The sequence below is a fragment of the Ovis aries genome, chromosome 2, assembly GCF_016772045.2.
Source record: "Ovis aries strain OAR_USU_Benz2616 breed Rambouillet chromosome 2, ARS-UI_Ramb_v3.0, whole genome shotgun sequence".
In the NCBI taxonomy this organism is placed as follows: domain Eukaryota; kingdom Metazoa; phylum Chordata; class Mammalia; order Artiodactyla; family Bovidae; genus Ovis; species Ovis aries.
Genome location: NC_056055.1, coordinates 122,584,327 through 122,872,684, shown reverse-complemented (window position 1 = coordinate 122,872,684; position 288,358 = coordinate 122,584,327). Strand labels below are relative to the sequence as shown.

At 39.3% G+C, this 288,358-nt stretch overlaps 2 protein-coding genes and 1 pseudogene across 6 annotated transcripts; all 3 read left to right on the top strand.

Annotated features, from left to right (window-relative positions):
* The first annotated feature begins 76,109 nt into the window (after positions 1–76,109).
* On the top strand, positions 76,110–182,347 carry ITGAV (integrin subunit alpha V). 4 transcript variants are annotated; one of them, XM_012110914.5, is made up of 30 exons: positions 76,110–76,575; positions 87,297–87,424; positions 125,548–125,639; positions 128,512–128,626; positions 133,332–133,393; positions 135,310–135,355; positions 138,273–138,398; positions 139,283–139,327; positions 140,061–140,104; positions 140,193–140,249; positions 142,890–142,942; positions 143,345–143,547; positions 147,054–147,245; positions 149,797–149,842; positions 151,212–151,319; positions 152,918–152,976; positions 154,478–154,632; positions 157,772–157,909; positions 161,513–161,580; positions 162,189–162,336; positions 162,871–162,963; positions 167,379–167,458; positions 167,836–167,916; positions 168,719–168,824; positions 169,391–169,549; positions 170,368–170,481; positions 177,052–177,165; positions 177,267–177,374; positions 177,962–178,084; positions 178,343–182,347. In XM_012110914.5, exons 1-30 carry the CDS (start codon positions 76,391–76,393, stop codon positions 178,436–178,438), a joined length of 3,144 nt encoding a protein of 1,047 aa, XP_011966304.1. In that variant the 5' UTR covers positions 76,110–76,390; the 3' UTR covers positions 178,439–182,347.
* Positions 182,348–187,442: 5,095 nt separating this feature from the next.
* On the top strand, positions 187,443–268,883 carry FAM171B (family with sequence similarity 171 member B). 2 transcript variants are annotated; one of them, XM_004004519.6, is made up of 8 exons: positions 187,443–187,761; positions 242,457–242,690; positions 248,465–248,557; positions 251,843–252,001; positions 254,705–254,875; positions 259,297–259,413; positions 263,960–264,083; positions 264,327–268,883. In XM_004004519.6, exons 1-8 carry the CDS (start codon positions 187,554–187,556, stop codon positions 265,672–265,674), a joined length of 2,454 nt encoding a protein of 817 aa, XP_004004568.2. In that variant the 5' UTR covers positions 187,443–187,553; the 3' UTR covers positions 265,675–268,883. The 2 variants fall into 2 exon arrangements, with proteins under 2 accessions (XP_004004568.2, XP_042099580.1); XM_042243646.2 differs by lacking the exon at positions 187,443–187,761 and adding an exon at positions 205,797–206,042.
* Positions 268,884–281,290: 12,407 nt separating this feature from the next.
* Positions 281,291–283,751, top strand: LOC105611807 (endogenous retrovirus group S71 member 1 Env polyprotein-like; annotated as a pseudogene).
* Positions 283,752–288,358: the final 4,607 nt, after the last annotated feature.

Sequence of the window (288,358 nt, the reverse complement as noted above, 5' to 3'; positions counted from 1 at the left end):
TGCTACTATCCTATATCACTCAGGTTCTCATTTCCCTTCATATTTGGTCACATGGTTATGTCTCTTCCAAACCAGGACCCTTTTGAATGTAAAAGGACATTATGCAGAATGAAGAAGGCTGTTAATACATAGAGTAGGACAACTGTTATACAAACTGTCCTTTGCAAATCTAGGTATATGATCACTGTTAATCTGTTTCCTTCCTTCCTGTAACTAATCCATTAGTTTATAGCACTGCCAGATTCATCTTCTTTTTTTTAATTGATGTATAGTTGACCTACAATATTGCATTAGTTTCAGGTGTATACAATACTGATTTGATTTTTTTTTTTTTTTGCAGATTGTGCTGTATTATAGGTTATTACAAAATAATGGGTATAACTCCTATGCTATACAACATATCCTTGTTGCTTATCTTTTTATGTGTAATAGTTTGTATCAGATAATGCCATCACGTTAATTTGCCCCTCCCCTCTTCCCTATCCCCATAACCAAAAGGGACATTTTGGAAAGTGAGGAAGGCTCTTGTAATACTTAAACTAAGACAGCTGTTACACACTCAGACTGTCCCTTGCAAACCTGGGACAGTTTTAATCACTGTACTCTGGTTAATCTATTTCCTTCCTTCCTGTAGTTAATCCATCTACTGCGCTACCAGACTTATCTTCTTTTTTTGAATTGATGGATAGTTGTTTGTTTTCCGTGTCTCTGAGTCTGTTTCTGTTTTACATATAATCCATTTGTATTATTTTTTAGGTTCTATATATGAATGATATTATAAAATATTTATCTTTATCCACTTTATTTCACTGAACTTAATATTCTCTAGATCTATTCACATTGCTGCAATGGCAGTATTTCATTCTTTTAATGGCTGAGTAATATTCCACTGCATATGTGTACCACATTTTTGTAATCTAGTCACCTGTTGATGGGCATGGGGCTTGCTTCCGTATCATGGCTGTACACATGGTGCTGCTATGAGCATTAGGATGTAAACATCTTTTTCAATTAGTGTTTTTGTTTTTCCAGATACACACCCAGGAATGAAATTGTTGGATCATACAGTAGTTCCACTTTTGTTTTTTTAAGTAATCTGCATACTGTTTTCCAAGGTGGCTGCACCAATTTACATTCCCCCCAACAAGATGAGCGTTCCTCATAGCTCAGTTGGTAAAGAATCTGCCTGCAATGCAGGAGACCTGGGTTTGATCCCTGGATTGGTAAGATCCCCTGGAGAAGGAAATGGTAACCACTCCAGTATTCTTGCCTGGAGAATCCCATGGACAGAGGAGCCTGGCAGGTCACAGTCCATGAGGTCACAAGAGCTGGACATGACTTAGCAACTAAATCACCACAGCACTATGTGAGGGTTCCCTTTTCACCACATCCTTTCCAACATTTATTTGTAGACTCACTGCTTTGCATTTCTCTAATAATTGATGATTTTGAGCACTTGTTAGCCATCTGTGTGTTTTGGGGGAAATGTCCAGCTCTTCTGCCTATATTTTGATTGTTTAGTTTTTTGATATTAAATTGTATGAATTGTTTGTCTATTTTGGACATTAACCCCTTGTTGATCACATTGTTTGTAAATATTTTCTCCCATTCTGGAGATTGTCTTTTCATTTTGTTGATGGTTTTCCTTTGCTGTGCAAAAGCTTTTAATTTTAATTAGGTCCTATTTGTTTATTTTTGCTTGTATTTGTTTTGCCTTAGGAGACTGATCCCAGAAACTATTGCTGTGATTTATGTTAGAGTTCTACTTGTGTTTTCATCTAGGAGTTTTATGGTTTCAGATCTTATATTTAGGTCTTCAAACAATTTTGAGTTTATTTTTTTTATATGCTGTGAGAGAATGTTCTCATTGTTTTACATTTGGCCTTCTAGTTTTCCCAGTACCACTTGTTGAAGAGACTATCTATTCTCCATTTTATAGTCTTACCTCCTTTGATATAGATTAATTGACCATTTTTGTGTAGCTTTATTTTTAAATTTATTTTATTCTGACTTTTCATTATTAGTATATAGAAATACACCAGATTTCTGTATATTAATCTTGTGCCCCACAACCTTGCTGAATTCATTAGTCCTGGAGACTTTAAGTTTTTCTATATAGAGAGTATTATGTCATCTGCAAATAGTGACAGTTGTATCTCTTCCCTTCCAATTTGGATACCTTTTATTTCTTTTTCTTGACTTACTACTGAGGCTAGGACTTCCAATACTGTTATATAGAAGCAACAAAAGTGGCCATTGTTGTTTTGTTCCTGGATTTATATGGAAGGCTTTCAGATTTTCACTGTTATTTTCGTTGTAGGTTTGTCATAAATGACCTTTGTTATGTTGAGATATATTCCCTCTGTACCTACTTTGCTGAGAATTTTTATCATTACTGGATGTTGAATACTGTCAAGTGCTTTTTCTGTCTATTGAGATAACCAAGTAATTTTTTATTTCCTTTGTTAATATGTTGTATCACATTGATTGATTTACATATGTTGAACCATCCTTGTGACCCAGGAATGAATCCAGCTTGATCATAGTATATGATCCTTTTTATCTATTGTTGCCAATATTTTGTAGAGGATTTTTGCCTCTATACTTATCAAAGATATTGGCTAGTAATTTTCTTTTTTGTAGTGTCCTTGGTTTTGGTATCAGGATACTAGTGGCCTCATAGAATGATTTATTTCTCTTTGAATTTTTAGGAATAGTGTGAGAAGGACAGGTGTTAGTTCTTCCTTGTATGTTTGATAGAATTCCCTTATGAAACTGTCTGGCCCTAGACTTTTGTATACAGATTCAACTTCACTTCTAGTGATTGTTGTTGTTCAGTCACTCAGTCATGTCTGACTCTTTTCAACCCCATGGACTGCAGCACGCGAGGCTTCCCTGTCCTTCACCATCTCCCAGAGCTTGCTCAAACTTATGTCCATCAAGTCGGTGATGCCATCCAACCATCTCTTCCTCTGTCATCCCCTTCTCCTCCTGCCTTCAGTCTTTGTGAGCATCAGGGTCTTTTCTAATGAGTCAGCTTTTCATATTAGGTAGCCAAAGTATTGGAGCTTTCGTCTTCAGCATGAGTCCTTTCAATGAATCTCAGGATTGGTTTCCTTTAGGATTGACTGGTTTGATCTCCTTGACTCTCAAGTCTTCTCTAACACCACAGTTCAAGAGTATCAATTCTGTGCTTCCTTCTTTATAGTCCAACTCTCACATCCATACAGACAATGGGAAAACCATAGTTTTGACTATATGGACATTTGTTGGCAAAGTAATGTCTCTGTTTTTTATTATGCTGTTAGGTTGGTTATAGCTTTTCTTCCAAGGAGCAAGTGTCTTTTAATTTCATGGCTGCAATCACCATCTGCAGTGATTTTGGAGCCAAAAAAAATAACGTCTGTCACTGTTTCCATTGTTTCCCCATCTATTTGCCATGAAGTGATAGGACTGGATTCCATGATCTTAGTTTTTTGAATGCTGAGTTTTAAGCCAGCTTTTTAACTCTCCTCTTTCACTTTCATCAAGAGGCTCTCTAGTTCCTCTTCACTTTCTGCCAAAAGGGTGGTGTCATCTGCATGTCTGAGGTTATTGATATTTCTCCCAGCAATCTTGGTTCCAGCTTGTGCTTCATCCAGTCCAGCATTTCACATGATGTGCTCTGCATAGAAATTAAGTAAACAGGGCAACAATACACAGCCTTGATGTACTTCTTTCCCAGTTTGAAACCAGTCCATAGTTCCATGTCCAGTTCTAAGTGTTGCTTCTTGGCTTGCTTACAGATTTCTCAGGAGGCAGGTCAAGTGGTCTCGTATTCCTATCTCTTGAAGAATTTTCCAGTTTGTTGTGATCCACACAGTCAAAGGCTTTAGTGTAGTCAATGAAGCAGAAGTAAATGTTTTTCTGAAATTCTCTTGCTTTTTCTATGATTCAACAGATGTTGGCAATTTGATCTCTGGTTCCTCTGCCTTTTCTAAATCCAGCTTGAACATCTGGAAGCTCTTGGTTCACCTACTGTTTAAGCCTAGCTTAGAGAATTTTGAGCATTACTTTGCTAGTATATGAAATGAGTACAGTTGTTTGTAGTTTGAACATTCTTTGACAGTGCCTTTCTTTGTGATTGGAATCAAAACTGACCTTTTCCAGTCCTGTGGCCACTGCTGAGTCTTTTAAATTTGCTGACATATTGACTGCAACACTTTTGCAGTATCATCCTTTAGGATTTGAAATAGCTCAACTGGAATTCCATCACCTCCACTAGCTTTGTAGTGATGCTTCCTAAGGCCCACTTGACTTCACATTCCAGGATGTCTGGCTAGGTGAGTGATCACACCATCATGGTTATCTGGATCATGAAGATCTTTTTTGTATAGTTCTTCTGTGTATTTTTGCCACCTCTTCTTAATATCTTCTGTTTCCTTTAGGGCCACACCGTTTCTGTCCTTTATTGTTCCCTTCTTTGCATGAAATGTTCCCTTGATATCTCTAATTTTCTTGAAGCGATATTGAGTCTTTCCCGTTCTATCATTTTCCTCTGTTTCTTTGCATTGATCATATAGGAAGGCTTTCTTATCTCTCCTTGCTATTCTTTGGAACTCTGGATTCAAATGGGTATATCTTTCCTTTTCTCCTTTGCCTTTTGCTTCCAATTTTTCTGTACTCTCACTTTCAGTCTATATGTGTCAGGTTTCTTGTAGGTAGCATATATACGGGTCTTGTTTTTGTATCCATTCAGCCATTCTGTTTCTTCTGGTTGGAGCATTTAATCCATTTATATTTAAAATAATTATTGATATATGTGTTCCTATTGCCATTTTCTTAATTGTTTATGGTTTGTTATTGTAGATCTTTTTCTTCTCTTGTATTTCCTGACTATGTAAGTCCCTTTAACATATGTTGTATATAGCTGGTTTGGTGGTACTGAATTCTCTTAACTTTTGCTTGTCTGTAAAGCTTTTGATTTCTCCATCAATTTTGAATGAGATCCTTGCTGGGTAGAGTAACACTGGTTGTACATTTTTCCCTTTCAATACTTTAAATATATCCTGTCATTCCCTTCTGGCCTGCAGAGTTTCTGCTGAAAGATCAGCTGTTAAAAAATCAGCTTTTAGTTGGATAAGTTAGGTTGTTTGAGATTTCTCTTGTTTCTTGAAGAAAGCCTTTATCACTGTGAAGTTCCCTCTTAAATGTGCTTTTCCTACATCCCATATATTTTGGAAAGTTATGTTTTCAATTTCATCTGTCCCAAAATATTTTCTGATTCTCTCTTTGACTTCATCGTTGATGCACTAGACTTTAGTAGCACATTGTTTAGTCTCCACATGTTTACTCTTCTCCTGCTTTCCTTTCTGTAGTTGATTTCTAGTTCATACTTCATGTGATTTCTATCCTCTTACGTTTGTTGAGACTTTTGTAATCCAGTATATGACCTACCCTGAAGAACATCCCATGTGCACATGAAAAGAATGTGTTTTTGAATGTCATGTCCTGTAGACATCAATTAAGTCCAACGGGTCTATTGTGTCCTTTAAGAACACTTGCCTTATTTTCTGTGTGTATGATCTGTGATTGATATCAGAGGAGCATTAAAGTCTCCAACTATTACTGTATTATTATCAATTTCTCCCTTTATGTCTGTTACTATTTGCTTCATATATTTAGGTGCTCCTGCGTATACATGTTAACAAGTGTAATATTATCTTCCTGTCCTGATCTCTCCTTTATCATTATATAGTGCCCTTCTTTGTCTTTTGTTATAGCACTTGATTTAAAGTCTAATTTGTCTGATATGAGTATTGCTAGCCCCCAGACTTATCTTCTTAAAACATTGTTTTAGTCATGTCTTCCATCTTCATAATTCTTTAGTGGTTCTAAATTATAAATTACCTACCAAATAGAATCTAAATGTTCAGGCATGATCTTCAAAGTTGTCTTTAGTCTAATTTCCGTTTCTCTCTCCTACATTATTTCTTTTACAGTTTTATTGAGATATAATTGACAGACAGCACTATATATGTTAAAGATGTAGAACATAATGACTTACATACGTTGTGAAATGGTTACAATGTTAGTTAACATCTGTCATCTCATTGATATAAAAAAAAAGTGAGGGAAATATTTTTTCATTGTGATGAGAAATCCTAGGATCTACTCTCTTAACAACTTTCAAACATACCATATATCAGTGTTACTGTAGTCATTGTGTCATACATTACAGTACATCCCCAGTACATATTTATCTTGTAACTGGAAATTTGCACCTTTTGACTACCTGTATCCAGTTTTTCCACCTCTGACTCTGGTAACCACAAATTTAATCTCTTTTTCTGTGAGTTTGGGATTTTTATTTATTTTTAGATTCCATTATTTATTTTTTAGCTGGAAAAGGAAATGGCAACCCACTCCAGTATTCCTGCCTGGAAAATCCCATGGACTGAGGAGCCTGGTAGGCTACAGTCCATGGGGTCACAAAGAGTCGGACATGACTGAGCAACTTCACTTTCATTTATTTTTAGAGTCTGTGTATAAGTGAGATCATACAAATATTTGTCTTTCTCTGTCTAACTTATTCCACTTACCATAATGCCCTCAAGGTCCATCCATGTTGCATTGTTATTATTTCCTCAGTCAAGCAACTCACAATGTTAAAACTTAACTTTCCTGATCCTGAGTTATCTCATTAGTAAAACAGAATTAAAATGTCTGTTCCTCATTTATGAAGCTGAAAGTGGTATTATATGTTAGAATGTAGCTTAGTACATAGATAGTACCTACTGCCAAGTACTTGGTACATGCACACTGAGGAACTGGTAACTACTATTACATACTATAATTTTGTATATCTTCTCTACCTTTTTCTGCTCTGTGAAATATTCTCATACTCTTCTCTAGCCTCTCTATCTCCAAATTCCTTAATCCTTCTTATCCTTGATTATTCCAAAAGTGAATTCCCTTGAAACCACTTTTTTTTTTACATTTTTTTATTGAAGGATAACTGCTTTACAGAATTTTGTTGTTTTCTGTCAAACATCAGCATGAATCAGCCATAGGTATACATATATCCCCTCCCTTTGAACCTCCCTCCCATCTCCCTCCTCATCCACCCACCTAGGTTGATACAAAGCCCCTGTTTGAGTTTCCTTAGCCATACAGCAAATTCCCATTGGCTATCTATTTTATATATGGTAATGTAAGTTTCCATGTTACTCTTTCCATACATCTCGTCCTCTTCTCCCCTCTCCCCATAAGTCTATTTTCTATGTCTGTTTCACCATTGCTGCCCTGTAAATCAATTCTTCAGAACCATTTTTCTAGATTCTATATATGTACGTTAGATTATGATATTTATCTTTCTCTTTCTGACTCACTTCACTCTGCATAATAGGTTCTAGGTTCACCCACCTCATCAGAACTGACTCAAATGTGTTCCTTTTTACAGCTGAGTAATATTCCATTGTGTATATGCACCATAACTTCTTTATCCATTCATCTGTCTATGGACATCTAGGTTGCTTTCATGTTTTAGGTATTGTAAATAGTGCTGGAGTGAACAATCGGATGCTGCTGCTGCTGCTGCTGCTGCTAACTCGCTTCAGTCATGTCTGACTCTGTGCGACCCCATAGACGGCAGCCCACCAGGCTCCCCCGTCCCTGGGATTCTCCAGGCAAGAACACTGAAGTGGGTTGCCATTTTCCTTCTCCAATGCATGAAAGTGAAAAGTGAAAGTGAAGTCGCTCAGTTGTGTCCTACTCTTCACAACCCCATGGACTGCAGCCTACCAGGTTCCTCCATCCGTGGGGTTTTCCAGACAAGAGTACACCCGTGGTGGATTCGTGTTGATGTATGGCAAAACCAATACAATATTGTAAAGTAAAAAAAATAAATAAAATGAATGGATTCTCAAGCTACAAAAAATAAAAAAGAGTACAGGAGTGGGTTGCCATTGCCTTCTCCAAACAATGGGATGCATATGTCTTTTTCAATTTTTATTTCTGCAGGGTATATGCCTAGAAGTGGGATTACTAGGTCATGTGGTTGTTTTATTCCTAGTTTTTTAAGGAATCTCCATACTGTCTTTCACAGTGGCTGTATCAATTTACGTTCTCACCAACAGCACAAGAGCATTCCCACTTCTCCACACCCCCTCCAACATTTATTGTTCGTAGACTTTTTGATGATGGCCATTCTGACCAGAGTGAGGTGATATCTCATTGGAGTTTTGATTTGCATTTCTCTAGTAATGAGCAATGTTGAGCATCTTTTCATGTGTTTGTTAGCCATCTGTATGACTTCTTTGGGGAAATGTCTGTTTAGGTCTTTTTCCCACTTTTTGATTGAGTTGTTTGTTTTCCTGGTATTAGTTATATGAGTTGTTTGTATATTTTGGAAATTAATCCTTTGTCAGTTGTTTCATTTGCTGTTATTTTTCCCCATTCTGAGGGTTGTCTTTTCACCTTGCTTATAGTTTCTTTTGCTGTGCAAAAGCTTTTGAGTTTAATCAGATCCCACTTGTTTACTTTTGTTTTTATTTCTGTTACTCTAGGACGTGGGGCATAGAGGATCCTGCTTTATGTTACCTAGTGTTCTGCCTATGTTTTCTGGTCTTACATTTAGGTCTTTAATCCATTTTGAGTTAATCTTTGTGTATGGTGTTAGGAAGTGTTCTAATTTCATTCTTTTACACATAGCTGTCCAGTTTTCCCAGCACCATTTATTGAAGAGGCTGTCTTTGCTCCATTGTATATTCTTGCCTCCTTTGTTAAAAATAAGGTACCCATGGGTGCATGGGCTAATTTCTGGGCTTTCTATCTTGTTCCATTTGTCTATATTTCTGTTTTTGTGCCAGTATCATACTGTCTTGATGACTGTAGCTTTGTAGTATAATCTGAAATCCCGAAGGTTGGTTCCTCCAGCTCCATTCTTCTTTCTCAAGAGGGCTTTGGCTATTCAGGGTCTTTTGTGTTTCCATATGAATTGTGAAATTTTTTGTTCTAGTTCTGTGAAAAATGCCATTGGTAACTTGATAGGGATCACATTGAATTTGTAGATTGCATTTGGTATTTTCACAATACCAATTTTTTCATTTCACAATATTGATTCTTTATTTTCACAATATTGATTCTTCCTACCCAGGAACATGGAATATCTCTCCATCTGTTTATGGCATCTTTGATTTCTTTCATTAGTGTCTTGTAATTTTCTGTGTACAGTTCTTTTGTCTCCTTTTGCTATTGCTAAGTCACTTCAGTCGTGTCCGACTCTGTGTGACCCCATAGATGGCAGCTCACCAGGCTCCCCTGTCCCTGGGATCCTCCAGGCAAGAACACTGGAGTGGGTTGCCATTTCCTTCTCCAATGCATGAAAGTGAAAAGTGAAAGTGAAGTTGCTCGGTCATGTCCAACTTAGCAACCCCATGGACTGCAGCCCACCAGGCTCCTCCATCCATGGGATTTTCCAGGCAAGAGTACTGGAGTGGGTTGCCATTGCCTTCTCCTTAGGTAAGTTTATTCCTAGATATTTAATTCTGTTTGTTGCAGTGGTGAATGGGATTGATTCCTTAATTGCTCTTTCTGATTTTTCATTGTTAGTATATAAAAATGCAAGTTATTTCTGTGTATTGATTTTATATCCTGCAACTTTGCTAAATTCACTGATTAGCTCTAGTAATTTTCTGATACTATCTTTAGGTTTTTCTATGTACAGTATCATGTCATCTACAAACAGTGAGAGCTTTGCTTCTTTTCCAATCTGAACTTTTTTGTTTCTTTCTTCTCTGATTGCTGTAGCTAGGACTTCCAGAACCATGTTGAATAATAGTGGTAAAAGTGGTCACCCTTGTCTTATTCCTGATCTTAGGGGGAATGCTTTCATTTTCTCACCATTGAGAATAATGTTTGCTGTTGGCTTATCATATACGGCCTTTACTGTGTTGAGGTAGCTTCCTTCTATGCACATTTTTTGAAGAGTTTTGATCATAAATGGGTGCTGAATTTTGTCAGAGGATTTTTATGCATCTATTGAGATTATTATATGGTTTTTATCTTTCAGTTTGTTAATATGGTGTGTCACCTTGATTGATTTGTGTATATTAAAGAATCCTTGCATCCCAGGAATAAACCCAACTTGATCATGGTGTGTGAGCTTTTTGATGTGTTGCTGAATTCTTTTTGCTAAAATTTTGTTAATGATTTTTGCATCCATGTTCATCAGTGATATTGGCCTGTAGTTTTTGTGTGTGTGTGTTGTCTTTGTCTGGTTTTGGTATCAGGGTGATGGTGGCCTAATAGAATGAGCTTGGAAGTGTTCCTTCCTCTGCCAATTTTTGAAAGAGTTTTAGAAGGATAGCGTAGCTCTTCTCTAAATGTTTGATAGAATTCTCCTGTGAAGCTATCTGGTCCTGGGCTTTTCTTTGCAGGGGGTGAGAGGGCAGTAGGGGGGGAGATTTTTGATCACAAAAAAGAATTACAATAGATTTCTCTGGTGAACAAAGGAAATCAAAAATTATGTTTACCAGTTAAGAATAAAACTAACTAAAGCACAAACTGGATAAAAAGCTAAAGCAAAGTGCCAATTGGGGAATAAAGCAATGAAAATAAAATTAACAAATACATTGAGAGGAAAGGAAAGAAAGAACAGATATGCAAAGTTAAATATAGGTAGATTAAAGAACATTTATATATATTAAAGACTAAGTGTAAGGGTAAAAGAACAGTAGGAAAAGCAAACAAAGGAATAAATGTAGAAAGAAGCCACTTTTTAATCCTCCCAACTGAGAGTGTAAAATTCATGTAGTGATTAATATATATGTCATTATACCTTGTCTATTCATGTGTGTATCTTTGCTTCCATAATAGAGTATTGTTTGCTTGAGGAAAGAACCTCTTATCACTCATTATAATGCATTCCCCACACCCTAGTGCTGGACTTTTAGGTAATGAATATTGTTAATTATTAAAATTTTTACAATTAAAGGGCTCATTCTTTTGGACTATGAAGCAACTGAGACCTACAGTACTATGGTTTTCAAATATGATACATTTGTATATGAAATATTATGCAGTTGTTTAAAAGAATGAAGTAGATTTTTCCATGTACTAGCATGAAAAGATAACCATGGTATTCTATTGAGTATTAAGAAAGAAGGCAATTATGAGACTGTTGAAAAGTATATATGTGTGTATGGAGTGGCTGTATCTGTATATTCCTTAAAAAAAAAGATTTTAAAACTATATACTTGTTAACAAAAAAAAAACTATATACTTGTTAACAGTGTTTGTTGTATTTATGTAGTACATTTATAATTATAGTAGGAAGGGAATATAATTACAGAAAACTTTAACTTTCAGATTTTTTTCTTTTTGCAGGTGTGTCAAAAAATAAATAAAAGTAATCCACAAAATACATACATTATATTTACCATTTTTAAGTGTTCTGTAGTGTTAAGTATGTTCACATTATTTTGCAACAGATAATATAAGTGTATTAATACAGTATGTGTATGTGTGATGATTATTTCTTAGCATAATGTTCTCCAGGTCCAGAAGTGGCATTGCTTCCCAGTTCAGTCAATCAGTTCAGTCACTCAGTCATGTCCGACTCTTTGCGACCCCATGAATTGCAGCACACCAGGCCTTCCTGTCCATCACCAACTCCCGGAGTTCACTCAGACTCACGTCCATCAAGTCAGTGATGCCGTTCAATCACCTCATCCTCTGTCGTCCCCTTCTCCTCCTACCCCCAATCCCTCCCAGCATCAGGGTCTTTTCCAATGAGTCAACTCTTCGCATGAGGTGACCAAAGTGTTGGAGTTCCAGCTTCAACTTCAGTCCTTCCAATGAATATTCAGGACTGATTTCCTTTAGGATGGACTGGTTGGATCTCCTTGCAGTCCAAGAGACTCTCAAGAGTCTTCTTCAACCACACAGTTCAAAAGCATGAATTCTTCAGCACGCAGCTTTCTTTACAGTCCAGCTCTCACATCTATACATGACTACTGGAAAAACCATAGCTTTGACTAGACGGACCTTTGCTGGCAACGTAATGTCTTTGCTTTTTAACATGCTGCTGTCTACTGCTGCTGCTGCTACTAAGTCGCTTCAGTTGTGTCCGACTCTGTGAGATCCCATAGACAGAAGCCCACCAGGCTCCCGTCCCTGGGATTCTCCAGGCAAGAATACTGGAGTGGGTTGCCCTTTCCTTCTCCAGTGCATGAAAGTGAAAAGTGAAAGTGAAGTCACTCAGTCATGACCGACTCTTCACGACCCCATGAACTGCAGCCCACCAGGCTCCTCCGTCCATGGGATTGCCCAGGCAAAAGTACTAGAGTGGGCTGCCATTGCCTTCTCCGTCATTTACAAGCTGGTGAAATATAATTTATATCTGAGGGTAGGACTTGAAAATATGCTGTCTAGGTTGGTCATAACTTTTCTTCCAACGAATAAGCATCTTTTAATTTCATGACTGCAGTCACCATCTGCAGTGATTTTGGAGCCCAAGAAAATAAAGTCTGTCACTGTTTCCATTGTTTCCCCAACTATTTGCCATGAAATGATGAGACCAGATGCCATGACCTTAGTTTTCTGAATGTTGAGTTTTAAGCCAAATTTTTCACTCTCCTCTTTCACTTTCATCAAGAAGCTCTTTGGTTCCTCTTCACTTTCTGCCATAAGGGTGATGTCATCTGCGTATCTGAGGTTATGATATTTCTCCTGGCAATCTTGATTCTAGCTTGTGCTTCATCCAGCCTGGCATTTTACATAATGTACTCTGCATTGAAGTTAAATAAGCAGGGTGACAATACACAGCCTTGACATGCTCCTTTCCCAATTTGGAATCAGTCTGTTGTTCCATGTCCAGTTCTGACTGTTGCTTCTTGACCTGCATACAGATTTCCCAGGAGGCAGGTCAGATGGTCTGGTATTCCCATCTCTTGAAGAATTTTCCACTGTTTGTTGTGATCCACACAGCCAAAGGCTTTAACATAGTCAACAGAGCATTGCTTAATCATATAGCAATTCTATGTTTGTTATATTCTGTTCTTTTGATAGTGATCATGCTAATGGGTGTGAGGTGATATAGTGGTTTTGATTTATATTTCTCTTATGATCATACGTATATCTTCTATGGAGAATAGTCTTTTCAAGTTCTTTGCCCACTGTTTAGTCAAATTTTCTGTTTTTTTGTTATTGAGTTACAGAAGTTCCTTATATATTCTGGATATTAGCCTTTTTTCAGATGTGAGATTTGCAAATATTTTCTCCCATTCTGTTAGTTGCCTTTTCACTGTGTGGATTGTTTCCTTTGATGTACAGAATTTTTAAGCTTGATATAGTCTGTTTCATTTATTTTTGTTTTTGTTGTTTGGGCTTTTGATGTTTATCTGAAAAATCACTGCCAATTCTAACGTCCTAAAGCTTTTCCCTTACCTTTCTCCTAGGAGTTGCAGCTCTAGGCCTATGGTTTAGGTCTTCCATCCATTTTGATGGATGGTCTTTCATCCATTGTTTTTAATATGGTATATGGTAAGTTTCCGAATTCACTTTTGGCATGTGGGTATCCAGTTTTCCCAACACTATTTATGAAGAGACTATTCTTTTCCTTTTGTGAAATCTTGTACAGATTCTATGGCCGTATATGCAAGGGTTTATTTCTGGACTGTCTCTTAGGATCCTTTGGCCTATATAACCTGTCTTTATTTCTGCACCACACCATCTTAATTGGTCATCTCATGTATTCTTCCTAACAACTATGTGAGCCAGGTACTATTATCCCCACATTCTATAAAAGGTAATTGAGTTCTAGAGAGGTTAAGAAAATGCCCCAAGGTCAAATAGCCAGTAAGTGTCAGAAGCAGAATGAAATCTCAGTCGGTTTTAAGGGTATTATTTTATGAATAGTTCTTTGTTCTTAACCTTAGCTAATATACTGTGGGGCTATTGTGATCACCAATCAACATTACTGTGATTTAATTAGAAGAATATCTGAGTCTATTTGACTACTCACTACTGGGCAATGGATTTGCAAGATGAATTAATTGGGCCAAGGCACAGTAGAGCCATTCAGAATGAATACTGAACCCTGGGACCCAAATGATCATGCAGCGATCCCAGTGAACTCCTAAAGCAAAAGCTTGGCCATTTAATAAATCTATTTGTTCCATTCCTAGATCTATTCATTCATTCCTTCTCCATGTGACATTTCCCTCATAACAGTTCTTCTAACTATAACTTTTTAATTAGAATGATATGCTCTCATTATATATAGCATTTACTGTATGAAGCTGTTGTGCTTGCTTCAAATAAACAACTTGTTGCTATAGAGTAATTCACTTAAAATCATTAGAAGAGAAGGCATCGGTATAGAAACTGACCACTTGGTTACTGTACCTTCTTGGCAATGACTTTAGTTCAGTCAAACATGGAGGGGAAAAGGTAGTCAAATCCCTCTAGCTGTGCCTTTGTTAAGCATCTCAACTTTTTCATTTATTCAACAAACACACAATTACTATGTACAAGCATTACACTAGGTGTTGGGGATATCAGAGGTGGAAACAAAACAAAACCCACCTGTCTTCATGAGGCCCCCATCTAATGAGGAAAATGGGCAAATAAATGGATGATTTTAATACATTAAAATAGAGAAATGTATGTACTCTATGAAAGCACATGAGGGAAGCGCTTAGCTCAACAGAGAGGATCAAGAAGTAATCCCACAGATGTCTTCTTACAATAATACTTTAACCTAATCTCAAAGTTCAGAGGTACAGAAATATGAGCAAGCATGGCTCATAGTTCAGTACCATTGAAACGTTAAAAGAGGCGTCATAGGAGATTTCTGATTTCATGGTTGAAAGCATTTCAGGCATGTACATGTGTGCGCAGTCATGCCCAACTCTTTGTGACCCTATAGACTGTAGCCCACAAGTTCCTCTGTCCATGGGATTTTCTAGGCAAAAATACTGGAGCAGGTTGCCATTTCCTACTCCAGGGGATCTTCCTGACTCAGGAATCAAATTCACATCTCTTGCCTCTCCTGCATTGGCAGGTGAACTCTTTACCACTGGTGCCACCTGGGAAGGCCATTCTAGCAGATGAAGCAAAACTTTGTAGCCCAATTTGCTCAACTTTTGAAGTGTCGGTTGTGCGATGTGCAGTTGGGGGTTGCTGGGGGAGAACTGAGCGCTTTCTGTTGACCAATGCTGGCTGCAGGCATTTCCGTTTTCAGTGCATCTCATCCATTTGCTGAGCATACTTCTCAAATATAATGGTTTCACCAGGATTCAGAAAGCTGTAGTGGATCAGACTGTCAGCAAACCACTGAACAGTGACCATGACGCTTTTTTTGGTACAAGTTTGACTTGGGAAAGTGCTCTGGAGCCTCTTCTCAGTCCAGCGTCTAAGCTGGTAATCGCTGGTTGTTGTATACAATCCGCTTTCCATCTCAGATCACAATCCAATTGAGAAATGGCTTGTTTTTGTTGCATAGACTAAGAGAAGATAACACTTCAAAATGACGATTTTTTTGACTTGTGGTTATCTCACGAGACACCCACTTAGCAAGCTTTTTCACCTTTCCAATTTGCTTCAAATGGCAAATGACTGTAGAATGGTCAACACTCAGTTCTTGGGTGTAGTTGTAAGAGAATCCACTTTGATAGTTGCTCTCAATTGGTCGTTGTCAACTTCCAATGGCTGGCCACTATGCTCCTCATCTTGAAGATTCTTGTCTCCTTTGCAAAATTTCTTGAACCACCACTGGCCTGTATGTTCATCAGCAGTTCCTTGGCCCAAATGCATTATTGATGTTGTGATTGTTTCTGCTGCTTTATGACCCATTTTAAATTCCAATAATAAAATCGCTCCAATTTACTTTTTATATAACATCATCCCCATACTCTAAAAGACATATAAAATAGATAGCAAATAATAATTCATTAGCAAAAAAATACTGCAAGAAATGTGCAAAATGATGTATAACATAACCACATTTAAGAATGTATTTCAATATCAAATGGCAAAGTTCAGCAATGCAAATCTGTAATTACTTTTGCACCGATTTAATAGTTTCTATCAACTGTGTAAGTCTTTCAACCATTTTCTTAGTTTTTTCTTTCTGAAAAATAGCAGAATGACATGGAGTTTAATATTTCCTGTAGATTGGAAACTGTTACTATTCATACATTTTGGAGTCCCATGTTTGAACATAAAAAGAAGAAATGTTTCTCTCCTTTTAACACAATTCCATCCTTGGCCCTCATACTTCTGCACAGATCACAAACTGACAAAAGCTGTATATCCCAAAACTGGATAAATAAGAAAGACGGGAATGGAAATTACCGAGAAGTCATGATTCCTTTCTTTTGGGGTCCCTGAAAATTGCCTCATGTCTGAGCACATTCATAGCCTCAGATGCCGCACTCAGTCTCCAGAAACCATATGAGCAAGGCCTGGCTGCCAGCATTAGTAAGGATTTCTTAAATCTGACCCAAAGCAGGTTGAAGAGTACAGAAGTGCAGGCACAAGGGCCCTCTTGGCCTTAGGAGTAAAAATTCATAGCCATTGTGTTATCCCTCTTCCTCCCCCAGCTGAATTGGAGTCTTTTTGCCAAGTGTTTTTTCCATCCATTTATAGACACTAGGGTATATGTGCATTGAAAAGTGTGGCTGATTTGGACTTGGGTAAATTTTTCCTTGGAATCTTTTAATTATATGATACAAATCACTAACAGCTTCCTTTTTATATTAAAGGAAAGCATGATAACACACTGGTGGCCCCAAAGCGGGATTGGCTGCTATTGCAAATTGTTGAGAGAGCAGAAACAAACAAATGTTACATAGATTAAAATATTGTTTAATTGGCACAGTATAAAATGCTCATGGGGATGAGGACATCTTTAACAACAAATGAACTGGACATTGAATCTTAAAGGAAAGTGGATATCAAATTAATACAGCTAGGATATAAAGCATAAACCTTGATAGCTCACCTGTCCCTGACAAAAACCCAAAATGTTGACTTTTATTCACTGGAAGTGTTGGAGAATTTTTGTATTCAGTATCTCAATCCTGGGAGTATATAATATATTCTGGCACAGATTCAAAGAATAAAAATAAAAATAATGTGTGAGATTAATATAGAAAACATTTAAAGAATTAAATGGAGGTTGGTTATGAATAGGATTGAGAACGAATGCCCTGCCTTTATTTCAGTTCTCCTTATTCCATGAAGGAGGTAAGCTGATCAGTCATTTAAATGACTGCTTCATGCCCAGGATATAGCTCATCTCAAATAGCTTTTGCGTTGCTTGGGAACTCACAAAAGAAAAAAAGAAGGATCCCGTGAGTTTTCTAGAGGCTGTGCACTAGTCTGAGTACACCATGCTCTCTTTGTACATAGTATCTGGGACAGTTCAAAGCAAATAGGCACCTAATAAATCATGCTGATGTGAATGGATTAACTAGATTTTTTACTGCAGTTTAAAGTTAATCTCTCTTCGGACAAATATCAGATTATCTTTCTTTAAATGATTCTAATGTAATATAATTTAAATCACAGTGTAAAAGTAAATAATCATAATTTCTTAGCTGTATACTAGCCAAAAAAAATTTGCTCACTGAAAAGCAAATTCAGAGGCACCCTTAAATCAACCCTTGCCCTAGATACTAAATTTCACTGCATCTTGTAAGAACTGATGAGCTAATATATTTTATTTATAGTTGATTCATATCCTCCATCATCAAATGGGTTCCAGGAGATAAGTGAGATGTTGTAACTATGTGTAGTAACATTTTACCATTCTCTAATTCACTTCATGGGAAATAGATGGAGAAACAGTAGAAACAGTGTCAGACTTTATTTTTGGGGGCTCCAAAATCATTGCAGATGATGACTGCAGCCATGAAATTAAAAGACGCTTACTCTTTGGAAGGAAAGTTATGACCAACCTAGATAGCATGTTGAAAAGCAGAGACATTACTTTGCCAACAAAGGTCCGTCTAGTCAAGGCTATGGTTTTTCCAGTGGTCCATGTATGGATGCGAGAGTTGGACTGTAAAGAAAGCTGAACGCCAAAGAATTGATGCTTTTGAACTGTGGTGTTGGAGAAGCCTCTTGAGAGTCCCTTGGACTGCAAGGAGATCCAACCAGTCCATCCTAAAGGAAATCAGTCCTGAATATTCATTGGAAGGACTGATGTTGAAGCTGAAACTCAATACTTTGGTCACCTCATGCAAAGAGTTGACTCATTGGAAAAGACTCTGATGCTGGGAGGGATTGGGGGCAGGAGGAGAAGGAGACGACAGAGGATGAGATGGCTGGATGGTATCACCAACTCGATGGACATGAGTTTGGGTGAACTCCGGAGATGGTGATGGACAGGGAGGCCTGGCGTGCTGCGATTCATGGGGTTGCAAAGAGTCGGACACGACTGAGCAACTGAACTGAACTGAACTGAATTCATTAGAAGTGCCGATGAGAAATTTCTTTTCTTCCTCGTATTTCTACAAAAGCCTGAGTTGCAAGATTTTAAGCTCAGTGGTAAGAATACAGCTACATATTATCACCCTTGACATTTGCAGACTGAAAAGAATTCTTTTTTCCACTTGGTTTCTGGCTTCCCTCACTGACTCAATAAACAGGACTTATTTACTGGAGAAAGACTTAAAGACCAAACCCAGCATGCTGAAAATGGCAAGAGAATAGATTTTGTAGTAAAATAGCCCTTGTCACAAATCCTGACTATTCCCCTTAATAGCTTGATAATCTTGACCTCTAATCTTCCTCATCTATAAAATGTGGAGAAAAAGATTTGTCCTGGGGATGCTGAGCTTTTGAAGAAGAAAATGCATGTGAAGCGCTTAACACAAAGCCTGACAGTTTATAACCGTCAGCTCCTTCCCTCTGTTTCTCTTTTCATGTTGTACAACATAACTCCAGAAGAAAAGATTCAGAATACATTTCTTCATCCTTTATTTACACAAATGAAAATTTTCTTTCTGCTAATACTCACTATATCACACTAAAATATGAACAATAAATTACAATAAAATATACAAATGATGGTGATTTTTATATGTACGTCTTCCAAGTTGTTTGCCACATATTGTAATAAACTTCAAAGGGCATGTTTCCCTCATATAACAGTTCTGGAGGAGGGCCATCATTAGGCCAGGCTTGATCTAGATGCTCAAAGGATGTTATCAAGAATCTGGTTTTGAAGTGTTTACATAATATACAGGCTGCATCCTCACCTAATGGCCTTGTTGATGAGGGAGAGAGGGGGGAATTCTTTGAGGGTGATATTGGAGAAAGCAAGAGACAGAGGCACTGAGCAGATTACCTGGTTGAAGGACACTCCAGGCAGCAGGAAATCAAATGCAAAAATAACAGAGAAAGGAGTTAATCGAGGGCCTCCCCGGCCATTGACAGATATATTAGCTTTTGCTCTGAGTAAGATGAATAACCACTGGAGGATTTAGGATGAAGGAGTGACACAATCTGACTTACATTTTAAAAGTTTCACTCTGGTTGCTGTGTTGAACTAGACCGAATGGAAATAAGAGAAAGGCAGGGAGATGGATCAGTAAATTTTCAGCAGGCCAGGTAGATGACTGTACCTTTGTCAAGAATACAGGGATAAGATACGGGGAAAGTTTGGATTCTGAATATATTTTGAAGATCGAACCCTCAGTATTTTCTCATAGACTCAATGAGGAATATGATGGGAAGCAAGCAATGAAGGATGTTAGATAAGTCTACAGGAGCAGGGATTTAAGGGAGGAAAAATGGAAATTTGGTTTTGAACATGTGATGTTTGGGACGCCTAGTAGACAATCAGCATGTTTATAGCTGATTGTTTAAGGTACTTACTGTGTTCTGACAGTTTTAAGCACCTATGCGCATTAATTTATTTAATCCTCATTACAACCGCATGATTTTATTCTTTGAGGCATCCTCAGTTATCAATAATATTTAAAGCCATAAGTCTGGATGGGATCACCAAGAAAGTGGATGTAGATACAGAGAAGACCAAAGACTGAGCTCAGTGAACTCTAATAATTAGCTTTTAGAGACAGGAGCACCAAAGAATTGATGCTTTTGGACTGTGGTGTTGGAGAAGACTCTTGAGAGTCCCTTGGACTGCAAGGAGATCCAACCAGTCCATTCTGAAGGAGATCAGCCCTGGGATTTCTTTGGAGGGAATGATGCTGAAGCTGAAACTTTAGTACTTTGGCCACCTCATGCGAAAAGTTGACTCATTGGAAAAGACTCTGATGCTGGGAGGGATTGGGGGCAGGAGGAGAAGGGGACGACCCAGGATGAGATGGCTGGATGGATGGCATCACTGGCTCGATGGACATGAGTCTGAGTGAACTCCGAGATTTGGTGATGGACAGGGAGGCCTGGCGGGCTGCGATTTATGGGGTCGCAGAGAGTCGGACACGACTGAGAGACTGAACTGAACTGAACAAAAGACATGAGCTAAATGGGAGGGGCTTCCCAGGTGGCGCTGGTGGTAAAGAACCCGCCTCCCAATGCAAGAGACATAAAAGGCAGGTTTGATCCCTGGGTCAGGAAGATCCCCTGGAGGAGGGCATGGCAATCACTCCAGTATTCTTGCCTGGAGAATACCACGGACAGAGGAGCCTGGTGGGCTACAGACCTTGGGGTCACAAAAAGTCGGACTCGACGGAAGCAATTTGGCACAAACGCGGAGACATGAGCAGAAACTAGCAAAGGAGATTAAGGAGTGGCCCACGGAGGAGGAGGGGAACATTAAAAATTAGCACCCAGGAAACAAGTAAGCCTATCAAAAAAGATGAAATGATCACTGTGTCAACAGCTGCTCGTATTTCAGGTAACATGAGGACTGAGAATTGACCACATTTCAGTGAAATGCTGAGGACAAAAGCTTGGTGGGAATAGATCCAAGAGAGACAGGAAGAGGGGAAATAGAGGCAGCTAGTGAGCACAGCCAACACTTTGGAGGAGTTCTTCTCTAAAAGGGACCAGAGAAATAAAGTGGCAGCTGGAAGCCAATGTTAGGTCCAGGAAAGTTTTTTGGTTTTTGATTTGTTTTCAAATTGATTTTCTTTTTAGAGAAATTTTAGTTCAGAGCAAAATTGAGCAGGAGTAGGAAGATTTCACACATACCTACTGAGCACACATGTAGCCTCCCCACACCCTCAAAATCCCACACTTGAAAGGTGCATTTGTTACAAGCAATGAACCTATATTGATACATCAGTATCACTCAAAGTCCATAGTTAACATTGGGGTTCACTCTTGGTATTGTACGTTCTATGGTTTTTGACAAATGTACAATATGCATCCACCACTATAGTAGTATACCTAGGAGCTTCACTGCCCTAAAAATCCTGTACTCCACTTATTCATCACGCTGTCTCCCAGCCCTAGCACCACTGATCCTATTACTTTCTCCATAGTTTTGCCTTTTCCAGAATCAAATTTTCTAAAAATCCTCAGAGCTCTGCCTATTCATATCCCCACTGCTACCCTACCCTCCAACAACTGAACTTTTTATATGCTCTCCACAGTTCTGCCTATTCCAGAATGGAATATAGTTAGAATAGTACAATATGTAGCGTTTGGGGATTGGCTTCCTTCACTTAGTAAGTAATATGCATTTAAGAGTCCTCCATGTCTTTTCATAGCTTGATAATTCATCTCTGTTTAGCACGGAAAAATATTCCACTGTCTGAAAGTACCACAGTTTATTTATCCATGAACTTACTGAAGGATATCTTGGTTGCTTCCATGTTTCAACAACTATGAATCAAGCTGCTAGAAACATCTTTATGTGGAAGTTTTTATGTGGACACAACTTTTCAACTCATTTGAGTAAATACCAAGGAGCACAATTGCTGAATCTTATGGTGAGATATTGGAGAAGGCAATGGCACCCCACTCCAGTACTCTTGCCTGGAAAATCCCATGGATGGAGGAGCCTGGTGGGCTGCAGTCCATGGGGTCGCTGAGAGTCGACACGACTGAGCGACTTCACTTGCACTTTTCACTTTCATGCGTTGGAAAAGGAAATGGCAACCCACTCCAGTGTTCTTGCCTGGAGAATCCCAGGGACGGGGGAGCCTGGTGGGCTGCCATCTACGGGGTCGCACAGAGTTGGACACGACTGAAGCGACTTAGCAGCAGCAGCAGCAGCATGATGAGATATGTTTAGTTCTGACAGAATTTGCTAAATTGGTTGCCAAAGTGGCTGTATTCTATTGCAGTCCCACCAACAATGACAGTCCTTATTGCTCCACATCTTCACTAGCATTTGGTATTATTAGAGTTTGGATTTTGGGCAAAGTGAATAGATACAGTGCTATCTCATTGTTATTTTAATTTGCAATTTTCTAATGACATGATACTGAGCATCTTTTTGTATGCTTATTTGTTGTCTTTATGTATTCTTCGATAGAGTGTGTTCAGGTCTTTGGCTCATTTTAAAATGTAGTTGATTTTCTTATTTTTGAGTTTTAAGAGTTCTGTGTATGTTTTGGAAAACTGTCCTTTATGTATAAGTCTTTGGGAAATATTTCCTCCCGCTCTGAGGCTTATCTTCTCAGTCTCTTAATGCTGTCTTTTGCAGAACAGAAGTTCTTAATTTTAATGAACTCTATAGTTCTTTCTTTCATGGATCATGCCTTTGGTGTTATATCTAAAAAGTAACTGCCATATCAGAGGTCATCTAGGTTTCCTATTATATTATCTTCTAGGAGTTTTATAATTTTGCAGTTTACATTTTGATATGATACATTTTGAATTAATTTTTGTGAAGATTGTAATTATATTTAAATATTCATGGGATTTGTAGCGATGTACCTTCTTTTAATTCTCTCTTCTCCTCCTGGTATTCCCATTATGTATATGTTATTCCTTTTATCATTGTACCACAGTTCTTGGATATTTTGTTCTGGGTTGTTTTTTGTTTTTGAAGTCTTTTTTTCTGTTTCCTTTTCAGTTTTGGAGGCTTCTAATAAGATACATTTAAGTTCAAATATTCTTTTCTAAACTGTATCCAGTCTACCAACAAGCCCATCAAATGCCTTCCTCATTCCAATTACAGCTTTTTGATCTCTAGTATTTCCATTTTATTCTTTCTTAGAATTTCCATCTCTCTGCCCACACTGCCCATCTGTTCTTGCACACTGCCTGCTTATCTGTTAGGGAGTCCTTAGCATCTGGTCCGATTATTCCAACATCCCTGCAGTACCTGAATCTAGTTCTAGTGCTTGAAAGTGAGAGTGAAAGTCACTCAGTTGTGTTCGATTCTTTGCAACGCCATGGACTATACAGTCCATGGGAATTATCCAGGTCAAAATACTGGAATAGGTAGCTTTTCCCTTCTCCAGGGGATCTTCCCAACCCAGGGATTGAACCCAGGTCTCCCACATTGAAGAAGGATTCTTTACCGTTTGAGCCACAAGAGAAGCCCAAGAACACTGGAATGGATAACCTATCCCTTCTCCAGCGGATCTTCCCAACCCAGGAATCTAACCAGGGTCTCCTGCATTGCAGGCGGATTCTTTACCAGCTGAACTATCGGGGAAGCCCAGTTCTAGCGCTTACTGCCTCTCCAAACTGCATGTTTTGCCTTTTGGTATGCTTTTTAATTTTTTGCTTGACAATCAGGTATAATATATTGGTTAAAAGGCACTGTGGTAAAGACTTTTAGTAATGTGGTAATAAGGCATGAGAGAAGGGAAAGAGTTCTTAGGTCTCAGTCTTTTAGGGAGCATGTGCCTCTGAACTGTGAACTTCCCAAGTGCAACTTGGTATCTGCCCCTCAGGTGGGACAGAATGGATAGAGGAGGCTGGAGTTGGGTGTTTCCTTTCTCTCATATGGAAAGCTAGAGTGGGCTAGACTTGGTATTTCCCTTCTGATTAAAATCTCAATATTTAGGCTCTGTAAAATAGGCTTTCTTATGGACAGGACTTGTTAAGAAAAAAAAAATGCTCCTACATATTTCAAAGTGATTTCTTTTCTCCTCCCCCTGCCATCAACCCAAGCAAATTTTCCTCTGATATTCATTGTAAGAACTAGGTCAAGCTCCTGGAGATAAAACTCACAAAATTGTGGGGACCTCCTGATAACTGGACCCCTCTAGAGTTTTTAATGCTCAGGCTTGTCCACATTGAGCCTCCAGCAATTTGTCAATTAAAGTTCAGGTTTTCCTACCCTTGCACTGGTTCTCATGAAGGTCTTTGCTCGTGCAAGTTCTGATTCTCTGTATTTACTTGTCTTTCCAAGTTTGGAGACAGTGGTTTGCCTGTGACCTCACTTCTCTGCTGGGTCTTAGAAAAGATGTTGATTTTTCAGTTTGTTCAGTTTTTTACTTGCTGTTAGGACAAAATAACAGTTGCCAAGCTCCTTACATGTGAGATCAGGAACCAGACACATGTTTTTGTTATTAAGATAGGAATATTACCTGACCTGCCTCCTGAGAAGCCTGTATGCAGGTCAAGAAGCAAGTTAGAACTGGACATGGAACTATGGACTGGTTCCAAATTAGGAAAGGAGTATGTCAAGGCTGTATATTGTCACCCTGCTTATTTAACTCATATGCAGAGTACATCATTTGAAATGCCAGGCTGGATGAAGTTCAAGCTGCAATAAAGATTGCCAGGAGAAATATCAAAGCTCAGATACGCAGATGACACCACCCTTATGGCAGAAAGCGAAGCAGAACTAAAGACCCTCTGGATGAAGGTAAAAACTCAACGTTCAAAAAAAAAAAACTAAAATCATGGCATCCAGTCCCATCATTCATAGCAAATAGATGAGGAAAAAATGGAAATAGTGACAGATTTTATTTTCTTGGGCTCCAAAATGTCTACAAATGGTGACTACAGCCATGAAATTAAAAGATGCTTGCTCCTTGGAAGGAAAGCTATGACAAACTGAGACAGCATGTTAAAAAGCAGAGACATTATTTTCCCAACAAAGATCCATATAGTCAAAGCTATTTTTTTTTTTCTGGTAATCATGTACAGAGGTGAAAGTTGGACCATAAAGAAGGCTGAGTTCTGAAGAATTGATTCTTTTGAACTGTGATGCTAGAAAAGACTCTTGAGAGTCTCTTGGACAGCAAGGAGATGAAATTGTTCAATCCTAAAGGAAATCAACCCTGAATATTCATTGGAAGGACTGTTGCTAAAGCTGAAGCTGCAATACTTTGGCCATCTGATGCGAAGAGCAGACTCATTGGAAAAGACCCTGATGCTGGGAAAGATTGAAGGCAAGAGAAGGAGACGACAGAGGATGAGATGATTAGATGGCCTCACCAATTCAATGCACATGAGTTTGAGCAAGCTCTGAGAGATAGAAAAGGACAGGGATACCAGGCGTGCTGCAGTCCATGGACTTGCAAAGGGTCGGACAAGACTGAGCAACTGAACAACAGCATTATAGAATATCTGTATACTGATGGGAAATGATTTACAAGGGTAGAACGATTGATGATACAGAAGAGAGGATATATTTGGAACAGAGAGATCCTGGAGAAGGTGAGGGAATGAGATCCAGTGGAGCTACTGGATTTAAATCAGCAGATAGACATTCATCCCTGGTGAAAGGTTAGGCAGGGTACATGGGGCCTGACGCAAGAAGGTCAGTAGTTGTGGTGTTAGGAGTATGTGGAAGTTCTCTTCTGACCGCTTCCATTTTCTCAGTGAAATGAGAAACAAGTCATTGGAGAAGTGGCAACAGAAGTCTGAAATGAGACGTGAAATAATTAATAAATGAACTGACTTAGAAAGTAGAGTAGGCTTTCAGGGCTATGCCATGGCATGAATTTGAAGGAAGTATAATCAGCATGGGTATTAGTCTTCAGCTTGTTCAGTTTCCCAAGGACAAGCAGAAGTACAGAATTCAGTTTAACCAGAGAGGAGTTTGGCAGAAGTGCGTAAAGGCAGAGTATAGACTCTGGAGTCAGACTGCTCATATTTAAATCATGGTTCAAGCACTTGGCAACTAGCTGTCTTGAACAAACTGCTTGCTCTCTCTGTGCTTCGGATTCCTCAGCTGTAAAATGAGTCTGTTTCCCATTTACAGAGAAACTAGGACAATTTAGCGGAAATCTTTTAAATGCTTCCACCACCCTGTCTCCCAGCTTACCTGCTTCTGGGCCCATATACTCATAAGGTGTGGTTGAGTGTCTGGGTGGACAATTCTGAGCACTGAAAAAAGAGGAGGGAAGGGTAAAGGATGGGGGAAGAGGGAAAGGACACATAGAAAGCACAGTAGAAGTACTTCATTCTCTTCTAAGAGGGTAAGGTGGAGGAATAAAGCAGCAAGAAAGCTGAAGATGTATACAGTGCAATGATTAAGGTGATGAGTGGTGAGTGAGGAACTGAAATCCTGCTTCTTTAGATCTCAACAGAAATGCAGGAAACTCCAGTTAACTTTAGGGAAACCCCTTCATCCAAAAGAACACTCTGGAATTTGATTTGAACCTAAATGAGAGTGAGGCAGACTTGAAACTCATGATCTCTCATACAGTTCTATGATAAAAGAAGAAATACATGCCAAGAAAATGACGAATTCGTAATGCAAATCAGAGAAATTCTGCTACTTCGTTGAAAATGGTCTTTCTCTTTCTACTGTAATTATTTTACTGGTGTAGGATTGACTATAATCCCTGCTCAAAAGCAGCCGTAGGGCAGTTTTTACGCCAGTTTCAGAAGTCTAGAGTTACATGTCAGCTTGCTGCATTTCTTAAGTATTTCATGTTCATTGGCCACAAAATTACTTCCATATTCTCATTTGCTTAAGAAAAAGCAGTGCCTTTTCATGTACTTATCCTTACAGAGTTCCACCAGAGTTTCTCTGGATTTCGTGTTAATTTAGTGACTATATGATGTTTATCATGAGGACCTTTCTTTCCTAATGTATCTCAAGAGACTATTAGAGAAGAAAGAAGAGAACTATTTTAGGAGGTAGCAAGGCATTGGGCAGTCATACAAATGAGCAAGTGATGCCTAAGGCTTGAGAGTGTGGCCTCTGAAGACATATCGCCTGGGACCAGCACCTCCCTTCCTTCACTACTATTATATAGCTGTATATCCTTAGAGATTTCCCTTGGGGTTGTTATTTATAAAATAGGCATCATAATAGGGTTAGGTGTGAAGATTAAATAAGCCATTGTATAAAATGTTCACACTAGTACTTGATGCAGTAGACACTCAATAAGTATTATATATCTCAATTTTTAAAAAAAAATTAGACATGAATGGGTTGTAGTTTTCTGTAGTTTTATTCCTAAGTCCCATAGTATGGGATTGAGTATGATGAGACCACATTTGAATACTCCCATCCTTTTTTTTTTTTTTTTTGGTTTTGGGTTTTCTTTCTCAAATAACCCTAGGATTGTCCCTACACCACCCCCCCCCCCCACAAAAAAAAAATCTGCTCTCTTAAAGATAGCTTCGTATATGAGGGACAGAAAAAGGCAAAGCAGAGATTTTTCAGGTAGGATCAAGTGTTCATATATCATACCATATACTCATTGGGTTATTGTTGAGTTAGACTTGAGTTAATATGTGTAAAGTGCTTGAAACAATGCCTAGCTCGAGTGTTATCTGCTAAGAAAGAAAGAAGACGAGGAAAGTAGCAAGGAATCTGGAGAACTGGCTCCAGTTAGCCAGATCAATACGAAATCCTGTCTCTTTTCTCTTCACCACCTCAAGGGTTCATCCCCTTGCCTCCAGTTTTCCTGGACACACTGTGCACCCTGCTGAAGGACCGTGGGAGAGCTAATTGTCCTGCCTGGAATGCTCTTCCCACAGTCAACCCGCGCCCTCTCTCAGTTTGCAACCTCTCTTCTTCCTTCAGACCTCTGCTCAGCATCTCAGCTCAGATGTTGGTTCTTCCTGGGAGAAGATTTTGTTTTTTGACTTCTCAGTTAGGTCTTGAGTTCTTTTATAAAGACACTTGTCTTCAGCCATAATCATTTGGCAGTCTGTCTACTTGTAGTTAGTAATCTGTGAATATTTATTAAACAATGAAAGAATAGTGCTCCCAGTCTCACACTTGGAAAGTTTTCTCCTCCTTCCTGACTCCTTCACTGTTCATGCCTGGCCTGTGACGTAGAGAAGTAACCAGAGGAGAACAGGGGCTGGGACTGTATCATCCTGCGGCTGCACGATTGGGGCAAAGGCAAAACAGGCATGAAGCTCTTTAAAAAGTGCAGAGTACAAGAATTGGGAGTACTGGTAAAGACTTTCTAGTCCAGCTTCTTTGGTATTGACAACGCAGGAAAATTCAACATTTAGGGTTTTAGTCAAGGACTTTAGCCAGTTACCTTCCAGACCACAGCTTCATATACAAATAAAACAATGTGTTTGAAACTGTAAGAGCTTAAATGTGACTCATCAACATCTGCTTTCTTTAAGTAGTTTTTTCCTCAGAGACAAAAAACCACTTACAAGGACAGAAAAAATTCCCCCAGCTTAACACATGACAGAAGAAAACCGTTTTATGCCACTTTTCTTTTTTAATTCCCTCATTTTCCATCTCAAATGACTTGATCATGAGACTCCTGTGAGGAACGTTTGAAAGGATCTATTGAATCATAGCTGTAGAACTCCATATTTAAGTTTCCTTTAATTAAGGGAACAATCAAAGTCACATCTACTTTCAGTAGAAAGTTATGACATTTTGATATTGACCTAAAGAGTAACCCAAATGTTAGAGGACTCTAGCTTCAGGGGAGAAAAGAAAAATCAAAGTTTGTTTTGAGAGTGTTCTCCTGTTGTCTTTCTCCTTTCTTTCTTCCTGACAAAGAGAAAAGTTACCTTGAAGCTACCTCCTTGCTACTCAAAGCCTCTATAATCATTACTCAAGCACATGGGCCATGCACTGTTTCAAACGTTCTTTACTTTGCTTGTACATCTCATTCCTTCTGATAAAAATAAATGGCAAAACATTTCATCAGAGACCACAATGATTGTTAATAAACCAATGTCCTTTCTCAATGAGGTAATAACATCCTTTACACATTTAAAATCCAAGTTCCCAGAAAGTCCCTTGGGAATGACTCATTTGGGGAATTTCAGCCATGGCATTAGACTCATGGATTGAAATATATTTGAGCAGTTGAGTCTTTCTCTCCTTATTCTTTAAACAATTTTTTTTTTTAACTGTACGATGTGGTGTGTGGAATCTTAGTTCCCCTGACCAAGAATGAAAACTGCACTCCCTGCTGTGGAGGCAGTCTTAAACACTGGACCACCAGGGAAGTCCTGTCTTTCCCTATCCTTATGTTACATTGTGTGGAGGGCTTCCTATAATTGACTTTGGGCAGGGTTGACCCTGGAGAGTAAGTAACTGCCTGGTTACTGTCAGTAACTATGTTACTGCCAGAACAACCTAAGAAACTGACCAGTACAAAAAATTTGTTCAAATTAAAAGTTGCTTCCTATGATAGAAACCTTCAACAAAGCTAAAAGACAGAAGATAGTCAAAAATAGCAATCAAAGAATTGCTAGATAGCATCAAGACTATATGAGGAATTTCAACAAGGTAAAAAAACATGAACAACTCAATAGGAAACCAAGCAAAACTTATGAACAGGAAACTCATAGAAAATTAAGTGTACGTAACCCACAAACGTCCCTCAGACTGCAAGGAGATCCAACCAGTCCATTCTGAGGGAGATCAGCCCTGGGATTTCTTTGGAAGGAATGATGCTAAAGCTGAAAGTCCAGTACTTTGGCCACCTCATGCAAAGAGTTGATTCATTGGAAAAGACTTTGATGCTGGGAGGGGTTGGGGGCAGGAGAGGAAAGGGATGACAGAGGGTGAGATGGCTGGAGGGCATCACTGACTCAATGGATGTGAGTCTGAGTGAACTCCGGGAGTTGGTGATGGACAGGGAGGCCTGGCGTGCTGCGATTCATGGGGTCGCAAAGAGTCGGACACGACTGAGTGACTGAACTGAACTGAACCCACAAACATTTGAGAAACTAGTCAACTTCATTTGTAACCAGGAAAATGCACACTGAAAAAGCAAGGAGATACAGTTTTCATCTGGAAATATTTAAAAGTTTAATCTTACCAAACTTTGGATAAGAAGTAGGGAAATAATAATTTTTTTTTTCTGTACTGCTAATGAGAGTGTAAAGTGGTAATGACAGAATGGTAAGGGTCTGAGACACTTAAAATGAGCCCTCTGTGGAAGCAATCTGACATCTTTCTATTCATCCTGGAAAATACTTCACATATGCATGATGTAGCACAAGGATGCTCACTGTAGTATCATTTGTGTAGCTAAACGTTAGATGGTGTCTTATTCCCTAAACTGCAATCAATAGGTGCTAGTCCCCTCCTACTGTAGAGAGATCCCCTAAGGGTCCCTCAAACTCAGTGTCTAACAGTACCTGCTACGGCAGCCATTCTGTTGGGGCCATGACGATGGGAAATCACACAAGCGGACAAGTCAACAAGTAGAGAAAGCATCTGCATCTTTCAGGATATTGTTAAGCCAATGGCGGTGAACTTAGGAGCAGTTCTACCTGAGGATTTGTTGTTTTGAGGTAGTCAGTATTAAAGGCATTTTTAGCTAGCCTTTCTAACAGTTCTTACCCAATCATCCACTAACCTCTAAAACCGGGTATCTTTTTCATTGAATTCAGTATTCTATCCACTGTCTTCCTCTCCACTTTAAGCCCTGTCATCCTCCTAAGGATAGTCACTAAGGTAGGATTCATGAAAATGCTGAAAGCTAACACTAAATATTAATTTTAAATGTTATGAGCCCTTTTCAAATGTTAAACATGATCTGCTTTACTTATAGTATCCCATTTAGTTGCCCAACAATTCTAAAAGTTGGGAACTAATATGACCTCCCTTTCGCAGATGAGAAAAGAGATGAGGAAACATTTAGGAACTTGCACCGGATCAAGCAAGTCAAGAGTGAGAGAACTGGGGCTTGGAGCCCAGAGCACTCTGACTTACCCACTGGGTCACGTTCCTATGCCACCCTTCTCACAGCTTTCTGGACTTTGGAAGTGGAGTTTCTCTCCACTAGGTGACCCCCTGACAAGGCCTCTCTAGACTTCATCAGTGTTGCTCCATTTCTGAGATCTTAACCCCTGAAAATCCACATTCTAATCTCAGCTTCAAGTCCTTCCATTTCTTTATCATCACTTAACTTATTTTTTGATCCTAATGGTATCAATGTATGTCTTAAACTTTCTCTTTTCTTCAATATATTCTCTCTGTTCTGGGTTCATGTAATATGTAAGTAATATACCAAGCCATGTCAGTAATTTTTCACCACATGGTATCCCTTACCATTTTTTCCCTCCCTCATTTCTGCTTCAACAACATCAAGCTTACTATAACCCCAAATATGCTTTCCCTGCTCTTCCCTGACCATTGATCTTTTCTCGGGAAAGTTGATGGATTGGGTCTACATGATATCATTAAGCCAGTGAGACTAAACTAATTGTCTAATTTCAGCTAAGCTCTCATTATTGCTCCAGAAATTATTGAATTCAGCTACAGTCAATACTGTACAGCAGCCTTTCCATACAGCTCTCCTTATCTCTCAGTTCCCACCCACTCCCAGAAATCTCAGCATATAGTAGTCACTTTCTTGTTTACCAGTAAGATCCAAAATACCTGATCAAGACTTCATGCAATTCCATTTGTTCCACCTCAGTATCTCTTGGTAATTTTAATCTGCCCACTCCTTTTGTCTTACTCTGGCCTCCAAGAGAGACCCATGTGCCTGCTTTTATAAAGTTCAACCGAGCCTCTATTCTTGTTCTTACCTATTTGCTCTAAGTTTTTTACCAAGATTTTCTTATTCCACAAAGGACTTCTCTTGATGGTGTTTTCATTTGCCTTCCTTATCTGGAAGAGTCTCTCTCCTTATAATGATCCTTCCCTTGACATTATTACTGCCTTGTTTTCTTGCCTATTCTTTGGAAAATATCTTTTAAAAGCAGGCTACCGTTGTAGCGTTCAATTTTCCTACTACTCAGTTCCTCAGAATCTGAACTCCCCCTTGATTCTCTTTCTGAAACGGTCCTCTAAAGATCATCAATTATCCCATAATTGGTAAAGCCTACAACTGTTCTTGAGTTTTTATGTGTCTTTTAGCAGTGTTGAACATCGCTGTCCTTCCTGCAAGTTTCTCATTCTTGGGACTCTGACAAGTATCATTCTGCTTCTGGATCACTCATCTTTTCTTATGTGTCCCTTCCTGGCCTCTCTTCCTCCTCCCATCTACAATAAACCAACACCCAGTAAGGTTCATCAGCCCTCCTTACTCCCTCAAGGTTCTCCATTATTATCTCTTTGTATATAATATCCTAAATCCATACCATAAGGCCCCAAACCTTATGGTTTTAATACACAGAGCAAACTGCCCTCTAGATATCTTCGATTTATATTTTAAAACATCTATCTATTTTCTTTCCTTAAAAAAATGTCTTTATTTATTTATGACTGTGCTGGGTCTCTGTTGCTGTGCATGGACTTTCTCTAGTTGCAGCGAGTGAGGGGCTACTCCACTGGGGTGCGCAGGCTTCTCTTGTGGAGTGTGGGCGCTAGAGTGCAGGCTCCGCAGCTGTGGCACACGAGTGTTGTTACTCTATGACATGCGGGAGCTTCTCAGACCAGGGGTTGAACCTGTGTCCACTGCACTGGCAGGTGGATTCTTTTTTTTTTTTTTAATTATTATTATTTTTTTTTTAGTTTTTTATTTTTTAAATTTTAAAATCTTTAATTCTTACATGCGTTCCCAAACATGAACCCCCCTCCCACCTCCCTCCCCACAACATCTCTCTGGGTCATCCCCATGCACCAGCCCCAAGCATGCTGCACCCTGCGTCAGACATAGACTAGCGATTCAATTCTTACATGATAGTATACATGTTAGAATGCCATTTAACCACTGGACCACCAGGGAAGTCCTGTTCATCTATTTTCTAAGTGAAAGAGTATTGAGAAAATTCTTTAAAGAACCCACAATTAATAGAGAGGTTAACCACCAAATATCTATTGAATGCATTATAGTAGTAGTAGCAATGTAATTACAATAATAATACCTAACATTTAGAATCTTGGCTTAACATGTTGAATCTTCACAACAGCTCTGTTTTGGAGCTACAAGGTCTATCCTCTATACATAAATCACCTCATACATCTTTACAACTATAGTTGTAGTTATTCTCATTATTTCCCTTTAAAGATGAGCGAACAAGATTTTAAAAAAGATTTAACAATCACGTAGCAAGTAAATGACTGAGCCAGTATTTGACCCTGACTCTGTAATGGTGATGGTGATGGTGATAGCTATCATTTCTTAGCACCTATTACATGTCAGGACCTGTGCAAGGTAGGTATGTACGCTATCTAATTTAAGAAGTCTATGAGGTTGGTTTTTCTTCTGACATATTAGGAAACTAAGGCTGAGAAAGATTAAGGTAAAAGCCCTAGGGTTACAGGGCTAAAAAACTGTACAGTTGATGTACTACATTCAAAATAGCAACAAATTCATTGCAGAATTGGAGGTGGAGTCTGTTTCCCTACTAACTGAAGGATAGAATGGAGCCAGAAGTGACTAGAGGTATTCCCTTGAATGTCCCAGTGGCATTGCAAACTCAGTATCAGTTTGTGCTCATTGTCTTTTCCCTCTAACACAAATTTTTTTATATGCTTTCTTCTGATAAGTCAAGGCTTAGAGTCACACAAATAGGGAAGTAAATCTCAGTTTCCTCTCAGTCATTCCCATTCCCTGTTCTCTGAATTGAAATTGCCTTATGTACCATTGCCAGATTCACCTTCATTAAAGTGAGTGTCTTGTTCAAAAATTGTCCATGTGTTACCACAATATGGTGCAAGCACTTCCAGCCTCTTCCCCTGCTTCCTTACTTATTACTCTAAATTTCAGCCAGAATGACTTACTTGTTGGTTCTCTATAGAGGTCTCCTTGCTGCCACTCCCCTCCTGACACACATACTCACACTTTTCTGCCTTCTTGATGTTGTTGTTGTTGTTTTTGTTTAGTCACTAAGTCGTGTCCAACTCTTTCGCTACCCCATGGACTGTAGCCCACCAGGCTCCCCTCTCCATGCGTTTTCCCAGGCAAGAATACTGGAGTGGGTTGCCATTTCCTTCTTCAGGGGATCTTCCTCACCCACTCACTTCCTCACCTCCCTTCCTCACCTGTGTCTCCTGCATTGACAGGCTGATTTTTACCACTGAGCCACCAGGGAAACCCCTTTATGGCATTACTGTGTGTTTTAAATGCTCTCCACCACCCCCATTCAATCTGTCAAAGTAGTAAGTACATTAAATACTGTCTCTTCCATGAGTTTTTTCTTGATGCCTCTGGCGAGAAATGATTTCTCTCTCCTTTGAGTTGCCCATAAAATTTGCTTATTTTAATTATTCATTCTGTGATATGGTTATTTATGAAAAATTATCTCTCAGTTTACTAGATTTCAAGTTCCCTGAGGAAAAGAAGTTTCTTGGTCATTAATGTATCACCTACAGTAAGCTGTGGGCTTCCCTGGTGGTTCAGATGGTAAAGAATCTGCCTGCAATGCAGAATACCTCAGGGTTTGATCCCTGAGTCGGGAAGATCCCCTGGAGAAGGAAATGGCTACCCAGTCCAGTATTCTTGCCTGGAGAATTCCATGGACAGGGGAGCCTGGCGGGCTACAGTCCATGGGGTTGCAAAGGGTCAGACACAACTGAGAGACTAGCACATACACACACACACACACACACACACACACACACACACACACTAACCTGCAATAACCTTATACACAGTAGGTTTTAAGAATTTGGGGGCCCAATAAATAAAGTATTATTCTCCCTCTGTGTCAAAGCTAACTGAGAAAAGACATCCCACTTGTAAGGTGGAGAACTATAAGCTTTATTACTGATAAAAACTAGATTGGAAAATAGGACCAAATAACTGATATCATAGCTCTAAAATAGTATACTTACCATCCACCTGCTGTGGAAGAGCTAGACAAAGTCAAGTCTTCTCCGCTGGGCCAGGCCTGACACTGGTGGTGGAGAGCCGGATCAGAATGACAGATCCACTGATCACACAACCCAGATTCTTCTCCCAAACCCTCCAAGGTGAGAAGTGAGTGACAAGGCAGAGACCTGGGGTATCTGTCTTGTTGAAGTCCCTCCACATGAAAACCTGAGGACTGGCTTTGATGAAACTGTGAAACCTTAAAGAAGAGTCTGTTTTCAACTAACACACAACCAGGTTAACCAGATTTATAGAACAAAGAATAGAAGAAAAGTGATTTAATATAAAGAAATTTAGAGAGGTACATGAAAATAATAATAATGATAGGGCTGGGGCAATATATGATGAATTTTACAATGATTAGGATACTGTTCCAAGCCTTTTCCTTGTATTAACTCAGTTATCATCTCAATAGCTCTGGGAAGCATGTACCTCCCCTTTACAGACAAAGAAACTGGATCTAAAGAGCTTTAAAAATTCATGCAAGCTCACATAGCTAGTAGTGGTAAAGCTGGAATTCAAACAGAGTTTCCCTTTAGAATCCAACTATTTATAAACTGAAAAATATTAATGACCCTTTTCATATTGCTGTACTGCCTAAACTTCCCCAACTCACACTTCACTTTCCTACCCTTAGCAATGTAAATAACTCAGTTTCTCCTTGTCACAATTAGGTTACCATTGGTTTGGTGGTCTGCAAGTGAAGAGTACATGTTATTGTGTGATCAAACCATTGCATCAATAAAGAAACCCTAGATTGCTTTCCCAGAAGCTAGATGTCTTTCTGCAAGGACCAAAGGGCATCCTCCAGTCGTTCCACCTTTTTCTGCCCTGGTGTTTTTCCATCATAAAATGTAGATGAACTCTCTTATCAGGAGATACCTCTTCTTCTCCCTCACTCTCATTTCTCAACACATTCATATATTGAGTTTTTAGAAGTACAGTTTACGACTCAGATACTTTGCTTAGCTAAGAAAATATGAGAGACTGTGTGGCATGAAGGCATTAGCCTGGGAATGAAAAATTCCTTGCTGATTAACTGCAGACCTGACAGACTAGACTGTCTCTTGGGACATGCTGAGTTAGCACTGCTCAGGATCAATTTGCTACGGAAAGAAGTTGGTGTGCACAGCACCCAGTTACTGAGGACGATTGCCTCCTATGATGCTACCAGCATGAAACTCCAGGAAGACACCGACACACAAGTCTAACACCATTTAACAAACTCTGCCTGGCCTTACTGCAAGCAGGGATGTGATTGCCTCCACTTGAAAGTCCCAGAATACCCTGGGGTGCTTGAGTAGAATGGGATGGGAAGGGGAAGGAGAAGATGAAAAGAACAATACACTTGACTGATTTTTATAGTGCCACAGTCATTCCATTGCCTTTTTTTCTTTAATTTCAGGAATTTACTTTTATTTTATTAGCACTTTATTTGGTTATATTTACTTTTAAATGACAGTATACTCTAAGCCCATAAAATAGAGAATATCCCTGTCTGCTGTATTGAATTTGACAATTCTATACAAATAAACTGGGAAGTATTTTAATACTACTTAACTTACATTCCCCATTTTGAATTGTCAAGGAAAAATTCTCTCTGATTCAAGTCAGCCAAAAATATATCAATTTAGTAATTAGACCTTTTGTTTTGTTCAGTCACTCAGTCATGTCCAACTCTTTGCGACCCCACGGACTGCAGCATGTCAGGCTTCCCTGTCCTTCTCCATCTCCAGTTTGCTCAAACTTACATCCATTGAGTAGGTGATACCATCCAAACATCTCGTCCCCTTCTCCTTCTACCTTCAATCTTTCTCAGCATCAGGATCTTTTCCAATGAGTTGGTTTTTTGCATCAGGTGGCCAAAGTTCAAGATCCAGGATTAATTTCCTTTAGGATTGACTGGTTTGATCTCCTTGCTGTCCAGGGGACTTTCACAAGTCATCTCCAACACCACAGTCTGAAAGCATCAATTCTCCTGGACTCAGTCCTCTTTATGGTCCAGCTCTCACATCCATACATGAATGTCTTTGGATTTCCAGGGGTGGTTCTGCTTCACGTAGTCTGCATCCTCCTCTTGGAGCCAGTAGCTAGTCCGAGTATATTCTTCTCATGGTGATGGCAAGGAGGTAGAGAGACAGCTTGGAATTTAAATCATTTTGGTTTCCCATCACTGTGAAACTTCACCTTTCAGTCTGAGGAACTTATCTCCAAAAAGCTGTCACCCGTCCGTGGTGCAGGTCTCACAAAAAGACGACAGTCCATTTCATTGCATTTTGATGGCTGCTTTAATGAAAAGCAAGGCTTAGGTTATCTTTGAAATGTGGACGCAAACTGGGTAGAAACTGATATGCCCTAACATCCTTAAACTTTTTTTTTTTTTGCGTTCATGCTCAGTCATGTCTGACTCTTTGCAACCCCATGGACTGTAGCCCACCAAGCTTCTCTGTCCATGGAATTTTCCAGGCAAGAATCCTGTAGTGAGTTGCCATTTTCTCCTCCAGGGGATCTTCCCAACTCAGGGATCAAACCCACGTCTCTTGCATTGATTCTTTACCACCTTGCCACCTAGGAAGCCAACATCTTTCAACAGCCCATCCTAAACCATAGTCAAGGCCTTGGACACCCTTTAGGAAGAGTCACAGTTTCACTTAACTACTCAGGGGATGTCTCTGTGTCTGCCTCTGACCCTCCACGCTTTGTACCACTGGCTTTGTTTTGGTCAATATGGTGTCTTTAGTATTCACAATATTTATTGAGCAAAGAAGGCCTCTCCATAAAATAATACAGTCCCTAATTTCATGAATTCATTAGCCTAGAGTAGAGGAGAATTCACATTTCTTTATAAAGTACTTAGAAATTCCTTACCTCATAGTCAGCGCTGTACTGGTATTTATTATTATTTCCAATTGTTCTTGCCTAGTCAGAGAATTCAGCTCTGCTTGTTCCTCTTAGATTCATATCTTGTTTGAACTCTGACTTTGCTTCCTATCCCTTACTTATAGCACCCTGAACTCCAGTGTCTCACCATCTCTATCTCTCTGTCTCTCAGATACACACACACACACACACACACACACACACACACACACACACACCTCCTTGAGGAGTAGCGCTCAGGTTCAGTGCCTCAGATTTAAATGGATACTTCTCAGCCTTTAGATTGGTGAAATTATGCCTTAATTCCAACTGAAAGAGAAAAAAATTTTCTGTCCTGCCCTGGAAAAATTATCTGTGCTCCAAAGGATAATAGTATGGGGCCATCTGCTAAAAGGGCTTCCCTGGTAGCTCAGCTGATAAAAAATCCATCCACAATGCAAGGGACCGGGGTTCGATTACTGGGTCAAGAAGATCCCCTGGAGACAGGATAGGCTACCCACTCCAGTATTCTTGCCTAGAATCACCAGAGGCAGAGGAGCCCGGTGGGCTACAGTCCATGGGGTCACAAAGAGTCGGACACGACTGAGCGACTAAGCACAGCACACAGCATTTGCTTAAAACAGATTGGTAAATGATTAAGACTAATTACTTGAAATTTTATTTCTATGTAAAATGTGAGTGGTGAATGAGCAATTGTTCTGTGGAGGGACTGTATACATCTTTCCAGTCAGCAGGATGTTGTTCAAATGTGTTTCTAAAGAACACGAGTTATAATGATTTCACACTTGCCAAAATGGATTATAATTCCTGTTTTGAAGTCAGTGGAAGCTCAAATGCTTCTGACTGTGTCAGATCTGACTGGAAACAGAGCCCTTAAGTGAATGAATCAGTGAATAAGTCATTTATTGATACTGACATTATGAGAGGCACCCAGCTAGACCCCCGCCTTCTAGCAGCTTGCTGGGTAACAGGGAAACAAACTCAGTGATGATGAACATCATTGCCACTAAAAAACAGTCTGAATTATATCCAATGTGTAGGATCACCCAGTACTGCTAGGATTTTCTAAACTGGAATGTGGAACAATTACTGGTGCCCTTTAACCTCCAAGGGAGTTTCGTATCTAATACCAAAGCAAGGGTGTGTGTCTCAGGTTTCCCACTGTGTATAATACGGTAGCATTTAATAGTGCCTGTAACACCTGGCAAGAGAAAATAATGGGGAGTGCAATAATCATTTTTATCCTGGCTATCCACATCTATTTACCCTACTTCTGGTTAACAGCCCACAGTTTATGTTAGGGGATTAACCAGTCCTCCCCTCTTAGTCCATCTGGTTCCTATGGAACTCATTCCACTTTTAACTCTGGAAGGTGTCACATGACCCAGACTTGGCCTGAGCCAAGTGACTAATCCACAAGCAAGTTGGTCATGCTAATGAGCCTCTGGGACTTTTGTTGAAGCTACTTTTAGGTGGTAGACTTTTTTCCTGCGGGACTCTAACCAGTAGTGTTGTGAGACTAGGGCTGCTGCAGCTCTCTTGTCACCAAGAGGAGACTTAAAATGAAGTATGAGCATGTAGCACATGAATCTTCATATGGAGAATAAAAAGACAAAAGCCAAGAACTTCCTACCTCCAGTTATGCAAGCCAGTAAATTCCTTTCTTAGTCTTTGAGAGTTTTGTGTGTTTTGGTTTTACCTAATGCAACTGGCAAGCGTGGTTAATTTTATCTTAGGCAAACAGCGGCTGCTTCAGGAGCTAGTCCTTAAGGAAACTCCCTTTGTCTCAAATCCACTGAGTCAGTGCTGTTTCTTCTCCAGAACGCATGACTCACATAGCTGCAGCCAAGGTTGTTGCACCCCATGAGAGGAAATGTTCAAGTCATATTTTCTTTACCACCCGCTTGACCTTGGAAGTTCCCCACAAGCAAGTATGGGTGGCATTCTATCACCTTCTCCCATCACCCCTCCTCATGGTACTGCCCCTCACTGGCTGTGCGACCTTGGAAAACCCTCTCCTTGCTTCCTCCCACCTCTCTTCTCTCACTGCTATGTCTGCTAGGGTCCTTCCTCTCAGCGGTTCTCTAGTGCACCCATCGTTGAGAAAGGGTCTTGCCTCCCCACGAAGAGTGTGAGCATCGTATTCTAACATGCTGTTCTGTGGACAAGCAGTAATTGTTAACATATGTTGAATGCACATCAGAAGTCATTACTGATAAAAGTTTTACTTAGATTATCTCACATACTCATTTCAACAACCCTGACCTGTCAGTTTATTATTTCCACTTTACTGGTTGGTAAATGGAGGCATAGATCAGTTAAATAAATTTCCCAAGGTCACACAGCCAGTAAGTAAGTATAAAATGGGAAGGAATATTACTTGTGATCACAAGAATCACAAGGAATTCTCTTGTGATTCTTGGCAATACCTTTCTGGCCTCCATTCAGATACTGATAATTCATGTATGTACAAGACTCGAAGGAAATGTGGGAGAAGGAGCTCAGGGTAAGGCAGAGACAAGATGATTCAGTTAAGGAAAGATAAAGTAAAAGAATATGTGTAAAAGTCTATCTTGGTGGAAAAGATCAGAATAGTAATGTATGGTTACAAGGAAACTGATGTCTTCCGATTTGTAATTGTTCATAGACTATTCTGGAAAGACGTGATGCCTCACCAATTCATGGATCTTTTATCTTTGAAAGATACCTTTCTAGGAACTTTATCTCATTATGTACTTGATCAGCTTTATTTACCTATCACAATGACCTTACATATTTATTTCAGCTTGGCAAATGTTTATTGATTGTTTATTATGCACCATGCTGGGCATGACGATACAAAGCCTGCCAAAAAAAGAGTTAGTGTGCCTGCCTTAATGCAGCTACAGTATCAATCTATGTACTACACACATAGGTATTAGCTTACAACTGAGGTGAAAGTGAAGTGAAAGTGAAGTTGCTCAGTCGTGTCCGACTCTTTGCGACCCTGTGGACGGTAGCCCACCAGGCTCTTCCGTCCATGGGATTCTCCAGGCAAGAATACTGGAGTGGGTTGCCATTTCCTTCTCCAGGGGATCTTCCCGACCCAGGGATCGAACCCAGGTTTCCCACACTGCAGGCAGATGCTTTAACCTCTGAGCCACCAGGGAAGTCATTTATAACTGAGGTAAGGGCTTCGAAAGAGAGACAGATGGCCACATCTGTGAGAGCCAAGGATGGGAGAAGTGGTCAGTGAAGGAAGCCAAGCAAAGGAGAAAGAAAAAAGATATATGTTTGGAGGACATTTGTTCAGGCCCTTAGTCCTCAGTTTCAGTTGAGACACTCCCCGCCATGATTTTCTTTCTTATTCTTAACTTCTCAACACTTTTCTGTCCTTTGAACTCAATATCCACACTCTCCCAAAAGCACACTCATAGTGCCTGCTTTTCCATACTCTTTCCCAAGCTTTGAGTCTCCTACCTTGGTCCCAATCAAAATGCATATCTTGATGTCTTTGTCTCATTCCCCAAGGCTTGTTCTATTGTAAAGCCATACGGTTATGTTTTAAAATCATTGTAGAGATGTGGTAAAGACTGTCAACTAGCCAATGTCTACCAGTCTCTTCTTTAGTACTAGAATTTTGACTTATTTGATTTATTAATGTGCCTACTTGAAAATACTGTATTTTTCAACCTTCCTTGAAGCTAGATATGGCAAATGAGATATAAGCAGAAACGTTACAAGAAAGCATCCAGAAAACTTCCTGAAACGGCAGCAAATGTTGGGGGACTTCCTTGGTGGTCCAGTAGTTAAGACTCTGCACTTCCACGGCAGGGGCGCAGGTTGGATCCCTGATCCAGGGACAAAAATCCCGAATGCCTCCTGCTGCCTGGCCAAAAAATTTTTTAAAAAGCAAAGCAGCAAGTGTGGGCTGTTTGCCTGTCTGTCTTTCATATCCCTTTCTCTCTTCACCAGATTATTGATACATTAAGAAACATTTTTGAAAAAACACACTCCCTATTCTCAATACTACTTAGAACACTTAACGCTTGTAACACCAGATGTGTGGGTTTTTCGCATGCTAAACAGTTCCGTGATACTGTAATGGAGTACTGCCATGTGCAGCCCTTAGCACAGGGCCGTTGCCATGCACCATCACCCGCCACCCTGTTACTAGGCAACTGTTACCACGGGACCATTAGTGGTCCTGCTCAACCTTTGGTCAGCACTGCAGTGGGCTCCTCCCCCAAGCAAGCAACTCTCAATGAGCAGCAGTTGGTGATCCTGCTCAACCATTGGTTGGTGCCATAGTGGGCCCCTTCCCCAAATAAGCAACTGTCAAGGAGACACCGTTTGTGGCCCATTCAGCCAGCTCTCAGAGGAGTGGTGGTCACCAGGCAGATAATGAGGTAAGAGAGATCCTGGCCTTCTCCCCAGGACCCTCCAGCTCACCTAGCCTCGGGCCAGGGATCCCAGGGAACAGATTGGGGTCTGTGTCCTGCAGGGCTCCACCGCCCTCGCCAAGGCCACCCACTGGACAGGTCCAGGCCTTGAGGCAGAGATGAACCTCTCCCCCATCCCTGTCTCTGCGACTTCATGACAGCAGCAGTCCACCTGGGTGGCAGTCTGTGGAACCTGCCCCAGATGTTTAGGTGGCCTGAGGAGCCTGCGGGCCAGCTGGGTCCTGGGCACCTGGCTCCTTCAGTGATGATGGCTGGACAGAGTCTGGGGAACTTGCCCTTTCTTATCAGAACAAAATAACATCTGTTTGGGGGAGATTTACAGGAACATCATTACCTGGCCATGACCTGACCTCAAGAACAAAGGATCTGACACTTTGAAGCTTACAACTAACCATGCTCCTTGCTCACATTTCCTAGGAAAGGGCTTTGCTGAGAGCTCTCTAGGAGTTTGGAGCTTTTAAGGGAGGAGCCAACCATCTCCTTGTAAACCTTTCTTCTTAACGGTTGGCCCTCAGTAAACCTTTCTCTGTTCTAAACTCCGATGTTTTGGCATCGCTGGCCTCACTGTGCTATGCGCACGTGGACTTACATTTCAGTAACAATTCCCAGCTGCGTGTCCTAAATGTAGCTCAATTCTGACACTGTCTACATGGAGATAGTGTCACATCCCGCAGGTTAAAGGTTCAGTCCCACCAAACTGCTCACCCACTCCCCGTCCCTCCAACACCCCTGCTGCCAGGCAGAAGCCCATTTTGTCACCATCTGTGCTCTGACAGAGGCTATAAGTGACATGTTCCCACAGCTCACTTCATGGGTTCTGTTAATTTCTAGAGTGATTCACAGAAGTCAAACAGTGTACTACTGGATTACCAGTTATTATAAAAGGAAACATCTCAGGAACAGCCAGATGGAAGAGATACACAGAGCAGATATGTGGGAAGAGGGCTTCCATGCCTTCTCTAGAAAACACCTCTGTCCCAGCACCTAGGCAGGGTTGGTTACCCTGGCAACCAGCCTGTATCTTTAGGAGATTTCTGAAGTCACCTTGTTAACAGAAACAGATGTGGTTGAAAGGTGTTTGCTATGAATAACAAAAGATACCTTTATCTCTCTGATCATTAGGAAATTCCAAAGGTTTAGGGGCTCTGTACCAGAAACCAGGATGAAGACCAAATATATATACTTCGTATTATGAATCACAGCACCACGTGGTGGTGTAAGCTGGGGCAGCTATTTTGACCCTTGAGGTGATCTTGGAATGGAAGAAACTAAGAGACAGCCAACAAGAAAACAGGAGACTGAATTTTTGAGGCTGCTTTGGAGCAGCGTTGCCATCATGAACTTAGGTTGTGAAGCTCCCTAGGAAAGAACACTTTGCTCTTGTTTAAGTCACTGTTGTTTTACACTTCTGTTAAACTTCTAGCAACACCCCTTCAAAAGAGGACATGTCATTAGCATGCACCTTTCTGCTCTTCTTTACTTTTGCTTCCTGCCTGGGATGTGGACGCCAGAGCCAAAGCATTGGCGACTGTTTTAGCCAACTTTGAAGACGATAAATAGAAAGAGATGGGGGTGCCTGAAATGACTGGATCTGCCTTCCCAGCTCTGGACTTATTTTCTATGAGAAAAATACAAACTTCTCTCTTGCTGGAGCACTAGTATTTCAGTTCTTTGGTACTAGCAGATGAACCCAATTTATAACTGGTAAAATCTGTAATTCTGCAAAGAATCTCCTGTATCCACTTAAGACAGCAAAAGCTTTTTTTTTTTTTTTTGGCAGTTTTATAACTTTATTTTATAGTTGGCTGTTAGTCCTCATCCACACTGGCTGCAGATTTTGGCCGTGGTGATGGGGACATAGGTAACCAACATATACAGCTTGCTTGTTTGGCAAATCTTCATCCTCATTACACTTCTTGGACAACCACACATGGAAACAGTATGGGACATTCCTATTCCTTTGGCTCAGACAGCTTTGTTGAGCCCGGTATGAAAATGCATATCTAGAGTTCCCATCTCCTCATGGCAGACTTCCAGATTTCTTTGAGTTCCTGAGGGCCAGGCTGCTTAGCCCACTTCATGTATGTGCTGCTGTATGCCCATGATGTATTCTTTGGTCTCTACCTCCTTATGGCAGAACCACCCTTCCGGCCACCCTTCCTTGCCTGAGCCTTCTCCAGGCCCAGGAGGCGAAGGAACAGTGAGGCATTGTGGGAGAGGGAAAGCAAGATGTCCAAAAGCATTTTTAAGTTACTGAAAACTCATTGTGGTTATCGTTGTTGTGCCAGAATTGTATGTCATCACACAGGTGCAGCATGGTTTAAACATACAGGGCCCCATTTTCAGATATTCACAACTTTTTCTTTCATTTACTTGCTTTTCTAATCCATACTTAGAATATTTTTTCTATTATTCAAGTATGATTGAAACTCAAAGTTTTCATGTTTTCAGTTGTGTTATACCAGGCTACTTTATGAAGAAATTTAGATTGGGTCTGAATAAATGCAGGGCACTGACAGGTACCCCTCCACACACTGAGGGACGAGAGCTTGGGTAACCTATTAAAGGCAACAGCATGCTCCTTCAAGAGCCGTGCAGCTCGTCTTTCCGTGATCTGCACATGTGTGCATTTCAAGGCTTCTGCTCTGGGATTCCCGATACCAGACTTTTTTTAAATATAAATTTATTTATTTTAATTGGAGGCTAATTACTTTACAGTATTGTAGTGGTTTTGCCATACATTGACATGAATCCTCCATGGGTATACATGTGTTCCCCATCCCGGATTTTCATTTTCCTTCAGATGCCATGTCTTTGCTGCATTTCCTATAGCCGGGGTGCCAGTCGCAGCCTGCTCCTGGGTCCAGCATGGGCCTTTCAGGTATAACATGAGGTAATCTCCCTGAGAACTCTTGTAGTATGTTTTACTTAACTTGGATGAATTTTGCTTGAGTGTCTCAGGTACTTGAATTTACCAGACTCTCAGGCCTTTAACTCCAGGCACGATTCCTTTTTTGGGGTGGGTGTCAGTGGTTTCCTATTGGCTGGGGAGATCCATATTCTATTTGTTCTGCTTGCTCGAAGCTACTTTCCTCTTTTCACACTCTGCTTTGCTGTCCTCTTTTCACACTCTGCTTTCCCTTGTTTTACAGATGAAATTTCTAGAATATTTGGACTCTGTATCCTATCTGACCATCGTTTATGCTCTGTACTTTGAACGCTTCATTCCCTCAAATATGACTTGGACTTGGACTTTCTATAACTGGTTCTCCCCAGACTAAGTTTGCAATATCCGGATTTAGCTCCTGATAGTTGACCCTTGACCCTAGAGACTGAGGGCCTGTCCTAGTTTGCCACCAAATCTTGCTGGCTTCTTACTGATTCTCCTCCTTCCCTTAGGGTTCGCTTTCCTTACTCTGAGTTTGCCATCCTTAGGGAGAGAGAGACTGATGGATCCTAACCCCCGGGTCTCCTCAGTTTGCTAGGAACCAAGGCTGACAGCCAGGGCAGCTATTGCGTCTGGTGGGGGAACCCTCGCCAAGGCAACGTGCTGAAGTGCCGTCCCTCTGTCAAGTGGTTGTCCTCATGAAGTGTTAGCAGGCTGGACATCAATCCCTGGCAGCAGCCAGTCGGTAGATGCTTACATCATTCAGATTCTGCTATCGTTGGCTGTCTTCTTCTCCCTAACTATTCCACCAATCCTGACAAAACAGGTGGTTTATAGAGGATTACCACAAACTAAACAACGAAGGCAACTGAGAGTTTGCTCAGGTTTATTGTTCCAGGGGACTGTCAGTAAGCCGATTACAGAAACATTGTGACTCTGTGCCATATCCAGGTCATGGAGCTAGATATTTTCATATCAAGCTTTTCTTAGGAGGTTTGTTGGATTGGACATTTAACAAATACTCCATTGTTTTCCAGTAATACAGTTTCCAGTACAAGGACCTATAAAGGTTATTGTTAATGACAAATTCATTATTTTGCCCTTCTCGTAGATTAGCATTACTTTGCAGGTATTTATCTCTGCATTCCCAGGATCTCAATGCAGCTATACTCACATTGTCTTTTCCCCACTTTTCGTTATGTCTCATGAAAGCCATTTCACGCATAAAGTGCTTAAAATGATAGTGAACACAAAGAACAGACTAAGAATTACATGGTTGGTGCCAGGTGGTAAGCTGTAATGAAATGAACATGCTATATCTGTCCTTCTAACTAATCCTGATTACAGGGCAGATTGTCTCTCCTCTCCTACAGATATGCCAGATTCTTTGAAAAGGTGTTTATAAAATATGAATTATGCAACTGGGGATTTAAGTGATCTTACACAGCTTACAAGGACTGGTCTTGTGTTTTCCGCTTTTTTGTGTTTTCAGTGTGTGATTTGATTTTAGTTTTTGTCAGGCAACCAGAACCTACAAGGTTTAAGGGCACTGACTTAAGCTGGGCTGTCTATTTACTGCAGGACATGCTCAGTAACAGCACTAAGCTGATCATACAGATAAGCAGTTCTGGAAGAGTTTCCGCAGTTAGTCAGCCAACAAAAGAATGCAGTTTGGTCATCCTTTCAGGCCATAATTACATTCTATTCCAGTGACCAGTGGTAATTAATTGTACTTTGTGCCCAGTGTAAAAATAAACACATACAAGGAAAAGCACAGTGTCTGGTAAATGGCCTGGGCATTCTTGGAACTCAGGCTAGTTTTTCTGAATGGTGTAAAGGAAGTGGAAGCCTCATTTTCCTCCCAGAATAGTATCAAGTTGTAACAGGCAGCTGACCTGTAAAGGCTCCCTCCCCCAACCACAAAATGGCCTTCAATTTCTGTAACCTTTGATAACAAAAACAGAAGCTTTGCAAGGTAAAGCATTAACATGGCTTATGTTCTCTCAAAAAAGCATGTGAGGTGTACAGACCTGCACGAAGCTTCCCCAGGATGAGCACTTTGGAAGAAAGGTAAATAAATGTGCAGACCATTTCAGATACATTGTAGAAAGTTAGACTAAAAGAGTTAGAAGAAACAGTTTAATTTGATCTTTTATTTCTTTTTTTTTGAGATTTTTTTATTTATTTATTTTTTACTTTATTTTACTTTACAATACTGTATTGGTTTGATCTTTTATTTCTTAATGGAGAAACTGATTTCAAGGACCTGCATAAGGTGAGTGGCAGAGCTTGGACACGAACTGTGCCTTCTGAAAGTTAATCAAGAGCTCTTTATACAGTGGAAAACAGCCTCATAGCAGGGAATGAGGAATAATGACGTTTTCTACAGTCTAGAACTCTAAAATCTGAAACCCAGGGAAATTCAAAAGCAGTTTTCTGTTTTCTTTATAGCTAGACTTTTCCTTTCTTCCTGAATTCAGACATTTTCATGCAGCTGATAGAAACAAGACTGCAGAGTTTTTTGGTTTTTTTTCTTGTTGCCTCATTTAAAGTATTCCACGCTTTAGCCTTCAGGGTACATCAAGGCAGCCCAAGGCCTGCCCTTCTTTGTTAAAAAGAAAAATGAATACAAATTAGCACCAATCTAAAACTTAACCTTTGTTATAATCAGAAAGACTGAAAGAAACTAGAGAGGGGGTAAAATTTTTACTGTGATTTACTTAGAAAACACTTCAAATAATCTCTTTAACCACTGGCTCAGTTGGGAGAAAACTAGTACAATGAATGCATTTACTTACTACCATTAATACTTAAAATAAGGGTCCTTTTGTTGTTCAGTCGCCAAGTCATGTCCGATTCTTTGTGGTCCCATGGACTGCAGCACTCCGGGCTTCCCTGTCCTTTACTGTGTACCAAAGTTTGCTCAAATTCATGTCCATTGAGTCAGTGACTGTTTAACCATCTCATCCTCTGCTGCCCTCTTCTCCTTTTGTCTTCTATGATTCCCAGCATCAGTTGCTCACTCGCTCAGTCGTGTCTGACTCCTTGTGACCACATGGACTGCAGCAGGCCAGGTTTCCCTGTCCTTCACTATCTCCCAGAGTTCGCTCACTCATGTCCATCGAATCAGTGATGCCATCCAACCGTCTCATCCTCTGTTGCCTCCTTCTCCTCCTGCCCTCAATCTTTCCCAGCATCAGGGTCTTTTCCAGTGAGTCGGATCTTCGCAACAGGTGGCCAAAGTATTGGAGCTTCAGCTTTAGCATCAATCCTTCCAATGACTATTTACGATTGATTTCTTTCAGCATTGACTGGCTTGATGTCCTTGCAGTCCAAGGGACTCTCAAATGTCTTCTCCAGCATCACAATTGCAAAGCATCAATTCTTTGGTGCTCAGCCTTCTTTATGGTCCAACTCATATATCCATACATAACTACTGGAAAAACTATAGCTTTGACTAGATGGACATTTGTCAGCAAAGTGATGCTTTTGCTTTTTAATATGAAGAAAATACACTGGTCATAGCAAACACCCTCTTCCAACAACACAAGAGAAGACTCTACACATGGACATCACCAGATGGTCAACACCGAAATCAGATTGATTATATTCTTTGCAGCCAAAGATGGAGAAGCTCTATACAGTCAACAAAAACAAGACCAGGAGCTGACTGTGGCTCAGATCATGAACACCTTATTACCGAATTCAGACTTAAATTGAAGAAAGTAGGAAAACCACTAGACCATTCAGGTATGACCTAAATCACATCCCTTATGATTATACAGTGGAAGTGAGAAATAGATTTAAGGGTCTAGATCCGATAGATAGAGTGCCTGATGAATTATGGACAGAGGTTTGTGACATTGTATAGGAGACAGGGATCAAGATCATCCCCATGGAAAAGAAATGCAAAAAAGCAAAATGGCTGTCTGAGGAGGCCTTACAAAGAACTGTGAAAAGAAGAGAAGTGAAAAGCAAAGGAGAAAAGGAAAGATATAAGCATCTGAATGCAGAGTTCCAAAGAATAGCAAGAAGAGATAAGAAACCCTTCCTCAGCAATCAATGCAAAGAAATAGAGGAAAACAACAGAACCGGAAAGACTAGAGATCTCTTCAAGAAAATTAGAGATACCAAGGGAACATTTCATGCAAAGATGGGCTCGATAAAGTACAGAAATGGTATGAACCTAACAGAAGCAGAAGATATTAAGAAGAGGTGGCAAGAATACACAGAAGAACTGTACAAAAAAGATCTTCCCAACCAAGATAATCTCAATGGTGTGATCACTCACCTAGAGCCAGACATCCTGGAATGTGAAGTCAAGTGGGCCTTAGAAAGCATCACTATGAACAAAGCTAGTGGAGGTGCTGGAATTCCAGTTGAGCTGTTTCAAATCCTGAAAGATGATGCTGTGAAAGTGCTGCACTCAATATGACAGCACATTTGGAAAACTCAGCAGTGACCACAGGACTAGAAAAGGTCAGTTTTCATTCCAATTCCAAAGAAAGGCAATGCCAAAGAATGCTCAAACTACCGCACAATTGCACTCATCTCACATGGTAGTAAAGTAATGCTCAAAATTCTCCAAGCCAGGCTTCAGCAGTACATGAACCGTGAACATCCAGATGTTCAAGCTGGTTTTAGAAAAGGCAGAGAAACCAGAGATCAAATTGCCAGCATCCACTGGATCATTGAAAAAGCAAGAGAGTTCCAGAAAAACATCTCTTTCTGCTTTATTGACTATGCCAAAGCCTTTGACAGTGTGGATCACAATAAACTGTGGAAAATTCTTCAAGAGATGGGGATACCAGACCACCTGACTTGCCTCTTGAGAAACTTATATGCAGGTCAGGAAGCAACAGTTAGAACTGGACATGGAACAACAGACTGGTTCCAAATAGGAAAAGGAGTACGTCAAGGCTGTATATTGTCACCCTGCTTACTTAACTTATATGCAGAGTACATCATGAGAAATGCTGGGCTGGATGAAGCACAAGCTGGGATCAAGATTGCTGGGAGAAATATCAGTAACCTCAGATATGCAGATGACACCACCCTTATGGCAGAAAGTGAAAAGGAACTAAAGAGCTTCTTGATGAAGGTGAAAGTGGAGAGTGAAAAAGTTGGCTTAAAGCTCAACATTCAGAAAACGAAGATCATGGCATCTGGTCCCATCACTTCATGGGAAATAGATCGGGAAACAGTGGAAACAGTGTCAGACTTTATTTTTGGGGGCTCCGAAATCACTGCAGATGGTGACTGCAGCCATGAAATGAAAAGACGCTTACTCCTTGGAAGAAAAGTTATGACCAACCTAGATAGTATATTCAAAAGCAGAGACATTACTTTGCCAACAAAGGTCCGTCTAGTCAAGGCTATGGTTTTTCCTGTAGTCATGTATGGATGTGAGAGTTGGACTGTGAAGAAGGCTGAGCGCCGAAGAATTGATGCTTTTGAACTGTGGTGTTGGAGAAGACTCTTGAGAGTCCCTTGGACTGCAAGGAGATCCAACCAGTCTATTCTGAAGGAGATCAACCCTGGGATTTATTTGGAAGGAATGATGCTAAAGCTGAAGCTCCAGTACTTTGGCCACCTCATTCGAAGAGTTGATTCATTGGAAAAGACTCTGATGCTGGGAGGGATTAGGGGCAGGAGGAGAAGGGGACGACAGAGGATGAGCTGGCTGGATGGTATCACTGACTTGATGGACGTGAGTCTGAGTGAACTCTGGGATTTGGTGATGGACAGGGAGGCCTGGCGTGCTGCGATTCATGGGGTTGCAAAGAGTCGGACACGACTGAGCGACTGAAGTGAACTGATGCTGTATAGATTTGTCATAGCTTTCCTCCAAGGAGCAAATGTCTTTTAATTTCATGGTTGCAGTCACTGTCCACAGTGATTTTGAGCCCAAGAAAATAAATTTTGCCAGTATTTCCATTTTTTCCCCATCTGTTTGGCATGAAGTAATGGGACTGGATGCCATGATCTTTGTTTTTTGAATGTTGAGTTTTTAAGGTAGCTTCTTCACTCTCCTCTTTCACCTTCATCAAGAGGCTCTTTAGTTCCTCTTCACTTTTTGTCGAGTGGTATCTGTGTATCTGAGGCTGTTGATATTTCTCCCAGCAGTCTTGACTCCAGCTTGTGATTCATCCAGCCCAGCATTTCACATGATGTACTCTGAATAGAAGTTAAACAAGGTGACAATATACAGCCTTGTACTCCTTTCCCAGTTTGGAACCAGTCCATTGTTCCATGTCCAGTTCTAACTGTTGCTTCTTGATCTGCATACAGGATTCTCAGGAGGCAGGTAAGGTGATCTGGTATTCCCATCTCTGTAAGAATTTTCCAAGTTTGTTGTGATCCACACATTGAAAGGCTTTAGCGTAGTCAATGAAATAAGCAAATAAACAAATAAAGGGTCCTTTAAGATCCTGTTATTCCCTGCAAGAACTTTCAGAAGCAATATCATATAGTGGAGGCCCAGATGTGTTCAGACGCATGGTAGCTAAGGTACATGCAGGGTTATGCCTTTAACTTGTTTTGTTTGGATTTATATCCTGGCTTTAAAACCAGTTATCTATGTGACGATGGCTACATCATTGTCCTCGAAGCTGTAGCTTCCTCATCTTCAAAACTGGAGTAGTGGGACTGCTCGTTAGACGGCTACAAAGATTTAAGGGTCTAATGCACATAAATACATATAGAGAGTGCTTAGTAAATATTAGCCTAGTTATTGATTTATCAGATTGTACACTACCCTGCTAAACTGCAGGCTCTGTAAGAAAATGTGTATAAACTTTTCATGGCACGTAGAGTAAATAAACTACCATGCTGCTGCTAAGTCACCTCAGTCGTGTCCAACTCTGTGTGACCCCATAGACGGCAGCCCACCATAGTTTAGAACAAAAACATTTTTAGGTAGCGACCTTTTTTGCAGGCCAGATCAGGTTAATTTCCTCCTCTCATGGGAGACATCTGCTGCCTAAGACTCACTTTCTACTTTTCTCTCCCCTAAGCAGAAGTTCCCCAAAAGGGCACACGGAGAACCCACAGTTAAATGTCTGCACAGCAATTTGCCACCCACCCCTAATGGCTTTGTTTTACCTCTTCTGAGCTAAGATTTCATCTTGGCAGCCTTTCAACCTGCTGATGGGCCCACCCAGGAACAGGGGCATGTGTGATGCCTAGCGTTGTTTCCCAGGCATGGTGACGACTATTGGCGTTGATGAGGGCTGCAGATCAAGTGAAGGTCTGGTCACAGATCCTAGAATGCTCAGGTAAAGAGCTGAGCGGAGCAGTGATGGAGGGTGTAGGCTAAGCATGAACAAGAGAAAATAATGTGTGATGAATCAAGTGGACCAAAAAAAAAAAAAAACCAAAAAACAACCCACTATTCCAAAAGAAAACCAAACAAACAAACAAAGCCGAAAGATAAAATTTTAAAAGGGAAAAGATATCTGTGGGTAAAACTTCAGTGTAAGGTACAAGAAACCCAAAAAGCATTCTTCCAGCTAAACAATACTGCAGAAAAGATCGTGATTTAAGAAAGATGGCATAAAAATGGATGATGCTAAAGTGTGACACAATTAGAAGAAAAAAAGAGGAAGGTGTCTGGTTAAAAAGCAAGACTTTAATAGACGCACTCCACAGTTAACTTTATGCCAGCACGTGTCTGTTTCGTGTAAACGTGTTATATATTAATACATGCAATATTCATGCAATATTCTTTTTTTTTTTATTGGTGGTTCCTGACTGATTCATGTGAATGTATGGCAAAAACCACTGCAATACTGTAAAGTAATTAGCCTCCAATTAAAATAAGTCAATAAAAAATATATATACATAACAATTTTAAAAAAGCAATAGTCTTATCAGTAGCTTTGAAGGCATGCTTTTATTTTTGTTGACATATCTTTGTGTGAAAAACAACAAGAACTTAAGGTTTGATTTTCTTTCTTAAGTCACATTCCTTGACTCTAGCCAAGCCTCACAAAGAGTAACAGACTATAAATTCCAGTCTTTTCCAAGCCAGACCGACTCTGAGGTGGTGGTTGTTTGGTTTCCATTAGAAACATTAAGAGAAATAAATTATTTTGGACCCATGGAAAAAATGTGTGTTACAGATATAAAATTTCCAAATTTGGAAAATATTTAGTGATCTACCAGTTAAAATAATAAATCTATTGTTTTCCTCAATTGCTTAGAAAACGTAATTGAAAGTAGACACATTGAAAAGACCAAGGTGATTGACAAGATCATGGTGATAATCCTTCATACATCAGTCTCTCAAGATTACAATTAATGTGCAATAAAGCACCATGTCCATTTCTTTTTTAAAAAGCTTTGCCTCCCAGGAGTGCGCGTGTGTGTGTGCATGTGTAGTGAGTCGTGTCCGACTCTTTGTGACCTGGTGGAATGTAGTCTGCCAGGTAGATGATAATAAACCTTAACCAGCATCAAAGGGAACTCATCAAAGACAGCAGTTCTCAACACTGGCTATACACTGGAAGCAACTGAGGAGCTTTAAAAAATACTGAATCCTGTCTCCCACCTCCCTGCAGTTCACCTAATTTGAATGGGACACAGTTTGGGCATCAAGAATTTTGAAAACTCCCTGGGTGATTCTAATGTGCAGCAAAGTTTGAGAAACTCTGCAAACGTTGTCACTGAAAAATGTGGTCCAGGGGCCAACAGCACTGCTGTCATCTGGGAACTTGTTAGAAATGCAGAATGTCAGGCCCACCTCAGGCTAGAGTTAGAATCTGAATTTTGCCAAGATCCCCACATGGTCTATATGTACATTAAAGTCTGAGGATTACTGCTCAAAGGAATTCTTGTATTTGATCATTTTTTTCTTTCTATGATGTTAGGTAGTAATCACATGATTAATAAAAGATGAAAGAAAAATAGCTTGACTTTTCTTCTCAAAAACTCAAGAAACAGACTTTCATCTCTCTGACATTCTGCAGATGATATGAAGTGAGATCCATGTTTGTAGGTTTGCCAGATAAAATATACGATGCCTAGTTAATGTGAATTTCAGATAAGCAATGCTTTTTTTTTTTCAAGTGAAAGTAGGTTACGAATATTTCATGGAGCATACATATACTAAAAAAAGTATTCATTGTTTATCTTGAAGTCTAAATTTAACTGAGCATCCTGTATTCTTATTTGCTAAATCTGGTAACCCTACACATATTCCCAGGAGTGTCTCTTTGCTCTCTAGGTTCTCAGTAGTAAAGGGGAAATGATACCATAAATGGCCAAGTGACTGTCTAGACTGATTGACTGTAATGTTGTTTGTCATCCCGCCCAGACAGCCAGGACTGTGACTTCCCTAAGCCGGGCTGATGACTCACCCAACTGGAAGAGTAATGGGAAATTTACTTGCTGATTCAGGGAGACATAAACCTTGGCAAACTTTTCCTCCAGTCTAAACCAGAAGAAAAAAATTTCCAAAGCAAATGTTCAATAGGGCACGATATATAGAACACTTTGCAGCCGACAGATTCGTGGGTTTATAATAGTATGTTTTCCATTCTTTGATTAAAAGACATTTTCATGATTTGTTCTGCCATGGCACTAAGAGGCTGGTATTTTTTCTTAAGAATTACTGCTACTTAAGCCCTCTCAGAGAACACTTTCCAAGAATACATTTTAGATCCGTTTTCTCAATACTGCCTGTAGTTTGCGAATAAAGTAGCACATTTTTGAACAGAGATGTGGGTGTGGATTGCACGGCTGCATTGCCTCTGTCACTGACTCACAAGAGGCTTTCAGCTACAGGCAAAGCTGGCAGCTCAGTCCTTCCTCCTGGGACGGTCCTTTAATCTTACACCCGATACCTAATTTCTCAGGTTGTCGTCAATCCTTCTGTATTCTGTCCTATAATTTTGTCATTTTTAATTAAGTCTACTTGTTACCAAAATCACTGAAGATTAGCTTTGGTAGAAGAGGAAACTAAATTTACATTACCCAATTCTGACCTTTTTTTTTTTTTAATTTGGAAAATAACTGATCAGAAAAGTCTGGATAAAATAGCTGTGAAAATATGCAATCTTGTTATATTAATTATTTAAAAAAAATTCCATAGTTGATTTTGAGTAGGTTGAAAATGTGAGTGTAGATACAACTCTTTTTTTGGCAATCTTCGTTTCAGGACCTGAAAGAAAACCAGCTTTTCTCTAGCAAATGAAGGCAGAAACTTCCATTTAAAAGGAAAGCCTATAGGGGCTTCTCTGGTGGCTCAGTGATAAAGAATCTGCCTGCCAATGCAGAAGACACGGGTTCGATCCAACATGGGTTTGGTCCATGATCTGGGAAGATCCCACGTGTCTTGGGGCAACTAAACCCCTGCACTGTAACCACTGAGCCTCTGCTTTAGAGCCCAGGAACCACAACTGCTGAGCCTACGTGTTGCAACGACCGAAGCCCAAGCAGCCTAGAGCGTGTGTTCTGCAAAAAGAGAAGCCACCAGAATGAGAAGCTCATGCATCACAACTAGAGAGTAGCACCTGTTTGCTGCAACTAGAGAAAAGCCTGCAGAGCAATGAAGACCCAGCACAGCTAAAAGTAAATAAACATTAAAAGAAACTCACAAATACCGTATTTCAGAAGTTTCAATTTCCACAGACGTGATGAAGGCTGAAAGTATTATACACTATAGTATGTTGGGAAATATAGCTGTAAACGCTTTGTATCTCTTTCAGTCAAGAAATAGAATCAGTTTCCCATACTTTGAACCTGGTCTGACCTTGTAATTTGCTTTGACTAATAGAATATGGCAGAAATGACGTGTCAGTAAAGTCTAGGTCTCCTGAAAACTTTCGATTTCCACCTTTGCCCTCTTGGAATATTGCCTTGAGAATGCCACTTGTAAGGAAGCCACCTCTGGTATCAGGAGTCAAGTGAAGGATGAGAAACCACAAAAAGAACTGAGGCACCCCACTGACAGCCAGCACCAACTGACAAATATGTGAGTGAGGCCATTTTGGACCTTCCAGTCTAGAAAGATGTTGCAAGAGTGAGCCCAGGAGAAATTGCCAGTCAACCCACCTAGAATCATGTGAAGTAATAAATCATTGCTGGGATTTCCCTGGCAGTCCAGTGGTTAAGACTCCTTGCTTCCACTGCAGGAGGCACGGGTTGGATCCTTGATTGGGGAACTAAGATCCCCATGCTGCTTGGTGTGGCTAAAAAAGAAAAAGGAAAATCACTGCTTTAAGCCACTATGTTTGGGGGTGAGGGGAGGATTGTTGTTTATTAACAGGTAACTAAAACTCCCAAAGGAAATCATTAACAAGGCACATGCAAAGTCCCCTCTCCAGAAATTCTGATTTCGTGCCTGGCTTGGGATTCTGATCACACTCTTCACGTGAAGACCCCAGATGAAGTGAACTTCAGACTGTCCTTTGGGAGAATATCCTAGTGAGATTTCCCTCGGCACATAGCAGGCGTGAGGCAGGTGGCCACATAATCTGCATCCCCCTGCAAATGGTGCTCCTGCATCTATGCAATGTACATTTGCATTGCCACGTGCAATGGCCAGGTACAGACAGAAGCTTTTCTTAATGTTTGCATAAAAAGACTAAATATATCTATAGAGAGAGACCATAAAATAGAAATCAAAAAGTTTATTTTGATGCTTCCACATTTGCCTGATAAAACTGATATGGGCTAAAGTCTTGAAATAAGAGGGTAGGTATTTTTTTTAAAGGCTGCAAAGCTGAAGCAGAAAGAGAAAAAGAGTGTGCAAGTTTCTTTGAGCATTGTGAAAAGAGAAGGCAGGAAAATAAGAAAGACAGATGCTCAGGAAGGTTATTTGAATGAAGAACAAGACCAACTACAGGTGAATATCCTGAAGCTCTAGAAAGATGAAATGTGAATCTGCTAGAGAGAAATAGCTGAGTTTTCTACTTATGTATACAACCCTTGATAGGTGTGTCATAAACTTTAACAGGTGTATCTTTAAAGCCATAGCTTTCTTATGTTGTGCTGGATGGTGACGTTCCGAGTGTCTGGGTCCTGCTTTTATCCATCTTGTATTTGTGATTTCTGCTAACCTGTCATTGGAAGAATGGGTTCCACTGCCAGGACACATTTGAAAACCAAGGAATTAAAGCATGAAAGAAATATTATTTAATTGAAGAGAAAGATTATCACACCACTGATATTTTAGTTTCTGAGATCGCTGCTTTTCAGTGGCAGATGTAGTCAAATTCAGTCTTCTTGTGGTTCCCTTTTGTTCTCAGAAGGTGATGGAAGCCCATAAAGCTTTCAACAAATGCCATCTCCCTGGATCCTTTGGTGAGTCCAACCTGTATTTTCTTTTCCACGTGCTAAGTCTCTTGAGTCATGTCTGATTCTGTGATACCCCGTGGACTGTAGCCTTCCAGGCTCCTCTTCATGGGATTCTCCAGGCAAGAAATGGGAGTGGATTGCCATGCCCTCCTCCAGGGGATCTTCTTGACCCAGGGATCAAACCCACATCTCTTGAGTCTCCTGCACTGGCAGGTGGGTTCTTTATCATTTGTGCCACCTGGGAAGCCCCATTAGATATGAAATAACCTGTGAAAACCCCAACTTCTTATATAGTAATATGACTTATATTCGGAAGTTTCTCTTTTTTAGGAGCTGTTTGTGAAACTTAAATCACTGAAATAGAGTAAGAAAAAAAATCATAGATACCTACAGAAAGTTGGTGTTGATGATTCTTAAGTTTGACGGCTCTCTTGACACTCACCAAATTATGATTTTTCCCCATTTTTCTTGGGAAAACTGTAGACTTAACCGTCACTCTTAGGAAATCACACAGATATATGTATGTTTGCCTAGAACATAAATTATACACATTGTAATAAGGTAAAGTATATAGTGTTTGTCTAATTATAGTAAGAATCTTTTTATTTATAAATTATACCTTGAAACTTAACACATCCATATTTATCAGGATTGGCTAGGATATATTTCAGATTATATTATAGATTTTGTGACCTATCAAATTAGTTCACAAATCTCTGTGACTTAACCTAGGAAAAGCTTGTATTTCACTCTATCGCATGAAGCACATTGAGTAAAAATTCTTGATAACAGCATCAGGTTCTTAATTTCTATATACCTAGGCAACATGAGTAGAAAATAACACAAATTATGCTTTCTAGCCAATAAAATACTTATAAAAATAATAAGTTTTTCTGTCAAGGCTAAAATAGTCTCTAAATATGGTAGCAACCAAAGTGTGATGACGCCAAGACACAGTGTTCAGACTATCACAGCCACATAACTCAGATTAACTGGGGAAATGGCTTGTTAGATTGAGACAGTTTTCACATAAACAAATTTATCATTAATTATACCAGAAAAAGTTTTAAGCCAACATTGCCTTTTGACCACCACAAAAATGTTACATCAATGAGCAAACAATTTTCACACGTAGTTTAAAACTAACAAAATCAGGTTTATATAATGGTAATAAAAACTGAAAGGATAGTTAAATTTTATAACTGAGATAACTGATTAATAATAGAAGTAAAAATTGGAGGCCTGTCAAGGGTATTTTCCCCTTTGATGTAATAAATACTAAGATTTACGTGGAACAAACTGCATCCATTGTATTTGCATGCTTGGCGGCACCCCTTTCTTTGTACAGCTACCAATCCTGCATCCTAAATCATTAAGAATCTCCTTTCTACAACAGTGCTGTGCCATATTCTCGCTACAGAAGTGATTACCTGACGCAGGCCTGGCCAGTCCTAACATCTCACTCCTCTGAACACAGCGATCGGCTCAGCGGTAAGCAGTTATTACAAACAGAGACAACTCAAACGAATCATTGCCCGGAGTTGCTATAGTGCGATTTTAGCTAGAATGGAATTGCTAAATTCTGACACAGCGCCTGAGCTTACAGGTGGCTATCTTCTCGAGTCAGCTGGGAAACCTAGAACAGGGGAGAGGAGCCAGCTAAAAGCAGGAAGCAGAGCTGGAAGAGGAAGCGGGAGGGGGGGGGAGTGGGGGCGGGATATGGATCAAGCTATTTGTAGTTACTTTTTAAATCTATACAGCTTTCATTTTTACATGATTTTTCCCCCAGTGTCTGTTATGCCATTTTCTAGTGCTCATGACCTTTTTTCATTGGAGACGGTATTGTGAGTGGTTGTGAGAGTCTCATGCTTGTTCACAAAATCTTATCTAACTCATTGTTTATGGCTATAATTTAACGAAAAGATAAATGCTCTTCAAGAGTTTCGCCTTCTAGTCCCCATAATGTCTTTCATTGATTTTAGGACCATGGCCAAGTCTTCTTTGAAGCTATAATAATATACAGTTATATAGTCACATGAAAAAGAGAAAATTTTACTTCAAAATCTGGAAGTAGAATCCTTTTTTTAGGGTAAGAAGTTTTTTTATACTTAGTTTTTTATTTGAAATTTTGAATCTGGCAAATAGGTCCCTGACATCTGGAAAATTAAGGTAGAGCAGAGAACTGTGGTGTTGGAGAAGACTCTTGAGAGTCCCTTGGACTGCAAGGAGATCCAACCAGTCCATTCTGAAGGAGATCAACCCTGGGATTTCTTTGGAAGGAATGATGCTAAAGCTGAAACTCCAGTACTTTGGCCACCTCATGTGAAGAGTTGACTCATTGGAAAAAACTCTGACGCTGGGAGGGACTGGGGGCAGGAGGAGAAGGGGACGACCCAGGCTGAGATGGCTGGATGGCATCACGGACTCGATGGACGTGAGTCTGAGTGAACTCCGGGAGATGGTGATGGACAGGGAGGCCTGGAGTGCTGCGATTCATGGGGTTGCAAAGAGTAGGACACAACTGAGTGACTGAACTGAACTGAACTGAACTGAGAGAAGTCTGAATTATTCTAAAGGAAAAATTGAGAGCAATTTAGAAATGGCCATGGCCCAGAGTGAAGACCAGACCACCTGACTCGCCTCTTGAGAAATCTGTATGCAGGCCAGCAAGCAACAGTTAGCACTGGACATGGAACAACAGACTGATTCCAAATAGGAAAAGGAGTACGTCAAGGCTGTATATTGTCACCCTGCTTATTTAACTTCTATGCAGAGTACATCATGAGAAACGCTCGACTGGAAGAAACACAAGCTGGAATCAAGATTGCCGGGAGAAATATCAATAACCTCAGATATGCAGATGACACCACCCTTACGGCAGAAAGTGAAGAGGAACTAAAAGCCTCTTGATGAAAGTAAAAGAGGAGAGTGAAAAAGTTGGCTTAAAGCTCAACATTCAGAAAATGAAGATCGTGGCATCCGGTCCCATCACTTCATGGGAAATAGATGGGGAAACAGTGGAAACAGTGTCAGACTTTATTTTTTGGGGCTCCAAAATCACTGCAGATGGTGACTGCAGCCATGAAATTAAAAGACGCTTACTCCTTGGAAAAAAAGTTATGACCAACCTCGATAGCGTATTCAAAAGCAGAGACGTTACTTTGCCGACTAAGGTCCATCTAGTCAAGGCTATGGTTTTTCCTGTGGTCACGTATGGATGTGAGAGTTGGACTGTGAAGAAGGCTGAGCGCTGAAGAATTGATGCTTTTGAACTGTGGTGTTGGAGAAGACTCTTGAGAGTCCCTTGGACTGCAAGGAGATCCAATCAGTCCATTCTGAAGGAGATCAACTCTGGGATTTCTTTGGAAGGAATGATGCTGAAGCTGAAACTCCAGTACTTTGGCCACCTCATGTGAAGAGTTGACTCATTGGAAAAGACTTTGATACTGGGAGGGATTGGGGGGGGATGACAGAGGATGAGATGGCTGGATGGGATCACTGACTCAATGGACATGAGTCTGATTGAACTCCGGGAGTTGGTGATGGACAGAGAGGCCTGGCGTGCAGCGATTCATGGGGTCGCAAAGAGTTGGACACGACTGAGCGACTGAACTGAACTGAACTGAACTGGGAATGAGGAAAAGAGACAGCAGAGGGCCTGGTAGACGTGGACACTAACATGACGGGAGGTCAGGAATTGGAGAAGGGGACACAGGTTGGGAGAGATTCCCACAGTAGGAATGCTGAAAGCTTTAAGGAACAGGGCTATTTAATATTTAGCTGCAACAGATTGCATCCCACTATTACCCTCCAACTTGTTACAGAATCCTGCTACCTTGCATTTAGGTTGCTTTGTGGAATCGATGTGAAAGGGAGCATGCTCCATATCTGGGTTGAAATAGTTTATCTGCAGGGATGAATGAACAGACCAGATGCAGGAGGACAAGCGAGACTAAGAACTCCATATAGGCTGAAGCTGCTTTGAGAATCCTGGGAAACACTGCGAAGGAGGCTGGCAATAGTAGGAATTCCTTATAGATCACATCTCACATGTGCAAATAATGTCACTTTAAAATCAACTTGAATCTGATCAGAACCCTTATTGCTGCTGGATGACCCCATCAATTCCTGTGGCTTTACTCTATCCAAGCAGAGAAATCTCTGGTGAATCTGGGAGTTCCCGCATTTAGGTATGGTGTCCGCAGCCTGCTACCTGAACATCATATTTGAGAGGTGTCCAGAAAAGAAGGGTTATTGAAGGTTCTTGTTGTTCGTCATCCAGGTGTGTCTGACTCTCTGTGACCCCATGGACTGCAGCACACCACGCCTCCCTGTCCCTCACCATCTCCCGAAGTTTGCCCAAGTTTATATTCATTGCATCAGTGATGCCGTCCTGCAATCTCTTCCTCTGACACCCTCTTCTCCTTCTGCCCTCAATCTTTACCAGCATCAGGGACTTTTCTAGTGAGTCGTCTGTTAACATCAGATGACCAAAGTATTGGAGCTTCAGCTTCAGCATCAGTCCTTCCAGTGAATATTCAGAGTTGATATCCTTTAAGATTGACTGGTTTCATCTCCTTGGGGGACTGTCCAAGGGACTTTCACGAGTCTTCTCCAGCACCACAGTTCAAAGGCATCAATTCTTTGGTGTTCTGCCTTCTTTACGGTCCAGCTCTCACAGCTGTACATAACCACCAGGAAAATCATAGCCTTGATGTGGACCTTTGTCAGCGGAGTAATGTCTCTGCTTTTCAGCACATTAAGTTTGTCATCGTTTTCCTGCCAAGAGCAATTGTCTTCTGATTTCATGGCTGCAGTCACCACCCGCAGTAATTTTGGAGCCCAAGAAGAGGAAATCTTTGTCTACTTCCACTTTTTCCCCTTCTATCTGCCATGCAGTAATGGGGCTGGATGCCATGATCTTAGTTTCTTTTAATATTTATTCTTAAGCTGGCTCTTTCACTCTCCTCCTTTACCCTCATCAAGAGGATTTTTAGTTTCTCTTTGCTTTCTGCCATGAGTGGTATATCATCTGCATTTCTGAGGTTGTTGAGATTTCTCCCACCTATCTTGATTCTGGCTCATAACTCATCTACCCCAGCATTTCTCATGATGTGCTCAGCGTATAGGTTAAACAAATAGGGTAGTAAGAGGAAAATCAAGAAAGTTAAAAATATTAATGCCCCCCCAAATTAATACCAGAGCAGATTCTCTTGTGGTTTTTTTTTTTTTTCTCACTGCATTTGGCACATTGTAGTTCTGTGATGATTAAATTAATGCCTGATTAATTTTAGATATTAGAAACAGGGATAATTTGGTGCTGAACAGAGAATAAAATGGAGAAGAAATAAAGTTTAATTGCACGTTTTTGCAGCCATGGTGATATAAAGGTGGAAGGGAATTTAGAATCCATCAAAATTAATTTTTTCACCCCCATGAATACCATCTATAGCTATATCATCCAGTTTGAGAGTCACTAGCCACATGCGGTTATCAAAATTAAATGCAATCTGAAATTTACCTTCTCAGTGATAATAGCCAAATTTCAAGTGCTCAATAGCCATATGTAGCTGATATAAATATTAGAGACAGTTGACTGCAAGGAGATCCACCCAGTCCATTCTGAAGGAGATCAACCCTGGGTTTTCTTTGGAAGGAATGATGCGAAAGCTGAAACTCCAGTACTTTGGCCACCTCATGAGAAGAGTTGACTCACTGGAAAAAACTCTGATGCTGGGAGGGATTGGGGGCAGGAGGAGAAGGGGACAACCGAGGATGAGATGGCTAGATGGCATCACGGACTCAATGGACATGAGTCTGAGTGAACCCCGGGAGATGGTGATGAACAGGGAGGCCTGGCATGCTGTGATTCATAAGGTCGCAAAGAGTCGGACACGACTGAGTGACTGAACGAAACTGAACTGATAGATACAGAGTATTTCCATACTTACAGAAAGGTTTATTATATCCCTATCAAATAATCATCCAGCCTTAGCTTAAATTCTTTTTATGAATGTCATTCACTATTGCATTTTGGGTCAGATGTAATTGTTAGGTTGTCCTTGAAGCTTTCTTCCGTGTATTTATCCTAGACATTTTACATGTATGAAAATACTTATTCTCTAATGGAAGCATTTTATTACAATCACTGTTCAAAAATGTTTACTTAATGATAAGGACATTCTGAACTGAAATAGAATAACTAACTTGAAATAGTTATAATAAAAAAGTTAATTCTGTTTCTTAGAGCATCTTATTTCTGGCTAAAGAGTAGCATTATTTTAACTATCTCCATAATAGTATTAATTTACTATTAATAATTACATAATAGTATTTACATTTTCAAAACTCAAAAGAAAAACTATGGAAATGGTGTTCTGCTTCACAAAAATGCTGAATATGTACCAAACCTTTTATTTAATTCTTTTACATTTCTATGAGCTAAACCTAATACAATTGTGTGATTAAGAGCTCTGCATCTAACTCCTTTGTGAATGTAATAATTTCCTATTAAATCCAGGTATTTAACGTATCATGAAAATCCCCTGCCATAATGATTGACAGATGGAAAACTTTAATTGATGTTCAAGTTTTAAGAAGTAAGAGTAAAGAGTTTAGAAGAAAAAAACCCTCTAATGACTCATTTAAAAGGAACAAACTAACCCATCTGAGAGTATCACTTCAGTTCAGTTCAGTTCAGTCGCTCAGTCGTGTCCGACTGTTTGCGACCCCATGAATCGCAGCACTCCAGGCCTCCCTGTCCATCACCAACTCCGGGAGTTCACTCAGACTCACGTCCATCAGGTCAGTGATGCCATCCAGCCATCTCATCCTCGGTCATCCCCTTCTTCTCCTGCTCCCAATCCCTCCCAGCATCAGAGTCTTTTCCAATGAGTCAACTCTTTGCATGAGGTGGCCAAAGTGCTGGAGTTTCAGCTCCAGCATCATTCCTTCCAAAGAAATCCCAGGGCTGATCTCCTTCAGAATGGACTGGTTGGATCTCGTTGCAGTCCAAGAGACTCTCAAGAGTCTTCTCCAACACCACAGTTCAAAAGCATCAATTCTTCACTTAGCAGAACTTAATTCATACCTGGTTTATTTAATGCCAATAGTTGAATGAGCTTCCACAGGGCATATAAAACTCTATTAGGCACTAAAAAGTGGACTGACTCTCCTTTCTATAAATAATAATAAACTTGTATCATCAAGAAAACTGTCAATGCTTTTGTTTTAGCTACTTTAAAAAGTAGGAAGGGTGTTCAGTATATTGAGAAAAATTTCTACCAAAATAGAGTAAGTATACAAATGTTTGGTGCTCAAAACTTAAATCTATTGCTTGAGGAATTAAGGTGGGTATATCAATTAGGATTAGGTTAATCAAGGTATAAGTGAAAACCCTTGTAATATCTACTTAAACAAAGATAGAGGCATATTTTTTCTTTCACATAAGAGAAAAATTTACTAAGACAGAAATAATGGGGCCCTGGTTTGCAGAAGCCCAGACTTTCTGCTCTGTAATTTTATATCATGACCTTCATTACCAAGGATGCCTCCTCATGTTTGCAGTGAGGCTGCTGCAGCTACAACCAGCATGTCCATGTTCCCAAGTGTCAGCAGGAAAGAAACTGAGAGGGAAAAAGGACTCCTGATAGTTAAGCTAGCCTTCTTCTAAGAGGTTTCTTAAGTAGCTCCACCTGATAACTTCTGCTGACATCTTCTGGTCATCTCTAAGGGAGGTGGCAAATGCAGGGGGTTTTGTTTTTTTTTCTGGCTAGACACATTATTGGCATCACACAGTGTGGGAGTATTACCAAAGGCGACAATGAATATTTGGTAGGAGGCTAGTAGTCTCTGTCAGAGTACATGGTTTATACCTTCCCTGTGCTATATACTTCCATTGTTGGGTAAGTCACACTGTGTCCAGTAATTTATACAGAAGACAATGCTGTGTTGCAGTAAAGAGCATAGGCTGTATAGAGTGAGTCTATGTCCCAGTTTGCCCTACATAGTTCCAGAATATAGCTGTTGTACCAATATAATTATTATCACTATCCCTGTTACTCTCTAAAGTGTCCCAGTTCGACAATAAATTACATGATTAGCTATAGTTGACTGGCTGACACATCTCTTACATTTCCTGGCTCTGTGACCTTAGCAAATTACATATCTGCTCTAAACTCTTTGTCTTAGTTATCTATTGCTGTATATCCCCAAAATGTACTGGCTTAAAGCAACAAATATTTATTATCTAACAATTATACCGTAGCTTAGATGGATAGTTTCTGGCTCAGCGTCTCTCTTCAGATTAGATTTTGGAGGGGGCTGCTAATATCTGAAGGCCTGACTGGGAAGAAGTAGCCACTTTGAAGAGGACTCACTCCCATGGCTGTTGGGAAGAGGACCCAGGTTCTCACCATGTGGACTTCTCCACAGGGCAGCTTGTAAGTTCCCACCTCAAGATATCTGGCCTCCCATCTGGAAGAGCGAAAGGACACCTTTTATGACCTAGTCACTTCATGGGAAATAGATGGGCAAACAGTGAAAACAGTGTCAGACTTTGTTTTGGGGGGCTCCAAAATCACTGCAGATGGTGCTGCAGCCATGAAATTAAAAGACGCTTACTCCTTGGAAGAAAAGTTAGGACCAACCTAGATAGCATATTGAAAAGTAGAGACATTACTTTGCCAACAAAGGTCCATCTGAGGACCTTTGTTTTTTTCCAGGCTATTTTTTTCCAGTAGTCATATATGGATGTGAGAGTTGGACTGTGAAGAAGGCTGAGCGCCAAAGAATTGATGTGTTTGAACTGCGGTGTTGGAGAAGACTCTTGAGAGTCCCTTGGACTGCAACGAGATCCAACCAGTCCATTCTGAAGGAGATCAACCCTGGGATTTCTTTGGAAGGAATGATGCTAAAGCTGAAACTCCAGCACTTTGGCCACCTCATGAGAAGAGTTGACTCATTGGAAAAGACTCTGATGCTGGAAGGGATTGGGGGCAGGAAGTGAAGGGGACGACCCAGGCTGAGATGGCTGGATGGCATCACGGACTCGATGGACGTGAGTCTGAGTGAACTCCGGGAGTTGGTGATGGACAAGGAGGCCTGGCGTGCTGCGATTTATGGGGTCACAAACAGCTGGACACGACTAAGTGACTGAACTGAACTGAACTGATGACCTAGTCAACAAAGTTGCACCGTTACATAATTTTTTAATCCTATTCATTGAAAGCAATTCATGGGATCTAGTCCACACTCAAGGGAAGAGGAATTGGGCTCCACCTCTTGAAGGGAGCATACTTTAACATTTCCAAACTTACTGTTTTCATCTGAAAAATGGGATAAAATTACCCACATGTAGTAACTACATTGTTACAAAGAGGCTGCATCTGTATGATGAATAAACGAATGATTAACATATTCCTTAATAAGACTAGTTAAGTGGAGTGTTTCTGTAAGTAGAAAGAAAATGTAATGTGAATGTATTTATGTTGTATTTGAATTATATATCAGATTGTCATAGCTGTTTATTTAATAGAACATGAATAAGTTTTATATATTAAAATTTCTTCTGCAAATTGTGTTTTGTAGACATATGTTTAGCTATGTCTTTTGGGGACATGGAGATAAGTTTTTTCATTTTTTGGAGATAATTTTTTATAAGAAAATACTTTAATAATCATTTAGGTGACATAGTACTAAACAATAGTAAGATTAAATCATGTATCTAAGGAAAAATTTCAGGACCTATACATACATGTGTATTATACAAATGCTGTGTTTTGTCATTAATGACATTTTCTTGCCACTTTTTCCAAGGAGAAAATAAAAATATGCATGATTTTGTAGACTTTATTTTTTAAAAATCATCTGATTATGAGTATTTAAATTTATCATAAAGCTGAAGGAAAAAAGAATTAGAGGTTTTGGGAATTCCCTGGTGGGCTTGGATTTGATCACTCTTGATGAAGGTGAAAGAGGAGAGTGAAAAAGATAGCTTAAAACTCAGCATTCAAAAAATGAAGATCATGACTTCTGGTTCCATCACTTCATGGCAAATAGATGGGAGAAAAAAAATGGTAACAATTACAGACTTTATTTTCTTGGGCTCCAAAATACTGTGGATGGTGACTGCAGCCATGAAATCAAGATGCTTACTCCTTAAAAGAAAAGCCATGACAAGCCTAGACAGCATATTAAAAAGCAGAGGCATTACTTTGCCGACAAAGGTCTGTCTAGTCAAAGCTATGGTTTTCCAGTAGTCATGTACGGATGAGAGAGTTGGACTATAGAGAAATCTGAGTGCTGAAGAATTGATGCTTGATGTTAGATTTTGAGCTGTGATATTAGAGAAGACTCTTAAGAGTCCTTGGACTGCGCGGAGATCAAGCCAGTCCATCCTAAAGGAAATCAATCCTGAATATTCATTGGAAGGACTGATGCTAAAGCTGAAGCTCCAGTACTCTGGCCACCTGATGCAAAGAGCTAACTCACTGGAAAAGACCCTGATGCTGGGAAAGATAGAAGGCAGGAGGAGAAGGGGATGACAGAGGACGGGATGGTTGGATGGCATCACTGAGTCAATAGATCTGAGTTTGGGCAAACTCTGGGAGATGGTGATGGACAGGGAGGCCTGGTATTCTGAAGTTTATGGGGTTGCAAAGAGTTGGACATGATTGAGCAACTGAACGACAACAACTGGGAGCCAAGATTCCACAAGCCGTGTGGTGTGACCAAAAAATTAGACGAAAAAGAGAAAGAATTAGAGGTTTTGATTTACAATCTCCAATAAAAGTAAAGCTACATTTATACAAAATGATTAGCAGGAGGAAAAGATTAATAATCATCTATCAAATGCCATAGACATTTAAAGTTATAACACATAATTCCCTTTATAACTCATGACACTAAAAGAATAGTGATTTTTAAAAATTTCTGTTTGTATTATTTTTTAAAGATTTGTTTGCTAATTCTGAATATATTACAGACATTTTGCTCTCTTTATCTAAGCCTCTAATTTGACTTTCCACGGATTAAAGAGTAACTTAGTATTATCCTCTTCCAAACATGGATTTTCTTTTATATATGCTATGTGATCGATCTATTAATATTGAGAAATGTGATCTATTAACATGGTCTATTAATATTTCTTAGTGCACATCAGAGTACACATCAACACTTTAAGCCTTTAAAACAAATTCAATCACCTTAAGTAGTTATATTACGAAAGGAGTCTGTAATATATAATTACTATGAATGGAATAATACATGTGATTTTCCTATTACATTTTAACAACATGTTGATCATTTGAAGGGAAACTCTGAAAACCAGGCATGTCCTTGGAGTAAAGAATGCTTACTGTGAAAGTAAAGTGGTTTTTTTACAATGAGATGTAGAGAATTCCGAGAGTGCACAGACTATTGCTATTCATGATTAATTTTTATCTCCTTCCTAAACTCCAAATCCTAATCCCAAATTGCAACAAGGAATGAAAAACAGGCACTTTTCTAGATGAAGTTAGTAACTTAATCCCATTTCTTTGCTAGTTATAAAATGAACCTATTAAGACATTCTTGAACTTATCTACTTCTTGAAAAGTACATTATTCACTCATTCATATATGAAAGATTATTGATTGAGTTATCATTTTCATGTTCTCAATTTAAGGTCATCAGTTCAGTTCAGTTCAGTCACTCAATTGTGTCCAGCTTTTTTCGACTGACGGACTGCAGCATGCCAGGCCTCCCTGTCCATGGCCAACTCTCTCAGAGTTTACTCAAACTCATGTCCATTGAGTAGTGATGCCATCCAACCATCTCATCCTCTGTCACCCCCTTCTCCTCCTGCTTTCAATCTTTCCCAGCATCTGGGCCTTTTCAAATGAGTCAGTTCTTGGCACAGTCAGCTCTGATAGTCATCTTCAAATTGATCATCAGTGGTCTGACCAGCATCATCTTGATTGTTTTTGATACAGTTAGTCTTCAGTTTCAGGGTCCATTTGTTCCCATGTCTTTGCGGTCAATTCTTGAAATTGTGGCAGCTCATATCTGGGTACAGCCTGGTCATCATGGAGTTAACTTCACCTGGTGTTTTGGTGTCTATAAGACAGCTCACAGGATATGGCTCAGAATATTATCTATAGCCCTCGAGAAAGAGCTAAAGGGCCTTGACTGTGCTTAATGACTACATTATTATGATTTGGTCTCTTTTGACTATCTTTCTTTATTTCAGCATTTCTCACTTCTCTTTGACTAAAGTCTTCCACAGGCAAAAGGCAGACAGAAGACATGGTGGTGGGGTGGGGTGGTGGTTAAGGATCATAGAGTCCTGCTCCGTTTCAGTCAGATTCTATTTTAGTATTCTTTAGGTTTTTATACAAAAGTAATCAATATGGTCTTTTCAGTTTGATCTCCAAAGTCCCATGATATTAAAGAGAAAAGAGGAAAGTTTAAAACCCAGATTGTATAAGTGAGATGAATAAACTAAATGCATGGTGGAGAGAAAAAAAAAATCAGATAGTGAAATGTTACCTATTAATCAAGCCAGAGATAGAAAACTGTACATATTTTATTTGGCTTACCAACATACTCAGTCCTAAGGGGGAAAAATGCAAAGAAGTTTCCTGGATAGTTTTACTCAGCAATAATCCATTTAAGTTAAATCCTTTCAAAAACAGAGTTTAGAGAAGAGTTGCAATTTTGTTTTCGAAACTTAAAAATATTAGTTATCTATGTCTTGTTCTTTAAACAAAGGAATGAAGATATTTACACATTTCCCTGTATTTATCTGAAACAAGTTTGTAACTAACTTTTCCTAGTAAATGGGAAAAGCATCTCTTCTAAATGCTGCAAATAATTGATTTGCTACTGTTATGAAAATATAAATGTGTTACTTATAGATGAGGATGAGAAACATTTCCCTCCCTTGATATTTATGGATGTGAGCCAATTTCTCCTTAGAAGACATCATTATTCTGCCTAGTGTGGGGACACGAGATTTGAAAGAGACCAGGTGACATTGTTCCATGGAAACTCACAACAACCACCCTAGTTACTCTAGGGAGGTCCCTGAGGCCCCAGGTTCTCAGCAGGAGGTCAGAGGACATGAAGAGATTAGAAGATGGAATGTGTGTGTGCATGCTAAATCACTTCAGTTGCATCTGACTCTTTGTGACTGCAGCCCACCAGTCTCCTCTGTCCATGGGATTCTCCAAATAAGAATACTGGAGTGGGTAGCCATTCTCTTCTCAGTGGGTCTTCCCGACCCGGGGATCAAACCCTGATCTGCATTGCAGGTAAATTCTATACCATCTGAGCCAGAGAAACCCTTTTTCTGAGACAAACCTTACCAATTTAGTGATGAATACAAGCAATAATGAAGTTTGATTAAAATATTTTATTGGTAAAAAATTCAGATGGATTAAGATTAAAGGTAATTTAAGTAAATTTTCAGAACATTTTGAATATATTACTTGTTTATTTTAGCCTTGTATTGTTACATTATGTATGTTTATACTGTAAGAGGTAACTAGTGATAGTGGGTGTGAGCTTGCAGTTGGACAAACATGCATTTAAAATCTGTCTGAACACACTACTTTTGTGGACCTGGAAAAATGCAATCTAAGAATCAGTTTCTTCATCTTTCAGTTGGGCATACTAATAGAACCTATCTGATAGGAGTTTAGCACAGTGCCCAGCACATACTGAATATACTTAATAAAAATGTTATTAATAAATATCTGCACAATGGAATAAATTCCATTTTTGTCCTCAGTATTGAGCTCTGCTGCTGCTAGTTCACTTCAGTCGTGTCTGACTCTGTGCAACCCCATAGATGGCAGCCCACCAGGCTCCTCTGTCCCTGGGATTCTCCAGGCAAGAACACTGGAGTGGGTTGCCATTTCCTTCTCCAATGCATGACAGTGAAAAGTGAAAGTCATGTCCGACTCTTAGCGACCCCATGGACTGCAGCCTACCAGGCTTCTTCATCCATTTCCAAGCAAGAGCGGGGTGCCATTGCCTTCTCCAGTACTGAGCTCAGAGGATACAAAAACAAAAGTCATGGTTCCTGATAGAAGGCTTCCTGAGAACATGATGATGACTGATACACATCTTGAAAGAGGTAGGAAACAGCCAGAGAGAGGACGTTGTGTAGGCTGCAGTTGCAGAAGGATATAGGCTGGTTGATGAGGAGATCTATATGTTTTCTAGGAAGACAGAGACCCTGTGAACAAAGATGGCACTTTAGGGACACTATGAGTAATTGATTTAATATAGCTAAAGCTACTTTGTGAGGTGTGGAGTGGTAAGATCATGACGAGTAAGATAATGTTAGCGATGTGTAGAATGAGAAACGCAGTGAATCAGAGACCTGGACAACCCTAACCCTGAGGGAGCAGATTAGGAAAGAAAGCCCAGAAAAACAAGTGTTTTGCCTTCCTTCTCTTCCACACACCCAAGTGCTAGCTGGGGATCGTTTGTGATACAGATAGGAAAAGGCAATTCTGTGGGGTATATAGGAGTAGAAATGTAATGTTGTACCCATAAAACTTGTATAATGTAATAAGCCGTTATCTCAATAAAAACAAATATGAAAAGAAATGAATGCCTTCACCCAGAAGGGAGTGAAGCTGGAAAGGCCAAGGCCAAGTTGATCTCCCTAATAAATGGCTGGAAAGCAATAGCAACAAACATTGCAGGGTTGGGTTTAGTGGATTAAGGGCTTGCGAAATGGAGGGCGGAAAAGGAGGATTTCGAAAGGATTTCTGTGGATTATGAACTAAATCCTTCTTGATGTTGGTTGAAAGATAAAAATTTGAAATTCCTCTTATTTTATGGTAACAGAACTGAGCTTTCTTTGAAAAGAAAACTGAGGCACATAATGATTGGAGTGATTTGCCCAGCATCACACAACTAACTAGTATTTGGTGAAGCGAGGAGTTGAACTCAGGCACTTGAATTTACAGAAATCAGTGGACTCAGGATTTTAAGCATAGGACAAAGCAGTATGGGGTAAATTAAAAGTAAATATATTTTTACTATTTAATTTTCTTGATTTAAAAATGATTATACTTAATGTTGATATAGTTCTCTTAAGTTGGAAAATTGTTATTATGTAGTTTTAAAGAATGCCATGGGAATGGGGAATAGCACAGTTTTTCTTTGTAGCATAAAATATGCTCTTGCCCTCTCCTATGCACACAATACCTGGCACATTGTGGATTCTGAATAAGCATGGGCTGAATTGGTATACACACTTCTCAGGTGGTGCTAGTGGTCAAGAACCCCCTTGCCAATGCAGGTAGACGTTAGGAGACACAGGTTCGATCCCTGGGTTGGGATTCTCCTGGAGGAGGGCATGGCAACCCACTCCAGTGTTCTTGCCTGGAGAATCCCATGGACCGCCCGTGGGGTCGGAAAGTGTAAGACATGACTAAAGCAACTTAGTTGCTTCATTCACATAATAAACTTCCTCAGTCTGCAAGGTGCTGGATAGATCACTGGTCAAGCCTGACTACTCTGTAGTAAACATGTCTGCATTCACAACCCTGGGGGTTAAGGTACTGGCTTACCCTGTTTGTCCCCTCATAGAAATGTGGTCTTCATTCACTCAAGTTTCAGCTTCTCTCCCTATCTCGGTAGATTTCCAAGGGAACTGATTCACAGGCTTTTAAGGCATAGATGACCCTTTGGGTTTGTGTGTTATACATACCCATGGCCTGTTTTGTGTACCAGAGAACACGGCAAGGAAAAAGGTACATTTATATTTATGTACAAGTATGCAACACAACCATGTTTTATAACGTATGGTCCAACACTCGCCTAAAGGAAATTACTATGTGAGATTTCCTTTAGGCGAGTGTTGGACCATACGTGATGAAACATGCCTAAGGTTGTGTTGCATAACTATTAGTCACATTTAAAAATCAAAGTATATGATGCAATTAAGTACTATACATTCAAATTAGATATTTCAGTTTACATACAGATCCCTGCACAGGATTAAGAGCTGTTAGGTTCAAATTCAAAATTACTGTTTTAATACTTTTTAAACTGTTTTAAAAATCCAAACAATGCATTTATACTCTTGTCTTGTGCACTAAATTCTTTAGCACTTGATACACAATATGAGGAAGTCATGTCTCTGGGCAAAGTTTGCTCATGATTTCATCTCATCTCATTCATTGCTTCAACATTTTATTGATTGCTTACTAACTGCCTGGCAAGGTGCTAGGAGTTGTGAATACAAAAGAAAAGGTCAAGGTTCAGTCTTCAGTCCAGCTCCAGGGTCTGGGCGAGGTGGAAAACACCTGTAGGAAGCTAGCCCCAAGGGATCTCAGGTGCATATTCCTTCTTCCAAATCTAAAATCCTTCAGTTCAGTTCAGTTGCTCAGTAATGTCTGGCTATTTGCGACCCCATGAACAGCAGCACGCCAGGCCTCCCTGTCCATCACCAGCTCCTGGAGTCCACCCAAAGCCATGTCCATTGTGTCGGTGATGCCATCTAACCATCTCATCCTCTGTAATCCCCTTCTCCTCCTGCCCTCCATCTTTCCCAGCATCAGGGTCTTTCAAATGAGTCAGCTCTCTGCATCCGGTGGCCAAAGTATTGGAGTTTCAGCTTCAACATCAGTTCCTCTAATGAACACCCAGGACTGATCTCCTTTAGGATGGACTGGTTGGATCTCCTTGAAGTCCATGCACCACCATCAATTCTTCAGCGCTCAGCTTTCTTTATAGTCCCAACTCTCACATCCATACATGACTACTGGAAAAACCACAGCCTTGACTAGACGGACCTTTGTTGGCAAACTAATGTCTCCGCTTTTTAATATGCTGTCTCGGTTGGTGATAACTTGCCTTCCAAGGAGCAAGCGTCTTTTAATTTCATGGCTGCAATCACCATCCGCGGTGATTTTTGGAGCCCACAAAAATAAAGTCAGCCACTGTTTCCACTGTTTCCCCATCTATTTCCCATGAAGTGATGGGACTGGATGCCATGATCTTCGTTTTCTGAATGTTGAGCTTTAAGCCAACTTTTTCACTCTCCTCTTCACTTTCATCAAAAGGCTCTTTAGTTCTTCTTCACTTTCTGCCATAAAGGTGGTGTCATCTGCATATCTGAGGTTGTTGATATTTCTCCTGGCAATGTTGATTCCAGCTTGTGCTTCCTCCAGCCCAGCGTTTCTCATGATGTACTCTGCATATAAATTAAATAAGCAGGGTGACAATATACAGCCTTGACGTACTCCTTTTCCTATTTGGAACCAGTCTGTTGTTCCATGTCCAGTTCTAACTGTTGCTTCCTGACCTGCATACAGGGTTCTCAAGAGGCAGATCAGGTGGTCTGGTATTCCCATCTCTTTCAGAATTTTCCACAGTTTATTGCGATCCACACAGTCAAAGGCTCTGACATAGTCAATAGCAGAAATAGATGTTTTTTTTTTTAACTCTCTTGCTTTTTCGATGATCCAGTGGATGTTGGCAATTTGATCTCTGGTTTCTCTGCCTTTTCTAAAACCAGCTTGAATATCTGGAAGTTCACGGTTCACGTATTGCTGAAGCCTGACTTGGAGAATTTTGAGCATTACTTTACTATCGTGTGAGATGAGTGCAATTGTGCGGTAGTTTGAGCATTCTTTGGCATTGCCTTTCTTTGGGATTGGAATGAAAACGGACCTTTTCCAGTCCTGTGGCCACTGCTGAGTTTTCCAAATTTGCTGGCATAATGAGTGCAGCACTTTCACAGCATCATCTTTTAGGATTTGAAACAGCTCAACTGGAATTCCATCACCTCCACTAGCGTTGTTCATAGTGATGCTTCCTAAGGCCCACCTGACTTCAGATTCCAGGATGTCTGGCTCTAGGTGAGTGAGAGATCACACCTTCGTACTTCTACACTAATAAACTAGGAATAAGATTTTGACTAATCGGACGTAATTTAAAACGATTATTGCGGTTCTTTGCCCTGCCCATCCTTTCGTGGTCGGCTGAAGATCAGTTTTAATACGACTCGCCTGCAAGAGGCTGTGCTAGCATTCTGAAAGTTTATAATTAAGTTCAGCGTTTGAGTGTGGGCTAGAATTGGGGAGAACGACCATTAATTAGAGTTTCGTCTGTGAGTGCCTGAGGGCTTTAAAGTACCAGAAACACGAGACACGGACAAAGCTTTACTCATTTTTAAGTAAAAGTCGCCCAAGAGTTGCCGGGGGAATCCGGCTGCCCTTGGCACTCCATAGGGCGCGGGCGGGTTGGGACGCTCGAGCATCTCCTCCACCGACCATCGTTCACCCCCCACCCCCACTCCGGTTCTGGGTTTGAGGCCCTAGTCTAGGAGCGCTGCCGGTGACCCGGGCTCTGAGGGCCTGGGGCCTCGATCCTCGACCCCGGTCTTGGGACAGGGGGTGATATCCAGCGCGCACGGAAGTGTGCTCGGCTCGTCCCAGTCCGAGGCTGACTCTCCTCCCCCACTTCCTCCTGCGAATTGGCTCAGCCTCTAGGGCGGCTCCTCCTCCTGCTCTGCCTCCTCCCACTGGCCGAGGCAGGACCCGGGTCGGGGGTGCGGCGCCCGTCCCGGCAGTCCCGAGCCCGAGGCGCGACGCTGAGCGGCCGAGCGGGAGAGAGGCGGGGGCCGCCCGCGCTGCTGTCCCCGCCCCGCGCGCCCTGCGCCCCACTTCCCGGGCGGCCGCTCCGCAGCTCGGCCCTCCTTCCTCCCCCAGCGCTGTCCGGGACTCGCGGGGAAGCGAGCAGCTGGCAAGTTTCGGCGCGCGCAGGCGGCGGGCCGCGGGCTCCGTGCGCTCCGGGCCGGGTGGCCGCGGCTCCGGGCTCGGCGCCCCGCGCGCACTTCGACGATGGCTTCTCTGCCGCGGCGGCGACTGCGCCTTCGCCCCCGTCGCCTCCTGCTCCTTCTCCCCGGAATCCTGCTGCCTCTTTGCGGCGCCTTCAATCTAGATGTGGAGAGTCCTGCGGAGTACTCCGGCCCAGAGGGAAGTTACTTCGGCTTCGCGGTGGACTTCTTCGTGCCCAGCGCGTCTTCGTAAGTGGCCACACTTGGAACGGGAGTTGGTCCCCTCCGCCATCAAGCGCACCCACCCTGTGATTTCCCACAGGGAGCGACCTCTGCAAAAGATCCCGGCGTCTATCCGTTCCTTCTAACCTTCCCTCCCCCTCACTGGGCGAGTTAGATTCTGGGTGGATGAAATACTTGGGGGAGGTGAGCCCCCGCACTGCTCATCACCCAGTCCCCCCTGCTCCCTTCTTCATAGGGAGCGCTTTGAAGCAGACCTGTGCTTAAAATTAGGGGAAAGAGGGAAATCAACAAAGGCTAGTCCGGCGGAACGCCGCGCAGCCTCTGCGGGCGCCCGGGACGTGGTCAGTTTCATCCCCGAACTTTTTTCTCTCCAATGCCAGTTAGAGTTAGCCTTTCCTGTAGTCGCCTTTTTTGCTTCATAGCCTTACTTAAACACCCGTGTTTTTCGCTCTCCCCAAAGCCCTCCCTCATTCTTTACGCCTCTCAGTCTCATTCTGTCCCTCCTCGTCTGCTCCTTTTCCAGACATTCTGATGACTAAAATGACCATTCTGTTGTAGGAGATTCATTGTCTTACCTCTGAGACTGTCAAACCTGTGCACATTGGAGGCTGAACAGATGAATTGGATGTGTCATCTGTTCTTTTTATAGTGATCCATTATTTGGGTCATTGTTCAGAAAATACAAGGGGGTTTGCTGAGTTTTCACTCACTACAGGTCGTTTCAGTTATGTTTCAAATTGCCAACGTTTCGCGTTGCACAGGATTTGGAACAGAGTTATTGTCATTATTGGATTAAAAGTTGTCTCTCACGTCACCAAACGCTGACATCATTCTCACCACCTACCACCTTTTTTAGCGTTAGAAATACTGATTTAATCAGTGTTCACTGGCTGTCTTTTGATGTTTAAATCTTGTTTCCAACAGGGAGAACTGTTCTTAGCTCTTATAAATCGTAGCAAGATATTTTTGTGTTTTTTTTTTTTTTTTCTGTATTTTAAAGTATTGCTTTTTGGGAAGGGGAGGAGGATAATTTTAATGGTCAGTGCTTTTTAGAACCATTTTTTCCTATTCATACATACCTAATTTGAGGATGATTAAGTATTTTTCCTTGACTCTTAATAATATTCATCAGGATTTATTCTTTCTGGGAGTTGTTGATTATCATTCATTTTAGTGACAACCTTTGCAGCAGTAAATCTGTTGGAAGCAGTTGGTGGAAACTAGACCTGGATCTCTGTAGTGAACTCAATTTTGCTTTCTCCAGTGTCATTGCTTTTTATGAGACCTGAGCACAGATTTTCCAAAGTGATAAAAATAATCGTTAACTTCAGGAAGCATTTACTGCCTTCTCATTTGATGTAATCATATTTTCAGCCTTTTTTGTTATTTAAATTTCTTTTTGTCTCCAGATAGTTTTAAGTGTATGCCATTATATTCCAGAGGATTTTAGTTGCTCTCAGAGTGCTCTTGATAATTCTAATAATTTTGAAAATGCATGTTGTCTTTTGTCAAGAGTTACAGAAACAAGAATTAGCATTTAAATGCTTTCACGTTGATGGAGTGTTTTGCAAATGTTGCTCTTAACTCTGTGGCAACCCTCTGAGCATAGTGGTGTAAAGATACGTGACAAAATGATAAACTCTAAGTGTTTTTACCATGGAAAATGCAGTAATGTTGAATGTTGGCATGACATATTTCCTATTTTTTGGTTGTGAGGCTGGATGTCTACTTGTGACTAGCCATTGTAGTTGTTGAATACACTGTGACCTCATGGGTTTACATGATCTCCCACTTGGGCCTTTAGTGGTAAGGTAAAATTGAAGTTGATTTGGTTTCATATAACATTTTGAAACTTTCTTCACTAACTTTGTTACTAATAGACTAGTGAGCTCTAGAAATAGCCTAACTTAAAAAAATATAAAATCATCTTTGAGATTAAAAAAACCCAAAATATATATAAACAAAGGTGTCTACTTCTGAGCATTTCAGATTTAAAAAAGATTGATGCAAACTTATGCTTTCCTGGTGGCTCAGTGGTAAAGAATCCGCTGCCAGTGCAGGAGATTGGGGTTCCATCCCTGGCTTGGAAAGATCTCCTGGAGAAGGGAATGGCAACCCGCTCCAGCATTCTTGCCTGGACAATCCCATGGACAGAGGAACCTGGTGGCTACAGTCCATGGGGTTGCAAAGAGTCAGACAGGACTGAAATGACTAAACAACAACAATGTGCTTAATTTTGTAGAAAGGTACTTTTAAAGTTTAACAAGCATTGGAATCCCAGATGCGTGAGAATGCCATTTACAGTATCAACAGCTGCATTTATTGTTGTCATTTGGTGTGATAATAAACATCTAGAGGGAAATAAAATTCATGTTAAAAAAAGTGCTAATTAAAAATTCCTTTCTTCTGAAGGAAGAGTGCCTGGATTAATGAGGAAGCAGTGAGGTCTCCTCCTGCTGCTTCTGGTTTCTGAAGGTGTCTAAATAACTTTGGCAGCTGAAGGACTGTTTTATGTCTCATTTTTCTTGTTACAGAAAACTGTTACCAAATTATATCCATACCCTAATGAAAACTAATGAATCAGTGTTCATAATAAGCAAAAATATTAGAGTGACTTCAGTAAAACTTCTCCAGAAATGTCTTAGGTTTAAAGTGAAAAGTCAGAAAAATTGTGATTTGAAAATTATGAAAAATATAGAAAACAAACTTACGATTACCAAAGGGGAAAGATTGTAGGGGAGAAGGATAAACTAGGAGTTTGAGATTAGCAGATGCAAATTACTATATATAAAATAAAGCAACAAGGATTTACTATATAGAACAGGGAACTATAGTCAATGTCTTGTAATAAGTTGTAATAAGCTATAATGGAAAAGAATAGATTACACACACATACATATATAAAACTGAATCACTTTGCTGTACAGCAGAAACTAACACAGCATTGTAAATTAGCTATGATTCAGAAGAAAAGGAACAGTAATTATGAAAAAATAAAACATTGGCACTCCTATTTTTTTTCCTGTATGCATTAATTTATGGTGACTATATTGCCAAACTTACTTAAAGTGTAAATAGTGTACACAGGCCAAGAGGCAAAGGCATGTTTTTCTTATGGAGAGTAATCGAAGGAGTTAAAAATTACACCCTAGGCTTAGTTATAATAATGGTATTTTACATTGGTTGACCTATTTTGTGATTTACAAAGCACTTTTGCTGTGATTTCTCATTTTGCTCTACACCACAGACCCCTAGGGGAAGAAGGGAAGCAGATAAACTCATTGTTACAGATTAGGGAACTGAGGCCAGAAGCATTTGCAGCCTTTAGTTGTTTGAGTGGGATGCTATAGGGTAAAATGATGGGGACAAAAGGCAAAACAAATGAAGTTCAAATTCCATTTAATTTTTGTGTTCAAATTTTAAGAAGAAAGTGAACAGTTTTCTTATTCTTAAGGTATGTTATACAGTTCTCATTTTACATATATTTTGAAATAATGCTGTAATGAGCAACGCTAGATTATAAGGCTTTCTTTTCCCCCCATTAAACATGATTGGAGCCTTGCAGTTACTTCTTGTTCTGTGACCCCCAAAGACAAGGTTGGGTGAGTGTGCTGTCCTGCAAAATGATTCTCAGTCCTGACTTCCTGTTTGCAACACCTGGAGAGCTTTTAAAACCATACTGCTTCCCTGTCTGCATCTTCTATCTCAAAGCAGAGCTCAAGCTTTATATTCAACAGCCTCTGGATCATTTCTCCTTGACTAGACTGTCTTACCTCAATTTGACAAAAAAGAAAAGGAACTTTTTCACTAAGTGATGCCAGTAGCACCTGTTTCTATTATGGTACCTTCCTTCTCCCTGTCGCTCTGGAAAAAATTTCATATTCCTCCCTCTCATTTTCTATTTTTCTTTATCTCTCCTACTGCACACCCCTAATATTAGTCAGTGATTAGTCACCAGGCAGAAGGTCCTAGAAGTTTTTCTTGCATCTGTCCCTGCTTTCCGCTTGTACTTTGACGAGCTGTCACAAGCGTGGTCAGTGGTACTCAGGTCATCACCCTTTTGCTCATCATTTAGCTCTTAGACCTGCAAAACATCTTACGTGTTTCTAATAGTTTTCTCTTCTGAAGCATCTTTTGATCCTGGTATTCTGCTGTTTAAATTTCCTCAGCAGTGTTCTCATGACCAGAGATGAAGTCCAAACTGCGTAACCTGGATGAAGGCCCCTTTCAGTCTGTCCCAGTCTGCATCTACATTTAAAAGCTTACATCCTATTTCTCCCTCAACTTTGTAACCATCTTCACAATCTTTTTGGAGAAGGCAATCGCACACCACTCCTGTACTCTTTCCTGGAAAATCCCATGGACGAAGGAGCCTGGTAGGCTGCAGTCCATTGCGTTGCTAGGAGTTGGACACGACTGAGCGACTTCACAACCCTTTACCAAATAACACAGGTTATTTTCATGAACTGAATGTAGTGTGGCTCGGCTATATTGGTTCTTTTTTCTTATCATAAATAATATACATGCACAGATTCTGTCATTTTTATTTGGAAAGCATGTCCTATGTTGATTTCTCCTGATGAAGGCCCAAAGTTTATAGGATAGATATTATGAAGGAAAAGAGCAAATACATAGAATTTATAGTTAATGCATCTGTTTTACATCATATAAATGTTGACTGTAACTGCTTTTTTTTTTTTAATGAAAAGCAAATGAGACTAGAATTATAGCTCTGAAATAACATTCAGACACTATTATACACATTTCTTTCTATATATGTATATGATCATTTTTCGGAAGTTCCTTTTGGTGAAACCTCACTGGTCAGCCAGAGTCAGCCAAAATATATTCAACATGCTTTATCATGGAGAAGTCGATGCCGAAAGCAGCCAAATAACTTAGTTCATTTGGAGAGTTTGAAAAGTGTTCTTGTCGTTGTTGGCTGGTTGTCTCTCGTGGGTGGTCAAGGTCCCAGTCCCTGAAGCAGCTGCCCCTAAGGTACTCTTTGGGTTAGAAGTGCATCCACAGGGCATCTTCCTGCTTGTCTGCTCACATCCTCTTGTCTCTCTCTCACATCCTCTTCCCCTCCCTCCCTCCTTCCCTTCCCTTTTTTAAATCCCCCCCCCTCCCCCCAACGCGCTGCCTCCTCTCTTCCCTTCATCCTGTCCCTCCCTTTCTCCCTGCTCCTTTCCTGTCTGCTGGCCCTCCCTCTTGCTGCTTCACCTGCTTCCCCGGAACACACACTCTACTCTTTGTATTTTAGAATTTCTTGGCATGATATTAATAGCCTGCTCATATATGTAAACCTTAATTTTAAAGCCATTTAATGAAAATAAGTCATTGAGTGAAAATGGGGATTCTGATACTGTTTTGGGGCAAACTTTCTGGTGGGAGATGGATTCTGTCAGGAAATTGCAAGCATGTGAAACTAAGTTGTTCAAGTTCACATTTTTGCTGCTTATCAGAGAAATCTCTGTCAGCCTCAACTAACTCTGTGTATCTTCCCCAACTGTCCACCATTGTCAGGAAATGTTGCAAGCCAACTATTTTCTACCTTCTTTTTTACCTCTCTCCTGAGAGCTTGCCTTTGGGTTAATTAATGACCCTTTGAGAAAACTGAGGAAAGAAAAAGCTCTTTTAAAAAGAGATTTTAACTTTTTATTTCTTGTTTTATTAGGGAATAATTTTATTAATAGTTGTTTTCAGTTCTGATGTCATCATCTTGTATTTTTATGAAGTGGTCACATTTTCTAAGTTTGCTTTTATCTGTACACATTCAGAAAATTGCGCTTTTAAGTAATTGTGCTGGGCATTACTATTTCCATACAATGCAAGTGGAAACAGGCTGAGAGATTTACAGTGACTTTCTTGAATGATGTATATGGTGATTAGAACCTTTAGTCCCAAACTGCCCATTAGACAGTGCTGCTTACATCACACTTTTTTTTTTTTCTGGTCTGTCACTTCTTTTACTTTAATTAAGCTGTTGTAGACATTCATTAGATATTCCTAGATGAACTTAAGTAAAAATGATTTAATTATTTACAAGGTGTTTTATTAACAGGCTGTTTTTTGTTACTGGGGCAGAAAGACACATGACATAAACTTGTCCTCCCAGCACACTAGCGGGCTTTTCCTCTCTGTGATATGTGTTGCTCTTATAGTCTTAATTTTCTCATATAGTATCTTTTGTCATGCTGTCTTCTTTGTTCTCTACAAATGCTTAATTTTTTTCTCTCCCTTTTAGGACTTCACATTTGTCTAAGGCAGTCTTACTGTTTTTATCTCTCCATTTTTCTCTTTTAAAACTTTCTCTAACACTCTTACAAGTAACGCAAATATCATGTTGACACTTTGCACAAAGAACTGTATTTCTCAGCTTTTCTTCCCTCCCAGTCCTCCCGTTAACCTAGCACTTAGAAGCTGAGAATGCTCACGCATTCCTTTCACATTAGTCTACCGTTTCTGTGGCATTTCACCAGTGTGCAAGACTGCACATGAAGGTATGCTTAGGAAAACTTGATGAACACCCTGGTTAGCACATCTAATTACTGCCATTTCATGCCCATAATGTGCAAATGGTCTGATGAAAAGCAGCAGCCTTGTTTCTGGTCTTATCCAAGGACCTCGAGCTCGGTGCTACCAAGAGTGAGTGCAGTTTCCATTCAGAACTCTCCTACAGTGCCCTTTTTTCTGTCTTTGCTGAAGCCTGTTTCCCCTACCAACTTCCCAGCCCTCAAATATCTGAAATCCAAGATTAAGAAGCGATATGTTACAGAAGGAAATTATATGAGGATTACTTAAATAATCAGATGTTTATTGGAGGATGATTTCTGCATTCTGCAGGGGTTGGTGATAGTGGAGGTGGCTTTTTATGTATGGCTGTTAAAACTGAGACTTGTAACTATCAAATTACTTGCCACTCAGTTGTCAATTTAAAAAGCTTTTTAAAGTGCTTATTATGTGGCAGTACAAAGATGAATGAAGGTATCCTTCATTCATGGAAGCAGTTTATTATAAGGTAGGAAGAAGTGCTTTGCCAAAAAATTATTAAAGATACTGTAGTGTGCTGTGTGAGGACAGTTCAGAAATGAGTTTGCTTGTAGGTTTTTAGATAGATTCTGAGAACCGGCTCTTCTGTCCTGATGTCCTGGAACCTGTCCTTTATCCACAACACAAAAATCATAGCACAGCTTGTATTACCCTTATTAGGGCTACTGCAGGAATGATCCTATGCTTTTTTAGGTACAGATCTGAAAAGTATACTTCTCAGAAATACTTTTTTTTTTCCCCTATCTTGTACTCAAGAATCATTTAATTCAGATGAGGAGGGGCAATTTTATAATTTTGTAGCCAACTTTTTGACCTGTTGAAAGGCAGATTTCATATATATGTGTGTGTGTATGGATGTGTGTGTGTGTGTAATTTAACTGTTAACCAGCTTTGCTGTAGAAAAGGAGGGTAGGATGATAACTGAGCTGCTCTCTTATTCATGGGGGTTAAAGGTTCTCTTACTCAGCTTTTTTTTTTTTTTCCTTGCTGAATGAAAACTTAGCTGGCTGTGAGGACGAAGAGCCAGCATTGGTGTTCTACTGATGCCAAATATGACCGCATAAAACTTTATTCAGCAGGGTGTGGCTTGGTTGGGAATTTTGTCTTTTGAGTGTGGAGTTTTAAGATGAGTATCTGAAAGCAAGATTCAAGTAATTCATGCAGCCAGCTCTTGACTGGTCTAAATAGGATTTGGCAGATACCATCCAGAAGAAATGAAATTGATAAATAAAAGTTAAAATCAAAGCATTCCAGTTCTTCCGCCAAATCAGTTTTATCACTTTTCCTTTGATGCCATGATTACCTTACAACCTTACAATAAAAATCTTTTAGCTCAAAAAAAAAAAAGAAAGAAATTAGAGCATTCTATATTTAAGATGTAGTTTTGTTCATAATTTCACAAAAAAGTGAAAAGCAATTGTGAGTATTTTCTTTGCTGGAAGAATGTTTAAATGGCTTAGTGTGTAATAAGGAGATGAAATGATAGTGGTGGTACCATTTATCGAGGGCCTTCTGTGCTTGACTCTGTCCTGCTCAGCCTCTTTTACCCTGTCCTCTTTCTCTGCCTCCTAAATGTTGTTGCTTCCTCTCTTTGGTCTTCCTCTCTGTGCGAAACTCTGCATTCCTAGTTGACATTCTCACCATGTTATCTCTAAGACAGAACTCCCCTTAGAGCCACAGATCACCAAGTAGGTGTCTCACAGGTGTTGCAGGCTAACATGTTGGGAACTGAATTATTGGTTTTCCTGGAAAATACTCAGTCTGCCTTTTGCTTCCCTGCTCTCTCTGCTTTTCCAGCACAGTGTATGGTTCTCCCACTCCTGCGCTCCAGAAGGAAACTGAGGTATTATGCTTTCATCTCATCTTCTCTTTCTACCTTAGTCAAGCCACGTGCTCTTCCTGTTCATTCTACTCCAGATATTTTCCAAATCTGCCCATCCGTCTCTTTCTCCATCTACGCTCCCAATCTCAGTTACTGTCACCTCCTCCCTCCGCTGCTGAAAGTCTCTGACTATTCTTGTTCCATTTTTGCCCCCCTCCCTCTTTATTTGTTTCCCCTAAGGTACCAAATTTCATTTTCTTTATTAGATTATGTCTTTCTATTGGTTTAAAAAAGAAACATTCAGAAGCTTCACATGGACCTCAGGAGAAGATCCGGAAGTTTTGCTCTGGCTGAAGGACCCTGCGTGATTTAGCTTTGGCCAAGCGCCCTTCACTTCACGAGCACCCTCGTTTTGTTTTGTGCCGTTCTCAGCTTGCTCTCCTTCAGCCGCTCCTCTTTCTAAGCTCTTTCCTGCCTTGCGTCTTTGTACCTCTGCCTGGGATGTTCCCTTCCACCTCTCTATTGTTGTTGTTCAGTCGCAAAGTCGTGTCTGACTCTTGGTGACCTCATGGACTGCAGCACTCCAGGCTACTCTGTCCTCCACTGTCTCCTAGAGTTTACTCAAATTCATGTCCATTGAGTTGGTCATGCTATCTAACCATCTCTTCTTATGCCGCCCCCTTCTCTTTTTGCCTTCAGTCTTTCCCAGCATCAGGGTCTTTTCTACTGAGTTGGCTGTTCAGTAGAGCCACTCATCAGGTGGCCAAAGTATTGGAGGTTCAGCTTCAGCATCAGTCCGTCCAGTGAATATTCAGGGTTGATTTCTTTTAGGACTGACTGACTTGTTCAACCTCTGCATCTCACTCCCTTATTCCCAATACACAAGACACTGTTTGGCAACTTCCTTCTCATCATGTACACTTCAGTGTACTTAGAGGTAAATCCATTTGTGACTTTACCTACAAGAAGTCTTTTCTCCTAGTTCTGTAAAGATAACTTCCTTAGATATCCCTTTATCTGAAGAAAATCTCTCCCCTGCATTCCTTAGAGATAACTTTCCTTTATCTAAAAAAGGTGTCCTCTCCCCAAACCCAAATAATGTCTCTCAGCCAATTGTTGGTTTCTTTTCTAGCACTTGTAACAGCTACTAATTCTCTTTGCTAGTTTCTTGATTTCCCCCCGAGGGAATGTAAGCTCCACTGAGAGCAGGAATCAGGATGGTTTTATTCACCCTGGTTTCTCTAGTGCCCAGATCTGTGCCTTAGTAGTGGAGACACTCAATCTATCTTTTTCTGAATGAATAGAAAAACAGCTAAAGAAAAGACCTCTTTTACTTAAAAATCTGATTCCTGATTATTTTTATCTTTTGCTAATTTTACCCTTTTAGGAAATTGAATAGTGGTTTTGTTCTTTGACCAGAGGTTGATTAGATTAATCCAGTGAAAAGAGAAATTTGTTAGTCGCTATAAAAAACAATTGAAGTATGTAGTTTTAAGACAAGATAAGTTTTCCCAGTGGAGAAATGATAATATTTAGATTTACCATACGTTAGAAATCATTTTTTTTTGAACATTCAGGATATAGAATGTATAAAGTAAATCATTTAAAAAAACCCCCAAACCCCCAAATTAAAACAAAATGTCCCTGTCTTCAGCCAGCATATATTTTTAACAAATTTATTGAGTTATAATTGACATGATAAACTGTACCTATCTAAAGTGACAGTTTGGCTGGCATAAATTTTTAGTTGATATAACTTTGCCGACAAAGGTCCTATAGTCAAAGCTGTGGTTTTTCCAGTAGTCATGTACAGATGTGAGCGCTGGACCATGAAGAAGGCTGAGCGCCAAAGAACTGATGCTGAAGCTGAAGCTCCAGTCCTTTGGCCACCTGAGGCAGAGTCGACTCATTGGAAAAGACCCTGCTGCTGGGAAAGATTGAGGGTAGGAGGGGAAGGGGCAGTAGAGGATGAGATGGTTGAATGGCAACACCGACTCATGGACATGCGTTTGAGCAAGATCTGGGAGATGGTGAGGGACAGGGAGGCCTGGCATGTTGCAGTCCATGGCATCGCAGCAGAGTCTGATACGACTTAGTGACTGAACAACAACAGCGACAACAAGCCTGAAGTTGCCCTGTAATGTGTTACTGGATTGAATAAACCATACTGAGTAATGTATGTATGTAAAAGAGCACCGAATGAATAAGGAAGATGGATTATGCTCTCACTGAGTGGTTTTTAAAAAATATTTATGGATAAAATAAGGAGAATGATTGCTTTTCCTAAATCATAAGAGATGGGTTATGCTTTGTGTAACTTAAAGTCTTTGTCTTCCCATTTGTATTTTAGCAGGATGTTTCTTCTGGTGGGAGCGCCCAAAGCAAACACTACCCAGCCTGGGATTGTGGAAGGAGGGCAAGTCCTTAAGTGTGACTGGTCTTCTCACCGCAGGTGCCAGCCAATTGAGTTTGATGCCACAGGTAAGCATTTATATGGTGGCCCCTTTTCTTAATTTCTGTTATTTATATTTCCCTCTATCTTTTCCCCCTCTCCATTTGACATATTTTAAAACATTTAATTTTGGAAAATACTTGCATTAGCTTAAATGTAACAATTTAATGACGTATATAAGTACTTCAGATCCCCAGAGAGTTAAAGACAAATGACTTATTATATGATTTTTTTTTTGTACGGTTTTGTGGCATGTAAAAGCCTTAATACATTATGTTTCTATTGCTTTAGATGTCTCCAACTTTTACTGATAATGTTAACCTGCAGAAGTCTGGGGAAATCTATTAAAATTTTTTGCCAACAGAGAAAGGAGAAAAAGCTTTCTTTGAAGAGGTGCAAAAAATTTTATCAAAAACCAGTTGAGGAATCTTTGTATTCAAGTAGATTCGGTTGACTTAGATTCTTTTCTAGAATTTATTGGGAAAATAATATGTTATGATTCTGATAACATTAAAGTTTTCTCTACAGGGACAATTCCACTGTGGTGGTAAGGAGAAAAATAGGATAAGATGAGAAATAAATAATTTTAAGTTTTTCACTTACATAGGTAAAATAAAATATGCGTGAAAGTGGTTGCTCAGTCGTGTTCGACTCTTTGCGACCCCATGGACTGTAGCCTATCAGGCTCCTCCATCCATGGGATTTTCCAGGCAAGAGTGCTGGAGTGGGGTGCCATTTCCTTCTCCAGGGGATCTTCCCGACCCAGGAATCGAACCCGGTCTCCTGCATTGCGGGCAGACGCTTTACCGTCTGAGCCACCAGGGAAGCCCAAAATTTGCATAATCCTATATATATTTGTGTTGGTATATTTATCTACATTTTTGAAAGCTTAGAGAAATAGTTTGACATTCTTCAGGTACAATAGTTTGCATACTTTTTTTAACAGTGTTGATTTGTTGGCTTTGACAGAATATTTTAAGATAAGCCTGAAAAAAATTAATATTTTTTTCTATATTGTTATTTACTGCTAGTTCTAAAATATTCATTCTGGGAATTATACTATCAGTGAAACAGAAATCATGATATGGACTGTTCCCTTTGATATCATGATCAGTGCCAAAATGAATGTCAGTAAGCCAGTTCTTCATAGGAATCAGGTCACGTTTGCTTTTTTCCATTTGGAACCATCTGCATTAAACCTTGTTTTTTCCCCATATATATGGCATTTGGAAAACTCTAGGAGTATGTAAAAGGTTCAGTGTTACCACAAATAGAGAAATATGTCTGAGGTTCAGGGTAGTATTGGTCAGAGCTTCTGTGTCTTCTAACAAAATATGCATGTTAATGAATAAAACTTGAACTGTTCAGATATAGTTCTGTATTCAACACCATAGGTTTTGTGCAGTGCAAGGTAATTTATTAACTGGTCTTTATTGAAATTTGTTTATTGAAAAAATTTCAAACAGTTTAAAAGAGTAGACAGTGAAAAATATATTTGCTCACATCAGCCTGCTAAGAGGCTACCACTTTAGACAATTTCTTTTATCTTCTTAGAATTTTCTTATTCTTACATATCTATATATCTTTAAAAAAAAAAGCAACTCTCGAAATAGTCTTCTATATATTACTAAGGTACCTGGGTCAACCCCCTCCGCCTCCCAATACAATCTCTTATAGACATGTATAGATTTACCTCATTCTTTGCCAATCATGGCGATTACATACAGTCCATATTGTTTATCTCGTGCCAGCAGGCAGGGCGGTCCATGCCCCAGTCAGCATCCTAGGCATCCTCGGCACACAGTAGGGTGGGGAACGGTGGAGAGGAGGCCTAGAAGGGCAGATGGAAAAGAGCCAGCACCACCCTCAGCAGCTCTCCGCGCTTCTGCCCCTGGTACCTCCTGCTGTTTGTTCTCTAGAGCAGCCAGAGTGATTCTTTTAAAGTAATATTCAGATTGTAACATTCCCATTCAGATTCCACTGAGTGGACAGATTCCACTTCGATCTGTCTCACAGTAGCTGAGAGGACTCTTGAGTATTCCCGCCCACCATTTCTGTCTTTACCTTCATGTTCTTCCAGCCTCACTGGGTCTCTTTGCAGAGGTTTGTAAACAGTAGGCACATTCTCACCTCATCTTTCCCTGGACTATTTCCACTGCCTGAAACATTGATTCCCCACATGTACATTGGGTGTCCCTCCATCACCTCCTCTAGGAATTCCTCAAATGTCATTTTCTCAGTTATGCACTGACCTTCTTATTTAAAATTCCAATTCCCCCTTTCCCACTTTGTGCTCCCATCATCTTCTCTGCTTTATTTTTTTCCTTAGTACTCACATTGCTGTACAATTTATTTTTAGTTAATTTGTTTTAGTTATCCTTTCCTTCAATTAGGATATGTATTCCATGGGGATTGTTTTTATCTGTTTTGTTCACTGCTGCAATCCCAGGGCCTAAAACAGTGCCTGGCACGAGTGGTACCCAATAAATTAAATAGATGAATGAATGAGTCGTGAGAAGTTTTCCTATAGTGAGGAAATTGCTAAAGTCCTTCAGTTGTACATTGACATGTATGGACTTTTTCTATTCTTTTTGTCCTTGGTTATGATAGTTCTCTAATCATTTTGTACAGCCTCTATGAAAAAAATATACAAATTGTATTTTTCCCAATACAGTTTTTATCCAAATAGTGTTTGAATTTAAGAAAACAGGACAATATGGTTTTCAGTAATCTAGTCATAAACATGTATATCTATCTGGAACTAGCACCATCAGAGTGTATCTTGACTATGGAAGAAATGCTTACAACTTACAGCATCCTCCTGAACTTTCCTCACACCTCTGTCCGATCCTAGCCCAAACACATCACATCTCTGCACCATTGATATTGATGTCTTTTATCTTTTTCATTATCTCAAGAGAGATAGTGGCATTTCTGTTTCCCTCATCCTCAGTCTTGAGTGAGGGGAGATAGTAGCTGAGAGGATAAATGTGGTTTCTGGAAGCAAATCGCCTGGGGCTTAACCCAGCCCTGTCATTTACTGCTGTTTCACTTTTTGGAGTTTACTAACAGGTTACCACCCTCTCCCTGACACACTGCAGGAATGTGTTAAAAGGAATGAGTTGATTCCTATGGAGTTAAATGGAATGTTAAAACAAGGGACCTGCTTAGTGCAGGGCCAGGCCCACTACGGTCACTCACTTAGTATCTGTTGTTCTGTGGCTCAGCTCTTTCCAGCTCTGCGACTTGGTGGACTGCAGCACGCCAGGCTTCCTTGTCCTTCACCATCTCCTGGAGTTTGCTCAGACTCATGTCAGTTGAGTCGGTGATGCCATCTAACAGTCTTGTCCTCTGTCCTCCCCTTCAAGTTGCTTTATATTGTTAATACTTCTCCCTTCTCAGGGACCCTGTTTACTTTCATTTGTCTCTATGATCCTGCCCTTCCCCCGTACTCCTTTTTAAATTTTTTTCTTTAAAAAGAAAACAACTTTCAAACATGCTTTACTTTTTCCTGCCTGAAAAATTAATCGAAACAGCTTTCCCTTGAGCTTGTGTCTTCTGTTAGCCATTTTCCTTTCTCCTTTTCTTCACAAGCAGGATATTGAACAGTCTGCCTCCCTTTATCACCTCCCATGCTCAGCTACTTCAATCTGGTGGCTCCCTGAACCTAACCTAGCATTGCCCAAATTGAAATCGCTGGTGGCAGCTCTGCCTCAGTGGACACTTAATCCCTCGTCCACCACTGTCTTATTTAAAGTTGCCACTTTTTGCCTGTCTGAAACTATCTTGTCCTCTTATTTCTCCTGACCTTAAAGAAAAAAATTATTGAAGTATAGTCGATTTATAATGTGTTAATTTCTTCTGTACGGCAGAGTGACTCAGTTATATATGTATTCTTTTCATTTCTTTTCTATCATGCTTTGTCATAGGACATTGAATATAGTTCCCTGCCTCCTAACCTTCTTGGTACTCTTGTGGAGTTTGCCCTTTGACTTTTCTTTCTTCACTCTCTCCATCTATATTTGCTGTGCATCATTGTGTCATGAAAAGGAAATAGACCGTGGAGTCACACAGACCTGTGTTCAAATCCAGGCTCTGCCATTTTTTCCAGTGTTGTTGTTGTCTAGTTGCTCAGGCACGTCCGACTCCTTGTGACCCCATGTACTGTAGCCAGCCAGGCTCCTCTGTTCATGGGGTTCCCCAGGCAAGAATATTGGAGTGGGTTGCCATTCCCTTTTCCAGGAGTTCCCATTGTTAACTTTGGGAAGATTGCCTACCTTTCCACAGCTGTACTATATTCCAGGGCTGATCATGAAACGTTTCAGTTACTTAATTTATTTTCTCTGCTTTATTGTGTTTCTGAGTCCAGAGGAGACTTCAGTGCTTTAAAGGGCTCCATCCTCATTTTTTTTTTGAATATTTGGGAAATAAAATTTATTGTTGTTCAGTCACTAAGTCGTGTCCAACTCTTTGCGACCCTGTGGACTGTAGTATACCAGGCTTCCCTGTCCTCCACTGTCTCCTGGAGTGTGCTCAAATTCATGTCCATTGAGTTTGTGGCAGTGTCTAATCATTTCTTCTGCCGCCTTCTCCTTTTGCCTTCAATCTTTCCTAGCATCAAGGTCTTTCCCACTGAGTTGGCTCGTAGCATCAGGTGGCCAAATAATTGAAACTTCAACTTTGGCTTTAGTCCTTCCAGAGAATACTCAGGGTTGATTTCCTTTAGGATTGACTGACTTGATCTTCTTGCAGTCCAAGGGACTCTCAAGTGTCTTCTCAGTACCATAGTTTGAAAGCATCAGTTCTTTGGTGCTTAGCCTTCTTTATGGTCCAGCTCTCATAGCTACACATGACTACTGGAAAAACCATAGCTTTGACTATATAGACCTTTTTTTTTTTTTTTGAAGTGAAAAGAAATCATTCTAGTATACACACTTTCACTTCAGTTAACTCAACAATGATTTCTGGTAGGCATGTTTATCATTTAGTTTTGCTTCAAGTTTATTTTTCAACATAGAACAACCTTCCTAATGAGATAGTTGAGTTGAACTATTTATTTTTAAAGAATACAATGTACCTTGTCTTCAAAGAGTTTTATCAACTTTAACATTTTCAGAGAGCCCTATGAGGCCGCTCATTATGGTGGTTTCCTCCTGAAACTTCCCATTTGGAAGACTGCAAAACAGACTAGGATCTTCCCCAGTCTATTGGTTGCTTATATACATAGCACATCCCAGGTGGGTAAGAGGTAGAGATTGAATGATATATAGATCGCCTCCAATCCCAGCTGGGTGAGAAAGCTTCATTTTTAGAAAGGAAACCAAATCATGAAAACTTTCCTAATGGTGTGATTTATTCCAGGATTCTTTCGAACTTAAGAAGGGAATTTAATCCTTGTACACAGTACTACTCCTCTTTATGGCTTTCTCGCGTTTTCTTCTCCAGCCATCATTCTCTAGCCAGGTGACTGATTATAGTTGCTGTAGAACTGAAAGCGTGAAGTCTCTTTCTCCTTTCATAATTAAAGGTGGTGATAGTCTTCTCATTTCCCACCAAATGGATCCAACCACGCTTTCAGCCATGGTGGCTTCTTAAACAATACTGGTTCGATTTGTGGCTTGTTGCTTCTGTTACTCCTACAGTTGCGTTAGGATCTGGAAGTAGATGAGGTAGAGGGGGCCACCAATCGGGGAGATGAAGCTCCCAAAAGTGAGAGCAGTGTGCAGATTCTGGGACACAGCTGTAGCTGGGGGCGGCCTGGATTTCTATATAGACCTTTGTTGGCAAACAGTCTCTGCTGTTTAGTATGCTGTCTATGTTTATCATAGCTTTCCTTTCAAGGAGTAAGCATCTTTTAGTTTCATGGCTGCAGTCACCATCTGCAGTGATTTTGGAACCCAGGAAAATAAAGTCAGCCACTGCTTCCACTTTTTCCCCTTCTATATGCCATGAAGTGATGGGACTGGATGCCCTTATCTTAATTTTTTGAATGTTGAGTTTTAAGCCAGCTTTTCGCTCTCCTCTTTCACCCTGTTTAGTTCCTCTTCACTTTCTGCCATTAGAGCGGTATCATCTGCACATCTGAGGTTGTTGATATTTTTCCCAGCTGTCTGGCTTCCAGCTTGTGCTTCATCCAGCCCAGCATTTCACATTATGTACTCTGCATAAAAGTTAGATAAGCAAGGTGACAGTATATAGCTTTGTTGTAGTCCTTTCCCAATTTGGAACCCTTTTGCCTTCTTGCATTTCATTTTCTTTGGGATGTTTTGGTCACTGCCTCTTGTATAGTGTAGAACCTCTGTCCATAGTTCTTCAGGCACTCTGTCTACTAGATCTAATCCTTTGAATCTATTCATCACCTCTACTGTATAATCTTAGGGATTTTTTATTTAGGTCATGCCTGAATGGCCTAGTGGTTTTCCCTACTTCCTTCAGTTTAAGCCTGAATTTTGTAATAAGGAGCTCATGATCTGAGCCGCAGTCAGCTCCCGGTCTTTTTTTTGCAGACTGTATAGAGCTTCTTCATCTTTAGCTGCAAAGAATATAAACAGTCTGATTTCTGTATTGACCATCTGGTGATGTCCATGTGTACAGTCATTTCTTGTGTTATTGGGAAAGGGTGTTTGCTATGACCAGTGTGTTCTCTTGACAAAACTCTGTTCAAGGCTGCTTCATTTTGTCCTTGGAGGCCAAACTTGCCTGTTACTCCAGGTATCTCTTGACTTCTACGTTTGTACTTCAATCCCCTGTGATGAAAAGGACCGTCATAGAACTGGTCAGCTTCAGCTTCTTCAACATCAGTGATTGGGGCATAGGCTTGGATTATTGTTATGTTAAATGGTTGAATTTATAAAATTACTATGATGTTGAATTTATAAAATTATTTTATTACATTAGCTCTTAGATGATATATAGTAGATATTACAACTAGTGATTAGTATCATATTTCTAAAACTTCTAGGGATGCCCCTGCATTAGGTAAGCCCTTGTGACTTTTGCTAGCCAGTGAAACATGAGCAGCAGTGTAGGTGGAAGGGTTTAGGAGTTGGGACATTGTTCTTCTCCACCTCTTGCCAGACGGCACAGTGAGTGGTGATAGTTTAAATGATAGAGGCTCCCTCAGCGTAGGTTCCTGAGTGAGGATGATGTGAAGCTTAGGCTCTTACTGACCCACAGTGTATGTATATAGAATAATTTTTTGTTATTTTTGACTAATAGATATTGGGGATGCTTGTTACTTTAGCATAATGCAGCCTAACTGAATAATACATGTAGGGATATTAAAACTAAGTAATATTATCAGTAGTCAGCTTTTGGAAAATGGGTATTAAAACCCTTTCCTACTCTGCATGCCAACCCGAGTTCCTGTTAAGTTTTCTTGTTCTATTTTATTGGGTCCTGAGTGGCTAAGTAAATAGATGTCGTTGCTTTGCTAAGAATGGCCCCTGGTTGGTAAATTGAATTTAGTTTAGGAGAAACTATAGACTGTTAGCAGCTGATGGGGAAGCCATAGCGTCAGCGTTCCCTGAGTGCATTGACTCTCATAACTGGCATGTCCTTTGTGGGAAGTCTGAAAGTGCTGGCTGTGGGGTTTTTATAGGAGATACTATTCCCATGGGGCCTGAGACCTGACACACTGGTAGCTGCTTTATCCACCAGATCTCATTCATGTCTGAGCTGTCTCCTGGTGAGGCAAAGAGAAGGGCTCTGGACAGCTGTGTGTACTGCTGCGCAGGAAAGTTCATGTGAGGACTCTCTTAGGGAGGTATGTCCGGTTCTGTTCTAAAGCCTCGAAATAGACTGGTGCTGAGTGTGGCCTCTGGTGGTTTTGTGAGTCTGACCATTAAACTGAATCCTGAGAATCCCTCCTGATAGTTGTATCAACATTTGAAGTTTTAACTGTATGAAGTACTTGCTTTAGGCTCATTTATTTCTTGGGCTGTTTCTCTTTAAAAACAGAATAGTGACTTATCCCTTTTTGTAATAAGAACAGACATCAGCTAGTTGCAGAATCACAATAATGTTTTTTACAGTAAGGTGCTTTTTGGAGGAAATACTTGGTGTTAGTGTATTATCAATGTCCTTTCCCAGTTCCCTTTGTCTGCTTTTTAGATCAGCTTCTGCTGTGCAGGCTGTCAATGCAGTAAGTACAGCTCTTTTTCTTTATTTAGCTAAAATTTACACTTCTTTTCTTTCTGGTTGTCTTACGATGTGTTTGTTTTCCAGACTAGGCTGTACATTCTCCAGACAAATTTGTTTGTGCTCACCATTGCATGCTAGTGAATAGAGAAGTGCTTGGCATATGGTTAGGCTGTGTGTGTGTATTTATTGCCTGCAGGTGTTGGGTTCTTCATGTAAAGCAATAAAAACTGACTTTGGCTAAATTTTGCTGAATAGGAATTTACTGACAGAATATTGGTAACTCGATAGTTTTCTGAATAATGCGTAAGAGAAGCTAACAGGAACTAGTAGTGTAGGTAGGGTTTTATTGCTATTGGAATTGCTGTTACTGGCTATGGGACAATACCATGAAGAATACCTTCTTACCCATCTCTGGCTTTTTGCATCACTTGCTAGAGATTCAAAGCTTTCATGGTAGTATCTGACTGAGTCTAAGACATATGCCTATGCCTATGTCAGAAAATCTGTCTTACTGGCACAGCTAAGAAATGATAGATTATGAGCTTGTTTAGAGAACTAAAACTTACAGTTCTTCAAGCGAAGAAAAAGAATAGCAGTAAGAGAGTACCTTTTTCTCTTTTGGGTTGGAAAACAAGGTCATAGCAAGAAAACATCCTTTACAAATCCAGTGTGTATCTGTGGTGGTTGTTCAGTTGCTAAGTCATGTCCAACTCTTTGCAGCCCCATTGGCTGGAGCATGCCAGGCTTCCCTGTCCTCCACTATCTCCGGAGTTTGCTCAAGTTATTGTGTGTTTGTCGGGAAGATCCCCTGGAGAAGGAAATGGCAATCCACTCCAGCATTCTTGCCTGTAAAATCCCATGGATGGAGGAGCCTGATAGGTTACAGTCCATGGGGTCGCAAAGAGTCGGACACGACTGAGCGACTTCACTTTCACTTTCTCTTACTGATCAATAATTCATGAACTAATTTTATTTTCTGTTTACCAAAGATATACCTAGATATTAAACAGTGTATAACTTTGTAGGCCATTTTAGTGTGACTTGTCACGTGCATTAAGACATGTAGCAGTAGCTAAGAAAGAAAATCTGGAGTTTGGTATTAGAATAGCGTAACACTTAGTTTCTTAGCTCTTAAAGGGGAAAGATGAATACTTGCAGTGTGCTTTTTTCTTATCCCAGGGCATGATTTTTGGTAGTGGAAGAGGAAGAAAGATTTTAAAAATTATGGTGGGAAGACCCGTCTAAACTTATGTCACTTTATGTCTGAGCAGTAGACACAAGTAGGTTTATACTGAAATAAAGGAGGCAGACCCAGAAAGTCTTAACTCTGCTTGAGGCCTTGGAGAAAAGCTTCCCAGATCAGTTTCTGGTATTTTAGGTAGTTAATAAGAGATAAGGTAGAATTCACCAGAGGCAAGAGACAGTTCCAGGGCAGAGGAAACAAAATATGCATAGATTGCTGCTAAGTCACTTCAGTCGTGTCCGACTCTGTGCGACCCCATAGACAGCAGCCCACCAGGCTCCGTCATCCCTGGGATTCTCCAGGCAAGGACACTGGAGTGGGTTGTCATTTCCTTCTCCAACGCATGAAAGTGAAAAGTGAAAGAAGTTGCTCAGTCGTGTCCGACTGTTAGCGACCCCATGGACTGCAGCCTACCAGGCTCCTCCATCCATGGGATTTTCCAGGCAAGAGTACTGGAGTGGGGTGCCATTGCCTTCTCCATGCATAGATTAGTAAAAGTGTATTTCAAGGAAAATCAAATAATTCTATGTGACCTGCATGTGTACATTTTTCTATAAGATTTATATGCATAAGGTGAGAGTGTTGAGGGCATGTTGAGAAATTAAGCTGGAAGTAAATGGAGGGAGGATCTAAATGAACTTTAAAAAGATACTTCAAGAAAGCAGTCTAACCAAATAAATTCACCATTGAGCCTAACACACATAGAGCATTGTATGAAAAATAAAAGGATCTAGAACCCAGTGGGTAGAGCGCTTGGTTCTTTGCCATGCTAAGTAGATTTGATGTGAACTTTACAGAGAAAGTAATATTTTCAGTACCCATTCTATTAATTTTCTTAGTCATTATTTTTGGTAGAATTATACAGGTTACATGAAATGATGAATATTATATGGATAGCTCCAAAATATTGTAGACGTGTCTTTTAAACAAGGGACATGTAGGGTTCTGTGATGAAAAGTTTAATTTAGTAGAAAATTCAGTCTGAGATGGTAAGCTTATTTACTGCTTTGATTTTTGAATGATATTTGTGCATTACTGATCCTGCAGGAACAAAAAAAACCTCATTCTAAACTTTCTTATTTCATGGATTTGTGAAACTTAGTTCCTAAACATGCTCTCTTAATTTTCTTTTAAGCTTTTGACTTTTGCTTGTCTTCTTTGTTTTCTTTTGTTAACTTCTAAGCAAAACTTTATTATGTTTCTAGTTGTGTCCTTTTGTGTGATTTGTCTTCTTTTTCTTTTTCCTGCTGATTCCCTTGATGTAATATGTAAATAAAACCACAACTAGTATGTAAAAAGGAAAACCTCGTGTTTTATTTTACATACCTGTTCAGTGATTTCATCTACTTTGAAATGGTAGTTACCCACTTAGATTTTTAAACCCCTTCATCTAGTGACTCAGCAAAATTGGTAGGTTTTAACCAAGGTTTGCATAATGGTTGAAAACTGATTTTTCCCTAAATTGATAGAATAATCTGAACTTTGAGACATGGGTTGAATTACTGAAATTTAAAAGGTCATTTTGGGGTATGATTTGTTTTCTACTAACATGATTTTTTTAAAAAATTTTGAGATATAATTGATTTACAATATTTTATACATTTCAGGTGTACAACACAGTGATTCACAATTTTTAAAGATTATGCTCCATTTATAGTTATTATAAAATAGTGCCTATATTTTCTGTGCTATACAGTATACCCTTGGAGATTGTTTATTTATACACAGTAGTTTGTTATCTCTTATTCCCCTACTTCTAAAAAACCAAAATGATTGTTATGTAGAAAACACAATTTATCTGAATGTAGTTGGCAACCCGCTTGTATTCTTGCCTGGAGAATCCCATGGACAGAGGAGCCTGGCGGGCTGTATAGTCCATGGGGCTGCAAAGAGTCTGACACGGCAGCACACAGCACACAGATGTGGAAAAGTAGAACTTAAGCAAGTCTGCTTTAGTGTAAGGACTAATGATCTGTGTATTAAGAAGTAAAAATGTTCTAAAATTGTATTATGTTGGTATGCAAAACATTATCAAGAATATTTATGTAGCAAGATAGGGTTAATCTGTTATCTCAGTTTTGTCTTCATGCCTGATTAGTTTCTTATTTTTTTTTCATCACAAGTTACTATAAATACATTTGGAGGCTTAAAAACAGCTCAAATTTGTTATCTTCAGTTTCAAAGGTCTGATGTCGCATTGGGCCCAAATCAAGTGCTGTATTCCGCTTGGGGGCTCCAAGGAAGAAGCCATTTTCAGGCCTTTTCTAACTTGAAGAGGCCACTCATCTTCCCTGGCTTGTAGCCCCCTCCTCTGTTTTAAAAGCCAGGATTGACTGGTTGGGTCTTTCTCAGGCCACATCACTGATACTGACTCTTCAGCCTCCCTGCTGTGACTACATCAGGCCTACTGAGATAATCCTGAGTAACTTTCCGTTGCAAGGCCCTTAACTGAATCACACCTCTAGGTTCCTTTTGCTGTGTAATGTCCTATATCCAGGTGTGACATTTCACCTGGTGTGAAGTTTCCAGGGATTAGGATTTGAATGCCTTTGGTGGTGGGGTGGGGTAGTGGGGATTATTCTGTTGTCACAGTGCCCTTTTAAATATTTTGTTTGATATTGGTTAGGGGCTTCCCTGGTGGCTCAGTGGTAAGCAATCTGCCTGGAATGCAGGAGACATAGATTTGATCTCTGAGTCAAAGATCCAGACATGGCAAGACATGGAAACATACTCCAGGATTCTTTTCTGTAGAATCCCATGGGCTGAGGAGCCTGGTGGGCTACAGTCCATAGGGTTGCAACGAGTTGCACACGACTGAAGCAACTGAGCACGCATGCACACCCGTACTATAAGCTACTTTAAGGGCACAACCATGATTGTATAAGTCGGCCTTGTTTTCTCTTTCCTTGTTTTTGCTTTGGCTCTGTTGTTATGGAGAATGCAAACTAGAAGGTGAAGGCTCAAATTCCTGTCCTGACACTGACTAGATGTGACCTTGGGCAAGTGATTCAAGTTTGCCAGCCTCAAATTTTCCCATTTATCAAATAAGCATAAGACCTACGCCTCAAACTTGTATGTGGATCAAATGAGATAATGTCTGTGAAGAATGTCTTCATCCTTCTTCATAAATGATGAAGCAGTATACAAATGGAGAAAGAATAGTTGACATCATGCTCATACTGCAGCTGTGGGGAAGTGAATGGTTATGGAAAAGGAATAAAATAAAGATAACTGGATATCCTTAACTGGATTATATCTTGGTCTGTGTTGTAATCTCTTACGATAACATTTAGGAAAATCTTTTCGCAACATGCTTTCCTTTTTCAGGAAGCAGATGTTACTGACAGATTGACCATTGCCCAGTTTTCTTAATAGTAAATCTTTCCTGAGAAGTTAAACAGATGATGAGCACTGACAGAGGAGAACATGTAGCACCTGGCACTGTTGAAGTCTCTGTTTAGAAATGTGGACTTGGCTGCATGATTTGTTAAATACATCTCTTATAAAGGAGAAGCACCTACATTTATGTCCCACATTCAGCGAATTGGTGGCACCTCTCACCAACAATGTCTGTCCTAGAGAACATCATAAGGTCATTGCCCTCCACCCAAGTGACTTGCTGAAACACTTACCACCTGTTCCCAGAAGGGCTTGGCTGTGTAGACTGTGGGCAAACCCTGGCTATGCCAATTTTCCAGTCAAGAAAACTGCTGTGGAGTTTTTCTGAAAATTACTATGCTTTGTATTTAATAGCAAATAGAAAACTGAGCTGCTCTCTGGCCTCTGTCATTCAGTTGCCAACTCACTGCAATTAAAACAATCAGGCTGACTCAGAAACGGCCTGAGTTTGCCTTTGTCCTCCTGGTGGATTTTCTGTCTCTCAGAGTGGTGTCGAGATACCTGTCCAGGTGCAAATTAGAAAGTTAAAAAACACAGAGAAAATAGTCTCCCTTCCCTTGTTAATACAAAATAAGTTTATACTAAAGAATTACATATATGTGTGTTTTTTCACTTTTTATTTAGCGTGTCTGTGTTTATTCACATATGTTGTTTTTTAATGAAACTGTTTCTCCTAATATACTCTATTGTTCCCCAGTAGAGGATTACACAATTGAAGAACTGGCAGACAACCTAGAAATCAGTTAATCCAATTCTTTTATTACTAGTTGACTACCACTCATGCAGTTAGTTCATATTTTAACACTTTAAATATTTTACTGAAGCTGAGCACATGTAGTCCTTTAAAGACCATCCTCTTCCCAGCCCATTTGGACCTGACTCGTCCCCATTATTTTAAGACTTAACGGTGACTTTTTAAATCTTTTTTTTAATCTTTGGTAAAGAGTTTTTGTTTTAAAATGTTAGACGCTTTCAGGATCATTTCCTTCTCATCTCTAGGAGGAAACAAACCAGCACTGATAGAGCACTGGGTGTTTTCAAAGGGCCTGTATTCTTTGTGCTGGCTCCGTCAGAAGCATCAGAATTGCTCATGGAAGGAGAGGGAGGTTTTGATTCTCTGTTCCCTGTGATGGTAATAAATCAGTCAGTAAATAAATACCAATCCCCAGTGAAATGAGCTTTATCATATTTTCTTCTGATTCTATTTTTCTGACACTTGTTTGCTTTTGAAAAGCAGCTGTACCTAATATATATAAAAGATTCTTGGATAGCTCTGTGTAAATTAGTAACACTTGCTCGTGTTCATAGACTATGATTTATTTTTACATTCACAAGTGATTAGTCTTTCAGTAGTCTGTGGCCAAACACTGGATTTAGAGATCTTTATCTCTTGTCATTTTAAAGTCAGTACAATTACACTTTTAGAGACATTTAAAGACACTTTAAACTTTATAAAGCAAATCACTCTTTCACTAATACTAAAGTATAACCATTGCATGTTGTCTTCCAGAGTTTCTTATATTAAGAAACTGTGTTTTCTTACTCAGTCAAAGAAGTTTATTAGCCTACATTTTGGTCATCAGTAATATCTGGAATTTTGTTTTTTTTAAATGAATTATTTTTCACAGCATTCTACTCCAGTAGTTTGAGTACTAGGAAATATAATGTTTAATGACTATATGAAGAATAATGCTTATATAAAAATTGCTAGGAGAGCATGTACAACTTAAATGTTCTTGAATTTCATGAGCTGAAACTCTGTGTGTGGAAGATGCAAATGTAAACCTTAAGTTAATTGAAAGAGGATATATAAGCTCCTAACAGAGCTTTTGTATATGAAGGTTTTTGAATACATACCCATGCTACCTTTTTTTTTTCACTTTTTGAAACATACAAACAATACATATTCATTGATTGAGAAAAATGAGAAAATTCCAAAGGGCAAAAAGAAAAGAAAAATCTCCCAAATCCCACCACTGAGGAAATCAATAGCTATAGGATATGTTTGGTTGTGTGTGTATAACATGTTTGTGTATGTACCATGTGGCCTTTGTATATATACTGTGTGTGTGTGTGTGCGCGCAACTGTGTACATATAAATATGTAAAATTATAGTTCCAGGGTCCAGCCCCGGTGGATCCAGGGAATTCGAAGGAGAGATGGCGTTGGCGAGAAAAAACTTATTTATTTAGAAATACAAAGAGAGACTAGGAAAGAATAGTGTAGTAGGAAAATCAGTGGGGAAAAGAGGCTGAATAACTTAGTTTATGTGGAAAACCAATAAAGTGCCAAGACAAGGAACTTGCACTGTCTACGTAGGCCACTGGCGCCTGCTTGAATAGCGGAGGGTGCCCCACCTTGGGCTCCCTCTCGTGTGGGTCTCAGAAGCCAGGGCAAATAAGTAGACTCGGTGAGCCTCCATGCTCCAAATGGGAATTCAGCCAGAAAAACGAGAAAAGAACAACGTGGGGGAGCCAAGCATCGGTGCCAGACCGAAGACTTTATTTTCAAAAGCAGCTTATATACCCCAAGTTGTACATAAAGAAATAATGGAATATGCAGAGTTATGCAGGGGCAGCAGTCCTGACCCTTATTGAGACCAGGCTTTCTTTTTGCATACCTTCTTGTATACAAAAGGTCTCAGGTAGCTTACATTATCTTCTGGCCAAGAGGCCTGTTAACATTTTTATGGCTGTCTTCCTAGATAAATGTCTATCAACCAGAAAACTCTTTTTCCCTTGAAGTGTTTTTTCTTTAATCTGCATCACCCTCAAAGTACTAAATAAAGTTACATTCCTGTAGAACAAAGGTACAGTGGGTTAAAACAAAGAAAGTACTTAACCCAAAGATCTAATGTTGCTAATGCCAGGGCTACCACCTGTTTTTTCTATATACCAACTATATCAACAAAAGATATGAAAACTTGGCAGCAAGTATTGGTTCAACAAATGAAACCCTTAATCAGTCCTATTCTAATGATTTTGACTCCTCAGAAGCCGCTGCATTCCTAGGATGTTTTAAGCTTCCTGTGCCTCTCGCGGTTGGTCAGGAGGCCACAAACAATCATATGCGCAGCTGTAAGAGTCTGGCAGGCAGGCTAGAAAGCCATCAGAGGGGTTTTTGAATTGAAACACTCTTATTATGCCCAGGAAATTTATTATCTAAAAGCTCTAAATTAACTTTTTCCAGAAAAAGGTGGTGGGGGGACAGCCCCCTGTTAATGTCAGAAGAGTAGGTGGAAAGCATAACACAGTAAAGCAGGCAGACTCTGGTTTTTGGGGTAGATGATCGGGAACCGGGAGGGGTGGTTGGTCTCCTGAGGCTCAAACCCGCCTTTGCGTATGCCGAGCCTCCTTCCTCATGACCTTTGCCATGGGCGGAGTTCCTCACGCTGGCTCCTGGCATTAGAGCTTACTCAATTTACTCCTGTTGTAGATAGATTTTTTTAGCTTTTTTTAAACTATTATAACAATGCTTTGAACATGTTTATTATGTTTTTGTTCTTTTAAATTATTTATTTAGGGCTAATTTCCAAAAATGAAATTTGGAAATCAGAGGGATGTGTGTTTTTAACACTTGTTGTTATTTAGTCGCTAAGTCATGTCCAACTCTTTTGTGACCCCATGGACTGTAGCCCGCCAGGCTCCTCTGTCCATGGGATTTTCCAGGCAAGAAAACTGGAGTGGGTGGCCATTTCCTTCTGCAGGAGGACTTTCCTGAACCGGTGATTGAATCCGTGTTTCCTGCTTGGCAGACGGGTTCTTTACCAGGGAGCCACCAGGGAAGCTCCCTTTAACACATAACTTGATACATATTTGTGAAGTAGGAAAACATTCATAAAACTTAAATCTAAACCAAATCTTTCTTAGTCTGGCAGATGAAGCAAATTGTTTTAATTTGCATTTCTTGTTTCTAGGGAGGTTACGTCTTTTCTCATGAAAAGAGGTTAGGTGAGGTTAGCTTCTAGTGAGGGTAAGGCTTTTCTCACTTTTCTAGTGAGATGGCAGCAAACAAAACCATCCCAAAGAGAAAGAAATGAAGGAAGGCAAAGTGGTTGTCTGAGGACGCTTTACAAAGAGCTGAGGAAAGAAGACTGTCTTTTCACCTTGCTTATAGTTTTAGTTAGATCCCATTTGTTTATTTTTGCTTTTATTTCCAATATTCTGGGAGGTGGATCATAGAGGATTCTGCTGTGATTTATGTTGGAGAGTGTTTTGCCTATGTTCTTCTCTAGGAGTTTTACAGTTTCTGGTCTTACGTTTAGATCTTTAATCCATTTTGAGTTTATTTTTGTGTATGGTGTTAGAAAGTGTTCTCGTTTCATTCTTTTACAAGTGGTTGACCAGTTTTCCCAACACAACTAATCTCAAAAATATACAAGCAACTTATGCACCTCAATTCCAGAAAAATAAATGACCCAATCAAAAAATGGGCCAAAGAACTAAGTAGACGTTTCTCCAAAGAAGACATACAGATGGCTAACAAACACATGAAAAGATGCTCAACATCACTCATTATCAGAGAAATGCAAACCAAGACCACAATGAGATACCATTTCACGCCAGTCAGAATGGCTGCAATCCAAAAGTCTACAAGCAATAAATGCTGGAGAGGGTGTGGAGAAAAGGGAACCAACCCTCTTACACTGTTGGTGGGGATGCAAACTAGTATAGCCACTATGGAGAACAGTGTGGCGATTCCTTAAAGAACTGGAAATTGACCTGCCTTATAACCCAGCAATCCCACTGCTGGGCATACGCACTGAGGAAACCAGAATTGAAACAGACACGTGTACCCCAGTGTTCATCACAGCACTGTTTATAATAGCCAGGACATGGAAGCAACCTAGATGTCCATCAGCAGATGAATGGATAAGAAAGCTGTGGTACATATATACACAATATACTCAGCCATTAAAAAGAATACATTTGAATCCATTCTAATGAGGTGGATAAAACTGGAGCCAATTATACAGAGTGAAGTAAGCCAGAAAGAAAAACACCAATACCGTATACTAACACATATATATGGAATTTAGAAAGATGGTAATGATAACCCTGTATGCGAGACAGCAAAGGAGACACAGACGTATAGAACAGTCTTTTGGATTCTGAGGGAGAGGGAGAGGGTGGGATGATTTGGGAGAATGGCATTGAAACATGTATACTATCATGTAAGAAATGAATCACCAGTCTAGGTTCGATACAGGATACAGGATGCTTGGGGCTGGTGCACTGGGATGACCCAGAGTTATGATATGGAGAGAGAGGAGGGAGGGGGAGTTCAGGATTGGGAACTCAAGTACACTCATCGTGGATTCATGTCAGTGTATGGCAAAACCGATACAGTATTATAAAGTAAAATAAAAAATAAATAAATTTAAAAAAGAGAGAAGTGAAAAGCAAGGGAGAAAGGGAAAGGCACACTCAACTTCCCAGGTGGTGACAGTGGTAAAGAACTCACCTGCCAGTAAAGGAGACTTAAGAGACTCGGATTCAATCCCTGGGTTGGGGAGATCTCCTGGAGATGGGCATTGCAACCCACTCTAGTATTCTTGCCTGGAGAATATCATGGACAGAGGAGCCTGGCAGGCTACATATCCATAGGGTCACAGAGCACTGGACATGACTGAAGCAGCTTAGCACAGCACACACCCAACTAAATGCAGAGTTCCAGAGGATAGCAAGGAGAGATAAGAAGGCCTTCTTCCATGAACAGTGCAAAGAAATAGAGGAAAACAACTGAAAGGCTAAGACTAGAGATCTCTTCAAGTAAATTTGAAATATCAAAGGAATATTTCATTCAAAGATGGGCACAATAAAGGACAGAAATGGTAAAGACCTTATACAAGCAGACAAGATCAAGAAGAGATGGAAAGAATACACAGAAGGACTATACAAAAAATATCCTTAATGACCCAGATAACCACGATGGTGTAGGTTCTAACTCAGAGCCAGACATTCTGGACTGTGAAGTCAAGTGGGCCTTAGGAAGCACTGCTTCCAGTTAAGCTAGTGGAGGTGATGGAATTCTAGCAGAGCTATTTAAAATCCTGAAAGATGATGCTACTAAAGTGCTGTACTCAATATGTCAGCAAATTTGGAAAACCCAGCAGTGGCCACAGGACTGGAAAAGGCCAGTCATCATCCCAGTTCCCAAGAAGGGCAGTACTAAAGAATGTTCAAACCACCAGACAATTGCGCTCATCTCCCATGCTAGTAAGGCTTTGCTCAAAACCCTCCAAGCCAGGCTTCAACATTGCGTGAACTGAGAATGTCCAGATGTTTAAGTTAGGTTTAAAAAGGCAGGGGAAGCAGAGATCAAATTGCCAACATTCGCTGGTTCATAGACAAAGCAAAGGAATTCCAGAAAAACATCTACCTCTGTTTCATTGACTGTGCTAAAGCCTTTGACTGTGTGGATCATAACAAACTGTGGAAAACTCTTAAAGAGATGGAAATACCAGACCATCTTACGTGTCTCCAGAGAAACCTGTATGTAGATTAAGAGCCAAAAGTTAGAACACTGTATGGAACAACTGATGGGTTCAGGATTGACAAAGGAGTACAAGACTGTTTATTGTCACCTTGTTTATTTAACTTATACACAGAGCACACTGTGAGAAATGCCAGGCTGGATGAGTTACGAGCTGGAATCAAGATTGCCAGGAGAAATATCAACCACCTCAGATACGTGGATGATACTACTCTAAAGCAGTATGGCAGAAAGCAAAGAGAAATTAAAGAGAGTCTTGATGAGGGTGAAGGAGGAGAGTGAAAAATCCAGCTTAAAACTCATTGTTAAAAAAACTATGGTCATGGCATCTGGTCCCATCACTTCATGGCAAATAGAAGGGGAAAAGGTGGAAGCAGTGACAGATTTCCTCTTCTTGGGCTCTAAAATCACTGTGGATGGTGACTGCAGCCATGAAATTAGAAGGCGGTTGCTTCTTGGCAGGAAAGCTATGACAAACCTAGACAGTGTGTTAGAAAGCAAAGGCATCACTTGGCTGACAAAGGTCCATATAGTCAAGGCTATGATCTTTCCAGTAGTCATGTACGGATGTGAGAGCTAGACAAGAAATAAAGCAGAGTGCTGAAGAATTGATGCTTTCAAATTGTGGTGCTGAAGAAGACTCTTGAGAGTCCCTTGAAAAGCAAGGAGATCAGACCAGTCAGTCTTAAAGGAAATCAACCCTGAATACTCTTTGGAAGGAATGATGCTGAAGCTCCAGTACTTTGGCCACTGATATGAATAGCTGACTCATTGGAAATGACTCTGAAGCAGGTTAAGATTGAAAGCAGGAGGAGAAGAGGGTGACAGAGGTTGAGATGGTTGGATGGCATCACTGATTCAATGGACATGAACTTGAGCAAACTCCGGGAGATGGTGAGGGACAGGGACGCCTGACAGGCTGCAGTCCATGGGGTGGCAAAGAGTTGGACACGACTTGGTGACTGAACAACACCAACAGTTTGTGTTTCTGGTTTCTAGCAAGGTTAAGTCATATTAGGTTAAGCTAATGTGTTTATTAGCTCTTTCCGTGTTTTTGTTTTCTATTGTCTATTTGTATTCTTGGTCTGTTTCCCTACTGATACATCTGTTTTTTTTTTTTGTTGATTTTGAAAAGTCTTTATTATACATACACATTTCTGTTGTGTGGCAGCTAATTTTCTGCCTGACAAGTTTGTCATTTTTTAGGAACAATATTGAGATATAATTTTACATATTTATAGTGTTTTGCAGAAATTATTAAAATTGAATTCCAGAGCACTTCTATCACCCTTTATAAAGAAACGTCATGTTCATTATCAGTCACTGCCCATTTGCACCCCCTTGATATTAAAATGTGCTCATTAGGTACTATTAAAAAATGCTGCTAATTATGTCACCATTGACTGTAATATACATTCATATTTCAAAGATGTTGATATCTGAATATTTGCAACTCTGAATCAATAAAATACATTATTTCCCAATAGTATTATCTTACTTACACAATATACAGTCAGTCAGTAGCTGTCTGATTACTTCATTTTCTTTCATATTCTTTATAGTATTTGTAACTGTCTGAAAATATCTTATGTAATTGGTTATTATTTCTCTCCTTTGAAAGCAGGGATCTTATCTGCTCATTTAACTGTTACACTCCATGCATTTAGATGTAGGAATTGCCCATGATTTATTTATTTAACTGAATGATCAAAGAGATTTCTTTCTCTATCCTGTTGATTTCCACATAAATAAGCAAGCCATATTGGGAGATTTTTCTTTCAGGTAGATTTGTTACAGGAAACATGACTGAACAAAAGTAATATTTGAGGTAAAAAGCTACTTAAGGAAGACTCCAAATTGTCTCATTAAACAGTGAATATGAAGTGGCATTATTGTTTTTAATTGAGGAATAATTGACATATTAGTTTCAGGTATACAATATAATGATTTGATATTTGTGTATATTGCAAAATGTTGACCATAATGTCTAATTAACATCCATTATCATATACAGTTACAAAATATTTTTTTCTTGTAGTGAGAACTTTTGAGATTTACCCTTTTAGCAACTTTCAAATATGCAGTATGTTACTATTGACTGTAATAAAGTCACTCTTCTGTACATTATATTGTTTTAATAGCCACTTTTTAAGGGCAAAATGTAAACTCTGAGGACCCACATCATTTCATTATTTGTAAAGTAATGGAAACTAAATGACTAAATACACAGGTAACTTCGAAATAGGACTTCATTGGTTTGCTTTTCTAATGCTTTGGCATTCTTTTTGGCTTTGGCCTTTTCAGAAAAGGTGACATAATCTTTTTGTTCCCAAGGATATTCTTTAGGCATGAAAAGGAGAAACAAAATGTAGTTTCAGGGTGATAAGGTGACTGTCTTAAAAATAATCCTGATTCTCCTGAAGTTGAACAGTGTCTTTTCAAACACTTGGAGGAAATGAGAAAAAAAAAACCTGTTGGTTACTATAATCAGCAGGCCAACTCTAAAGCTATGATAGTTTGTGTTGTTCAGTATGCTTCTGTGCTGAAGTCCTCAATCATGGAAATCTGATAAAGTGCAATGGCAAGTTCAAAAGCCAACCAAAATAGGCAGTAAATTTTCAAGTCTTAGGGGATGTACTTGCTAATTAACTTCAGGACTCTCTAGCAACATTTTCCTCTATGCATTTTTGAAAGTGACAGTGTAGAGTCTTAATTTACATGATATGGGGCAGTTTTTTCTCACTTTTGCCATTGCATGAGATTTTCGTTTTCCTTTTAATTTACTTGGGAGATCAGAGCTGATATTCCAAGGGGTTTCACAGAACTGTGGACAGAAATCGTTGTTCTTTCTTGACTGTTGCCTGAGGGAGCATTCCCTCCAGCACTGGAATTTCTGCAGTTTGTCTGTATTAGATTTCCCTTTCAAGGTTGGTGGCATGGTCCAAGCAGCCTGGGGAGTTCCGGCATCACTCGAAATGGTGACTCAGGGCCGTGACTCAAAATATTTACTTCCCTCATGTGCCCTGGATTAGCTGCCAATTTCAGCCAGGTCATGAATGAACTTCTTGTCAGTGAGTTTAGAGAGCAGGCTTTCCTTTTCTTTCTCCCCACCCAATTCTATTCACTCTTCATCTGAGTTAAACTTCTGCCTGAGATTGAATTGGGTATTTTAAGAATTCATCTCTGAAAAAAAAAAAAAAAAGTTCTGATTGGTAAAGACCTACTTCCCATTGAGCAAACTTCTTAAAGAAATGGTGATTTGAGGTTGTGAACCTGTTGAAGCTGGAGGCATTCAAAGCAGTGTGTGACATTAATACATATTTTTTGGAAAACTGTTGACTTAAGTTTTAGATGTTAATGCATGCTGATACATTATAGCCAAATATATTTGATTTCTTTTTTGTGGTAATATGATTGAAAACACAGTTGGTAACTTGATGCCTTAAGATGTAATTATTGTCTTGGGGGAATATCTAAGTTTTAAATAAGCTCCAGGCTTTTCAAATGTGCTTTTTAATTTAAAAAATAAAAAGCCATATTGCCTGATGCTTTTTTACCTTTGACTAGTGTTTCTTACTTTTTTTAAAATCCTGTGGGCAAATTGCTTGCCAAATTGGAAAAAACTGTGGATTTTTATGTAGCATAATACTTGATGATAGAAATAAAATTGAAGTATGTGTAGTACTTATTTTCTTGGACATTTTTTAGCTTAAGCTTAATCGGGTGTCCACAAAAGCAGATATCCATAATCATAATGGTAGGGGTGCTATAGGAACTTTTTTTTAAAAAAAAAAAAAACAGGACACAGAACATGGTAGCAATGAGAAGTACGTATTACTTAACAGTGCATTGCAGTGTCCTATGCTACCACTTATAAATTAAGAGAAAAGTCCATTGTTTAGGGAAAAATATATATATGGAGGCAGTTTTTCAAAGTAGTAGGAAAAGAATTGGTATCATTTTACAAAGAAAACTTCTATCTTTCAGGAGTATAATTGAAGAAAAATTGCTTAGCACAGTGCGCAATTGAAAAATGCCATGCTTATTCTTAGCATTGTGTGAAAGCTCTTGACCACCTAGAGACCCTTTTCTCTAGTCACAGTGAACAACTTAAGAGTCTCTAAAAATCCAAGAATACCCATTGCTCTCTTTGTTTGCACAGGGTTTTCTCTTGACCCAGAAGCATACCCTTCCCCTGTGCGCTGCACCCTTTCCCCAGTGCTCTTTCTACACCTCTGCCATCCCTCCACTGTAATTACTTGTTCCCATGGCTGGGCCTTGTGTGTCAGATATTTCCTGCAGCAAAGACTACCATTTCATCATATGTTACAGTCATGGACAGTTTCAACTGAATTTTCAGTTAGGGTTAGGATCAAGCACGGAAGGAGTAAAGTATTCCAGGTCAGAGGGCCTTGGGTAAAAAGGCCTACAGGTGGGAATGAGTGGAGTTTGTATAAGGGACTAGAGGCTCGGAGTAAGGGAACTCTTACGTATAAGAATAAGTTTATCTGGGAAACTTAATAAAAATTTATCCATTAGAATAATATTCTATATTACATTCCATTTTCCAGAAGGATTCAGTTCAGTTCAGTTCAGTCCAGTCGCTCAGTCGTGTCTGACTCTTTGCGACCCCATGAATCGCAGCATGCCAGGCCTCCCTGTCCATCACCATATCCTGGAGTTCACTCAGACTCACGTCCATCGAGTCGGTGATGCCATCCAGCCATCTCATCCTCTGTTGTCCCCTTTTCCTCCTGCCCCCAATCCCACCCAGCATCAGAGTCTTTTCCAATGAGTCAACTCTTTGCATGAGGTGGCCAAAGTGCTGAAGTTTCAGCTTTAGCATCATTCCTTCCAAAGAACACCCAGGGCTGATCTCCTTTAGAATGGACTGGTTGGATCTCCTTGCAGGAACCTTCATTTAGGAATGATCTTCACATAGGAATGAGGTCATGGTCAGTTAGCTTATGCTGAGCTTCTTGAAATTCAAGAGGAAGTGGATGTGACTTTGAGAGAATATGTAAGTCTCTTAAAATACAAATGTTACTGAACATGAAACTAAAGGAGATGTAGGGGGTGGATTAAATAAACTGCTGTGCAGCTGTATGATGTATTACACAACAATGAAAATGGTGCTATAGGTCTACTTTTATTGACATGTTGTGACATGGAAAAAAGTATATACATTTATAGAGAATAATAGAATGTTTTTTCTTAACCTTTTATTTTTTTAATTGAGGGATAATTGCTTTACAGAGTTTTGCTGTTTTCTGTCAAACCTCAACATGAATCAGCCATCAGTTCAGTTCAGTCACTCAGTCGTGTCCGACTCTTTGCGACCCCATGAATCACAGCACGCCAGGCCTCCCTGTCCATCACCAACTCCCGGAGTTCACTCAGATTCGTGTCCATCGAGTCAGTGATGCCATCCAGCCATCTCATCCTCTATCGTTGCCTTTTCCTCCTCCCCCCAATCCCTCCCAACATCAGAATCTTTTTCTAATAAGTCAACTGTTCGCATGAGGTAGCCAAAGTACTGGAGTTTCAGCTTAAGCATCATTCCTTCCAAAGAAATTCCAGGGTTGATCTCCTTCAGAATGGACTGGTTGGATCTCCTTGCAGTCCAAAGGACTCTCAAGAGGCTTCTCCAACACCGCAGTTCAAAAGCATCAATTCTTCGGCGCTCAGCCTTCTCCACAGTTCAACTCTCACATCCATACATGACTACTGGAAAAACCATAGCCTTGACTAGATGGACCTTAGTTGGCAAAGTAATGTCTCTGCTTTTGAATATGCTGTCTAGGTTGGTCATAACTTTTCTTCCAAGGAGTAAGCATCTTTTAATTTCATGGCTGCAATCATCATCTACAGTGATTTTGGAGCCCCCAAAAATAAAGTCTGACACTGTTTCCACTGTTTCCCCATCTATTTCCCATATACATATATCCCCTCCCTTTTGAACCTCCCTCCCATCTCCTGCCCCATCCCACCCCTCTAGGTTGATACAGAACCTTGTTTGAGTTTCCTGAGCCACACAGCAAATTCCCGCTGGCTATCTGTTTTACATATGGTAATGTAAGTTTCCATGTTACTCTTTCCATACATCTCATTCTCTCCTCCCCTCACCCCATGTCATAAGTCTGTTCTGTTTCTCTATTGCTGCCCTGTAAATAAATTCTTCAGTACCATTTTTCTAGATTCCGTATATGTGCGTTAGAACACAATATTTATCTTTCTCTTTCTGAGTTACTTCACCCTGTGTAATAGATTCTAGGTTCATCCACCTCATCAGTACTGACTCAAATGTGTTCCTTTTTATGGCTGAGTAATATTCCACTGTGTATATGCACCACAACTTCTTTATCCATTCATCTCTCAATGGACACCTAGGTTGCTTCCATGTTCTAGCTATTGTAAATAGTGCTGGCGTGAACAATGGGATACATGTGTCTTTTTCAATTTTTATTTCCTCAGGGTATATGCCTAGGAGTGGGATTGCTGGGTCATATGGTGGTTTTATTCCTAGTTTTTAAAGGAATACCCATACCATCTTTCATAGGGGCTGTACTCTATCAGTTTACATTCCCACCAACAGTGCAAGAGTGTTCCCTTTTTTCCACACCCTCTCCAGCATTTATTGTTTCTAGACTTTTTGATGATGGCCATTCTGACTGGTGTGAGGTGATCCCTCATTGTAGTTTTGATTTGCATTTTTCTAATAATGAGCAGTGTTGAGCATCTTTTCATGTGTTTGTTAGCCATCTGTATGTCTTCTTTGAAGAAATGTCTGTTTAGGTCTCTTTTCTACTTTTTGATTGGGTTGTTTGTTTTCCTGATGTTGAGTTGTATGAGTTGCTTGTATATTTTGGAAGTTAATCCTTTGTCAGTTGTTTCATTTGCTATTCTTTTCTCCCATTCCGAGGGTTGTCTTTTCCCCTTGCTTTATAGTTTTCCTTTGTTGTGCAAAAGCTTTTAAGTTTAATCAGATCCCACTTGTTTAGTTTTGTTTTTATTTCTGTTACTCTAGGATGTAGGGCATAGAGGATCTTGCTTTGATTTATGTCATTGAGTATTCTGCCTATGTTTTCCTCTAAGAGTTTTATAGTTTCTGGTCTTATATTTAGGTCTTTAATCCATTTTGAGTTTATCTTTGTGTATGGTGTTAGAAAGTGTTCTAATTTCATTCTTTTACACATAGCCGTCCAGTTTTCCCAGCACCGTTTATTGAAGAGGCTGTCTTTGCCCCATTGTATATTCTTGCCTCCTTTGTCAAAAATAAGGTACCCATAGGTGCATGGGTTTATTTCTGGGCTTTCTGTTTTGTTCCATTGGTCTATATTTCTGTTTTTGTGCTGGTACCATATCATCTTGATGACTGTAGCTTTGTAGTATAATCTGAAATCCTGAAGGTTGATTCCGCCAGCTCCATTCTTTCTCAAGAGTGCTTTGGCTATTCGGGGTCCTTTGTGTTTCCATATGAATTGTGAATTTTTTTGTTCTAGTTCTGTGAAAAATGCTATTGGTAACTTGATAGGGATCACATTGAATTTGTAGATTGCATTTGGTAGTATAGTCATTTTCACAATATTGATTCTTCCTACCCAGGAACATGGCCTGTGTCTCCATCAGTTTATGTTGTCTTTGATTTCTTTCATTAGTGTCATATAATTTTCTGGGTAGAGTTCTTTTGTCTCCTTAGGTAAGTTTATTCCTAGATATTTAATTCTGTTTGTTGCAATGGTTAATGGGATTGATTCCTTAATTTCTCTTCTGATTTTTCATTATTAGTATATAGAAATGCAAGTGATTTCTGTGTAATGATTTTGTATCCTGCAACTTTGCTAAATTCACTGATTAGCTCTAGTAATTTTCTGATACTGTCTTTAGGGTTTTCTATGTACAGTATCATGTCATCTACAGTGAGAGCTTTACTTCTTTTCCAGTCTGGATTCCTTTTATTTCTTTTTCTTCTCTGATTCCTGTAGCTAGGACTTCCAGAACTATGTTGACTAATAGTGGTGAAAGTGAACACCCCTGTCTTGTTCCTGATCTTAGGGGGAATGCTTTCAGTTTTTCACCATTGAGAATAATGTTTGCTGGAGGCTCATCATATATGACCTGTACTATGTTGAGGTAGGTTCCTTCTGTGCACATTTTTTGAAGAGTTTTGGTCATAAATGGGTGCTGAATTTTGTCAAAGGCTTTTTCTGCATCTGTTGAGATTATCATATGGTTTTTATCTTTCAGTTTGTTAATATGGTATATCACCTTGGTTGATTTGCATATATTGAAGAATCATTGTATCCCAGGAATAAACCCAACTTGATCATGGTGTATGAGCTTTTTGATGTGTTGTTGAATTCTGTTTGCTAAAATTTTGTTGAGGATTTGTGCATCTTTGTTCATCAGTGATATTGGCCTGTAGTTTTCTTTTTTTGTGTTGTCTTTGTCTGGTTTTGGTATCAGGGTGATGGTGGCCTCGTAGAATGAGTTTGGAAATGTTCCTTCCTCTGCAATGTTTTGAAAGAGTTTTGGAAGGATAAGCATTAGCTCTTCTCTAAATGTTTCATAGAATACTCCTATGACGCCATCTGGTCCTGGGCTTTTTTTTGTGGGGGGAGATTTTTGATCACAGCTTCAATTTCAGTGCTTGTAATTGGGGTTGTTCATAATTTCTGTTTCTTCCTGGTTCAGTCATGAAAGATTGAACTTTTTTAAGAATCTGTCTCTTTCTTCCAGGTTATCCGTTGTATTGGCATATGGTTGTTCATAATAGTCTCTTATAATCCTTTGTATTTCTGCATTGTCTGTTGTAATCTCTCCTTTTTTATTTCTAATTTTGTTGATTTGATTCTCCTCTCTTTTTTTCTTGATGTGTCTGGCTAAATGCTTGTCAATTTTGTTTTCTCAAAGAACCAGCTTTTAGTTTTATTAATCTTTACTATTGTTTCTTTCATTTCTTTTTCATTTATTTCTGCTCAGATGTTTATGATTTCTTTCCTTCTACAAATTTTGGGTTTTTTTTTTTGTTCTTCTTATAGTTGTTTCAGGTGTAAAGTTTGGTTGTCTATTTGATGTTTTTGTTTCTTGAGGTAGGGTTGTATTGCTGTAAACTGTCCACATAGAACCACTTTTGCTGCATCCCATAGGTTTTGAGTTGTATTTTCATTGTCATTTGTTTCTAGAGATTTTTTGATTTCCCCTTTAATGTCTTCAGTAACCTGTCGGTTATGTAGAAGTGTGTCTTTTAATCTGCGTGTGTTTGTGTTTCTTGCAGTTTTTTTCTTATAGTTGATATCTAGTTGTGGTCAGAGAAGATACTTGATATGATCTCAATTTTCTTAAATTTACTGAGATTTGATTTGTGACCCAAGATGTGGCTTATCCTGGAGAATGTTCCATGTGCACTTGAGAAGAAGGTGTATTCTTCTGCATTTGAATGGAAATGTCCTGAAGATATCAGTGAGATCCATCTCATCTAATATCATTTAAGACTTGTGTTTCCTTATTAATTTTCTGTTTTGATGATCTGTCCATTGTGAGAGTGGGGTATTAAAGTCTCCTACCATTAATGTGTTACTGTCAATTTCTCCTTTTATGTCTTGTGTGTCTTATATGTTTGTCTTATGTACTGAGGTGCTCCAGTGTTGGATGCATAGATATTTACAATTGTTATGTCTTCCTCTTGGATTGATCCCTTCATCATTATGTAGTGTCCTTCCTTATCTCTTGTAATCTTCTTTATTTTAAGGTCTGTTTTGTCTGATATGAGGATTGCTACTCCATCTTTTTTTTGCTTCCCATTTGTATGGAATATATTTTTCCATCCTCTCACTTTCAGTCTATATGTGTCTTTAGGTCTGAAGTGAGTTTCTTGTAGACAGCACATATATGGGTCTTGTTTTTTGTATCCATTCAGCCAGTCTGTGTCCTTTGGTTGGAACATTGAATCCATTTACATTTAAAGTAAGTATTGATATATATGTTCCTATTGTCATTTTCTTAGTTATTTGGTGTTGGATTTGTAGATCTTTTTTCTTCTCTTGTATTTCTTGACTGTGTAAGTCCCTTTAACATTTGTTGTAAAGCTGGTTTTGTGGTATTGAACTCTTAACTTTTGCTGGTCTGAAAAGATTTTAATTTCTCCATCAATTTTGAATGAGATCCTTGCTGGGTAGAGTGATCTTGGTTGTAGATTTTTCCCTTTCAGTGCTTTAAGTATATCCTGCCATTCCCTTTTGGCCTGCAGAGTTTCTGCTGAAAGATCAGCCGTTAAGTGTATGCGGTTTCCCTTGTATGTTACTTGTCACTTTTCCCTTGCTGCTCTTAATATTCTTTCTCTGTGTTTAGTCTTTGTTAGTTTGATTAGTATGTGTCTTGGCATGTTTCTCCTTGGGTTTAACCTGTATGGGACTATTTGTGCCTCTTGGACTTGATTGACTATTTCCTTTTCCATGTTGGGGAAATTTTCACCTCTTCAAAAATTTTCTCATACCTTTTCTTTTTCTCTTCTTTTTCTGGGACCCCTATAATTCGAATGTTGGTGCGTTTGATATTGTCCCAGAGGTCTCTGAGACTATCCTCAGTTATTTTCCTTCTTTTGACTTTATTCTGCTCTTCAGAAGTTATTTCTACCATTTTATCTTCCAGCTCACTTATTCATTCTTCTGCTTCAGATATTCTGATTTTGATTCCTTCTAGAGTATTTTTGATTTCAATAATTGTGTTGTCTCTAAATGTTTATTTGTTAATAATTCTAGGTCTTTGTTAATTGATTCTTGCATTTTCTCCATTTTGTTTTCGAGGTTTTTGATTATCTTTACTATCATTATCCTGAATTCTTTTTCAGGAAGTTTGCTTATTTTCTCTTCATTTATTCGGACTTCTGGGTGTCTAGTTTGTTCCTTCATTTGTGTGGTATTTCTCTACTTTTTCATTATTTTTTTTTTTTAACTTATTGTGTTTGAAGTCTCCTTCTCCCAGGCTTCAAGGTTGAATTCTTTCTTCATTTTGGTTTCTGTTCTCCTGGGCTTCCCTGGTAGCTAAATTGGTAAAGAATCCGCCTGCAATGTGGGAGGCCTGGGTTCGATCCCTGGGTTGGGAAGATCCCCTGGAGAAGGGCACGACAACCCACTCCAGTATTCTTGCCTGGAGAATCCCCAAGGACAGAGGAACTTGGTAGACTGCAGTCCATGGGATTGCAGAGTCGGACACGACTGAGCGACTAAGCGCACATGCAAGTTTGGCCCAGTGGTTTGTGTCAGCTTTGTATAGGGTGAGATTTGTGCTGAGTTTTTGTTTGTTTTTCCTCTGATGGGCAAGACTGAGTGAGGTGGTAATCCTGTCTGCTGATGATTGGGTTTGTATTTTTGCTTTGTTTGTTTAGATTAGCATCCTGCACAGGGTCCTGCTGGTGGGTGGATGATGCCCGGTGTTGTATTCAAGTGGTTTCCTTTGTGTGAGTTCTCACTATTTGATACTCCCTAGCGTTTGCAGTTCTCTGGTAGTCTAGGGTCTTGGAGTCAGTGCTCCCACTCCAAAAGCTCAAGGCTTGATCTCTGGTCAGGAACAAAGATTCCACAAGTGGTTTGTTACATCACTGAGTGAGATTAAAACAAATACCCCAAGTGAGAAACCAAAGATGAACCCAGACAAATGGCAGTTACAAAATCAGGCAAATAATAATTAAAATAATGAGATATACACATGTACATATACACCCATGAGCAAAGTCAAAACAGCCCAACAAAAATGAAGTACAGTTGATTGCTCCAGCGAACAAAGGAAATAAGAAATTATGTTTACCAGTTAAGAACAAAACTAGCTAAAGCACAAAGTGGAAAGCAAAATTAAAGTAAGGTGCCAAGTGGGGAATAAAGCAATGAAAAGAAACTAACAAATATGTTGAGAGGAACTTAAAGAGAAGAAAGAATATATATGCAAAGTTAAATAGAGGTATATGAAGAAGATTTATATACATTAAAGATTAACTGCAAGGGGAAGAGGACAGTAGATAGGCAAACAAAGAAATAAATGTAGAAAAAAGGAAATAAGTTAAAAAAATTAAAATTACAAAAAAGAGAAAAAAAAAAAAACTGAAGAAGAAAGAAAAAAAAAAAAAGGAAAACTCCACAGAATTGCAAAAGCCCAACGCAGAGGTAGAGGTTTATAACAATAATAACAAATGTGACTGAATATATACATATATATATCCACCCATAAGCAAAATCAAAACAGTCCAACAAAAATAAAGTACAGTAGATTGGCCTGGTGAACAAAAAGTTTCTCTACCAGGACAAAATTAACTGAAAAGCATAAATTGGATAACAAAACTAAAGCAAGGTGCCAACTGGGAAATAAAGCAATGAAAATAAAACTAGCAAATATGTTGAGAGGAAAAGAAAAAAAGAAAAGAAAGAAAGAATAGATATGCAAAGTAAAGAAGATTTATTTTCGTTAAAGATTAAGTGCAAGGGGAAAAGAAGAGTAGGAAAAGCAAACGAGAATAAATTTAGAAAAAGTGTACTGGAGTGGGTTGCCATTTCCTTCTACAGAATAATAGGTTTAAAAAATTAAAATTTAAAATTGAAAAGAAAAATTTGACTGACCTGATATCTGATTATCTTGAACTAGCAAGCAGAGCTTTGAGGTTAGTAACATGACTTTTTGCAACACATTTGAGAGCAAACATTGACATTTATATTGTTGATGTTAGAAAAAAAAAGAAACTGCATCTTTCAACTACTAACTAGGTCAAGCTTTGGCAATTTAACTTCTGTGAAACAGCATCTTTTATAACAGTGTATTAGTGTTCTAAATTTGAATTCTATTTTTCCTAATGTTTAATTTGTGCATTTATTGAGTTTTATAGCCATAAGAACTATAGTTTTATTGCATAGTTAAATAATGTTATAATGAAAGTAGAGGCTTCCCCAGTGCTCAGTGCTAAAGAATCCTCCTATAATGCAGGAGCCACACAGACCTGAGTTCAATCCCTGGGTTGAACTGAAGGAGGTCATGGCAACCCACTCCAGTATTCTTGCCTGGAATTAAAATAGGTTTAATTAAAAAAAAAAAAAAGAGAGAGAGAGAGAGAGAAAAGAAAAAAAGGGAAACCCCCCTCAGAACCACAAAACCCCAATGCAAAGGCAGAGGCTTATCACAACAATAAAAAATGTGACTGAGGGAAAAAAAAGCTCAGAAGCTTAATTTCATAGTGCCAATAAAGTTGACATGTACAACAGAGGGAGGGAAAAAAAGGAAAAAAAAATATTCAAAACAGTCTATAGAACAAGTCGAAACATAAGAATAATCAATGTTTTTCTTGAGTCACTGCTGTCAGCGTCCTTTCCCTTGCTGGGAGTCATAGTCCACCTTACTTCCCTAGGATGCCTTCCAACACTGTGCTGATCTCTGGACCTGTTGTAGGGGCAGCTTAGATTCTAATCTGGTCCTCATCCTCTGTGTTCTTGCCCCCAGTGTCCACAGCTATCAGAACTAGTGCATTTTCTTTTGTGGGAGCTCTCAAATGACCTTTTATATATTGCATAGACACAGAGCCTGCTTAGTTGATTGAGTCGATTTAATCTGCAACTTGTACAGCTGGTGGGAAGGTTTTGGGTCTTCTTCCTCAGTCACACTGCCCCTGGGTTTCAATTGTGGTTTTATTTCCACCTCTGCATGTGGGTGGTCCATTGGGGTTTGCTCCTGTGGCTGCCCTGGAAGGTCTTGGATTTGCCCCTGTGAGGGCCAGGTGTGGAGGTGGTGCAGCTGCTTGGGTGTCGAGTTCTGGCATCACCAAGTACTCAGGGGAGTTGGTGGCGAGGGCAGCTGGAAATATGGCGCTCTAGAAGGGTATGGCAACCAGTTTTGGCCAATACGCTCCAATATTCTTGCCTGGAGAACCCCCCTCCCTGACGGAGAAGCCTGGCACGCTGCAGTCCACAGGGTCACAAAGAGTTGGATAATACCAGAGTGACCCTGTGAGAACAGATGCAAGACTTTTTTCCTGTGGCAGGTCTGCCCCAGTGAGAGTTGAGTGAGAAGGTGGCGTAGCTGCTTGGCTTGCAGGGACCCTGGTGGTACCAAGTGTGCAGGGACAGGGACTGCCTCCACTGCAGGAGTTATGGCCCTGTCAGAGTCTTTTTTTCAAGCCTCTTGTAGCTGGCAGTCAGAAGTCCTCTTTGGCCAGTTTTTTCCCTTGCTCTGCCTGTTCAGGCAAGGCTCCCTTGCCTGGGGTCCTCTGTTCTGCACGTCAGGCACATAGAAGGGCCCCCCCGACTGGGGTCCTACCCTGTAGATCCATGGGTCAGGCACTTAAAGGGGCACCCCGGATGGGGTCCTGTGCTGTAGTTCTGTTTATCAGGCATTTGATGGGCCAGTCTCTGTATTGTTCAGCTGTTCATGCTGGTGTGTGGGGGGAGAGAGGCTATGGTGATGGCTCCATTCCCTACATGTGACTCAGCAGTATCACCTTGCTTCCATGGCTGCCTGGCTTTCTTCCACAGGCATTTCCCACCACGATCTCCTCCCTAGCATCCCCTCAATCCATCTCTCTGCAGTCAATGACAGCCCTTGCCCTGGGATTGCTCTGCAATCCCTAAACTCCAGCTGCCAGCCACTGCACCTTCAAGGGGATATATGTCCTTGTCTGGGGTATGTATGGCTGTGGCAAGGACTGTCTGATGCTCATTCCATTTAAGCTGCAGCGGATCAGCTGTTTCACTCTCAGCCTTAAATGTTTCTCCTCTGACTTAGACAGTTGCCATGATGTGGGGATCAGAGCCCTGCTTCCTTTCCCCTCCCCGCCGAGGGCAGGTCCAGTCCTACTAACCCTCCTGTTTCCCCCTAGTTCCTTCATCCTTCTGAGTTTTGCCTGGGTCTATGTATTCTTTTCCACTGGTCAGGCACTGCTGTCCGCTCTCAGCTGATGTTCTGCATACACTTCTGTGTCTGAACGTGTATCCTGATGTATCCATGGAGAGAGATGAACTCCATGTCCACCTACTCCTCTGCCATCTTGTTCTCTGAGTGTTTTTTTAATACTGGCTTAAAATATCCATTTTACATAAAAGGATATGCATGTATTCCTAAAACAGATGTTTAGGATAGATACCAAAATGTGCGCAGAGGCTGTTTTGTTTCTTCATGGTAGGATTATAGTCTTTAGATTGGTCTTTGCATATGGCTTTATTTCGTATTTATTTTTTTCATTTGTTTTATAATACTTTTAATGGTGTTATTATAGTAAATGTGTGTGTGTGTTTGTGTGTGTGTGTATGTGTCTGCTTGGTCATGTCCAATTCTTTGCGAGTCCATGAACTGTAGCCTATCAGGCTCTTCTGTCCATGGAGTTTTCCAGGCAAGAACACTGGAGTGGGTTGCCATTTCCTCCTGCAGGGGATATTCGTTCAGAGATTGAACCTGCATCTCCTGTATTGGCGTGTGGATTCCTTACCATTAGCACCACCTGGGAAGCCCAGAGTAAATATGATAAAGAGAGGAAATAAAAGATATTGTTGTTGGCCTATAGTACAGACAATTTGTATTTGCTAACTGCTGTACTTTTATTTTGCAAAATTTTAAACTTACAGAAAATTTGAAACTGTAATGTAATGAACAGTATCCCCTTCACCTAGATTCAAGTATTCTTGCAGACATTGTGAAACTTTACCCCCAGAATACTTCCCATAGCAGATAGTTCCCCATAACTAGGGCCTTCCCTTGTATAACCAAAGCACTGTCATCATCACAGACTAGAAATGTGTCATTATTGCAATATGGTTATCTAATAAAGTCCTATGTAACTTGAAAAATTTCTTCACACAAAAGAGTCAGTCAAGGATCATATCTTGCATTGGGTTGCCATGTCTCGTTGTTCTCTTTTAATCTTGAATCTTACTGTTTTTCTTTTGTTTTTTATGACATTGACATTTTTGAGGAAGCTATACCAGATGTCTTTAGGCAGGAATACTTGTATTTGCAAGAATATAGTGATGTTGGGTCTGCATTTTTTTTAATTGAAGTTTTATTAAGGTATGAGGAACTATATAGAGCCATAATTTGAATTAATTTGAGTTACACCTCTCCAATGTGGTACTTTCGTTCATGAAAGAACAAAATACAGAAATACAGAAAAGTTGTGCTTCTGCTTAGATATCTTTAGGGTCTTGCTGAAAAGGCTATTTTAAATGAAAGCAGAAGTAGAAGGCAGCAATTGTGATAATGCCGTACCTTCTGTTCAGATACATAAGTTCATAAAGTCAGTTCCCTCAGGCTAAGCTCACCTGAGTTGATCGTGATTCTTTTGGTGTCAAGTGATAGTGACTGGAAGTGTATCCCTCCAAGCACCAGCTGTTTCAGGTTCATACTGTATTTCTCATTAATGTTAGGGGAGGGGCGATGCCTTTATTTCCTTCTCAGAAAAGAATAGAAAGCCAGTGAGAGAACTCAGCTTGCAGTGGAATTTTTAAAAATCCTATTATATAGCTTGTAATCATACATTTTATGGCTAAAATCCTAGAAAAAACTGTTAATTGAATCTAATTCTTCCAAGGGCAAAGCCTCTTTGCAGTTGTAGGTCAGGCCATTTTTAGCGTTTTGTTTTTAAAATATATGTTGCTCAAACTGTGGTAGGCTCTACTGCAGTAACAACATTTTTTTTTTTCCCTTAAAACAAATACCCAGATCTTACTCACTTAAAAAAGGATAATTTCTTGCTCATGTCATCATCTTGTATTGATCATTTGGCTGTTTTTGATGGTTTGGAAACTTGAACTACAGCTTCTTTTGTTAAGGAATTCCACACCATTTATTCTTTTCAGTTTCATAAATGGGACAAAGAAAACATGGAGAATTTATATCCACTGTTTTTGTTTTGCTTTGTTTTTTAAGATGAAATGACAATTTGAGATTTCACATATAAGTGATACAATGAAGCATTTGTTTTTCTGTGTCTGGCTTATTTCTCTTAAGATAATGCCTTCTAGATCCAACCATATTGGTGGACATGGCAGGATTTTTTTTTTCTTAAGGTTGAATAATATTCCATTTTAATTATAGACTGTATTTTCTTTTTTTTTTAAATTCATTCAACCATAGACATTTAAGTTGCTTCTATGTCTCGACTGTTGTTAATGATACTTCAGTGAACAAGGGAGTACAGATATTACCTTAAGATAGTGGTATATTTCCTTAAGGTGTATGCCTAGAGTGGAATTGCCAGATCATACAATAATAGTCCTATCTTTAATTTCTTATGTAGCGTCCATACCATTTTCCATAATGGCTGCACCAATTTACCTTGCCAGCCAGCAGTGTATCAGGGTTCCCTTTTCTCCACATCTGATAATAATAGCCTTCTTAACTGGTGTGAGATGACATCTTATTGTAGTTTTGATTTGTGTTTACTTGATGACTACTGAACTCATATCCACTCTTAACTGACTTGAGCTAGAAGGAACACATGCCACTTCTGCACTTAACTTATTGATTAAAATGAGTTGTATGGCTTTAACCTAACTGGGAGGATGGGAAATGTAAGGGAGCACATGGACTGTTGGGGGACCTTTAGGTCACTGATGTGTCTTGTTCCCAGTGAGGTCGGCATGTGAACATCGGCATCAAAGGCAAGCCAACCTCTGTTGGGAAACCTTGATTTACTTGGTAAAAGGCATATATTGGTTAGTTCATTCATCCTTCCTCCCTCCCTTTACCAATAAAAAGGTGCTTTGTGATCACTGACAAAAGTGGGTGGTGTTTAGACTATAGATAGAGGACTTTGGAGAGTGACAATTCAAATTATTTATTTTTTTTTTGCAAAAACAACAAAAAAGTTCAAAGAATTGTACAGCTAATATGTCCTTCATCTTGCCTATGAAATGTCTGGCATTATTGAAATGATCATTAATTATTTATAATTCTTCAGTTGATCTTTAAAGTCCTCAGAATGGAATTGAATAACCAACCATAAGCACTGTCTTAGAAGGTTGAGATTGAGAGAATAGATTTAATCAAACCTTTTGATGATATTTACATATTGGCTGACATTCTTAAAGCTGACCCTGGTCTGTATATTGCTCCAGTATAGTTATTTAAATATATGTTTATAAGGAATGATTATTATAAGTAGATCTTAAGAGGAACAAACTAGTCTTTAAGAATAGTCTCTCTTGATACTTTATGAATTTATTTCTGTAATTTTTTTTTCATTGAGCCAATCAAGAACTTTCTTGTAGAAAAGATTTTTATCTTTTTCTTTTAAAATCTATAGTGCTTTACGAGTACTTGGTATACTGGAAATAATTTTTTCAATAATGTAGGCTGAAAAATAAATGTTTGCATATACTGTGCCAACTCTAATTCTTTTTCCTACCAGCCAAATAATGTCTCCTGGATTCTGACTCGTGGTGTAACGTCATTCGCAGGATCTTAGTCTTTTACTTTAGTCTTTAACTGCTGGTGTTCTGTAAAGGAGTTTCATAGCCTTCTATTTTCAGAAATATCTTTATGCTACAGAAAGAACTTTGGGGAACACACAAAGTATTTAATAGTTAATTATCATAATTTAGCAACTGGAAAATTTCACTTATTGTGACTTTTACACATCTATATTATGGTCATTGATAAGACAAGTAACAAATCTGAGACACTTTCAAGTCATCTTGCATTTTATTTTTCTGATCAGTTGAAAGTATAAAGTATATAATGTTTTAAAGTGTATGAAATAAGTAGGCAAATTTGATTAATCAGAGGCATGCTATTTGTAAACCTGCGTTGAAATAAACTCTGTTGTACAAATAAAGCATATTTTGATTCTCACCCTCATGCTTTTAAAAAGTGTTTTAAATTTTATTTTATTTTATTTTATTTTAGGCAACAGAGATTATGCCAAAGATGATCCACTGGAGTTTAAGTCTCATCAGTGGTTTGGAGCATCTGTGAGGTCAAAACAGGATAAAATTTTGGTAAGTTTTGCGTATTTACTCACAGGTTAAATTTAGTCAATTTATGTGAAAACACAGAAAGTTTTCTCTTGGAAAGCTGATAGTAAAATTCAGTGTGCTCAGGGGCACAGAGTATTCCGATAACATAGCTCTAATTACTTTGTCCACAAAGGTCCGTCTAGTCAAGGCTATGGTTTTTCCAGTAATGTATGGATGTGAGAGTTGGACTATAAAGAAAGCTTAGCACTGAAGAGTTGATGCTTTTGAACTGTGGTGTTGGAGAAAACTCTTGAGAGTTCCTTGGACTGCAAGGAGATCCAGCCAATCCATCCTAAAGGAGATCAGTCCTGAGTGTTTGTTGGAAGGACTGATGTTGAAGCTGAAACTCCAATACTTTTGGCCACCTGATGTGAAGAACTGACTCATTGGAAAAGACCCTGATTCTGGGGAAGATTGAGGGCAGGAGGCAAAGGGGACGACAGAGGATGAGATGGCTGGATGGCATCACTGACTTGATGGACATGGGTTTGGGTGGACTCTGGGAGTTGGTGATGGACAGGGAGGCCTGGCGTGCTGCGGTTCATGTGGTCGCAGAGTCGGACACGACTGAGCGACTGAACTGAACTGAACCCCTTCTAAGGATACCTTCCCTTTCACCCTTCTTAGATTGGGCTTTTGCTACTTTCACTGTTATTCCTACATTGGACATATTTTCTGCCCCACTTGGTAGTTCCCCGGGAGTTTGTTTCTCTCCAGCAAGGTTTAGGAATAGTGTGGCTTTGATTACTCGAATGCCCTAGTACCTCCTTTCCTTAGAATAAAACACCCTCACCTTTGCCTCATCTTCTGCTTTGCTACAGTCTCCTTCCTTTGCTCATCTTTTCGAAGACTTGTTGAAATGTTTTCTGTAGTAACTGTCTCCACTCTCTCACTTTCTTTCCTCTTCCCAGCCCTTCCTGTCTGGCCCAGGTAGGCATGGGCAAGGTCACTTTTGACTTTCAGGTCAAGAATATTTTTCTTGGCCCCTCAACACTATTCAGCAAGGTCACTGGAGCCATACTTTTCTGAAATACTTTTCTTTCCTTGGCTTCTGGGACTGTATTCTTCCAGTTTCCCCTCTCACCGCTTGCTCCTTATGCCATCACCTTTAGTAGCTCTACTGCTTATTTTCTAAATGTTGGGGTGTCTGAGCTTTGGTCTGGGCTCCTGTCTTCTTGAACTGTACCTTTTATCTAGCAGTTCCTAACCTATCCTGTGACTATGAATATGATCTGTATATCATAATCCGCAAATCTACATCTCTAGCTCTTCAATTGTTCTTGTATCTTTCAAGTTGTATTTCCAGACTGCCAATTTGGCATTTTCATTTGGATATCTCATTATTACTCAAGATAAATGTGAACCGAAATAGAACTGTTACCCTCCATCATAAAGGAAAAACCGGGAAAGTAACTATTTCCATATAAAACATCCTCATCTTATCAGCATGACTCTACCCCATTCCCCAGCAACCCCAGTCAGTTCTGCCTTCATCTTCCAGGATTCCACCCCTCAATAAATCATCATCTCCACTATTTCTGTCCTATGCCAAGCCACCATCATTACTCTCCTGGGCCAGTGTAGTAACACCTCTCACTTCTCTGCTTCGTCTCTTGCCCTAGCTACAACGCATTCTTTATAGAGGGACCAGACTGAACCAGAGCATTTCACTTTCCTGATTCAAACAATTAAGCAGCGTTTCATCACTCTCAGAAAAAATATCTCCTGTTCATCCTGGCTTTCATCCGCATCTTCATAGTCCACTCAGTGGCTGCTGTCTCTTTGCCGTTATCTCACTCCGTCTTACGTGTGGAGCTACACTAATTTTTTGATGCCTTCCACACCAAGTCATTTCAGTTAGTTTCTTAGTGTTTGTTCCCTCCGCTTATGTGTAACTTACTGCTTTTCGCTTGAGCTGGCTCCTTGTCAGTCTGATTTCAGCTCTACTTTCATTTCCTCAGAGAGCCCTTCCCTGTTTTAATTGGCGGTGTAGTATTTATTGTTTTCTTTCTTTCCCATTGGATTGTGGGGCATCCAGGAAGGGTTTATTTAGGAAGTACTAGTTCAGTGGCACTTAGGAATGTGTCAAATCACAGTTAAAGGTGAGGGGAGGAGTTGAGAGTAGTGGCATTCTAGGCAGAAAGAGATAGAGGGAAGAAGCAAAAGTACGCAGAAGTGGCAAATACTCCACCCTGGAAATCAGATACATGTAGAGAAGTAGTAGCAGTTGCTTACTTTCAGTTTTTTGGGTAAATATAGCCCAGTATTGTTTGCGGTGTTTGTTTTAAAATGTTTTGCTTCAAAGGATACAGCAAATTTATTGATTTTTTTTTTTTTCCCAGCAAATTGAATTGTTATACTTTGGTAGATTACTATGCTATTAAAACATGCATTCTTCCACTTTACATAGTGTTGAAATCTATAGCCCTGAACGCAAAAAGGTTGTAGTTTATTTGAAAAGTAAATAAAATAAGTGCTTCAAATTCTTTTACTCCCTTCTTATTTGATAAATTATTTGTTTCATAGCTTAGAGATATGTTATTTAGTTTAAGTATTGAGTTGGTCTGTGACCTTCAGTTTAGTACCTAAAATCAAAAAAATACTGCATGAAATAATGATGTTGCTAACTATATTGGAAAAAAACCCCCCCACAAAACCTAGACTACATATACGGCCTTTAGAAGCATGTGAGAAGAGTACTTATAAAAATCTTTATCCACTACTTTGATAAGGAATTTAAGAGTATAGGTTTGATTAATTTTTGTTAATGCTTATAAAAGAATGTTATATATTGTCTGAAACACTAATTTTTTTCAGAAAATGTTTATGCATGGACTCCCCTATTTGATTCCAGGCCTGTGCCCCACTGTATCACTGGAGGACTGAAATGAAGCAGGAAAGAGAGCCCGTGGGAACATGCTTCCTTCAGGATGGAACAAAGACTGTTGAGTATGCTCCATGCAGATCAAGTATGTGTTGGAAGTTGTACTAGCTTTTACCGAGAGGATTGGGAAGCCTAGGCTGTTAAAAATGTGTGTGTATGTATGTGTTAAAATTTGTAGACATACCATGATGTTTGAGAGGGCAAAATGAAAGCAGTTTTATTAATGTAAAGAAATGTCAAATATACAGTCAACAGACTTATCTTTTCTTCCTAAGAACTGTTGTTTTGCTTTTCTTTGGTCAGTAACAATTAACATTTGATTTTGGAAACCTGCATTTTTAGTCACTATTAGTCAAAAGGTGCTCCCTTAAACTTCTCTATCAGAGATGCAGGCCCCACAGCTAACAATTCTGATTCAGCAGGTCTAGATCAGGCCTGGCTACCTGCATTTTTAACAAACTCTATGAGGTAATTCTGATGGAAACCAGAGTTTGAGAACTTACAGCTTTATATTAATAATGATGTTAAAAGTTAAAAAAAAATTATATCTTAAGACAGATTTTTTATAGGAAGATAGAACACTGGGCTCAAGAGTCAGAGTCTGAATGTCCTTGCTTTAATCAGTCTCTCTGTCAGTCTGTTAACTGGACTAACTCCTCTTGATGACCCTGTTCTCTAATATTATTTGAAATTTCCAGTGAAATTTATATTGTGACTAAAGATGAGTTTGAGCGTTTATAATTTTAATGATGCTTTCCAAACACTGTATGTTTTTCCTTCTTGGAGGTTGCAATGCTTTTGGTTCTTCACCATCATTGAGTTGGCCACCACCCCAGATCTTCACATCAGAAACATAAAAATATCTTACTGAAATGCAGTATGGTGTTTATACCTGGAGCACTTTTTAGGCCTTTACTCTTTCTGCTTCACTGGTGACTAGGTAGTGTAGTAGAGAGAATTAATAACAAAAGCACATGTAAGATTCTTACTGCTAGACTCTTTTTTTCCCTTGTCAGGCGATTTCTGACATCTGGTCAAAGGATCAACTTAGTCTTCAAAATTCTAAGCAGTTGAACCTCTGAGAAGCTGCAAATCATTTTACTAAATGCTTGTTTTCTTGGCCTGCTGCCTTGGTCCCACTTTTGTAAGTGGGAGGTAAACATGAGAAGAATGATATGTATCCAGAGCCACGCTGTTTATTATGGGAGGGCAGGAGGCACACAGTGCGTGGGATGGAGGGAATGGGCAGCTTTATCCTCACCTCCTGACACCATCTGCGTCACCACCTTTTGTTGGTGTTTTGGTCATGGTGCTGATTATCTGGTGGTGTGTGGAAAATGTGAGGACTAAATTTGTGTTTTTAATTTTTGTATTGCAAAAATATTCCTATTATGAAAAGATAATTTTGTTGCTCTCAAGGATGAACTAACCATTGTGTGCCATACTTGTAACTTACTGTTTATGTGGTGAGCACACCTGTAAAATCATCCTTATTCTCCTCTGATACATGTGGAAACTGAGATCTAGACAATTGAAGTCACAGTTTTTTCCTGCATGTTATGATGCTGAGTGATCTAATGATGATATAAACCCAGGTCCATCTTATTCCAAAGGAACCTTTTCCCTGTATTATTAGCAATAGGAAATGTTTTCCATTTCAATTGCCTTTGTACGAAGCACAGCTTTTCTATAGAGAGTACATTCTGCTTTCACAAGTGCAAGTTTGGATTAATTCCTGATGTAAGAGGACAAGAAACCTTCTGAAAACAAGCATTCTAATGATGATGATCCCTTGAGGATATACTGTGATGTTTGACTAGTATTTTTCGTCATTTTGCCTCTTCGCTAATGACCAGTTCTTTTCTTAACATGTATTTAAAGGATTAAGACTGTTTGCATGATGTAGCTGCTGCATAGTGCCTTCACTTATTTGGTTTAAGCACAGACATTTTAAACTTATTTTCCAAAGCATTTAACATCCAAATCAGGTCAGCAAACTATGACTTGTGAGCCTGTTTTTGTAAATAAAGTTTGACTAGAACATAACCACACCCATTTGTTCACATGCTATTAATATCTACAATGGGAGAGTTGAATTCTTGCCACAGAGGCTGTCTAGCCCCTAAGCCTGAAACATTTATTACCTGGCCCTTTACCGGTAATAATACAAGTATGAGAAAAAGCAGAGAAAAATCTCAAAAAAAAAAAAAAAATCAAAGTGAATGCCTTCTTCCTAGTAAGTCTGGCTTTCAGTATCTCTTGATCATTGTATGTACTTTTGGGCTCAACCTTTGAAATATTAAGCTACATGTAGGCCTAAAGTACAAAAGGCAAACTGCCCAGAGGAACACACTCAAGAGTGGGAATCTGAGAACTTGGGTTGTATTCTTATCTGCTTATCTACAGTCGTGGGTAATTGATCATTGATAAAACACTGATTTAGACAAAAGACTTCAGAGGCAATTTTTGTAGTTTATGGCTTCTTCATACTTCAATAAATTATGTAACCTAGCCCCATGACTGATTTTACATGGGAATGCCAGTTTTGTAAGCCTACACTGCCACCTTCTTGATAACTGCTTGTCTTGGTGTGGTGGTAGTTTGTGGGTTTGTTGTTGTTGTTGGTCATTTGTTTGTTTATTTACTTTCGTTTTTATTGTGACCTGTGTGAATTTATGGAACCTTACTCTCTGTAAAAATTTACCTTATTACTGATTATGTTTGCTTTTGGCTTTTCATTATTAGATCTATGACCATTCTTGGGCATTGCACAAAAGGCTAAATGTCTTTCTGTTCTAAAAGTGCCTGAACCACAAATCATATGATTTAAATAGTCTTTCAGCTTCATGCTCAGACTGAGTCTTTGTTCTTTCTACTTTCTGATGATATTATTTGCACATAGATTTTTCTCAGGTATCATTTCTAGTTTTCTTTTTCTTCCCCTTGATGGTTGCTCGGGAACACTGCTGGTTTGAGATACTGTAGCCTAATGGTATAGACACTCTTCACCTCAGATCCACTCTCTTTTATTTACTAGCAGGTTTGCCATGGTTAAACTGCTTAATTTCTGTGAGCCTTAGTTTCCTTAGATGTAAGTTGTGAATAATAATAGTGTCTCTCATAGAATAGGGCTACTGTTATTCTCATAGAATTTTGCTGTGTAAATTCGAAAAGAATTTAAGTGCTTTAGTACAGTACTGGACTCACACTAAGGGCTTAATAAACATTAGCTGCTCTTACTGTCATGATCAGTAACATTAAATATAATATTGTCAGGCTTAACAATTAGGAAAAATATTAACTGTCCATACAAATAAAAACAAAAGCCTTCCCTGAAATAGATTATAGTCAACAGAAAATTCCTTACATTTGCACTATTTAACATGTACCTGTTAAATTTTTAAAGGACAGTAATGTTTTCTAGTTGGATGTTCTGGAAAACCAAATAAAGTAGATAACTGTACAGTAAGATAATCGAAAAAGGATGTCTTTATAAATAGCTTAAAAGAGTTCCCCAGATGCAACTCGAATAAAGGAAATAAAAGGCTGACTTGAGGTCAGAGCAGAATTCCTTACTATGATTCACTAGATGCTGGAAACCCCAGCCTTACATTTTCCCATTCCCTCCTGGTTAGAAAAATTTTACATTGGGGGAGCATTATACTCTTGAGGCTATTTTCTGAAAAAATTTCTAAATTTAGATAGTAAGTGTGTAATCTTAGGGCAGTTCCCAGGTTTTAAAAATGGGTTCAAAAATTTTGATGGGAGTATTTGACAAAAATTCTTGCAAGCTGTCCTTATGACTAAAAGTAGATATTTTGGGTTACTGTATTTGGGTGGCAAATACAGGAATATTATATCATAATTATTTAGATATTGTGGCATTGACTACAATAATTCCTTGATGACTAAAGAGTAGTTGTATTTCATTGCTCTTACTGTCCTCAAAATAAAACAAGGAAAAGACTTGCTCACTGTTACCTCTGTTCTAGGTACAGTATTAGTCGTGATTAGAACTAATCAAAATTAATTGGCTAATTGTTCGCTTTTGTGAGAACTTTAGGAAAAGGGGTAATTGTAAAAGAGTAAAACAGTTGAGTCTGTCATCATTTGGAAAATACTTGAAAGTGTCACGTTTTTAAAAGTTGGCTTTCTAAATGTGTTTTAAGGGTTTATTTTGCTCTTTGCAGAAAATTCAACTAGGTCATCTCCCAAAATTCTGAACTATGTTTTTTTCAGATTTGTTGTTGGCTATAAATGTATTGGAATGCAGATATCTGCTTATTAGTCTTCATAATAACTTAGCAAAGACCTAGCAACTGTAGGGGAATAATAGTAAGAATTAGAAATTTCAGATTGGAGTTTTTAACTCAAGGATCATGACTCATCATTGTTAAATGAAATCAAAGAATGGGCCATAACCAGTTTTTTAAAAGATGGAATGAAATACAATGTGTGTATATTGGGTTGTGTGAGCTATGATATAAACTATAATCTTTCTGTATAAAAATAAAGTTTGAAATCCACTATCTTAGGTGATCTTTCTGCCCCTTGCTGACTGGTCTAGTTACTTTCATCTCTCTGTGTTGCCATTTCTGATGAATGGGTGTTGATAAACATGAATACTAACTTTTTAAGAATGTGTTAATAACCCATTAAAAGCCTGAATGAATGAACACTCTCAGAGACTAGTACGTTATCTTACAGTGATATCAGATTTTTCTCATGTTTTGTTTTGTGTTATTTGTTTGTTTTTGGGTTTGTGTATATTTCCAATCTTTTTATTTTAGAAAATATTGATGCTGATGGACAGGGATTTTGTCAAGGAGGATTCAGCATTGATTTTACTAAAGTAAGTTCTCATTTAAGACTGAATGAGATTCAGATCTACCCTGTTATCTAAACCGTGGTTAAAAATTAATGGATAATACTTCACATTCTTTGTAACTGTTTTATGGAAACATCTAATAAAAATTACCCATGCATTTGATATCCTCTGCTTGATACTGTTCTCTCCCTAGGAGACATTGCTTATTTGAAATATTCATCAAAATGGGAATGGAAAATAGTAGAAAATCTCTGTAGCAGAAGACAGCTATTATGACTTAATATTAAAATTTCCAGTTGGATAGATTTACAGACTGTTTTTTTAAAGGTTTCTATTTTTGCCTGAAATTGAGTTTTCATAAAAGCTATGAATGGGCACTTTTTACAAATCAGGGTTTAGTTACAAAAAGAGTTGAAAAACATGCATGCTTGTCATCTATTATATGCCTATGGGCAATAAATAAAGATGAAGCAGTTTAATTACTGTAAGGAATCTCATATATAGGGCTTTATGTATTTTTAACTAGGTTGATATGCTCTCTAGAGTTGATAATTTTTCATCATTTTTTAAAAAATAAGAATTCCATGTATATTTTCAAAGGAAATTTTTCTTAAATATTTTATATAATTTACTTTTGTCTTTGTGTGGTTTTTTGTGGGATATATGAACATTTTGAATAACAAATTGAGAAAATCTAATTACTCCTAGAGAAGTCTCAAAAACACATTGCTTGATTAAAAGTAGAGCTTTCCTAGAAAACTTAATATGACTTAGAAAATGCAAGCAAAAGTGCCTTAAATTTACTAAAAGCACAGAAACTAAAATCATGATTCAGAGAAACTAATAAAGCATTTTCTTATTTTTGTAAATTTATATTTTTAATCTTAAAATTAGGTACTAATAATTTTAGTTAACTCTCTTTATCAAGCAGTTAATTTTAATTCACTCAATTTGAAATTCATAATTCAAAATTTATTCATAATTACTCATAATTTAAAATTTAAGGAAGCAAAATAAGGAGAGGTAAAGTATATTAACACATAAAAGGTTTCAACTTGGATGATGTATTTTTAAATAAATGTATTAAAAACAAGAAGTGTTCACATTTTCTGTACTTAACACCAATACAACTATAACCCCAGAAATATTCCCATACCATGAATAGTCATTGCTAAATTAATTGAGCTCTTCAACTCATTTCTGAAAAGTTGTGTCATTTTAAAGCAGACAACTTAGAAATATCTTTTACATAGCCAAGGCAGGAGATTGTTGAAAGCTTCAAAGCTATATTTGTATTTGGAGAGAGAAAGTTTTTCTCTTTTCTCCAGTGAGAAGAAATTTTAAAAATATGCTCAAAACACTAACTACCTTGAATGAGATACTTATAATTTGTTACAGATGTAAGAAATGCTAGTCAAGTGTAATTTGTATACATAAGATACCTGAAAAATGTACCCTCAAACCTCACTCCTGTTTAAATCTACATGACACTAAAAATTTTGCTTTAGCTTGAAAAGAATTTAATGATTATTAGAAAGGAAATTTGTCAGTGTAGTCACAAATGTAATAAAATTAAGGAGTGACTTTTCTTCTTACTGTAACTAATAATACTTTGCTGACAGTACTTCATACCAAGTGTGTGAAGCAAGCCAAGATCTACAGAATCTGTATGTGTATGTGTATATATATATATTTTTTTTTTCATATATTAAATGAATATAGGCTTCCTTTTTGATACTTATTGTATTGTGTTTTAGAAAATGTACAGTTAAAAATATGGAATCAGCTGGGTTTCAGATTTATGATTTTGTTTGCTTTAATGTATATGCATATGGATATCATACATACATGAATATGTAGCTTTTATGTTTATTACATTGTTCTCAGTTTTTAAAGCTATCTGTTTTAAAATATATATATTTTTGTTTGATTTAATCTAGGCTGACAGAGTACTTCTTGGTGGTCCTGGTAGTTTTTATTGGCAAGGTAGGTTAATCTTTTTAAAATTACCCAATAATGACTTCAGACTCATCTGGCTTATCATGTACCTTTGAGACTTTTCAAATTATTTAAAAGAAAGAAATGAAAAAATTAAATTTAAATGTATAACCACTATCTATATATAATTTTTTAAAAAGGACTGTAGCATCATATATAATAAGGTATATGTAAAGTATATAACATAATATATAACATATGCATTTCTAGTAGAAAATAAACTAAATATTTTAAAAGTAAATTATAAAGTAATTTAAAGTAATTAATTTTTATTGCTTAATACTTCATCTCTGTACTTTAGAGGAAATGATATAATTAATCATTAGGAAGTATGAGGAGCTGTAGGTAAATTGTGACCTTCCAAAAGCTCATGGTTTTAAAATTAATTTGCACATTAGAATATTGATGTGGTTATTTTCTCATTAATCACTGACATCAAGAATGATTTCTTTGTATTTAGGAAGTTGTAAAAATAGAGGATCTTATTAAGTTTCAAAAGACTATATTAAATTAGCATCAGTGATTGAAGTAAAAATCTGCATTTAGTCATTTCCAGAGGATTAATAAAATTACCATTTGAACAAATGTATAACAGATCATTATTTTCTTATACTTTGAAAATTGGTAACTATATCTGCTTATTTGATTTATGTTTCATTTATAATTAGAAACATAATTATTTATTTAGTCAATAGATTCATATGTTTATCTTCTGCTAGAAAGTACCATTTACCAAATCAAGGCTTTTTTGTTTATTGGTATTCTGTTATTCAAGCATTCAGTATTTGGAAGATCTGGAAAATCTCTGACTATATTGATTTGCAAGTACTTTCTGATTCTGAATTTTACTTCTGTATTCTGCACTGTGCTTTCTTTACTGGTTTCCTTGTGGGAAAACCTGTGCTTTTGCTTTATAGAAAAGGAACTAAAGAAAGAGATTTGCTGAAGAAAAACAAGGTGGAAGGAAAACAAGGAATGAAGAGTGGGAATAAGTGAGAAATTGGAAGGGATGGCAAAGGAGAAAAAGAAAAATCAGGCAAAGAGGATCAGTATGAGACATATTAACTAAAACTAAAAAATTTGAATTTCTGTGAATTATACCTCTATTGGAAGATGAAATGATGTAGGAAAATTATACTTGAGTTTTGCAGCCTTACAATAAAAATGAAAATAGCAGTTCTAATTATATGTAAGAAAATAGATATTAATGCTTTCTAGTTCGCTATAACACATGGGTTTATGTTCCTCTTTGCTGCTAGGTATATCATTCAGTGGAAGAGAAGGAAGTATCTCGTGGGCATGTGTGGGAACCAAAGATGGATTTTGTGATTCTCAGTCAGGACTCTTTAACTCTGCCTTTTTAAGAGACACAATTGTGAACATATTTAAGTTACTTGTTCTTTTAATACTTTGAGTATTGCATAATGCAGGCATTCCTGTTTACTATAAATTAGCACAGGTACAGATACTATTGATTTATTATAAATGGTATATAATATGTTACTAAAAACTCAGTGACTGGGCAGAGGATATTTTGTTTTAGTAAGATTAAAATCAACATGTTTCACTGGGGATACATAAGATGTTAGGATGAATTTTCCCATAAATCTTAGAATTGTCTCTATAAGAATAGAGAAAATGATAATGATGTTTTATTCCAAAGACATGATAAATTTTCCTGTGTTCTTTGATTCAACAAATATTTAAGGAATCCCTCCTATGTGTTAGATACCATTTAGGCAAGTGACTTCCCTGGTGGCTCAGACGGTAAAGCGTCTGTCTACAATGCGGGAAACCCGGGTTCGAACCCTGGTTTGGGAAGATCTCCTGGAGAAGGAACTGGCAATCCACTCCAGTACTATTGCCTGAAAAATTTCATGGACAGAGGAGCCTGGCAGGCTGCAGTCTATGGGGTTGCAAAGAGTTGGACACGACTGAGCGACTTCACTTCAGGCAAGACGATAGGATTCCCCAATTGCTCAAGCAGTAAAGAATCCGCCTGCAATGCAGGAGATGTGGGTTTGATTCCTGGGTTGAGAATATTCCCTGGAGAAGGAAATGGCAACCCACTCGAGTGTTCTTGCCTGGAAAACCCCATGGGTAGAGGAGTCTGGTGGGCTGCAGTCCATGGGGTCACAGAGTCAAGACACAACTAAGCACACACACACGCAGTCAAAGATAATAAATTAGTGATCCAGACAGAAAGTGTTCTGCCCTACAGATTCTGCGTATGTGACGGGAAAAATTGGAACCAGATTGATAATCTTTAGCTATTATGATTTTCTTTCTGAAATAGCAGAAATGAAGAGGTTGTTTTCCATATGTTACAGAGATGGCATTTGATAAATCAAACAGCCTTTCCTTGGGGACAAGGAGGCAGGCTGATTTTTACGTAGGTATCTGGCTTTCTTGTGTACTCGATAACTTAAGGTTGTGAAGAAAATGCAATCTTCATAAAGGTGTCCAAATAGCTCATTAAGAAAAATGAGTTTAACCAATTATTATTAGAGTAAAAATAATTTCAGTAGATTTTTCAAGTTCTAATTTGAAATTTGGTTGGGAAACAATCCTTGGTTTTATGATTCTATTTATTTAATATTGACTTGTTAGTGAATTAAAACAAATTCTGCATTTATAAATCTTTGCTTTTTAGCAGAGACTAACTTTAAGTACTAGCCTTGAATAGAAATAATTGTGACTTAAAAACCAAATTTCAGATTTAGGATTATGAAGAGGTATTTAAGGCTAATAAGCAGAAAGATTTATGTCTAATCTATTTTCTTTCATGCAGGTGCTATCCATCATCTGCATCATAAGGTTCTGCTAGAAAATTGTCAATTATTTTATATATTGTTTTCAAGGCAGCTCATTTTAAATTATAATTTATTTTATGTATTTCTTTCAGGTCAACTCATTTCCGATCAAGTAGCAGAAATTGTATCTAAATATGACCCCAAAGTTTACAGCATCAAGTATAATAACCAGTTAGCAACTCGCACTGCACAGGCTATTTTTGATGACAGTTATTTGGGTAGGTAAAACCGAAATATGGATTCACTTTCTGGTATTGTAGTAGATTTGTCCTATATTTGCATATGCTGCTTTTAGTAGAAAAATCTTTTATGTGAAACAGATTAAGATTTTCTTAAAATATAAGGAACATATAATTTCAGATTGTTATTGAGTACCTAGATTATGTTGTATTTCAGTAGCTGAAATGTAAGAGCATGATTATTTACACAGTGATATTAATAATGGATAGTCTTTAAGATGTGCTTGCTGCATTCTGGATGTTGTTCTAAGAGCTTTATCTGTAATAACTCATTTGATCCTCACAAGTCTCTGACAGTGTACTGTTATTACTCCCATTTTATAGATAAAGATTCTGAGGCACAGAGAGGCAAAATAAAGTCTGAAGTCTTTGCCTAAAGTCCTTCACTTAACGACTTTGCTTTTTTCTCCGATTCCAACCCAAGCAGTCTGGTTATTGAACTTCTGTTCACTATGTTAAACTACAGTTTTGGTTTAGGATTTATTAACTTTTGTTCTAAGTTTCTCTTATTCATTAAACCAAGTATACATGACAGAAATAGTATTTTGCTGATTGAGAAAATCTGTTGTTTGTTACTCCTTTACGACAGATTGCAAATTTGCCCTGTTTTTAACTGACTCCTTTGTAAAGTCGATAAAACAGTCTTACATTTCTAACAGAGATATACTATTTGAGTGTTTAGCACCATTATTTTCTTCAAGTTTCATTTATCATACACATGTGAACCCATTTCTCCTAGAGGACAAAATATTACATAATTAAAGGAATTAGTTGAAGCTATTTTCCAGGAAAGCTTAGTCTGCAAATAAGTTGAAGATAATCCGTTCTGCCCTGATGGCGTTTTACCTTTGGTTCCTCTTTAGGTTACTCAGTGGCCGTCGGAGATTTCAACGGTGATGGCATAGATGGTATGATGTGCTTGAACTAGATTTAATCCTCTTTAAAAGATTTAGACTAAGCATTTGAAACAGGTGGCGCAGAAAAATTTCAGCAATTAAAGAGTTTTGAAACTGAACTTGGTCCATGGTAAACTTCTTTTAGCCAGCCAAGGGAGCTGAGAGCCTCAGTGACCTCTGTCTGCTCTCACTTCCAGCTGTTTCTTCACCTCTTTCATTCTTATGTGCGGTGGGTTCAGTTCTCTTGGGGAGGCACAGTTTAATAGTTTCTGCTTTCTTTGGACACATCATCTGTAACTTTCTGAGCTCTGTCTATAGCCCATCTTCTCTTTGTCTGTCTTCAGAGCTCAGTCTTGGGAGCCTAGACTAGGCCTGATTTGATCATGTTTCTGAATCATTGCAGCCTCAGCCCTGTTTCACTTGGCTCTGGATTTTTTTTATTACTGTATGTACAGCTTTTCTTCATCCTTAAGCCCTTTTCTCTTGCCTGCTCTCTTTTACAAGATTATAAATACCTTGAGGGCACACATGCATTTATTTGAAGTCTTCAAGAATCTTTCCATATTTTGTAAAGATTTGATTTTGTGGTTAAAATCAGTGCTTGGGTCATTTATTATGGAATCCCAAGTTTTTAAGATCTCATACTGTCTACTGAAATAACAAAACTTAAAGCTGTTTGACATAGCCACTTACTGTTGGAGTTGCCAGTATTGGTCTTAAAAATAAGTAATTTTTTTCTTTTCAGACTTTGTTTCAGGAGTTCCAAGAGCAGCGAGGACTTTGGGAATGGTAGGAAACTTAAAAGGTGTTTTCTAAAAAATCTCCGGGTTATTTCATATTTTACTCTATTTCATATGCTTTTGTTTTTCTTGCACAGGTTTATATTTATGATGGGAAAAACATGTCCTCCTTACACAATTTTACTGGTGAACAGGTATGCTTTGAAGTGTTGTGGGTTTTTTTTTTCCCCCACTTAACATTGTGACACCAACACTTCCTACTGTCTTTAACAACTTTTCTTGGTAATATTCTGATGGTTTAATATTCAATATATAGTAACTATTGGTTTAATAGTGGATATTGTAAATATATGAAATAGGCTTTAAATATTTCACCTTTGTTTTAACCAGAGTAATTTATTTAAGCAAAGCCTTTTGTAATTGTTGTAATAGTTTTTTATTTTTATTTTTTTTTTAATTTTTATTTTTATTTTTTTTAGTTTTTTATTTTTTAAATTTTAAAATCTTTAATTCTTACATGCATTCCCAAACATGAACCCCCCTCCCACCTCCCTCCCCATAACATCTTTCTGGGTCATCCCCATGCACCAGCCCCAAAAAAGGAAATATAAAATCAAATTGAACACATACAAAACTAAAAAATTTCCTTTTTATTTGCTAATAACATTAAATTCCCTTTTAAAGAATGATCTATGCTTCTTTTTTAAAGAATGATCTCTCTAAAGAATGACTTTTTAATTTTATTAGATGTAAAACAAAGCATGGCCAAGATGTGTTTACTATATAAATTACAAGTAAACTTCATTTGTACTACATGAACTACAACATTCTTCAATTACTAATTAGTACTTTTAAGTACTAGACATTCTCTATAATTATGGGCATTTTACAATATTCTGTATTATTGTACGTCTCAAAGAATGAAATGGTAAGTTAGTATAGGTATACCATGTTTTACTGCATTTCATTATTAATACATTTCATAGTTTCTGCTTGTTTTTTTTACAAACTGAAAGTTTGTGACAACCCTGAGTTGTCAGATGATGGTTAGTATTTTTTAGTGATAAAGTGTTTCAAAATGAAGATATATACCTTGTTTTTTTTAGACATAATGATATTGCACACTTACAGACTATAGTAACGTATAAATGTTATATGTACGGGAAACCAAAAAATTTGTGTGACTCACTTTATTGCGCTGTTCAACCTGCTGCAGTGTTCTGGTCTGGAACTGAACTTGTAGCATCTCCGAGGTGTACCTGTAATGACAAAGGAAAACCTAATCAGTAGTAGAAAAAAGCATCTCCTAGTTGGCACATCTAGGATTCAAGCTCACTTGTTGTTCAGTTGAGACTGTTTGGCTTTGCGAGAGGATTGATAGGCTGGGAAACTAGACTCGAGGTCCCCAGGAACGTCCCGTTTGTGTGGCCGTCAGGGTTGACATGTGCGGTTGTCAGCTGTTAGGGCTGTGGCAGGGGCGGCCCTCCCTTCGTGCTGTCGTGGCTTCTTGTCCTCAAGCAGCTTCTGCTGTTGGGTGCCCGTGTGTGTCTCTGGGTCTTGTACTTGGTCCTTGATGCTTTCTCTTTGTCCTCAGCTCTTTTGTGGAGAAAAGCAGGGTTTGCATTAGGACTGACCTGGGCTCTCACTGCTCAGTCTTATTGCATTGGATCTGGTGTTTACCATTGTCAATCTGACGGCTTATGTATAAAAATAAGGATCCTGCTAGCTTCCTTATGGGGACGTGGTGAAAATCCAAGGGAAACACTTCAGTGATGATAACGTAGGACAAGACTTTTCTCAGTCAGTGACATCCTTTCTCTGCAGTTTCAGGCCCAGTAACCTGAGCGACCACAATCCAAGAGTAGTATTCTGTTAAATTCCAGCTAGCACTTTGTCACGGTACCCCTAATACAGTGCACTTTATTACACATGTTCTGACCTTGTGATTCAACACAGACTTTGTCTTTCATTTTCTCAGTTACACTGTATAAATTCGAAATAGATTAACCTGGGAATCTCCCATACTGTTCCCTCCTGATAGCTTAGCTAATCGAATTTTGGAAGATTTACTAACTTTACGGTTTTTGGTTTGTTGACTCATCTTTCACTTTGGTTCATCTTTAGTCTGTCACCACTCCTGGTTTTGTTTTGTATGTTGGACTCTCTTTAGAACTGTTTTTTTCACATGTATTTCCAGCCAGACTGCTCTGTCTGTGATGGCCAGCAGTCTCCTGTGGTGAGGAGAGGACATTCCTTCTCTGCAAAACAAGCCCATGATAAACCCAAGCACATTTGTACTATGTGCAATTTAAAAGCAAAACCACTGGCACATAATTGATTGAGATGTGAAACAAAAAGGAACTCCATTCTGTGTCTTTCTTTCGAGTTGTAGTGGTTTCACATAGGAAGAACCACTTATGACCTATTAAAAAGTAGTATTTATTATTTCTACTGCGTCGGCATCATTTATAACTTCTTGTGAACAGTTGAAATGTCTTGCCTGTCTTTCTGGTAGTGTGTCTGGTGTCTTTGGGTAAGTAGAGAGGGCAGGAGATAGGAGGTGGAGCCTCAGGAGGAGCCTTGATTGTACTTGTGAATGGCATGTGTTGAAGACACTGAAATGTCTTGCAAGACACATTGCTGTCTTGCCAGTAAATCTAGGAAAGGACTGACGGTTATTGTTTTGGTAGAATAAACAAAAGAAGAAACTTAGATTGAAGCACTATATGCAGAGAAAAAAGTAATCCTTTCTATTTGGTAAATACACAACAAATATTAATTTTCTAAATTAGTTGGATGAAATGTAAACATTTCATTTTCATCTCATTATCCAGATGGCTGCATATTTTGGATTTTCTGTCGCTGCCACTGACATTAATGGGGATGAGTAAGTTTTAAAAAATGTTTCCAGAAACAGTTTTCCTCTCGTGTTTATGAATGCTTTACTAAAACTAAACATTTTTCCTTCTGTTTCTCTGTCTCCTTCCCGCTAATCTTCCTATTTAAGGAACCAATTTGATGCAACCTTAATCACGAATACTAGAAAACCTTTATGTTGTTAATAATTCCTTTCAATAGCTTTTATAGTATGAAGGAATAAAATAATCGTATGAATTACTCATAGTTTCTTAAAAGAACTGAAGGAAGGTTTGAATTAGAAATGGTCATTTCAAATGTGGCCTTAAGAGAGGCAGAAAGAGGAAAACTTGAGTTTCAACTAATAAAATGATTATTAATAGTCACATGCTGTTTGATCTTGCTCTTCGTGAAAACGGTTTTGTTCTTTTAGTTATGCAGATGTCTTTATCGGAGCGCCTCTCTACATGGATCGCGGTTCTGATGGCAAACTCCAGGAGGTGGGGCAGGTCTCGGTGGCTCTGCAGAAAGCTTCGGGAGACTTCCAGACCATCAAGCTGAATGGTTTTGAGGTCTTTGCAAGGTTCGGCAGCGCCATAGCCCCTTTGGGAGATCTAGACCAGGATGGCTTCAATGGTAAGGAGTGTGAGGAGCCGAAGGTCCCTGATTTTCTGTGGCCACCTGAAAAAGTCCTATACCCTACTTAGAGAAGCTCACACGAGCAAACCTCTTTCCTGGAAGGAGGGATTTGAGGGACACGCTAGGTTCAGCGACAGATTATTCATTTCCCTTAAAAATCAGAGGGGAATTTTCAAAAACTGACTCTCATGAGTTATTACGCATGCAGCTCAAATTAGAGCATCAGAGTGGTTAATTTTTGAAAGTCACTTGCATTCCCAGGGAGCCCAGTGTGAGCTGGTGATTTTTTGCGTCTATGTCCTGCTTAGCGGCAGTGCCCTCTGCTGTCCATTTGGATACAAGTGTAAAAAATGCTCCCAGACCTATTGTCAAGGCAGTGCTGACTCTAATGCCTCCTTCAAAGGTATGATTTGATACTAATATTTTTAAAGCCATAATTTTGTTGTAGCTATCCAGAATATTCTGAGGGAGGTTGTATCTCCCTTCACAGGGACAGATAAAAAGATATACATTCACTTTTATAACAGTCCTACTTAATTTAACTAATAGCTAGCTGTTGATATCTTTAAAAATCAAAGTTGGTTTCTGCTATAGAGTGAAATGTAGATTACAGATTACCAAGAATTTTTTAAAAAAGGAGTGATACTAACAATCTTCCTGGAGGTCACAAAATGGAGAGTTGAACTATGGGTTTGTTGGTATAATCAGCAGCATAGAGGGATATCCCCCTGAAAATGACAAGAAAGTTATAAATTAAGATGAAAACCCCAAAAAAGACAGATGACTCTCAAATCTCCCAATTAGTAGTAGAAAAGGAAAATGTTTGGCCTCAAGACTCCATTCCTGCCACGTGGGTAGTGTTATTTCACGTGCTGACAGTGTCATCTCTCACCCTAGAAGTTTTCATTGTTAGTGGAAAAACTACTCAAGGGCACATTTTGCTTCCTAAAATAGTCTTAAAGGTTATTTTTTACTACCAGGGGAACATAAGTAGAATTCTAGTATAAAATTCAATATAGAACTTGAGAAGAATACTATAGAACAGATCAAATCATTACTTTTTGATAACAGAAACTACCTAGAAAACAGGGCCAGACTCGAAGTTCTACCCTGAGTGAATTTAACAGGTTCTTTGCTGTGGATGGGCCTGTCTCCAGGCATTTTGGAAAAACCTGGACAGGTTTGTCTTCACCTTGTTTTGAGAATATTCCAGCCACTTTAAAGAATGTTTCCTTAATATCATACAGATAGCGTCTCATCCTGCTTTTCCTATTCTTATTAAAATGTACTTACTGTGAACACAAAAATTATAAGCAGTGATACCTAAAAAATACCAAAGTTTTATAACAGTTTCATAAGGAGGTTTTACTTTTAGAGCTAGATACCATTGAGGATGATTTTTTTTTTTTTTTTTTTTTGCTCCCAAAGTATCTCCTGAGGTCTTATTGTCCCATATAGTCTGTATGTGTATGTGTGTATTAGTTATAAGCTAGATCTTTTCCTTATTCAGACCTGATGACATTGACTCTTTTTTTATGTCTTTGCTCCTATTTTCCTCCCTTTCCACTTAACACCCACTGGGAAAACCCTAGGTATGATCAAGAGGGATACTGAAAACAAAATAGTAAAATTATGTTCCACAATTACGTGGAGTTTTTGTCAATACTTCCCCAGAAAGGCAGAGAGGGAAAGGCACAGAAAAAGAAAGTAAAATGATCAAAGGAGCAAATTGATTGCATGAAAAAGGAGGGCTCTCCAGACTAGACAGATACCAGCTAAGAGAAGATGTGATTAGAATATATAAAATAACAAAGGTTTAGGAAAGGTAAGGAGAATTTTTTTAAAACCATCTCTCATCTTCTGTTGGAAAATTGTATTTTAATAAAACTTCCTTAGTGCATATGTCAATTTAGAAGTTATATTTATCTTTTAAAACTTAAAGAAGGATTAAGAAGAACTTTTACCTAATTTAAAAACTACTTTTCATTTAAGGATAACAAATTCTTAGTTGGTGCTTACTGCAGGCTAAGCACTGTTGTAAGTGCTAAAAATGAGAGGATGAATTAGAGCCCATCCATGTCCTTAAGGAATTTAGCATCAATAGGAGCAAGTTTAATGTGAACAAGTAAACCCTAGAAAGTAGTCATCACAGTGTTTGAGATATTCCTGAGTATAACCATCTTAAAAAATGAGTGACGAGGTGTCTTTGATGTCTCGGGAGGTTACGTTGAGGGGGGTGAAACCACTTTAGGTATATTAAGAAAATTGAGGCAGTTTGAAATGGCTAGTATTTAAGGCTGTTATAAGCAAGATGAACACATCTTTGTTCTTAGGAAATTTATGTTTTGTAGAGGAGCAATAGAGTAAACACATAAAGGGGAAATTCAGGCAGTGAGAAAGGCTGTGGGTTTAGACAAACAAAAGGCAAGGTGATGTGATAGAGAGTTCCTAGATAGGGGAAGGAGAGGGTATTACTCCACAGAAGGGCTAGGGAAGAACGCTCTGACAGTTTGGACAGTCAGAAAAACTCTGGAGCAAGAGCCTATAAAGCAGAAGGCACAGCAAGTATAAATCCAGAGATGGGGGCTAACCTGGTGAGTTTAAGAAACAGAAAAGGCCAGGATTGGTAGGAAGATTTGGGATTGGGTTAGAGGTGGGGTGATGAATGGGCAAACTAGGTGGCATTTGAATACTTTGGGAAATAATTGAAGGATTTTTAAGAAGGAAGGTGACATGATATTAACATTTGGCAGTCTTGAGGAGAATGGATTACAGGGACAAGAGTAGAAGTGGGAGGCACTTAGACTTCTTTAGGGGTCCAGGCAAAGGATGAGAATGGCTTGTCCAGCGTGGGGCCAGCAAAGATAGAGGGAAGTGGACATAGTATTCATAATATATTCTGAAGTTAAGAAAGGTTATAGTCACCATTTAGTTGTTTTTTGTTGTTGTTCTATTTAAGAATTTCAAACTTTTAAAAAATTTGGTATAAATTGATTAAGATAGAGATGAAATCATAGCGTTCATGTCTCTGAACCAGATGGACTTCTCAAAAAAACAAAACAAAAAGCAACCTCCAAACCATGCCCAATTAAATTGACAAGAATTTTGAGAGCTAGAATGAACCTTAGATGATTTGGACATGTCCCCTCCTCTCTGTTTTAAGGATGAGTCATTTGAAGTCAAGAAAGGTTAAATGATTTGTCCAAGATCAGACCCAGAATATATGGCTTCGAGTTAATGTCATTTCCATACTGTTTGCTTGAATCTCCTTGAATTTGGTTTTTGCTTTTGAGTTAAGAGTACCCTACTGAAGTTTGATATTTATCATGGTATCAATACATGGATTCTAAAGATGTTAGGATCTTCTCCACGGAAATAATGATGAGTACTATGACTTATTTTCTCCATCTGTTTCCACCTCCCTCCCACTCTCATTTCCTCTTCACCTTCCCTACACCCCTTTCCCCCCTCCTTACTCTCCCCGTCTTCCTTTTCCCCCTCAGATATTGCAATTGCTGCTCCATATGGGGGTGAAGATAAAAAAGGAATTGTTTATATTTTCAATGGAAGACCCACAGGCTTGAATGCAGTACCGTCTCAGATCCTTGAAGGGAAGTGGGCAGCTCGGAGCATGCCACCAAGCTTCGGCTATTCCATGAAAGGAGCCACGGATATAGACAAGAATGGATATCCAGGTGCTTCCTAGAAATAAATAGTGCATCTTAGATTTTTCAGTCCTAACAGCCAGTAGTAGTATGTTGGTGCAAATGTAATTGCAGTTTCAAACTGTGGACTTTAAATCATTATTACTAGGCTCAAACACCTCTTTGTGCATCAAAATCGGAACCATTACAATAAACACATTTTTGCCAGTGAGAAATAAGTTTGTTTAATCCTGTGGTGTAAAAATCTGTGCTTTAGGATTTGATGAACCTCTTGGAAAGCATTTTCTGCCTCCTGCTGGTTGTGGAAGCATTTCGCTGCATTAAGTAGTCAAGATGCTTGAAGAAGTGGTAGTCAGTTGCTCAGGTGAATGTGGAAGATGAGGGAAAACTTGAAGCCCAATTTGTTCAACTTTAGAAGCGTTGATTGTGCAACATACAGTCAGGGGTTGTTGTGAAGAAGAATGGGGCCCTTTCTGTTGAGCAGTGCCTGCTGCAGGCGATGTAGTTCTCCATACATCTCATTGATTTGCTGAGCATGCTTCTCAGATAGAATGGTTTCACTGGGATTTAGAAAGCTATAGTGGATCAGACCAGCAGCAGACCGCCAAATAGTGACCATAATCTTTTTTGGTGCAAATTCGGCTTTGGAAAGTGATTTGACGTTTCTTCTTAGTCTAACCACGGAGCTGGTCGTCACCAGTTTTGTATAAAATCCACTTTCTATCACAGGTCACAATATGATTAAGCAATGGTTCATTGTTGTTGCATAGAATAAGAGAAGATGATGCTTCAAAAGGACTGTTATTTTGATTTTTGGTCATCTCATGAGGCACGTACTTACCTAGCTTTTTCACCTTTCCAATTTGCTTCAAATGCCAGACAAGTATAGAATGGTCAGCATTGAGTTCTTCAACTTCTTGTGTGGTTGTAAGAGGATCCGCTTGGATGATCCTTTCAGTTGGTGGTTGCCAACTTCTGATCGCCGACCACTACGCTCCTCATCTTTAAGGCTCTAATCTCATTTTCAAAACTTCTTGAATTACCAACGGCCTGTATGTTCAACGGTTCCTTGGCCAAATGATTTGTTGATGTTGTGAATTGTCTCTGCTGCTGTCTGTGACCTACTTTGAACTTGAATAAGAAAGTCACTCAGTTTTGCTTTTTGTCTAACATGATTTCCATAGTCTAAAATAAATATAAAATACACAGCAAGTATTAAGTCATTAGCAAAAAAACGTAAAGCGAGAAATGCACATTGAAATGATGTATAACATAACTCCATTTATTTAAGGATGTATTCCAGTATCAAATGGCACCACCCTAATATTAATTACTTTTACACCAACCTAATATTAATTACTGCTCTATTGATTTTATAAGTCAGTTTAATTCAGTATTTCAGCTGCTGTTCAAGCCCTGCCATTGTTCAAGGCAGGTGGTCATCACTGAGGGGATACAAAGCACAGACAGCCCTGTTCCCTGTCATGTTTTCTTTGAGGGCATAAAAAAGTTCCTAATTCTTTTGTGATCCATTGTACCTGTCTGTATGGTTTCTCATGTAATTTTCTGCTTAGAAAGAGCTTTGTCAAATTAAGCCTGGGTAAGCCTATTGGGCTACAGTCCATGGGATCACAAAGTCAGACACAACTGAAGTGACTTAGCGCAAACGCACGCATATAATATGAGATAGAGTTCTGATTTCATTTTTCCTGATTGTGAACCAGTGGTACCAGCTACGTGTGAAGACTAATGCATTCTGTTCTTGTTGATTTGGATGCTATCTGCTGTCATTCTAAGGATTCTAGGTACAGTTGATCCTTGGACAGTATATTAAGAGTGCTGACCCTCTGCACACTCAAAAGTTCATCTATAACTAATTACACTTGACCTCTGTATCAACAGTTCTGGTTGTGAACCAACCTCAGGTTGTGTAGTGCTGTAGTACTTTCTGTGGGAAAAAAAAAATCCATGTATAAGTAGATTTGCACAGTTCAAACCCATGTTGTTCAAGAGTCAACTGTGTTTGTATTTTGGTTTTGTTTCAAAAACAGAAAAAAGTTTTTTTTTTGTTTCAAAGCGCAAAATTAAAAAATTTTTTTGTTTCAGAAAAAGAGAAATTTAAAGGTCCACAGGCGACTGTATCCCTATGGCTGATTCATGTTGATATATGGCAGAAACCAACACAATATTATAGTTATCCTTCAATTAAAAATAAATAAATTTTAGAAAACTAAATAAAATCCACAGGCATCTATAAAGCTTTTACCTTTGGGAATGTGTGTTTGGGTGGTATAGCCTTCTTCATTGGTGCTGATTTTTACTCAGTATTCATTCAGAAGATTCTTATCTACCTGGATGGATGAAAAAATTAGTGTTATGAAAGTGTTTGTCATTGATAATAGGGTAAAGTTTTCATATAAATTTTAGCCTTTTAGATGTTGTCTTAAAATCACTGATGAAGAAGAACTTTCAGTCTATGTCTAAATCTAATCCTTATTATGTACATGGAGAGCTTTATAGAATGGTATTTGAATTTTAAAAAACTATTACTATTAACATAGTTTTTCTATTCTCTTTTAAGACTTAATTGTAGGAGCTTTTGGTGTAGATAGAGCTGTATTATACAGGTAAGACTTTCCATATCTGTTAATACAGGAGTGTTATGAATTATATGAAAGTTTTATAGTTAAGTACCAGTGCTTAAATTTCATTTTAATTTTCTTGAAGTAATGATAAAATTTGTTCTTTCTATTCAAGATTCACTTCAGGCAAGGAGTAGTGATACAAGGAGATGCCCAGAATAGAGAAAGCAGTAGATTTTTTTTTATTAGAAAAGCATTAAGAATTTTCCATCTTTGTTCTTTAAATTTGTTCAAAGATGTTCTCCTATGTTAATTGATTTTATGAATTTAAAAGTATACGAGTTACATTTAAAAGTATAAAAGTTACATTTTCCTCTAAGGGACAAGAAATTAACTTGGTATTTGTGCCACAGTATTCTGAGACCACCGGGGAAGGATGTAATGACTCCCAAAATAAACGTTTTTATCAGAGTAATGTGTGTAAATCTACATATCTCTAGTTCCCAGCTTCGTACGTATTTCCAATAATTCTCTGTGTTTCATCAGTTCCCCATGCCTTACGGTATCATCTGGCATCACAAGTAGATTAAGATGTTTACACTTCTATGGACTGTGTTTATACATGGTAGGAAAACTAACGCTCTTGCATAGTATAGGTCAACTTGATTGTGCCTCTCAGAGCAGCTTGGGACCATACAGATTCTAGGATTTGTCATGATTAGAAAAGCACACTGACCTGAGCCTGCTATATATTTTTACAGAGCATAAACATGTACATCTGAACTTTGGAAAACTATATTTATTTTAATTTATTGTTTAGTTTTAAAAATTGCTGTTATAGTAATAGCAGTAATACAGGCATATGGTAAAATGTCAAGCAATATAAAAAGGGCATACAATAAAAAATACATACTTCCTCTCACACCAGTTACTAGTTCATTAGTATATCCTACCAGAAACATTCTGTGCCTTACAAAATTGTGTGTGTGTATGTGTGCATGCATGCTTTCACATTTTTTTTTTCTATCATACTAAAATTCTCTCCTGGCTCATATCATCCCATATGAGCTTTACCGCACTCATCTCCCTCTTGTATTGCAACTGCATTAGGTAGCTATCCCCCAGCTTGTATAACCATCCTGCTTTAATGGGCTGTGTTTAGACGGGTTGTGACCAGTGGTCCTGCTTTGCTTGGAATTGAGGGGGCTTTACCAGGTCATGGAACTTACACTGATAAAATCAAGACAGTCTGGGGATATTTGGTCTTTCTAAGTTTGATTGTTTCTGTTCTTTTTTCTGTTACAAACACTGCTTTAGTGAACATTGCACTGTATACACCACGAATGTGAACCTAAAGTACTTAGATCAATGTAACGTTTTAAATAACTTTTTTCTTTTTTTTTTTGAAAACCAGGGCCAGACCAGTTATCACTGTAAATGCTGGCCTTGAAGTGTACCCTAGCATTTTAAATCAAGAAAATAAAACCTGCCCTCTGCCTGGGACAGATCTCAAAGTTTCCTGGTAAGGGTTTTTGTTTAATAATAGTTATAATTATTGGTTCAATCATCATAAAAATAATTGAAAATGGGGGAGTGGGCTGAAATATTACTAAAACAGTTTCTATGGATATACTCTATTTTCTTGTCATAGATTGAATTTACAAATATTGTTCCAAAGAGGGTACATATAAGCCTCTAGAAATATTCTATGAACTAGTATAAAACTAATTTTTGAAAAATGAATATATCAAAAGTAAAAAAGCCAGTGAACATTTTGATTTTGATTTTTAAAAGCTAATGATGTTTTTCAGATTTAGTATCTGTGACTAATTGTATGAAAATAATTATTTTGCTTGAAGGTATTGGTCTTCTGTTCTTTTACTAATTTCTGAAGAAAAATGTAACTTTTTTGGTAAGCTTAATGTCTGAAATTTTTCTCTATTTCTCAAGTTTCCCTTTTTTATTACTTTTCACTATATTGTGTGATTTTTTTTTTGCTATTTTTTATTCTATTTGTATTTATAATTTTCTTAAGATTTTTTCCTTTAAACTGACTAATGTTTTACTTTAAAACATATTAAAATGGAGAAACCAGTCTTTCTCATACATGTCAACATAAATATAAAATTAATAATGAAAAGTCCTGATCCATATAAACTGACTGTAAGTACCAAACTTTGGGAAACAATGCTCATGTTTCTTACTTACACAGAAAAATCAAAGAGAACTTATATATGAAGGGTAGAATGATTGGAAGCTGGGAAGATTTTACTTCAAATGATCTAATGGAAAGATATATTTTTCCTGATTTTGTTTTTGAAGTACTTACTGTTGTTATTAAAATCATTTTTCAAAATTTTGTTTATAACATATATATTAAACAAACATGTAGACAATAAAAATTTTATTTCTTTCATCAGAGTGCATTAAAAGTTCAATAATATTTGGTCTTCATTTTCATTGATTGGCAGTGACATTTTCAAGGTTTTTGCTTATTCTGGTAACAATGTGAAGGCTTTGAATATGTTAACTAGAGCAGTAGCTTTCATGTGTTTTTGATTATAGGATGAAATACATTTTACATCATAATCCAGTAAACATACATTTTTAAAACTTAAGTTTCATGAAATCTTACCCTTGAAACTTACGTCAATTTTACACATATATTTTTTTAAAGATGCTGGCCACCACCCAGTAAACTGATGTCATGACCTAGTAATAAGCTGTGAAAAATGCTGTTCTAGAGGAGCTCACTAATTAAAGGGAGCTTTGTGGGGCTTTTAAATAAGTGAGATATTTATTTTAAATCTGGACTGTCATTTTCCTCATTTAGATTTATCAAAGAGATTCTATAAACTTGAGAGGTGGTTAGGAATTTTTTTTTCTTTTTTGTCTCATTAAAGTATCATGAGTGCCTAAATTACTTAAGAATAAGTTAGAATATTCTGTTTAGTTTCATATATAATAGTAATATTGATATAAAGAAAAATACAAGGCTTCATAATATAAGCCAAGTATTAGAAATGTAAGATTTAAAAAAGAAGAAATGTGAGATTTAGGTTATATTAAAAAATATTTAAACGATTATGGGATTTGTATGTATTTTTTATTTTTTTACAGTTTTAATGTCAGGTTTTGCTTAAAGGCAGATGGCAAAGGAGCACTTCCTACAAAGCTTGGTAAGTATTTTATGGAAAAATTATGTATAATGGTGCTGCATACGTGGCACTTAAAAAACGTTTTAGGATATTTGAATAACTATTCAGATAGTTGTTATTTTTTTTTATTTGAATGTTTATGTTAAAGACATTTAAAATTACAACAAAATTATTTTGTTTGGCAGCTGTTAAGCCAGTTCAGAGATAATACATTTACTTATTGGCATTCTGAAAAATCAGTGATAAGGCCTTGAGAAAGTTAAAGTTACCCATGTGAGAAAAATGAACTTCAGGAAAAATTAATCTCATTGTTTATAAAGTCAGTTACCTATTGAGAAGTTTATATTTTATGTGTTGGAGAAACCCTGGTAATTTCAGGAGTAGAGGTGATTTAGAAAGAGAGAAGGAGAAAAAGTTTTGACCACTAAATTTAACCCACAGAGAAAATACTAACTTCACTCTTTTTTTCCAAAAAATTGTTTATGTGATTCTGAAAGCAAGGTAGGAGAATTCAGTAACTGTTGTGGAGATTTGTCGGTGTAAATGCCAAGAAAGAACAGTGAAGCTCTTACTAGAGGACTGAGTCTATTGGGAGGTGTGTTTGTCTGAAGTTCACACAGGGTAGCAAGGAAGGTAATTTTTCAGTTAAGACCTGAAGGAAATGAAGGAGCTATGGGATACCTGGACAAGAATTTTGCAGAGGAAATGGCAGTTTCAAGAGGCTAGAGGCAGGCGCTTGCTGTCTCTCAAAGAGCGGATGGAACAGAACTGGAAGCAAAATAATCCTGGGATTTGTTATGAATCCTCAGATTTGTTATGAAGTTCAGCATTTAGGGGAACTTGAAAGGAGACTTGTGGTTTTAAAGATCTGCATTCTTATCTCCTTTGAAGAACCTATTTAAGAAGAACTGAATCTTAAAAGCTAGTAATCTAGCAACTGTGCTTGATTCTTGGCTGCACATTCTTTTTAAGACGATTCCTGACCTAGTCAGCTTTGTTTAGGCATTTGCTTCACGAGAGATATATTTACCTGATAGTTTGATATGGGAGCTTCATTAGAAATAGGAGTTGCAATTGATACAAACTGCTCATTCATCACGGTAGTGAATGTATGGGTGCAGATTAGTAAACATTTCTTACTCACAATCAGCAGGAATGCTGCTACCTGCATTAGTGGTGGAAGTCTTAATTATTCACATATCTCATTTCTGAACTTCCTCCTCTCAGCTTAAGTTAAAAGAAAAAAAGTTTCCTTCTGTCTGCTAGTTGTTTTATCATTATCTAGTGTCTGAATTATTAGATGATATTAAGTTGGGAATGGTTAGATTAATTATTAAATATTTATTCAGAATTAATATGTTGTGGTCTCACTATACCATATAGACTTTTTAAGAATGAATTAGAAGCAAGTTACTTCTTAAGAAATGTCTGTGTATCTGTCTTTACATGAAAGCTTGAGATATTTAGGACAGGTAGGTGTCCATAAAGATTATGTTGGTTATAAATCCTTTGGTTTGTATAGACTTCCAGGTGGAGCTTCTTTTGGATAAACTCAAGCAGAAAGGAGCAATTCGACGAGCACTCTTTCTCCATAACAGGTCCCCGGGTCACTCCAAGAACATGACCATCTCAAGGGGGGGACAGATGCAGTGTGAGGAGCTGATCGCATATCTGCGGGTAAGACATACTTTTATGTTCCTTATCTTTCTATGTATTATTTTTTCATCTGAATGATTTTTCCTTTCTGTAAAATGTTTTTGGTGGTGAATAAACAAGAAAACAGAAAAATGCAGTTGAGGAAACTGGGCTTTTTAAAGAGTCAGACTTGAGTAATGGACATCGACTCTTGTCAGACTGGATATCACATGTGGCCTTATTAAATTATGACATACGTATTACGGGACTCTCAAGACCATAAAAGAAATCCACCCCTACCCAATTAATCAATTAAAAACTCCATTGGCTAAACCTGACTTGTGAGTTGTAAGCAAGTGTGTGAGTCAGGGTAGCTAGGTTGGGAGGGATGGAATCTGGGGACGGGGGGTGGGGCGGCAGTACTTGCAGACACCAGTATGGGGTTTCAGACTCACCCGGGGCCTGCTGCAAGCTAGGGGTCTGACCTGAACCTCCTGTATTAGGTCTAGATTTTTCCACAGGGCTAAAGTGTCCCCAAAACAAAGATGACCCTGACTCTTACAAGAGTAAGTGCAAGTTTTCACCAGAACAATCTAGTACAGGTCGCACAGGTTAAGTTCAAATCAAATAGGAATTCATTTCTAAAGTACTAAAGAAACAGAAAGTAAGCCATTAGAAGACACAGCAAACAAATCTTAGTCCTAGAAAAGTGAAGTCAAAGTCGCTCATTTGTGTGTGCCGCTTTGCCACCCCATGGAAAGACTTGAGATTTAGAATTATCAGTTACAAAGTATAAATGTATATAAAATATTGAAAGAAATAAAGGGTGAAATTTGATTTAAAAGATAAAGGTATCAGTAAATATATAGAAGACTCAACATAATTAATAAACTCTATATAGAACTTGGCATCCAATATTTACAGAATATAAAAGTTCCCCATATACATATAGGAAGTCTGAACAAATTTGAGAAAATTGAAATCACAGAATATATTCTATTTGATTATAGTGCAATTTTAAGAAATCAGTAACAAATTTAAATTGAGAATTAGGAATTGTGATTTTAAGCAACTTATAGAAAAAAAAATCATACTAGAAATTTACTTAGAAGTGAATTATAATGAAAATATCAGTATATGTAGGATATCCCAAAAGCATAATGTAGAGGTAAATGTATGTAGCCTTAAATACTATTTAATTTAAATGAAAGCTTGAGGGAAAAAATGAAGGGGAAAATAAACCCAAAAAACCTCCACAAAATTAAAAATTTAAAAAGGACATTCCTGGTGACTCAGCAGTAAAGAATCTGCCTAGAGTGTGGGAGACCCCGGGTTCAATCCCTGGGTTGGGAAGATGCTCAGGAGAAGAGAATGGCTACCCACTCTGGTATTCTTGCCTGGGAAATCCCATGAACAGAGGAATTTGGAGAGGTAGCAAATGGGGTAGCAAAGAGTTGGACATGACTGAAGCAACTTGGCTCGCAGGCACATAGATAATGGAGGAATTAAAATAATAGAATATTATGAACAACCTTGTACCAAGAAAACAAAAACATTCTTAGAAAAACATAACACAATTGTTACTTGAAGAAATAGAAAACCCAAACAATCCACTTAACCATATAAACCATTCTGAAAATTGAACTGGCAGTTTAAAAGTCTTTACAACAAACAGATCACAAGACCTAAATAGTTTTATAGGCAATATTGTCTAAGCTGTCAGGAATGAGACATTCCAATATTAAGCTCTTTAGAAAAACAAGATGCATTTCCAGTTTATTCTCTGAAGCTAATGTAATTGATTACATTGTAATGTAATTGATAGACTGGCCAAGGATAGTATAAACAAGAAGAATTCATGAGTCTTACACAAAGACAGAGATATAGAATTACTAACCAAATATAAGCAAACTCAATCCAAGCTGTTTATAAAGAAGATTAAAAAACATACCAGCTTACATGTATCCTAGAGTGGGTTAACATTAAAAGTATAGTGTAACTTCACACATGAGTAGACTGAAAACATGGCCATCTTACTTGAAGTGCAAGACAGGTTTTTGATTAGATAACTGTTCATGATATTTGCAAACAAGACAAATACCTCAAGCTTCAACTATGAAGAAATACCATTTTATACTCAAAGTCTACCAGTACCTATTGCTTGGTCCAGATGTGAATTAATGAGAATTCTTATGTGTTGCTGATGGCAGTGTAAATGCTGTAAAGATTTTGGAAGATAATACGGTATTATCTTAGCTGACAAATCTCCTTTCCACTGTGTAGAATGATACATTTTTTTTTGTAATAGCAAAAATAAACCAAAACCCCAAAGAAATCCAAAAAAGAATTGATAAACTGTGGATTTATTATAAATATTACTCAACATGGGCTTCCCTAATAGCTCAGTTGGTAAAGAATCTGCCTGCAACGCAGGAGACCCTGGTTCAATTCCTGGGTCGGGAAGATCCCCTGAGAAAGGGATGGGCCACCCCACTCCAGTATTCTTGGGCTTCCCTTGTGGCTCAGCTGGTAAAGAACCCTGCTGCAATGTGGGAGATCTGGGTTTGATCCCTGGGTTGGGAAAATCCCTTTGAGAAGGGAAGGGCTACCCACTCCAGTTACTCAGCAATAAAAATTAACCTTGCTACATGCAATAATGCAAGTGAATCTTCTAAAAAAGTGTTGAAGCAAATAACAGAAGAATACATATGATCTCATTTTAAAATAAACAGGAAAAGTAATCTGAAGAACGTGCTGTTGTAGAGACATATACACTAGAGTAAAACTACTGTGAGCAAGCTAATGGAATGATTACCTCTGGAAGGAAGACAGAGGGATGAAAAGAGCATGTAGGTAGCTTAAGCAATATAGGTAATGTCCTGGTTATTATTTATATTGGGTGTGTGTTGGAGTCCTCATTTTATTAACAGGTCTCATATATTTTTGTGTGAATCAAATATTACATTGCAAAACAAAGTTGGTTAAGGATTCTCAGTGGATAATGATAGTCTTCTTTATGGATATCCTATTCTTATGTAAGTGTAGTTTTACAGAGAGTTTTGGTAGAATTGGATCAAGGGGTGAGTACAGCTGGCTTTGTATTGTGTGCTTACGGACTTCTATAGATAGCTTGATGTCTTAGGTTGATGTCATAATTAATTCAAAGCTTTTCCATTTTTAGGATGAATCTGAATTTAGAGATAAACTCACTCCAATTACTATTTTTATGGAGTATTGGTTGGATTATCGAACAGCTGCTGATGCAACAGGGTTGCAACCTATTCTTAACCAGTTTACCCCTGCCAATGTTAGTCGACAGGTACTGTACCTTATTATTTTGTTCTTTTATCTTTCTTTTTAACTTTACAATACTGTATTGGCTTGCCATACATCAACATGAATCAGCCACGGGTGTACATAAGTTCCCACTCCTGAATCCTCCTCCCACCTCCCTCCCCATACCATCCCTCTGGGTTATCCCAGTGCACCAACCCCAAGCATCCTGTATCCCGCATCGAACCTAGACTGGCGATTGGTTTCTTATATGATCTTATACATGTTTCAATGCCATTCTCCCAAATCATCCTGCCCTCTCCCTGTCCCACAGAGTCAAAAAGTCTGTTCTGTAATTCATTTTTTAATTAGCATAAAGGATTGCTTTTATTTTATATTTTTAATCTTTTCTACATTGGAGTATAGCAGAGTAACAATATTCAGATAGTTTCAGGTGCACAGCAAAGGGACTCAGCCATACAAGGATTGCTTCTATAATGTTGCATTTTTAGTCAGAGAAGTCAGAGGGGAAGAGACATTCAAAGCCACTCAACTTATACGCAGAGGAAGACAGGTCACATTTTGAATACATAAAACAACAAAGTAACTCAAGGAAAACAACAAAATGCCAAGCAATATATAGAATTTTAGTATTTTGCTAAACAAGTTTATGTTATCTTTGATTTATATTTTAAAAACTAGTGTATATACACACATATACATATATAGTATATAAATCATTCTTTAGATAAAATCAAATACAGCGACAGAATTTTATAAGGAATATATTTTATATATGTTAGCTATATTTTATAGTTTTAATTTTATAATTTATAACTATCTTATATTTATTTTGCATGTAAATAGTATAGATGGTGCTTTCCACTACCCATTAGTATAGAACTTACAAACATTATTCTTAGTTCATATTTTTTATAATTTATATTTTTAGGGGATGCACAGTCTTACTTTGATTAATAATAAACATATGAGCCTCTTATAGTCTGTTGTTCAGTTTTACAGTTTTTTCAAAAGTTAATTGTTACTTTTACATTATACATTTTGATATAGGAGTTATGATTATTTTCTGTTTATAATTCTGGAATTTTTTGGAGACTATTTATTAGTGTTAACATCTAGTTTACTGGGATCACCAATCTCTTCAATACCAATATAATTTAAAGGCAGCTTATCAAATTGGCTAACTTTGGAACTGATTTGAGGGAAATAATAACTTTAATATTTGACTTTCTTCCCTTTCTCCACCTCCCCTTCTTCATCATTTGAATCTTTGTTTCCTTTGTGTTCTACTTTTGTTTCAACAAGGACATTGTCTACTCTTAGGCATCTTTCTTTCTGTATTCTTAGTTTTATTATGGACTCTCATTTCTGTGTTAATTATCGACCCTAACATGCTTATTTACTTGTCTCTAAAATGGCGCTTTATTTCCCTGGTCATATTACTCACTTTTTTTTACTGTACACTCTTTAAAGTATTGCTTTCTAATAGAAATATAATGTGAGACACATTCGTAATTTAAATTTACTGATCAGTAACATTAAAAAAAATAGAAAACTGGTGACTGTAATTTTAATAATATATCTGTGTTAGTTTGCTAGGACTGCTATTACAAAGTGCTACAGAATGGGTGGTGAAATAATAGAAATTTATTTTCTCACAATTCTGGAGGCTTAAAGTCGGAGATCAAAGTGTGGGCAGTATTGGTTTTCTCTGAAGCTTTTCCCGCTGGCTTGTAGTGGTCACTTTCTCCCTGTGTCTTTATGTGATCTCCCCTCTGTGTCTGTGTTCTAATCTCCTTATAAAGCACCAGTCATATTGGATTAGGGCTTCCCTCATAGCTCAGTCGGTACAGAATCTGCTTGCAATGCAGGAGACCTGGGTTCGATCCTGGATTGGGAAGATCCCATGGAGAAGGCAATGGCACCCCACTCCAGTACTCTTGCCTGGAAAATCCCATGGATGGAGGAGCCTAGTAGGCTGCAGTCCATGGGGTCACAAAGAGTCGGACACGACTGAGCGACTTCACTTTCACTTTCGTGCATTGGAGAAGGAAATGGCAACCCACTCCAGTGTTCTTGCCTGGAGAATCCCAGGGATGGGGGAGCCTGGTGGGCTGCCGTCTATGGGGTCGCACAGAGTCGGACAGGACTGAAGCGACTTAGCAGCAGCAGCAGCCTGCCCCACCCCCGCCTCCTGGTTGTTCATTGAAATGTGTATTAAGTTCTTACTCTGCGTAAGATACTAAGTATATAACTGTAGAGATTTAGTTCTCTGTGAATGAAAGATAGTGCTCTTTGTCCATTTCTGAAGCTGTTCTTTCCTGAGAGTGTATTTTAATGCTGTAGTTGCACCAATGCCAGCTTAATCCTTTTTCTTCAGTGTAGAGTGGTAGTTAGTCAAATATCCCTCTATTGTAGTTTATTAATATTCATAATACTTCTCATTTCAAACTTCAGATACTCATCATTCTAGCTGGGACTTTTAATACACACCATATCATATATCATTAAATCCACTCTTAGTTCATGAACTAAGTTGGTAGTTGATTGTCTTTGGTATGACTTGTATAGTTACGTCAAAGTTCTTCTAATAATCCTGACCTTTTCCCCCCAACTTCTTGAAGCACGTAGCAGCTGTTTACATCTAGGTCAGTGAATTAGTTAACGTGTATTGTTGGATTTCATCCCAATTACATTGTCAGTTCAGATCTCTATCATTTAATTTTATTCTGGGAAGCCATATATCCCTGTAACTTGAAAGCATACAGTTTTGTTGTTATTGTTTTCAAGAAAGCCTGTCACTATTTTTCCCCTTTGAATCTTTTTCTTCTCTGTTTGCCTTAGGACCTGAAGCCCTTTGGATGTTAACAATAGACAAACCAATAATGGCTTAATCATTTTTTTCTTTCCTCTTTTATTAATTTTTAGGTTTCTTATTTCATATCCTGCCCAACTTCTGCTTCCTCCACTATGTCTTTCTGTTGGATTTTCCACAGTGTTCCGGCTGACACATCATATGGTTATATCTGGAGGGAGAAAGTGTTGAGGTCTTGCTTATTGTATCTGTCTTGGATCTGCTGACCTAATGCTTCTGGTTCCTTTTTCTTTCTCTCTTTCCAGATGGCCATGCCAATGCGGAACTCCTTTCATCCAATTTCTGTTCCGTTTGGTCTGTCTGTCTGAATTGCTGCTATGTATCCACAGGTCCTTATTCTGTGCTTCAGAGGCATAGTCTGTAATGAGAAATTCTGTAAAGGAGCTTCTTTGGCCCAAGATCACACAACTTAGCAGTAGCAGATTAAAGCCGAACTCTAATTTCAATTTTATTTTCTATTCTACACTTCATTCCAAAGTGGTAACAGCTTAATTCGAGATAGACCTAAAAGGTTCCATCTAATTGTATTATATTCTATGAATCTTTCCCTTCCTTTTCATTCTTACTAGCTAATGCTGACCTGTTTAAAAACAGGCAGCCATGATCCCTTTTGCATTCAGGTATATATATAAGTTGAGTGTATATAAATATATACATGTATATTCATATACATCCATATATATTAATATACACTGTATGTGTGACCTGTATTGGTATCTATTCATGTAGAAAAAAATAAAAACTTTTTTCTAGGCTCATATTCTACTTGACTGTGGTGAAGACAATGTCTGTAAACCCAAACTGGAGGTTTCTGTAGATAGGTAAGTTTTGCTCCAAATAATAGACTGTATAATAAGAAATTGAAATGAAAGAGCACATTTTTCTATTAAAGTAATAGCAATGAGAATTAGTTAAGTTGGAGGATAATGCATGATTTTCAGTAAAGGAGTGAATATTGAGCTTTAGAAAAATAGGCTGTATGTTTCACCAGCTGCCTAGGTTAACAGATCTGTTTTCCTCAGTATGGAGTAGTGTCACAAAGTAGCATTGTATTCTCTTAAAGATTGTCTCTTAACTAAAGGATATATTACCATTTTAGATGATGTATAAATTATTGGAAATATTGGAAGTATCATGACCAGGGGATTAGTTCAACTTTTAGAAAAAATCAGGAAATTAATAAGTACAAAGGGATATAAAATTATTTCCATAATAGATTTGAGTGATAGTGATAGGAGAAAGGCATCGGTATTTTCTTTTATTGGGAGAAACGTTGAGTTTGCACCCAGTGTGCTGTTTCCAGTTCGGTGTTGATCTGTGCAGTGGTCTCAAAATATCCTGAGACGCTGCTGAACATGTCAGTGCTTTGAACAGTCATGCTCTTGCTGCGTAGTCTTTCTTCATTGACTAGATTTATATTAACTTGTAGTGATCAAAAGAAGATCTATATTGGAGACGACAACCCTCTGACCTTGATTGTTAAAGCTCAGAATCAGGGAGAAGGTGCCTATGAAGCCGAGCTCATCGTTTCCATCCCACTGCAGGCTGATTTCATCGGTGTTGTCCGTAACAGTGAAGTAAGCAAGCTGCCTCTTTAAAAATCGAAATGCGCTCATGGTTCACATTAACATTAATGAGCAGCTACCCTATTTATTATACTACAGCTTAGCTGTTCTACCTAAGGCTAAATTGCTAGACAATAGAGTGCCTGTCTTACATAATTCTTTTCAAGCCTAGTACTTTGCATAATGCATTGATATGACGTTTTTTAAAAATTGCTAGCTAAGTGCCTGACACAAGGTCAGATGGATAAAGTGTCTAAGCCTGGCCATCCAGTAATTTGTCAGAAATAATATGGTATGTTTCTAAGTCCTCTAGGGATCATTCATAAACAATTTTGCATGTATTTGTGGCAACTGAACACAGTTCTGGTTCCCCCATATCCCTCATTACTCAAGTAGATCTGTTTGCTTTGTAAAACAAGAAACTCAAACATCCAACTGTATGATATTGTCTAGAAACTTTACAGTTTTAGTATGGCTTCTGCTTTTTTTTTTTTTTTTAGTGATTAATTTATTTTCCCTTCAATACTCTTTCTTCATCTGTCAAAGGCCTTAGCAAGACTTTCCTGCGCGTTTAAGACAGAAAACCAAACCCGCCAGGTGGTTTGTGACCTTGGAAACCCAATGAAGGCTGGAACTCAAGTAAGACATTTTAATTAAATGGGTCTCTTTTGTTCTTTCATAGAGATTAGCATATTTTTCGGTGGGTTTGTCCACAGTCATTTGTTTGATTATTTTTAATTTATGTTTTGATTATGGTGGGTCTCTGTTGCTGCACGTGGGCCCTCTCCAGTTGTGAACAGAGGCCACTCCTTTCTGTGGTGCTTGGACTTCTTGCTGTGGTGGCTTCTGTCACGGACACGGGCTCCAGTGGTTGCAGCACGTGGGAGAAATAGTTGTGGCTCGTGGGCTCTGGAGCATGGGCTCAGCAGGTGGTGCCTAGGTCTAGCTTTGTAGCATATGGGATCTTTGGGACCTGGGATTGAACCGGTATCCCCTGCATTGCAAGGCAGAGTCTCAACCAGTGGACCACCAGGGAAGTCCCATAGTAATTTTTTTTTTTAATAAAAACTTCAAAATAGTTTTCCAGTTGCTTTTGATTTAGAATGTAACGATTATTAGAGCTTAGTTTTGATTAAGATACCAAAGTAGTGAGTTTTGCTATTACCTGTATTCAGTAAGCTGCTCTTTGCCTTCACTTTAGTGAATGGATCAGAGCATGGTTTAAGCTAAGGACTGAGATCGTAACTTTGATATTTTAAACTGATGCTTTAATGCATCCTCAAAGCTACTCTGACAAATACCGAGACTGTTGTTATTAGGTGAGTTAGAGTGATCTCATTAATTGGGGTTCCCTGGTGGCTCAGACTATAAAGAATCTGCCTGCAATGCATGAAGGCCCAAGTCCTTTCCCTGGGTTGGGAAGATCCCCTGGAGAAGGGAATGGCTACCCACGCCAGTATTCTTGCTTGCAGAATTCCATGGACAGAGGAGCCTGGTGAGCTACAGTACGTAGGGTTGCAAAGAGTCAGACACGACTGAATGACTAACACTTTCACTTCACACTTTATTAATGTGAAACCTGTAAGGTCATCCCATTAGGATCAAACTGCACATTGGTTGGATCAGACTCCTCTTTAGGTGGTGGAGAAGGGAGCTCAGAAGCTTGAGAAGAAGCACTCAGTGGATTGCTTCCCAAATCTTCTAAAAGAGGAGACAAAATATATCTTTTTGAATTGCTAGTATCAAGGGGGAAAAAAGCAGCAGTATATTTCTTGTTACCTTTTCAATAGAATTTAATTTATTAATAATGACACATCAGTTCAGTTCAGTTGCTCAGTCGTGTCCGACTCTTTGCGACCCCATGAATCACAGCATGCCAGGCCTCCCTGTCCATCACCAACTCACGGAGTTCACCCAAACTCATGTGTATTGAGTTGGTGATGCCATCCAGCCATCTCATCCTCTGTCATCCTCTTTTCTCCCTGCCCCCAATTCCTCCCAGGATCAGAGTCTTTTCCAATGAGTCAACTCTTCGCACGAGGTGGCCAAAGTATTGGAGTTTCAGCCTCAGCATCAGTCCTTCCAATGAATACCCAGGACTGATCTCCTTTCGGATGGACTGGTTGGATATCCTTGCAGTCCAAGGGACTCTCAAGAGTCTTCTCCAACACCACAGTTCAAAAGCATCAATTCTTTGGTGCTCAGCCTTCTTCACAGTCCAACTCTCACATCCATACATGACCACTGGAAAAACCATAGCCTTGACTAGACAGACCTCTGTTGGCAAAGTAATATCTCTGCTTTTTAATATGCAGTCTAGGTTCGTCATAACTTTCCTTCCAAGGAGCAAGCGTCTTTTAATTTCATGGCTGCAGTCATCATCTGCAGTGATTTTGGAGCCCCCAAAAATAAAGTCTGACACTGTTTCCACTGTTTCCCCATCTATTTCCCATGAAGTGATGGGACCAGATGCCATGATCTTCGTTTTCTGAATGTTGAGCTTTAAGCCAACTTTTTCATTCTCCTCTTTTACTTTCATCAAGAGGCTTTTTAGCTCCTCTTCACTTTCTGCCATAAGGGTGGTGTCATCTGCATATCTGAGGTTATTGATGTTTCTCCTGGCAATCTTGATTCCAGCTTGTGCTTCATCCAGCCCAGCGTTTCTCATGATGTACTCTGCATATAAGTTAAATAAGCAGGGTGACAATATACAGCCTTGACGTACTCCTTTTCCTATTTGAACCAGTCTGTTGTTCAATGTCCAGTTCTAATTGTTGCTTCCTGACCTGCATATAGGTTTCTCAAGAGGCAGGTCAGGTGGTGTGGTCTGCCCATCTCTTTCATAATTTTCTACAGTTTATTGTGATCCACACAGTCAAAGGCTTTGGCATAGTCAATAAAGCAGAAATAGATGTTTTTCTGGAACTCTCTTAGAAGATCTGTGATAATTGTTATTCAGTCACTCAGTCGTATCTGACTCTTTGCTACCCCATGGACTGCCGCATGCCGGGCTTCCCTGTCCTTCACTATCTCCTGGAGTTTACTCAAACTCATGTCCATTGAGTCACTGATGCCATCCAACCATCTTGTCCTCTGTCGTCCCCTTTTTCTCCTGCCTTAAGCCTTTCCCAGCATCATGGTCTTTTCCAGTGAGTTGGCCCTTCACATCAGGTGGCCAAAGTATTAGAGCTTTAGCTTCAGCATCAGTCCTTCCAATGAATATTCAGGGTTGATTTCCTTTAGGATTAACTGGTTTGGTCTCCTTGCTGTCCAAGGGACTCTCAAATCTTCTCCAGCACCACAGTTCAAAAGTAGCAATTCTTAGGTGCTCAGCCGCCTTCATGGCCCAACTCTCGCATCCGTACACGACTCCTGGAAAAACTATAGCTTTGACAATAGGGACCTTTGTTGGCAAAGTGATGTGCCTGCTTTTTTAACATGCTTTCTAGGTTTGTTATAGCTTTTCTTCCAAGAAGCAAGTGTCTTAATTTCATGGTTACAGTCATTGTCTGAGTTGATTTTGGCACCGAAGGAAATAAAGTCTGTTACTGTTTCCATTTTTTTCTCATCTGTTCGCCGTGAAGTGGTAGGACTGGATGCGATCTTGATTCCTATTTGAGCTTCATCCAGCCTGGCATTATCTGTGAAAATACGGGACTATAAATTCCATATCTACCCTTATAGATAGTGTCCTATTAGATGTTATTTAAGGGTACAGACTTTCAATGACTAGTGAGTAAGTCTTAGAGAGCTAATGTGCAGTGTAATGATCACAGACAACAGTATGTGACAGAGTTGCCGTTATTGCTGCAGTGGTAATCATGTAATGGTGCATGATTACATGCAGTGGTAATCATGTAATGTATGAAATCAACATGTTGTATACCTTAGCTTTACACAGTGTTGTGTGTGAAATATTAATATATTTCAATAAAAAATAAATATCCCATATTTCTTTAAATATATCTCCCCTTAAAAGTCATAATTATTTCTAGATATATGGTCTCTTGGGGAAGATGGCTTGAACAGAGTCCTCAAAGTTACATTTGTCACTTGTATTTAATGCAGTGTTTTATTAAGGAGTGAACGTGCCTTTTATTTTTCATACACTCATTCTCTCTAACTTTCTTACTCACTGTGTATTCAGGAAAGATAATTCCAGGTTAATTCTTACGGCTGGCTCCAGGCTGTGTAAAGTTAGAGGTGGTTTGATGAAGTCCCCTGGAAGGGCCATTTTTAGATGTCTTTTATATGACTTCCAAGAAGCCTGCTTTCTCTAACTTTGTAGCTCAGTTGTTTTCTTTAAAATAATTTTCTGCCTGCAGAAGTTAAGCTGTTTGTTGTTGATGGACTTGTGGGTGGCGTAGAGAAATTCTGCGTCTGGCCCTACTTCTTTTTAGTCAGGCTCTCTCAGTCTTGTAAACCGTCTGTTTCCTCCTGCTCTATTAACAGAGGTTCAGGTGTTAGCTTCCTGTCAGTAAATCTTGTGCATAACTACTGTACTTTCATTGGATCAGTGGTTTCTCTTGCATTTTTCAGAAAGTTAATATTAGTTGACATTCTAAGGAGATAATAAGTTAATATTATAAGTAGATATGGTAATCACTGTTGTTAAACAGGCTCCATTATGGATTGGCCTGAGTATCTTAATTAATAGGGATTTGATAGAAGATCAGACTTAGGGCCTCCCTGGTGGCTCACTGGTAAAGAATCTGCCTGTAATGCAGGAGGCACAGACGCGGGTTCGATTCCTGGGTCAAGAAGATCCTATGGAGAAGGGCATGGCAACTCACTCCAGTATTCTTGCCTGGAGAATTCCACAGACATAGGACCCTGGCATGCTACAGCCCATGGGGTTGCAAAGGGTCGGACATGACTGACGTGACTGAACAGCAGCAGCAGCAGCAGGCTTTGTTATTTTTGCTAGAGTACTTTCAGTTTTAAGTTCAGAAATACCCTGTTTTAGAGCATTCTTTTTTCTTTGGAGATTGCATTTGAAATTTCCCTTGTTTGACATGTTCCTAACTAACATTAACCTTCTTTTTCTCCTTTAGCTCTTAGCTGGTCTCCGTTTCAGTGTGCACCAGCAATCAGAGATGGATACGTCTGTGAAATTTGATTTACAAATTCAAAGGTGTGAAGACAACTTTTTTTCCTGTCTGTAATAACTTTTGAGGAAATAGTGTTTGTTATAAATATATTTTGCAGTATACTTCAGTATTATGGAATAGGATAGACTAAAATTTTAGTACTTAGTTATCAAATTTTAAGACCAATATTTACATGATAAGCATAATTTTATTATTTTGAATTTTAAGACAAAAATAAAAGTTAAATAAAAATCATCTTCTTAGAATGAAATGCTAATGAAATAACTATTTTGTGCAGTTTGTCATTTCTTTATTGCTTTTCATTTGTTCACTTTTAGTTTCACTGCATTTGCTTCTGTATGATTTTGATGATAATTGTGCTCATCAAATTCAGTCCTAAATTTATTTTTTTCTTTTTCAGCTCCAATCTTTTTGATAAAGTAAGCCCGGTTGTATCTTACAAAGTTGACCTTGCTGTTGTAGCTGCTGTTGAGATAAGAGGGTCAGTATGATTACCCAGTTGAGTATCTTATTTTCATGATTTAAACTACTTTGAAAAGTAGTTGCTTCTTTTTTTACATTAAAAGAATTTATTTATTTTTTAATTGAAGGATAATTACTTTACAGAATTTTGTGGTTTTCTGCCAAATATCAACATGAATCAGCCATAGGCATAGATGTGTCCAGGGCTTCCCTGGTGGCTCAGACAGTAAAGAATCCGTCTGCAATATGGGAGACCTGGGTTCGATCCCTGGGTTGGGAAGGATCCCCCGGAGGAGGACATGGCAACCCACTCTAGTGTTCTTGCCTGGAGAATCTCCATGGACAGAGGAGCCTGGCAGGTTATAGTGGGTCAGACATGACTGAGCAACTAAGCACAGCACATAACATATGTCCAAGTCTTAGGCCCCTAACTTCTTTTGGATAGTATATGTTTCATGGTGATTTTACCAGAACTATAGCTTCTGTAGGAATAAGAAGACTCTGGGTGTATTCCAAAGCCCCAAATATTTATTTGCTAATTCTCTGGTAATAAACCAGACATGGCAAAAGCAGCATAAAATAAATTTATTGAACTCTTATGCAGAAATGTTTGCCTATTACCAATTCATCTGTTACGCTGGATTCAGTAAAGAAGAGTTTGTATGTCCAGCTATGCGTGTATACATAGAAGTATAATTTTTTTGGCTTTGGTGCTTTTTTAAAAATTCTGATTTTATTCATTTGGATACTGGATACTTTTGAAAAGGAGCTGACCATATCATTTTGATATTCATGGTAGGTTTTCTTTGCTCATTGTTTAGAGTCTCAAGTCCTGATCATATCTTTCTTCCGATTCCAAATTGGAAGTACAAAGAGAACCCTGAGACTGAAGAAGATGTTGGGCCAGTTGTTCAGCACATCTATGAGGTTTGCAGTTGGATTTAATTGATAACCTGGTAGAGAGACAAAGAGGGAGGAACAGATAGGCTGCTTTTAAAAAACAAGCCAAAAAAATAAAAAGAAAACAAATCTATGTAATCTGTATGTAAACTTTGCACAGTTTAATTTTGTACCAGAGATTTCTTAGAATTTTTTCCCCATTCTTAAGCTCATTTCCATTAGATGACTAACTTCAAGTGGTAAAAGAAAGCTGTTTATGCAAACTGTTGTTTAAAACCAATTAGTTATACTTGGATAAAAGGAATAGGTCATTGAGTAAAATTTTGGTTCTGTAGGAAGAAAATTTTCTATGCCACTTATCAGTAACTGTTTCATGTTTTCCTCTTTTGTTTATATTTTTACCCTGACACACACTGCCCTATTTGGAGGCATATGTTGAGTTTGATTCTTTTGCATACTAATGATCATGATTAGAGTCACTATGGAAACTCCGCTGTTATTCAAATGCTGTTGCTTCAGGATTCCTAAAGATGATGTAGGGGATGGATTATAGATTTTTGCCCAAAGTATTTACATTTTCTTTTCCTTGTTAGCTGAGAAACAATGGTCCGAGTTCATTCAGCAAGGCAATGCTACATCTTCAGTGGCCTTACAAATATAACAATAACACCTTGTTGTACATCCTTCAATATGATATTGATGGACCAATGAACTGCACTTCAGATATGGAGATTAACCCTTTGAGAATTAAGGTAATATGCTTCATAGCAGCGGTTTATTATGCTGATGTTTTATTGCTTTTCTTTCTAAATCTATAAAAGAAATGCATAAAATAAAGCAATTATTTTAGTAATAAATCCATTCTGCAAATATATTTTAGTTCATAACCAGTATGCTATGGATTAGATTCTTTATTTGTGTAATGAGTAAGGATGAATTCTATGACGTTCTGCTGAACCATTTATTTATGTAGCATTTAGTGAGCCTCTGGAGATATTCTTAAGTGATCCAGTTTGACTTTGGTTTCATCGCATAGTGGTTTTATCCACATGTGATATTATATCAAGGGTGTTTGGATGTCCAAATTTTTGTCTTTGGGGTAAGATGTAACATTTTACTCTTGACTTTTTTGACTTGACCTAGAAAATATCATTTTGTGGAACTCTATTTACGTTTAGATATATTCCTCTCCATCCTAGCCTGTATCTTTGGATAAGAAGCTGTTGCAGTTTAGAAAAAAGGAGGGTTAAGAAAACAAAAAATGTATACTCATGACACACATCACAAATGTACACTGTGAAATTTCAGACTGTTTTGTATATTTTATCAATTTCTCCTCTCACTATGCAAGGGGAGAAAATGATGGCTAGGCAGAGGTAATTTTTTCCCACATATTAAGGACTCATCTTTATTTTCTGTGCTTAGTTTTAGCCATAGAGTAAGTGGTGAATTTTCTATCATACCACATTTTTAGTGGCTGTATTTTAATTACATATAATAGGTTATGCCAAAATGTTTATGCAGAATGTTTTCCATTGTTATTTACCATCAGTTATTAATGTAATCCTAGATCTCAAATTCACAAACAAGTGAAAAGAATGATACAATTGGTGGGCAAGGTGACCGGAACCATCTCATCACGAAGCGGGATCTCACCCTCAGTGAAGGAGATGTTCACACTTTGGTAAGTGCCATTCCAACAACAGCACTTTAAATGTTTTAAAATATGTGATTATAGAACTGATGCCAAAGAACATTTCAAAAATAACAACAGCTGTGCTGGAAAGAGCTATATGTTTTAATATCATTCACTCCTCTTACTTTCCTCTTCCTAACTGGATTAATACCACGTTTTATTCAAAGGATCTATCTTTATAGATTGCTAATAAAAATGTTTTATATTTTAACTTATTTTTCTGACTGTGCTTATTTAACTGATCTCTTTCTTGGTCTCACTCTAATCTTTGCAACTTATGTGCAGTACTGTAGAAAAAACCCGGAAGGCCTCAACAAAAAATGTGAGAATAATTAACATTATGATCATCTTTTGTTGAGTCAGCCTGTCTAATGACTATAATATTATTAGAGAGGTTTGTCACTCCAGTTCTTAAAATTTAACATGTTAAAAGATGTTAAAATTTAACATCTGCAAACCACAGCTAGCAGAGTACCTGGTGTAGTGTTTCTGTTCACTAGCAGTCACCGGTTCCCTTCATATCTCCTTCCGTGGTTCTTCTTAGCTCTCTTTCAGTTTAAGTGCTCGGTGACTTTGGGCACATTAAGCACTTCCTCCGCAATGAAACATTCCTGTCTTACTTCTAGGACACTGCTCACTTGGTTGTCCTCTTACCACAACTCTCGACTGCTTACTCTCCATTTCTAGGCTTTTAAGCTCCAGAGAGGATTTTCAGGGCTCAGATTTCTTCTTGCTCCACTTCCAGTCATTCATTAGATCTGTGTGGTCCAGTTTTGTAAATAGCAGCCACATTTCAGGTATTCATTAGCCACGTGTGGCTCGTGGCTACCACTTAGAGAGTGCAGGTATATCCACACTGATGATTTCTGTGCAGATATATCCCACAGTTTGTGTGAGATGACCTTAATCATTCTCAGGGCTGGTAAGTACTGTTTCTGTGTAGATGACTTTGATTTATATTTCCAACCCAATCCTCTGCATTGAACTCCAGACTCTTATTATCCAGCTATCTACTGGAACTCCTCTTAAGTAGGAATCTTACACTTAATGCTAAGAACATACCCTTGAGTTTTCCTGATGCTAATCTTTCTGTGGTGTCCCATATTGTAGTAAATACCAACCCGTTTTTCTGTCCAAAACATGGGTGTTGTGCTTGACTCTTCTCAAACTTCATATCCAACATATCAGCAGATTCTGTCATTATCTACTTTCACAACACACAGAAAGTGACCCCTTGTTGCCATCTGTATCACTGCCACAATCTAACCCAGGCCACCTTCCTCTTGCACTTGAACTATTGCCAAACCTCCAGTTAGACTCCATGGTTCTGCCCTTGTCCCCATGACAGTGTATTTCCCACATAGAAGCCATGGTGACTCTTTTTAAAAATCGGTCAAGTCATATCACTCCTATAGCTCAGACAGTAAAAAAATCTCCCTGCAGTGCAGGAGACCCAGGTTTGATCCCTGGGAATCCACTCCAGTGTCCTTGCCTGGAGAATGCCATGGACAGAGGAGCCTGGTGGGCTACAGGCTGTGGGATCGCAAAGAGACACGACTGAGCAATGAACACTGCTACTGTGTCACTCCCGTGTCTTCCCATCTAACTCAGGAGAAAACCAGAGCCTAAAAAGCCTTCGAGGCAAACAGGATCTGGGCCCTTCCGCCTTGCTGCCTGCGTTTCCTCTCCTTACTCTGCTCTTCCCATTTTGGTCACCTTGCTTTTCATTGAACAGACAGCCCTAAGCCTGTTTCTACCTCCTAATTTTGAAAATTGCTCTCTCCCTAAAATGCTCTTTGCCCAACTATCCCTGTGGCTTACTCCCCCATCTCCTTCTGCTGTTTTAAGTGGCAGATTGGACTTCCCTGACCAACCCATGTGAATACGAAGTTACTGTCTACCTTCATCCCGGTTTTGATCCTGTTCTTTCTGGCCTCATACAGAATCACAGTTTTAAAATATTTGAGATAAAAGTTACATAAAATTTGCCGTTTTACCCATTGTAAAATACACGATTTAGTAATCTCTAGTATATTCACAACATTGTACATTATCTAACTCCAAAACGTTTTCATCACTTCAAAAAGAAGCGCTGCACTAAGCAGCCACTGCCTTCTGCCTGCCACCCGTCTCTGGAGACCACTAATCTGCTTTCTGGCTCTACGGATTCATCCGTTTTGAACATTTCCTATCAACGAAATCATATAAAATGTGGCCTTTTGTGTTTGGCTTCTTTGACTTAGCATAGTGTTTTTGAGGTTCATCCTGAAGCATGCATTAGTACTTCATTTTGTAGCTGGATAATATTCCATTCTGTGGATAATACCGCATTTTGTTTATGCATTCATCAGTTAATGAGTGTTTGTGTTGTTTCTGCTTTTTGCCTGTTTTGAATAGTGCCACTGTAAACGTGTGTGTGAACATATATTTTAATTTTTTTGAGAATAAATCTAGGGGTCCAGTTGCTGTGTCATATGGTCATACGGCCAAACTTGATTTAACTTTCGAAGAACTGCAAAATTGTTTTCCATTTTACATTCCCAACCAGCAGTATAAGAGGGTCCCAATTTTTCCACAGTCTTGCTTTCACTTGCTATTTACCTTCAAAGAAAATTTTTTTTATAGTCATCCTTATTGGAGTGAAGTAGTACCTCATTGTAGTTTTATTTGGATTTCCCTAATGCCTAATGATCTAGTGGTTTTCCCTACCTTTTTCAATTTAAGTCTGAATTTGGCAATAAGGAGTTCATGATCTCAGCCACAGTCAGCTCCTGGTCTTGTTTTTGCTGACTGTATAGAGCTTCTCCATCTTTGGCTGCAAAGAATATAATCAATCTGATTTCAGTATTGACCATCTGGTGATATCCATGTGTAGAGTCTTCTCTTGTGTTATTGGAGGAGGGTGTTTGCTATGACCAGTGCATTTTCTTGGCAAAACTCTATTAGTCTTTGCCCTGCTTCATTCCATATTCCAATGCCAAATTTGCCTGTTACTCCAGGTGTTTCTTGACTTTCTACTTTTGCATTCCAGTCCCCTATAATGAAAAGGACATCTTTTGTGGGTATTAGTTCTAAAAGTTCTTGTAGGTCTTCATAGAACCATTCAACTTCAGCTTCTTCAGTGGTACTGGTTGGGGCATAGACTTGGATTACCGTGATATTGAATGGTTTACCTTCAGTTGAACCAGATGTTCAAGCTGGTTTTAGAAAAGGCAGAGGAACCAGAGATCAAATTGCCAACATCCGCTGGATCATGGAAAAGTAAGAGAGTTCCAGAAACACATCTATTTCTGCTTTATTGATTATGCCAAAGCCTTTGACTGTGTGGATCACAATAAACTGTGGAAAATTCTGAAAGAGATGGGAATACCAGACCACCTGACCTGCTTCTTGAGAAACCTATAAGCAGGTCAGGAAGCAACAGTTAGAACTGGACATGGAACAACAGACTGGTTCCAAATAGGAAAAGGAGTACATCAAGGCTATATATTGTCACCCTGCTTATTTAACTTATATGCAGAGTACATCATGAGAAACGCTGGGCTGGATGAAGCACAAGCTGGAATCAAGATTCCTGGGAGAAATATCAATAACTTCAGATATGCAGATAACACCACCCTTATGGCAGAAAGTGAAGAGGAGAGTGAAAAAGTTGGCTTAAAGCTTAACATTCAGAAAATGAAGATCATGGCATCTGGTCCCATCACTTCATGGGAAATAGATCAGGAAACAGTGGAAACAGTGTCAGACTTTATTTTTTTGGGCTCCAAAATCACTGTAGATGGTGATTGCAGCCATGAAATGAAAAGATGCTTACTCCTTTGAAGAAAAGTTATGACCAACCTAGATAGCATGTTGAAAAGCAGAAACATTACTTTGCCAACAAAGGCCTGTCTAGTCAAGGCTATGGTTTTTCCTGTGGTCATGTATGGATGTGAGAGTTGGACTGTGAAGAAAGCTGATCACCGAAGAATTGATGCCTTTGAACTGTGGTGTTGGAGAAGACTCTTGAGAGTCCCTTGGACTGCAAGGAGATCCAACCAGTCCATTCTGAAGATCAGCCCTGGGATTTCTTTGGAAGGAATGATGCTAAAGCTGAAACTCCAGTACTTTGGCCACCTCATGTGAAGAGTTGACTCATTGGAAAAGACTCTGATACTGGGAGGGATTAGGGGCAGGAGGAGAAGGGTACCACAGAGGATGAGATGGCTGGATGGCATCACTGACTCGATAGACGTGAATTTGAGTGAACTCCGGGAGTTGGTGATGGACAGGGAGGCCTGGCGTGCTGTGATTCATGGGGTTGCAAAGAGTCGGACACGACTGAGTGACTGAACTGAACTGAACTGAATGCCTAATGGTGCTGAGCATTTTTTCATTTCTGTATCTTCTTTCAAGGAATCTCTATTCAAACCTCTTGCCCATATTTAAATTGGGTTGTTTGCTTTTTGTTGTTGAGTCGTGAAGTGTTCTAGATGCTACCCTGCACATGTTTTCTCTCATTCTGTAAGTTGTCTTTTTAAACTTTCTTGATAGTATCCTTTAATGCAAAAAAGCTTTTAAATCTGAAGAAGTCCAAATTTCTCAAGTATATATTTTTTTGTGTTGCTTATATTTTTACTGTCATATTTTAAAAACCATTGTCTACCCAGAGTCCTGGAGATTTACACCTAATTTTTCTGAGTTTTATAATCTTAGCTCTTACTTTCATATCTCTGATCCATACAGAGTTAATTTTTGTATATGGTGTGAAATAGAAGCCCAGGTTCATTCTTTTGCATGTGGTTTTCCAGTTCTTGCAACATCATTTGTTGGAAAGACCTAGCTCTTCCCTTTAAATGGGCCTGACTCCCTTGTTCAAAATGAGTTGACTGTGAATATATGGGTTTATTTCTTGACTCTTAGTATTGTCCCATTGATTTGTGCATGTATCCTAATTCCAGTATCAAAATTTATTGATTATTGTTTTTCTGCAGTAAGTTTTGAAGTTGAGGGGTGTGAGTACCCCCTGCCCAGTGTTTCTTCTTTTTCAAGAGTGTTGTGGCTGGTGGTTGGTGGTTGTTGGTGGTTGTTGGTGGTGGTGTAGTTGCTAAATCATGTCCGACTCTTGCGACCCCATGGACTATAGCCTGCCAGGCTTCTCTGTCCATGGGATTCTCCAGGCAAGAATACTAGAGTGGGTTGCCATTTCTTCCTCCAGGGATTCTTCTCAACCCAGGAATTGAGCCCAGGTCTCCTGCATTGCAGGCAGATTCTTTACTGACTGAGCTACAAGGAAAGCCCTGGCTAGTTGGGGTTCCTGGCAGTTCCATGTGAATTTTAGGACCAGCTTGTCCATTTCTACAAAAATTCTTGTTGAAATTTTGATAGCAGTTTTATTAGCTCTATCACTTTGAGAGCATTGCTATTTTGATGTTAGGTCTTTCAGTTCTTGAATATGAGCTATTTTCTTTATTTAAGTCTTCTTTATTCCAAAAATATTTTGTAGTTTTCAGTGTACAAGTCTTACACTTCCTTGGTTAAGTAACTTCTATATATTTTATTCTTTTTGAATTCTGTTTAAAATAGAATTTAAAAATTTTTTCATTTTCTTGTTTTTCATTGACAGTTTATATAAAAATAATTCACATTTGTATACTGATCTGTGTGTATACTGTACCTTTTCTATACTTGTTTATTAGCTTTAGTAGTTTTATTTTGGATTCTTTAAAGTTTTCTGTAAGTATTCTATCATCTGAATAGAGATAGTTTTACTTTTTTCTTTCTGATCTGGATACCTTTTATTTACTTATTTTTTTTCTTGCTTAATTGCACTGGCGAGAACCTTCTGAACAGTGTAGAGTAGAAGTATCCTGAATGGACATTGTCATACAGTTCCTAGTCTTATGGGAAAAGCATCCATTCTTTCACCAGTAAGTATGGTATTAGCTGTGCGCTCTCTATAGATGCCTTTTATCAGGTCAGAGGAGTTTGCTTCTATTTCTAGTCATCAACTGGAGGTGTCAGTTACTGGATAGCACTGTTGTGAGGTTTATGCATATGACGTTACAGTTTATGTCTAATGCAGGTTGACCAGCATATAAAAGGTGGTGAATATTTGTTACTTCTGTCTGCCTTCAAGTTACCATTAAAAACACTGACTGTGGCAAAGACCTTCAGCTTGCCACTTGATTTCTACAGGTCTGACATGGAATAACTATTAAAGATTCACTTCATTTCTCTTTCTTTTCCACAGGCATATTGTGATCTGATTTTCATGTCTTACTAAAATCACCATGCTCTGGGTTTGCCTCAAGAATGTTAAATTCTAGCTAAAAAAGTAATATTTTAATATTATAAAGTTTATCCTTCCATAACAAATCACAGTAAAACCAATCCCTTCATAACAAGAAACATTCATAGGTTCAGCTGTTAGCCTACTCATTTTAAACGTTATGCTGTAAGGCAAAAAATATAGAGCTCTTTAGCTTTCATATAAAACAAGTCAAATGTCTCACTTTCATATGTTGAAGAGATGATAGAGTGATCTTTTCTTTTAAGTAAGTAATTTTTTGGCAGGGTTGTGGAATTGCTGAATGCTTGAAGATTGTCTGCCAGGTGGGGCGACTAGACAGAGGAAAGAGTGCAATCCTGTATGTAAGGTCTCTCCTGTGGACCGAGACCTTTATGAATGTAAGTGGGGAGAGGCGGCATTCAGCAAAGTTATCCACTTTTTCAAAGAAATAACAAAGGCCTGACATCTGGAAAATCATCTTATTGTTATTCCCATATAGAAGGAAAACCAGAATCATTCATATTCTTTGAAGTCGTCTGCTTCATTTAATGTCATAGAGTTTCCTTATAAAAACCTTCCAATTGAGGACATCTTCAACTCCACATTGGTAAGTCACTGATTTTGGGAAATGAAATAAGTGCATTCAGTTAAATACTGTAGTTGTTCTTATTTTAAATATTAGCAGTTAACTATTTTCATAATTTAAAGTAATTTAGTTACTTGAATGGATTATAACCTAGTTTAATACTATTTTACTCCCCCATCCCAGAATTATTAAAGGTAGACCTTTTACTTTAGCATCTTAGTGTGGGTAATATACTTAGCATATACTGAATTTCATGTGGGAAAATTTGGGGAATCTCTCCCCACAAAGTTAGAAAGTTGGAAGTTAACTGCAGTACGTGAGGGCATTTTATAAACCTTTAATTTGAGGATTAAAATGAAACCAATGAAACCAATAAAGTTGGTGGTCAGATTATTTAAAAAATCATTTCAGAGACTGTCAGAAGTTAACCTGAAGTTGAGAGTTTCATGTGTGTATATGCTATTGATGCCAGATGTGTAATGATAACTTACCATATACTAGAAAATAATGTCAGTAACATTAACTTAAAATATAGTATATATTCAGATATTTGTTGAATAACTCAGTGAACTGTTTTTAAGACTCAAGAATTTTTTTCTCCCCAACAGGTTACCACAAATGTCACCTGGGGCATTCAGCCAGCACCCATGCCTGTACCTGTGTGGGTGATCATTTTAGCAGTTCTAGCAGGATTGTTGTTACTGGCTGTTTTAGTTTTCGTAATGTACAGGGTAAGTGATGGACTTAGGAAGAGAGGGAGGAAGGGGAAGCAGAAGAAAAGAAGAGGGAGAGAAGAAAAAAGGGAGGGACAGAGGAGTTGGACCTTTAATGATGATATATGATGAGCACTGCTTATCATTTGAAGGAAGAAAAGTTGAACTTGGTACCATTTTAAATTTTCTTGGCCTTATTATGGTCACTCAGAATACTTTCTGTATTCTTCATTGATGTAGCAGTGATGTTAGTTTTATTTTTTTTTCAACTGACAGATGGGCTTTTTTAAGCGTGTACGGCCACCTCAAGAAGAGCAAGAAAGGGAACAGCTTCAGCCTCATGAAAATGGTGAAGGAAACTCAGAAACTTAACTGTAATTTTTAGGTTACGCTACATCCTGATCCATTAGAAGTTCCAACTTTAGTTGAGATTTTAATTTCCTTCCTGAGGAATAAAATTCCAAGACTGTACTGCTGATGGTGCCCATTGGTGTTAACCACAAAGTGAGAGCAATATTTGTCATCCTGATTAAGTTCAGACATACATTTAATACACCTACTGACTTGTGTTTTTAGGTATTTAAATAATAACATTTCAAGTGATAGGTCTTCTTCAGTGTACATAAGATAGTGCCTGAGTTACCACTTTATCTAAAATAGTACCTCCTACAATTACTGTTTCTGATTTTGTATGTTGGATTTCGTTTGTCGTTGTTTTTGTTGTTTTAAAGCAATCCAAATTTGGACCTTAGGATCCACATCTTTTGTGCAGATACATAATGTTAATACACATTACACTACACTTGAGTTTTCAAGCTTACTTAATAGCTGTATAAACTTGGATTTTAATATTACCTATGTGGTAGGACTTTAAAAAAAGAACAAAGCATGATCCCATCAAAACTCTTTCTTGTAACTGCAAAGGTACAGATTTTTGTTTTAATGTGAAAATTGAGTACATGCTATTAAACTTTTATTTATATTTTTATCCACAGTCCATTTGATTACATTTTATTTTGTGTAAGTTTAAATTCTATTTCAAATCCTTTAAGTCAACTTATACTAAAAAATTAGTTTTTCCTGGTAGCTCAGCAGTAAAGAATCTACCTGCAATGCAGGAGATGTGGGTTCCAACCCTGGGTCAAGATTCCCTGGAGAAGGGCATGGCAACCCACTCCAGTATTGGAGTTCTCTTGCCTGAAAAATTCCATGGATAGAGGAGTCTGGCAGGCTACAGTCCATGGCGTCACATAGAATTGGACTTGACTGAGCGACTAATAAACACACAAGTTATATTTCAAATCCTTTAAGTCAACTTATACTAAAAATTAGTTTTATAATCAAAATTGCCTCTTTTGTGTAATTGTTTAATTTCTGCTAAACATCATGATGCTTGAAGCTATATGGAATTAGAAATTGTTTCCAAAGTATATTCTATTGCATTAGTATGGCTGTAGACAATACCAGAAAAAAAAGCATTTAAATTAAAAGGCTATGTAGTTCTTTGACAGAGTTGCTTATCGAATAGTTTGTTCTTAGATTAGGGCAAGAGTTTTTAGTTGGGATTAATTTATTTTCCTCCTATATATGTATTTTTCCTTATATTTTCAAAACTATTATTGAGAATGTGTCAAGATCAATGAGAAAACTTTACAATTTATAAGAATGCACTCAACCTCCGAATCCCACGAGAGATGCATGGAATTGAAATTCTTAAGGTAGCTCACTGGTTTACTTCTAGCAATAGCATGATGCTACTCACATGGATATTACCTCAGTTGAAACCAGGTATAACATGTAAAACCAGTCTCAGCTATCATAATAACTTCTTAGAGGTTATTTTATAGGCAATTCAAGTTATTTGGAAACCTTTTAAAATTTTTTTAGTTTTACTAATATAAACTACTTTTCTAGGATTTTTAAAGAAAACCTGTACAGGTGGCAAGTTGTAGTTTTTTAAGTCTGTAGGGTGATGAATCTTCTATAAGATTATGTGAATTATTCACAGTTCCTCCAGGCCTGGGGATAACTGTTAATTATACCTATTTTTGTGTAATTACATCATGTTTTGCATTAGAAATTGAGAGTTCAATAGCTTTTTAACTACTGCCTTCATTAGGCGATGATAAATATTTCCCTTAGATAATTGAATATTTTTCCATGTTTTAAAAATAATTGAAATTTTCTTGCCATGGCTTGTGTTATAACTCCCTACACAAGTGGCTAAACTAGAATACATTCATAAAATAGAGGCATATGTAGGTGAGTTGTACAAGTTAGAACATTGACAAGACCCTATATTTAGCTTTAGTGATTTTGAAAATTAATCGGTGTTGTAATATAGATTTTACTAGTAGCTTAAAACATCGTAGGTAGTCATACACAATAAGTATTTTTGTTACCAATAAATTTGAAGTTTTTTAAGTAAAACATTTTTTATCCTAGTGCCTGCCCCAAGACAGTTGCTAAGTTGGTCTAGAACAGCATTTCCCTCCCCTTTTTCCCATCTAATAGCGGTCATTCCTGAAAATACCTGTTGGATAGAAAGTCACTCTTGCGAAAAGTTAAATGTTCCTGTTTGCTTTTGCACAGTCTGTTCCTTTTATGGCCTCTTCTCTCAAGATAGAATCTTTTATGAGATTGAAGGAGGAGCCAAGAGAGCTCAGTTGGGAGAGCATTAGACTGGAGGAGACTTGGGGTCCTGTCATGAAAATTAACATGTTGTTTTAAATTGTTCTTGTGAACTGTAGTTTAAAGCAATAGTGTTTTCTTTTAAAAAAAATTATCTCTACAAAAATATGGTAGTCTAGTCTTTGAAGACTAAAAACCTAGCCTTTGAAGAAAATATTTGGCAAAATGTTGGGATTAAAGTAACATAAATGTTTTGGGTAAAATGTCAAGAAATAATCACTGCTGTATTTGATTTATTGAGAACTGAAAGCTACTTTGACTGTAAAATTCTTATAATCTGATTCAGTTTAAGAAATCACATATCGTTGGAGTTGGGAATATCATAAAACATTTGATATTGGTAAGACATTGATTATGTTGTTGATTTCTTATGTAGGCATTTATTTCAGACTTAATATTTTGAGAAACGTGTGTGAGGGATGCTCTTTCCTTTTCTTCCCTTTACCTTTCTGTTGTAATTAGTGAGTATTGTAATTCTGATTAAGTTCTTAATACTGAGTTGTAAAACAGTTAATCAAAATATTAGTGCCACAATTCTACCTGTTTTGAAACTAATTATTCATAGTAAATTTTCATTAATACTTTATATAAAGAGAAAATTGAAGTCTTAGAGGCTATACTGACTTCTTTAAGAGGATGTGAAAGATTTCTGATAGTGAATCAACCCTAAGAGAGATTTATGTGGCAAAAGTATAGTGTATAAGATCAGCAGGTTTTTTATAAAGGATACAGTCTGTAAATTGATAGATGTTCCTGTGTTACAGAATGTAGTGTTGAGCTTGCAAAGAATAAGCCATTCTTGGAATATTTGTGTACAACTGTTCCTTATCTCAGTATCACTGTGTTACTGCTCTTGGATAGCTTATATATGTGATAGTTGGATTAATAAGAAAAATGCAATATTTGAAAATTGAATATAAGATCAAAAATAGAGAATGAAATGATGTAATGCTTAGTGTTGTAGAGAATATTTCTTTTAACTTGTTGGTAGGCTAGTTTGGACAGTGAACGTATCATGTAGCATGCATGTATGCTTGTATTTCATTGTAATTTCTCACACATAATGAATTTCTTGGCAGAGGTACTGAATCTTTGATTTTTTCGCTGTCGTTCTTCTCAAGTGCAATATAACAATGTAACCAAACCTAGATATTTCAAAGTCTAATTTAGTAAACCTAATCTAAAAGAATTTATTAGTATTTTTGTTAGCAGGAAGGAGGGATTCTGAGATGGATATATGAATGAAGTTATTTGCCCCTAAAAGGTCCTTCTACCCTTTATTCATCCTACAATTTATTTCAGGCTGGACATGAACTGTTCCCTGGTAGTTTTGAAACACTTTGCAGTATCTTAAAGTTACTTGGAAGTTGTGTATATCAATTAATTTCCTACCTAGGTAACATAGAAAGTCATTTTCTTTCTTTAGCTCTCTTGTGATCACCCACATTGGGTGAGGCATAAAATGAGTGTGTTCTAAAATTTGTGATTTGCTAACTTGATTTGAGTTAGTGAAAACTGGTACAGTGTTCTTCTTATTAGTTTCCAATGTGTAACTTGTGTCTGTTCAATAAACTTGAGCATGTGGTGCCACTTTTGTGCGTGGATGTTATATTTTCCTTCTGTGATGTTGTTTTTTTAATCACAGGAGCCAGCAACAATGCACTAAACGGATGACCTCAAAGAGGTGGCACGCCTCTTTAAAAGTCCCAATTCTTAGGAGTGTTAGTTGGGAGGTGGAGGTTGACATATACACACTATTGACACTGTGTATAAAATAGATCACTAATGAGAACCTACTGTATAGCTTAGAGAACTCTAACTCAGTGCTCTGTGGTGACGTAAATGGGAAGGAAATCCAAAAAACGAGGGGTATATGTAACAGGTTTCTGTACAGCAGAAACTAACCCAACATTGTAAAGTAACTATATTCCAATAAAAATTCATAAAAAATTGAAATCTATCTATGTGCCTGTCACCTTTCTGTAATAAACATAGCTGCTCAAGTAAGAAAAATTTTGATTTATTGATTTAATCAACCAAGTTCTCAAACAATCGGTGTTGGGCCTTGTGGCAGGAACTGGAGATAAAGCTGTGAACATGATGGCCCTGGTCTTTGTGGAACCTACACTAGTGAGGATACAGGCAAGAAAATATCCATTTTATGTAATAAGAGTCCTAAGGGGAAAGAAGAGGTGTTGTGAAAGTTCATAGCAGGGGTTCCTAATCAAAGCTAAGGATATTAGGCAAAGTAGCCTCAGGAAGGTAATATATAAGCTAACCTTCAGTGTCTGTGGGGGCTTGTCATTTAAAGACATGAGGGAGTAGAGGTCCAGGCAGAGGAAATAAGTATCTGCAACCCAAATAATTCAGTTCTAGCTCAAGGGAATAAAATACACCCTTCCCTTCCCTTCTCTCTTCTCAAGAACCCCCATCTCTGTATTTATATAGGAAATAATCAAAAGATGAGCCTGCATAGTCAAAGGATATATTGTAAAGGGCTTTGTCAGTTTGTTGGGGATTTTGGATGTTTTGCTAAGAGCAATAGTGAAGTACCAGGAGATCTTAAGCAGGGAAGAATTATTATATAGATACATATGGTATTATACTCTGCTTTCTGACGGCTCCTGCAGTATATTAATAAAAACAAAGTTCTAACATTAGTGATTACATTATATGTGAGAGTTGGACCATAAAGAAGGCTGAGCATTGGAGAAGTGATGCTTTTGAATTGTACTGGAGAAGACTCCTGAGAGTCCCTTGGACTGCAAGGAGATCAAACCAGTCAATCCTAAAGGAAATCAGTCCTGAATATTCATTGAAGGACTGTTGCTGAAGCTCCAATACTTTGGCCACCTGATGCAAAGAGCCAACTCTGGAAAAGACCCTGATGCTGGGAAAGATTGAAGGCAAAGGAAGAAGGGGGTGGCAGAGGATGAGCTGGTTAGATAGCATCACTGACTCAACGGACATGAATTTGAGCAAACTCTGAGAGAAAGGAAGACACAGGAGCCTGGTGTGCTGTAGTCTATGGGGTCACAGAGTCAGACATGACTTAGCGACTGAATAACACCATAAACTTGAATGGTATTATGGATTAAGAACTGAAAATAATTTCCTAGATTAACTAGCATCTTCCATTCCTTTGTAAAACACACTGGCTGACAGGTAAAGTACATGCAATTGGCAGGACACCCCTTCGTCAACATCCGCTTGGTTTTGTCTCCATCAGTTGGCCTGTATCTATGATGAAGGTCAGTTATGTTTGTTTACACAATTGTTTTTTTGGCAGTTCTATGTGTTAGAAGGAATGGATGAAATATAAATTTAAATAAAATATTTTTCTATAAAAAAAAGTGGGTGAGGAAATTGTAAAATTGGAGAGAAATTACAAATAGAAGAAGTTGCCATTCAAATTGCTTGACAAGAGTTTTTAAGAACCTCCACTTTACCGAAAACTTCAAGTAATAGCCATGCATTGTAATTGTGGTTTACTACTTCAAACCCTTGGGGTTTGGTTAAAAAACAATTATTAACTCTACATCAAAAGGTTGATAAGTGAATATATATCTGCTTCTTTTAAAATATGTTTACATTGATTTTGTCCCTTGACCTACTTTTTTGATTCACCAACTACTAGCCCTGATTGCGTCAAATAATATGGCTTTTGTATATTGCACAAAAATAAAGCATAAGCTATGCATAATGGAGCATTTAAAAGTCATTTAAAAACCATCTTGATTAATCTTATTTCTTCAAATAGTCTGTATTATTGACGGGTTTCACACCCTTCCTCCTCCATTGGTAGCTGTGAAATCAGCAACTTTGCCTCTGGAAGGTCAGTCTCTAATATATTAAAGATGACTTGGCCACCATAAGGCAGGATGACAAAATTCTGGCAATATTCCTTTCCTTCTGATGTGCTAGTCAGGATTCTGGAGCCATTTCCATTTTCTCCCTTTTTTCTCTCCAAGAGCAGAGGTAAGTTGGAAAGAAAATGCAACACAAACAGCCTGATTAATTAAAGACTGCATTCAAGCCTCACCTCACCCCCCAGTAGCTCCTGCTTTTACAGGTGAGGCAAAGCCATGATGGAATAGTGGTATTTAGTGTGAGGGCCCTCATTTTGGCATTTCTCTTCCAAAAATTGTAGGCCATCGAGTTTATTTTTGTCTAAAAATCACTAAGAAACAATGTAAGCTCATTTGAAGTTTCAAGCATTGTGGAAAGGTAAAGGCACATATTAGTATTGCCTTGGGCAAGACAGTTGCTGCTCTGATCTTCAGTGTTTCCATTTACTAAACAGGATGCTGTTCATCACTAAGTTATGTCCGACTTTTTGCAACCTCATGGACTGCAGCATGCCAGGCTCCTCTGACCTCCACTGTTTCCTGGAGTTTGCTCAAACTTGAGTCCATTGAGTCGCTGATACCATCCAACTGTCTAATCTTCGGTCACCCCCTTCTCTCCTTGCCCTCCATCCTTCCCAGCATCAGTCTTTTCCAAAAGAAAAGGAAAACGAGAGCTAATTTGTAGAATGCGATAACGTGTGTACAATGCCTGTTATTTTTTATGGAACCAGTTTCATATCTTTGACCAAATAATTTTCCACTAGTGAGAAATTTGTTCTTTTCCAGCATGTTGGGAAAATTGGGAGGAACACAAAAGAGTGGTGAGTGTGGAAAGGGACTGTCCAGTCAGCCAGATCAGCTGAATCTAGTATGAAGGTAAAGGAAGTGATGTCATAGATCGCATTCACATTATATGATGACATGTCCTAGAGGTACTCCAAATGCAGAGACTACAGCTAACCAAGCCATGGTTTACCACGATTCTGTAGTCAGTAGTACCAGCTAATCTTGAAAAAGCCAAAATCTGTTTGGCCATGTGAATCATACTGCACATACCTCACTTCTCCATACCAATAAACCATGTCTGCTGATCTAGCCCTACGTACGGAATCTCCCACTCTTTTTTCCTACACCTTTCCTCTCCTTTCCAATCTCACTAGCCTGGTATTTTCTCACTGGCTTTCACAAACACCACTACACCAGCCTCCTCTCCGCCAATCTACCCCTCTAAAATCCATCTTCCATACTGATAGCATAGTGATCCTTTGAAACAGACTGGCAGCAAGTCCCTTCCCTGATTAATTTCTTTCACTATTTCATAATCACTTGCAGTGTAAATTTTAGTTTCCTTAAGTAACATTCAAGGTTAATGTTGTTCAGTCACTAAGTCATGTCTGACTCTGTGACCCCATGAACTGCACACACCAGGCTTCACTACCTCTGAGTTTGCTCAAACTCACGTCCTTTGAGTTAGTGATGGCCATTCAGCCATCTCATCTTCTGTTGCCCCCCTCTCCACTTGCCCTCAATTTTCCCCAGCATCACAGTCTTTGCAGAGTTGACTTTGCATCAGGTGGCCAACGTATTGGAGCTTCAACTTCAGCATCAGTCCTTCCAGTGAATCCATGGTTGATTTCCTTTAGGATTGACTAGTTTGATTTCCTTGCTGTGCAAAGGACTCAAGAGTCTTCACCAGTACCGCAGTTCAAAAGCATCAATTCATCGTGTTCAGCCTTCTTTAAGGTTAATGTAAAGAGTTAATGTATATAAGGTGCCTGAACAGTGCCTCCACACTATGTACTATACAAGTTTGCTTTTTTTTTTAATGACCTGATCTCCACTGTCCTTTTTCAATCTAAAACACTGTCACTCTATGACAATCATTGTTTACAATTTTCCAAGCACACTGCACTGTTAACCTCTAGGTGTATGTGCACACTCTCGCACACACACACATCTCCACCTTTTGGATGACCTATGTGTGGAACTCGTAATCTTTAAACTCCACCTCTCCTATTGTTTCATAGCCCCCTTCCATATACCACATTGTTAATTTCTTCCAATTTGATGTAATTTCTGCGTGTTGTATGTAGTGTTTCTTCATCACCTTGGGTTATAATTTGTTTTTATATTCCTCTGCCCTAACAGCTAGTGAGCTCATAGAACGCAGGGATTCTATCTTGCTTATTCAAATCCTGATCAAAATACTGGAACGCACGCGGTAAGCACCTCGTAAGCATTTAGAAAAACATTGAGCAAATGAAAACTGTAGACTATAACTAGACAAAATGTAATTAAGGACATTTTATGATACGGAAAGAAAATTCAACTTGGGAAGAAAAAGTAAGTTTAATCAAAATCTGGAGAACTGTAGTTTAATTTCGAGCTAAGCAATGATGGCCGCGGTGCCCCAAAGCCCATATGGTTAAGAGACCTGGCTTTTGGATTCGTTGGTGCAGCCTCGCGTGTTGTAGGAGGGTAATCAATATGTTAATATCACCTGCTCTTCTTTGCGGTCAGGTGAAGGGAATTTTATTCCACTTTCTGCAAAATTTCTGTGTCTCGGTAGGGGCTGGAGGACCTGGTCTGCCAGTCCCCTGAAAGGCTCTCCTTTTCCGTTTACCCTCGGAGGCCACCAGTCGCACGGAGCCCCAGCACCCCGCCGCGTGCGCGCCCTCGGAGCAGCCCAGCCCCGGGTTGACCGCGGAGCCGCGGTCCCTGGCGCCGGGTTCGTCCCGCCTCCCGCATCACGTGCGCGAGGATGCTAGCTTCCCCCTCCTCCTCCCGCGGCGTCCCCTCCGCCTCTGCGGCCTCCTCCTGCTGAGCGTGTGCGAGGCAGACTGCGCGAGGGGGCGCGAGCGGGCGGGCGCAGCCGGAGCCCGCAGCCCTGGCGCCCGCTGCCGCGCGCAGCTCCGCAATATGCCGCCGCGGCCCTCTGGCTCTCGGCCATGGCGAGGCTCAGCCGGCGCGTCCCCTGCACCCTGCTCCTCGGCCTGGCCGCGGTGCTGCTGAAGGCGAGGCTGGTCCCCGCGGCCGCCAGAGCCGAGCTCAGCCGCTCCGACCTCAGCCTCATCCAGCAGCAGCAACGGCAGCGGGAGGAAGCTGAGGAAGAGAGGCCGGAGGTGCCCGGGGCATCCTCTACAGCCGCTGCTCCAGGTAGGTCCCAGGAGCCCGGCCCTGCCTTTCCATCTCCACCGGCGACTGTTTCTGATTTCGCTGGCCGCCTCGCGCAATCCCTAGCCAGATGGTTTTCCATCGCCTGTCTCTACCCACCCCCCATCTCCCCAGCCTGCCTGCCCCAGGACTGAGGCTTTGCTTTGGTTTCGGGAATCTGCCCTTTGGGTGATGAGCTTTTTGGTAAGCGCAGAGCACTGCAGTGGGGTGGGGAGGGGTCGGGAGGGATGGGATTGAGAGACTGCCTCGATTGATCCTTTTCTTCTCCCTTCCTGAATTTTCCCTCTGCCCTGGGGATGATTGTGTGTACACACACACACACACACACACACGGTTCTCAAATCCTTTTAGCCTGGGAATGAGTTACACACATACACACACACACGCACACACACACGGTTCTCAAATCCTTTTAGCCTGGGAATGAGTTACACATACACAGACACACACACACACACACACACACACACACACACACGGTTCTCACATCCCTTTAGCCTTCTGTTCTGTAACGTTTTCTCTCCTGGAGACTGAAAAATTTTGCGATAGACACCCACACACCCCTTTTCATCATCTGGCTCCGCCTGTATATTTAAATTTGGCTCTAGAGAAAAATCTTGATTTAGTTTATTATTTATTTCTATCTCTTCTTATGCTGGGAATGGTTTTAAGGCAGTTTGCAAGAACGTCTTCTGTTTAATAAAAATGAAACAAACCAAAAATGAAATGGGAGTTTGTGATTGAAGGAAAGGGAAAAGGAGAGAGGGGGTGGTTGAGATCAAGTCTGTAGTGGATGTTGGTATAGCAAAGCCTGCCCCCAGAGAGGGGAATCTCCTTCCTTGTTAGTAGGAGGTAATGAGGCAGATTCTCCGCACTATTCGGTGAGGGTGAGGAAGTCCCTTTCAGTATCTGTAGCTGTAACAGTCCCTCCGTTCCTGCCTGGTTCCCCTCCATTAAGTCTCCACCGGTAAGCAAAAAGCGGGATTGTCCATTTTAATAGCTTCTCCCCACCCCCCACCCCAGTTCCCTTCCCTACTGTAGAAGCTGCCTGCTATTTGGAAAGAAAAAAAGCCATCAGTTTTTTTGGCAAGTGGACTTAGGTTTCTGCAAAACCAAAATGAATTGTAACATTTAATTTTGCTTTAAAATCCTAACTAGTAACATCATACAAGATGCTGAAAATGAGATTTTTGAAGAGTAGGGTTCAGTATCTTATTTTTTTACTGCTTGTTCATCCTCAAAGAGCAGTACTCTGGCAACACCAGCTGCGATTCCTGACACAGCCAGGATGATTTAATTTATCAGAGTGCTCTGAGCAAAGGATGAAATCACCACAGTGTGGAGGAAAGCATGTATTCCTGACACCCTTTTAAACCAATTAATAACACTTGAGCATGGCTGAGAGTCCTGAAAGGTGTGCGGAGGGTGGTGGTTTTCCTTCCTGGCTTTTTATAACGGGCATTGCTAACCACAGGGCTTCAGTGAGGCAGCTGTTAGACACAATGTTCGCTGAATTTAAGGAAATGAGAGATAGGAGAGTGACTGAGAGCCTGTCTTCATGATTTCATAAATTACGGAACAGAAGTCTGAGAGTAGAGATGAACTATGGTTTACAGTATATTTTTATTTGGATTTATCTTTCAGAAATATTTGTAACATGGGTTTTGACTACTGCCGTTGTGAAATAATATGAGAAACTTCTGTATTCTGCATGCATGTGAAAATATTTGCTTTCTGGTATTTGGGATAGAATATTTTTGAAAAGGATTATTTGGAGGGAAATGCAGTTTAGGAGCATATTTACCTGTTAGACTAATGGAGATAAAGGAACCACTAGCCAACAGATCAGACTAGAGCCTGAAAAGTAATATGACTCTTGCATTTCCCTCAAAAACTACCTCTCTAAGGCAGTGCCAACTAGGAGAGCAATTCAGTTGATTGCTGTTTTAGTTAGAGATATTGGGTTGCATCTCTGGAGAAGGGAACGGCAATCCACTCCAGTATTCTTGCCTGGAGAATCTCAGGGACAGAGAAGCCTGGCGGGTTACAGTCCGTGGGGTCACAGGGAGTCGGACAGAACTGAGCGACTAACACACACACTGGGCTGCCGAATGAAACACAACCTGTACACAAAGAAGGTAAAATATTCCTCTGAGCACATTGTGATCTAGATTGAACTGGTCTTCCTGCTTCAACCTTTGTTCCTCTACTCTCTGTTCTCCTCACACAGTTAGTAATCTTTTAAAAAAATATTAAATAGGACCATTTCAGCTCACAGTCCCACAGTGGCTTCCCATGGCTCTCAGACTAGATGCCCAGACCCTGAAAATGGCCTTCAAAGGCCTGCATCCTCTATGTCCGCCTCCTTCCTGTGTCCCTTGGCTGTCTCCCTAACTGAGTGCTGGGGCCACACTCTCTCTCTGCTTCTTCCGTTGGCAAGTGGGCTCTGGCGTGGGATGTTTGTGCTTTTCATTTTCTCTGCCTGGAATTCTGGACCTTCGCATCATCAGATTTGCTCAGATATCACTAGAACAGAGAAGCTTTCTGACCATTGTATTAAATAGCAATCTGCATGGTCTTTTCCGAATGATTCTCCTCCACAGCATTTAATATCCTCAGCCCTTCTTGTAAACCTGTCTCCTCTTACTAGAATGTAAGCTCTCTGAGGGCATGAACTTTGCTTTGTTCATTATTACATAGAATTATTACATATCTTTCTAGCACCTAGAAGGGCATATGTGACTCATAGGCACACATTAAGTTTTTTGAATGAATAAACTAATGTTGGCATTGGGCATCTCTTTTACTTTGAGTTTATGTTATTTAACATCTTGTGAAATTCTTCACTGAAATTTAGCAGGGGCATATAAAAATAAATGGTAGGTAGAAATATTTATAGGAGGAGGTTATAAAGTACATTTATCTTGGACTTTTAATTTTAGCTAATTTCACTGTTTATCTTGACTGCAGACAACTTCTAGAACAATACTTAAGTCCACTTTTTAGGTTCTGTCAAGATTCTTTACCCCAGCGCACTTATAATTCTCTTATGACCTAGGAGGGTATTATATACCTTTAAATAGCTCTGACTGAGCCTGGCAGTTTTTTCTTTGACTCTGTATTGTGCTTCTGATTTTTCAGACATTTGTCCTTCTCAGGCAAAATGTAGAAAACTAATAAGACATGTTTAGTGACGCGTATATGATTGAGCTTCATAAGTCCATACAGAAAAACTGACTGTTGACTTTTACTTCAGATTTTATTATTTTCAAAAGTTTTGTCTCTTTATATAGCTGAGAAATAAGAAAGTGACGTCAAAGAAGTTGAATATGAGATTTATAAAATCAAGGTATAAAAACAAATCTGTTATCTCATTAACTTCTCAAACATCATCCTCAGAGTAGCAAGAAAAAAGACGAAAGTTGAGATCTATTTTCTCTAGTGTCTGCAGCAGCTCTGATTTCTCCTTCTCCACCAGTAATTGTTAGAAATAAATACTTGAGGGATGAGGGAAGAATTAATTTGAGGGTTGGTAGTAATTGAAACAATAATATCGTATCCAGTCTGGTGGCCTATTAGATGGGAGGCATACTGGAGGTTGGGGTGAGCAGAGCTGGAGAAAATGGTGAGCTCCATTTCAGATTCTCCATGTGAAGTGCGACCACAGGGAACCTCCACGGATTTTTATAAAAGTCTTCTACATACAATGAAAGCTTGTTGAGGGGTGTGTTGTCACAGTATAAATGTGTCTTTATACTAATATACTGTTTATATCAGTGATTGTGTGTTTCACTGATTCAGTTCATTCGCTCAGTCATGTCTGACTCTTTACGACCCCATGGACTGCAGCACACTAGGTCTCCCTGTCCATCACCATCTCCCAGAGCTTGCTCAAACTCATGTCCCTTGAGTCAGTGATGCCATCCAACCGTCTTACCCTCTGTCATCCCCTTCTCTCCTCACCTTCACCCTCTCCCAGCATCAGAGTCTTTCTAATGAGTTGACTCTTTGCATCAGGTGGCCAAAGTACTGGAGCTTCAGCATCAGTCCTTCAATGAATATTCAGGACTGATTTCCTTTAGGATTGACTGATTTGATTTCCTTGCAGTCCAAGGGACTCTCAAGAGTCTCCTCCAGTGTCACGGTTCAAAAATATCAATTTGTTGGTGCTCACCTTTCTTTATGGTCCTACTCTCATATCCGTACATGATTACTAGAAAAACCATAGCTTTGACTATATGGTTCTTTGTTGGCAAAGTAATGTCTCTGCTTTTTAATATGCTGTCTAGGTTGGTCATAGCTTTTCTTCCAAGGAGCAAGTGTCTTTTAATTTCATGGCTGCCGTCAGCATCTGCAGTGGTTTTGGAGCCCAAGAAAATAAAGTCTGTCACCGTTTCCATTGTTTCCCCATATATTTGCCATCATATGATTGGACTGGAGTCCATGATCTTCGTTTTTTCAATGTTGAGTTTTAAGCTAACTTTTTCACTCTTCTCTTTAACTTCCATCGAGAGGCTCTTTAGTTCCTCTTCATTTTCTGCCATAAGGGTGGTGTCATCTGCATATCGGAGGTTATTGATATTTCTCCTCACAATCTTGGTTCCAGCTTGTGCTTCCTCCAGCCCAGCATTTCTCATGATGTACTCTGCATATAAGTTAAATAAGCAGGGTGACAATATATAGTCTTGATGTACTCCTTTCCCGATTTGGAACCAGTCTAGTTTCATGTCCAGTTCTAACTATTGCTTCTTGACGTGCATACAGAATTCTCAGGAGGCAGGTCAGGTGGTCTGGTATTTGCATCTCTTGAAGAATTTTCCAAAGTTTGTTGTGATCCACACTGTCAAAGGCTTTGGCACAGTCAGTGAAGCAGATGTTTTTCTGGAACTCTCTTGCTTTTTCCATGATCCACCAGATGTTGGCAATTTGCTCTTTGGTTCCTCTGCCTTTTCTAAATCCAGCTTGAACATCTGAAATTCTCAATTCATGCACTGTTGAAGCCTTGCTTGGAGAATTTTGAGCATTGCTTTGCTAGTGTGTGAGATGAGTGCAGTTGTGCAGTAGTTTGAACATTCTTTGGCATTGCCTCTCTGAGATTGGGATGAAAACTGACCTTTTCCAGTCCTGTGGCCACCGCTGAGATTTCCAAATTTGCTGGCCTTTTGAGCATAGCACTTTGACAGCATCATCTTTTAGGACTTGAAATAGCTCAGCTGGAATTCCATAACCTCCATTAACTTTGTTCATAATGATGCTTCCTAAGGCCCACTTCACTTTGCACTCCAGGATATCTGGCTGTAGGTTAGCGATCACACCATCATGGTTCTCTATGTCATTAAGATCTTTATTGTATATAGTTTCGTCTGTGTATTCTTGCCACCTCTTCTTAGTATCTTCTGCTTCTCTTAAGGCCATACCATTTCACTGATAAGTAGTTTTAAACCTTTTAGCTTGGAAAATGTCAATTGCATAGAAAGTAAACAGGATAGTATTCATAAAGTCATACCCATCACCCAGCTTTAACAGTGATCAAATTCTGCTGTCCCTGTTTCCTTCACAGTTCCTTTCATTTCTACTATGTGGGATTTAGGGGAAGTGGAGCGGTAAAATGTATTTATATTAAAATGGACATATCTAAACTACACTTTTTAAACAATAAGCTAGTTTATTAGATGGGGAAAGTGGTGCTTGATTTAGAGTAGCAACATTTTATATATATATTTTATATATATATATAAAACGCTGGACTGGAAGAAACACAAGCTGGAATCAAGATTGCCGGGAGAAACATCAATAACATCAGATATGCAGATGACACCACCCTTACGGCAGAAAAGTGAAGAGGAGCTAAAAAGCCTCTTGATGAAAGTGAAAGAGGAGAGTGAAAAAGTTGGCTTAAAGCTCAACATTCAGAAAATGAAGATCATGGCATCCGGTCCCATCACTTCATGGGAAATAGATGGGGAAACAGTGGAAACAGTGTCAGACTTTATTTTGGGGGGCTCCAAAATCACTGCAGATGGTGACTGCAGCCATGAAATGAAAAGACGCTTACTCCTTGGAAGAAAAGTTATGACCAACCTAGATAGCATATTCAAAAGCAGAGACATTACTTTGCCGACTAAGGTCCGTCTAGTCAAGGCTATGGTTTTTGCAGTGGTCATGTATGGATGTGAGAGTTGAACTGTGAAGAAGGCTGAGCGCCGAAGAATTGATGCTTTTGAACTGTGGTGTTGGAGAAGACTCTTGAGAGTCCCTTGGACTGCAAGGAGATCCAACCAGTCCATTCTGAAGGAGATCAGCCTTGGGATTTCTTTGGAAGGAATGATGCTAAAGCTGAAACTCCAGTACTTTGGTCACCTCATGCGAAGAGTTGGCTCATTGGAAAAGACTCTGATGCTGGGAGGGATTGGGGGCAGGAGGAGAAGGGGATGACCAAGGATGAGATGGCTGGATGGCATCACGGACTCGATGGATGTGAGTCTGAGTGAATTCCCAGAGTTGGTGATGCACAGGGAGGCCTGGTGTGCTGCGATTCATGGGGTCACAAAGAGTTGGACATGACTGAGCGACTGAACTGAAACTGACATTAAAATTTCATTATCACTCTAGTTTTGTCTTGCAAAAAATTCAAAAGTCATTTTCAAGTTAGCTTATGATTATATATTTTGTAAATATTAGTTTAAAAATATCAAAAGTCATAAAATGACTTATAAAATGACATGAAAAAAAAAAAGAACTATAGGAGCTACTTAATGGACCTCCATACTTCAGATTCAGGTAGTTGCATAAACTGTAGTCTCTTGACAAATGGATACATCCCTGTATCACCCCTATTAAGACAGAAAATATTTATATCGCCTTAGAAAGTTCCCTCATGCCCCCTTCTCAGGCAGTCTTTGACCGTGACGCGTTGACAACTGTTTCGATTGTTTTTGTCATTTTGTGTTTTCTAGACCATGAAATAGAAGCATATATCGTGTACTTCTTTGTCTAGCTTCTTTAGCTAAGTCTAATTTCCAATGGTTTCATCGATGTTGTTGCTTGTTCAGTAGTTTATTCCTTTATACTGCTGAGTAGTATTCCATGGTATGAATTATTGCAGTTTGATTTATCACTTCTATTGAAGGAGGTTTGGGTTATTTCAGTTTTAGCCATTATAAGTGAAGCTGCTACATTCTTGTACTTTTGAAGTTAAAACCTTTTTTATATTCTGTATAGCTGGGGCCTATTTAACTTAATAAAATTTGAAAATAGTGAAATTCAGTATAGAATATTACTGTATACTTTTTATTACGTTCAAAAAACTTGATTAAACTTCTTGATTTAAGCAAACCTGTTTGAAATCTCCCATCCATGAAGGCATTTGCTTAGTTTTTTTTTTTTCTGTTCAAGGAATTTGAAAATCAGTAGAAGTAGGACTAGACATTGACTGTTTTAGCTAAGGTACTCATGCTTTGAAGGCCATAGTCCCAGATGGAGTAATTATGATTTCTTTCCAGGATTTTAATCACCAAAGGGAGCTGTTTCTTGGTGTTGATTACAGGTTGAAAAACTCATGCCATTGTGTTGAATTTCAGTCCAGTTTGTTTCAGTGGTGGTTTTTTATTGTTCTTAATGTGCCTGGACAGAAACTATGAAATATTTTTTGGAAACAAAACTCTTCCACCTAAGTATATAAATGTTGAACTTGAGTCTCATGCCTTGGTCTGTTTGAATAGGTTAGTGGCAGTATTGTCATTCATTGACTTGGTTGAATGTAATGTGTCCTAATTTTTTTTTCCTAGCCAAGTTGCCTTGGCTAGGAAATCGATACAAGATTTTCCATCTGCTGCTGGTAAAAAAAAAAAAAAAAGTGTGCTTTGGAGTAGTTACCTGGAAAATTTTAAAACTATGAAAGCTGTGCGCATTTTAGTGAAATATATAATAATCTTAAGAAAACAGCTTCTGTTTGCTTTGAAGATTCTGTTTGGAGATGTCTCTGTAATTGCCCTTTTGTGTAAGCACAATATGTCCAAGACATACCAGATTCTCTGCCTCTTACTTTTTTGTGGCTGGGTTATAAGGACTAGGAAACATCCTCAACTGCTTGTTGATGATGTCTGTGAGTGTAAAGGCCTGTTCCTTTGGACCTGAAATGAGAAGTGATTTTTGGGTGCCGTTTCATGTACAGTAGAGGGTGTCAGTGAAGTGAAGCGAAAGTGGCTCAGTCCTGTCCCGATTCTTTGTGCCAGGCTCCTCTGTCCATGGAATTCTCTAGGCAAGAATACTGGAGTGGGTAGCCGTTCCCTTCTCCAGGGCATCTTCCCAACCCAGGGATTGAACCCAGGTCTCCCTCACTGCAGGCAGATTCTTTACCAGCTGAGCCACCAAGGAAGCCCAGAGGGTGTCAAAGAAATAGCCATGCTTGTTTCAGATCTGCCTCAATAACCTCGTGCATCGTGACTGTAGAGTGTCTCAGCAGTGCCTTGGGCTTCTCTGAAGCCTTGAGTTGATAATACCTGTTAATCTCTCCATGTTAAGCTTCTCTGTCTTGCTTGGAAACTCAGATTTTAAATTAATTTTATTTATATGTGACCGAGATTTCAATTGCTATTTACTGTGCCTTTTTTTTTTTTTCTCAACTAGGTTTCTATATCATAACGCTTGAGGGGCTAATTTAAAATTAAACATTTGCCAGTTATCATCAGTTATTGTACCTAGTTTACTTTTGTTTCTGTTCAGTAGAGAAATAGCATTTATAAATTATAACTTTTAATTCACTCGTTAGCTGTGCTGAAATTTAGAACACTCATATAGCTAAGCCAATGGCAGTTCTTATTTGTGGACTAGCTGGGCTTTCATTGACCACTTGACTAGTTGGAAGCTGGTTGAAATATCCAGCCTCAACCCAAGGCTTGTACCGTGAGGCCTTTGGGTTACCTCGGTGGTAAGTGCCCCAGGGATGTTGTAGAATTTCATATCTAATGTCTTAATGCCAGTGTCCCTGGTTTTATTCATACCTACCTATTCCAATTCTTTTTTGTAACAGAAATATGATACAACAGAAACAGAATGGGAGATGGATGATTTGTTTTTTCTGATGGGTTAACTGTAACCAGGAATTCAAGCTACAGGGGTCCTGGATTTGGTGACCCATTCCACCCTTGCCTGTCTCCCCACCCTGCCCCCCACCAGCAGTATTTTTAGAAATGATAGAAATTAATCTGCCTGCAGTGTGGGAGACCCAGGTTTATCCATGGATCAGGAAGATCCCCTGGAGAAGGGAATGGCTACCCATTCCAGTATTCTTTCCTAAAAGATTCCATGGCGGGCTACAATCCATGGGGTCGCAGAGAGTCAGACATGACTGAGTGACTAACCCTAGGTTAAAGCTGTCAAAATATGGCTGTATATAGTTAAACCTTAAGTCTTGGAATTGTTGGCTCTTAAAACTGGGATGAGGTAGAAATGGCCTTCTCTTAAGTGCTTTGCTTTAGCTGTGTTTGAAAAGTATATGACATAAGCTGGAACACTTTAAAAGAAAACTCTGGTAATCTGTAAATCTTTTTTTAAAAAAGACAGTTATTTTTTAATTGAAATATCATTGATTTACAATATTATATGTTTCAGGTGTACAACTATAGTGATTCACAATTCTTAAAGGTTAATACTCCATTTATAGTTATTATATTCTCTGTGCTGTATAATACATCCTTCTAGCTTATTTATCTAATACACAGTAGTTTTTGCTCTTAAATCCCTACCCCTGTCTTCCCTCTGCCCCCATAACCATTAGTTTCTTCTCTGTATCTGAAATACTGTTTGTTTTTATTTATTCTTATTTTTAAATTTTTATTGATGTATAGCTGCTTTATAATATTGTTAGTTTTTGGTGTACAGCAAAGTGATTCAGTTTTATATATACATATATCTGTACACACACATGGGCTCAGACAGTAAAGAATCTGCAATGTGGGGGACCCAGGTTCGATTCCTAGGTCAGGAAGATCCCCCAGAAAAGGGCGTGGCTATTCACGCCAGTATTCTTGCCTGGAGAATTCCATGGATAGAGAGGAGTCTGGCTGACTACAGTCCATGGGGTTGCAAATAGTTGGACACGACTGAGCACCTAACTCTTTCACATACATACAAATATCCATATCCATATATATATATGTATTTTTTTTTTTTACGTGTGTGTGTGCTAAGTCACTCCAGTCGTGTCTGACTCTTTGCGACCCTGTGGACTGTAGTCTGCCACTCTCCTCTGTCCACGGGGTTCTCCAGGCAAGAATACTAGAGTAGGTTGCCATTTCCTCCTCCAGGGGATCTTCCTGACCCAGGGATCAAACCGCAAGACCTGCGGCTTCTTCATTGCAGGTGGATTCTATACCATCTGAGCCACCAGGGAAGGCTGTATATACACACACACGTATATTATATGTTCTTTTTCAGATTTTTTTCCATTATAGATCATTAGCAAGATATTGAATATGGTTCTTGTGCTTATGCAGTAGGTCCTTATGTTTATCTGTTTTATATATAATAGTGTGTATATGTTACTCCCAAATTCCTATTTTATCCCTTCTCACCGTCTTTCCCTTTTTTAACTATAAGTTTTTTTTTCCTCTATCTGTTTCTGTTTTATAAATAGGCTCATTTGCATTATTCTTTTCAGATTCCACATATAAGTGATCCCATGATATTTCTCTTTCTCTGATTTACTTCACTTCATATGGTAATCTCCAGGTCCCACATCCACATCTTAAAAGAAATTGTGGTACCACCTAGCAGATACAAAGCCTGATAAAACTGTTACCTAAGAATAATTTGATTTTCTTTACAGCATATATGACTAAGATAGGTGAGCTCTTTCCCTACCAATGAATTCAGTTTTGTGAATTAAGAGTTAAAAAAATGTATTTTTAAATTGCGTCTATGCCATGGTATTTCAAATAGGAAAAAAGTTGTGTGAATCAGTACAGCTTGGTGAATCTTCTTCTCCCCTGGTCTGTGTAGAGGGACTCACTGTCCCTTGTACTTATATGGCAGAGGTTCTAGGGAACCAGTGCAGCGTATAATGAGCACCCTGCAATTAATTACACAGTCAGCAGTTACCAGTGTTGAGATCAGCTGTAAGATTTTCAAAGGAATCCTTGACCCCCAAAAGGTTAAGAAAACCTGCCTTGGTTAATTACGCCTTTGCAAGTGGACTCAATAAGAACAAAGGTAACATTCAGACTCAGCTAACATTTTTCTGTTTCTTTTTGAATATGTAAAGTTCGTGTTATTGTGTGTCTGTAATGGGTAAAACTAGCGTTTCAGTGACATAACCGATCCTGCCAGAAGGCCTTAACCCTTAAAGGAACTGACTGCTTGGGATGCATGTACCTTGGCTGATTCTTTCAACCTTTGGCTTTTCCTTTCTGTTTATAGAATGGCTACCAAAATGCAGCAGTTATCTTTTTAAAAAAATTTTAATTTATTTTTGGTTACACTGAGTCTTCACCCCTCTGCTCAGGCTTTGTCTCACTGCAGCGAGTGGGAGCTCCTCGCTAGTTGTGGCGCACAGACTTATCAAACAGCGGCTTCCCTTGTTGCACAGCACAAGTTCTAGGCAGGGGGGCTTCAGAAGTCATGGTGCATGGGCTCAGTTGCTGCGCAGCATGTGGAGTCTTCCTGGACCAGGGATCGAACCCATGTCCGCTACACTGGCAGGCGGATGTACCGATACAGTGGCAGTACCCACTGTACCACCAGGGAAGTCCCAGGTTTATCTTTTGATAAACCACGTGACTTTGAATTGTTTTGCATCCAGGTTTCATTATATAATAACCTGGTGGGATATCTTATACCTGAAAAAAAGCCCTCTGTTCAGAATTTTTTGGCAGTCAACCCAGAAACTCTGCATTTTGGCTCTTGGCTCTTGCACTGAAGGATAGAGTCACAAAGGTTAAGTTAATAGTCTTAACAAGGGCTCTGATGACTTTGTGATTCATCCAATCCCTCAGGCCTGATTAAAACTTCAATCAGTTTTAGCAGATGAGGGCTTGCCCTGGTTGTTATTAGTTTACAGAGAAGGTGTTTATAAAAACGTAAACTCTTTCCCACCTGCTGAAATAAGTATTAATCTTTGGTTTTAAAACAGTTTCTGGGTCAAAATAGTAATTTCAGCCTAGTGTGATTTACGTTTGTGATTTGAACTTGCTCTTTTTATCACCAGTGCTGTTCTAGGCTTTCAGAATTAATATCATCTCTAAACTTATTGAGACTCATGTTTTTTTTTACTGTTTTTGATTTACACCTCTCCTAGTTTCAGTAATAACTGACTGCATTGGAAAAGCTAGATGCTACAAAGAGTGATTCCTTGTTTTGAGAAGTGGCTTAATATTGCAGATTTTTTTCTTTCATTTGAAAGTCCAAATGGAAAAATTTATGTTACAACACATTCTGCTGTTCCAAAGATAAATAATAGCATGTGTTGCGACTTGGAAAGCTGAAGCTTCAGAAAACAGTATGAGTGCACAGGCAGGGAGGTAAAAACAATGTAAGCTCCCCTGACAAATCTGGGATTTTCTGTGGCCATTGTGTATCCTGTATGTAAGGACTGGCTCACAGACTAGAGCTCCATGCAGGGTCTATATGTGGGACCCTTTATGGATCCAGCAGCTTAGAGATCTGACAAAGAGGAAAATATGGTGACCCAAATTTACCCCCCTTTCTTTGTATCAGTATTCTTTGTAGTGAAGTCTGAAGTTTGTAACTTTTGAATAATTTGCTATGTAGTAGTTCCATGATATTTTAGAGTTATACTTAAGTATCATTGCTGCTGCTGCTGCTGCTAAGTCGCTTCAGTCATGTCCGACTCTGTGCGACCCCATAGATGGCAGCCCACCAGGCTCCCCCGTCCCTGGGATTCTCCAGGCAAGAAGACTGGAGTGGGTTGCCATTTCCTTCTCCAATGCATGAAAGTGAGAAGTGAAGTCACTCAGTCGTGTCCGACTTCTCCTGCACCCCACTCCAGCACTCTTGCCTGGAAAATCCCATGGACGGAGGATCCTGGTGGGCTGCAGTCCATGGGGTCGTTGAGGGTCAGACACGACTGAGCGACTTCACTTTCACTTTTCTCTTTCACTTCTTCAGTCACTGAAGTGACTTAGCCATAAAATATTTGATACTATAACATGTAGATAATTAAAATGTCTTTATGTTCTAAAACGTAAAAGTAGAAAAAGATTTTTTCCATTTAACATTCTCTCTTCTCACTCTCCCTTCTCACAAGGTGCTTTAAATACCATCTATAGGCTAAGACTCCCCAGAGTGTACTTCTGAATATATCCACCAATTATTTTGACATCTTTATCTGGATAGATTTCAAGATTTTCTGTTAAACCATGCCTAAGTCTGGATTCTTCATTTCTTACACCGTCCAGAATAAAAAAAAATCCTCTCCTGGCTTTTTTTTTTTTTTTTTTTTAAACTGCAGTCCTCATGCTATACAGTACCTTCCAGAACTTACATTGTTAACTAGCAGTTTTCACCTTTCAACTATCTTCATCAGTTGTCCTTGTTGTTAACTAAAAACTCCACTGTTACTAAAGTGCCCCTGTGACCAATAAGGAGAATTGAGGATGCTGTCCTTGCCACCTCCTTCTTCTCCTGGCCCATCACCAACCCATCAAGGCTGTTTCCTAAGTATTTCTCATCTGTTAACTTCTCTCATCTTCGCTGCCCCTCCACCAGCCCAGGTTACTCATAAGGCTCTAGTTGGGTTCGCATATTGACTGGCTTCCCTCTGTCCATTCTTGGTGCTGTGAAATCCATGCCCCAGAGCAACGATGGAGACCATCCACCCACACCCTGACAATAGCGGTTATTTTAAGTACAGACCTGATTGGGCTTCCAAGACATTGAGAACCAATTATCTGTGCGTATGAGTCTGCGTGCTTTCCTACCCAGTCTCAGCTCCAGCTTCTCTCCCGCTTCATCACTACACTCCTGCTGTCTGTGCCTTGAGTGTGACAGGTTTTATTCCTCGGCACCTTTGCAGTTGTTTCTCTGCTTGCAGTACTTCCCTGCTTCAACATGCACACATATTCTCCCCCCGCCCCTCCCTCCCCTGACTAATTTCATCCAAACTTCCAGTATTAGCTTAAGTGCTACTTCGTTGGATTTTCTTTGGCTTTCCAGTCTGAACTAGGTTCCTCTGCTATTCTGTCCTCTCATAAGCATTTTGTAATTGCTCAGGGTCTGTAGTTGAGCTGTAACTAGGCACCTTAATTCCTAGCTAGGCATCTTGTTCCATAATTCCATATTTGTCTTCACCTCTATATTGGAAGCCAGGTGAGGCCAGCTGTAATAATTGTTTTGGTTGGGGCCATATCTTGTATAAATAGTCATTGAGTGAAAAAATAATAACTCCATGTGGATAAATATGTGCAGTTGAGTATCTTCTTTCATTCCCTAGCTTGAGTGGGCTTCTCTAGAGAGTATATATATATATATATATATATATATATGGAAAGAACATTATATAGGGAAAAGGCTGTAGTCTTGCAGAATGAAGTGGCCAAAGTATGCAGGTTTTGGATCAAGAGCAATGTTGGCTTTGAAAAAAAATATTGAAAGAGGAACTGATACTTATTTGGATTTAAGCCAGCATATGTTAGTTTATATATGGTGCTACAGATCACATAGGAGAAGGCAGTGGCACCCCACTCCAGTACTCTTGCCTGGAAAATCCCATGGATGGAGGAGCCTGGTAGGCTGCAGTCCATGGGGTTGCTGAGAGTTGGACACGACTGAGTGACTTCACTTTCACTTTTCACTTTCATGCATTGGAGAAGGAAATGGCAACCCACTCCAATGTTCTTGCCTGGAGAATCCCAGGGACGGCGGAGCCTGGTGGGCTGCCGTCTATGGGGTCGCACAGAGTCGGACACGACTGAAGCGACTTAGCAGCAGTAGCGCAGATAACATACAAGATTCCTACAGTAACTGATTTCCTTCATTTTTTTTTTTCCTTTCTTAAACAAAACTCTCATTGCAGAGAACACTTGGTGGGGACATAGAAAGACCACAAACGCTAAGAGTATGATCAATGCTGTATTAGAGGGATATATAGGAGACTGTGGGAACGCAGGTTTGGGGGAAATGATTTGGCCTGTTTCCTGGAAGAAAGAACACTTAAAGTGAATCCAAAGTGATAAAAGCAGAAAGAAATATTTTTTAAGTCATTTTATTGATTTATTTTCAGCTATCCTGGCTCTTTGTTGCTACACGGGCTTTTCTCTAGTTGCGGCTAGCACAGGCTCCTCTCGAGTTGCGGTGCAAAGGCTTCTCATTGCTGTAGCTTCTCTTGCTGCAGAGCACGGGCTCTAGGGCACGCGGGCTCAGGAGTTGTGGTTCCTCGGCTCTGGAGCACAGACTCAATAGTTGCGGTGCACGGGCTTAGTTGTTCCACATATATGGGATCCTCCCGTGTCAGGGATCAATACTCATGCCTCCTGCATTGGCAGGCAGGTTCTTTACCACTGAGCCACTAGGGAAACCCAGAAATAATTTATTTTTGATTTATGTCTATTTTTTCATTTCTTTGTGATTAACAGTATGATAATTCTGTTTCCTTTAATATCTAATATTCTCTAGAATTCTTTTTATTTCCTTTAATTCCTCTTTATTTCGTATTCCCAGTGGGCTCACCATTCCATACTGTTGCGACGAAAAAGACCATAGTTCTTCCACTGTGCACACAATTCTTGAAGACCAGACTGATGTGCACACTTCTTTCTAAATAAAGGCATTGAATTCAGGATTCACACATAAGCCCCATTTCTATCAGTTTAGGTCTGCTGTAACCTAGCAGAGACTCCGTCTTGCCTCTGCACTGATATATAGCCGAAATGCTTTCCCCTGCACTTAGCAGTGAGCTATCGCCACCTTTCTCCACATGAGCACAACACCGAGAGCTGTGTCTTGAAGTCTCTTGTAACTTCCCTCTCCCATCTGGGCCCAAACTGTTGGCTGTCTCCCCAGTGTGTCTCGGAAACAGCCTGGCTTCTCTTCTTTTCTCTTCCCAAATTTCATTTCCACCCACCCCCCCCACCACAAGGCAGTGAAAGTGAAGTCGCTCAGTCGTGTCCGACTCTTTGCGACCCCGTGGACTGTGGCTCTCCAGGCTCCTCCGTCCATGGGATTCTCCAGGCAAGAATACTGGAGTGGGTTGCCATTTCCTTCTCCAGGGGATCTTCCCGACCCAGGGATCGAACCCAGGTCTCCCACATTGCAGGCAGACGCTTTAACCTCTGAGCCACCAGGGAAGCAGTTTTGAGTGATTCAAAATTTGTTAACGATTGTGGTTGTACCATCTGAACTGTACTTGCAATTGCCTGGTTTTCTCCTAATGAGAACGTTTAAGAAAAACTAGTAGATAGGAGTTTTATGTATTCATAAACTTTTTCTCCATTAAGATACTCTAGAGGTGTCTTCATAGTAAGAGGCCATTTAACTGACATTAAGGATGAGAAAAGTTCTCACACTTGTGTGTAAGTCACTTCACTTGTGTCCAACTCTTTGCAACCCTATGGACTGTAGCCCACTCATGGGGTTCCTCTGTCCCTAGGATTCTCCAGACAAGATTACTGGAGTGGGTTGCCATGCCTTCCTCCAGGGGGTCTTCCCCACCCAGCGATTGAACCCACATCTCTTCCATCTCCTGCATTAGCTGGCAGGTTCCTAGGAAGCCCTCTCACATTTACGTGAAGCTATATGCTTTGATGTATTTTTGTGGATCAAGTTCAGGTTTGTTCTTACGCTTTAAAGCACCCTATCATGCAGTTTTTGCATTTTTAAAAACCCCTTAAATTTTGTACGTCTTCCCGGCTAGGGGAGCTGAGACGCTGAGACAGGTGGCTTGCCGGGGGGAGCATATGGGCTGACGCACGCTGTTCCCCCTCGGGCTCCAGCCCAGTGTGTCTGCTGCTCTTGCTCTGAGGGTGATGGTGTGCTGTGCTGTCTTTTGGGCTTTCAGAGACTGAGGAGGAGATGATATCACATACACCACCATTCAGCATGGTGCTTACATGATTCACGTGGAAGAGGCAATATATTAATTGTGCTTATATGATTCTCATGGAAGAGGCAATATATTAACCTGTTTAATGAAAGACATTGTCTTAGCCCAGCTGATCTGCTCCCTGCTTTAGATCTGTTTCTCTCCCCTCTCTATTTATTTGACCTTGGGAATCAGGATTCATCGATTCTGTCCTCTCCCCCACACTCACCTAGCACTCACTGGTTTCTGTTAAGTATTCATCACAGTGTCCTTCTGGTTCATTCCTTCTGTTTCATTCTCTCGGCCACTCGCTCATCTAGCCCATCCCCCTCTCCATCTGCTTGGACGCTGACAGTAATCTCCTAGGTCTCCCTATTTTTTTCTTGCTTCTCACTCAAACCATACCCTTACTCCATGCGTCTTCCTGAAACACCATTTTCATTTTTAAGCTTTCATTATGTTTTCATTTAAAATGTGAAGCTGTCTGTCAAGCTTCTACTTCTCTTCAAATTTTTATAATGAATACTTTAAGGTACTGTATACCAAAAAATTGAATTATTGTAACAGGTATCCATATATCCTCCAAGATGCAACAGTTACTATAAATTTTGGTATTTTTATTTTGTCTCTTTTATTATCTATACGCACGCACACGCACACACACACACGGTATAGCAGAACCAGTTGAAACTTTGATTTACACACACACACACGCACACACACATGGTATAGCAGAACCAGTTGAAACTTAGATTTATATATCCTGACTTCTCATGTCTAAAACCTTCAGCATGCCTCTTTTAAGATCTGGGGAAACCTTCAGTGGGTAGGTAATACATTTTTTTGAAATGATAATTTTTTGAAGTGGTAAAACAATTATTAAAGACTTGTAATTGAACTGTATAAAAATGATTGAAGGAAAGGTATAGAGCTTCAGGTAAAGGATGAATGAATAAATGAATCTTGCAGATTGTGCGATATAGGGTTCACTTTGATTGGTTTGTTAATATTTGTACAAATAACATGTTACAAATCCACTTTCAGTTCAGTTCAGTCGCTCAGTTGTGTCCGACTCTTTGCGACCGCATGAACCGCAGTGCAGCAGGCCTCCCTGTCCATCACCAGCTCCTGGAGAGAAGATCCACTAGGTTGTCATAAGACCAAGTTTTGTACTGTTGTTCTTACTAAGTCATGTCCGACTCTCTGCTATACCGTGGACTGCATAAAGGTAGCATTTTAGCTTCATGATGCTCCAAGATGGGAGGTTCTGCCAGGCTTTCAATTTATTTTGTCTTTTGGTCATTTCCTCCCAGTCTAAGATCAATTCCCATTAATCGGCTTTTCAAGTGTATCTTTGATGGTGGACATATATAGAACCATGTCTGTCTGGTACCTCTCTTCTCCTTTCTTCTGCTTACGCTGCCCTCATCCATCCGCATTTGATGGTCAAAATGGTAAGATGTAAAACCTGAGAGTTGTCATCAGTCATGTTCCCCACCGTGTGGAGAAAGCGAGTCAGCCTGTGGCTGAAAAGGATGAAGCCGATATACAGAGATGGAGCTCCCGGTTACAGTCATTCTTCAGATTAACTGGATAATTGCCATCCCTGTGGTTTGCTTGTAATTTTTCTTGCATCCATCAATTGATAAGTTTCCCTTTTGCCTCAGGAAATTCTGGTTGATTTCTGTAACTTTAATCCAAAACGTTATAACTAGATTAATATGTTATTTCCAGGTGTAAGTCCTAACTCCAAGCAGATTTTAAACTCAGTGATTCTTCCCTCCTTCCCTATTGTATGTGCTCAGTCATGCCTGACTCTTCGTGACCCTATAGACTGTAGCCCACCAAGCTGCTCTGTCCATGGATTTCCCAGGCAAGAATACTGGAGTGGGTTGCCATTCCCTTCTTCAGGGGATCTTCCTGACCCAGGGATCGAACCCACGTCTCATATGTCTCCTGCATTGGCAGGAGGGTTCTTTACTATTAGTACCACCTGGGAAGCCCCTCTCCGTTGGCATTGCCCTAACTCTGTTTTATCCCTGACTCCATCAGAAACCAACTTAACTCTAAACTTTTCATGAAGGTTTTTCAGTTCTCAATTATTTTTCTCTTGCTGTATCACTTGGTGATCTCTCTTTGGTGATTCAGTACTTGATAACATGCTATTTTGAATTAGTCCCTAATTGTTTCTGGTGGGTGTGTCTCTTCTGAATTCCTTTAGAGCATAGATATACTTTTTAGTCCATTTTTACCTTCCAGAATGCCTGACACTCAGTAAGTGCTCAATAAAAGCATGGCATGGTGATTGCTAACATGCTGTGATACTGTATGTTAAGACAGATAGCTAAGGTCTTTTGTTAGGCACGTTATTCATTTACTCTTCATGCCTCCTACAGTGCTAGAAAAATGGTAGGTGTGCCTAAATTCATGTTAATTATAATATTCTTATATTTATGAGTTTGTAGTAAATACTGATATTAAGTGAATTTGAAGATGATGAATATTGTATGATGCTCTAAGGTTGAGAGCTGTCAGTTGTGTGCATTTCTTACACCTGGACTATTTTGTCCGAGACAGTTTCTTCCCTTTTCTATATTTTTGTTCCCTTTTATTTCTACTTTTATTTTTTTTCCTCTCATTAGCACTCAGTTTTATCACTTTTTGGTCCGTGATGAAAGCCTCATGCCTCTCACTCCCTCTCCCCCTTTTTTCTCACTCGCTTTCCCCCCACTTCACTTCACAGGACCAATTTAGATGTCCTCAGGATTCCAGACTGAAATCTTTTTTTCTCCTCCAAATACTGCTAGAGCCTCTGACTTACATAAACAGATCTCAAAATCTACATTGCAAACAAGTGCATTTAGTTAATCGGTCCTCAAAAATTATCAAATGAAAGTTCTTTTTCACAAAACTCATAACAAATGAGGGCAGTCATGAAAGACTTCATGGCACTTTTAAAAACTGCCTGACTAGCTGTTTATGGTTCTTGATTGTAATGCTGAGGCCACAGAAGAAGGCCCATGAGGCGTGGCTGCCCTGAGGGGAGTGAGGTGAGAAGGTGGTGGGATGGGTGGTGAAGGCCAGCAGGACTCGGGTGTGGTCATGGCAGCTCATTGGGTTCTGTGCGCTCACTTGCTTCTGTGTCTTTGTCAGAAGCGGAAGTGTTCTCGGCCTCTGTAGTTTGGTGGCTGTTCCATGGGCTTTGGAACTTGGACAGCTAGAATTCGAAATCTGCTCTGCTCCTTCTTAGGCCTGCTCTTGGGCCAACTAAACTTCCTCTGAGATAAAGATACTGAGACTTATTGTTGAAGCATTGTCAAGTATTAGAGTTGTTGTGAAACACCTAGAACTTAACACCTAGAACTAATAACTGCTGTAATGAGAGATGATTTTTAGTAAATTAAGTATTTCAGAACTATGAGTGTTCTGTCTTGGTGTCTGATGGTAAGGACTGAATAAGTAGACAGAAATGATAATGTGTCGATTTTTACCACTTTCTAGTAAATGAGGCTGGATTTCTTTTCATTGCTGTAATGCGTTTCCTATAAGCTAGTTCTAAAGAGAATGTTTCGTTAATAAGAAGTTTTAAAGCATATTGTGGAATAAAGTTTCTGTTTTTCTTTTCAGACAACCTAGAAATGACATTGTCTTTGGAACCTTACCTCAAGCAAGCATGCAAAATATATTTGAAAGCCAAAAATTCATCTGTGAGCTTCATGCTTTCACTATTATAGTGATTCCTTTTGTTTTGCTGAAAATAACAACTTGGTTCTTAAGAAAGGCTGAATTCAAACAATAGTTTTTATTATTCTTTTTTTTTTTCTGTCCAGAAAATCTTAAAATGATCTAGAATATTCTCAGCATACAAATAAGCCGATGAATACTGGCTGTGGTCCTTGGAAAACTATGTATTGAAAAGATAATGTTTCTTTGTGGAACAAACAGGAATATTTTACAATTCAACTCCTGTCTTTTTGCTAGCCTTGGATTGTGCTGGGGAGAAGGATCTGTCCATGAAAATGATGTGTCTGGAAGCATTCTTGTTAGAAAAGAATTCTGCAAAGCAGATGAAATCTTATTTTATTTTTCAATACAACATATCTCAGAGGAGTAGTAAATTATGTTTCTCTCTAGTATTGTGGTTCCTACCGCAGCAGAGAAGGGCATTAACATCCTAATGGAGGCAGCTGATTGATTAACATATTGATTAGATCTAGAAGGTTGTGTTCTGTGAATTTGGCAGGGCAGTTGCATCTGACTAGTTTAAAATTTTCTAATGTTAACAATATTCACAAGTAAAAAAAGATTCTAAGGTGTTTTCATTAAAAGTTGAGATGGAAGAATGAAATAGAATTATTATAAACTACACATTAAGTAGGAAGCAAGAGGAAGTCGTGAATTGTAAAGGCCAAATAAGATTCATCAGGAGTTTACTGAAAATTCCTAGTCATGATGATATAGTTGTGTTCAAATTAAAGTAATAAACAAGATGAAGGTTTATAAAGCTAGTAGGACAAAAATAAATGAGAACTCATAGTTTAGGAGTTATTTTTAGTCCACTTTGAATGTACACAGAAACAAAGGATTCAGTGTTAGTGATTTGTTGTTTTTTTTTTTTTTTTTTTTGCTCTGTACTTAACAGAGCCTGGCAATTGGCAGGAAGGAAATTATCAACCCTGAACTTGTGTTGGGCTCACAGTAACAACTTCCTGGGTGGTTGGTTCAGTGGATGTATGTTTGCTTCTTGATTGGTTGGGTGGAATTGATTGACAGCTTGGGCAGAGGCTAATAAGTCGGCTGTGTCTAAATTGATGGCTGGCTAAATATAAGATTTGATCTTGTTCAATTCTTAGCATAAAGCAGCTTATGCTGTGCTCTCAGGTTTTGTCTTAAGAGAACGAACTAGAAACACTTAGTTTAAAGGTGGTAGCTTCCTATGGCTGATTCATGTTGATGTTTGGCAGCAACGAACATGAAACTGTAAAGCCGTTATCCTTCAATTAAAAATAAATAAATTTAAGAAATTTATCTCTATTTTCAAAAAGGTGATAGTTTCTTAGTCTATTAAACCCAACAATTAAAAATTAAATGTGATATACTGATATTCTAAGATGGAAAATAATCCAGTGAAATAGAGAGATGGACATAGACAGTAACACTCAAATTCAGTATAGCAACATTTACAACATTTACAAACTCTGACTTTTTGAAGGAACTTTGAAGAGCAAGTTTTTTGCTCTCAAGATACTTAACATTAAATTGATTAAGAGGGCTTAAACAGATGTAAATATAATTTAATGTAAGATGCCATAATATGCCCCCTTAGAGTTTAAAAGTGCTGTGGGAACCTGAGGGAAGGAGAAACAGACTTTCAGTTTTTAAGGGATTAATTTCCCAACTGCTATGGCTTAATTACCTGCTTTATTGTTACCACAGTTTTAGAGCCTACATTAAAGGGAGTGGCTGGAAACGAGTAAGGAGAATTTTTTTTTTTTTAATTGTCTCTCATTAGAAGGTTAGCTGTTAGAAGGAGAGAATAGAAACTAAGATTTTGGTTTGTGTTTTTATATTCACTCACCTATTCACTGTAGGAATTCATTTTCCCACTTCTGTTTTTATTTCAAAAATGTCATGTTGTTATGAAAGATTCCAAACAATTAGAAATGTAGTCTGTATGTCTACATAGTTTCATCAGTGTAATTAGTCAAATATTACCTTTTTGCTATTTGCTTCAGATTTCTTCAAGAAGCAAAAATTAAACTTAGACTCAAGCTCCACTCTCCACTCTGAATTGATAATCACTGTCCTGAAATTGGTGTTAATCTTTCTGTTTAAAAAACTGTAATAGATATATATAGGTACGTGTTGGTGGTGGTCTGTCGCAGGGACAGGGGCTCAGGGTGCAGCAGACTTGGGTGTGGCATAAGCCCTCTTGGAGAACTGACTGAGTTCTGACAAAATGTGGCCCACTGGAGAAGGGAATGGCAAACCACTCCAGTATTCTTGCCTAGAGAACCCCATGAATAGTATGAAAAGGCAAAATTATAGGATACTGAAAGATGAACTCCCCAGGTTGGTAGGTGCCCAATATGCTACTGGAGATCAGTGGAGAAATAACTCCAGAAAGAATGAGGAGATGGAGCCAAAGCAAAAACAATACCCAGTTGTGGATGTGACTGGTGATGGAAGCAAGGTCTGATGCTGTAAAGAGCAATATGGCATAGGAACCTGGAATGTTAGGTCCATGAATCAAGGCCAAGTGGAAGTGGTCAAACAGGAGATGGCAAGAGTGAGTGTCGACATTTTAGGAATCAGCAAACTAAAATGGACTGGAATGGGTGAATTTAACTCAGATGACCATTATATCTACTACTGTGGGCAAGAATCCTCTAGAAGAAATGGAGTGGCCATCATAGTCAACAAAAGAGCCCAAAATGCAGTACTTGGATGCAATCTCAAAAACGGAAAAGAATGATCTCTCTTTGTTTCCAAGGCAAACCATTCAACATCAGGGTAATCCAAGCCTATTCCCTGACTAGTAATGCTGAAGAAGCTGAAGTTCAAAGGTTCTATGAAGACCTACAAGACCTTCTGGAGAAGGCAATGGCAAGACACTCCAGTAATCTTGCCTGGAAAATCCCATGGACGGAGGAGCCTGGTAGGCTGCAGTCCATGGGGTCGCTAAGAGTCGGATACGAATGAGTGTCTTCACTTTCAGTTTTCACTTTCATGCATTGGAGAAGGAAATGGCAACACACTCCATTGTCCTTGCCTGGAGAATATCAGGGATGGGAGAGCCTGGTTGGCTGCCATCTATGGGGTCGCACAGAGTCAGACACGACTGAAGCAACTTGGCAGCAGCAGCAAGACCTTCTAGAACTAACACCCCAAAAAGATGCCCTTTCATTATAGGGGACTGGAATGCAAAAGTAGGAAGTCAAGAAACACCTGGAGTAATAGACAAATTTGGATTTGGAGTACAGAATGAAGCAGGGCAAAGGCTAATTAGGGTTTGCCAAGAGAATGCACTGGTCATAGCAAACGCTCTCTTCCAACAACACAAGAGAAGACTCTACACATGGACATTACCAGATGGTCAACACCAAAATCAAATTGATTATATTCTTTGCAGCCAAAGATGGAGAAGTTCTATAGAGTCAGCAAAAACAAGACAGGGAGCTGATTGTGGCTCAGATCATGAACTCCTTACTGCCAAATTCAGACTTAAATTGAAGAAAAGTAGGGAAAGTCACTAGACTATTCAGGCATGACCGAAATCAAATCCTTAACGATTATACAGTGGAAGTGAGAAATAGATTTAAGGGACTAGATCTGATAGACAGAGTGCCTGATGAACTATGGGCAGAGGTTTGTGACACTGTACAGGAGACAGGGATCAAGACATGTCAATGTATGGCAGAAACCACTACAATATTGTAAAGTAATAAGCCTCCAATTAAAATAAATTTTAAAAAGAAATGCCAAAAAGCAAAATGGCTGTTTGAAGAGGCCTTACAAATAACTGTGAAAAGAAGAGAAGTGAAAAGCAAAGGAGAAAAGGAGAGATTTACCCATGAGAATGCAGAGTTCCAAAGAACAGCAAGAAGAGATAAGAAAGCCTTCCTCGGTGGTCAGTGCAAAGAAATAGAGGAAAACAGTAGAGTGGGAAAGACTAGAGATCTCTTCAAGAAAATTAGAGATACCAAGGGAACATTTCATGCAAAGATGGGTCAATAAAGGAGAGAAATGGTATGGACCAAACAGAAGCAGAAGATATTAAGAAGAAGTGGCAAGAATAGACAGAAGAACTATACAAAAAAGATCTTTACAACCAAGATAATCACGATGGTGGGATCACTCACCTAGAGCCAGACATCCTGGAATGTGAAGTCAGGTGGGCCTTAGGAAGCATCACTATGAATAAAGCTAGTGCTGCTGCTGCTAAGTTGCTTCAGTCGGGTCTGAGCCCATAGACAGCAGCCCACCAGGCTTCCGCGTCCCTGGCATTCTCCAGGCAAGAACACTGGAATGGGTTGCAATTTCCTTCTCCAATGCGTGAAAGTGAAAAATGAAAGTGAAGTCGCTCAGTCGTGTCTGATTTGTAGCAACCCCATGGACTGCAGCCCACCAGGCTCCTCCATCCACGGGATTTTTCAGGCAAGAGTATGGGAGTTGGTTGCCATTTCCTTCTCCGAAAGCTAGTGGAAGTGATGGAATTCCAGTTCAGTTCAGTTCAGTCGCTCACTCGTGTCTGACTGTTTGCGACCCCATGAATTGCAGCACGCCAGGCCTCCCTGTCCATCACCAACTCCCGGACTTCACTCAGACTCACGTCCATCAAGTCCGTGATGCCATCCAGCCATCTCATCCTCTGTGGTACCCTTCTCCTCCTGCCCCCAATCCCTCCCAGCATCAGAGTCTTTTCCAATGAGTCAACTCTTCACATGAGTTGGCCAAAGTACTGGAGCTTCAGCTTTAGCATCATTCCTTCTAAAGAAATCCCAGGGCTGATCTCCTTTAGAATGGACTGGTTGGATCTCCTTGCAATCCAAGGGACCCTCAAGAGTCTTCTCCAACACCACAGTTGAAAAGCATCAATTCTTCAGCGCTCAGCCTTCTTCACAGTCCAACCCTCACATCCATACATGACCACTGCAAAAACCATAGCCTTGACTAGAGGGACCTTAGTTGGCAAAGTAATGTCTCTGCTTTTTAATATGCTGTCTAGGTTGGTCATAACTTTGCTTCCAAGGAGTAAGTGTCTTTTAATTTCATGGCTGCAGTCACCATCTGCAGTGATTTTGGAGCCCCCAAAAATAAAGTCTGACACTGTTTCCACTGTTTCCGCATCTATTTCCCATGAAGTGATGGGACCGGATCCATGATCTTCGTTTTCTGAATGTTGGGCTTTAAGCCAACTTTTTCACTCTCCACTTTCACTTTCATCAAGAGGCTCTTTAGCTCCTCTTCACTTTCTGCCATAAGGGTGGTGTCATCTGCATATCTGAGGTTATTGATATTTCTCCCGACAATCTTGATATCAGCTTGTTTCTTCCAGTCCAGCATTTCTCATGATGTACTCTGCATAGATGTTAAATAAGCAGGGTGACAATATACAGCCTTGATGTACTCCTTTTCCTATTTGAACCAGTCTGTTTTTCCATGTCCAGTTCTAACTGTTGATTCCTGACCTGCGTACAGATTTCTCAAGAGGCAGGTCAGGTGGTCTGTATTCCCATCTCTTTCAGAATTTTCCACAGCTTATTGTGATCCGCATAGTCAATAAAGCAGAACTAGATGATTTTCTGGAACTCTCTTGCTTTTCCCATGATCCAGCAGATGTTGGCAATTTGATCTCTGGTTCCTCTGCCTTTTCTAAAACCAGCTTGAACATCAGGAAGTTCACGGTTCACGTATTGCTGAAGCCTGGCTTGGAGAATTTTGAACATTACTTCACTAGCATGTGAGATGAGTGCAGTTGTGCGGTAGTGTGAGCATTCTTTGGCATTGCCTTTCTTTGGAATTGGAATGAAAACTGACCTTTTCCAGTCCTGTGGCCACTGCTGAGTTTTCCAAATGTGCTGGCATATTGAGTGCAGCACTTTCACAGCATCGTCTTTCAGGATTTGAAACAGCTCAAGTGGAATTCCATCACCTCCACTAGCTTTGTTAGTAGTGACGCTTTCCAAGGCCCACTTGACTTCACATTCCAGGATGTCAGGCTCTAGATGAGTGATCACACCATCATGATTATCTGGGTCGTCAAGATCTTTTTTGTACAGTTCTTCTGTGTATTCTTGCCACCTCTTCTTAATATCTTCTGCTTCTGTTAGGTCCATACCATTTCTGTCCTTTATCGAGCCCATCTTTGCATGAAATGCTCCCTTGGTATCTCTGATTTTCTTGAAAAGATCTCTTGAAGAGAGTCTTTCCCATTCTGTTCTTTTCCTCTATTTCTTTGCATTGATCACTGAAGGCTTTCTTATCTCTTCTTGCTATTCTCTGGAACTCTTCATTCAGATGCTTATATCTTTCCTTTTCTCCTTTGATTTTCGCCTCTCTTCTTTTCACAGCTATTTGTAAGGCCTCCCCAGACAGCCATTTTGCTTTTTTGCATTTCTTTTCCATGGGGATGGTCTTGATCCCTGTCTCCTGTACAATGTCACGAACCTCATTCCATAGTTCATCAGGCACTCTATCTGTCAGATCTAGGCTCTTAAATCTATTTCTCACTTCCACTGTATAATCATAAGGGATTTGATTTAGGTCATACCTGAATGGTCTAGTGGTTTTCCCTCCTTTCTTCAATTTCAGTCTGAATTTGGCAATAAGGAGTTCATGATCTGAGCCACAGTCAGCTCCTGGTCTTGTTTTTGTTGACTGTTTAGAGCTTCTCCATCTTTGGCTGCAAAGAATATAATCAATCTGATTTCGGTGTTGACCATCTGGTGATGTCCATGTGTAGAGTCTTCTCTTGTGTTGTTGGAAGATGGTGTTTGCTACGACCAGTGCATTTTCTTGGCGTAACACTATTAGTCTTTGCTGTGCTTCATTCCACAGTCCAAGGCCAAATTTGCCTGTTACTCCAGGTATTTCTTGACTTCCTACTTTTGCATTCCAGTCCCCTATAATGAAAAGGACACCTTTTTTGTGACTGTTGATAGCAGCAAGGTCTGATGCTGTAAAGAGCAGTATTGTGTAGGAACCTAGAATGTCAGGTCCATGAGTCAAGGCAAACTGGAAGTGGTCAAACAAGAGATGGCAAGAGTGAACGTCGACATTCTAGGAATCAGTGAACTAAAATGGACTGGAATGGGTGAATTTAACTCAGAAGACCATTATATCTACTACTGCGGGCAGGAATCCCTCAGAAGAAATGGAATAGCCATCATGGTCAACAAAAGAGTCCTAAATGCAGTACTTGGATGCAATCTCAAAAATGACAGAATGAACCTTTTGAGCTATTTCAAATCCTAAAAGATGATGCTTTGAAAGTGCTGCACTCAATATGCCAGCAAATTTGGAAAACCCAGCAGTGGCCACAGGACTGGAAAAGATCGGTTTTCATTCTGACCCCTAAGAAAGGCAGTGCCAAAGAATGCTCCAACTACCACACAATTGCGCTCCTATCACATGCTAGTAAAGTAACGCTCAGAATTCTCCAAGCCAGCCTTCAGCAATACGTCAACTGTGAAATTCCAGATGTTCAAGCTGCGTTCAGGAAAGGCAGAGGAACTAGAGCTCAAATTGCCAACATTCTCTGGATCATGGAAAAAAGCAAAAGAGTTCCAGAGAAACATCTATTTCTGCTTTATTGACCATGCCAAAGCCTTTTACTGTGTCGATCACAGTAAACTTTGGAAAATTGTAAAGAGATGTGAATACCAGACCATCTGACCTGCCTCTTGAGAAATCTGTATGCAGGTCAGGAAGCAACAGTCAGAACTGGAAATGGAACAACAGATTGGTTCCAAACAGGAAAAGGAGTACGTCAAGGCTGTATATTGTCACCCTGCTTATTTAACTTATATGCAGAGTACATTAAGAGCCTCTTGATGAAAGTGAAAGAGAAGAATGAAAAAGTTGACTTAAAGCTCAACATTCAGAGAAGAAAGATCATGGCATCTGGTCCCATCACTTCATGGCAAATAGATGGGGAAACTGTGGAAACAGTGTCAGACTTTATTTTTTTGGGCTACAAAATCACTGCAGATGGTGACTGCAGCCATGAAATTAAAAGACGCTTGCTCCTTGAAAGAAATGTTATGACCAACCTAGACAGTATATTCAAAGGCAGAGACATTACTTTGCAAATAAAGATCCGTCTAGTCAAGGCTATGGTTTTTCCAGTAGTCATGTATGGATGTGAGAGTTGCACTATAAAGAAAACTGAGTGCTGAAGAACTCTTGAGAGTCCCTTGGACTGCAAGGAGATCCAACCAGTCCATCCTAAAGGAAATCAGTCCTGAATATTCATTGAAAGGACTGATGTTGAAGCTGAAAGTCTAATACTTTGGCCACCTGATGCGAACAGCTGACTCATTGGAAAAGACCCCGATGCTGGGAAGGATTGAAGCCGGGAGGAGAAGAGGATGACAGAGGATGAGATGATTGGATGGCATCACCAACTCAATGGACATGCTGCTGCTAAGTCACTTCTGTCTGACTCTGTGCGACCCTATAGTTGGCAGACCACCAGACTCCTCTGTCCCTGGGATTCTCAGTGAAGATTATGGAGTGGGTTGCCATTTCCTTCTCCATCAATGGACATGAGTTTGGGTAATCTCAGGGACTTGGTGATGAACAGGGAGGCCTGGTGTGCTTCAGTCCATGGAGTTGCAAAGAGTCAGACACAACTGAGTGACTGAACTGAATATATATATACATATTATACATATCTTTTAGCATTTTATGTTTCACTCAGTATCCTGTTTGGGGAACTTAATTCTTGATAGATTAACATTACTTCAGTCATTACTTCAGTTTAATTGCTACATAATAGCCCATTGTATAAAAAAACCTCACTGGGCAGTTAGATTTTATCTAGTGCTTTTTCAGTTCAGAAGCTTTGAGAAATATGAGAATTTTAAAAGAAGCTATATGTTATATTCCAGAGAAGGCAATGGCAACCCACTTCAGTGCTCTTGCCTGGAAAATCCCATTGACGGTGGAGCCTGGTGAGCTGCAGTCCATGGGGTCCCGAAGAGTCGGAGAAGACCGAGTGTCTTCACTTTTACTTTTCACTTTCAAACGTTGGAGAAGGAAATGGCAACCCACTCCAGTGTTCTTGCCTGGAGAATCCCAGGGATGGGGAAACCTGGTGGGCTGCCGTCTATGGGGTTGCACAGAGTCAGACACGACTGAAGTGACTTAGCAGCAGCAGCATACGTTATATTCAGTATATACAGTTATTTGTATTTGTATCATATTTATTTAATATAAATAAAGAACTCTTTAGGAAATAATAATTCTCTTTATTTATGAAGTAATACTGCTTTCAAAGCACTCAAAATGAAAGCAATTCATAAGAAATGATTCATGTTGGACCCAGTGTTGGTGTGAAGAATGCGATACTAGGCTTTGAAGGGTGTTAGCAAAATTATTTTTTAATGTGAAAAGTATTGTTTTCAGTGTCTGTTTAGGCCTGAAATAGCATGCTTTATGTCAAAGGACGAAACTACCAGTTGATACCTGAAGCAAAAGCAAAATGCTGAATTTGTTGCATACTTGATGGAGAGAGCTATATGGTCAGGCAGTTTTTCTCAGCAGAGCAGGAAAGTGGCCTTATGTGAAGGTGTTTGAGTAGTGTTGAGTTCTGGGATTGGCGGACTTCCAGGAGTGCTAGTGGGAAGACAGTGGCAGTGGAAACTGGCTTCTCAGGTGAAGCTTTTGCTGTCTGGATGGCAGGACAGAGGCACCGTCCATGAGTATTTCTGCTCCCGATTGGCTGATGCTCAGGACTGTTGGTCACTGATTGGTTGCCTTATAGAGGCGCCTTCACTGTGGCAACTTGTCAATCATTGGTTAAAGGAGTTTCAAACCAATTCTCTGGTTTAAAGGCGATATAGAGCTGTGATATAAGCATTAAGTATGTTTAAAGCCTGTTCTTGTGCCTACCTATTGCCATGGTTACAGAAGAGTCTTTTTTAGGAGTGTGGAACTTTTATTCTTGCATGAATAATTTATTTTCAGAGTTGACTGCTTCAGAAATTGGATTATTATATAACTTCTTCGGAGAAACTTGTATTCAGATTTGAAGGTAGAAAAAAGCAACTTATCTCGTTTTGTAGTAAATTTGCCTTTGCATCAATTTTGGTATTGCTTGAGATTGGGAAAGGAATTGTATACAAGTCCAGCTGATGCTGTGGAATCTTCCATATAATGCCTGATGTCACACTACTGGATGCTTCAGTTTTCGTCTTGGGGAAGAATAATGTCTGTAATTGAGCAGTATACTGTCTTCAGTCTTCCTTGAGTACTTCACTGCTCAAGCAATGAGACCCTGAGCAGTTCTTTTTTGAATCCTGTTTCCTAACTTTTAAAGTGTAAAGGGTAATGCTTAAAATGGGTTAGTGAGACTTGAGATGAGTTCATGTATACAAGATACTAAGAACACTGTAACTCAGAAGGCAAAACTGTTGTTATCCATCCTGGTCTCACTGTTTTTTGCTTAGTAAATGTTTGTTGAATACATGAAGTTTCTTATTTGAACTAGACTTCCTTTTCTATACAGTTTATTCCAGATCAGTTAAATGAAAGCTACAATGTACGATTAATATCTTTGCCTAACAGAAATAATAAAAACAATATTTTCTAATTGGTAACTCACCTATGTGGATCATTTGTCAAGATTTGCCCTAAGACTTTTTAGTAATTTAAGTATCCATATATATATATACACACATATATATATAAATTGTGTTTCATAAAAGAATATTTTATTGAAGTTAATTATTTTCAAAGAAATAAACAGCCCCCCTTTTTTAGCAGCCTTTTTTTCTTTTCTTTTCTTTTTTTAACCACACTGCTCAGCATGCAAGATCTTAGTTCCCTGACTGGGGATGAAAACTGTGCCCCTGCGCTGGAACCACTGAGACACCAGGGAAGTCCCAACAGCCTTCTTATACAAATATTAAAGTGAAGAAAAAAGTTCCAGAAAGGCCAAATTATACAAACCGAAATGTATATTAAATCTCTGCTGGTTTTTCTGAGGAAGATCTTGGTAAAGTGAGAGTGATTCTTTAAAAATAACAGAGGAGACTTATGTTCAGAAGCTAAGGAACTATTTACAAATATGAAATAATAGTACCAAATGCTAGGAATACTCAGGGCCAGGAGCTGTTCTGAGCATTGTTTAATAGTTCATTTAATCCCCCATTAACTTTATGATATATAGCTATTACTTGGGTCCTGTTATTCTCATTTCATAGATGAAATTCAGGCACAGATTAGCTATGTAAACTTGCCACAGTCACATAAATAGTAGGAGATAGAGCTGGAATTGAACTGTGGCTGTTTGGCTCTTAAAATAGACTGTATCGGCCTCTTGGAAAATGACCTGTGTTTATCTATAAAATGACACATTTTTGAAATTAAGATAATGATAGTTAAAATCTTGTTTTTAAAAAATGTGAAGCAGGGAATATGCTGATATCCTCAGCAGTTTAGAAACCCTCGTTTATGGGAATGTTTGAGCCCAGTGAAATTACATGCAAAATTGTTGTGCACTTTCTTTCTTGTGGGGTGGAGACGAAGAGAGACCATGGACCTTCTCAGATTCTTGAAGGGATTGAAGTATCACTGGCATGAAGGAGGCAGACCTTTTCCATGGAGTTATACCATAGAATCACTAGGCTAGGCAACCTATGAAAGTTCATTCACATTTCTTTCCGGAAGGACAGTAGCTGAATCTACCATAATGGGTGCTTCTGTTCAGATGCCTCTTGCTCTTCAGTCTTCTCCCTGACATTCTGGGCTCTAGGCAGGCTTTCCTGTCTCCTGCCTTATACTGCCTCAGCATTTTGCTTCACTCTTCTGTTTAGATCACTGTCTGGAGAGCTTCTTCTGGTTAAGGTGGAAGAGCTTCCTAGTGTCAGCTTACCTGTCACCTTTATTAGGGACTGTTCTGGCTCCTCCAGGTCTGGCTTGGTGTCCCTGCTCTGGGTTCCATGTCATTTGACATCTTGAAGCACTCTTGGTTCTCCGTTGAAATGGCCTTTGATTTGTCTGTGTCTTCCCACTAGACGTTTCTGTCCACAGAGTACGGAGTATCTTGTTCTGTTCGGCTGACCATCAGTTCAGGTCAGTTCAGTCACTGAGCCATGTCCGACTGTTTGCGACCCCATGAATCGCAGCACGCCAGGCCTCCGTGTCGATCACCAACTCCCAGAGTTTACTCAAACTAATGTCCATTGAGTCAATGATGCCATCCAGCCATCTCATCCTCTGTCGTCCCCTTCTCCTCCTGCCCCCAATCCCTCCCAGCATCAGTCTTTTCCAATGAGTCAACTTTTCACTTGAAGTAGCCAAAGTATTGGAGTTTCAGCTTTAGCATCAGTCGTTCCAATGAACACCCAGGACTGATCTCCTTTAGGGTGGGCTGGTTGGATCTCCTTGCAGTCCAAGGGACTCTCAAGAGTCTTCTCCAACACCACAGTTCAAAAGCATCAATTCTTCTGTGCTCAGCTTTCTTCACAGTCCAACTCTCACATTCATACATGACCACTGCAAAAACCATAGCCTTGACTAGACAGACCTTTATTGGCAAAGTATGTCTCTGCTTTTGAATATGCTATCTAGGTTTCAGACCCTTTTAAAAAGCTACTCTTAAGCATGTATCTGGCAAGTTCTAAATAAGTTCTATTTTCTTTTTATTTATTGAAACATACTTTGCATGTAGAAAGAACAAGGAGAGAACAAAAAGAGAGCCTTTGGAAAATGGGAAAATAGATGTTTTAAATTTGGAAAACTCAGCAGTGGCCACAGGACTGGAAATGGTCAGTTTTCATTCCAATCCCAAAGAAAGGCAATGCCAAAGAATGCTCAAACTACCGCACAATTGCACTCATCTCACATGCTAGTAAAGGAATGCTCAAAATTCTCCAAGCCAGGCTTCAGCAGTACATGAACCGTGAACTCCCTGATGTTCAAGCTGGTTTTAGAAAAGGCAGAGGAACCAGAGATCAAATTGCCAACATCTGCTGGATCATGGAAAAAGCAAGAGAGTTCCAGAAAAACATTTAGTTCTGCTTTATTGACTATGCCAAAGCCTTTGACAGTGTGGATCACAATAAACTCTGGAAAATTCTGAAAGAGATGGGAATATCAGACCACCTGACCTGCCTCCTGAGAAATCTGTATGCAGGCCAGGAAGCAACAGTTAGAACTGGACATGGAACAGCAGACTGGTTCCAAATAGGAAAAGGAGTACGTCAAGGCTGTATATTGTCACCCTGCTTATTTAACTTCTATGCAGAGTACATCATGAGAAACGCTCAACTGGAAGAAACACAAGCTGGAATCAAGATTGCCGGGAGAAATATCAATAACCTCAGATATGCAGATGACACCACCCTTATGGCAGAAAGTGAAGAGGAACTAAAAAGCCTCTTGATGAAAGTGAAAGAGGAGAGTGAAAAAGTTGACTTAAAGCTCAGCATTCAGAAAACGAAGATCATGGCATCCGGTCCCATCACTTCATGGGAAATAGATGCGGAAACAGTGGAAACAGTGTCAGACTTTATTTTTTTGGGCTCCAAAATCACTGCAGATGGTGACTGCAGCCATGAAATTAAAAGACGCTTACTCCTTGGAAGCAAAGTTATGACCAACCTAGACAGCATATTAAAAAGCAGAGACATTACTTTGCCGACTAAGGTCCGTCTAGTCAAGGCTATGGTTTTTCCAGTAGCCATGTATGGATGTGGGAGTCGGACTGTGAAGAAGGCTGAGCACCGAAGAATTGATGCTTTTGAACTGTGGTGTTGGAGAAGACTCTTGAGAGTCCCTTGGACTGCAGGGAGATCCAACCAGTCCATTCTGAAGGAGATCAGCCCTGGGATTTCTTTGGAAGGAATGATGCTAAAGCTGAAACTCCAGTACTTTGGCCACCTCATGTGAAGAGTTGACTCACTGGAAAAGACTCTGATGCTGGAAGGGATTGGGGGCAGGAGGAGAAGGGGATGACAGAGGATGAGATGGCTGGATGACATCACTGACTCGATGGACATGAGTATGAGTGAACTCCGGGAGATGGTGATGGACAGGGAGGCCTGGCGTGCTGCCATTCATGAGGTCGCAAAGAGTTGGACACGACTGAGCGACTGAACTGAACTGAAGTCCTTTCCATCTCATTTTATTGTGAATTAAGTCTATAAGTTCAACAGTGCCATCCCCAAACAACAACATAGGCAGTACCTGTTGGCTGTTTGTCAGGCTATTTCTTATTTAATTTTGTTTATAAGAAGGCTGCTGCCAGCCTCTCAGGAGGGTATGAAAAGAAAAATAACAAAAGACATAAAATGAATAAAAGGTAAAGTAAAAGGGAATTAGAAAAAAGAAGTAGAATAAATAATTTCAAAACTTTAGTATTTTTCATGGTAAATCCCTGGAGAGACAGAAGCAGGCACATTGATATACTGACTACAACAAAATAAACTATGAATACTCTTCTGTTCCAAATTCACATCACATTCTGGAAAGCAATTTAATAATTGCATATCAAGACCCTTTTTTTAAAAACAGGAACCTTTAAAGAGTTTATACCTTTGGGCCTATTATTTTTCCTCCCCGCGAAATAGTTAAAGATTCAGATGAAGATATTTGTACATGGATTTTAATTAAAGCATTGTTTGCAAATGTGAAAAGTTAGAAATGACTGAACACACTAATGAGAGAGGTATTAGGTGTATAAATAACGCATAGAATATTCTTCACTGATGAAATATCGTAATTTTGAAAAATACTTAATAGCATAGATACATGTTCACAGTATAATCTTAACAAAAAACACAACATATAATATTCTTTATTTTTTATTTTTATTCTTCCCTCCTCTAATGCATTCTCACTGTAGTAAGTCCCATCACATGATAGCAAGTCAAATGGTATCTTCCCGTGGCCCAAATAATATAGTCAATATTAACAGTTTGGTCAGTTTTTTTACACCTTATCTCAAGTTTACATAAACATATACACAATTATATGTATGTATACAATATGCTTTTAATTTTGTTAGTCTGTTTTTTTAGTATGCTTTAAAAAGTACTGGATGGAATCCAAATTATTTCTGAGAAATTGGACTAGGAAATTTTATTTTTCCATATTTTCCAAATTATCTATATAGAACATTTAAAAGACATTGTGTGGAGCCGTATCTGAGTTAACCAGGTGTTTTTAATGTGAGAAGGACACAGAAATAAATGATTAGAAAATAGGAAATATCAGATTAAAAAGAAAAAAAACAGCTAACAGTAGCTATTAGTAGACAGCCACCAAGGTTAGCTTTCTTTCATGTCAGTATCCTACATCTCTGATTCTCTGAGGTACTTGTGCAAGCCTTGGAATAAATAAATCTCATTTCAAAGATACGTTTGTATTTTTTTATTATAAAAGAAACCAAACAATTGAAGAGGCTGACTTTAGATCATGTCCCTATCCCCTAGGAATATCCTGTTTTTCATGTCAGTCGTTCTCAACCGTGGCTGTACTTTTGAAAACTTGATTCCCTGGACCGCATCTGCAGTGATGCTGACTTAACTGGAGTGAGGTTGGGCCTGGGAATATAGTAAAGGTTTCCAGGCAATTTTGATGTCTACACAGGGTTGAGAACTACTGTCCTAGGCCAAGAGAGCTGTACATACTAGAAAAGGTAACAGTAGTAAACACATCATTTACAAGTTGATAATTTTGAGAATTTGTAAGACTTTCATTTAATATATCATGTACTTTTTATTCAGTCAATCACACATTCAGAAAATAATTGAGTAAATACATGTGTTTATAATTCTAAATGTGTTTTTTCCCCCAAAGAACAGTTGTTGCCTGAAATGTTCTTACTAACACAAAGTGAGCTGGCACTTTTAAAAAGATAGATGCTATGAGTTCACATGTTACCCATTTCTTGTTTTAATACTGCTAACCAGAATAATTTAATCATACAATTCTCTTAACTCTTAAATATCTTGTGTGTGCTTTTTTGGGACTATTACTCTTTTTATTTGACTCTGTCATGTACATATTTGAAGGCAGCTGACTCAGTGATGAGGAATTGCCTGTGATGCTGCAGCCTCAGGAGACATAGCTTCGACCCCTGGGTCAGGATCATCCCCTGGAGAAGGAAAGGGTCACCCACTCCAGTATTCTTGCCTGGAAAATCCCATGGACAGAGGAGTCTGGTGGGCTACAGTCCATGGAGTCCAATGAGTAGGACACAACTGAAACGACATAGCACACAATTTCTTTGTGTCTCTAACAGTGACTAGTACAGATCATGCATATAGTAGGTGCTTAATAAAAGTGTGTAGCATAAAATGACTGCTCAGACCCAGACTCTGAAACTTTCTTGGTTCACGCTCGCTTTAGTAGCTCAGTAATTTTTCTTGTGGCCACACAGCAACTTCTAACAAATTAGAAGTCATTTGAAGATAATAATACATATTTGCTATTTACTTAGTGGAATGTATTTGTCTGTTAGAGACTGTACAACTTCTCAGACCTTGGAGTGAAACTAAATACTGCCGTGCTTATTTCCTGTTCAGCATTGGTTTTCATGCAGTGTTTACTTTTTAACAGAATAATCACTGAAGATTCAGCTACACAAAGATCTCATGTCATTCCTTTGAGTATAGAATGTTGAATTAGGAACTCTCTGGAGTTGGTTTGCTTTCATGAAAGTTTAAAATATCTTCTGTTGTATAAATATCTAGATTGTTGTATAACCTTTGGTGGCTTCAAGCATAGTTTAGGAACTGTGGCCCCAAATCTCTGGCTTTGGTATTTTTCTGTTTTGGGCATGACAGAGGATTTGTCTGTTAAGGGTTTGTTGATTGTTTTGTTAGCTTTTGATATCCAGTTGCTAAGCCTAACTAATTTATCTGTATCATTGAGATGTGGGACCACTAAAAATGATTACTTTAAAAAAAAAAAGCACTTCACTGAATTCAAGGCACTGTACTAATAACTACTTTATAGTACCATATTCTTTGATGTTTTTGAAATTGGAACACATTTCACAAACCGTGGTAAAGAAAACCATCCTGCTTCAAAAGAAAGAGTAGGAGATTGTTTTGTAGCGTGGGGCTTGGAGGTGGCAGTCTTCAGGCTGTTCACTAGGCAAGTGTTTGAAGCTGCTGGCCATTCCAGTTGGTATGGACTGTGACCCTAGCTCATTATGGAGAAAAGTGCTAGTGTGGGCTCCAGGGATGAGTTCTGTCTTGTACTAGGTCCCCTGGCTTAGAGTTGCACAGCTCAAAATAGTGATCACACTTTACAGTTATTTGCTCTTTGAGTGTTACATCCTTAGTGGAGGCTTGGTGGGGAATATTTTGGGGAGATCATTTAGGGAAGAAAGTTTAGTAAACTAAATCCTTTTCAGGATATTAATTGTATAAATAGCAGTCACTTAATTCTTTTGGCCTGGATGACATAGTCCTTTCCAAACTTCATCCATCAATTATACTAAATTAGGTATGCTTAGTCAAAGCTATGGTTTTTCCCATAGTCATGTATGGATGTGAGAGTTGGACTCTAAAGAAAGGTGAGAGCCAAAAAATTAATGCTTTTGAAATGTGGTGTTGGAGTAGACTCTTGAGAGTCCCTTGGATTGCAAGGAGAGCCAACCAGTCAATCCTAAAGGAAATCAGTCCTGAATAATTGAAAGGACTGATGCTGAAACTGAAATTCCAGTCCTCTGGCCAACTGATGCAAAAAGCTGACTCATTGGAAAAGACCCTGATGCTGGGAATGATTGAAGGCAGGAGAAGGGGACGACAGAGGATGAAATAATTGGATGAATCACTGACTTCATGCTGCACATGAGTTTGAGTAAACTCCAGGAGTTGGTAATGGACAGGGAAGCCTGGCGTGCTGCAGTCCACGGGGTCGCAAAGAGTCGGACACAACTGAGCAACTGAACTGAAGAACATTGACTCGTTAAGTTTCAAAGGAGGCTAGAGTACCCTGTGTTCAAGTAGTTCATACTTAATTCTTCCCCAAGCAGATATTGTACCTCAGCTAACACATCTAACCTGATTTCCATTGTTACTTTCATGGGAGGGAGCATTCAGCGATTATTGGTTCTCTAAAGGTCTTCTCTCGTTTATACCATCATTAATACATCTGAAATACCTAGGGGAAAAACATTTACTACTCAACCGATTTCTAATGGATTGTTCCTATTAAGTAGCAGTTTACTAAGAAACCTAAATCTATGTGAAATTGATTTTGTAACAACTTTTTATTTTAAAATTCTTTAATTATTTTCCCAGATGAGGGTTCCCCACCCCTTATAGCAGTCTCTTATTTTCACTCATATTACTTGTTTCCATTTTTATTGCCAACTTCAATTTTGGTTCCTTGATGATATCCTAAAGAGATTTTTTTCCAATTAATTATTTAGAATTGGGTAATAATTGGTAGAACTTAATCTTCATTTAATTGCTTTTCTAAGGAAAAGCCACAATGGTTGCCCTAATCTTGTTTTTAAAAGTTCTTTCTCAACATCACAAGAATGAACATATCTGTTGAAGAAATTATTAAAGGAAGAACTGGTAAGGAATCAGAGAATCTGTACTTTGCTTAAAGTATATAACTTAACGAATATTCTATGCACAGAAGTGATTGCTTACACATTACCTCCTTGTCCCAGATGCCACCGCAAGGCTTATCTACCTCATTTCACATGTTTGCATCCTCCCTCATAGTTACTGCTTCCCTGGCGGCTCAGATGGTCAAGAATCTGTCTGCAATGCAAGAGACCTGGGTTCAGTCCCTGGGTTGGGAAGATCCCGTGGAGGAGGGCATGGTAACCCACTCCAGTATTCTTAGCTGGAGAATCCCCATGGACGGAGGAGCCTGGCGGGCTATAGTCAGTGGGATTGTAGAGTTGTACACAACTGAGTGACTAAGCCCAGCACACTTGGAGAAGTGGTTCGGAGCCTGTAGTCTCACTTCGTGATTTCAGAGTAAGGAATTCATTCATTAATTCGATCATTTATTTGATCATTAATTCCAAAATAAGGATTGATAGTTTAGGATATAGCAGTAAATAAAATGAAAAATCTCAACATCTCAGAGCTAATGGGGAAACAGAAAATGAACCTTGTGAGTAAATTAAACGGTATGTAAAGATGGGAGTATGGGAAAAATAGGGTGTAAGGAAAGTGATAGCACAGCAGGCGTAGTGGCTCAACCCTTGCATGTCTCCAGCAGAGCCTGGAACCATGGCTGTTCCTTGGCCAGTTCCTGAGACTAGGCTCTTGGAATGTTCTTTCTGTTACTAACGGATGATGATGTTTTATATGCACAGAGCAATGGGGTGTACTAGTCCAGCTTGTCAAGACTTCTCAGGATTATTTAGGAGGCTTACCATATACACCTGGTATCTTTGCTTGGGTTCTGTGTTTCAGCATCCATAAGTGTGGCTAGATGACCCGTGTCCCCATGGCAGGCTCTGACCCTAAGATTCCATGCAGGGAAGCCCACTGCAGACACACTGCATGTGTGCCTGCAGCCCACAGCTAGAGGAGAATTGTGTCTTGTGTAACCTGAGCAGGAGAAGGACTTGAAAGCCCATGCCTGACCTCTCTGGGCGTGGCTGATGTGTTTACTTTTCCTGTTCTTTTTACTTTTTATCCTTGACTGTTACAAATCTTAGTTTTGAGTATGACCTCCTGTTAAGTGGTGTGAGTCCTTCTGATAAGTCACTGAACTGGAAGTGGTCTTGGGACTCCTGAAACGAAGAGTAAGAAGGACTGGGAGAGTATGGAGTCATGAGAAGTGTAATTTTGACAAAGACCTTAAGGAGGTGAGAGTAAGCTGTTCGTTTATGGGGGTAGGGTGGGAGGTGGGGAGAGAATTCTAGGCAGAAGGGACAGCATGTGCAAAGACCCAGAGGTGGGAACTTGCCTGGCTCCAGAAAGTGCTGGAGCCCAGGTGGGTCAGAGGACTGAGGATGGAGCGGGGAGGATTAAGCTCAGAGACTCGGGGGCACATCTTCAGGCAAGGACCTTCTTGAGGGAAGAGGGTGATGTCTCTCAGTGCATGTTTGTGGGGTGGGTCACTAAATTCCCATCTTTCCTCTGAGGAGGAATACCTGCTTCTCACGTTTTCTTAGCTCAGTCGTTTCTGGTTTTGGCAGTTCAGTTCAGTTCAGTTCAGTCACGTCTGACTCTTTGCAACCCCATGAATCGCAGCACGCGAGGCCTCCCTGTCCATCATCATCTCCCGGAGTTCACTCAGACTCATGTCCATCGAGTCCATGATGCCACCCAGCCATCTCATCCTCTGTTGTCCCCTTCTCCTCCTGCCCCCAATCCCTCCCAGCATCAGAGTCTTTTCCAATGAGTCAACTCTTCGCATGAGGTGGCCAAAGTACTGGAGCTTCAGCTTTAGCATCATTCCTTCCAAAGAAATCCCAGGGCTGATCGCCTTCAGAATGGACTGGTTGGATCTCCTTGCGGTCCAAGGGAGAGAGAGTCTGCTCCAACACCACAGTTGAAAAGCATCAATTCTTTGGCGCTCAGCCTTCTTCACAGTCCAACTCTCACATCCATACATGACCACTGCAAAAACCATAGCCTTGACTAGACGGACCTTAGTCGGCAAAGTAATGTCTCTGCTTTTGAATATACTATCTAGGTTGGTCATAACTTTTCTTCCAAGGAGTAAGCGTCTTTTCATTTCATGGCTGCAGTCACCATCTGCAGCGATTTTGGAGCCCCAAAAATTAAAGTCTGACACTGTTTCCACTGTTTCCCCATCTATTTCCCATGGAGTGATGGGACCGAATACCATGATCTTCGTTTTCTGAATGTTGAGCTTTAAGTCAATTTTTTCGCTCTCCTCTTTCACTTTCATCAAGAGGCCTTTTAGCTCCTCTTCACTTTCTGCCGTAAGGGTGGTGTTATCTGCATATCTGAGGTTATTGATATTTCTCCCGGCTATCTTGATTCCAGCTTGTGTTTCTTCCAGTCCAGCGTTTCTCATGATGTCCTCTGCATAGAAGTTAAATAAACAGGGTGACAATATACAGCCTTGACGTACTCCTTTTCCTATTTGGAACCAGTCTGTTGTTCCATGTCCAGTTCTAACTGTTGCTTCCTGACCTGCATACAGATTTCTCAAGAGGCAAGTTAGGTGGTCTGGTATTCCTATCTCTTTCACAATTTTCCACAGTTTATTGTGATCCACACAGTCAAAGGCTTTGGCATAGTCAGTAAAGCAGAAATAGATGATCTTCTGGAACTCTCTTGCTTTTTCTATGATCCAGTGGATGCTGGCAATTTGATCACTGGTTCCTCTGCCTTTTCTAAAACCAGCTTGAACATCAGGAAGTTCACGGTTCACATATTGCTGAAGCCTGGCTTGGAGAATTTTGAGCATTCCTTTACTAGCATGTGAGATGAGTGCAATTGTGCAGTAGTTTGAACATTCTTTGGCACTGCCTTTGTTTGGAAGTGCAATGAAAACTGACCATTTCCAGTCCTGTGGCCACTGCTGAGTTTTCCAAATTTGCTGGCATATTGAGTGCAGCACTTTCACAGCATCATCTTTCAGGATTTGAAACAGCTCAAGTGGAATTCCATCACCTCCACTAGCTTTGTTCATAGTGATGCTTTCTAAGGCCCACTTGACTTCACATTCCAAGATGTCTGGCTCTAGATTAGTGATCACATCATCATGATTATCTGAGTCGTGAAGATCTTTTTTGTACAATTCTTCTGTGTATTCTTGCCACCTGTTCTTAATATCTTCTGCTTCTGTTAGGTCCATACCATTTCTGTCCTTTATCGAGCCCATCTTTGCATGAAATGTTCCCTTGGTATCTCTAATTTTCTTGAAGAGCTCTCTAGTCTTTCCCATTCTGTTCCTTTCCTCTATTTCTTTGCATTGATCACTGAAGAAGGCTTTCTTATCTCTTCTTGCTATTCTTTGGAACTCTGCATTCAGATGTTTATATCTTTCCTTTTCTCCTTTGCTTTTCACCTCTCTTCTTTTCACAGCTATTTGTAAGGCCTCCCCAGACAGCCATTTTGCTCTTTTGCACTTCTTTTCCACGGGGATGGTCTTGATCCCTGTCTCCTGTACAATGTCACGAACCTCAGTCCATAGTTCATCAGGCACTCTATCTATCAGATCTAGGCCCTTAAATCTATTTCTCACTTCCACTGATAATCATAAGGGATTTGATTTAGGTCATACCTGAATGGTCTAGCGGTTTTCCCTACTTTCTTCAATTTGAGTCTGAATTTGGAAATAAGGAGTTCATGATCTGAGCCACAGTCAGCTCCTAGTCTTGTTTTTGTTGACTGTATAGAGATTCTCCATCTTTGGCTACAAAGAATATAATCAATCTGATTTCAGTGTTGACTATCTGGTAATGTCCATGTGTAGAGTCTTCTCTTGTGTTGTTGGAAGAGGGTGTTTGCTATGACCAGCGCATTTTCTTGGCAAAACTCTATTAGTCTTTGCCCTGCTTCATTCCTCACTCCAAGGCCAAATTTGCCTGTTACTCCAGGTGTTTCTTGACTTCCTACTTTTGCATTCCAGTCCCCTGTAATGAAAAGGACATCTTTTTGGGTGTTAGTTCTAAAAGGTCTTGTAGGTCTTCATAAAACCATTCAACTTCAGTTTCTTCAGTGTTACTGGTTGGGGCATAGACTTGGATAACTGTGATATTGAATGGTTTGCCTTGGAGACGAACAGAGACCCTTCTGTCGTTTTTGAGATTGCATCCAAGTACTCCATTTTGGACTCTTTTGTTGACCATGATGGCTACTCCATGTCTTCTGAGGGATTCCTGCCCACAGTAGTAGATATAATGGTCATCTGAGTTAAATTCACCCATTCTAGTCCATTTTAGTTCGCTGTGTCCTAGAATGTCGACGTTCACCGTTGCCATCTCTTGTTTTACCTCTTCCAATTTGCCTTGATTCATGGACCTGACATTCCAGGTTCCTATGCAGTATTGCTCTTTACAGCATCAGATCTTGGTCTATCACCAGTCACATCCACAGCTGGGTAAGTATTTGCTTTGGCTCCATCCCTTCATTCTTTCTGGAGTTAGGTCTCCACTGATCTCCAGTAGCATATTGGGCACCTACTGACCTGGGGAGTTCCTCTTTCAGTATCCTATCATTTTGCCTTTTCATACTGTTCATGGGGTTCTCAAGGCAAGAATACTGAAGTGGCTTGCCATTCCCTTCTCCAGTGGACCACATCCTGTCAGTACTCTCCACCATGACCCACTCGTCTTGGGTGGCCCCATGGACATGGCTTGGTTTCATTGAGTTAGACAAGGCTGTGGTCCTAGTGTGGTTAGATTGACTAGTTTTCTGTGATTACGGTTTCAGTGTGTCTACCCTCTGATGTCCTCTTACAACACCTACCATCCTACTTGGGTTTCTCTTTCCTTGGGCGTGTGGTATCTCTTCACGCCTGCTCCAGCAAAGCACAGCCGCTGCTCCTTACCTTGGACAAGGCATATCTCCTTACTGCTGCCGTTCCTGACCTTCAGCATGGAATTGCTCCTCTAGGCCCTCCTGTGCCTGCTCAGCCACCGCTCCTCGGGTTGTTCCTCCCGGCCGCCGGCCCTGTCCTCAGTTTTGGCAGAGATGTACATATTCTTTTTAACCTCATTTTTTCTTTCCTCGGTCCTTAACTTTTTTTTTTCTTTCTTTTTTTTTTTTTTTTTGCTGATTTTTAACAGGAAAATAAGTCTCACCTGTTTTTTTTCTTTCAGCCTTTTCATCTGTGATGCCGCTGGGCTATTGGTTCTTCCATCACTCCATACTTGGTGCCGCCATATATAGTGAACCCAATTCATGTGTGTTGGGTGAATGTGTGAGTGAGTGAATGATTGTGATCCTGAGGCAGGATGAAAAATTACCAAGAAAAAAAGAGAAATGCCTGTGGAGTTTGATTTATTTATCAGACTGAATTATTTCCACTGAGGGCAAGGGCTCTTTGGGTAGGCAAGAATGAACTGAGTCCCACTGCAAATGGCTCACTTTCTTGCTGATTCCCTGTTGAGTCCTCTGCAATGTGCTTGTTCTCAAGTTATAAGGACTCTTTTATGTTACTCATCTCATTAGTTTTGGCAAATCACACTCAAGTTTCTGGCCCTAATGAAGACAACGTGCATTTTACTTGCTTCTTACCATTTTTCACTTTTGGAGATCGTGTCCTCATTCCAGCTCCATAAGTTCTTCTCCAATTTAACATTTTTCTGTAATAAATATTAGTGCAGTAAATTTGTTTTTGCTTCAAACAGGTACAGATGTTTTTTTTCCGCTTAAACTCTAAAGCCTGTAAGAATTTTGGATCCAATATGGTGCTTAAGCAATGAAGAGAAGGCTTTTCTGATTTGTTGAACTCTTTCTTTAATTCAGCTCCCTTTTGTTCCTTTAAAAGAAGGAGGCTGTGTGTCCATGTTTGAAATGCTGTAAAGCTTAGACTGTTGAAATCCTTTCCATTCTGCTTTATAGAATGTGGAATAATAGGGTCCTTTCTCTCATAAACTCCTTCATTGTCCTTGTTCTTTCCTAAACTTTCAGTCCTCCTTCCAATTAAGTAAGGAAATTGGGCTGGCACCCCAGGAGAAAGAATTGTAAACCTACTTTGTTGGTATTATTTTGTAATAGTGAAAATAACTTAGATTTAATCTAGTTGCATTATATTTACTTAGCAAATTTTGCTACTTATGGGGTTTTTTTAGTAAAAATTTCCAAGTTAAATTTTCTTATAAGAAGGAGACATTAATTTCCAAAAAGAATGGACTCTTAATATTTGTTTTTGTAATTATTGTTCAGTTCAGTCGCTCAGTCATGTCCAACTCTTTGCGAACCCATGAATCGAAGCACGCCAGGCCTCCATGTCCATCACCAACTCCCGGAGTTCACTCAGACTCACATCCATCGAGTCCGTGATGCCATCCAGCCATCTCATCCTCGGTCGTCCCCTTCTCCTCCTGCCCCCAATCTCTCCCAGCATCAGAGTCTTTTCCACTGAGTCAACACTTCGCATGAGGTGGCCAAAGTACTAGAGCTTCAGCTTTAGCATCATTCCTTCTAAAGAAATCCCAGGGTTGATCTCCTTCAGAATGGACTGGTTGGATCTCCTTGCAGTCCAAGGGACCCTCAAGAGTCTTCTCCAACACCACAGTTCAAACACATCAATTCTTTGGCACTCAGCTTTCTTCACAGTCCAACTCTCACATCCATACATGACTACTGGAAAAACCATAGCCTTGACTAGATGGACCTTAGTCAACAAAGTGATGTCTCTGCTTTTGATTATACTATCTAGGTTGGTCCTAGCTTTTCTTCCAAGGAGTAAGCGTCTTTTAATTTCATCGCTGCAGTCACCATCTGCAGTGATTTTGGAGCCCCCAAAAATAAAGTCTGACACTGTTTCCAGTGTTTCTCCATCTATTTCCCATGAAGTGATGGGACCAGATGTCATGATCTTCGTTTTCTGAATGTTGAGCTTTAAGCCAACTTTTTCACTCTCCTCTTTCACTTTCATCAAGAGGCTTTTTAGTTCCTCTTCACTTTCTACCATAAGGGTGGTGTCATCTGCATATCTGAGTTTGAGTCATAGCATCTTTGGGCTTATTGATATTTCTCCTGGCAATCTTGATTCCCGCTTGTGTTTCTTCCAGTCCAGTGTTTCTCATGATGTACTCTGCATATAAGTTATAATAATGTGAAATATTTGCCACCAGCAACTATGGGATCAAGCTCAAAACTTCACCAATCCTAGGACTGGAAAGCTGGCTATAATTTCAGGTGACTTCTGTGGATATCCAACAATCATCATTCTTTACCCTAGTGCTGGGTCACTTCTGATTGTCTCTATCTTCCTTCCTTTTCTTCTTCATTTCTTTTCTTTTTCCTACTTTTCTCATCTTTCGGCTCTTCCTTCCTCTCCCTGTTCCATTCATCTAGAAGCTACATGCTAACTACCCTTAGTAAACCCTGGCAAAACACTAGGCTGAGTTTGAAACAGCACTGACTGTCAAGAAGCTTGTTCTCGCAGAGGTCAATACACAGAGAATAAAGACATGCACCACAATATATCATGTGCCATCAGATGAGTCAGTACAGGAGAGGGCGGCCCATCTAACTGGGATAAGTACAAATTTATCCCAGCACAAATTTATGAAGAGGGTTGTTTGTCCTAAACTTTGAAGGATAGGTTAGGGGTTTTGATGGGTAGAGATTAAGATTTTTTTCAGATAGAAGGAAGGAAGGATGTAGCAGTAGAGGGGGTTGGTCTGGGATAGTGACTAGTGACCCATTTATGTCGTGGTCATTGGAAAAGACCCTGATGCTGGGAAAGATTGACAGCAGGAGGAGGAGGGGACCACAGAGGATGAGATGGTTGGATGGCATCACCGCCTCAAGGGACATGAGTTTGAGTAAACTCTGGGAGTTGGTGATGGACAGGGAGGCCTGGTGTGCTGTATTGCATGGGGTCACAGAGTCGGACACAACTGGGCAACTGAACTGAACTGATAGAGCAGACTTCTGCAGGCGTTTTCTGTACAGTGCCAGAGAGTAAATAATTTCTTTGCAGACCATGTGGCCTTTGCTGTTGAAGGAGAAGCAACCGTAGGCAATCCATAAATGAATACACTGGCAGTGTTCCAATAAAACTTTTATTTACAAAATGGGCTGCAGGTCTGAGTTTGCCCGGGGGCTATCGTCTGCTAATCCCTGATAAAACAGTGGTTAGTGGGAAATAAATACGCTGTGCTTAGTAGTCAGTTGTGTGCAACTCATTGCAAACCTTTGTACTGTAGCCCACCAGGCTTCCTGTCCATGGGGATTTTCCAGGCAAGAATACTGGAGTGGACTGCCATTTCCTTCTCTAGTGGGAAATAAGCCTAGAATGGGAGGTGATGGCCAGATGTCAGCTTTTGAATGCTAAGCTAAAGACGTGGAAATTAATTGTACTCTCTTTAGTAAAACCATGACCATGTCTCTACTAAAGACTTTAAATACCTTGACATTTAAATATGGAACCAGATGTTTTTTATTTACATCCTTTAGATATCTGTATAGCTAGCTCAATACTAAGATTTCTCTGACTAATATTTAGTATAAAAATAGTGGGTGGAGAACAAACTAGGCCTTTGAATGCCCCCCAGTAAAGTTTGAGTCATAGCATCTTTGGGCTTCTCACCATAAAGTCTTCACTGAAATGGACCAAAAAAATCAGAGCTCAGAAAGTGGGAGAGAATTAATGGGTGGGCCTTTGGAGATCTGAACTCAAAATGTCCACATTTTTCCCTGTTCAAAAACTGATAGTGTGAACTTGATTCCAAAGTAGATATAAGATCCACAATGTTTGATACTTACTCTTTAAAAGCCATTTTTTGGGCAAGATTGACATGTAAAGGCTATAGATATGTCACATATATAACTTAATGAGTTCGGGGATAAATGTACACCTGTGAAACCATCGCCACCATCAAAGCCATAGACATACGCATCACCTCCCAAAGTTCCTTCCTGCTCCTATTATTATTATCTTGCAGTAAGAACACTGAAAGTAAGATCAGCGCTCTTAGGAAGTATGAAATATGCAGTGTTGTTGGCAGTAGGCACTGTTGTACACTAAATCTCTAGTACTTATTTATTTTGTGTAACTGAAACTTCACACCCTTTTACCCGCACGTCTCCTCCTCCTTTGCCCCATTAGAATGGAAACTCCATTCTTATCTTTGACTGTTTCGTGTTATTGTTCAGTCAGTAAGTCATGTCCAACTCTTTGCAACCCCATGGTCTGCACCCTGCCAGGCTTCCCCATCCTTCTCTGTCTCCCAGAGTTTGCTCAAATTCATGTCAATTGAGTTAATTCTTTTAGATTCCACGTATAAATGAGAGCATACATTATTATCTTTGCTCATCTGGCTTATTTGACTTAACATAATCTTCTAGCTCTATCCATCTTGTTGCAAATGGCAAATTTCTTTTTTTTTTTAATTTTTTAAGACTGAATCATATTCCATTGTACGTATATACCAGTTTCCTTTATTCATCTGGTGATGGACATTTCATTTTTTCCGTGTCTTGGCTGTTGGGAATAATGTTGCCTTGAACGTGGGAGTATAAGCCTCTCTCTTCGAGACTGATACACGAATAGTTACACCTGTTGATTCTAAAATTCTACATAATTTCATAGAAGATTGTATTAGGTACTATAGACAGTTCTTCTCTTGTCTCTGGTTCATTTCCTTTTTAAAACTTCCTCTATGGTAATATCAGATAATTCTGCAGTACTGTTTCTCATGTCTTTCCTCAGAATCTTCCTCAAGGTAAGGATGTATACCTTATTAATGTTTGCAGCCCTATTATCTCCTGGTGCAGATCTGGCCAAAGCAGACTATCAGTAAACATTTGTTAACTGAATGAATGTAGGTAAACGTTTCTAATTGTTCCCAACAAGTTCTTTCACTATATTTTGTGTTTTTCATTTTTTAGTAGTTCTCATTTAGAATGCATAAACCTCAAAGTTTAAAAGTCTTCATTGTTAAAATACTAAATTTCATCTGTGATCTGTTTATAAAAACTTTGTATACTTAGTGTATTTTTAGCATTATATTCCTAGAGAGAAAAAAATTGTATATTAAATGAAATTATTGTAGATGCTTTATACATAGTTGAAAAGAAGTAGCTAGTTTTTGTACCAGAGAAATCTGAAAATAAAGTTTCTCCATAGGTACATTTGTAACCTACATAATAGTAACAACATAATAAGATGTCAGATTCTCTTGGAAAGAAGTGGGGTTGTAATTTCTCAGCCCACCCTACTCCAGATGTTGCCAGATAAATGGCTAGCAGTACCTTTTGTTTTAGTCCTTTCTGGATTTTGAGTTTTACCTGTCTATACCCTATAGTCAGAGAAGGCAATGGCACCCCACTCCAGTGCTCTTTCCTGGAAAATCCCATGGACGGAGGAGCCTGGTAGGCTGCAGTCCATGGGGTCACTAAGAGTCGGACATGATTGAGCGACTTGACTTTCACTTTTTACTTTCATGCATTGGAGAAGGAAAAGGCAACCCACCCCAGTGTTCTTACCTGGAGAATCCCAGGGATGGGGAAGCCTGGTGGGCTGCCATCTGTGGGGTCACACAGAGTCAGACACGACTAAAGTGACTTAGCAGCATACCCTATAGCAAAACCATAATACAGTGTTGATTCTAATAAGCTTTTTCAAGACCATTTCTTTATACCTACTTAGCAGTCTTTTGAATTTTAGTGTTTCTCATTACTTAATGCTTCTAATCACGTGCTAAATGGTTAAATCTTTGCCAGCAACCTTAGGGTCTTGCTCATGCATGTATATTTTATTTTTACTTGTTTCTTTCAGTGTTTAGATTATATGTTTTCTAAGGGCGCAGTTGAAATCATTTGATATTGAACCATTCTTAAACCAGTGCTGACATATTGAAAAGAAGATTGTGTGGGCAAGACATAATGATTATAATTAAGTGACAGAGAAAATACTAATAGGCATGGAGAGCTGAAAAATACAATGGAGAACAGTAGGTAGATTATCGGAGAAGCTCTGGTGGAAAATCATATATTTAACCACACAATCTGCCCAGTCTAAATGCCAGAGTGCTTTTGTTGGAGGAGAAAGCTAGTGAGGGGGATTATGATGGCTATATATTACTTCTGGCTACCAGTACCATTTGCCTGATCAGACTGTTGACATCACAGAAGTCAGAAGCATCCTGTTTTTTAAGTCATGGCAGACAATTCTTTATAATTTTTTATTTGAAGGAAAAAGAGTTGTTTGTGCCTCTTTAACTTCTAGAACTAGGCTTTCAGCCAATATTTTGTTTTAGGTTTTGTTGTTTTTTTTTAATGCTGTTTTTTGCTGCTGCTTATGCTGGGGCCAGAAAAACCAAGCTGAAGGAGGTGGTGGGTGGCTCAGAGGGTCAGCAAATGAGGACTTCCTTCTCTGGTTGGGAGGAAATAAGCTAGTGAATATTTTGTTGTTTTTCAGTTGCCAAGTCATGTCCGACTCTTTGCAACCCCATGCACTACAGCACTCCGGGCCTCCTGGTCTTTGCCCAAGTTTGCCCAAGTTCATGTCTATTGAATTGGTGATGCCATCCAACCATCTCATCCTCTGTCACCCCCTTCTCCTTCTGCCTTCAATCTTTCTCAGAGAGCATCAATGGCTTTTCCAGTGAGTCGGCTCTTCCCATCAGGTGGCCAAAATGCTGAAGCTTTAGTTTGTGCATCAGTCCTTCCAATGAGTATTCAGGGTTGATTTCCTTTAGGATTGACTGGTTTGATCTCTTTGATGTCCAAGGGACTCTGAAAGCAGAAACTAGTAAATATGGTGGAAACCAAATTCCTAAGGCTTTTTGGTGAGAGAGAAAGTACAGTAAACACGTGGAACTTGGAGTAAACTGAACCTGTTAATCCTGCCTGTGCTCTGTTAGCTGCTCAGTGTTTGCCTCAGTTTTCTTGCCTTAAAATGGGAGAAGTCTTAAGATGAAATTGGACAACGTATAAAGTTTCTAGTACTGGGCCTGGGGGAAGAGAGTGCGTGTGTGTGTGTGTGTCTGTGTGTGTGTGTGTGTGTCTGTGTGTGTGTCTCTGTGTGTGTGTCTGTGTGTGTCTGTGTGTGTGTGTGTCTCTGTGTGTGTGTGTGTTACGCAAATGTATGTGTGTGTGTGTGTGTGTGTGTGTCTGTGTGTTACGCAAATACTAATTTTTTCCCATTTGAGCTAGAAAGACACTTTTGGTCAGGCCTACATTATATCCTCAGTCTGTCAGGCAAACTAAGGTATAGATATAGGAGATTTCCTCAGAGAGAGAGAGGCTGTGATTTTGATAGCAAAGATTTGACCTTTGCAAGTTGTTGTTTTTTTTTTTAATTTGATACTCATTTCTCATCAGATTTATTAACATTATTAGTACATGTGAAAAAAATAAAAACATCCATTCTGGATTGGAAGACATTTTGTGAATCAAACCCAGTTTCAGAACGCCAGGAGGTTTTTGAATGTCTTATTTTGGCAACTGTACTTTTACAAAGATGGAACAGATGGAATATGCAGAGTTTTTAATTAATTTAGTTTAGAATCTTACTACACTTGGACTTTGCCTGTAAATCCAAAGGCTCTGAGAATTTCTGAAACTAATCTTTGGTGCAAACAAATTAATAAAAATTACCTATTGGGTCCCATTCCTGAAAATGCTGTTGAAGGAACCATTGAAGTACATTTGGTTTGAATAAGGCCCATCACCAAATTTTAAAAGCTTTTAAAATTATTAGTTTCCTTATCTTCGAGTTCAGTTCAGTTCAGTTGCTCAGTCGTGTCCAACTCTTTGCGACCCCATGAACCGCAGCACGCCAGGCCTCTCTGTCCATCACCAACTCCCGGAGTCCACCCAAACCCATGTCCATTGAGTCAGTGAGGCCATCCAACCATCTCATCCTCTGCTGTCCCCTTCTTCTCCTGCCCTCAGTCTTTCCCAGTATCACAGTCTTTTCAATGAGTCAGTTCTTCACATCAGGTGGCCAAAGTATTAGAGTTTCAGCTTCAGCATCAGTCCCTCCAATGAACACCCAGGACTGATTTCCTTTAGGATGGACTGGTTGGATCTCCTTGCAGTCCAAGGGACTCTCAAGAGTCTTCTCCAACACCACAGCATCAATTCTTTGGCGCTCAGCTTTCTTTCCAGTCCGACTCTCACATCCATACATGACCACTGGAAAAACCATAGTAATGTGCAGTGTTCTTCTTATATGGTTTATCTGATTTTGGTACATTATCCTTCCCTCCTTCTCTTTCTCTTATGGAAGATAGGGTGAAAAGTGAAAAAAGTGAAAGGGTTAGTTGCTCAGTCGTGTCTGACTCTTTGTGACCCCATGGACTGTAGTCTGCCATGCTCTTCTGTCCATGGAATTCTCCAGGTAAGAATATTTGAGCGGGTAGCCATTGCCTTTTCCTAGGGATCTTCCCAACCCAGGGATTGAACCCAGGTCTCTTGCATTACAGTCAGATTCTTTACCATCTGAGGAATAAAATATTCTGTACTTACAGTTGTGTCCTATGTCATTTAAGCTACTTGCTTTGGAAACAAGCAATAGAACCCAACTCGTGCTCTAAGATTTGGGGGAGTTTGATACAGCTCACAGATCACCAGGAGGGGCTGTACAACCCATCTTCTTGAAGGAGAGGGAAGCACAGAGTGGGGGAGCTTGTAGACTCCCAGAGATGATTCAGCTTCATCAACTGTTAGCCTCTGTGTATCTTTAATCAACATTTCAAGGGCCTGACAGACTGTCTGGCCTGCGGTTTTGTTGTTGTTCAGTCACTGAGTTGTGTTTGACTCTTTGTGAACCCGTGGACTGCAGCCTACCAGGCTCCTCTGTCCTCCTCTGTCTCCTGGAGTTTGCATTAGTTCGATGCTTTATGCCAGTGGCTCAGTCAGTTTTGTCTCGGGGTTTAGGGGCAGGTGGCTGGGGTATTTACTTTAGATTGAGCAGCAGCTACTTGTCCTTTATGCCTAGTTCATTGTACTAGGTGCACCTATACAAAGACATCTGGTTCAGAAGCTCATCGTGCCATTTTTATTGCAACCTTTTATTATTTTGCCAAGAGTTGTATTTCCCACTTGAATTTGCAGCCATGGTCTGGCACCGGCATGTGTTTGTGATTACTTTTTTATTTTTAATTAGCGTTATATAAGAATTTAATGGTTCTATTTTTGACAATTCTGTTTTGATCTAAATGCCTTTGTTATGATCCAAAAGCAATTTAAAGTCTCGATTATTTTAACAAAGAATAGATAAGTAAAATTTTTTGTAACTTAAGGTGGAGCTAGGGGTAAGTGTACCTGCCAGTGCAGGAGACTTCAGAGATGTGGGTTAGATCCTTGGGTCAGGAAGACCTCCTGGAGGAGGGCATGACAACTCACTCCGGTATTCTTGCCTGGGGAATCCTGTGGACAGAGGAGCCTGATGGGCTACAGTCCATAGGGTCGCAAAGAGTTGGCCATGACTGAAGCAACTTAGCACACCCACATAGTTGATCTACAGTATTAGTTTTAGCAGTATAGCCTAGTGATTCAGTATTTTTGTAGATTTTATTCCGTTATAGGTTATTACAAGATAATGGCTGTAATTCCTTGTGCAATACAACACATTCTTGTTGCTTATCTATTTTATGAATAGTAGTTTGTTAACCCCATACCTCTAATTTGTACCCTCAGCTTCCCTCTCACCATTGGTTATCTTATTTTCTGTGTCTGTGAGTTTGCTTCTTTGGGGTCTATGTTCATTTGTATTATTATTTAGATTTTGTGTATAAGTAATATTATAGTATTTATATATCACTGACTTATTTCGCTAAAGATAATATTCTCTAGGTCCATTTGAGATTTTGGTTTGATATTTTGTAATTTGGAACTAAAACACATCCTTTGCTTTCCAGACAACAGAGCAAAATAAAAGAGCTATCCGTGCACTAATGGGTTTGGTGAATAGCATTTTATTCTAAGACCTTTGACTGTATTTTATTAGTATTAAATCTATGTAACTTGATAATATTAGAAATTAGTCATAAAAAGTAAAAATTTTCCTGAAGCCAGAAGCTGTCTTTGCATTATTTACTATTCTCACTTTCCATTATTCACTATTGTCCCTTCTTTTCCTTTTAACTGGCAGAGAAAATAGTGATAACACTATACCGTATTAATAATATTCAATTTAATCAGTTTTAGGAAGGATGAATTTGGTGGAATGTTTAACACCTTTCTATCCATCCATATGTGTGTATCTTCTAAGTTTTTCAGCAGTTTTGTATTGTTCAGCTGTTTTAAATGACATTTTACAGTATAGTGACATGCTTTCCAGGATTTAATGTGCTGTGATTTTCTGTCTTTTCTAGTGTCTGTATTTATGCTGAAAGTCCAGGTGAATGACATCATCAGTCGTCAGTACCTGAGTCAAGCAGTTGTAGAAGTGTTTGTAAACTACACAAAGACAAATTCCACAGTAACGAGAAACAATGGAGCAGTGTTGATAAGAGTACCCTACAAGTTAGGACTCAGCTTAACCATTATTGCTTACAAAGATGGCTACGTGTTGACGCCTCTACCTTGGAAGACCAGAAGAATGCCAAGTAAGCACTTAAATAGTGTTTTGCCTTCACTAAATGTAAATGATTTTTTACTCTTTGAGAAGTGCTTGTTCTGGTAAACTGAAAATATGACTGTCTATGTGAAGCCAGTATAAGGAGATTAGAAAGGCGTGCCAGTTTGAAGAAAACATGAAGGCCTTTTTCCTTCTGCAGAGGCCTGAAGGAATCCTGAGAAACAGCTCTGCTCTGGTACAAAACTTGTCTGCAGGTGTGTGTGGGGGTAGGGGGTGTGGCATGCCTACAGGATTAGGAAGGGCCAAAGTATTGATGAAGGGACCTTCTCAAAAGGTAGATGAACAGTTTAGATTTACATGATGACTAATAAAGCCATTCTTATAGATTCTTGAACACATGAATTTAAGTTGTTTAGAAACTTGAGTTTACAGTGCATAGGGAATAGGTCAACAGCAGGGCTAAAATAGATTCAGGGTTATCTGGCTATGAAACTGGCTGTGCTGAGGGACTATAAGGGTAGCCTGATGTAAGAAAGGAGATAAAAGGAGAGGTAAGCATATAAGAGGCATACTAGAGAAAGAATCAGTATTTATTATGGTAATCACTTTATAATATATACACATATCATATCATTGTATACCTTAAGGTTCTATGATGTTAGGTGTCAGTTATGTCTCAATAAAGCTGGAAAAAATTGGTAGGACTTAGTATCACTAATTTGGAGAAGGAAATGGCAGCCCACTCCAGTATTCTTGCTTGGAGAATCCCATGGACAGAGGAGCCTGGTGGGCTACAGTCCGTGGGTCGCAAAGAGTCGGACACTACTGAGTGACTACCACAGTATAACTAACTGCATATTGGGGGGGAAATGGTCAACCAGTTTCCAGAATACAAGTCTGATTGGAAGGATGATCCATTAGGCAATCAGTCTTTTCAAAAATTTTATATTTTAATGTTCTTGTTAAATTTTAGATATTATAGTTTCGTATTGGAAACATTTGAATTATTGAACTATTTAAAATTAGATTGAGAAAGAAATGAAAAATTAGATAATTTAATAAGATTCACATGAGTAAAATTCTAGAAAATAATGACTAGAAAATCTGTATAGGGATATGGTTGAGATAAATTCATGGTCTCAAATGATTTAATTTTTTTTAAGCACAACTATTCATTCAGCAAAAGTGAGGAAAACAATGAAAGGAAAAACCAACTATTGGGAAAGAAAATAATAAAAATAGAAGTATATTGGCATATGATAGAAAAATATAAAGAAATAGTTGACAAAAATATGTAAAAGCTTTAAAAATCATAAAAGTTATCAATAACAAATTTGACGGCAAATGTCTTAAAAATCCAATAAAACGAACAGTTTTGTTATTATGTAAATGATTATTGCTTTTAGATGAGGTAAATTAATCATGTATAAAATGTCCTAGATGAAAATAACTTCTAAGGCTATAAGGAAAAGTACCGCAGGTCATTCTACCATATCAATCAGTACAGCCTTGATCCTGAGACCTAACAAAGGTAATGTAAAATTAAATGCCCTCTTGTGAGCATACTCTTTCTCATTTACACACCCCTCTATAGGTCAATCTTACCTGTAGCTTGAAATGCAAAAATCCTAAGCAGAATAGTGAAAAAGAATTTCACCATTATTTAAATATAGCATACTGTCCAGACCAAGTAGAATTTTTCTTCTTTGCAGGACTATACAGATGTCAGACTTTATTAACTTTATATATCATACTATTAGAACAAGCTGGAATCAAGATTGCCAGGAGAACTATCAATAACCTCAGATGTGCAGATGACACCACTGTTATGGCAGAAAGTGAAGAGGAACTAAAGAGCCTCTTGATGAAGGTGAAAGAGGAGAGTAAAAGTCAAGTGTTAGTTGCTCAGTTGTGTCCAACTCTTTGTGACCCCATGGACTTAGCCCCGGAGAAGGCAATGGCACCCCACTCCAGTACTCTTGCCTGGAAAATCCCATGGGTGGAGAAGCCTGGTAGGCTGCAGTCAATGGGGTCGCTAAGAGTCGGACATGACTGAGCAACTTCACTTTCACTTTTCACTTTCATGCATTGGAGAAGGAAATGGCAACCCACTCCAGTGTTCTTGCCTGGAGAATCCCAGGAACGGGGGAGCCTGGTGGGCTGCCATCTATGGGGTCACACAGAGTCAGGCACGACTGAAGTGACTTAGCAGCAGCAGCAGGACTTAGCCCACCAGGCTCCTCTGTCCATGGAATTCTCCAGGCAAGAATACTGGATTGGATTACCATTCCTTTCTCCAGGGGATCTTCCCAACCCAGGGATCAAATGTATATCTTCTGCAGTACAGACAGATTCTTTTACTGTATGAACCACCAGGGAACATTCAAAAAAAATAAAGATCATGGCATCTAGTCCCATCACTTCATGGCAAATAGATGGGGAAACAATGGACACAGACAGATTTTATTTTCTTGGGCTCCAAAATCACTGTGGATGGTGACTACAGCCATGAAATTAAAAGACACTTGCTCCTTGGAAGAAAAGCTATGAAAAACCTAGAGAGCATGTTAAAAAGCAGAGTCAGCAATGGTTTTTCTAGTAGTTGTGTATGGATGTGAGAGTTGGACCATGAAGAAAGCTGAGTGCTGAAGAATTCATACTTTTGAACTGTGGTGTTGGAGAAGACTCTTGAGAGTCCCTTGGACAACAAGGAGATCAAGCCAGTCCATCCTAAAGGAAATCAATCCTGAATTTTCACTGGAGGGACTGATGCTGAAACTGAAGCTCCAGTATTTTGGCCACCTGATGCAAAGAGCCGACTCATTAGGAAAGACGCTGATGCTGGGAAAGATTGAGGGTGGGAGGAGAAGGGGACAACAGAGAGTGAGATGGTTGGATGGCATCACTGGCTTAATGGACACGAGTTTGAGCAAGCTCTGGGAGATGATGAAGGACAGGAGAGCCTGGTGTGCTGCAGTCCATTGGGTCTCAAAGAGTCAGACACGACTGAGCGACCGAACAACAACAATTAGAACAAATTAGAACACGTATGTGATAATATCAACAAATGCCTGAAATGTATTTTGTAAGTTCACCATTCATGCGTAACCAAGAATAAACTCTTTAAAAACTAGGACCACAAAGATATACTTAGATATCTTAAAGTCATACTAAGCATAAAATATTAGAGGTGATCCTACTAAAGTAAGAAACTAAATACAGATATCTATATTATTTTACATTGTAGTAGAAGTTCTCATCAGAACAAAAAGATATTAACAGGTAAAAAAGAGGAGAGCTATTAGGAAGAATCAAAGCCATTATTTGTGGTTATGATCATATCCTTGGAAAACTGAAAGTTAGCACTGGTAAAAATCAATAGATGTTCTGGTATGTTTAACATACTAGAGGTGATAACCAATTAGGAAAAAGGAAAATAAATGCTTCTCAGAACAATATGAGAAGGGAAACCTACAAAAAAAGTGAAGTAACTGTGGGGAGGAAAATTACCATATGTTACTGATAGAACTAGAAAAAAAAATCAACTAAAACACCAGATAACTGGAAAAATATTTTTCATACCCTGGATATTGTGAAGATTTTAATTCTTCCCATATTAATTTACAGATTTAATGCATTAGCAAAATACTTGGCAAAATAATTCTTGAAGAATAAATGTGTAAAAATACCTGAAGTTTTAAGAGATTTACTAGAGGCAGTTTGAAATTCCAGATAACTAAAATATCTAGCTACAGATTTACTGTGATATTTTACTATGATTTGTACTGTAATACAAATCAGATACTAGTAGGTATAAAAAATATAATCTACGGGAGTTCAGTTCAGTTGCTCAGTTGTGTCTGACTCTTTGCGACCCCATGAATCGCAGCACGCCAGGCCTCCCTGTCCATCACCATCTCCCGGAGTTCACTCAGACTCACGTCCATCGAGTTTGTGATGCCATCCAGCCATCTCATCCTCGGTCATCCGCTTCTCCTCCTGCCCCTAATCCCTCCCAGCATCAGAGTCTTTTCCAATTAGGCAACTCTTCACATGAGGTGGCCAAAGTACTGGAGTTTCAGCTTTAGCATCATTCCTTCCAAAGAAATCCCAGGGCTGATCTCCTTCAGAATGGACTGGTTGGATCTCCTCGCAGTCCAAGGGACTCTCAAGAGTCTTCCTCAACACCACAGTTCAAAAGCATCAATTCTTCAGCACTCAGCCTTCTTCACAGTCCAACTCTCACATCCATACACGACCACAGGAAAAACCATAGCCTTGACTAGACGGACCTTAGTCAGCAAAGTAATGTCTCTGCTTTTGAATATATAATCTATGGTAAGGAACCATTATAAATCATTGAGGAAAAAGCTGCATATTCAATAAGTAATACTGGAATATTTTGCTAACCATTTGCAGTAAATTAATTTGAATCCATATTCCAAAATATATTGCTCAAAGAGTTCAAATGTGGAAAATTATATTTAATATAATAAACTAAACTTTTTTTAGGATGGTCTTTTTAAACTGAAAAGCAATGAATGATGTCATAAAAGATAAATTTCACCATAATTTTTAAAAGTAGGAAAAATATGTAAAGTAATAAGGAATGATACCTTTTATGTGCTAAGAATTCATTCATGTCAGTAAAAGACACCAGGGCTTTTACTGAAAAAGCTGTCAGGGTAGCCCCTTTCAACACCTGGGACTAAGAAAGCATCCATGTCTGGGATCCAGTCATCTCAAGGTCCAAGCTATTATCCTACCACCTCCTCTCCAATCCAACAATCTGTCTAAATATTAATAATTTCTGGATTAAAATTACTTTCATTGGTAGTCTTCCTTTTCTATTTAAGAAGAAAAATTTGCTTTACATCCACCCATAATTTTTGTATAGTTTTATATTTTATCCTCTTTTTCATATTTCCTTTAAGAGTAAGCTGTAATTAAAAGTATTCCCAGGCAAGTGTATTTTATCTTTTCTTAAGTGATTTAGGGGTATTGTATAGTTTCTGTTGATATTTAAATACACTGCTTGGAGGAGAGAGATCCATGAGAACTTGTACTTTAGGTAATGCCTCAAAACATTTTTCTTTTGCAGGATTGGTAAGCTTATCTGACTTGTTCTTGCTTATAAAATGATGGTCTTTTATCCCTGCCTCTTGCTCCTCATCTGGAAAGAATTGTTACCTTTCAGGGATCTGCACTTACTCATCCCACCCGTCATTTCAGATGGCTACTCTTGTAGACAGGTTCGGCCTCATCCTGCCTGCTACCAAAGGTTGCCTGTGGATCACGTGTATGTTAAACTGTTTCATCCTTTGCCAGCTCAGTCTTTGGTGAGCCACACGGTGAAGAAGAACATTGAACCTTTGTGTGGGAAGTTAAAAAAGAATGGATGTACTCCCCTTTAAGAACCTAAAATCATGGAGGCAGGAGAAAAGGTTTTAAAAGTTATAAGAAGGAATAAGTAATGATTGTATAGAGAAAAGAGCAGAGGGTTGGTTAAGCATTGAGCTTGACCACACACATATATATGGGGTTAGAGAACATCATTAGTCATCTTGGTACAAAGTATTGTATGAAATTTAAAAGAATTAGTAGTGATGCCCAATCTTCTCACTTTATTATGTTCCTTTTTCCCTCTATATTTTACATTTATTCTTGCTTTGTTTTGAATTGCTTTTCCCATCACACAGTTTGTTTTTCCTACATTTTTAGGGCCTGCTGGAGCAGAACTATCTTTGTCCCTGTTTTACCTCCATGTCTAATAAAATATTCTAATTGTGCTATATTTCACAGTATATTCATCAGTTACACTTTCATTGTTCCCACAAAACCAAGCAAATATATGGCTATTTGAAGACACTATTTTAATTACTGGAAAATTAGCTGGTAAGTACTCGACTTCTTCTTAACTAGTAAGGAAACACTTGAAAGTGACTGTATTGTATAACTGTACTACTTCACCAATGGATCAGTGTTGATTATAAGGTGGGGAAAATTTAAATTGAACTGGGATGACTGGTATTGACTCTAAGTTGATCTGAACTGATTCTTATTTCACTATCAAGCTATAGCATGCGTATTTTTTTGTGTGTAATGGGAATCATTCTCTTTTATCATTGAGCCACCCTCAATAGAATATTTGATTTTCAGAAATACTGGAAAGAGTCTCTGAACTTCTTCCCAAATCACAGCTCTTGGTGGGCTTTGGTGGTTGGTAAAATTGGGGAAAGGACTCAGGCCTTTGGGGGCATTCTCGTCAGCAGCTCACCTTCATTCTTGCCTCTGACATTAATCTTGCTGCCTGTGAAGGAAAGGTCTGAGGCTGGGAAATCCAGTATCTACTGAGCAGACATGATTTGTCCCACTCACATGTCCCAAGGGCAGGAATACAGGAAGCCTGATTTGGGGTGTGATTCAAACTGTGTTTTCCAACTCTGCTTAGCAACCTCGAAGATGCTAGCTTTCATCCTCACCTACCTCCTCCCCTCCCTTAACTAGTCCTTAGGGGAAATCCCAGCATTTTGCAACTCTTACTGCATATTATGTAAAACCTCTGTCAATGACAATAATTCACTTATTTCTTTTGGGAAATCAATGTTTAGAACCAAAGCATAATAGGAATGACTGGTAAAGGCAGAAAACCTTAGAGTCCAAGACAAGAGCCATGGTAAAAAAAACAGTTTTTGAAATTCTTCATTTTTAGGAGCTATCTTATTTAGTCCTAATGTATTAAACAAAACCTAATACTATCATTTGGAAAAAACTGGGGCTTGATTCATCTTGGAGAAATTTACTGAACAAGGTAGTAGAATCTCTCACTCTTGCACTGATTTTGCTGGTGCACAGCAGGATGGATGCAGAGCTGTGTATGAAGGGTACAAAGTAAATGGGACCTGCATGTGTGCAGAGAAAGGCCATTATCTTGACATAGTCCTACTCCTTACTGGCCTCTTCAAACTCTTTCCATTTTTCAGCTTTCTGCCCCTTATTGTCTATTTTCAAATGAGTTCTCATTTCTGGTCACAAAATGGCTTTTGCGACTCCTGGACATACCTGCTTACATTAAATCTAGTAGGGAAGAGCATGTCTTTGCCCCTAGAAGTCCAAGCAAAACTCACATTGTCTGTGCTCAGACGCTTAGTTGTGTCCTACTCTTTGTGATCCCATAGACTGTAGCCCACCAGGCTCCTCTGTCCATGGGAATCTCCTGGCAAGATTACTGGAGTGGGTTGCCATTTCCTACTCCAGGGGATCTTCCCAACCCAAGGATCGAACCCATTCTCTTGCATCTTCTGCATTGGCAGGTGGATTCTTTATGCTGTTGCTGCCTGGGAAGCCCAAAATCCACGTTGCATCTCATTAACTGTGGTTGGCACAGGTTCCATCACTCAGCAAGTCACTGTGGTCAAGAGGACAATGAGATGCTGTGGATTGCTCTCAGCCCACTCTAGCATGCTCCAGTACCTCTACTCTTGTTGCAGAAATGAAACCCCAGATGTGCCACATGGGTCAACATGTGGTTCCCCAGAGTGAAACTCAAAGGTGAATAAACTCTGTGCAGATGAATCAAGCTCATGCAGGCTCTAGGCTAAAGGTGCCTTGTGTGATCTAAGTTCAGTTGCTCAGTCGTGTCCGACTCTTTGCTCATGGACTGCAGCACTCTAGGCTTCCCTGTCCGTCACCAACTCCCGGAGCTTACTTTAACTCATGTCTATCAAGTCGGTGATGCCGTCCAACCATCTCATCCTCTGTCATCCCCTTCTCCTCCCACCTTCAATATTTCCCAACATCAGTCTTTTCAGTGAGTCAGTTCTTCACATCAGGTGGACAAAGTATTGGAGTTGCAGCTTCAGCATCAGTCCTTCCAGTGAATTTTCAGGACTGATTTCCCTTAGGATTGACTGGTTTGATCTCCTTGCAGCCCAAGGGACTCTCAAGAGTTTTCTCCAACACCACAGTTTCAAAGCATCAATTCTTCAGCGCTCAGCTTTCTTTATAGTCCAACTCTCACATCCATACATGACCACTGGAAAAACCATAGCTTTGACTAGAAGGACGTTTGTTGGCAGAGTTATGTCTCTGCTTTTTAATATGCTGTCTAGGTGGTCATAACTTTTCTTCCAGGGAGCAAGGGTGTTAATTTCATGGCTTCAGTAACCATCTGCAGTGATTTTGGAGCCCCCAAAAATAAAGTCAGCCACCATTTCCACTGTTTCCCCATCTATTTGCCATGAAGTGATGGGACCAGATGCTCTGATCTTAGTTTTCTGAATGTTGAGTGTTAAGCCAACTTTTTCACTCTCGTCTTTCACTCTCATCAAGAGGCTCTTTAGTTCTTCTTCACTTTCTGCCATAAGGGTGGTGCCATCTGCATATCTGAGATTATTGATATTTGTCCCAGCAATCTTGATTCCAGCTTGTGCTTCTTCCAGCCCAGCATTTCTCATGATGTACTCTGCATATAAGTTAAATAAGCAGGGTGACAATATACAGTCTTGACGTCCTCCTTTCCCGATTTGCAACCAGTCTGTTGTTCCATGTCCTATTCTAACTATTGCTTCCTGACCTGCATACAGATTTCTCAGAAGGCAGGTCAGGTGATCTGGTATCCCATCTATTGAAGAATTTTCCACAGTTTGTGATCCACATGGTCAAAGGCTTTGGCATAGTCAATAAAGCAGAAATAAATGTTTTTCTGGAACTCTCTTGCTTTTCTGATGATCCAGCAGATGTAGGCAATTTGATCTCTGGTTCCTCTGCCTTTTCTAAAACTAGCTTGAACATCTGGAAGTTCTCAGTTCATGTACTGTTGAAGCCTGGCCTGGAGAGTTTTGAGCATTACTTTGCTATCGTGTGAGAGTAATGCAATTGTGTGGTAGTTTGAACATCTTTGGCATTGCCTTTCTTTGGGATTGGAATGAAAGCTGACCTTTTCCAGTCCTGTGGCCACTGCTGAGTTTTCCAAATTTGCTGGCATATTGAGTGCAGGACTTTGAGTTAAAGAAAAGGGCATTTCTTGTTTATTCAGATCTGAATATAAAATAATCATTATAATAAGATGTTAGTAATGTTTTAGAAATAACTGGTTCACTCAGAGTAACATGTCCTGAGCAGTAGTGCTGTGCTTACTGTGCATCTGTTTTAGTTGCTAATAACGTTTTCTTTTTCCAGATGCCAAATCTCAACCAAGTGTTCAGTTTTCAAAAGCCTTAATTAAACTACCCAACAACCATCAGATTAGCAATGTTACAGGCTACCTTACAGTTCTACAACAGTTTTTGAAAGTGGATAATTTTCTCTATACAACCGGCATTACTCTCAATAAGTCAGGTATTTCCTAATTTTTATATAATCTCTTTATAAAAACAGTACATATTCAAATTCTATTTATTTAGATGTCTGATATTAATTTGCACTTTGGAGGAGACATCACTTTTGAAACATAAACATAGTTATTAAAGTGTTTATAGGCAGTCCTTTTATTCTAGTACATTATGAAAGAGATTATATCAGAACCTTATGCATAAATTACAAGTTAATGGGGAATGTAATTTACAGGGTATTTTTATTCAAAGGAGGTAAACAAACTATAGAAAATAGTAATGTCTACTGTAAAATTTTGCAACTTAAAAAATGCATTTAAAAGTGGAAATTTGATTAAGAAGTTTAGACATATGATTTGACCAATCATTCTCAAACTGATCAGAAGTGTCAATAATTGTTGGAAACAAAAAAGTTTGTAGATTGGAGTGAGCAATTGGGAATTTTGAAATATTTGAAAAACTTTGAGTAAGAGTAAATATTGAAAAAATATATTTTTCAGATTCAACAGTAGTAATATATAAGGCTGTCATGACCTAAATTAAGGAGGTGATAGGATTTTACATTTTATTTAACAATTTACTTATGAATGACCCCTGTAAAAGCTGTATCTTTCCTCTGTACATCCACGCTTGTTCCACCATTTCTACCACTTGTTGCCAGTAAGAAATGCCACAGTTTTTAAAGTCACCTCAGACAATCTGTAATTTTTATGGTTTCACATGAGTCAAATTTTTGGTCCATATCATTTGGGGACTAGTCAGAAATTAGAGTAATCAGCAAATAGGTGTTACGGTTAGATAGGCATTTTTTCTACCTGCTGTAGCTGATGTTATTGATACCCCAGGCAGATGACCCTCTCTTCTGTTACAAGCCTAAATGTTTCCTACTGCATGTATCTGTGACTCTGCATAAGGGCATTCCCTGGCCCAGGAAGCAGACGTGACCCTCACAAGAGGCAGGCTCTCAACCAGTGACAGAAAAGAGTACGTAAAGTGTACACACCTCTTCATGAACACATCCTGTGTTGGCTTCCTTCCTTCTTCTGTGTCCTCCTCCATTCCCTCAGTGGTGGGTGCTTCCTTCCTTCCAAAGTGTTATTTCAGGGTCTGCTGCTTGAGGAAGCCAAGCTCAGACACCTGCCAAATTTTTCCAGGTATAAATTATAGGATGCTAAAAGTATTACAAGTGTGGTAACCAATATACACTATCACAAATGAAGCTCATATTGCCCTGGAGGGTTTTTATGAACAAGACTCATTAGATTCAGTGGGAAGAAGTTATGTTCTGCCCTTCATCATTTCTCTGCCACCTGCTTTGGAGATTGTTCGTTAGACGTTTCAATTGTCCTGACGCTGCTAACATTTTAAAAGTCCTAGAGCCATGGTGTCAGATGAGAATGTTCTGTCCTGCCCAATATGGTAGCAGTTAGCCACAGGTGGCAGTTGAACTCTTGAGATATAACCAGTGCACTGAGGAACTAAATTGATAATTTCATTTAAATTGAAATTGCCACATGTTGCTCATGGCTAATATACTGATTACACAGTTCTAGAGTTCTGTGAATATGAAAATGCTTTTTAAAAGTCTCCTCATTGTCTTTCAGACTCTTTTTTCCTTTTCTTCTAGTTGGCCTCATCCCAAATGATAGGGTGATGACCTCATCAGTTTCAGATGCATTCAGTATATGAAGCCACTTACTTCACAGAACCAAGGGGTGGAGTTAAAGCCAGCTGGTTTTACAGTTTGATATGAGATATTATAATTACTTACATAGTACTTTTTATAGTACATTACTTACCAGTGCAACTAGTCTACAGAATATATATGGCACTATTTTGCTTATCTTATGGATAGAATTTTAGGATATTTACAAAGGTTAAATCTCTTATATTTAACAGAAGATCTCCGATAAGCCAGGGGTTGCCCTGTCTGATAACTGGAGATATATTACCAGGTTCGGCGGCAGCGATAATTAGAATTCCTTTCCGTAGCCTGATGCTGTTTCCATCTCGCTGTGCGCTCTCATCTTCCTTCTTACACATGCCAAGATCACTTCTGATGTGGGGTTTGCCCTGGTTTCTTCTGCCTGGAAGGCTCTTCTCTGAGGTCCCTGCATGGATGGCACCTGTCATTTGGCCACTGCTCAAATGTCTCCTTCTCAGAGAGGCAGCCTTCCTGATGGTTTTGTAGGTTTTTAAAAACATCAAATTATTGAAATGGATAACCAACAAAGGCCCTACTGGATAGCACAGGGATCCTGCTCAATATTAGATAACAACCTAAATGGGAAAAGAATTAGAAAATTAATAGATACATGTATATGTATAACTGAATCACTTTGCTGTACACCTGAAACTATCATAGCATTTTTAACCAACTATACTCCAGTGTAAAATAGAAAGTTAAAAACAACAAAAAAAAACCTGCCGTTTAGATTCCAGTGACATTAAATCAGAGGAGTCTGAGAGAATTAGATCATTAGGCTCATAACATGATGTCTCAGTATTACTTAAATATAGCATTTACTTATGATACATTTTGTAGTTTAAAAATCTTTAAATAGAACCTAGTATCTATTTGGTATTACACTGGATAACTCTGGTTGAAATAGAGGAACTAGATATTTTAGGCCAATATTAGTTTGTTGTTAATATATAACTAGAGTCTGTGCTTTACATATGATTTTAATGAACTGTCTTCTGTTTTTAGGTTTTGAAAGCATTGAGTTAACTCCTCTTGCTGCAATATGTGTGAAAATATATTCTGGAGGAAAAGAAGTAAAGGTGGATGGCTCTATTGAAATTTCTCTTCCTCTTCTACATACAAATGATGTAAGTGCAGGGGATCACATACCTGCCTGGACATTTGATATGAACACAGGTATGTGAACAATGGGAAAAGGTTCTGAATACTTTGAATTTTTTGAATATTTGAATGTTTATCTTATATAGTATTGTAAAGTAAAATAAAGTAAAAATAAAAATTAAAAAAAATTAAATTAAAAAAAAGAAATAGGTTGCTATTGTTATTTTAAAATTTCAGCTTTATTAAGGTATAATTGACAAATTTCTATTTTGCATAGAATATTAAATTTTAATATACCTTATTATTTAAACATTAATATTTATATATGAATGTTTTATCTTTAGTAGAGCACTAAATCAGTAATATGATTTTAAGCACTTTATCAGTGACCAAAAGTGGCCCCACTTTGATTAATATAATAAAATTGTAGGGAAAATGATATCACTATTATTTTAAAATAGCATTATTTACTCACATTCCCATGTTTTATATTTTGAGGCTCTTACGGGTTTTTGTTACGATAGTGCTAATGCTTAGTGGCTCAGTTGTGTCGAATTCTTTGTGACCCCATGGACTGTAGCATGCCAGGCTCCTCTGTCCATGGGGATTCTCCTGGCAAGAATATTGGAGTGGGTTGCCGTGCTCTCCACCAGGGGATGGTCCCCACACCAGCGATCATACCCAGGCCTCCCATATTGCAGGTGGATTCTTTACCATCTGAGCCACCAGCAAAGCCCAAGAATACTGAGCTTATCCCTTCTCCAGGGGATCTTCCTGACCCATGAAGCAAATTGGGGTCTCCTGCATTGCAGGTGGATTCATAGGCAATATAAACTTATATCTAAAAGCTTGGCTAAAGCAATTAATAAACTATGCAAATTTCATGAAAATAAATAACATTGTATTCTCTGTGTCTCTCTATATATATGAAGGTAGAAAGAGTGATTGATTATCTTCCAAAAAAAACACTTTGGTACCAATTTTGTTTCTTGAGATTAGCCTCCTAAATAGCAACTGGATGCATTTTTCTCTTCTGCTTCTCTTGGTTTTGTTTTTCCATGTAAATAAAGTGAGAGTCCTTATCAAAAAACAAAAAAAGATGATCAGTCCCCGACAACTGAAAAGCCCAGGGGTAGAACTGTGTTGGATTAAGTCACAATGCACAGACTAGACTGGTTTGTAGGACTTGATTTCTCTCTCATCTGTTTCCTGTGTTAATAACCTTTCTGAAATAGGATTTCCCTTTGGAGTGGCAGGAAGGCTGTAGATGCTTTCACTTTATACTAGCCAGGTTAAAGTCCAAAAGGTAGAGAAATTCTTTTCCTAGTAGCTAGTACACAAGCCCTTAACTGCATTTCTAGGAGGAGGTTTGCATGCCTATCTCAGAACAAATGTCTGTGGCCTGCAAATAGATTTCATAGATTTATTTAGGCTTCGTCATGTGTTGGCGCTGGGACTGGAGCCCTAAACTAATCATGCAGACTAAGAAGAGGGAGCAGTGTATTCTCAAAGAGGCTTTTAATTGAAGTTTCATTGTAACTGAAAAGGTAGATAGTGAGGCACAAACACATTCACTACAGAAGATAAAAACAGATATATTATTTTAAAAAGACTGGAAATTATGTACATAACAAAGGTAGTTGTAAGGGACAAACTCTTCTTTCAACTCTATTCTGCACTCAAAAGTTTCATTTCTGGTCACCAAATGTGAGGGTATTTTTCTTGTACCCTCCAACATGAGCTAAGTGTCCGAAAATTGCCTTCAGTGGTCCGTCTAGTCAAAGCTGTGGTTTTTCCAGTAGTCATGTATGGATGTGAGAGTTGGACCATAAAGAACGCTGAGTGCCAAAGAATTGATGCTTCTGAACTGTGGTGTTGGAGAAGACTCTTGAGAGTCCCTTGGACTGCAAGGAGATCCAACCAGTCCATCCTAAAGGAGATCAGTCCTGGGTGTTCATTGGAAGGACTGATGCTGAAGCTGAAACACCAGTACTTTGGCCACCCAATGCGAAGAACTGACTCATTTGAAAAGACCCTGATGCTGGGAAAGATTGAAGGTGGGAGGAGAAGGGGATGTCAGAGGAGGAGATGGTTGGATGGCATCACCGACTCAATGGACATGAGTTTGAGTAAATTCGGGGAGCTGGTCATGGACAGGGAGGCCTGGTGTGCTGCAGTTCATGGGGTCACAAAGAGTTGGACTGCAGATGGTGATTGCAGCCATGAAATTAAAAGACATTTACTCCTTGGAAGGAAAGTTATGACCAACCTAGATAGCATATTGAAAAGCAGAGATATTACTTTCCCAACAAAGATCCGTCTAGTCAAGGCTATGGTTTTTCCAGTGGTCATGTATGGATGTGAGAGTTGGACTGTGAAGAAGGCTGAGTGCCTAAGAATTGATGCTTTTGAACTGTGGTGTTGGAGAAGACTCTTGAGAGTCCCTTGGACTTCAAGGAGATCCAGCCAGTCCATCCTAAAGGATCAGTCCTGGGTGTTCATTGGAAGGATTGATGCTGAGGCTGAAACTCCAATACTTTGGCCACCTCATGCGAAGAGTTGACTCATTGGAAAAGACTCTGATGCTGGGAAGGATTGGGGGCAGGAGGAGAAGGAGATGGCAGAGGATGAGATGGCTGGATGGCATCACCAACTCGATGGACATGAGTTTGAGTAAACTCCAGGAGTTGGTGATGGACAGGGAGGCCTGGAGTACTATGATTCATGGGTCGCAAAGAGTCGGACACGACTGAGTGACTCTGACCTGACTGAGTGCCTGAAGTGAACTGAGTGAGACCCTATCTACCTGAAGTTAGTGTCAGATCCCGCAGGTTAAAGGCTTGGTCCCACAGCCTGCAACTCAAGAGGCCAACTGCAAGTCCAGCTTATCAGCCATGCTCCTGCTGTGATTGGCTATAAAGTGGAGGCTTCCGTGACCCTCTCTTCATTTGGTAACTTGCTAGAACAGCTCACAGGAAGACAGTTTACTAGCTAGGTTATCGGTTTCCTAGAAGGATACACTTTGGTAACAGCCAGATGAAAGAGATACACAGCGTAAGGGGTTTGGAGCTTCAGTGCTCTCTCCTTGGGTGCATCACCTTCCTAGCACCTCCACGTGTTCACCAGCTCTGCTCTTTGAACGCTGCAGTTTAGGGGCTTTTGTGGAGGCCACAGTATGTAGCCACGCTTGATTAAATCTTTGAACACTGACGATTGAATTCAAGCTCCAGCACCTCTCCCTTCTCCAGAGGGGTATGTGGGGGTGGGGATGAAAGGTACATGCAGTTGGATCCCCTGGCAACCAGCCCCCATCCACTGGGACTTTCCAAAATTCACCTCATTAACATACTCAGACATGGTTGAAATTGGCTTGTTGTCAACAAGAAAAGACACTCTTTCCACCTTTATGGATCTTATCACATAGGGAATTACAAGGTTTTTAGGAGCTCTATGCCAGGACTGGGGATTTAAGACCATATATATAAATTTCTTATTGTAAGTCACAGTGTTGCAGTGGTATAGTTCTGTAAAACAGTGGATTAAAAGCTGTAAGACCTGGATTCTGGTCCATTTACCAGCAATATGACGTTGAACAAGTCACTTGACTTATTCTGGCCTCAATCCCCTGATTGTTGAATGAGAGAATTGTTTCAAGACACTTTAAAGAAGAATATCTGCTTTGGGTTCTGTTTTCTGTTTCTCCTGAAAAAAGCCTGTGTTTCTCATGTACCTTCCAGTGGCAAAATTTTTGAATTGATTCATCACATGTACTGCTTAAGTATAACATGACTATTCAAAAAGCAGGTTGACTCACTCCCATAATTTCAAGTTTGTCTATATACATCATTACAATGAATCAGTAAACCAAATACATAGACCAAACTTATAAACAAGCTTTGTAATCCTGGACTTCATAAAAGATATTGGTTTTACTTTCTTTTTTCTGTGGTTGATATTTAAATGAATCAGAATAGTACTTTTTTAAATTTTTAAGACATTTAGTTCTAAAATAACCATGCCAGCAGTACTAGAACAAAACAGCATTTAATAAAAATATTAATAAGGTCATAAAATACATACTACAAGCATTTAATCAGAACCCCAGAGTAGGTAACAACCATCTGTTGATAATTTTGGATTTAATTACATTCTTACTAAGACATATCTCAATATACACAATTTAGACATTATTTGGAAAGTATGGTTTCCCTAAGTAGATACCCTTTTTATATTTATATAAAATTTATATTGATTTTATATATGATATAAAGTTTACTTATATTGATTTTATATCCTTTGGTCATAACAAATCAAATTATTCTATTTAACATAATATATATTATGATATATATTATCCCATGAAAATATATTGTCACAGTTTTCATCTTTGAAAATATCCTACAAAGTATTCTGTACATGACTATCAGCAAACTCCTGTTAGCATTCAAGATATATAAGGTAACTGATTATTACTTTTTATTTGCCTTCCTTTTTAGGTGCGTGGGTAAATCATGGCCAGGGAATGGTCAAGGAATATAACAGTCATTTAATATGGACATATGATGCACCACATTTGGGCTACTGGATAGCAGCTCCACTTCCAGGAACTAGAGGTATGGTAAAAATGAAACAAAATATAAACTTTAGAAAATCCAAATAGTCATGCTAAAACTGATATTAGTTTCCCATTTTATTCTAAGCATTGCTACTTACTGTATTACACTGGAAAAAGCTTCTAGTCTTTTGATCTCAGCTTTATTTTACTTTTTCCAGATATATAGGGAAAGATTAAGTTCCATGAACTCTAGGGTCATTTACAACTGTAATACCTGATGAATCTGCAAGTGCAAAGTTTATTCAAATCAAGAATTTTCTTAGTTTGCTTTTTATGAATGAATTCTACCCAGATCAGTTAAGAGCTTTTGACTGCCAACACCAGGAGCAGATTTTGGATAATTAGAAACATATAGTAGGATATCAGGAGTTTGCAGGATCCTAGGGAAGGCTGAAAGAGCAGACTGTAAAAGGCAGGAATCCTAGAGGACCCAGTTAGCAGACCTGCGCCACTGTCTTTGGAAGATTGCTGCTTCAAGACAGCTGATCCTAACCCTTTGCAGTCTTTTCCTCACACTGTTCCTGATCTTTCTAGGGATAAAAAATTTTCAGACTTAGATCATCATTGGTGGGGGTGTGGTGGGGACGAGGGACTGTTGAATAATAGTGTCTGTCCCCAGTGTTCATAGGATAAGACAGGTGATGGCCCAAATGAAGATTGGCTTGACATGTGAACAGAAGGTGGGCAAAACCCAAGAGCTGTGTGCTAGGAATGGTCTTATTCATATTTTAGGAGAAATAAGTGTTTCATTTTTCCTGATTTAACTGGTATCAAATTAACATGGTATCAATCTATCTATATACTTTGTACTTAGAAATCCTACATCTTGAGTTGTGTAAATATCTCAAAATTCTCAAACTTTGCATATCTCATCCATTAAGTCATCTTAAAAGAAGAAATACTCTAACCAGCTATCATGTAGACTGGCTGCACCGTGGGCCGGCAACCACTCATTAGGCCTCCTGGGTGTTCGCTGGTATAAGTTGAGTTGCTTCTTGGTTTTCCCTGCTGCGCGCTCTAAGTCAGCTTTCCACCTGTCAGCATCTTGTTGCTCCGGTCTTTGATCTCATTTTCCTTTAACCTGTGGACCTGTGTATTTATAAAAACAAGATAGAGCAAAACTTTCAGTGTCATTTTTGTAAAGTTTAGGGAAAGTGTAAAAGCTGAATGCATATGTCCCTCCTTCATCTTTAATCGTGTCAGAAGTAATTCTTTTGGTTTAGCTAGTGTCTTGGCTTCCAGCTGAAAGGCAGCTGCAACCTGGCTATTTCATGCTGTTCGGGAATAGTCCCGGTGCATCCCCTGATCCAGGATACGGATAACATTTTACATTCATTTCTCAGTAGCAGTGTATCAGCTAACTTTGTTATGGCTGCCTAGTTTTTTCGAAACTATTTATATAGTTTATTTTCATTTTACATTTGACAGCCTTCCATTTTTAAACCATGCAAGGTAATAAGACTTTGTTTCAAAAATGAAGCCAAGAGTATTTCAGTAGAAGAAATATGAGCTATTAACCATTATAATCGTGAGGAATGTTCTGTTTTTGTTTCAATGTAGTGCTTATGAGTTTATTTATCCAGAAACCAGAGGGTGATTGCTTTTGTTGTTTGTGGTGCAAAATATCATGCAGTCTTGCCAGCTGTCTGATCTTATCCTATTCTAAATTTGCAACTATAAAATATTGATGAAAAAGAACAATTAGTATTTAATACTTCAACTCAACTAAATCCAAGTTATTTCATTTCTGATAAAAATGACTATAGGAGCACTTGAGTTTTACAGAGAAATGTGGTTTCCACTAAAAATATACCATTTATGCAAGATGACTGAATTATAAAAGCTGAAATAATTTTCTTAAATAGAAGTTTTGTTTTGGCTTTTATGTTGGGAACAATTTTGTGTGAATCAGAGTACTAACAGAAATGTAGGATTATTAGATAATTTCTAGTTATGCTTTTGAAAGGTCCATATGAGAAATATGGATAACTTTAATTTGATTGTAGTTCTGGCTCTGACAGTAATCAACAGGGTGAGCTTGAAATAGGTACTTACCCATCTGAGTATTAGTTTTCCTTTTCCTAAATTGCAGGAGTTGAATATGAGGATCACTCAGGTCCCTAAACAGTTTAGGATGAAAATGTTACTGTACAATCAAACTGGTTTTGTGATGGGCTAGTGTCCGGTGTGCTGAAGCTATAATTTGGTTAATAATATTACTAAATATGTTTTTTAAATAAATCTTAAACCAATTTCTAGAAAAAATATTAAGTGCAAAAAATCAAAATCAATTAGTTTTTCATATATTATTATAGGTAAGTACGTAGCTGAGTATAGAATTAAACAAGTACCATTTATTTTCAAATGTCACAATGAAAATGTATTGTAATTTTCTAACTTTGTAACCTCTCTTGGGCATGTGCATACACACACACACACACACACACACACATGCAGTTGTATGCTTTTCTGCTGTTGTCATACACTTAAGATTTGGGACAGATGTAACAGTGTCAGCCTCTTAATTCCAAAGGTGAGTTCTGTTGGAATTCTGTGGAGTGAAAATTGCTTACATTACTCAATTGTGAAAACGTATATGCAGATATTCTTTGGAGAAGAACTTGAATTTCACCCAATTATAGTCTAACTATTTACTCTGTTGCAGCTCTGGATCATAAATAGTTATCTACAGATAGAGTTGTTGCTCTTATCTTTTTTCTTTGAAGAAATTTCATATTGTGTAATGCTGTGCTTGGTTGCCTACTCAATATGATAAACATTTTATTATCAGTTATCAGTTAAAAGAGTATTCAGTACTGGAATGCCCCTTCTATAATCTTGACATTTCATTTAACAACAGTGGTATAATATAGCCAGCACTTACTGAGTGCTTATCATGTGCTAAACACTGTTCTCAATGTTTTATTTAATCATTGTAACAGGTGTGACAGCTGTGCAGTGAGACATAAGTGAATGAAGCTTGCCCAACACCACACAGAAAGGGTGAGGCCAGGATTCCAGTTCAGGCACTCTGGCTTCGAAGTCTGAATGCATAAACAAAACACTGCTTCTCCAAATCCTTTAATGTCACTATACCTTGGTCAACTTAGATGATGTAAAAGTTAAAGGGTCTAAGTCTTTATGTGTCCTTAGTCTTTCCAGCGTCCTTGGTGAAGTTGAAAGCCTCATGCTGGACTTTTTCTTATGGTTGAGATGAGTGGAAAATCAGGTGTCTCATCACCCCCAATACACATTAGAATCCAGTTGATACTAATCAGTAGACTTGTATACATTTCTGAGCAAATGAAGTCCTAGTGATGTTGAAACATTACCTCAAGGTAAGTTGCGTCTACTTTCATGCAGGATATTCAGAACCTCCACTGATCATCCCCATGCTTAGTCTGCTTTTACTGCAGTTAAGCTAATTCCAGGGGCTTCCTTGGTGGCCCCACGGTAAACAATCTGCTTGGCAATGGAGGAGACGCAGGTGTGATCCCGGGGTTAGGAAGATCCTCTGGAGAAGGAAATGGCAACTGGCTCAAGTATTCTTGCCTGGAATATCCCATGGACAGAGGAGCCTGGCGGGCTACAGTCCATGGGGTTGCAAAAGAGTCAGACATGACTTAGCAACTGTACAAAAACAACAAAGTAATTACCACAACGTTGTATATATGTGTTCTCATAAAGAGTAATGGGTCACCGTCTTCTGCTGGGCTTAGCTTGTGGGGATCATGGCGCCATGTTATTCTAGAGTCCTGTCTGAAGGAGTTACAACTTTTGATTCTTCAGGGCCCCCAATTTTTGCATTTTCATTGGTCTTTTCATCCCTGTTTATTTACTTTAGCAAATTCTTTTTAAAGAATTTTAAAGAATTCTTTCTATCTGTACATTTTCTTTTTAAATTGAATGCAGCTAATATCAATGCTCACTATATTCTATCTCAAAACCTCTTTGCACAAAGCTCTCATTAGAAATACTTTTGTTCCAGCAAACATTTTGCTACCACATAACTTTGGTCACTATTTTTACTACCTCCTGCAACAATTTCCTTACTGCTTGACTTGGAAGCCAGTGTCACATATTTTAAGTTTTGTAACAGCAGGGCTTTAGCATCTTGGTCCATTTTCTGTAACATTCAGCCATCAGTAACAAATAAGCCTGCTCTCTATTTGTTGCTTTCATTTTGTGACTGTTGGGCTTGACTTGGTTCAGTTTTAAGATTTTTCTCATTCCAGAACCTAGATTAAAAGAATAGCAAAACTTTAGGATATACTTTTCACTGAGTAGAAGACCTTAGCAGAGGACAGGCAATTTATACAGCCTCATTTAAGGTGCTCATACTTCACTGGGCACAGCAAATCAACTGATTAAGCCTAACGGGGGTGGGGAAAATATTTTCCATCCCCAGAGAAGCCTGCCATGGGAGGGGAACAAATTAATAGACCTGTGTACACATCTTTAATCTGCCTCACCCAGGATAGGACACAGTTGAAAGTCTGACCTAAAGTAATATATTTTCTCTTTGTTTATTTTGAACTATTTAGGGTCAGGTATGAATGGAGATTCCAAGGACATAACTGCCTACCACACAGTATTTCTTACCGCCATATTAGGAGGAACAATAGTCATTGTCATTGGGTTTTTTGCTGTACTTCTTTGTTATTGCAGGTAAGAACAATAGTAATGTGTGTGAACACAAACTGTCTGATTTTAGTGTCATGTAAATTCTATGTATTACAAAGTTTGTAGAAAGCAATGGTTTGATGTTTAAAATATAGATTAAAATAAAAACGGATATATTCTAACAGTAGCATTATATATATTTATAAAATAAACATGAGATTTTTTTGTTAATGAAACCTTCTAGATAAGTTCAAAACATTTTTTTTTTTGCCTTCTCTTCTACTCTAGGGATAAGTGTGGTACTCCACAGAAAAGAGAAAGAAATACCACTAAACTTGAGGTCCTCAAGAGAGACCAGACAACTTCAACAACTCACATAAATCACATCAGTTCAGTCAAAGTTGCATTAAAAACCGAGGACAAATCACAGTTATTCAATGCCAAAAGCTCCTCGTACAGCCCTCAGAAAAAGGAATCATCCAAGGTGGAAGCAGAAGAAAGAGTTTCCATGGTGAAAACTCGGGACAATTTGAAAATCTACAATGAAGAAGTTTCGTTTCTGTCAGTCAATCAAAATAATTACTCCAGAAACCCAGCACAGTCTTTGGAGCCCAATGTAGGGTCCAAACAACTTAAACATGTTAACAACAATGTGTCTTCATCTCTAGGTGATACGCAAGAGGAAAAGAGGTATCTCACAGGTAAGGAAGAGGCATATGGCCATTCCCACATTCCAGAACAGATCATGCACATATACAGCCAGCCCATAGCCATCCTTCAGACATCTGACCTCTTCCCCACTCCAGAGCAGTTGCATCCTGCTAAGTCGGCTACTCTGCCAAGAAAGGGACAGTTAGTCTATGGCCAACTGATGGAGCCAGTAAATAGAGAGAACTTTACACAGACATTACCGAAAATGCCAATGCATTCTCATGCCCAGCCCCCAGATGCCAGGGAAGAGAACATCCCCCTGGAAGGTCAACAGAGTTTGCCCTCCCAAACTTCAGATTGGAGCCGGTATTCAAATAGCCTCCTGGAATCTGTTTCTGTTCCTGGAACACTAAATGAAGCTGTTGTAATGACTCCCTTTTCATCAGAGCTTCAAGGAATTTCAGAACAGACCCTCCTAGAACTGTCCAAAGGAAAGCCATCCCCCCACCCCAGAGCCTGGTTTGTGTCTCTTGATGGAAAGCCGGTTGCACAGGTGAGGCACTCCTTCATAGACCTGAAAAAGGGCAAGAGAGCCCAGAGCAATGACACAAGTCTGGACTCTGGGGTGGACATGAATGAGCACCACTCAAGTAGAAAACTGGAGAGGGAGAAAACGTTCATCAAAAGCATGCATCAGCCTAAGATGCTTTACTTAGAAGACTTAGACCTGAGCAGCAGTGAGAGCGGAACCACTGTCTGCTCTCCAGAGGACCCAGCTTTAAGGCACATCCTAGATGGAGGCAGTGGGGCCATCATGGAGCACCCTGGGGAAGAGTCCCCAGGAAGAAGAAACACCGCTGAAGATTTTGAAGCCAATATATCCCCCACTAAGAAAAGGGGCAGAGCACCACCACTCGCCAAGAGAGAGAGCAAAACTAACATCTGGAAGAAGCGAGAGGAACGCCCACTGATTCCCATAAACTAATACCAAGAGTGGCTGTGTCTCTGTCGTCTCGTGCTCTTTATTCTTGCTTTTGTTGTAAATTGCTGTGTGAACTTCTGAAGAAGCTGAGACTGAGCAATCTCATGGTCCCTGGACATGTCTCAAGCAGAGTAAATAGTCAAATGGTAATTCAGTAGTGAGAAAGCGACCAAGAAATGCTTTTTTCTGGCCTATGCTTTTTATTTATTTTTGGGTGATGAATTTGAAGTATCTGAGGGTGCAGAATGTAAAATAGTATCTGAAATTGTTGCTCAGTCATCAAGTTGAGCCCTGACTCTGAAGAATAACAGTGAAAAGTATACCCCTAAAGTTGCTTTCGAAAATATTGCTTCTGCTTTGACGACCCCTGTGAAACATTTAGAAACGAAACTGTATTACTCTTGTGAAATGTTACTATTATATTCTCCACTGCATATACTTGAAAATAATTGGATAAATGTTCTGGATTGATGTTATTCTAGAGTTCAAAGGCCAAACCACATTTTCTTTCATTTTTAAACAGCATGTATATTGTATCAACCCAAAATAAATTCCATACTCACCTAAGATGGGCAAGAAGCTACTTGGTTGTTAGAGAGGGAAATGTCAGCTCTTTGGTTGTTTTTGAATAAAACTTCACAGAATAAACAGGTGTTAGTTTATCTAGAAATCTGAGAAATGAATGTTCTGATACTGAGTTTTTATTTAAAAATTTCTTGCCCTCTTCCCCATCACCAAAAGGGGAAGTGAGCTTAGCTGTCAAGAAAATTTTTTACTAGTCTTTAAAAAAAAAGTCATTCCTCCCACTCCCCAATCTTTAAGGCTCACTGATACATAGAGACTGAAATCAGTTTTAAGCTATTTTTTCTATTCAAAAAAGTCACTTAAACTATTAAACTTGATTTTTAAAAATCAATGAATTGAAAGTTTCTTATAAACATCCAAACTTAAAATATGTGGAGCTAAAGGAAATAAACATTTCAATTTTTTTCTGAAATGTCAACCAGAAAAAACGTGCCATTTCTCTTGAGATTCAAGAATACCTTTAGGATCCCAGGTATACATCCAGATTTTGTTGTTGCTGACATTCTAAAAAATGTTTGGGAACAACAGTTTCAATTTCACAGGAAAAGTAAAAGATTTTTATTAAATCACATAAATGCTTTTAAGTTACATAACACTTTTTTCCAGGTTTGGAAGTAATATATTCTTTTCATCATAGCAGAGAATTAGTGTGAACACATTCAACACCCGTTTTTAATTTTAAGTGCTTTCAACTCTGAATTATCATTCATGTCCTAAAAATGAAACTTTAATTAAAATCAACTCATCTCATTTTTCTTAAAATTTCCGTAAAGGCAAATGCCTGAAGCAGCTTACCCTTTTCCTTGGGGCGGGGATGGGGGAGGAATGAAACTAATTGCTTTGTTTCTCATGCACTGCTAATTCAGACGGGGGCAACACAGAGACCCAAGGCACATGAACACGTTATAAGAACTAAAATGAACCACATTAGCTTCAGTCAAACTGTAGATAGATACACAGCAGAAGAAAACAGCTTTTCCCCCCAAGACAGTAGACTTCAGCCAGGTTTTTCCTGTAACCATTTCTGAAGCATATAACCTGTCAGATAACATTCCTTTCTGTATTAACCCAAAGAATTTAAAGATCTAGGTAAAAGTTTGCTATATTCTGCCCCAATCCATAGAAGAGAGAAATGTTTTGGTTAATACCTGCATTTACTTTTTTGAGGGAGGGGTGATAAGGTCCAAAATTAGAGGCAGTTTCTTACTGGTTTTACACAGAAAGATGTATTTAAGGTGACATAAATGAAAATGATTTGGAAAAGGTTAAGGAGTTAGTGCTCTGCTGAAGTGCCTTTGATATAGACTTGCTTTATTAGAAGGATATGATAACATCTTTCTTAAATGTGCATTTTCTTTCTGTTAGCCAAATTAAACAGATGTGCAGTTTTTATTAAAAATATAGACCTAGTGTTTCACGTTGGAACAATGAATTTTGCATGCCAGTAACATCTCTCTGTGTATTCTTTTTTCAGTCTAGTTTATATTGATAACATTATGTTGGAATGAAGTTAGAAACTATATAGGAATATACTGACTTTGACATTTTAAGTGTATATTTTTCCCACCCTTAAAAAATGTTCAATCTATCATCTTGGTAATGGAATACACACTTTGATATAAGGGTATGCCATTAAGGTATGCCACTTACTCATTCTTGTGTAAAGGAAATGAGAAGATGTATCCCCAAGGGCTTTTCTAGAGATACTTTTGTTGGTTTCAGAATAAAATCTTATTTTTTTATACACTGCACATTCTGTTCTCAATTGGGGAAGTATAGGTAATTTATCTTTTTCTAATGATCCAAAATGTGTAACTTCTCATTTGTGAGTAGTTCACAAATTTCCTGTTAAAGAGCTGAAGCCATCTACTTTTTCTTAACCCAAGTGATAATAAACTGGGAATATTCACAACTTTCTTAAAATTTTTAAATTGAAAACCACCACAGTTTTTTGCAAATGAAAACCTTGAGAATTTTAGTCACAAATTGTTAACATTTGTGGATCCTTTGTATATACTTTGGATATAACTTAAAAGCAAAATTATCCCTCAAGGAACTGATGGATTCATTTACTAAAGCACAGCTATATGTATTTTTGAATACATATGATATTGAATTTGTAAAATCCATTTGTATGACATTTATGCAATTGTATAGGGATTACACCCTTTTATAATACACAGTATACCACGAAGGTCACAAATGTTGAGGAATAAAAACACTGCTTTGCTTTGGCAGTCATTTTCAGATTACTTTCTGTATGTATAAATCCTCTGGCATCAATACATAGTATAAAGTTTTGGGGATCTTTGGATCAAATGATGTCCCTCAAAACTTCCAGGAAGGTGAAGCTCAAAGTTACGTATTCATTTATAGGGAATGAGTTACTCATTTCTCCGTGTACTAGAATTGTAAAGAATTTAGCTATGTTAATTTCCATGTCAGAACTAGAGTTGACATTTTGCCCTCTGTTTCCAGGTGTTTCTATCTTTTGTATTCTCTCATCAGAGGAATCTCACATTTCAGTGTATTTATGCCATCACTACTATATTTACTGCTGGAAACTTAAAAATCTGATGATTTGTAAAAATGTTAAACAGTTCATTAAAGATAATAAAATCTAAAAATATGTCTGATGCATTGTTTTATTTTGGGTAAACTATGAAACATTACTTCCTAAATTGTTATTTAATCTGGTAGATGAATATTCAATTATTTTCTTGATTACACTCCCTATGCTAAAATAAATATTTGAATACCCTATGTTTATATAATGAACTTGATTTCTCTTTGTATTTCATGTTCTCCAAAGTTCACATTTTGACTGTTAAAGCTGAATATAGACAAATCATTTTCCATTCAATGAGAAGACTTTACAAGATTATGAAAATGAAACTGTTAGTCTCTCAGTCATATCCAACTCTGTAATCCCATGAATTGCAGCCTACCACACCCCACTCCAGTACTCTTGCCTGGAAAATCCCATGGATGGAGGAGCCTGGTGGGCTGTAGTCCATGGGGTCTCGAAGAGTCGGACACAACTGAGCGACTTCCCTTTCACTTTTCACTTTTATACATTGGAGAAGGAAATGGCAACCCACTCCAGTGTTCTTGTCTGGAGAATCCCGGGGACGGGGAGCCTGGTTGGCTGCCGTCTATGGGGTCACACGGAGTCGGACACGACTGAAGTGACTTAGCAGCAGCAGCAGGAGCAGACTCCTCTTTCCATGGGATTCTCCAGGCAAGAATACCGGAGTGGGCAGCCATTCCTTTCTCCAGGGGATCTTCCTGAATTACAGATTGAACCCTGGTCTCCTGTACTGCAGGCAGATTCTTTACCATCTGAGCCACCAGGGAAGCCCAGAAAATATGACAAATATTTTGGGAGTCACAGTTTTTATATTCTGAGTAAGAAACAATAGAGTACACCCTCCCATATCCCCTGTTTAAAAAAAAAATCCTTTTAGCTTTAAACCTAAGACTAATTATCATTAGCCTTAAACACTAAGGCTGTTTGCTCAGTTAATTGAACAGTGCTTAGGTTCATGTATTGGGTTGGCCAAAAAGTTCATTTGGGTTTTTCCAGATCATAGAAAAAAACAAGAGGATTCCAGAAGAACATCTACATTAACTTCATTGACTAGGCTAAAACCTTTGACTATGTGGATCACAACAAACTATGGAAAATTCTTAAAGAGATGAGAGTATCAGACCACCTTACCTGCCTCCTGAGAAATCTATATGCAGGACAAAAAGCACCAGTTAGAACTGGACGTGGAACAATGGACTGGTTCAGCATTGGGGAAAGTGTACATCAAGGCTGTATATCATCATCCTCTTATTTAATTTAAATGCAGAGTTCAGTCGCTCAGTCATCTCTGACTCTTTGTGACCCCATGAATCGCAGCACGCCAGGCCAGGCCTCCCTGTCCATCACCAACTCCTGGAGTTCAGTCAGACTCCCGTCCATCAAGTCAGTGATGCCATCCAGCCATCTCATCCTCTGTCGTCCCCTTCTCCTGCCCCCAATCCCTCCCAGCATCAGAGTATTTTCCAATGAGTCAACTCTTAGTACTGGAGTTTCAGCTTCAGCATCATTCCCTCCAAAGAAATCCCAGGGCTGATCTTCAGAATGGTTTGGTTGGATCTCCTTGCAGTCCAAGGAACTCTCAAGAGGCTTCTCCAACACCACAATTTAAAAGCATCAATTCTTCGGCGCTCAGCCTTCTTCAAAGTCCAACTCTCACATCCATACGTGACCATTGGAAAAACCATAGCCTTGACTAGATGGACCTTTGTTGGCAAAGTAGTATCTCTGATTTTCAATATCCTATCTAGGTTGATCATAACTTTTCTTCCAAGGAGTAAGCATCTTTTAATTTCATGGCTGCAGTCACCATCTGCAGTGATTTTGGAGCCCCAAAAAATAAAGTCTGACACTGTTTCCACTGTTTCCCCATCTATTTCCCATGAAGTGATGGGACCAGATGCCATGATCTTAGTTTTCTGAATGTTGAGCTTTAAGCCAACTTATTCACTCTCCACTTTCACTTTCATCAAGAGGCTTTTTAGTTCCTTTTCACTTTTTGGCATAAGGGTGGTGTCATCTGCATGTCTGAGGTTACTGATGTTTCTCCTGGCAATCTTGATTCCAGCTTGTGCTTCCTCCAGCCCAGCGTTTCTCATGATGTACTCTGCATATAAGTTAAATAAGCAGGGTGACAATATACAGCCTTGACGTACTCCTTTTCCTATTTGGAACCAGTCTGTTGTTCCATGTCCAGTTCTAACTGTTGCTTCCTGACCTGCATTTAGGTTTCTCAAGAGGCAGGTCAGGTGGTCTGATATTCCCATCTCTTGAAGAATTTTCCACAGTTTATTGTGATCCACACAGTCAAAGGCTTTGGCATAGTCACAATAAAGCATAAATAGATGTTTTTCTGAAACTCTTTTACTGTTTCCATGCAAAGTACATCATGTGAAATGCTGGGCTGGATGAAGCTCAAGCTGGAATCGAGATTACAAGGAGAAATATCAACAACCTCACGTGGCAGAAAGTTAAGAGGACTAAAGAGCCTCTTGGTGAGGGTGAAAGAGTGAAAAAATCTGGCTTGAAAGTCAACATTCAGAAAACTAAAATCATGGCATCCAGTTCCATCACTTCGTGGCAAATAGATGGGGAGAAAAGTGGAAGCAGTCACAGATTTTTTTCCTCGGGCTCCAAAATCACTGCAGATGGTGACTGAAGCCATGAAATTAAAAGAGACTTGCACCTTGGAAGAAAAGCTATGACTAACCTAGACAGCACAGTAAAAAGCAGAGACATTACTTTGTCAAAAAAGTCCCTCTAGTCAAAGCTATGTTTTTTCCAATAGTCATGTATGGATGTGAGAGTTGGACCATAAGGCTGAGTGCTGAAGAATTGACACTTTTGAATTGTGGTGTTGGAGAAGACTCTTGAGAGTCCCTTGGACAGCAAAGAGATCAAACCTAAAGGAAGTCAGTTAAGGAGTCAATCCTAAAGGAAATCAACCCTGAATATTCATTGGAAGGACTGATGCTTCAATACCATTGACCACCCGATATGAAGAGCTGACTCATTAGAAAAGACCCTGATGCTGGGAAAGATTGAGGGCAGGAGGAGAAGGGGACAACAGAGGATGAGATCGTTAGATGGCATCATCGACTCAATGAGTCTGAGCAAACTCCGGGAGATGGTGAAGGACAGGGAAACCTGGCGTGCTGCAGTCCATGGGGTCGCAAAAAGTTGGACACGACTGAGCAACCGAATAACAACAAAACCTGACTTCCATGATTTTAGGCATTTTGTACAACTTACATAAATAAATATGGTACCAGAAATAACTTTGGTCAATTCTAATGGGAATTGTACTCTGAACCCTCTCACAAATGCAATGGAGATTATAACCCTCAACACTGGAGTTGAAATAGACACTTCAGTTTGGACCCCTCCCAAGGGCAAACCAGGCCATAGCCACCTTTGTCAGGGCCTGGTCCCCATCTAGGAGAATATGGAGTCTTAACAGAAATGATGCGGCCCCTGGAAGAGTCATGCAAAACTCAAACTCACATGGAATTGGTTGTAATAGAAAATAAGATTTCATAAATCATAATGAGAAATTTAGCTGCCAAAGAGATTGAAGTTCATATTCTCAAGGGAAATTAATGTGTAGGCACTATAGGAAAGGAAAGGGATGGAGTTAGGAGGTATTTGACAACTCATCAGGGATCCTTCTGGAGAAGGCAATGACACCCCACTCCAGTACTCTTGCCTGGAGGATCCCATGGGTGGAGGAGCCTGGTGGGCTGCAGTCCATGGGGTCACTGGGAGTTGGGCATGACTGAGCGACTTCACTTTCACTTTTCACTTTCATGCATTGGAGAAGGAAACAGCAACCCACTCCGGTATTCTTGCCTGGAGAGTCCCAGGGACAGAGGAGCCTGGTGGGCTGCCATCTATGGGGTCACGCCTGAAGTGACTTAGCAGCAGAAGCAGCAGCAGGGATCCTTCAACTACATGCTGGAAAAATGTTAAACTATATGGCAGTGCTTCTTTATCTACACTTCATAAAATCACCCTTTAGCTTTCTTTTTATAGATGAATTTCTTTATCCTAATATATATGCAGTGAAACAGCTTAATTCCAACAGTAAGCTCTCTAAACCAATTGTGGGGTTAATTTCTTTTGTCTTTGGTTTTGATGTTCTCTCTATCAAAATAAATATTTTTCCTTTGACCTGTTTTCTTTTTCCCTTTATTTTGAGCCTCTGTTTAATTTGGAACTGTGGACCTGGAACTGGACTCTGTCCAGTGAGTTTACTTTTTTTGATAAAAGCATTCTCAGTTTGACTAGAGAAAAACTGATTTCTAGACAATCACAATTTATAATGTTAAGTACCAAAAAGTTAGTATTAATAAAACCAATTGTAAATGATGGAGAAACATTATCATTAGATACACATGGAAAGTTTCTTAGGGGAAAAGTAACTATTTTCTTTCTAAGATAGCTAAGCTTAAAGATCACATTTTAAAATTATCTGTGGTGTTTATCAAAACATTGTAATAAAGTTTTTCTCCACATTGCTATAGTAGATGACTATCTGTCTATTTCTGTTGGGAAAGTTTACATGTTGAGAAGTAAATGGTTTTTTTTGTTTTTTTTTTTTGGTGCCATGACTCGTAAATGATATTTTTTAAACCTTTGGTGGCAAAATCTCTCTTGATTGTACCCTATATTTCCTGTTTTTCAAACCTACATTTGCTATGGTTGTAAATATTCTACAGTCCTGTAGGGATATTCAAATTTCCCACATGATTCAGTCTTTTATTTTTCCTTCTTATGTTCTTCTGGTTGACTAGAAGTTTCATAATTCATATATTTACTAGTTCGAATCCCTGTAGACCTTATTAAAATACTAGACTAACTCCAGACAGTTTGATTCAAAACAAACCAGATAATTACATTCCCAGGAGTCTGTGGGCTTATTATATTTGAACATCTTAGTTAAGAACATTTCCTAAATACTGTAATGAAAGGTAGAATTGTAGCTATTAAACAATGTGCATTGCATATCAAAATAATTTTTATTTATATATCCCCATATTTCAGTCTGGAAAATAAAGATTTGTTTTATGTAGAAAATATTTTAAAGTGAATTTATTCAGTTTAAATTTTTCTCTAATATCCAGCATTTTGAAATAAATACTACCTTGAAACCCTGATTTCTAACTTCAGTCAGTTCAGTCGCTCAGTTGTGTCTGACTCTTTGTGACCCCATGGACTGCAGCACACCAGGCCTCCCTGTCCATCACCAACTCCCAGAGTTCACTCATACTCATGTCCATTGAGTCTGTGATGCCATCCAGTCATCTCATTTTCTGTCACCCTCTGTCCTCCTGCCCTCAATCTTTCCCAACATCAGGTTCTTTTCCAATGAAACAGCCCTTCGCATCAGGTGGGCAAAGTATTGGAGTTTCAGCTTCAGCATCAATCCTTCCAATGAACACTCAGGACCAATCACCTTTAAGATGGACTGGTTGGATCCCTTGCAGTCCAAGGGACTCTCAAGAGTCTTCTTCAACACCACAGTTCAAAAGCATCAATTCTTTAGTGCTCAGCTTTCTTTATAGTCCAACTCTTACATCCATACATGGCTACTGGAAAAACCATAGCCTTGACTACATGGACCTTTGTTGACAAAGTAATGTCTCTGCTTTTCAATATGCTGTCTAGGTTGGTCATAACTTTCCTTCCAAGGAGTAAGCATCTTTTAATTTCATGGCTTCAGCCACCATCCACAGTGATTTTGTAGCCCCCCCAAATAAAGTCAACCACTGTTTCCACTGTTTCCTCATCTGTTTGCCATGAAGTGATGGGACCAGATGCTGTGATCTTAGTTTTCTGAATGTTGAGTGTTAACCCAACTTTTTCACTCTCCTCTTTCCCTTTCGTCAAGAGGCTATTTAGTTCTTCTTCACTTTCTACCATAAGAGTGGGAGATGGAAATGGCAACCTACTCCAGTATTCTTGCCTGGAGAACCCCATGGACAGAGGAGCCTGGTAGGCTGCTTGCTGTCCATGGAGTCGCACAGAGTCGGACACAACTGAAGCAACTTAGCAGCAGCATCTGCATATTTGAGGTTATTGATATTTCTCCCGGCAATCTTCATTTCAGCTTATGCTTCATCCAGCCCAGCATTTCTGATGATATACTCTGCATCTAACTTAAAAAAGCAGGGTGACAATATACAGCCTTGATGTACTCCTTTCCTGATTTGGAACAAGTCTTGTTCCATGTCTGGTTCTAACTGTTGCTTCTTGAACTGCATACTGATTTCTCAGGAGGCAGGCCAGATGGTCTGGTATTCCCATCTCTTGGAGAATTTTCCTCAGTTTGTGTGATCCACACAGTCAAAGGCTTTGGCATAGTCAATAAAGCAAAAGTAGATGTTTTTCTGGTACTCTCTTGCTTTTTGATGATCCAGCGGATATTGGCAATTTGATCTCTGGTTCCTCTCCCTTTTCTAAAACCAGCTTGAACATCTGGAAGTTCACAGTTCACACATTGTTGAAGCCTGGCTTGGAGAATTTTGAGCACTGTTTTACTAGCCTGTGAGTGCAATTGTGCAGTAGTTTGAGCATTCTTTGGCATTGCCTTTCTTAGGGATTGGAATGAAAACAGATCTTTTCCAGTCCTGTGGCGACTACTGAGTTTCCCAAATTTTCTGGCATATTGAGTGCAGCACTTTCACAGCACCATCTTTTAGGATTTGAAATAGCTCAACTGAAATTCCATTGCCTCCACTAGCTTTGTTCATAGTGATGCTTCCTTAGGCCCATTTGACTTCATATTCCAGGATGTCTGGCTCTAGGTGAGTGATCGCACCATCGTGATTATCTGGGTCATGAAGATCTTTTTTGTACAGTTCTGTGTACTCTTGACACCTCTTCTTAATATCTTCTGTTTCTGTTAGGTCTATACCATTTCCGTCCTTTATTGACCCCTTCTTTGCATGAAGTGTTCCCTTGGTATCTCTAATTTTCTTGAAGAGATCTCTAGTCTTTCCCATTCTATTGTTTTCCTATATTTCTTTGCACTGATCACTGAGGAAGGCTTTCTTATCTCTCCTTGCTATTCTTTAGAAATCTGCATTCAAATGGGTATCAGTTCAGTTCAGTCACTCAGTCCTGTCCGACTCTTTGCGACCCCATGAATTGCAGCACTCCAGGCCTCCCTGTCCATCACCAATTCCCGGAGTTCACTTAGACTCACGTCCATTGAGTCAGTGATGCCATCCAACAATCTCATCCTCTGTCGTCCTCTTCTCCTCCTGCCCCCAATCCCTCCCAGCATCAGAGTCTTTCCCAATGACTCAACGCTTCGCATGAGGGGGCCAAAGTACTGGAGATTCAGCTTTAGCATCATTCCTTCCAAAGAAATCCCAGGGTTGATCTCCTTCAGAATGGACAGGTTGGATCTCCTTGCAGTCCAAGGGACTCTCAAGAGTCTTCTCCAACACCACAGTTCAAAAGCATCAATTCTTCAGCACTCAGCCTTCTTCACAGTCCAACTCTCACATCCATACATGACCACAGGAAAAACCATAGCCTTGACTAGACAGACCTTAGTCGTCAAAGTAATGTCCTGCTTTTGAATATACTATCTAGGTTGGTCATAACTTTTCGTCCAAGGAGTAAGCGTCTTTTAATTTCATGGCTGCAGTCACCATCTGCAGTGATTTAGGAGCCCCCCAAAATAAAGTCTGACACTGTTTCCACTGTTTCCCCATTTATTTCCCATTAAGTGATGGGACCGGATGTCATGATCTTCGTTTTCTGAATGTTGAGCTTTGAGCCAACTTTTTCACTCTCCTCTTTCACTTTCACCAAGAGGCTTTTTAGCTCCTCTTCACTTTCTGCCATAAGGGTGGTGTCATCTGCATATCTGAGGTTATTGATATTTCTCCCGCAATCTTGATTCCAGCTTGTGTTTCTTCCAGTCCAGCGTTTCTCATGATGTACTCTGCATATAGGTTAAATAAGCAGGGTGACAATATACAGCCTTGACGTACTCCTTTTCCTATTTGGAACCAGTCTGTTATTCCATGTCCAGTTCTAACTCTTGCTTCCTGACCTGCATACAGATTTCTCAAGAGGCAGGTCAGGTGGTCTGTATTCCCATCTCTTTCAGAATTTTCCACAGTGTATTGAGATCCACACAGTCAAAGGCTTTGGCATAGTCCATAAAGCAGAAATAGATGTTTTTCTGGAATTCTCTTGCTTTTTCCATGATCCAGCAGATGTTGGCAATTTGATCACTGGTTCCTCTGCCTTTTCTAAAACCAGCTTTCCAGAAGGGAAAGGGAAAAATATTAATGGCACAAAAATTGACCGATGATAAAAAGGAAATTCTACAGGATTTGGATGGGGATGACCTGACCCCTCCTCCATACTGGATAATGATGCGCCTGCCTCCCAGTGCCCAACCAAGACCGGAGACCCCCTTACTGCCCAATCCAGGGCTGGATGAAGTCCTTCAGTAGCCGCTGCTTCTCTGCCAGCTCTCGCCAAGGTTGTAGAGCTGCCACCTCGGCAGGCTCTGATCCCGGTGACAGAGGCTTCTGGCCAGCACTTCCAGGATCTGGCTCCAGCCGAACCACCCAAGGTATACCTACCTCTCCCAGTGAGTACTGACAAGAAGGGGAGGGAGATGTAGGGGACTGGAATGCAAAAGTAGGAACAAGAAACACTTAGAGTAACAGGCAAATTTGGCCTTGGAGTGCGGAATGAAGCAGGGCAAAGACTAATAGAGTTTTGCCAAGAAAATGCACTTTGGTCATAGCAAACACCCTCTTCCAACAACACAAGAGAAGACTCTACACATGGACATCACCAGATGGTCAACACCAAAATCAGATTGATTATATTCTTTGCAGCCAAAGATGGAGAAGCTCTATACAGTCAACAAAAACAAGACCAGGAGCTGACTATGGCTCAGATCATGAACTCCTTATTACCAAATTCAGACTCCAATTAAAGAAAGTAGGGAAAACCACTAGACCATTCAGGTATGACCTAAATCAAATCCCTTATGATTATACAGTGGAAGTGAGAAATAGATTTTAAGGGCCTAGATCTGATAGACAGAGTGCCTGATGAACTATGGACTGAGGTTTGTGACATTGTACAGGAGACAGGGATCAAGACCATCCCCGTGGAAAAGAAATGCAAAAAACAAAATGGCTGTCTGGGGAGGCCTTACAAATAGCTGTGAAAAGAAGAGAGGTGAAAAGCAAAGGAGAAAAGGAAAGATATAAGCATCTGAATGCAGAGTTCCAAAGAATAGCAAGAAGAGATAAAGCCTTCTTCAGCGATCAATGCAAAGAAATAGTGGAAAACAACAGAATGGGAAAAACTAGAGATCTCTTCAAGAAAATTAGAGATACCAAGGGAACATTTCATGCAAAGATGGGCTCCATAAAGGACAGAAATGGTATGGACCTAACAGAAGCAGAAGATATTAAGAGGTGGCAAGAATACACAGAAGAACTGTACAAAAAAGATCTTGACGACCCAGATAATCACGATGGTGTGATCACTCACCTAGAGCCAGACATCCTGGAATATGAAGTCAAGTAGGCCTTAGAAAGCATCGCTACGAGCAAAGCTAGTGGAGGTGATGGAATTCCAGTTGAGCTATTTGAAATCCTGAAAGATGATGCTGTGAAAGTGCTGCACTCAATATGCCAGCAAATTTGGAAAACTCCGCAGTGGCCCCAGGACTGGAAAAGGTCAGTTTTTATTCCAATTCCAAAGAAAGGCAATGCCCAGGAATGCTCAAACTACCACACAATTGCACTCATCTCACATGCTAGTAAAGTAATGCTCAAAATTCTGCAAGCCAGGCCTTAGCAATACATGAACTGTGAACTTCCTGATGTTCAAGCTGGTTTTAGAAAAGGCAGAGGAACCAGAGATCAAATTGTCAGCTTCTGCTGGATCATGGAAAAAGCAAGAGAGTTCCAGAAAAACATATATATCTGCTTTATTGATTATGCCAAAGCCTTTAACTGTGTGGATTGCAATAAACTGTGGAAGATTCTGAAAGAGATGGGAATATCAGACCACCTGACCTGCCTCTTGAGAAATCTGTATGCAGGTCAGGAAACAACAGTTAGAATTGGACATGGAACAACAGACTGGTTCCAAATAGGAAAAGGAGTACGTCAAGGCTGTATATTGTCACCCTGCTTATTTAACCTATATGCAGAGTACATCATGAGAAATGCTGGACTGGAAGAAACACAAGCTGGAATCAAGATTGCCGGGAGAAATATCAATAACCTCAGATATGCAGATGTCACCACCCTTATGCCAGAAAGTGAAGAGGAGCTAAAACGCCTCTTGATGAAAGTGAAAGAGGAGAGTGAAAAAGTTGGCTTAAAGCTCAACATTCAGAAAACGAAGATCATGACATCCGGTCCCATCACTTCATGGGAAATAAATGACGAAACAGTGGAAACAGTGTCAGACTTTATTTTGGGGGGCTCCAAAAATCACTGCAGATGGTGACTGCAGCCATGAAATTAAAAGACGCTTAGTTCTTGGAAGAAAGGTTATGACCAACCTAGATAGCATATTCAAAAGCAGAGACATTACTTTGCCTACTAAGTTCCGTCTAGTTAAGGGTATGGTTTTTCCTGTAGTCATGTATGGATGTGAGAGTTGGACTGTGAAGGAGGCTGAGCACCAAAGAATTGATGCTTTTGAACTGTGGTGTTGGCGAAGACTCTTGGGAGTCCCTTGGACTGCAAGGAGATCCAACCAGTCCATTCTGAAGGAGATCAGCCCTGGGATTTCTTTGGAAGGAATGATGCTAAAGGTGCAACTCCAGTACTTTGGCCCCCTCATGTGAAGCGTTGAGTCATTGGAAAAGACTCTGATGCTGGGAGGGATTGGGGGCAGGAGGAGAAGAGAACGACAGAGGATGAGATTGTTGGATGGCATCGCTGACTCGATGGACGTGAGTCTGAGTGAACTCTGGGAGTTAGTGATGGACCGGGAGGCCTGGCATGCTGCGATTCATGGGGTCGCAAAGAGTCGGACACGACTGAGCGATTGAACTGAACTGCACTCTGCCAGAGAGCCTGAGGGAATGAAAGAGAACAGATGAGAGATTTGCAATGCTAGCTACTACTCTGGGAAAGTCTATCTCGGGCCCTCTGGAAAACCTCCTCTGCCCCAGGGACAGGACAGTTCTTCAACCAGTCCCAACGGAGGCCCCGGGCCCCGTTACAGCCAAACCTGTGTGCTTGGTGCCAAGCTTTTGGCCACTGGAAGAATGAATGCCCTAAGGCAAGGAAGGAAGAGTAAGCTCCCGCAGTTGTGGGGTTTGCTGACTTGGAAATTAAATAGGGCTGTGAGTAGCCTGGTGGGCTGCCATCTATGGGGTTGCACAGAGTGGGATACAACTGAAGTGACTTAGCAGCAGCAGCAGCAGCAGCAGCCTGGGCTCAGAGATATCAGATCCCAGAGAACCCATGTTAACCTTAAAAGTGGGGGACCAAAACATTGACCTCATGGTGGATACAGGAGCAGAACTGTTGGCAGTAACAAATCCTATGGCACCACTGTCCAAAAAGACTACCGCTGTAACTGAGGTAATGGGAGAGGAGATGATTAAATTGTTTTGCCAGCCCAGAAAATGTCAGGTGGGAGGGTACCAAGTGATTCATGAATTCCTCTACATTCTTGAGTGCCCAGTACCCCTGTTGGGAAGAGACTTGCTCTCCAAACTAGGAGCACGAGTGACTTTCCCCCCTGGGGAGAGGCCCACCTTCCAGATGGACACTATGACTTATTCGCTCTCTCTCTCAAGACCCGCCCCCCCTCCCAAGATCAGTGGAGATTGCATGAGCCTCTGAAGGCAGAACCGGGTGGGCTGGAAGAGCTAACTCAATTATTCCCTGAGGTCTGGGCAGAAGACAACCCTCCCAGCCCCAGTGATAATAAAACTCAAACCAGGCACCATCCCGGTTAGAAAGCCTCACATCAATAGATTGAAACAAGTGGGCATTCTAGTGGAGTGCCAGTCGGCTTGGATTACGCCAATCCTGCCAGTCAAAAAGGAAGGAGGACAGGACTAAAGGCCTGTACAGGATCTCAGGCTAGTCAACCAGGCTACTGTGACTTTACACCCCACTGTTCCAAACCCCTATACCTTAGCCTCCTCCCACCGAGGACTAAAGTTTATACTCGCCTAGATCTCAAGGATGCCTTCTGCGTACGCCTCGCCCCAGCGTCACAGCCCGTCTTTGCCTTTGAATGGGAAGATCCAGTCGGGGGCACCAAGCAACAGCTCATCTGGACTCCCCCACAAGGGTTTAAGAACTCTCCAGCCATTTTTGGAGAAACCTTGGCTTCTGACCTGGACTCTTTCCATCCGGAAGAGTGTGGATGTTGACTCCTACAATATGGGGATGACCTGCTGCTGGCTTCTGAGACCAAGGAAAAATGCTGGGAAGGGACAAAAGCACTGCTCCAGCTGCTGAAGGAAGCAGGTTACCGGGTGTCGAAGAAGAAGGCACAGATCTGCAAGGAGGAGGTAAGGTCGCTGGGGTTTGTTTTAAAGAAGGATACAAGGTTCCAGACCCTAGTTGGGTCCTATACACTGATGGCACTAGTCTGATAAAACAAGGACAACGGCTGTCAGGTTAGCCAAAGCAGAAGGGGCCATCAAGACTGAAAAGGGAAGGTGGGAATGCCAAGTGGCAAATTATTGGTACCGGAGGAGCTGGCACACGATCTGGTAAGCCAAACACACCAAACGACACACCTAGGCCATGCTGCCTGCTCACAGGTCAACGCTGCCTCTCGGTATTCAGACAAAACCTCCGGGTATTCAGCTGAGAGGCACGCTGCCCTTTGAACACCTGGGAGTGGACTTCACTGAAATGAAACCTCACCGACACTACTGTTACCTGCTGATCATGGTATGTATGTTCTCAGGATGGGTAGCTTTTCCTACCTGGACTGAAAGAGCATCAGAAGTAGCCCGGTGCCTGCTTAGGAAATAGTTCCCAGATTTGGACTTCCTACCAGCATTGGTTCAGACAATGACTCGACTTTTGTAGCTGATTTAGTACAACAAGTAAGCAAAACTTTAAACATCAAAAGGAAACTGCAAACTGCATATAGGCCCAGAGTTCTGAGATGGTGGAGTGAACCAACCGGACATTAAAGAGACTCTCCAAGTGCTCCTCAGTGGACTTGCTTCCGATGGTTCTGCTCAGACTCAGGATGACCCCACAGTCCCAAGGCTATTCTCCATACGAAATTGTGTATGGGAGGCCCCTTCCCATAATAAACCAGGTGTCAACAAATTTGCCTTAGGTAAGGGGTGATAGGATTTCACAGCAGATGGAACTGGGTAAGGTAATAAATCCGGTAACTAAGTTTGTACAGGAAAAGGGTGTCGTTCCCCTTGGGGAACAGATTCATGAGCTTACGCTTGGTGACCAAGTATGGGTCAAAGATTGGAAACGTGATTTGCTAGCCCCTTGGTGAAAGGGCCCTTATGTTATTCTAACTACCCCTACTGCAGTTAAAGTGGCAGGTATTGTCCCTTGGATCCATCATACGAGGGTGAAGAGAACATACCATGCAGACCCAAAAAACGCTGAGTGGACTGCACAGAGGGACCCCGCTGACCCTCGAGAGACTAAGACCACCCTTAAGAAGAAGGAAAAGAAGATCCTGGACGAGCCCCTTCAGGATGAAGCCACACAGTCAACTCCTGCTACTTGGCCTCATCAACATGATTTTGAATTTAACTTCTGTTTCAACTCAGGACAATATTTTCATCTCATGGGCACATTCCTACGCAGATTTCCACAACACTTCCAACTGCTGGGTATGTAGGGCTATGCCTCTGTCGGTGACGGATGGACTTCCTTGGAGGGTGTCACTGCTCTGCTCTTTCCTGGGATGACAAAAAGAGACTTTCCTCTCTCTTGCCAATCATAACCTCTCCTTGCTCTCTTGGTGTAAGACCTACAGTCAATAGACTCGGGTCATGGGGTTACATTTGATAAAAATGCCAGTGTAACAAAAGTCTAACCTTTATCTAAGCCCCAGTAAATCTACCTTATTTACATGCTAGGTGGACAAGATCTGTGTGTCAATGGTATGAGTATATTGCTGCCTTATTCGTACCCTTTATAGGGACAACAGATACCATGATTAAAATAGAGGCCTTGACTAATTTAATAAAACAGGCCCTCCTAGATAGAACAAAAGCCATCCAAGCCTTAAATGAAGAGCAAATCCAAATGAGAAAAGCGGTAATTCACAACAGAATGGCTTTGGACACACTCACAGCTGCTCAAGGAGGGGCCTGTGCTGTAATTAAGGTTGAGTGTTGTGTATACATTCCTGACTTATCTGGCAATCTATCGACTGCTTTAGATGACATGAAAAGCCGGGTAAAAGCAATGTCAAATGAAAACATTCCTTTCTGGACTTCAGTCCTATCTTGGGAGAAGGGCGACTGGTGGAAACTATATTTATCACTGTTATAGTTGCCTTGATAGTTCTGCTTTGTGGAACCTGAATTTTACAATGCATTATGAACTTCGTAACCCGAAGGTTGATGTCATTCTCCCAAACTGGTGGTTGGAGAGCCATGGTGCAATATATCCCTATGAGTGATGCTCATAATATGAGTTAAAAGCATCAAGAGGGGGGAATGAAGAAGGAATTCATAGGGCCTGGACTCCATCTTAGGCCTGTTCATGGTGATCATGCTCAGCCACCTTTCCAATGGACTCTGAACTCTGTGTTTAGTGCCTATGAAAACAACAACAGAAGGATAAGCCCCCCTCCAGACAGGGCAACCTTGAAGATCATATCTAGGTTACTCATCACCTAAGAGAAAACATACACTAATCACCCCTTCCTCCAGACAGGCCATAAATTTTTCTATATCTGTCAGAGTATAACCTTGGGTTTATTGATTATTGGCTAATTGTTTGAGCACATAAGCACATAGTACGTGAATGATGGGGTTATTGGGATTGTATTTTCCTTGGTTTATGTAAGTCTCAACGAATTTGGAGTGGTGGGCTCAGACACGTACACATGGGGTATAAAAGATTTTCACAAATGCTGGTGGGGGTCCTTGGCTAAGAGGAGACTCTGCCTTGGGCCCGCTGGTGTAATAAACTGCACTCCACTATCTGCATTGTCCCTCTGAGTGAGTTTGTTTCCTGGAATGCATGGCTACAATACTAACCAAGGCTACCTACAAATTCAATGCAATCTCTATCAAATTACCAAGATTATTTTTCACAGGATTAGAACAAAAAGTTTACAATTTGTATGGAAACCAAAAGACCACAAGTAGGCAAAGCAATCTTGAAGAGAAAAATGGAGCTGGAGGAACCAGGCTCCCTGACTTCAGACTATACTATAAAGCTACAGTTTTCAAAACAGTATGAAACACCATGTTACTTGCACAAAAACAGACATTTTGATTAATGGAACAGGATAGGAAGTCCAGAGATAAACCCACACATTTATGGTCACCTCAGTCAGTCAATTCAGTTGCTCAGTCATGTCTGCCTCTTTGTGACCCCATGGACTGCAGCACGCCAGGCCTCCCTGTCCATCACCAATTCCTGGAGCTTACTCAAACTCATGTCCATTGAGTCAGTGATGCCATCCAACTATCTCATCCTTTGTCGTCCCCTTCTCCTCCTGCCTTCAATCTTTCCCAGCATCAGGGTCTTTTCAAATGAGTCAGTTCTTCCCATCAGATGGCCAAAGTATTGGAGTTTCAAGCTTCAGCATCAGTCCTTCCGATGATTATTCAGGACTGATTTCCTTTAGGATGGACTGATTGGATTTCCTTGCTGTCCAAGGGACTCCCAAGAGTCTTTTCCAACACCATAGTTCAAAAGCATCAATTCTTCAGTGCTCAGTTTTCTTTATAGTCCAACTCTCACATCCATACATGGTCACCTAATCTATGATAAAAGAGGCAAGAATGGACAATGGAGAAAAGGCAGCATCTTCAAGAAGTGGTGCTGGGAAAACTTGACAGCCACATGTAAATGGATGAAATTAGAACACACCTTAACACCATACACAAAAGTAAACTCAAAATCGATTAAAGACCTAAATATAAGGTTGATACAATAAAAATTATTAGAGGAAAACATAGAACACTCTAAGATAAACTGCAGCAAGAATTTTTTCAATCTACCCCCTAATGAAAATAAAAACAAAAATAAACATATGGGACCTAATTAAATTTAAGAGCTTTTGCATACTAAAGGAAACCATAAACAAAAGAAAAGACAACTCACAGAATGGGAGAAAATATTCACAAATGAAGGGACTGACAAAGGAGTAATCTCCAAAATTTACAAACAACTTATGCAGCTCTATATAAAAAACAACCCAATCAAGAAATGGGCAGAACATCTAAACAGACATTTCTCCAAAGACATACAAATGGCCAAAAACACATGAAGAGATGCTCAATGCTCAACATAACTAATTATTAGAGAAATACAAACCAAAACCAAAATGAGTATCACCTCACTGTTCTGAATGGCCATCATCAAAATGTCTACAAACCATAAGGGCTGGTCAGGGTATGGAGAAAAGGGAAGCTCCTACACTGTTAGATTGGAAGATAAAGTAAAAGAAGTAAATATATTTACATATATTTGTATAACTTTACATCTGAAACACATTGTAAATCAACTGTATTTCAGTAAAAATTAAGAGCTTGCATGGCACAGGAAATCACTGACAAAGGGAAGAGATAAGCTTTTGAATGGGAGAAAAGATTTGAAAATTATATGATGATAAAGGGTTAATATCCATGATATATTAACAGTGTACCCAACTCAATACCAAAAAAAATAAAAAAAATAGGCAGAAGACCCAACTAGAACATTCTTCCAAAGAAGACATGCAGATGGCTAACCAGCACATGAAAAGATGCTCAACACTGCTGATCAGAGAAATGCAAATCAAACCCCAATGAGATATCACTTCACAATTGTTAGAATGACCATCATTAAGAAGAATGCAAATAACAAATGTTGGCAAGGATGTGGAGCAAAGGGAAGTCTAGTACTTTGTCAGTGGGAATGCAAATTGGTGTGGCCACTGCAGAAAATGTTACGGAGATTCCTCAAAATACGTAAACATAGAACCACAATATGACCCATACATTTTTCTCCTGGTGTTTAAAAATATAAACGTGAAAACACTAGTTTGAAAAGATACATCCCAATGTTCGTAGCAGCATTATTTATAATAGCCAAGCTAAAATATGGAAACAACCTCAGTGTCCATCAATAGACACATGGATATAGATAAAAACACATGTGCACACGTGCACACACACATACTTGTACATACACATGCATACAATGGAATACAACTCAGCCATAAAAAAAATAAAATTTTGCCATCTGCAACATGATTGGACCTGGAGATTATCATGCTTAGTGAAATAAGTCAGACAGAGAAAGACAAAAAAAAAAATACTGTATGTTATCACTTACATTCGGAATCTAAAAGACAAAACAAATGAATGAAAATAATGAAACAGGAACAAACAGACAGAATAAGCTAGTAGCTACCAGTAGGGAGGGGAAGGTGTGGACAGGCATGCTAAAGGCAGGGGATTAACAAATACAAATTACTATGTATAAAATAAACAAGATACAAGGATATCACAGGGAATATAGTCAATATTTTATAGTAAGTTTAAAAGGTTTATAATCTGTAAAAATATTGAATCACTCTGTTGTACACATGAAACTAATATATTGGTAATATTGTATTAAATCAATCAACTATACTCAAAAAAAGTAATACATTTTAAAACTTCTTGCTGCCAAAATAATCAATTGAAGTTTAAAAATAATACATTTGAGAATTATCAAGATCATAGTCCTTTTTTAAATGCAATATTCCTTAGTGCATATACAGTATATAGAAAAATTAGGAACTGAGATTCTTTAAATTGTACTTTTGGAAAGTTTTCTCATAAAAAGTGTACAAATTAGTGCTGTTGCTATATATTATTTTCAAAATCCATGTTACTTGTATAATGGTTTTATTATTTTATTTAAAGTAACTATATAGTTAGTACTACAAAGAGAAATAGTCAGAATCTAATCATTAAAAATCCTTCAAGCTAGGCTTCAGCAGAACGTGAACCGAGAACTTCCAGATGTACCAGCTGGATTTAGAAACGACAGAGGAACCAGAGATCAAATTCCCAAATTCTGCTGGATCATAGAAAAAGCAAGGGAATTAAAATCTACTCTGCTTCATTGACTACGCTACAGCCTATTACAGTGTGGATCACAACAAACTATGGAAAACTCTTAAAGAGATGGGAATACCAGACCATGTTACCTGTCTCTTGAGAAACTTGTATGCAGGTCAAGAAGCAATAGTTAGAACCAGACATGGGACAACAGACTGATTCAAAATTGGGAAAAGAATACGTCAAGGATGCATTGTTACCCTGCTTAATTAACTTACATGCAGAGTACATCATGGGAAATGCCAGGCTGGATGACTCACAAGCTGGAATTTAGATTGCTGGGAGAAATAAACAATCTCAGATATGCAGATGATACCACTTGAGAAAGTGAAGAGGAATTGAAGAGCCTCTTAAATGAAAGGTGAAGTCGCTCAGTCGTGTCCGACTCTTTGCGACCCCATGGACTGTAGCCTATCAGGCTTCTCCGTCCATGGGATTTTCCAGGCAAGAGTGCTGGAATGGATTGCCGTTTCCTTCTCCAGGGGATCTTCCCGATCCAGGGGACTGAACCTGGGTCTTCCGCATTGCAGGCAGACGCTTTACCGTCTGAGCCACAAGGGAAGCCAGAAGGGTAAAAGACAAGAGTGAAAAAGCTTGCTTAAAATTCAACATTAAAAAAAACTAAGATCATGGCATCCAGTCCCATCACTTCATGCAATTAGATGAGGAAAAAGTAGAAACAGTGACATATTTTATTTTGGGGGGCTCCAAAACCACTGTGGATGGTGACTATGGCCACCAAATTAAAAGATGTTTGCTCCTTGGGAAAAAAGCCATTACAAACCTAGAGAGTGTATTAAAAAGCAGAGACTTTGCCAACAAAAGTCCCTATGGTCAAAGCTATGGTTTTTCCAGTAATCATGTATGGATGTGAAAATTGGACCCTAAAGAATGCTGAGCACTGAAGAACTTATGCGTTTGAATTGTGATGCTGAAGAAGACTCTTGAGAGTCCCATGGGCAGTAAGGAGATCAAATCAGTCAATCTTATAGGAAATCAACCCTGAATATTCATTGGAAGGACTGATGCTGAAGCTCCAATCCTTTGGCCACCTGATTCGAAGAGCCGACTCATTGGAAAAAACCCTGGTGCTAGAAAGATTGAGGGCAAAAGGAGAAGGGGGTAACAGAGGATGAGAGATGGCTGGACAGCATCACCAACTCAGTGGACATGAGTTTGAGCAAACTCCAGGAGATAGTGAAGGACAGGGAAGCATGGTGTGCTGC

Coding starts and splice junctions, on each gene's coding strand:
- ITGAV (XM_060408790.1), top strand. CDS start 76,391: ATGGCTTCTCTGCCGCGGCGGCGACTGCGCCTTCGCCCCCGTCGCCTC. Junction 125,640..128,511: donor CAAAACAGGATAAAATTTTG/GTAAGTTTTGCG, acceptor ATTTGATTCCAG/GCCTGTGCCCCACTGTATCA. Junction 157,910..161,512: donor CTGCCAATGTTAGTCGACAG/GTACTGTACCTT, acceptor ACTTTTTTCTAG/GCTCATATTCTACTTGACTG.
- FAM171B (XM_004004519.6), top strand. CDS start 187,554: ATGGCGAGGCTCAGCCGGCGCGTCCCCTGCACCCTGCTCCTCGGCCTG. Junction 187,762..242,456: donor CTCTACAGCCGCTGCTCCAG/GTAGGTCCCAGG, acceptor TGTCTTTTCTAG/TGTCTGTATTTATGCTGAAA. Junction 252,002..254,704: donor CATTACTCTCAATAAGTCAG/GTATTTCCTAAT, acceptor TTCTGTTTTTAG/GTTTTGAAAGCATTGAGTTA.